General features: G+C 45.1%; 1 protein-coding gene across 2 annotated transcripts; it reads left to right on the forward strand.

Moving 5' to 3' along the window:
• Nucleotides 1–6,839: 6,839 nt before the first annotated feature.
• Nucleotides 6,840–155,720, forward strand: NCK2 (NCK adaptor protein 2). Of its 2 annotated transcripts, none has more exons than XM_032842447.1 (5): nt 6,840–7,058; nt 82,635–82,820; nt 116,195–116,433; nt 135,805–136,526; nt 154,350–155,720. In XM_032842447.1, the coding sequence occupies exons 3-5, from the start codon at nt 116,208–116,210 to the stop codon at nt 154,542–154,544; spliced, it is 1,143 nt and encodes a 380-aa protein (XP_032698338.1). In that variant the 5' UTR covers nt 6,840–7,058; nt 82,635–82,820; nt 116,195–116,207; the 3' UTR covers nt 154,545–155,720. The 2 variants fall into 2 exon arrangements, with proteins under 2 accessions (XP_032698338.1, XP_032698337.1); XM_032842446.1 differs by having other exon boundaries at nt 6,841–7,058; nt 116,192–116,433.
• The last annotated feature ends 132,638 nt before the right edge of the window (nt 155,721–288,358 follow it).

Raw genomic sequence — 288,358 nt, forward strand, 5'->3', positions numbered from 1 at the left:
GTGTTTCGGTCAAGAATGGGATGAAAAAAGCACCGTTCTCTTCACCAATACCCGAGTTGGGAATTGCTTTCTAGTTTAGAAGTCTTCCCCTTTAAAATATATAGGTAAAACACTGAATAACGAGACTTAGGTAAGTGAAACCCTCATTAAGTGGCAATCTCCCTCTTTGGGAAAACAAAAGTAACAAATGCAGGAAAACACATGAATTTCGTTAATTTTTTTAAAAGTCATTTTGGCACGTGACTCTGCCTTAGTACAGATTCTGCCCAAGCCTCCATACATTTAGCACTGTAAAATGAAGGTACCTCTTCAGAATGATGACTCTGAGGCTTGACGTCCACCCCAACATCAAAGACTCATTTTATGTACCACTGCATTTTTTTAAGGTAAGATATCAGCTCGCTATATATATATATACATATATATATATATATAAATAATATAAATTTCAACTTATGTTCCAGCTAAAGGGGCTTTCTGGTTAATCCTTACCCAAAATGAAAATTTAATTTAGCAGAACACCTCCCTCCTGAGGCATCCTGATTAATTGAGGGTTTATTGTAGCTAACAGAAATGTTTCATATGTGATGTTCCCCTAAAGGCAGATTTCAAAATGGAAATTTGAGCAAAATCCTCTTAGCTTGTCTAAAGTTATGGAGCTCTCTTAAAAGTTTTCCTATCTAAAATGAATTCTTCCTTGCTGCTAATAATCACAAACAATTTAAAGTTTGATCATTTTTATATGTCGGAGCAAGCCGACATCAAGTTCGAAAGTTATACTGTATACATCTATTATCACAGTTAGCTTTCCTGGACAGAATGCATAGGACAGACTGGAGAGCATAAGAGTACACTTACTTCTCTTTTTCTTTTTACCCTAAATTGGACCCAGCTTTAGACTATCACCTTGCCTGTTTTTCTTTCATTTAAGAAATTAGATAATGCATTGCCATTTCCTGAAATCCAGATCATAATTCAGAGCTAGAAGCAGGAGAATTGCATTGACAAGACATAGAAAATGTCTTTTTTTTTGTTGTTTTGTTTCTATGAACCTTACTCTTTGTATTTGTGATTTTTTTTTTTACAGAAACTTAATCCTGACAGTGGCTGAGAGATGAATTTCATGGGTTTCTAGCCAGTCCCCTCTCGAATCTGAAGAAGTAATGAGAAGGTACTTAGGAGTTTGGGTAAGAAATTACCACGCCGTTTCTAGACTCGTGTTTCTGTCCCATCCCCCTCCGCTAATGTAGTTAAAATGAAATAGTGAAATCTGCAGTCCACAGTATTTGTTTTGAAATTCTTACAGTGAGTTCATAAAGGCCTCTTTTTAGGTCTCCTCACTAAAGCTCACTGTCCTCTGTTGCCTTTGGCAAATTCACGGAGGTGCAGAATTTCCATCCGTCATTACAGATCTACAAAGTGTCTGCTCATACTGGGTACAGGAGAAAAGACGCTGGAGCTGCCAAGGAAAATCGGACTTGGTCTCTGCCCTCAGGATGATTCCATCCATGCTAAGATGGATGCCACAATTATGGGGCAGTATGGTTCATTACCCCAGTGGAATATGCCAGACCCAGAATGCTAATAGCTACTCTCCTAGCCAAACGTCACTCGAGGGCAAGAACTGTGACTTGCTCATTTCTGTACTACCGGTAGAACAATGTCGGTGTAGTAAGTTGGCAATAATGTACATTCAATTTAAGTTAAGGGACAAAAACAGAACCGTTTATCCCTCTCAAACCAGTTTACCCTGCTTTCCTATCGGTGATATTGACACCATCATCTTTGCTCGAATCCCAATCTGAACCCTAAGGTTATATTTGATGTCTTTTCTCCTTTGCTTCCCCACATCTGATCACTTGTCAGTTCCTTGTGAGACTTTCCCCTTAATTTCTCCTACACCACACCATCCATAGGCTCCACCCAAGTCTGGGTTACTACGTCTCTGAGTAGTGCAAATGTATCACCTCTCTTCCTACCTCCAGGTGTTCCTTGGTAAAGGCACGCCTAATGAGTTACCCTGCCACCAAGCCCGGTGATTCTTAACTACCATATCTCCTTGGTCTTATCTCCTCTGGATCCTTGCTGGCGTCCTCTGCTGCATGGAGGCAACTGGTGGCATTTCCTGTTCCTATGGAAATCTCCCACATTCCCCCTGTGCTCAGGGTTCTAAGAAGTTCCCTGCACCGGGAATTTCCTCCCTATCTCTAACTTCAAAATCCTATAGTTTGTGTCATTCAGGGGTTTGGGTAAGCAGGAAGCCGAAGTGCCTCTGGTTACCTTAAGCAGAACAGGGATTTATGGGAAGGATATCAAGTAGTTTGCAGTGGGGCTGGAGGAGCTCCGAGAAGGGGCCAGGACCGAGCAGGTTAACATCTCTGTAAGGAAGTTCTGGGACCCTTCCCATAAAAGCCAACTGAATCTTGTCTTCTTCTCTGCCACACTCTCCAGTTTCAAAGTCCTGAGTGAGAAGTTTCTATCAGTCAATCCCAGACCATTTATTCTCACAGGGAGAATAAATGGATGGAGAAGCCCACTCTGCTTCCCCCAAGGTCAGCTGGGGGGGGGGCTCCCTAAAACCAGGAAGCGGGCAGGCTAGAGGGTGGCCAAGGTCTCTCAAGGTCCACTCCCAATGCCACCATCTTTCATAAAATCCAAAGATTCCTCTGACTCCCAGGACATAATTCACTTGGTGCTTTTCATATTTAGTTTTATATTAGAGTTATTTGTGTCCTGGTCTTATCCTTTCTCTGAGATTAAAATCTCAACTTATCCTCGTTTCTCCTGAATTCACTCTCCTAATACCTTACAAATAGAAATATACCAGATATGTTTAATTAAACTGGATGTTAAGATAGAAGGTCATAGAAAAGCTGATACGAATGTTTGCCGTGTGCCAAACACACAATTGAGAACAGTTTACATTACCTCACTTATTCTCAGTTTTTTGTAAGAGTAGCGTTACTTCTATTTGAGACCCAGAGAGGTTAAATGATCTCAAATCATGGGCTTGTAGCAGGCTGTGGGCCTCCGAAGTCTGACCCAACACCCTCAACCTTACCTTGGGTTTCCCATGAGTCCAATGAGGAGGCTCTGAATGGAACTCCGAAGGAAGAGGGAGGGGGAAGAGGAGTTCCTTCCTGTGTCTGCACTGTTGAGGCAGAAATTGGTGTGACTATGTGGGACACAGAATGAGGAGCAGAGTCACTGGAGTAAATTTACTGGAGTAAATTGGGACAGAGTCAACAATGAGATTGCTGTGGTAGGACTAAGTTTGAGAAGGCTTTGAAAGATAAATATTAGGATTTAATGCCGAATTGATTTTGGGGGAAGGGCTTATCCTTTTTCTTTTTATTATAGCATGAAAGAGGAAGGGAGAGAGAGAATCTTAACATGGCAGGACTTGATCTCCCAAATTTGAGATCATCACCTGAGTCGAAATCAAGAGTCAGATGCTTAACCAATTGAGCCACCCAGGTGCCCCAGATTTATACTTTTTTCACTTTCAATATTTCATTATTGGAGACATTTCAATAGTAAAACAAACTGGGCATTCTATATAGAGGAATGCAGAGACATACATTTTCAGACAAAACAACAGTTGGAAAGAAATGTCTCCCCCGTGTTGAATGGTGGCCCCCAAGCTATGTTCATGTGGAAACTGTGAATGTGATCTTATTTGGAAAAAGGGTCTTTGTAGTTGTTATAAGTAAGGATCTCAAGATAGGATCATCCTGGAATGGGGGGTGGGGTGGGGGTAGGGTACTAAATCCAATGACAAGAGAGAAGGGGCCAGAACACACAGGGGGTCAGGCCATGGGAAGACAGAGGCAGAGATTGGAGTGATGTTTCCACAAGTCAGGGCATGTCTGGAGCCACCAGAAGCTGGAAGAGGCAGGGAAGGAGTCTCGCCTATAGCCTTCTGAGAGAGCATGCTGACACCTTGATTTCAGACTCTGGCCTGCAGAAGTCTGAGAGAATAAACTGTGTTTTAAGCCATACAGTTTTAGGTAATTTATTAAGATAGCCCTGGGGAAATGATTATAGGCCTCTTAGGGCTCAGTTCCTCAGCCTTCTCAGGAGCAGATTCTCAAGCCTTCTGCTGTCAGAGAACTTTTGAGAAACTGTGGTGGGCAATGGGGAGCCGTGGCTTTTTTTTGAGCAGGGGGGAGGCAAGATAGATGCAATTTTTAGGAAGACTACAGTGACACTGATATCCAGCATAAATTTGGGAGATGGGAGGAAGTGAGTGACAGAAGGCAAGCTGGAAGGTAATGGGTGTACCTGGAAAAAACAGGAATCTTAGAATCAGTATGTTCAGTTCTGACCCCAGTTCCTTCACTTAGTTTCCATTTTTTCATGTATATAAGGAGGATAATACTATCATGTATGAGTTACAGATGATATATCTATATCTATATCTATATATCTATATCATATATAATATATACATATCATCTTTATACATATACATATGAAGAACTAAAAGAAGTTTCATAAGTGTTATCAGTAATAATGTAAAAATTTGGAAGGTACCACTGGAGAGGGAAAAGAAAATACAAAGAGCTGTTTCAAGATCACCAGGACTCAGAATCATGAAGATTTAGAAGGGAGAGGGATCCCAAGATCACCTAGTGCCCTCTTCTCACTGCCCTTGGGGAGACCTTGGGAGAGGGAAGGAGGAAATGGAATTGCAGTGAAGTTCCTCCCAGAGTTGAGACGCCTAGTGGACTCTTGGCCAAGCCTGAGACCGTGGAGGAGGAGCTACTTTGGGAAGGAGATAAATTTCATCTGAACTTGGCGATATCGAAGAGTTGATGAGCTCCAGAGAGAATGCAGACTGGGGAACTCTCTAAGGTTACAGATCTGGGAGTTAATCACTGAACATCCATTCTGGAAGCATACCAAAAAAAAAAAAAAAAAAAAAAAAAAAAAAAAAAAAAAAAAAAAAAAAAAAACCCTCTCAAAAAAAAAAAAAAAAGGAAAAAAAAGACATATCGGAATAAAAACAAAGGGCCAAATTCTGCTTTGGGATTATTATTGTTAGAAGCTGGAAGGACAACATGCCCTGTAAGGGACAGATGTGAAAAGGTCAGAAAGGTAGCCGTGTTATATAGGTGAAAAGATGACTGAATTTCAGGTAATACCAGAAATGCCATGTCCTTCTGAAAACTGCATAGGATAAAGATTAGGAAAGGGACACTGGGTTTTAGATAGAGAATGTCCTCGGGGACTTTACCTTTGTAAATGAAGGAAAAAGGAAGAGGGGTTCAAGAATGACGATTCAGTGATGGTTTTCAAAGCAGACAAGTTAAAAACTGGGTCAATGTTATTATAGGTATTTTGGGTAAACTAATTTAAAATTGGGCCAGACCATTTATCATGATTCTGCTTTCCCTATTAATAAGACAAAAGAATGACCAAGGTACCTCTCTCCCAAGGTCAAAGAGAAGCCAGCTATCCAGATTCCTTGATCTTGAACCCATCCCTGCTCAGTATACTGTACCTACTTCCAACTGGTCACCTACTGAGTGCTCCCTATAGAGAGGAAAGGTGCCAGGGACTGACATAGGAGGTAGGTAAATATGATCTCTTCATTTGTTAGATTTTAGATTGGTCAAGAAACACCCGTGCAAGGTTCCACGGTCGAAAAAGCAGAAAGGCAAACACTGTACTGTGACTTCAAAGTTATACTGGTTCTAGTCACCCTACTTGGGTACTTCCTTTTGGGAACAAGGCAGGGGATGAATGATTCAGATGATACAGCCTTGTCACCTTGGGTAAATTATTATTGCCTTAATAATAATGAGAAGCCAGGAGCCTAAGAAAGAATCTCATTAACATGGATCCAGGCTATTCCGTCAGGAAATCAGAATCATTTGAATAGCAGGATTTCCTTTTGGAAAGCCAGATGGGAAGGAGACTGGAGAACAGACATCTGGATGCCTGTGCGTGTTCTAGGAAAACTTGTCTTTCCCCTTCCTCTTGGGTTTTAATCTTCCTTATTTGTTTACAGGTAACCCCCTACGTGTGGCCAGGTGACTGGACCAGTCCCACTGCCAGTGGCAGCTGCTTCGGGGACCCACATTCTGGCAGCTCCTTCCATGGTTCTGCCTGGTTGGGCACGCTTGAGCGGGACAGTGAGCACGGGGGGCTGGGTTCCCTCTCTTCTTCTTAAGTGCTTCCGACAGGAATGATGGAGTACCAAAGTGTTTGTTTGGGAAAGTAAATAGATACAAGGCAAATAAATAAAAATGCCCAGAAGCAATTACAGAAAGGAAGTGACATTTTTATGTAAGTCCCTTTTCTGATGGACCACAGGCCTGCTTTGCTGAGAGTGCCGTGGGAATGCTTCCGGGAGGGGGCCGGTCGCCAAACAACTAGAGCGTCGTGATAAGAAAATCAAACAGAAAGAGGATGGAAAGGCCACCCAGCAGTCACTCGAGGCTGGAAGTTGCTGCCTTTATTTCCTCTCCGTTTGGCTCACCCCCACCGCTGCCCCATTCCCGGAGCCGGCAGTTTGGGGAGCGGGAACCTCTCCTCCAGGTCGGCGCCGACCCCGCGCGCCCGCCGCGCCCGCCGCGCCCGCCGCTCCCGAGCGCCTAGTCTCCCGGCCGAGGCCGAGCCCCCGGCGCTGCCTGCGCGCCCCCAGGTGTGCGTCGGGCCCCCGCCGCGCGCGCGGGCTCGGGCCGGCCCCTGGGCGGTGTCGCGGCGCGGCCGGGGAGGAGCGGCGGGAGGAGGGGGAGGAGGAAGCGCGCGGAGGAGGCGGGCGCAGCGCGCCGGGGGAGGGTCGCCGCCGCCGCCGCCGCCGCCGCCGCCGCGGGGATCGTCAGGCCGGAGCCGCGCGGCCGAGCGGGCGGCAGGCGGCGGGGAGGGCTCGGCGGCGGGAGGCTCGCGGCGGCCGGGCCGGCGGGGTCCGCCCGGGCCGGCAGCGTCCCCCGAGCGGCGGGAGGAGGGAGCGGCGCAGACAAAGAGCGGCGCCTGGGCGGGCGCTGAGCGGCCGCCGCCCCGGGACCCGCGCGGCTGCCCTCCGGCCTCGGCGGGCGGCCCAAGGCGAGGTAAGCGCTGCGGGCGGGCTCGGGGCGGGGGCCGCGAACTTGGGCCGCGCGGCGGAGTTGGCGCGCGCCGGGGGAGGGGCCGGGGGGCCGGTGCCCTCGGCTCTCAGCCGGTGCCCTGGGGCCCCGCCGCGGCCTGGCCCCCTGCGGCCGCGACTGCCGGGCACCTCCCGGCTCCGCACCTTCCCGTCCGCCTTCCGGGCGCCCCCCTTCACCTTCTCCCGGCCCGCGCGGGGGGCGGGGGCGAGGGCGGCGGGCGGACGCAGGGGGGGCCTGGGCGGCGCGTTCCCAGGACCAGAGACCCCCGGGCGCGTGGGGCGGGGTGGGGGGATGCGTCCGGCCTGCGGGCCGGCAGCGGCGGGCACCGAGGCGGGGGCCGGCGTGGGACCGTTCGGTGGCCGGGGTTGCCGTGGCGAGAGTCTCCGGGAAGAATAGCCCAGCTTCGCCCGGCCCCGGCGCGGGGACGCGGGAGGCCGAGCATGGCCCGGAGAACTTACTGTGTTTATGACAACTATTTACGATCCCGCACAAAGCTTGCTGTCACATCGCATAAAGGAGGTCCTCGCCTGGGCGAGGGGCGCTTTGTGATGGGTTCCAGGCTCTGCGTCCTGTCCCAGATTTACATGACTCTCTTACAGCCACCTGAAAGAAAAGTTTCTCACATCGCTCTGCCCTCTCGGTTTATTCAGGGCGATTTAAGCACCGAGTGGTTCTGGAAGAATTCGGTGTGTGATTTTTAAGGCACTGAAGGTAACTCCCTTGTGAGCGCAGTTAGCGTGGCATTGTGTAGAGGTATCTAATTTGCAAAAACGCTTTAATTTGTAGACAATAATGATCGCTGAGGAAGGTCTGCGCAGGATGCGGGGTGGGGGGGTGTCATTGACTGATGAACCGCAGGCACCTGACTTTAACTAGCATTGTAACAGCTTCAGGGACAAAGCAGGAACCTGTATGGTGGGCCTCTATCACTTCAGACAGTTCCGGTTGGCGGTTTCCCCTTTATTAGGTTTTGTTTATTTTGCCAACAGGTTTAAGGCTATATCTGCCAAGTTTGTGTCTGCATAATGGGATGAGCAGGCCCCAGGAACCTACAAATCTTGCAGGCCTCCTCCTTCCATTGACCCAAACAGAAACTGTACCCCAGAGGCCAGTGGGCATTGACTTAGCCCAGGACCTGCAGGTAGGAGAGGCCCTTCCTACTTCAGGCCCAGCCCTGGCTTCTCCTGCCTTCTGGGAAGGGATTTGGGTAGGAATGAGAGTAATTCGGGTGTGTTTCATACCATTGCGTTTGATATTGTTAGCAGCCCTGCTTTTCAAATCTTCAAATGAGTGAAAATGAAATTAACCAGGGCTACTGTAACTTATCAAAACAGATCTAAACTTTGCTTCTGAATACTCTTAATGCCCTTACCAGGTGCTCCTAGATAGGTGGGTAAATTAACAGGATTCCAGCATTTTCGGTGTTTATAGACCTAGAAGGGAAACGGTGGTAGTGAATGCATGGAGAGAAAATGGGCTTAACTGGGAGCTGGGGCTGTTGATGCAGGTGTTTGGAACAGGGATTTCCCAAGAAATGGGTGTTAACCAGGCTGGTGAAGCAGTGACCAGCAAGGGAAAATCCTACCTTAATTATTTCTCCTGTTGAGGTTGGTGAGGTGTACTTTTGATGGGAGAGAAAGGCCGGATGTTTGTGGTCTTCTGGCTGCAGCTACTTGGAGGCTGACATTGAGAACTTCAAGCGGTGGGGAGCTTGTGGAGAAGATGCTTGACTCTGCTTCCTCTCCGCTAGGCCTCACCTGGGCTCGGAGCTTCTCAGCTGCTACCAAAACACAGGACAGTGTTGATCACCGAACTTAGGATCAAACTGGGTGGCAAATCACCACCCGTGGAACTGACCACACCATCACCCGCCTCTGCCCACTTGTGGAGAAACTGGCCCCTATTTATTTATGTATTTATGTATTTATTTATTTTTAAAGATTCTATTTGTAAGTAATCTCTATACCCAATGTGGGGCTGGAACTCAGAACCCCAAGATCAGAAGTCCCCTACTCCACCGACTCAGCCAGCCAGGCGCCATGAAACGGGCCCTTTTTAAATGGGTGGGGCTGTTTAAGGTGCATTTCTAAGAACTGTGCTCAGTTTCCAAGCTTCGAGTTTTGTTTTATTACATGCTATATGCTTAACTTCTCTCCTTCCCTGAAATCTGTGACCCTATCCTGTCATTTGCATTGGGGGAACATTGAGGTTTTCCAACTGGCAGCAGATCTTATGTACACAGTATTTGAGAAAGGCATTATCATCCATATTAAATACACCGGAAATCTTCTTTGCATGTGCACAAACTTGATAACCTTTTGAAATACCCTAAAGACTTCCTGATTGCCCGGAATAACCTGGAGTCCTTTACTTGATAACTTGCATTAGCTTAATTTGCCCTGGCTAAATGAGGCTGTGTTGCTCCCTGGGATACACATGCTTCCAATGGCCCAGACTGACTTGCAGCGTGTGCTGGGGGCAGAGAGGGCTTTTGGACGTGGTTCTCCATCATTCAGAATGAGGCCGGCTAGCTGAGGAGCTGAAAATTGCTTGCTGGACCTGCAGGGGAGGGCAGTGGGCAATGTTTGGGAAAACTAGTAAGCAGAACTTTTTTTCACAAATGAACTGGAAACTCCCCACGACTCACCCCAGAGGCTTAGGGAATTAGTTTTCCCATCCAGAGGGATAGCAAATGGTGCTTCCAAATGGTTTCTCTTTCTTCAGATGAGTGATGGAAATCTTTCATGGCATGTTTTCAAAGGGCCTAAGTTAAAAAGTGCTATCATGTATGTTGTTAAATGCTTGAGTTCAGACAACTTAGAAGGAGGTCAAGACAGCCTTTAACTGGTTATCAAAAGTATGCAGCTAAAGTAAAAATAGTTTCCTAGTTCTTTAGGCCATTTTAGTAACACAGTTTTAAAAATTAGACTGTTTTTTCTTTTCCTGCATTTTACTTTGAACAGATCTCAAAGTATGTATTTCTGAAGGTGTAATCAACATTAGCAAGTTATATCCACTCACCCCCACACATACACACGTCACAGTTTGCCCTATGATTTCTTGTGTTCATACCTTATACTCATGGTTCCCAATGAATACTAACTAAACACGTGAATACCGAGTTCTGAGCCTATTGAGTTATTGGGGCTCTAGGTTCCCACGGAGATGTGAGTAATGAAAGATCTCCAGGATCTTTGTACATCTGCTCAGAACCTATGACATCGTGGAAGCTTTTGTCCCCAGGATGTCCAGACAATGGGCGAATTTGGCCTGGTGGCCTCTCTTATTTGGTTAGATCTTGGTCAGAGGAGTCATTTATAGTCCTGCAGCTAAACTTAAACCAAAAACCAAAACAAAACAAACCCAACAAAACAAACAAAAAGCAAAACAAGAAACAAATCCGGTTGCATAACCACCTGTAGGTTTGGCTGCATACCTATGCTTTTCAGTGGATTGTGGGAGCCAGCCTGAACTGGCAGCTTGGGGCAAAGCCTTTGTTACCTGCTGGGTCAGTGAGTTTGTTAGCTCCGCCTTACTTCTTCCTCCCCTTTGTATTTTTCATGTTTTTAAGAGAAGAAGCTTCCAGCACATTCCAAACTTAAATATTGCAGTTTCCTCTTGGTAGTTGTGCTGGTCAGTGATTCATGAAGATCCGAAGTGCCACAGGCAGGTAAGAGTAATCGGCGTTAATACTGACATGCTAATTCAGGGCTTACAAATGGCGTTCCACACATGCCATCCTGTTTCATATTTGAAATAACATGGTAAAATGGGCGCGGGTCCTTCTTTCTCCGTGAGGAGTCTAGAGCTCAGGGACAACAGCAGGGAGGACAGAGCTTGAACTTGAGGGTGGTAAGTGCTTCCCATCGGATCCCTGTGCGGTTAGCCCTGAGGCTAAGCAGATGGCAGGTGGGGAACCCCAGAAGGGTGCTGGGGAGCTGTTTTTGTAAGGTTACTGATGTGCTAGCTCATCCCACTGGGACGCGGAGTGCACAGACCTTGCGTGGATGCCTTTGTCACATCGCAGGTGCAAGCAGAGAGCGGTGGGAGCAGGGTCTCCGTGTGCATTGACTCTTTGAAGGTGAGCCGTTTCGGGGAGACCGTGTCAGTGAGCAGTTCAAGTGAAACTTTTGTCCTCGCTTCGTTGCTGGGAGCCAGCATCACCCTAGACAGTGCCTGCAAGTGGAAATGTGCTTGTTCTTCCTCACCGTGTGTTCTGGATACAGAAACAGAACCGCACAGGCCGGGTGCAAAACAGAAATTTGTTTCTCATCCTTCTGGAAGCTGGGAAGGCCAAGATCAAAGGCAGGCTGATTCAGTCCTTGGTGAGCCTCTCGTCCTGGCTTGTAGAAGGGCACATTCTTGCTTCGTCCTTGTGTGCCCTCTCTTTTCTGCCTGGAGAGAGTCACTGGTGGCTTTTCCTCTTAAAAAGTCACCAGTCCTGTGGGATTAGGGCCCCACCCATACGGCCTCACTGAATCTTAATTACTTCCTCAAAGGCTCTGTCTCCAAATGCAGTCACAGTGGGGCTTAGAGCTTCAACATACTGGGAGGGGGCGGGGAACAAGTCAGTTCATACCAGTGTGTAACCCTGTGTTGGGAAACAAGACTGATCATCTTGGGAAGTCCTCTTGCTTCCTTAACCCAGATCTGGAATCTGTATTTGAGGACACCTGCCAGGGGTGGTTACAGAGCAGAGGTAAGGAGGGGATGGCGGCTCTTTCCTAGTCACACAGACTCAGCATAGGGAAGGATCCTTGGCACTGGGCTTCCAGATGCTGGTCAGATTTTAGGTGGGATGATTAAGGGGAGAGAGCAGTGCTGACCTAATGCAGTTATGGATGCTTCCCCTCAGTGGAGGTAGGTGTTTTTGGGATCAGGATTGTGATAAAATATCAGATCTCGTGAAAGCACTGGGTTTGTATGGCCATGAAAGCGCTTCCTGGCCCTGGGTGAAGAGAGCAAAGTGGGAGGGCAAGGCCATCCCCTCCTCTGGGCCTCTGTTACTGTGACCCTACAGCCTCCACGGTGTCAGCAGGGGTCCCTTCGGTGCTGGTGCAGGCCCGAGTTTGCTCAGGTACACCCTGAGCGCTGTATGCCCACTTCTGACTCAGGTCCTTTTGGGTTGTGCAGGATGATGGCGGATGGCAGGGGGAGGTCTGTGTGGCAGACAGCTCTCCCGCTCCATATCGGTATGTTCATTCGTTTATTCGCTTAGTCCGTCATTCATGTGAATTATCCAGCTTCTTATCGATCGTGCCCACCTAAAACTCTTGAGTTTCACAAGCAGACGTCTGCGTGTCACTGTCTCTTGACTTGCAGGCCTTCTCAGTTAAGCGCTCCATCAGTGACTCACTCAGTCATCCCTGAATATCCCACCCCCCATCCCCTGTCTTAGTGATCTTCCCACCGGAAGCTCTCCTACATCTGAGTCCTGCTGTACTTCTGATTTCCTCTTGTGCGTGGACTGTCAGAGTCCCTTTTGACCACTCTTGCCGATCCGTCCGGCTCACCGCACTGTGATTCCAGACTGGCCCTTGTCCACATCAGACCACTGTCCCAAGTCCTCTGTGTGGCATGTGTGGGTCTGCACACCTGGGCTCCCTTCGTGTTTCCCCCAGCTTCTAAATTTACCCCCCCAACCCCCGCCTCTGCCCTGTACCCTGAGCCACTACAGTCATCTGTGTCTGGACACTGAATGGCACTTTGCTAATGGCGGTAACAAGACCGAAGTTTATAATCACCTTCGTTTCAAAGAATTCTGTCCACTGGGCTTGATTCAGTGTTACCCCTTATACTAGTGGCATCACCGCATAGCTGCAGGCCTGCACCTCCGAACCGTGCATGCCCCTGAGGGAGGAGAGAATGGGTGCAGAACGTCCTGTGTGTCTGCTTTCATGTGACCTGTTTCCTTGCAGATGCCCTTTGAAGTGATTGTCAAGAACAGTGCTGTTCTGTTGAAATCTGCTGCGGGCCACAGATGTGAGCCACGGACATAATTTTCAATGTAGCCACATTGAAAATTTGAAGCCCAACAAATAAAACTAATTTTTGTAATATTTTTCTTTTTACCCAAGAGCTTTAAAATATTTTTATTTCTACGTGTAATTGATGGAAAGTCTTATTAGTGAGATAACATACATCGTCTTCCTTGTGTGTGGTCTTTGCAATTGGCCATGTTCTGCACTGTTGGCCCATCACGTTCCTTCTTGCCCTGGAGAGGCCAAGAGCCCGGTGACGCTGGTGGCCGCCATGTTGCGGAGTGCAGGTGGATCTAATTCTGATGATTCCACTTCATTTATTCTGTACATTCCAAAGTTGAGAAAGCTAAAAAGACAGAGTGGAAACACTTTGGAATAATAGTAACGGCAATTATTATTACTCCCGAGTGGGAAAGGTGTAGTCCATGTAGTTACAGGGAATAATGTGAGATCTCGTGCCCTCAATTTTAGAGGCTAAAGTCATATTTGATTACATGTAATTAAAATACTTGGTACATTTTACAAAGACTTTAAAATGTGTTTTGGATTCTAGAGGCTAAATTACCAATGTAAAACAACTTTTGGGTATTAGGATTCAACCTAATTCTGATGGATGTGAAGTACTTGATTTATAAGTACTAAAGCGAAAATCGTATTTTTTTTTAGTGATTAGTTTATCCGTGAACACATACACACAATCACACATTGTAATTACTGTTCTAAGTACTTCATACAAAGTAATAACTCACTGAATCCTCTAAAAAATTAAGTGTTTTTTGTCCTTCTAGATCAGGGTGCAGGGAAATAGCAGGTTACCTTGCCTGAGTTTCCACAGCTAGCAAATGGCAGGTCTGGAACTCAGACCCCCTGACTTCAGGGTCTCTGCTCTCATCCCCAAAGCTAGGCCACCCATCTTTTCATTGAGATGTAGCTGAAAATATGTAAACAGAACTATAGACTTTTATTAGGTATAATATTTGAGAAACTTTGATGGAAGACCATTGATAAAGAGTGGAGCTTGGATATTGGTTCATTCTGGAACGTTTTTGATTAGCCAAGCAGTGGAGGAAGGCCTGAGCTTGGGAAGGACGGAACAAAGAGTTAGAGCCACTCACTTGGCTGTGGAAGGCTAGCTCTGTGGGGTCTCAGGGGAGCATGACCGAGCACCCTTGGCCTTGCTTCTCCTCTCTGCCCTTCCTTGCTGTATCCCGGAGGTCGGTGCTCCTCCAATGGGCAAACTCGCCAGTTCTGAGATGGGCATCAGCATTGCTGGAGGGCTCGGATGGTTGGACCCACCACAGAGGCTCTGAAGCAAAGGTCTGGAGTGAGGATGCCCTCTTCTGCTGAGTTCCCAGGTGACTTATGTTGGGATGGGCACCACACACTGAGAAGCAGCGCTGAGGGATTTGCAATAGGACACCGGTAAGTGAGGAGGTTTCCATGTTGAGTAGTAACAGCATTACTACAGTAAATTAACAGTAATTTGAGAGTGACCCGCAAGCCTGCCTCTAGCACTGTTGGGCAGGTCTGCACACGAGGTCCTTTCATATGTGTCTGTGCCCCACCCAATGTCCCATCACCGTGGGGACTGCGGAGAGAGGACTGGGGATTCTCTTGCTCCTCCACGTAGCTCCTGAGCCTTTTGGGAGGCCATTGTCAGTTGCAGCTGTGTCTTAATGAGTTCCTGTGTAGTAAAGAGAAGGTAGGGAGGGAGGGGCTTGGAGCCTGGAGCCCAACACACCAAACGCTTTCCTTTGTGCTTTGATGATGTCTGTGTCTTGAAGAATCCCAAAATGGTTTTGAAAATCTCCTTCTCAGATCACTAGAGAGACCAGGTCAAGTGTCAGTCTGGATTTTCAGAAGGCTTCTGTTATAGGCTTCCGATGGGGGCGTTGACATTGGTCGCCATTCCAAGCCAGACCGTCCTTAACCTAACCTTCCATTTTGGAGAGACCCTTAGAGGCTGTCAGAGCGTTGGCTAGCCTTTTCCCAGAGCGGGTAGCCCTCACGTGGAACGAAGAGTCTGGTGTCTCTGTTGGGGAGGCGTCTGTGTGTCTGTACCAAGACTTGGGAACACAGTGGTTTCAGAAGGACTACACCTTGGGCAGCTCCTCTGAATTCACAGGCTTGGATTTGCAGTCAAGCTGTTTCTCCTGTGGCCAGCTCTGTATGTAGCATGTTCCAGGAGGAGTAGCGGCAAAGATTGCTTTACTTAAACAAGCGTAATAATTCTCCCAGCAGCGGTGGGGGTGGCCAGCTAATAACTGTTCCAAGAAGCTGAGGTCACACTGAGATGCCTAGAAAGTGCCAGTGGCTGTCTTACCAAACAAAGCCCATCAATGTCGACATTGATTTTCCTTGGAGAATGTGCCTCAGTTTAATATCTCAAGAATTTTGGCTGAATATTTAAGGATGTCTGCAAGTCAACAAATAGTTTAATTATGTCACTCAGGAATCGGGCTGCAGAAGAGAAGAAAGAGCAGTTGCTCTCTTCCGTTCTTGTATGTCCATTTTAAGAACAGTGATTTTAAAAGCTGGTTTCCCTATTTGCAATTCTGTTGGTGTTGGGCTGGTAGGGAGAGGTCTGAATCGGTGATAAACAGCCCTCTTACTGCTCTGAGTGACAGAAGCCAGCTTGGGGACGTTAACATAAAAACTGCAAACTGCTTGAGAATTTTTAAGAGATCAAGAAATAACAAGGGATTCAGGGAGTTATTTTAGAGACAGTTTCAGGAAATTTGATACAGGCGAATAGTGAATTTTCATCAAACCACTTTAAAAAAAAAACCAATTGAGGAACAGAATCAGGCAAGACAGAGAGAAAAACAGATTTTTCTTTCCATTTTCTTGGTTCTCCACTCTGTGTTTCACCTTTGCACGTGACTTACTTAATGTACGCCACCATCCCGACCGTTTATCTTCAAGTCTGTTTTCCATCTGTCTCCAGTACCTGCTCTTGGATGGTTTTTTCCTTTATATGCTTCCGGTCTAGCTTTCCTGGGCCATCCCTAGCTTGTAGTTCGAAGCTGTCCCTGCTACCCCTTTATTAAGCCATCTGTTGGGCTTTAGTGCCTTCCCCTACTTTTCTTAGTCGGTCTGTTTTATATGGTTCAGAAGATAAGACCCAGTGGTGACTATAAACACATTTTGCCATTATCCTCTAAAAAAGAGAAAGGGGAGTGGGGATCACGCACACTGGGTTGTCTGAATTTCCACTTTGGAGCATGCCTGGGTGGAACCAAGGCTCACTTGATGTGTCACAGAGGAAGCCTCCAGTGTTGACTGCATTGCTGCTTAAACTTGACTGTGCCCTGCGCTCAGCGCTGTTCAGGAAAGCGGATTCCACCTGTCAAAAGAGAGAGGCAGATCCTCTTTTCCTCTGTGTGTCAGGCTGGTGGGGGTTACATGTTGGAGGAAGAAGATAAGTTTTCAACGTCATGCACATTAGTACGTGTAAATTCCCATCCATTTTTGGATCTTACTGGCTATTAGGTATGGATTAAGAAATGAAAGCCATTCCCTTTTACAAATACAGAAATCCTTTTTTTTAAACTGTTAGTATTTTAAAAAACTTCATTGAGATTTGAACCTCCAGTCCCATATATAGATGAGTGGTTCTCAACTGGGGGTGATTGTGCCTGTGTAGACATTGCAGTGTCTGGAGACATTTTCGAGTTATCTTGACTGGGCAGTGCTCCTAGTGTCTTAAGTGGCCAGGGGCCAATCGTCCTACAACCAACAGGACAGCCCCCATCACTGAAAATGAACCTGGCCAGAATTTCGGTATTTAAGCAACCTTGATGTCAGTGAATGCTTCTCTACTTAAACCCTTAAATTATGGCACTTGTATTTTTTCACACAGTTGCCCATATGGTGATCATTTTTTTTCACCCATTTTTATAAACACGAAAAATATCTATTTAGAGAGTTACACACTATACATCTTAACAGTTATATAAAGGAGAAACCTACTTGACTATAAGTGACTTAACCACAGTTTATCTGTAACACCATTTGTGGTAAAATATGGCATACACTGCTTTTTCAAATTTTCTGCTTCTACATATTTGGACCATATAAGTATATAATGTTGATTTGTGGGAAACATCTTGAAATCTGGCTGAACTGTGATAAAAACATGCTCCCCTTAGAATGTCCACTTACAAGGAAGTAATGGGGTCCCTTCTCAATTGCATTTATTTATTTGAGGAAGAGAGAGAAAGCGAGTGAGCAAGTGGAGGGGTGGGGGTGGCGGGAAGGGAAGGGGCAGAGGGAGAGAATCTCAAGCAGACTCCCTACTGAGCACAGAGCCCAAGGGTGGGCTTGATCTCAGGATCCTGAGATCATGACGTGAGCCGAAACAAAGAGTTGGCTGCTTAACTAACTGAGCCACCCAGGTGCCCCCCTCAATTGCTCTTACTAAGTAATCAGTTTTCAGAGGTTGGTCCACTCAAAATCTTTTTACGTAGCTGAGAATCCTTTCAACTGGTGACTGTCCATAGGAAAAAAGGTTTTTGCTGTTGTTACTACTAAGCTTCCTAAGATTCTAGGTTCAACCTGATAATCTTTGAGTGGGTCACATCTGTTAGCTTTCAAGTGTTTCACTCCTGCCTTTGTATAGCTCCGAAAAAATAAACTCTTCAGGGGAGAGCGAGTGAAAATACCACAAATTAGACCTTATCCAGGGAAACGGAAGGAGAAAATTATAATTTGGCTGTTAGTCTCTGTCTGGGTTAGTGGCAGAGCTGCCTATTAGCCAGCCTGGAATATGACGTTGATGTCCACACTTTTTTTTTTTTAAGACTTAAACTCGCACTGACCAAGTCTGATAAGCCCAGGAATTAAGAGGGCTCTCAATTAGAAATTTCCCTGGCTTTATCTGGATCTATTTTGTATAAATCACTTCCTGTTGTACTGCTCTTCCTTTCTACTTTTACTTTGTTGCTTCCTATCTTCTTTCTTCCTGTGCAGTTATGAGGATAAACAAAAAATCAGCACTTTGTGAGTTTTTGAATTTCTGTTGGTGAAGATTGTTCAGAGCACAATCAGTCTTGTCTTTTCCAAAATGCTCCCATCCTCGGTGGACTGAGAAGGGCCTCTGGAAAGTTGATAGTAACTCTTTGGACAGACTCAAGCATTCTAGGTATGAGGTCTAAAACAACGTAACATATCTCATTGTTCTTTGCCCAGGCTGGGTATCATTGGATTCTTCTAGCCTGGGTGGAGGGAGGCAAATGTTGTCATTAGCTCTTGTGTAAATGAGGAAAGCGCAGGTCACGGGACAGTGGCTGGCTACCAGGGGTCTTGTTGTGAGTGGCCGAGAGGAGCCTCCCAGGCCCACACTCTCAGCAGTGCATTGGGTCTGGGGTGTGTGTGCTGCTGGAATCCAGAGCTGTGGATCCCGGCTGTCCTTCAGGCTTTGTGTGCACGTCTCCTCCCTGAAAATAAAAGGTTGGCTTTCCTGTAGTGACTTCTTGACTTTTAATTATAATAGGAGCTGGAATAACACAATGTGGTCCTGAACTTCATTAACAGCTGGTCAAGATTTGAACTGCAAAAACACAGCTTCCTCTGAGGAGTGCAGGTGTAGACTCCTCTCCGCCTGCTGCTTATTTGGCTCAGGTTGTGCAGCAAACCTGTAACCTCCCAACCTCTGTTTTGTCTTCTGTGAAACAGGGCCATAGCGCTCCTGTTTTTGAGAACCTTGTATGGGCCCACTGTTCCCTGTTGAAAAATTTGAACCATACCGTGCCTTTTCAGAGATGTTTCTCCCAAGGAAGGGGGCCCATCTGAGTTCCACGGTCAGTTTTGTTGCTCTTCCTTTTTGGTGAATGGGGTTTGAGGATGGCAAAGGCATGTGCGCAAGTGTAGAAAAGGCTGCGTTATTCATGCTGATCTGACCTACAGACTGGACTGCCGTCCCCGTTTTGCCCAGCTGCATGATCATACAGCTCATGCTTTGGAGTGCCAGCTACAGGAGAGGCACTGTGCCCGGGGCTTGGGACCCAAAAACTGGCCCTCAGGGATCTTAGAAGCTGATGCAAGCTGGGCTCACTGGTTCCCACTTAGCTCGCAGCCCAGCTCACTAGCCTATGAAGTGATTGTTCCCTATGTGTGGGATCTTGTAGTGGGTACAAGGAGGCATGCGGGGGAGTCCCCAAGGCCAGGTAGACCTCCCTGCAGTTCCAGGGAAGGATAATGTTTTCTTTGAGATCTGCAAGAACTTCTTCGTTCTGCATGCGGCCCCAGAGACCTTGCCATGGTCCCACTTGCCAACTGTCAACCTCTGTCACCGCTGCCGCTGGGCTGGCACGCTGTTCCCGCTTCCCAGGAAGGGCACTGTTCTTGCAGGGCCTGGCGGAGGCTCGGGCTGCCCCTTCGCTTAGGATGAACACTTGATTTGGGGGGTCAGCTAGTCCCTAATTTTCAGAGAATGTGAACTCTACTTATATGTTGAGACTTTTAGATCTTAAAAACCGGTAAGGCCGGGCGCCTGGGTGGCTCAGTCATTAAGCCTCTGCATGATCCAAGGATCCTGGAATCCCTGCTCAGTGGGGAGCCTGCTTCTCCCTCTCCCACTCCCCCTACTTGTGTTTCCTCTTTTCGCTGTGTCTCTCTGTCAAATAAGTAAAATCTTTAAAGAACAAACAAAACTAAACAAAAAAACTGGTAAGGCTACTTTTTGGTGCTTTTAAGGGAAGGCTGGCATGGGGTATTACACTAATACTTCCTGACTCATTTTTTTAATTGGTAATGGCATAAATGCATCGTGCCATTACATTTTAATCCAGAAAAGATTTATTTAGTCAGATTATTACTTCACTTGGGTTAGTAATGAGTATTATAAACCACTCCTGTCCAGACCTCTCCCAGTCTTATTTTGTATCCTACTGATAGTCTGGTTTGAAGTGTATCTCCTTTGAAACTTAAGCTCTTTCTTACTTCATTATAGATGTTCTTTTTGTAGATTTTAAATGCAGAGTTTCAGATTGTTGACTTCTGCTTTATCTGGTACCCAAATCATTGTGCCATTTGACAGCGTGTTGATATGAAACTAATTTCTAAAGGTGGGCCAATTTTGTGTTTCTGTTCTCGCTCTGGTTAGCATCTAGAAATAGCTTAATGGTGGCATGCCAAATAATTAAAATCATAATTAGTGATTTGTCTTCCATTTCATACGGAACCAGTTTACGTTTCACTTTTGATGATGTGGATTAGCGTAAAGTAGTTTTTGTGATATTCTGTAATTAATTTGTGATACACTGTAATTAATGCTTACTGCTCAAATTAACTTAATTTGAGAATAATGAGAACGTAACTTGAGATATGAGTATTGTGATGCACTTTTAAAGATTGGTTGGAATACATCGATTCCTGGCTCTTGGGGGCCTGAGTAGGAGAGAATTTAATGTATGTTCAATTAGTTTGTTCTGCATCTTATTCAAGGGAGGCAGTTTTTTGTTGTTGTTTACAAACTCATGTAGTCTCTTACCTTACATATTCAAGTACTTATAGCATGCTGTTTGAAGAATGGCATAAAAATTGTACTGAGTTCCAGCCATGTAATAACCTTATTTTATTGTGTTAAGCTAATTCGGTACATTTATCTCCTTTTGTTCATTCTGGTTTTTACCCACTTGTCCAAAGTACAGTTTGTAATTCTTGAAAGTCGTCCATGTTATGCTTTGCATATGTGCATATTTATGTATAATACATATATTATTTTAAATAAACCTTTAACTTTGGAATAGTTTTAATAATTTTTTTAAAGTTTTAAAAAATTTAAATAAGCCTTCTACGCAACGTGGGGCTCGAACTCACAGCCTTAATATCACATGCTCTTCCAACTGAGCCAGGCAGGTAGCCCTAATTTTAGAATAGTTTTAGATTTACAAAAAAATTCCAAAGATGGTATTGGTACCTTATTGCTAATTAAAGTCTGTACTTGATTTGGATTTTCTTGACTCTTACCTAATGTCTTTTTTCTGGATCCCACCCAGAATTTCACATGACACTAGTCGTCTTGTCTCTTGAGGTTCCTCTTGGCTGTGACAGTTTCTCAGGCTCTCCTTGGTTTGATGACCTGTATGCTTTTGAGAAATACCAGTCAGTTGTCCTTTGGAACGTTCCTTAGTTGGGATTGGTCTGATGTTTTTCTTATGATTAGACTGGAGTTACAGGTTTGGGGGAGGGAGATCATGAGGTCAAATGCCATTTTCCGTGCCTTGTCTCAGTGGTATACATACTGTCAATGTGACTCGTCACTGTTGCTCTTGACCTTGATCACCTGGTTGAAGTGTTTGCAGGCTTCCCCACTGTAAAGTTAACTGGTTTTTCCTCTGTTCATATAGCAAGTCACTATACACAGGAAGGAAGTCACTTAACACAGGGAGGAGTTCTATTCTGCGCCCTTGAGGAGGGGCATGTTATGTCTGGGAGTGATTTGAAATTCTGCATGGGAGATTTATTTATTCTGTCTGAGGGAGGAGGGTTTTCAGTGGTCACAGGGGCAGTGTAGCACTGCCCTTGGTGCTGTTCCAGAGGAGGGAAGACCGGAGCCTCCCTGCTTCCAGAATGTGGCCCTGGGGTATGTATTAGGCACACAGATTTTTGGGGCCAGCTTTGGCCCTACTGCCTGAGTCTCCTGGGAAGCGCTGGTTTGGGATTCTTCCTGTCGAACCAGTGGCCCAGGTGGTTCTGATGCTCTCTATTACCATTTGAACCCTCTCTCCTGCCAGTAGCATCTAGTCCCGTGGCTTTTCTGTGAAGGGCCTCTGGCCTGATCACCCCCGCGGTTTTAACCCCTTCTGGATAGCGTAAGTGCTTCCCTGTGTAAGCACAGGGTCATTCTTGCCTCCGCATGATGCCCTGGGAGCTCCACAGAGGGCAAGGAATGCAGTTATAACCATGGACCCTGTGGGTAGGGCAGGTCTGGGCCACAGGAGAGCGGGCCTCAAATGCCCAGGCCTGTCCAAAAATGCTGTTGTTGTGTGTGTGCCCATGAGAGCACGCGAGGTACTGTGTGAAGGTGGGGATGGCCTGTGGACGCTATCCAAATTCGGGCAAATAATAATGGCCTGCAGATGTCCATGGTCTTCTTGGGTGCCCAGTGCCTTTGGCTGTGCAATGGCTGTCTGTCTCTGCGGCGATCCCTGATTGCAGGGGAAGGTGGTGGCCCCAACTGGCTTCTCCTGTTGGAGGAGGAGTTTAGTGTGGAGGGAGGTCCTGCAGTGGGCTCGGCCCATGCTGTAGACAGAGTCTGCTGCTGGTGGCCCTGCCCACCTGCCCAAGTACTGTGATAGAGCTCCAGGTGTGTATATGGGCAGAGGTCCAAGCCCAGGTGGGAGTTGGCTCAGAAGCTGGCTTGGGGTCGGAGAGGGCCTTGGGAGGGCCCTTTTTTCTCTAGCCACTGACCAGCGGTTCTAGAGAATCTTTCTCCAGAGCGAGAAGAAGACTCTGACCCTTTCTTTTGGGTGCAGAAAGGGTCAGAGTCAAGGTCAGGAGCCCATTTGCTTTCCTTTTTATACCTCCTCTCCCCATACAGCAGTGGTAGGATTTGAGGGTTGGGGGTAGAAGGCTTGCATACTGTTCCACTCCCCAGAGCAACATGGACCAGAGAGATTCACCTGTACTCATTCACACAAATACAGTTTGTATTAGTGCATTTGTTTATTAACATTATGGGACGCCAGCATTTGCAGTGGCCTCTTTGAACATGATTTCCTTTTAAATCCACGCTTCTGTGTTCAGCGTATAATTTACTATTTCTCTTTTGACCTGCAGATTTCTTATTTTTAAGAAATCTTGTCTTTTTTTCCAAATTTTTGTTTTGACCCAATTTTTGAGAGGTTTTGTGTAGAAGAATCACTTGAAATGAAAACCAAAGACTCCAGGTTTGTTGGAAAACACTTAAGGGCACTATTTCTGCCCAGTTGGCTGGTCTTGGGTTTTCTTTAAAATACATGAGCTTTTTGAGAGCATAGTTTCCATACAGTGGTGCTGAACGGAGTGATCGCTGAAGCTTTCTTCCAGCTCTCAAGCTGGCAGAGGCCTTACTCTAGGAAGTGGGTCGCACTTCCTAGAGTAAGCATCAGTAAGAGAGCATCAGACTGGGGGCTGGGTCCTGGCCCTGGGCTGTGCCCCCACATCAGTAGGCTTTGTTCTTATTCACATCAACAAAAGAGCCCTCTGCTTTGAAATGTCCCTCCTGCAGCCCCTTGCCCCAAGTCTGGACTCCAGGGATTTGCTGAATCCGATGGCCCAGATTCATGGCATCATGTGAACTTCCAAGTGACTCCTCAGAGAGGGAATCCTGAACCCAGGGGGGCTGTTTGTGAGTTGATGGACTTGGGTGGGGGTTGGTCCAAGCACACCAGGTGGGAAAAACTCACATTTTTCTTTTCACTGGTTGTTAACTGAAATTTAGTATTTCCTCCCATTGTGAATGCAGATGACACAACCCTTGACATTCACAGTCCTCCAGAAATGACTGGGATTCTCATAACTGCATCACGGTGGTTGCTGATATGTTGAAACTCGAGCTACTCTCATCGTTCCTTTGAAATTATGGTGATTATTAGATCTGCCGCGACGCCCTTTTGTTCAGTGAGTTATAAAGGAGCACATATATTACGATATCTCAAATGTGTTTTTTAAATAATATTTTAATAACTGTGCTTTAATCCAACTGCATAAAATGAAAACCATTTGGAAGCCTCGCAAGGAGGAGTCCCGCAGCCTCACCAGCCTGACTTAAGGGTGGGCGGGTGTGCACAGGAGGGCAGCACCTCTCGGGGACCCAGGGCTCTTCTGTCTGAGGGGACAGACGGCTCCTGGGCCCTAGCCCTTGGGCTAGAGATGGTCTGCACAGGCCTTGCAGAAAAGTGATTTAATTTGTTGACTGGCAGAACTCTTCCCAGTCCTGCAGTGATGGCAGAACATCTCCCAAGTAGGGGAAGGAGGGGAAATCGTTTCTGCAAAAAACCAAACCAAAACAAAAAACTAAAAAGGATTTTACTTAAATTAGATAAAAAGCCGGGGCGCCTGGGTGGTTCAGTGGGTTAAGCTGCTGCCTTCGGCTCAGGTCATGATCTCAGGGTACTGGGATCGAGTCCCGCATCGGGCTCTCTGCTCGGCAGGGAGCCTGCTTCCCTCTCTCTCTCTGCCTGCCTCTCCATCTACTTGTGATCTCTCTCTGTCAAATAGATAAATAAAATCTTAAAAAAAAAATTAGATAAAAAGCCTCAATCATTGTTTTTGTGAATTTAATCGTTTAAATTGTCAAGGTAGGAAAATATATATTCAGTTCACTAGCTAAACAATATAAATATTATTCTTGGAGTTTTGATCATTTAGTAGAGCGATGGGGGTGGGACGTGGATTTGGTACCTGGGGGTTTAGAGTAACGACCAGCATCAGGAAAATGTTGATGACTTAAAAAAATCTGTTGCATGAAAGAGCTGGACTTTTTTTTTTTTTTTAAGATTTTATTTTCATTTATTTATTTGACACAGAGAGAGAGAGATCACAGGTAGGCAGAGAGGAAGGCAGAGAGAGAGCATGAGAAGCAGGATCCCTGCTGAGCGGAGAACCTGATGTGGGGCTCAATCCCAGGACCCTGAGACCATGAAGGCAGAGCTGAAGGCAGAGGCTTAACCCACTGAGCCACCCAGGCGCCCCAAGAGCTGGACTTTTTGATTCGCAGTGGTGGTGTGGCAAAATTCTGACCATGTTTCGCAGAAATATGCTATAAAAAATAGTTTGGAAGAAGAACTGGTGCGTCCCTGGCTTGCCCTGTACTTCTCTGTATGTAGGATTATAAACACTAGCTGCTGGGCATTCCCATAAAGTGATGGGGCGTGTGGAGGAAGATTCCTGAAGTATTAATGTGACGGTCGCTACTCTTTACTGAGCGCTTTACATTTCATACAGTGTCCTGTTTGATTGTCACCGTCACCTTCCAAGCTGCCCTTCTGCCTGCATAACAGTTGTGGCAGGCCCTTTAGAGAAGCTAAGTGACTTATCCGAGTGTCAGTCCTGACAGCCACTCTGTTTTCGTGGGGGCATGTTCTGTTTGCACACGTGCGAGGGGACCTTTGAAGTCCCCGGCTGTGTGCCTCCAGCGTGCAGGTGGAGGGCCCTGCGGGCAGGCGGTCATCCGCACTCCTGATCGTCTTGGCGCTGGGACTTGAGCAGGCACCCCTCCTCCCCTGCCCGGTCCTGCATCCCTGTGGACACCTGTGTCCCGCACACTTGGAGGGGCAGTAATTGTGCTGCCTCAGGACCCTGAGGCCCCACCCATCTGGTTGGGAAAGCCTGGCGGGAAGCCCACTGAGGCTCCTCTCTTCCTGGGCTTTTCCCAGGTGGGTTTTGCACTCTGCCAGGTCTGGAAGGAGGTGAGCTGAGCACTCATGTGTCATGGAGACTTAGCTTTCTCAGACATCTCTTTTCTGGCACTGTTGTTTTTTCTTTTAATTTTTCTTCTTTTTTTTTGTTTTTGTTTTTTATTTTTTGGTGGAGTTTCTTTTCGTGTTAAAGACAACATAGTAACTCTTAAAGATGGTATTTGAGGACGAAGATGCCTCCTGCAGTCTTAACCCAAGAAAGAAACTTAAGTTTCTTTCTTAAGTAACTCGTCCTTGTATTTGTAAACATCTGTAAAATTTTATGTTCATCTTAATGTGAACATTTCCTCCCCGTTGTTAGTAATCTTTGTACCGTTTCCTTGTTGAGTGGTGTCCCAGAGAGGTGACAGAGCCGTTAGAGAGCCTACAGACTTGGTCACTTCGTTTCTTCTACTGAATTGTTTCCAGGGAATCCGTTCCTCAGAGAGGGGCTGCAGGGTTCAGTGCTGGGGCATGCTCCTGGTTCTTGACCTTTGTTGCCACGATGCCCGTCTAAAGACTGCACCAGTAGTGTGGAAGTGTCAGTGTCACCAAAACTACACGACTTTGGAAAGAGTATCAGTGGCCCCTCCGTAAAGGCATTTCGAGTTCGTGTTGTCTAGAGGACCTCATCTCTGAGTGATCCCCAAACAGCATTACTGCTTTTAAGAAACAAATTGACTAGAATTTGTTCACACAGTAGGACAATCTTGATGTATTTCTTTCTCGCTTTTTTACTTCATTTAGATGTTCTTTTTTTCTAGGGCTGTATTCCCCTTTGTCTTTGTCCACCAGGCACCGTTCAGGGTGATCTCTGCGGGAGAAAGCAGGGAGCAGGGGGTCTTTAGGTGAGCAGCCTGGCCAAGCTCAGTTTAATTCCCAAACCTTTGCTTTCCTTGGTCTTCCTTCCCCCTGATAGGCGTGCAGGGATTTTTCCCATGATTTATTTATTTTTTTTAAAGTAGGCTCCACACCCATTGTGGAGCCCAACATGGGGGCCTGAACTCACCACCCTGAGATCAAGACCTGAGCTGAGATCAAGGGTCAGACGCTTAACCCACTGAGTCTCACCCAGGCGTCCCACAGAACTATTCCCATCCGTAGTGAGTACTGATTTATGAGATACTATTTTTAAAAGTTTTCAAATTTGCAGAATAACTGACCTGAGCTGCTTTCTTCCATTTTGCTGCCGCCTGTAAAGAGCTAGTCAGAACTGGGAGTCAGAGAAGGGCTGAGGTTGGTCTCAAAGAGAACCCTGACACAGTCAAGTATGACTCCTCCCACATCTGGGCATATTTGCCCAGGTGCGAAACAGCCGTATGTGTGAAGTTAGCCAGGTCAGGTACACACACACACACACACACACACACACACACACGTGTCAGTGCCAGGATCATGGTGTTTAACCCTTTCTCTCAGAAACAGGGCTGACTTTGACCTGGCCGCCTAGGCCCTCCCTGTGTTTCGTTTCATGTCCTCCACTCTGTATTTCCTTGAGTGGTACTTTTTGATTTTACTTTTGCCACATACATCGTATACATTGAATCAAATATAATGTGCTGTTAACTTGATACTTCTAGTGCCAGTGCCCAAATGGCCTACTTGTGGTATCAAAGAAAATCCTAGAGGCTGAACAGTAAGGTAACTTACAGAATTTGACTTTCCCGGGTCAACTTGTTACGACAATGACCTAATTAGTATTTTGTGAAAGGGATCCTTTACAATGTTAGATTTTGGTGCCCTGATAGTTAGAATCATTTAGGAACAGCTGCTTCTCTTCCTGGTGGTGTTAAAAAACAAAATGCAACTGAGTCAATTTTTTGAAGGTCGAACTGGCTTCCTTCAGTGACTTGTGAACCAGGAAGCACCTCATCCTGCAGACAGAAAGGCGCTCCAAGGAACTGTACAAAAAGCAAGACTTGTATAGGCAGAAGAGAAAAGGAACAATGAAGTTATAGTAGACAGAAAAGCAGATTGGTCGTGACAAGGTCACTTTCCTTTAGGGGATGGCAGGGGTCTATCAGGCAAATTACCTAATTAGTGCTAATGAGGCCATTCTTCATTGACTGGCCTAAGATTGCATTTCTGGGAGCATGGAAACTGTGAAGTTTGGTGACATGGGCCCTGTTTTTTTTTTTTTTTTTTTTTTTTAATTTTTATTATTTTTAACAATTTCCCTCTTTTGGTGAGACTCTAACCTGAGAGAGGTGATCAAAATTTAAGGCATTAGCACTACTCACAGCCACCACTTGAAGTGAGCTTTGTTGATTCTCTGTGGATATTCATAGGTGATGGAGTTTTTTTGCTGTCTGTGTGGTGGTCACAAGTCATGACTTTGGGTTCACATTCTTTTAGTCGGTCACTCTCTTCATTTCTTTCTTTCTTTCTTTCTTTCTTTCTTTCTTTTTTTTAATGGTTTTGACATTTCTTTCTTTTTTTTTGTTTTTTAAAGATTCTATTTATTTATTTGACAGAGATCACAAGTAGGCAGAGAGGCAGGCTGAAAGAGAGAGAGGAAGAAGCAGGCTCCCTGCCGAGCAGAGAGCCCGATGCGGGACTCGATCCCAGGACCCTGGGATCATGACCTGAGCCGAAGGCAGAGGCTTAACCCACTGAGCCACCCAGGGGCCCCTCTTCATTCCTTTCTGATGTTCCATTCTTAGTGAGATCATTGGCTTGGTGGTTAGTGGCTGTGCATACAAACACCCACTTAAAGCTTGTGAGAGAGTACAGTGGACCAGGAAGATTATGATGATTATTTTTAATGATTTATTTATCTACGAGAGAGAGAGAGAGAGAGAGAGCGCGCGCACGCGTACATGGGGATGAAGGGAAATGACAGAGGGAGAGAGAGAATACCAAGCAGACTTCCTAGTAAGAACGGAGCCTGACATGGGCTTTGATCCTAGGACCCTGAGATCATGACCCAAGCCGAAAACAAGAGTTGGTGCTTAAGTCAGCTGTGCCCAGGGTCCCTGTCATTATTTTAAGCAGGATAATTCCCAGTGCCTGGAGTACCTCAGAGCCATGGTCCCCAAGACCCACTGTAGTCAAGATCAAATCCCACTGAAGGGGTCACTCTCCGAAGCCAGCGGGCTTGGTCTAGTGATCTTGTGTAGCTGAGCTCGGCTTCCCCAGAAGTGTCCGTCAGGGCAGCAAGTGGCATGGACGACAGCACAGACTAAAACAGTAATAATCAAGGGCTATCCTGTTAACCAAGACCAACTTGGGCCAGAGAGGCCAGGAAGTTTTGTTGGTAGCTATGGCTGTTAACAGCGGATTTGCAGCACCTTCAAGAGTTAAAAGGCGAGGTTCTGGTAATAGCCACACTTGCACCTGTGGCCAGGGGAGCAGTGATCTATCAAAGGAAGCTCTCCTGGCGTTATGGATACCCCCCCGCTAATTCCTGCTTGAGTTCAAGGCTCAGGGCTGGGAAGGTGACAGCCTTGGAGTCCAGTAAAATTGAAGGGTCTGTGGGCCACAAGGCAGTTTTATTCTGCTTACCCTTGCCTTGTGTCCCTTTCTTGGTACAAGGCTTGGACACAAGGTTTTCTGGCTTTGGGGCTGTTAAACTGAGGCAGGGAAATAGAAACCCCGGGTTAGGGAGCCTCACTTGATAGAGATGGGGGCTTAGTTCCAGAGAAACTGAGGCTTTCGTCAGTTGGGGGAAAGTGTGTGATGGACAGACCTATGGGATCGTCAGTGTCACGGCCAGTCCACTGGCAGTTTGGAGACTGGATTATCCCTGCTTGCAGTGGCCCGAGCGTATGAATAATCTTTCAGGCCAGAGCATAGTGGAGTACGGGCAAATGAATCATAAAGGCCTTTGGGTTCTAAGAATTAGGGAAAGGTTGGTCAGAGAGGGAAGAGGAGTGGAGAGAAATACTCTTGATCTGCTGTCTTGGGTGGAAGCAGCCTACCTTGATGTTGGCTGCTTCTCTTCTGAGCCAGTTTGATCTTGAGCTCTCCAGCATTTGCACAGGACCAGCTGTCAGGTGTGGAGCCTTCTTCAGCTGTGAGATAGCACCAGAGTTTCAACACCTTGTAATTTGGTGTCAGTGATCAGGAGTTCCTGCTAGGGTCCTTTTCACGAGTCTCACTTCTGCAAATGCATCAGAGTAAGACAGTAGTGGTCTGTAAATGTCAAAAGACTTAAGGATGCTCATTGTTAGGATTTTTTATAATGGAAATGGTAAAAATATTTGGTCATTTGTGCGATATACAACATTTTAAGATAATAATCGCAATTATGACTGATAACATTATAGTGGGACATCACGGATTTCTAGGAATTTCATTCGTTTTCTAGAACACTTACATTCGGAACCTGTGTCCATACAAGTATAAGATAAGGAGGTTTAGCATCTTTCATTTGAGAGTGCATCCCACCTAACTTAACAGCAAATAAACCTGATTAGTTTAATATTTTACCCAGGTGAGAGACAAATCCTTTGAGATTTTCCAGGGACCCTCTGGGAAATCTCAGAGTTACTTTAAAGTGGAAAAAGCCCCCATTTAGAATTTGATTTTAGGAAGTTGTCAAAACGTCAAGTGGTTTGAAAGTCTGACTAAATGGATCACAGATCATTATGAAATAATCCTTCATTATCTTTTTAACCAAAATGACACAGAAGATGGTGTTAAAGGCAAACACAGAAGGTTACAACGCTGTGAACAAAAGTTAGCTCTTTTAGTATCGAGAAGATTGGGTTTTCTTAAGTCATGCAAGAGCTAATGAAGACAGTGTGATGCACCGGAAGTTGCTTTGGTTAAAACACAAAATCTTTGCTGCCCAGGAGATTGCTTAAAAGATAAAGAAACTTTCATCATCATCGCCTCTGATCTAAAGCATTCCAAAGGTCCAAGAGAATACTGTCCTTTTTTTTCCAGGGAGAAAATCAAATTCTAATTTTGTACCAGTGTAGTCTTGCTATTAAAACTCATTAGAAAAGCAAATCCATTTCAATCTTAGCCTGCTTGACCACATGTAAAATTCCCTCTACGAGATTCCAGATCCACAAACCTGCAAGTGTTTTTATATCCATTCAGATCGCGTCTCATATGTATGTTTTTTTCTCATTCTGGAACAACTAGTCATTTTCCTCTCCTTGTCTACTCTTAATACTCTTGTTTTCCTTTACCCTTGTTTTTTTGAAGAAATTTCAGGTACTTCTGTTGATTAGAATTCTTAACCCACAGAATCCTTACTTCCTAGTGAAAACTAAGAAGCAAGCAATCGTGGACTGTCTCTTACACTAGCATTCTGGGGATCAGCAAACTCATAATTACATTTCATATCTTGAAGAAGTATATTCTTGATCCTAGTAAATTTCTCAGTGTTGCATGAAACATGTTTACTAATATACCCACATACTTAAGTTTCTCTATAATAAACCAAAAGTAGATTAACTGGTGTTCAATAATTAATTAATCAATAATAATTAATATTCATTATTTTATCTTATTTGAAAATGATCTAGATTTTCAATGACTATACATCATTTAACTTAACATAACAAAACAACAAAGTTTCAAGTTACCAAAACCATTTGGGGAAACTATTTAAGTAGACCCATCATAAAACATAATCATGGCTAAAAGCTCACCTAAAACTTTTATCCTACTTACATCTATCTAAATCACTAATTTTTAATATATTTAGATTACTCATGAAAATTTCGTAGACATTAAACAAAGTTCTTATACTAAGATATTTTTCTCACTTACAAACTTTGTAACAGAGATAAAGTTAATCTATTTGAGTAGAAAATGCAGGCAGAATAAAAGTATTATATTTAATGCTGGTAGCTCTAAATACATTCCTGTTTTAATTAAACAAACCAACAAACTTGCTTTTTTTTTTTTTTTTTTTAAACCAAAGACTATCCTAGATCAGGCAAACCTGAAAAATATTTGAGTTAGTTTTTATATTTCTGAGAGTCTAGAAATATTTAATTAAATACTTATTTTCCTTTAAATGAATTAAATAGACTTTAAAAAAATTTTTTTTTAGCAATACCATGCAGAAGTAGAAAAATATCACATCTACAGCATACATATTAGACATACATAAACATACATACTGACACAAACACAGACCTTAGAGGTGTTGCTTTGGAATTATAACCATACTGGGTGGCTTAGTTGGTGAAGCCTCCGCCTTCAGCTCAGGTCATGATCTCAGGGTCCTGGGATCTAGGCCTGCATTGGGCTCCCTGCTCAGTGGGGAGTCTGCTTCTCCCTCTCCCTCTGCCTGCAGCTCCCCCTGCTTGTGCTTGCTTTCTCTGTCAAATAAATAAATAAAATCTTTTTAAAAAATTTAAAAAAATAAAATTTTAACTGTAAAATGGGTACAATAATGCAAAACTCACTAGTTTCTTAAAGAACAGTTGGATCCAAATTGTGTTTCTAGAAAGGATAAGTTAAGGTTAACCATTCTGATGGTTTAAACTTTTTACCAATATTTGTGGAGAAGACTTTCAAGATTTTTTCATTTGCCTCCTTTCCAATATCCCACCCCAACTCCCCCCGCCCCCATAGGTAGTACCCCAGTTCCTGGAGAGACCAGGTAGAACATTTACATCTCAAAAGCACCGGGAGAGAATGCAAGTTCCTTCCTCTGGGACTTCTGTTTCTAAATCTTCTATTTTATGTTTCCTGTGAGCCTTTTAAGATGAATGGGTGAGATTTGGGGATTGGTTAGAAGGTTAAGTGGGCTTTGAATTGCTTCCAGAGCTGCATTTCCCTTCTTGCAAGGACTCATTTTGTAAGACAAAGGCAGCTGTTTTTAATTCCTCAAAAAATTGGGTTGTGACCTAAAATGATTTGGAAAGGGCTGACCCTCCCATCCAACTACCTTGTCTTCATTTTGTGTCTTTATATTAAGATGGAAATCAAAAGATTCCTATGTCATAGGTGTAGGGCTTTGTCTTGGGAGTGTTTTCCTTTCCCTCTGGGTATCTTTACCTGAGGGGAGGGGGCCTAAAAACAGTTACTATTAATTTCTGAATATCAGCTTCCAATTTGGCCAACTGACCACATTGCAACTTAGAAGATCCTTTCAAATACGTCCAAGTTTCAGCTTGGAAAAAGAGTAAACATTCCTGGAGGTACTGAACTATCCCTCCCCACCCTTGGATGTACAAGGCATTCCCAGGGAGGGTGCAAAGGATACTACTATGCCCCCCCCCCATAGCAATAGGAAGAAGACTCAGACAATTTTCAGGACACAAAATGCGATGTACAAGAAGGCTCACAGGTCGCCCTTCGCCTCCTTCTGCCAATTTTCTCAACAGTCCCATCTAGAGGCTCCAGAGTAGGGTTTAAAGTACAGAGTGTTATGGGGGCGCCTGGGTGGCTCAGTGGGTTAAAGCCTCTGCCTTCGGCTCGGGTCGTGATCCCAGGGTCCTGGGTTGGAGCCCGGAATCGGGCTCTCTGCTCAGCGGGGAGCCTGCTTCCTCCTCTCTCTCTGCCTGCCTCTCTGCCTCCCTGTGATCTCTGTCTGTCAACTAAATAAGTAGAGTGTTGCTCTAGTATCTGCCAGAATTTGGCAAGGATTTCCATTGAATTTCTGTTTTAGTTTCCCCTTGGCTGTTCAAAGGAACAACTGGTAGGAGTTTACAGAAAATTCCCCTGATAACCCAAGAAGGGGCCCATACTAAGGGTCTGCAAGGTAGATAACGGGGGCATCTGTAAGGCCATTATTTGGGCAGACTTTTGTTTGTAGTCGTGCAGTCCCTGCAGAGTGAAGGCAGGTCAGGTCAAGGGTTGGCGGGCTAAGTATTCATATACAGGAGAATAGAGGAGAGCACTTGGAGTCACATCTTAGGCTTTGGATTTAGGTACCTCTTGTGTCTTTAATTTTTTGTTAGCTTTTTGCAAGGCATCTTTCAGCGAAGCCATTTTGGAATCTTGAAACCTTTCAGAGGCTTCTGCACATCCATGAAAATAGGTATCCCATTCTGTTCTATCTGGGAGCACATGCTTTCAAGTGCATTTCTTAAGTGAATGATGTTGTCTAGGTGGAACGTTCTCCATGATGGCCATTGTCGTTATAGCTTGTCTTCATAGGATGTCATCACAGCTCTTTGATGTCCAACAAGCAAGTTCATCTGAAGTGGGCACGCTCAAGATTTGGACCTAGAGGATCCCATTCCTCACCCAAGCCTCGGTCCCTCAGACGCAAATTAATACCTAAGGGGGATGTGGCGCTGGGTTGGGATTGGGTGGTGCTCCTCATTGTACCTCAGGGCATGGACATTTTCTTGAGGTTGGCAGGTGACCTAGTGTCCATCTAACCCTAGTCATGACCAGCTTATCCTCACATGAGTGTCTTTGGTGGCAAGCCTGCCAACAGCTTTTTAGCACTTGGCTCTCCGTGCCCACCGACTCTGGAGCTTTGGATTCTGAGATGCCTATTAACGATGGATCTATTATTCCTTCCTCTCATGTGCACAGTAAGAGGGACCAACAGCAGTTGAGAAAATGGAGCTGTTTCCACCGGCAGTAACCAAAGAGATAGTACCGTGGTGGAGAGAAGGCCTTAGGTGCACAGCGCCAGTAGCTCCCAGTGTGGAACTGTGGACCAAACCAGCAGACCCCAGCAGATGGGAACTAGGAACTAACCGGCGGCTAGGGATCTGGCTTTCAGGGAGATCCATCTGTCAGCTGAGGCTGGTCTGCTAAGTCCTGGGCTGGAACCGTGGACCAACCAGGGGACCAACTGAGGGCTAACCAAGGACTGGCACTCTGTTAGGGCCTTCTGTCCGTGTAGACTGACCGCTTAGCCCTGGACTGGAGAACCAGTTAGATTGGGAACTCAACTTGAGCGGGGCTCATGTCTGAGAGAACCTTATCCATGGACCTTAGAAATGGCAAGACAGACAGCTCAAAGGGTTGGCCGTGTTTCTCATCCCTGACAGCATCAGAGGTCTCTTGCATCCCACTACTGACACCAGACTATTAAGAAACAAAACTCACCTGAGTCAAGGGAAAAGGTCTTGTTTGCTTTATTCAGCGATTCCTGAATTGGGCAGCATCCCATTTAGCAGATAGAAAGCAGCTCTGAGAAGCTATACGAAATGAAAGGCTTTTTGTAGGTGAGAGGGAATGGGAAGGAAGAAATAATACTAGACAGAAAAACAGGTTGGTTGGTCGTGATAAGGTCTTTTTCCTTTAGGGGGTGGCTGGGGTGGGAGTGGGAGGAAGGGAGGCCTGTCAGGCAGATTATTAGACAATTCCTCACTGACTTTTTTAAGATACCATTTCTGGGAGAGTGGAAACTTTCAGTTAAGTTTCAGTTTGGTGACACTGGTCTTAGCGTAAGCAGCTCCATTTTGGACCTGTTGTCTTGTTTTTAACTGTGTAGGGCAGGCGGTGGCCAACAATGGCCTGCGGGCCCAATCCGGCTGCCTGTCTGTTGTTGTGAGATGGTTTTATTAGAGCACAGCTTGCCCCTTTTGTGTACATGTGGTCTGTGGTTGCCTTCATGATACAAGGGCAGAGTTGAGTCATTGCAGCAGTGACTATGGCTTGCAAAGCCTAAAATATTTATCTGGTCCTTTCCAGAAAAAGTCTGCCAGCCCTGCTCTGCAGGAAGGAATGGGGTGCTGTCGGAGTCCTTGCTGTGTGACTTCACTGGTGCAGGCAAGGTTTGGTGCCGCCTTCTGTGATAGGAAGAGGATTCTCATCATCGAGGGGATTTAGGGTGAAATTGTACCAGGTACTGGGTGGTTCCCAGCACAAACGAAGCGTGTGATGAATATTAATTCCTTCTCCCCCTTCATGACTCACATCCCTTGTTCCCATCCTCAGGTAGCTGCTTTCTTTGCATGTGAAAATTGGAGATGAAAAGTGGCTTTCAGTCCTTACACGTTCAGAAACGAAAGCATTTAAAATAGCTCCATCCCGTAGAACTATCACGCAAGCCACCAATGTGAGCTAAATGTGTAACTTGAAATTTCCTAGTTAATCCTATTTAAAAAGTAGGAAGACATAGATGAAATTAATTTTAGTAATGTATTTTATTTAGCTCCGTTTCATTTCAACTTGAAATTAATATAAAAAATCACTCATGCTGGAGCACCTGGGTGGTGGCTCAGTTTGTTAGGTGTCTGCCTTCAGCTCAGGTCATGATCCCAGGTCCTGGGATGGAGCCCGAGTGGCAGGGTAGGGGGGTTGGTAGCAGGTGGGAGGGCTGCTCAGCAGGGAGTCTGCTTCTTCCTCTCCCTCTGCCCCTTCCCTCTGCTCCTGCTCACTCTCTGCCTCTCTCGCTCACTTTTTCTCAAATAAATAAGTAAAAATCTTTCCAAAAAATCACTAATGAGATATTTGATTTTTAATTTTTCTCCTTTGTGCTTTAGTCTGTGGAATCCAGTGTGTTTCACCCCTTATAGCAGGACGCAGATGGACTTGACTGTGTCTTGAGTGCTCAGCAGCCATGTATGGCTAGGGGCGACTGAACCGCACAGCTCTCTGCTTTGCTGATACCAGCTGGGCAGCCTTTAATTCAGTTCAATTCTTACACCAACTCCGTGAAGTTAGCACAGACCCTGTAAGGCTCCCTCTGGCTTCAGATGCTAGGCTCAAGTTCTGGCCCTCCCATACTTCTGACCGATTGGCTGAAAATTGGGGGTTCCCATGATCCCCTCAGTAGGTTTGATAATTTGCTGCAAAGACTCACAGAATTTCACGTCGGTGGTTTATTACAAAGGATAGAGGAACAGCCGGATGGCAGAGGTATACAGGGAAAGGTATGGCCAGGGCAGGTACAGAGCCCGAGTACCTTCTCCAGACTGGCCACCCTCCCAGCACATCAGTGTGTTCCCCAATCCTGGAGCTCCCTGAATCTTGTACTAGAGTTTTTATAACTCAGTGTCTAGGCCGCCTCCCTTGGGGGCTGGGAGCTGGGAGCTGGGGCTGAAAGTTCCCACCCTCTTAATCCCCTGGTTGGTCTGAAGATAGCCCCCAATCCTGAAGATAGCCCCCGCCTCCCCCTGGGGGGGGGGCGCTAAACCTGAGTCACTTAATTAGCATAAACTTGGGCATGGTCTTAAGGGGTTGGTCTGAATAACAAGATGTCCCTATCACTCCGGAAATTCCAGGGGTTTTGGGAGCTCTGTGCTGGGAACCGCGGAGCAAGACCAACTATATTTTTTATTATACCACACCAGGACAGCCCTAGAATGCCTTCCTTCCCTTCTTCCTCCCCAGCTGGCTGTGCCCTATTTAAGAACACTCCTCCTCTCCGAAACAGCTGATGCATTCTTATTTTACATTCTTCTCTACCCTCTCTTGCCTAATCATGACTGTGCTGCTAACTCCCCCGGTTCTTGGTTCTCAGGAAGCAAATGCAGGAAAGATACAGTAACATTTCTAGGGAAGCTTAGAGATACAAACCGATCAAATTGAGCACAAAACTGTGACTCTCCTTGGAATAACTTACAGAAGAATCATTACTCTGTAATGAATAGGGGTGTAAGGTGCAGGTTTCCCAAAAAGTGGGATGTGTGGGTGAAACCACCACCCCACCTACTGGCCTGTGGAATGACAGGGAAAATTAGGCAGATCTGGCTGAGAAGGCCTGCTGGTCCATGCAGCTCCCTCCCCAAGGAGCCGGGCTGTCTAGGCCCTTCCAGGGCAGGGCACAGAAGCTTCCAGACCTTACTGATAAAACTGGTTCAGGAGGAAGACCAGAGAGAAACTAAGATTTTTATTCCTCTTGTAGTCTTTGGTCTCCCTTGCTTGCCTAATGTGTCTGTGTTCTTAATGTCTACTATTCAGCTCACTCTTGCAATTTTAAATCCAGGGCTTGGGAGCCAGAGCGGTAGGGGCAGATCTTGGTCCATCACTAGGAATGGGGACTTGGGCGGGTTACCTGCCCTCCTGGTGCCTCAGTTGCTGTCACTGGACAGTGGATCATTAGGAGGATTAAAATATGCAAAAACACTGAGAACAGGGCCTGACCTCTGGCATTATCTAAGTATTGTTTCATTTGTTTCATTACATCATGTAAAATGCTAACAAGTAAAGAAAAGGTATATTGCAGGAATAAGGGGATGGTGGCAGAGAACCTCCAGTTGCTGAGTAAGTGGGGCGTGGTTGCTAAAAGAATTTATACGGATCAGAATATTTTTGAAAAATGTACTATTTTGGTCATGGCTTTCTCAAAATTCTGTAAACTTTAAGGGCTTGAATAAAATTTCTCTTAGTGCAGCTGGAAGTTAGAAGTGGAGTCAGTAGCTTTCTCTGATGTTAAGGATCTTTTCAAGGGTGGTGTTTCCATCTGGCTTTTATCTTTCTGAAGCCTATGTCAGGAGAGGTGTCAGGGATAGGATTCTGTGCTTTTCTGTAACGGAGTGCTGCAGCATACCATGTGAGGCGTGGGTGACCACAAATGCTCACATGGAAAATAAATTTATTTATTTATTTATTTTTTTAAGTAACAGAAGGCTACAGGATGTCATTTCTAAGGGGTTATAGGTGCATTCCAGAAACATAGGCCCTTGTCTGTAAAACGATGAGGTCATGTCTCAGATTGATTTGTGTGGTAAGTCCTAGAAAGCTATCTTGCCTAGGATGTGGACCTTAATAGTAGGCTGAGGTATTTTTATTAATTTTCATTCAGATATCTTCATTTTAACAGGTCAAGGCCTCTTTAAACATTTTGGGTATTCTAGAAAGTCTTTTTGGGGAAGTAAGCTATATTACATTAAATCATTTTTTAGATTGCTGGTAATTTCAGTTTTCATTGTTGATAGTCCTGATGTTAATATCACCATTTCTGCCCTCTTTCATATTTTTTCATTCTGACTTTACAGTAGGAAACATGGATCTAAGTTATGTTTTGAACAGATCTTTCTAGGGTGGTTTCCCATTCTTTCTCATCATATGGCTTAAGTGAAAACTATGTTCTTTTCTTAAGACTAGAGGATAATTTTTTTTAAAGCCCATGTTTCTTAAATAGAGGCTTGTCTTAGCTCGAGTGGTTCCAACTAAATACCATCAACTGAGTGGTTTCAACAACAGGTTTGTTTCTCATGGTTCTGGAGGCTGTGAGTTCAAGATCAAGGCGCTGGCTGATCAGTGGTCTGGTGAGGGTCTGCTTTCTGGGTCGGAGACAGCTACCTTCTCGCGGGGTCCTTGAGAGCTGGGTCGAGAAAGGGCTCTATTCTGTTCTTCCTCTGAGGAGGGCGTGCAGCCCAGCCTGGGGCCCCTCCCTCATGACCTCTGGTAGACCTAGAGCACCTCTGAATACCGCGACCCTAGGGGACGACTTTGGGGGGAGACTCATTCAGAAACAGAAGCTTTGAGACTGGCTTTGCCTTCATAAATGTTTTTAGAAAAGCACATACCTTGGTCGAATACTGCTTCCCACTATTTCTTATTTTCTTTTATCTGAATTAAGAACCCTTCCGGCATCAAAGCCTCCTTTCCTTTGTCAGGCCTGCATGTCACTCAGATCTATATTTTTCCCTACAGCTGTTCCCGGAAGCTTTCCCAGGCTGACTTTCTGCCTCCCAGGATAGTTGGAGGGCTGAATTTTCCATTCCCTGCCTGCCACCCTGCAAAGACGAGGCGTCTGAGAAGGGTACCAGAGCTTTTCAGCTTGAAGGCTTTGGCAACTAGAGCATGTAAGCCGCCCCCTGTCTGCCAGGCCGCCCGTGGCGCGGAGGGCAGGGAGTCTTTCCCTGCCTGCGGCGGACGGTCTCAAGGCTGGCGGAGAATTGAGAGCGCTGGTTTATTAGCGGTCTCTCATTGGGATCTTCCCAGCCGCTTCTCTGAGTCTCTTGGGAACTCTTGACCTTTCTGGCCCTGAGTTTGAGAACCAGGATTTAGACTGTTGATTTTCACTTTCTCAAGGCTCAGCTCAAACACTCAGCTCGCTTCTTTAGTCCCCGGAGGAGAACCTTCCAACCCCTCGGAATGAGCAGCACTCAACATCCCGCGCGTCTGTCGGGGTTTAGTGAGGGGAAGGCCCAGAAAAAGGGAAATGAGCCTTTCTTTCTTCCCAGTGGCTGTGGGCATCATCCTGGGGGCCCTTGAGCCCCCTCTTTAGGCAGGTGGCTCAGTCTAAGAGTCTCCAGAAGTGACTGGCTCTCTGGTTCAGCTCCCCTCCCCCTCCCTCCTCTTCTCCATACCCCCCCCCGTCCCCCACTACCCTAGCTTGGGGTCAGCCTCCAGTTTTGACATAGCTGCACTGAGCCAGGACTTGAGTGTCACTGTTGCTTGGCATTGGGTCCTCATTGTAGAGGACATGGAAGGAAAACAGCGAAGCTGTGTTGCCTCCGATTTCAGGGAGCTTGAGGCTTTCCAAGTTCCTGCTGGAGTGTTGTTTCCTGAGTGCTTCTTTCTGCAAGTGGCCGCCTCTCCCCATTCCATTCACCCAGTGGGTGCGGCTGAGTGTCGTGTTGGAGCCGGCGTCTCTCCCTGTGCTCTCCCTGTACCTGGTATCCTGGTCCTGCCTCGTTGCCTCCGCTGTCCTCCCAGATAAAACCAAGGACTTTTACTGCCATTTCCCTCCCGCTGAATACAGCAGCTTCTTGTGTCTTCTGGCAGTGTGAGCCCTCTTGCCCTTCGGCTTCCAGCCCCCGGCTCCAGGCAGAACTTTATCCCCTCCCGGTGAACGTGCAGGTTCCATCCCGTCTTTCTTGTGCCACTTCTTCCTTGGAACACCGCCTCGCTTCTCGTGCTGTCTGTGACCGTGTACAGCGTGTGTGTAACCTGCTGAACGGGTGACTTCAAGTTCGGCAGAAAGACTCCCGTGGTGTCTATGATCTGTGCCACTTCATACTTAAAAGTCTCTCCTAGAATCGTCCCCAGTACCACGGCCGTAATGTCTGTGAGTTTGTTCAGGCTGCCATCCCATAATACCTGCGCCTGGGTGGCTTCTAAACAGCAGACCTTTGTTGCTCCGGTACCGGAGACTGCCAGTCCATGGCCAGGGTGCCGTTGGGGGTGGTCGTGTGAGGGCCCTCTTCTGGGCTGCAGACTTCTCAGAGCCTCACGGGGGAAAGGGGCAAAGATGCTCTGCAGGGTCTCTTTATAAGGAGACTAATTCCACTCATGGGGCTCCCCCTCATGACCTGATTCCCTCCCCAAGGCCCCCCCCCGATACCATGTGCTGGAGGGGTTAGGATTTCAGGGTAAGGATTTGGGGTGGCGCACAGTCACTCAGACCACAGAGTGCCGTCCCTTGGGCACATTGCCATTCCTTACTTAAACGCTGTAGCTTCCAGTGTGTGGGTGTCTTTTCCTTGAAAGATTTCAAGCATCAGTCACCCACTCCACAAGTATTTGAGGGCCTCCTCCTGGTTGGGTGACGTTTTAGGCGGTGGCGATCCTGCTGTGGAAGGGGCAGGCCCCTGCCCCTGCTCCCAGCAAACTGCGTCCCGTGGCTCCTGGGAGAGTGACTGGTGTGGCCTATTGCTTTGCTCCTCTGTACTCCTCTGAGTAGTTCAGTAATCGTTTGTGTAACTGGTTTATTTTGCTTAAAAAAAAAAATGAAGTCTCCAATGGGATCATAAGAAAAGTACCGGAGACACCAAGTGAAATGCACGTCTAGAAATCTGGCACGAGGGTACTGAAGGGAAGGACGCTCCAGGTGCCTGAGTTCTCTTCAAGTCTTGGGAGCCCTGCCCCCTCGAAGCAGGTTCTTACTCTGCCCGTCATGATGGTGGTCTGACTGATGCTCACTAGTTTCTGTTGGAGCAAAAATAAAATTGAAGTATTGAACAATTGTTGGAAGAATTTGGCGATCAGCCTGCACGGGGTACGGTGGTGTTTTCTGTGTCACTGTGTGCAGGGCCCCTGGAGTAGTGAGTCTGGGTCCCGGAGCCCATTCAGTATCTCTTAGGGCAGGTGTCCACGGCTGCTCGTCTGCAGGGCCTCCCCTCTGTCTCGGGCGAGGTGAGGGTGTGTCTCAGCTTGCCTGGGGCCTGGCCTCATGAAAATCTGGGTCCACAGGCAGGCCCAGTTTTAACTCACATTGATTGAGCAGCTTGTGGAAGGCATCTGTGAGATACTGATTAATATAGATTATCTGTAAAGCAGCCTTTCTTTTGAATTCTATGTTTAATGAAATCTGGCTTAAGCCATACATGATGCATAATTGAAAAAATGCTTTCAAAAACCATTACCAGGTTGACTTACTTGGAAGTTAAGTAATGTCCTATCATCTGAATACCTTGTGATCTGATTTTGGCTTAACTTTATTTTGTAAGAAGTAATAATAAGTGACATGCATTAGGAGTGGCATTGCTGTTGCCTGACCTACGCTGAGTAATTTGCACTGGGCGTGACACAAGGGTGCACGTTTAATGGGAATCTGCTAGTTTTACGTGGATGTTAAACTCATGGTGGGAAATTCTGCAGCACAGAGAACGTGTGGCATGCCACTCAGCTCCAGCAGCTCGGGGCCCCTCTCATTTCAGCTTTGCTCTACTCACTTCCCTCTCCTGTGCTGTGCTCCCCACTAGAGGACTGTAAAGTGAATTCCAGGTACGTGTCATTTCTTGGGATTATTTTTAACCAGAACGTAATGTTTCAATTTAACTTCAGATGGGTGTACGTGTCATTTCTTGGGATTATTTTTAACCAGAACGTAATGTTTCAATTTAACTTCAGATGGGTGTGTTCGAACTTGTTTTTCCTCCGACTTGCTTGTTTTTCTCAGTTGTCACTATTGAGCCTTTATATATAAGTTCTTTCTTGTCTCCTTTGGGTTTTAAACATTATTTATGAGTTCATGGTTGGACCTCAGTAGTTTCTGCTGTAAATAAAGGCGCCATCTCAAGCTACCTTTACTTGAAGAATAATCTAGCTAATTATACCCTTTTGAAATTTAGAGCTCTTTCCGTCTTGACCGCACTGCCTGGTTCACTTAACCAAGAGTGCCACGCCTCCCTGTGTGTAAGTTTTAGGAGCTCTGTTGGTTCACTTGGATTCTTTTAATGTGGATTTTTTTTTTTTTAATGTACTGATCATGCTCATAATTTCCTCATCTGTCAATGAGAGGGTTGAAATAGCTGGTTATCAAAGTTCCCTTTTGGTTTTGTCGTTATAAAAAAGCCCCGAATCTATCAGAAGGCCCAAGTGTTGACCTTCAGTTGGTTAGGGAGTGAATAACTTCCACCTAGGGAGTAATTTGAAGAAAATGCACCCATTGTATTTTTGGTTTGGACTGTTTTGGCATAGCCCATGTATATCCCTTACTGTGGCCCACTTCTGGGGAGATGTGGGTGTGGAAAGGCCATTGGTGGCCCTCAGATCCCGCCACCCCCCACTCAGGGAATCCTGGAGGTCTGCTCTGCTCTGCTGTCACCAGCTGCTCCTACTTCCCTTTTGTGTCCTGGGGGCGGAGTGGAAGGTATCCCCCCCCCCCCCCCGGCTTTTGTCCCAGCTATGATCATCATACCTCCTGGATTTTCTGTAGCAAAATCAGTTACCTGCCTTTTGTCCCTTACTTGTTGAAGTGTTCCAAATGTCTTGAAATTTCAGTATCACCTGGAAGCAGCCCACGTAAGTTGGGGGAGGATTTCGGGGCCCTCTCTTACCAGGCATATGACAGGTGGGACGTCTGGTTGGCTGGCAGAGGATTGCTGAGCTGTGGTCAGGATTGTTTCCTACGCTTCGCTCCCCACGTGTGGCGGGCCTGCTGCATGGCACCAGTCCTGGGTTGTGCCCCAGCCCAGCAGGGGACCTGCATGACATTTTGAGCATGTGCAGAAAAAGGAGCTTGTGGATTTTCTTCTAGGTTTGGTTGCTGGAGCAGCTTATGCGGGCTAGCTTGCCGTGTTCCACCTCCAGCCGGCCCAGCTGGTTTGAGCTCAGTTGTACCCGCAGAGTGATGTTACCTCTGCCCAGGCTGCAGGGACCTTTAGCAGTCAGACCCCAGGTGACAGGTGAGGAGTGACACCGCCCTCTGGTTTCTTTCTGTTTTGACTCAACTGAGAGTCACCACTGCCAGCCATAATTTTTCACATGGCCTCTGCCTTGCTCTGGCTGTGGGGTTCCTTCCGTCCTCTGTGCGGCCTCTTCGTTAGCAACGTAGAAGCCTCCTAGGTATTTTAGATGCACAAGGGTGGTTACAAAAGTGTGTGAAGGGCTGAAGGAGCTGAAGGGGGCAGACATGTTTTCCAGGGATCAGAAACTGAGCAAGTTGCTGCTGGCTCTAGAGATGCAGGAACAAAACAAGGACATGGGAGTCCCCCAGAGCCAGGGAGCAGGTGCACCGCACCACTACCCCCCACGCCAGCAGGAAGCCTGAACTCCTGGTCTTCCCTGGAGCTAAGGCAGGAATGCATTGCTGATGCTGTTCTAGAACCTCTGCTCCTGCCTCGTGGGGCCTGGGCATGGGCAGGTCTTCACCCTTTCTTCTTCCTTTTATTTTTTAATTGTTTTTATTTCTTAAAGATTTTTATTTATTATGGGGGGGAGAGAAAACACGTGGGGGCAGGGGTGCAGAGAGAGGGAGAGAGAATCTCTCAAGAGCAGACATCCTGCTAAGCCTGGAGCCCAGTCCCAGGGCCCCGAGATCGCGACCTGAGCCGAAGTCAAGAGTCCGCTGCTTGACTGACTGCACCACCTGGGTGCCCCCCTCCTGCTCTCATGTTGCACCATGGCCTCCCTTTGGCAGAACCGAACCGAGAGGCCAGCTGGCGAGGGCCTGGGAAATGTAGCCCCAGAGGTCCAGAGGGGAGCGTGGCCGGATGACAGTGGTCCGGACGCCAGAGCACATCTGGCACGGGGACTCTCTGGAGTGTGGGTGGAAGGAACTGACCTGGTGCCACCTGGCACGTGGGGGACAATGAGTGGTCGCTGCTGTTTCCTCTCGGCGTGGGTCAGTGGGACTGAACTCTTGATAGTCTGCCAGTTGTGCCTCGTGCAGACTACACTCGCAGGAAGGGCTGGAAACCAGAACAAAAAGTCAAACATGTTGGCTTTGGCTACTAGAAGTGAATATCAATGATTCCATCGCAGCTGCACCGCGGGGAAGTTACCCGCCGCCCACGTGTGCACTGCACGCCTGGGTGCCGCTGTGCAGAGAGGCGGGGAGGCAGCCGCGTCCCCTCTGGTGCGCCCTGTCCCAGGTGGGAGGCCAGAACCACGCTCTGACGTCCCAGAACAGGCTGGTCCCCGCTGACAAGGAGGAAGCGGCCGCAGGCCCTCCTACACAGCCCTACCCAAGGGCAGCTCGGCATTGGTGGTGGTGATGGGGTTCCGAGGCCAGCATAGGGGTTTTGCTTGTCCCTCCAGCCCCTGCTGCCCTTCTTCTGGGAACAGGAAGCTTCCTTGTTGTAGACCCTGACTTCCTGCGGCTCCCCCCACTCCGCGTTTGCATCTGGGGCTCCCCCCACCCCCCTGCATCCCCCCTCGCGCTTGTGGGGCAGCTACAAGAAGCCCTCTGGAGCTTCCTGGGGGGAGGGGAATCTTCTGAAGGGGTGTGGGCCGGGCTCTGGGGACATGCACACAAGGGACCGTGACAGCCACCCAGCCTCTGCTCTGCTCTCTCTGTACCGGGTGGACCAGCGTTTCCTCTCCTGCAACATGGGGAGGAGGGGGCCGTCACCAGCAACAGCAGGAAGGCCGTGCGCCTCGCAGAGGCTCCACTCTGTTCCTCACCTCTCGCAGCGGGGGCACTTCTCTGGTCAACATCGGTCAGACGCCCACCCTGAGCCAGTCAGTGGACCATCCCCCAGGAGGGAGGAGGAGACACCCCTGGAGAACATGGCTGCCCTTCCGATAGGTGTGTGGGAGTGGTAAGAAGGGCAGCTGAGGGCAGAGGGGAAGTCACTGGTCTGGGTGGCCTCCCTGTGGGACTTTTCCAGAGCCGCCGTCCACAGAGTAATGCCAGCGCTGTGGTCACATCAGGTGGCCAGGGCGTCTTCTGCTCGAGCCCCTGCTCGGGACTCCTTGGACAGTGGGAAGTAACACCCGCAGAACTGCTGGATGTGTGCCATTTAAAAAAGACTGTTATTATGAACTTGCACTAAGAATATATTCTTTCAAACTCAGAAATGTGGTTTCTATAAAATATCGAAATTGAGATGTTATTGAGAATAATGTGACTAGGAATCGTTAGTAAGATGTGTTTATTATTAGAATCACTCCCGTAGAGAACAGAGAAGACAGCACTTAGAACTTCTAATCTTTTTGCATTAATTTAATTAAAGGGGGCGCTTGAAGTCCATCACCCTTGTGGTCCTTTATCTTTGAGAGTATAGCCACATCTGTGTTTACCCCTGATGAAGGGAGAGGTTGCAGCGTTCCAGCAGAACGTGGCTTGCTGGGCACAATACAGCCCCTGAGTCCAGACAGTGTGGAGGCCCGGCCTCTGGGTGGCTGGAGGGAAGGGAGAGCTTGTTCCCTACCCACTGAGCGTGGCACAGGTGGAGGGTGTGTGTAAAGAATGCTGCTTTTATTCCACTAATACTGCAGCTTTTGAATTGGACCTCTTGGTCCATCTGTGGTTTAAAACCCACACTTCCGGACATGCACACGTACGTCCCTAGCATACTTGTTCTAGCGTAGAGTTCACATAGGCTGGAGGACAGGATTAATTTCCTTAGCTGTAGGAGAGGAGGAACGGACATGAGAGAAGCAGCGTGGGGATACCATGGCCTCTGTGGGTGGCTGCGAGCAGAATGCCTTCCGCTGTCTTACATAAGCCGTGTACACACCCACACGCTTTGCGCGTCCCTTCTCTGGACCTTGCTGTTCCTCGATTATTTAATTCAGTTCTGCCCTCTTCCTAAACCCTCCCTCCTCCTGCTTATCTAGTTTTTTTTTTTTCTTTTTTTCTTGAGGTATGGCATTACTTCAACGAAGAATATTTTGTGTGCAGCGGAGACGAGGCATACGTTTGTTCCTAGAAAAAAAATTTTCTGATTGCGAGATTAATCAAGAACTAATAATACTGTAGGAGAGTAGAAAGGTTTTTAAAGTGAAATTTTCAGTGCAAAAAGCTTGGTTTCACAACATCCAGGTTAAGAGGGGCCAGGGTAGTCATAAATATTAATATGTCACCATATTTCCATAATATGGTTTTTATTACGTAAATTTCCCTAAAAGACACACACACCCTTATTTTTATCTGGTATTCATCCTCAAATCCTGCTTCTGCTTCTTGACCGTACAATGTACCCAAATGGGTGTGGAATAATGTGGCTGTTTTTCTGGCTTTACTGGACACCTTTGTGAGCAGAGAAGGGTGCTATTAATAATTACACTGAACCAACAGTCACAGATGAGGGTAGCGTGTGGTCACTGAGCCTTTAAAAATTGACCTTCTCTCTTTGCATTGCCCAGACCAGGCCTTTCTTTCTCACCTGGCCACAGTCCTCTCATCCTCCTGCTTCTGGACTTTTCTCCCTCTCATCAGCCTCTTATTGGTATCAGGGTTGATTTTCTAATACACAGATCTACTTGTTTCACTTTCCTCCTTCTAAGCCTCTGGTTATGATGAAGCCTGGGCTCCTGAATGTTTTATTAAAGGGCCCTAAAAATCTGATCTTTGCTTCATCTGCCACCGTTTAGTACTTTCTAAGATTCTATGAACGCAGTCACACTGGTTTACTTCCAGCAAGGCCATGCACTTTCACACTGTGCCTTTGTGCGAGCTGTTCACAGTGCTTGGCCTGCCTCCCCCACCGCCCCCACTGCTCACCTCTTTGTGTGTGGCAGGACTGCAGTGGCATCTCTCCTTTGGGGTGTCTGGATTACCCCAGATCTAGAACTAGCGGCGCCTTCCTAGGAGGTCTCCTGGGCCTCTCCTGTACATCTGTCCTTGAACACTTGTGCACTGAACCCCGAGAGCCAGTACACCATGGTGGTACAGATCTGGAACCCTGGCATAGGTCGTGGCCTTCCACTTGGCACTGTGTGACTTTGGTTTGGTAGGGCTCTCCGTGCCTCAGTTTTCCCATCTGAGAAATGGGGACAATAGCAAGCCTTAGGTCCTAGGATAGTTGTAAGGTTTATAAAGAGCAGTGCCTGAAAAGAGCCCATTCCTTGGCATGTGATGATCCTGCCATTGTCCATGACCAGTGGTAGCTGTCAGCTCTCTGTACCCGTGCCTGTTTCTCCAGCTGGCATCTGCGTGCATAAGTAGAAGGACTCTGGGAATGTCATTCGGGTCACTGGGTGTTTGCCGAGTGGATTGGTGCGTGTGCATATATACTGGTCCCTGCTGATTTCTTGCTCTAATGCTTTGGGTTGAGATTAACTATATAGAGCTGCCAGTTTCTTTAGTATCAGGGTGACAGTGTCCGAGTGACCTGATGACCTGGGGCCTGCTCGGTCCCCAGCCAAAGGAGGGGCTTCAGGACAAAGACCCAACTTCCTCCTGGGCCTGGCCCCTTCCTCACTGTTCTTGCCAAGGAAAAAGAAAGACCGGGGGAAGGGAAGGGTAGGGAAGGATGGCCACATGCTAGCCTGTAATCGTGACTGGTTTTATTTTTATTTTATTTTATTTTTTTGATATTTTCTTTATTCATTTGACAGAGAGAGACAGTGAGAGGGAACACAAGTAGGGGGAGTGGAAGAGGGAGAAGCAGGCTTCCCACTGAGCGGGGAGCCTGATGCAGGGCTTGATCCCAGGACCTTGGGATCACCACCTGAGCCGAAGGCAGAGGCTTAAGTGACTGATACCTCCAGGCGCCCCACTATGACTGGTTTTAAAGAGAAGAAGCCCCCAGCACAGAGACTGCAGGATGTAAGCCCGCCCCTGACTGGGAGAAGTTGCTGTCAGGTTTCCCCCAGTGTGGGAGCCTCTCACTTGGTGGTTTCTTGCTCCTCCATCACTGGTTTTGAATAGTTTTAGTGGGAAGATGACTTTCCTGGTCTGATCATTGGCGGGCAGGCCAGACAGGCCTGGGGACTCCTGGTGGCCTTCCCTTCTGGCTCAGGGGACCAGGCACATCCCTAATGGGCTAATGGAGGGCCGGTCATCCACCTTCCCCTTGCCACCAGTGTTCCCATGGAACCAGTGTCATGCTCTGTGCCTCTCCAGCTCAGATGCTGGTTGGGCTGAAGGCCTTTTGAGGCCTGGAGGGGCAACCCCCTACATACTCTACACTTGTAACAGTGAAAGTTGATTTAAGTCCCACACAAGTTCTCCCTTGAGGGATGCTGGCCGCACACCATATTGTATGTTCCCATCACCTGCTCTTGAATTTTGCTAGGAGCTAGCGTCCAGCTTTAGTACTTTTCTTTCTTTTTACTTGGTTGGAAAGTAAAACAGGTGGTTTTAAAATCCCCTGAAAAGGGTTTTAAAATCCTCACGAGATGTGCTAGACTTTGTGCTGAAGCAGCTGGGGAAATAGCGAGCCTGCATCTTAGCTCCTGCTGAATTAGCACCAGAAGGGCCTTGGCAAGCCTTGCTGTGGGCTTCTCTTTAACCCATGCGGTGATTTAGGGGCGCCTGGGTGGCTCAGTTAAGCCTCTGCCTTTGACTCAGGTCATGACCCCAGGGTCCTGGGATGGAGCCCTGCATTGGATCCCCCTCTCCCTCTGCTGCTCCCTCCGCTTGTGCTCTATCTCTGTCAAATAAATAAATAAAAATAAAATATGCAGCGATTTGAAACTGAATGGCAACAGCAATGAAAATGCTCCAGGTGGTGTTTAGAAGTGCCGAAAGGGCCGTTTGGAATCTAGCCTGACCTTGGTTGGTCCCCGTGCCCTTGGGGAACCTTGTAGATTGTCATTAGGAAAGATACTTCCCTGAACTTTCTCCTTGCGTGTGTGTGCTTTGAAGACCAGGCCTTCCCCAGACCAGGGAGATGCACAGCCTCTGCCAACAGACTTGAGCTCGTGCCAGGTTAGCCCTGCTTCACGGAGCACATGCTCAGAAATGTTGCTGGCTACTTCAGGGAGAACTGGCTGGGGACTTCTTTTGCAACAGAGAGCCTGGGTTTGTTCCTTGCATGAACATCTTACTACAATTCAATGAACTGGTCATGCATTAGGTACTTTTCTACCTGTGGACAGTGAGAGTGGTGAAAGGCAGATATAAAATGAGACCCATGATGTCCTGGGGCATCCGACTCCCCAGCAGAGTTTCCCTCTGCACAGGTGGAAGGAGCTAGGTGGGGGTGGGGAAGGGGCCCAGCGCAGCATCCCCTGTGATCCTTTGCTGCCCTATTCCCTCATGCTGTATCCACTTATTAGTAAGATGCCCTGCGTTTGCCTCAATGGCTAATCATTTCTGAAGGGTGCGTGGTGATTTGGAAAGCGTTCCATATGTTGTGTGCTTTATGTCAGTTATGTGGATAAAACCGTGTCTGTTAGTAACTGTGGTTGGCACAGATAGCGTCACTGTTATTTTGACAGTGTTGGTATTTGGATTTTAATACATAACCACACCCACTGGGAGTGATCTTCTGTTGACTTTCTTCTGTCGAAGCTTTCTAATTTTACGTAAATGACTAAGTAATCTCTTTTGTTATTTCTTCAGAGCCTTCTGAGTTCTGGAGAGCGCTGTTCTGTGATTGCTGCATATGTTGCTTTCCTCAGAGACCTACAAGTACTTGTCTGATCAGTGGTGTTACCCTGTCTTCGATCAGGCTCTAAATGAGACTTTTCTTGCTTTGTCCGTGACTTCGCAACCATTTTAAAAGCCCTCACATTGCTAAAGTTGAAGAGAAAATCACTCGATTCTTTATGCCAAGTTTGCCCCCCCACCCCCACTGTGTCTTACAAGCCGCTGGGCCACCATCTGGCCTGGGAAATAGCCCCCATTTTCCCAGAGGCTGACTGTGTACCCTCCCTAGCAACACAGACACACTCCGTGGCGTAAAGCAACAGAAATTTGCTGTTTGACGGTTCTGGGGGCCAGAAGTCTGAAGTCCAGGTGTTGGCAGCCGCGCTTGCTCTGACACCTGGAGGAGGGAGTCCTTCCTTGCCTCCTGAGAGCTTCTGGTTACCCCAGGCTGTGGCGTTCCTTGGCCTGCAGCTGTGGAGCTGTGGTCTCTGACCTCATCACCATGTGGCAGCCCCCGTGTGTCTCAGGCTTCTTATAAGGACACTGGTCATACTGGGTCAGCCCTCCCCACACCGCGCTCCGTCGTGACGCGTTCTGTTTGGGGCGGAAAAGGGTGTGAATGCAAGCTTCCTCAGTGGCTGGCTGGCTCTGCCTTGGCTCACTCGTGACATGCCCAGGTGTCCCTGGAAGGGGCTTGTCTGGCTGCAGGATGACAGGTAAAGTCACACCATCATCACCAAGCTGGGCCACTTCGGGGGGGTGGGGGTGCGTGGAGGGACATGGTGGCATGTGGGGAAGACCAGCCTCCTTTCGGAGAGATGGGAAGACATTTAGCAATTCATGAATCTTTTGCAGAATTGCCTTCGACACATCCCTTTCCTGTAAATTAAACTCTCACAGTTAGCAAAAGGCAGTTTTGTCTTGTTTGACTTTGCTGAAGTAAAATGCAAAGTGTGAATGGTGTGTCTGTTGCGTGCCTCACGGCCTTGAATGCCGCGTCCTCTTCATCTGATCATTGCAAGCCACATGCTCTGCCACGTCAGCTCCGTTTGCTCTCTAACGAAGGACAGAAATGTGTGTCCTTGTGCATTGGATTTCCAGCAGGCGTGCAAGAACAGAGCGGAAGGCGTGCTTGTTGCAGTCTTGGTGAAAGCAGTTTTAGATGTGAACGAGTCCTTCGGTTGTTGACTCTGTTGAAAATTCAGTTCTGCTGCTAGGAAGACATGGTTTCTGAGTTCACATCTTTTCTCTAGGTGCTGTCAGAACTTCCTGGCTTATCAATCACCATGTGCTAAATGGCGTATTTAGGAGCCAAAGGGGATCCTGTGATCATTTAGTTGGTTTTCCATTTTTAGTTAGTGAGGTGTTGTGTTTTGTTTTCATTGCAGAAATAACCCAGCGCGTAAGGGCTGACTTGCCTGTCGTCACCAGGCTGCAGGCGTGGTGAGTGGTCTCTGGATTCATTTGTTCCTGCTTAGATGTTGCTTAGGTGCCAGCTGTTCCACAGGTCGATAGGAGTTGCCTTTGGTAGAATTTTAGGTAGAGCTGGTGGTTGAATGGTGCCCTTGGTGGGGATTCTGTTTTGTCACTCACACCTAGGGTGCTCTGTAGGGTAAGAACAGCTCGAGGGCCACCTGGGTGGCTCAATTGTTAAGCATCTGCCTTTGGCTCAGGTCATGATCCCAGGGTCCTGGGATAAAGCCCCACATCGGGCTCCCTGCTCAGCAGGGAGTCTGCTTCTTCCTCTCCGACTCCCCCTGCTTGTGTTCCGTCTCTCATTGTCTCTATCTCTGTGTCAAATAAATAAAATCTAAAAAAAAAAAAGAACAAAAGAACAGAACAGCTCGAAGTGGAGTTGGCTCTGAGCTGGCCTTACTTATTGGCTGTAAACTGTGCCAGTGGTAGATGCTAATTTGTACGGTCAGTAAGAAATATTTCCCCCCTGCAGATTGAGCTTGGGGTGAAGGGAAGAGGACAGATTCATTTGCTTACATAGCAGATCATTTCAGATTTCCTTTTCATGCCAGTAATGGTAGGTACGCTTCCACTGAAGTGGAGGGCCGTGTGACATTCATCGAACCGTTTCTACATGTGTTTCTACCGTGTACCAGAAGCTGTGTTAGGGATCCGTGGAGGAACGCACATTGCTTTTGCCTTCCTGTGTCCTAGTGGGGAGAGGCTGAGGGTATACAATGTGAAGAGGTTTGGGTTTTTACAATGTAAGTCAGCATGAATGTACTATTATCATTCATATCTAATAATGCTAATCACTAATGTTTAAATTAAGCACAGGTAGGGGTCAGGCCATTGTAAGTGCTTTCCATAAAAGATTCTCACTTAACTTAGTAGAAACTGTAGCATCTTCAAAATTGGGAACAAATGGCATGGTAGTTTGGCCTCTGGAGGAAGACATCTGTCTCCCTGCCCTGGGTCTGGTGTCCAGCCGCTGTTCTAGGCCCCGGGGAGCGGGCTGGGTGAGAGATTGGTATCACTAGTGTTTCTGACGTTTCCCATTTCAGCGTTCTTGCGATATATACATAGGAATTTAATCCTATAAAACCAACTGCATAGGATATAAGGCTAAAGGAAGAAATTGTGAATGCAGATGGACAGCCTCACAATTCAAAATGCTTTCTGGAGCAGGTGTGTGGTTCTGGGTAAAGTCACAGGGAGCCCAAGGTGGCCATGGTCTTTGTGTATAGGTGGGCACAGAACGGAGGGTGGTCTCCCCTCCCCACCAAGGAGCCTATCTGGAAGCTTCCTTTTCCTGTGATGTCTGTAGCCATAGGACAAAGGTGTCATGGTTTTGTCGGTGGGGAGAAGGGACATGGGAGTGTCATTGCTATTAATCACAAAGATAAAATTAAAATGGAGTAAAAGTGACTCAATCAGAGGCCATCCAATAGAAAGCCAAATTTTAATGCTGCCTGCTTTACCTCTCTTCACCTAAAAAGACCCACAGATGGGTTTCCCTGCTGTGAAATACAGGGGAGAGTGTAAACCAGCTGAGATGGAGTGGGAGCTCAGTGGCCAGCCTGCGCCTGTGTCCACTCAGGTGTTGAAGGCTTGCCGCCGAGGCTTGGGTCACCCTGCACGTGTAGGCGGTGTTTGCTCTTCGCTTCATACAGAAAAGCCCTGGAGAACTCAGTCCTGTGTAGAGCGTCACCCCTGGGCGAACAGGAGCCTGGGTGTAGGGACGCTTAATTCCTCCTAGTAAGTGCAGTGTCTGTGTATTTATTCGCTCTTATCTGGTGTGCTGAAGAAAATAGATGATTATAGCTGGTGGCGATGAAATCCTTCTGGTCCAGAGAGACACTCCAGGGAGACACCAATCATTTAACCCAGACCATTCTGTCCCCTGCACTTACATCTTTTGCCTATTTTTTTTTTTTTGCATCTTTTCATCTATGTGTGTCCACCCTTTGCCCATCTGTCGATTTTCTCATTTACCTTCTGCCTTATTTGCCTTATTCTCATGTCCTTTCCATTGTACATTTCTCTATCAGTTAATTAATTCACTGATCCTGCCTTGTATCGATCATCTCTTCTGTGGAGGGCTGCACGATTAGTATTGTGGACGGAACGGTAAATTGCAGACCGCCTCCGCACCTGATACAGGGAACACAGAGCAATGTATACAGATGGCTCCGACACCAAACAAAACAGTTATTTTGAGTCTGTGTAATAGCAACTGTTACCAGTAACTGAGCAGCTTGAGCCCTGTGCCAGGCCTGGCCCTGAGCACTCGCTCGTTTCACCCGGCCCTGGAAGCAGCTAGTGGGCAGTGGGGTGCAGGGCGGGTGTGCTGGCCCAGGCTCGTCTGGGAAGGTCTCTGGATTTGGAGACTTTGCCTCCAGCCTTGGGGTTGGCCTTGAACTCCACTTAGGTCTAGTGTCTGCTCCCACTCGAGGCATGGGCCTCTTGGGGGTTCCCTCAGCGCAGAGCCTGTATGTATGTTTTGAAGAAGGAGGAGCCGCCCATCACAGGGCTGTGAAGGAGAGCTAAATCCTTTCGCACAGGACCTGACATGCGTGGGCTCGGGGTACGGCTCTGGAGGATGGCGGCCAGGCCCTTCTAATTCTTGTCCCTACTGCTCTTTCTCCTTTTTCTGCATCCTCTGGTCGTTCCCCTTCCTGCGCTCCCTGGGGTCCAGCAACAACCCTCCCTGGGTCTCTTCCCTTCCCACTTGTCCTGGAGGCCAGGTGGCTGGCCTCGGGGCCGCCGCCTTGCTGCCAGTCCCTGCCTAGCCCCTCGCAGCTGACTGGCCTCTGCTCCTGAGCCCCACATTTCTCAGGAGGGACGATCTCAGTGCCTGCTGCAGGGGACTGTCATCAGACTCCGAGGAGGTGACGACCCCAGCAGGCCTCAGCTGGGCCTGGTGCCCCCCCCCCCCCCCCCCGGAGCTCGCAGGACTTGAGGCAAGTTCATGAGTGTGGTGGTTTGCGTTTTGCCTCTTGTCTGCACTCTGCTTCAACGGCGCCTAGGTTCTGGGTCTGGCCCCACTGAGGAGTGGTGACAGCCATGCAGCTGCCTGTCCCTTCTGTCCTGATCTGTGTAGCCCATGGCCCTGCACCACTCGGCTGCCTTTCTCTTTCCTCGATCCTTTTCTTCCTAGGGAAGGAGGGTCAGCTCAGGGCTGTGGAAAGCGTGGAAACCCCAACCCCAGGTCTGATCCCGTTGCTGCTGTTGCCTCGGGCCAGCTCCCCCAACGGGACCAATTTGGGCACTCCTACCCCATGTCCATTTTTGAGGTCCTCCCCGTGCCTCCCCCCTCCGCCCAACCAGGGCCTCTAAGGAAGGAATCAAGATGAAGTAAGTTCCTAAGGGTGGGGCCCTGATCTGATAGGACTCGTGTCCTGAGGAAAGCACCGGGAGCCGGCTGTCTCTCCACCCTGTGAGGACACAGCGAGAAGGCGGCTGTTGGCAAGCCAGGAACAGAGCTCTCAGGAACCAGCTCAGCCCACACCTTGATCTGGGACTTCCAGCCTCCAGAACTGTGAGAACATAAATTCTGTTGTTTCAACCACCCACTCTGGTTTTTCTTATGTCAGTCCAAGCAAACGAATACAGTGAGCCTCCCTGGGCCCCTCACTGCAGGGGAGACCAGCACCCCCAGCCCCTCCTAGGGCATCCCTGCAGCCAGCTTCCCTCATGTGAGAAACAAGGCCCTGCTGTCTCGTCTTGACAACAGTGAGGGCTGGGATGTGAAGCTCGAGACCAGTGCTTTTTGGCTTTACTTTGGACCCCTGGCCGTTCTGTAGGAAAAACTCATCCTCCCATGTGAGCCCGGCTCCCCCGTGACGAGCCCGGTGTGCAGACCCCCAGGTCACAAGGTCACTCGCTGGCCATCTGCAGGGCCAGGTGTACCAAGTGGCTCCTGCCCCCACCACCCCAGGGGCGGATTCTGCTTGGGACCCCGCCCTTCCTAGGTGGCACCTGCTGTAGCAGGATGCAGAGATGAGGACCAGGGCTGTAAAAGCTAAGTACTGCCTTTCTCTTCCCTTTGGCTTCTCTGAATTTGGGGTTTTGGAAGTGGGAGGAAGGAGACCAGTACTGAATATAGTCAGTCTCTCAAAGCAGCTACATGAATCAGAGGTCAAAGTGAGACACTGCTGCCGTCATGGGTTTAGAGTTTGGTGCCCTGGAAGTCCTGCACGCATAATACCCTCCGGTGGAGGAAGCTGTTGCTGAAAAGTAGGTGCACAGAAGGGGCAGGTGCTTCTCTTTGCCGCCATTGCCGTCAGCACGGTTTAGAAGATGGTTGTTAGGCATGGTGCTTGGCTTTCTTCTCTGCTTTGTACCTGTGGACCGGTATTCTGTCCTAATTCATTTTTCCTGTAAGTGGTATGTACGCATGCGTGTATTGTATACTTTAGAGGAGCATGGTGCCTGGGGTGTATTAGGGAGCTCGATACGCCGGCGAGGGCTCGTCTCACTAACCTTCCCAAGACGCCCTCTCTTCCCATGTCTTCTGGTTTTTGTTTGTTTGTTTGTTTCTTTTTTTTTTTTTAAGGTTTTTATTTATTTTATTTGAGAGAGGGACAGTGAGAGAGAGCATGAGAGGGGGGAAGGTCAGAGGGAGAAGCAAACTCCCCATGGAGCTGGGAGCCTGATGCGGGACTTGATCCCGAAATCCAGGGATCATGACCTGAGCCAAAGGCAGTTGCTTAACCACCTGAGCCACCCAGGTACCCCTCGTTTCTTTTCTTTAAAAATTCTTTATCTGTAGAATGCATGCTTTTTCCTAGTTTCCCTCCATTCTTTCTCTTCATTTTTAAGTCGCTTTAAATCAGCTATAAGCCCTTGTAATTCATGACTCTGCTTCAAGACAGAGCCATCTGTATTAATTCTGTGTATTTTTACAGAGGGAAACCATAGTCAGGGCAGTGGTTCTCTTATTTATTGCCTTGAGGAGGAGTAGTAGTTGTTGTTGTTCTTTTTTTTTTTTTTGAGATTTTATTTATTTGACACAGAAAGAGAGAGAGAGTGCGCATGAGCAGGCAGAGGGGGTGGAAGAAGCAGGCTTTTTGCTGATCAGGGAGCCCAATGCAGGACTCGATCCCAGGACCTTGGGATCATGACCTGAGCTGAAGGCAGACACTTAACGGACTGAGCCACCCAGGCGCCCCTATTGCCTTGAGTTCTTAAAAATGTATTCTAGTTGCATTAATCTTTTCCAAATGCTAAGCAGATGTGGACAAGCTCCAATTTAAAATCAACGACAACTGTGACGGATCTAAAGCACGTGTCTCCGCCAGGCTTTGCTGGTGCTCAGGCTGCTCTAGGGGTGGAGCTGTCCTTTTCACCTTCCTGGGTGGATCAACCGGGACCTTCCGCTGGGGTGATGACCACGCCAAGGTTGCATTTGTACGTGAACTTGACCCTGGTGCGCAAAAAATGTTTCATAACTTTTTTCAATGAGAAAAAATTACCCTGTTTCTTTTGATCCAAATAAGAGAGTTCTTTCCAATTGAAGAACTGTTTCTTGGAGTCTTTTTGATGAAAACGATTCTCTTGCTAGATAACATCCTAATATGGGCAATAAAACGTGTCTGCGAAATGCATTATAAACTGTTTATTGCCTATTATGATCTCCTGTGAGCACCTTGCCCTGTGGTTTGTGGTTCTGAAACTTGAGTTTGTCCCAAGTTAGCCAGAGGGCTTTTTGAGACACTCAGCTGCCCTCAGCCCCCCAGTTTCTGCCTCAGGGGTCTAGAGGGGGCCCCAGTAATTTACATTTCTGGAAAGCTTCGGAGTGCCTCTGCTGCTGGTCAGTGCACCCGGTGAGAACCACTGCCCCTGGCCATCAGGAAACATGGGCCATAAGCAGCAGTTAACTAAATTTGCACAAATGGATGTTGACTTCTGTCCTCACTCCCGGCTTGGAGGAGGAGCTAGCATCAGAGCCTAGTGCATGGTGTAGTCAGGCATGTGTTAAATGCAAATGAGCAGAAGTGGCTTATCTTCAAAACATCTTAATTTTTATTGCTTGTGCTATGTACAGTGTTATTTCCCATTTGTAGAATGGGAAGAATTAAAAGTTGATTTGTGAGCTAAGAATACAGTAAGCTCCTTCGTCGTCAAAGCCCATAAATAGGCTTGCGTATTCAGGCATAAAAGCAAACCATTAAGAAACAGTGCTGGTGTCCTTAGAATTTGTTGATCGGATTACAATTACAGACTCTCATTTCTTCACTTCCTGCAGCTTGTGTAACTGCTTAGCACCTATTTTTAGTAGGTCTTGCACTGCTGACTCAGAGTGGTAACTGGTGCTGAGCTCTTGGCTGCTGGGTGCCATAGGCTGGCAGGTGGCCAGGCTCCTAAGACAGGTAAGGTTCTATGCCTGGGCACTGTGTCAAGTGGGGTGCTGGAGAGTGGGTCCCCGGGCAGGCAGCCTGGGGGCCCAGCCGCCTCCCCCAGCCCCTTCTTGCTACTTTACACACCCGAGAGGAGCCGTTGATGGAGTCCCGGGTCTGGTGGTGCAGCTCGAAGCCTCTCACCAGCTGATGGGCTATCTTCCTGCCCCTCAGCCTCTGGCCCGTCTTCATTCTCAGGTGGAGGGACTCAGCGCCAGGACGGGCTGCTGGAACCCCTGGCCTTTGGCTCCCTTCTCAGCACACCTGGAAGTAAGTGTGAACAGGTAGAGCTTGTCGTTGGTGAGCTTCTTTAAGTCTTTAAGGCTTCTGTCCAGTTGGGCCTCTTGCCACCCACTGATGTCCACAGGCAAGTTATGGGAGGCGCTTTCGTCACTGTGCTCTGACCTCTGATCTGTGCCAAAGCAGGAGTCTGGCTGGTCCAGCCTGTGCAGACAAGGAGGGCTCTCGCCCACAGGGCTTCAAAGGAAACAGCCAGAAGGAAACGGACCTCCCTTTCATGTCAACACACAGATACACACCACTAGGAGAGCTGTCTCTTCACTAGAAATTTTTTTTTAAAGATTTTATTCTTTATTTATTTGACAGAGAGAGAGATCACAAGTAGGCAGAGAGGCAGGCAGAGAGAGAGGGGGAAGCAGGCTCCCTGCTGAGCAAAGAGCCCGATCCAGGCAGAGGCATTAGGTTAAGGCATTAAGGCAGAGGTTAAGGCAGAGGCTTAACCCACTGAACCACCCAGGCACCCCTCGTCACTAGAACTTGACAACTGGATGACACAGCTTGGGTGCTCTGACCTCCAGGCAGGAAACTTTGGGGCTTTGGAAATACCCTTGAGTAACATAATCGGGAGGATGCTTGAGCTACCCTGAAACCTATGTGGCCTTTTTGTACCTTTCTTTTCTTAATTTGTGAAGTGAAGGGCTTAGAGCACATCTGTAATCCTTCCCCCACAGGATTTAAATTCTAGTGGTCTATAAGAGAATGTTGATTTCATCTGGAGGAGCCTGGGGAAGTAATGTCAATTACAGCCACAATGATAAGGAATTGGTCATTTCTCATCGCCCTCATTTACTCTAGTGCCTTTATTTCTCTGTCGTTGCCCCAGAAAATGGAACGGGTGTGGATGTAGGCTCTGTCAGTTTCCGGGTGGCTGCTGCTCGGGGCTGACAGGGCTGGGGATTGTATGGGATGTGGGGGCTTAAAATGCCCATTGAGCGAATGCACTTTCTCTCCTCCCTCAGTCCTCACCAGCCGTCATTTTCCGGCAGTTTTATCTTGGCCTCATGTCCTTGGGATGTCCTTATTCTTTACTTGCATACCAGCATGGTTTGCTGTATGTTTGTAGACTATGTTTATAGAGAAGATGGGCTTAGCTTCTTCTGACAGGGGATGTTTCTCATTGACTCACTTTTAAAACCACGGATTACCGTGACCTGGCTAGATCACGGAGACCTGCCTAAGCGAGTGCTTGATAAATGCGTTAATTTTTATAATTTCACAATTCAGACAAACCACGGCTGTTCACTGTCATTGCAGCCTGGGAGCTGGAAAGTGCACGTGGTTTGATCTGCGTGAGGATGACCCAGCTGCTGTTGCTTCCTTGCACTCTCAGGAGGCATGGAAGGTTTTACTGTCTGTTGTACATTCCACATCCCAGTAAGTTCTCAAAATGTTGCAGAATGAATGAGCTGATCATTCTTTTTCTTGGGGGGTGGTGGGATGGACTAGAGTTCAAATTACCAAAAACTTAATGTTTTTGGAAGTATATTCACCAGCAAAAAGAAGAGCCTTAATGTCTTAGCAGTTGATTGTAAATAGTAGGCTTCTGGGGTGCCTGGGTGGCTCAGCTGGGCAAGTGGTTAAGGGTCTGCCTTTGGCTTGGGGCATGATCTCGGGCGTCCTGTGCCCCGCATGCGGCTCCCTGCTCAGCGGGGAATCTGCTTCTCTCCCCCTGCCCTCCCCCTGCTCCTGCGTGCTCTCTTCTCCCCTCACTTTCTCTCATACTCAAAAGAAGAAAAGAGAAGAAGGCTTAAGAGTGTGTCAGAATATCCTCTACCCAGCCCTGTCGCGTGGTGGTCTGGCCAGGTCTCACTCTGTGTCCTGGGATGACTTTACTCGCCTTCCTGTGGAGAAGGTGGTTTGGAGCCTGGGGGTTTCTGAAGGCCCTTCAGGCTCCCCTATTTTGCCCTGTCTCTCATTTGTAAGCTGTGATTTCTCTTTTTCTTTTTCTTTTTTCTTTTTTTTTTTTTTTAATACTATTGGAGAGAGAGAGAGAGAGCTCATACACGAGAACACGAGCTGGGGGAGGGGCAGAAGGAGAAGCAGACTCCCTGCTGAGCGGGGAGCTCTCCAGGGAGCTCAATTCTGGGACTCCAGGAATGTGACCTGAGCCAAAGGCAGACACTTCACCAACTGAGTCACCCAGTCACCCCTGAACTGTGATTTCTTAGTTTACAGGATGATCCTCTTTAGAGGTAGAATCCTAGCAGGGATCCTCAAGAGGACCCATTCTCAGAACTTCAGTACAGCATTGGGAACAGCTAGTCTTGCTCCATCTGAACTCCTACACACTCCAGTGGCTTACTTTTGAAGCAAAGCTGAGATACCAGTTCATTTCATCTGTAAATATTATAGTGAATACTCCGGTAATGAATTCCTTATTACCAAACCTGTAACCAGTGTTCAAATTTCCCCAATTATCTCAGAACCTTATTGCTATTGAATGGTGTGTTTGCTTCCCCCCCCCGCCCCCCACGGCAGTTGATTTGTTGGGGAAAGCAAGTCTTTCATCCTTTGGGTTTGCCACAGCTGCGGCTTTCTGCCAGACCCTCACTCGCCATGGCCCCCAGCCCCTGTGCTTCCTGTGAGCCGCTGGTCAGATCTGGGGCCCGTTCTGCTCCGATTTTCAGGCACGACTCCTCGTGGGCAGTGTGTGCGCTTCAGGAGGAGGGCATGAGAGCAGGCAGCCCTGCCTTCATCCCCGATTTCATCAGAGTTGCAAAACGATGCCGTTCTGATCATGTCCTTCCTTCTCCATCTCCCAGCCAGACGAGGAGGACACGTGGCGGTTAGCCTGAGGTCCGCTTGCGCAGGAAAGTCTTGCTTCTCTTTGGCAGTTCTCAGAACAAATAGTTCTGGTTCCCCAGCTCCTCCACAAGCCGTCAGTGAGGTGGCTTGTGTGGCTTGCTTCTGTGTTCTTGGAGACGTTATGAGCTCATGATGTAAGGTATTTCTGGAGCATCTTCATTCATTGCGGCTGGCATCCTTGTTGTGCTGAGTGCCCGGCTGCCGCCTAGCTGGGCTGCCTGAGGTTGCTTCTGTGTCTCGGGGCTCAGGCCCAGGGTCTGTGACATCATCGCCACCAAAGGCTGGGGCAGCCGTGCTTTGGGTCCGACAGGCTGTGCCCACCCCAGGCGGAGGCCCACATTTCAAGGACCGTGGCCCTGTTAGGAGGAAGTGGAATTTAGGGACCTCGGTTTGGAAGTCAGGAATCATTGCTTCCAGGCTGGTTGTTGGATCTGGGCCTTTGCTGTGCACAGAGGTGGGTTTTTTCATTTGTTTTTCTTGGTTTGTTTTCTGACCTCATCCTCTGTAAATTCACACCAACATTTCTAATTCAGGATTCGAATTTCAGGGTATTTTACTTCTTTGCTTTTTTATTTGTATCGCTTTTCTCTGAGGCTGAAAGTTTTTCTCCCTAGGAACGTCGACATAAGAACTTATTTGCTTGATAATCTTATTTGAAGACGACACATACATGTTTAGAATAACTACCAACATTTTTACCAACCATATGAGTGAGTAGTGGAAATGGCAGAAGATATCTTTGTCCTCAGGGTTTCTCCCACTGGGGAAATACAGTCAAATTACTGTTTCTAAGCCTTTTGGAATAATGTCTCTCTTGTTTATGCCACCAACTCAATATATAATTTGGTTAATTGATTTGCATTCTGCTTTTGATTTTTAGGACTTAAAAAAGTTAATATTGGTTTATAGTTACATAAACCATTTAGATGGTTCCAGAGCCAAGTGTGCCCAGAGTCTCATTCTGTATCTTCAGGTGCCTCTCGCTCAAGCCCTTTCCATCACTATTTGTAAAAGGATGATTTTTTTCCTTCCCCCTTTTATTTATTGCTTTTTAATGCAAGCACAGACATAACATTCATGCAGTTGTATATTTGTTTTTAACATCTTTCATTTTCTTAAATAAACAATAGCATACATTACCCACTTTTCCCAAGCTAGAGTTGAGAGGTTGTCTTCTGATTATATGGTGTACAATGACTTAGTTGATCATGACACTGAGTCTAACTGAATGTGCCTACTTATTCAGTGATTTTGGAAGGGGTAATTATAGCAACTGCCATCTAAATATTTTAATCACATTCTGAAATAGTTAGAAAATACATGAATATTCTTGTCTTATTTTTGCTGTTTAAAAAGAAAACAACACAACTTGGTCTATTTAATTTACCTGTATTCTAGTTCACTGGTTCTCAGTGGGGTAATTTCTTCCCTTTGGGGACATTTGGCAATGTCTGCAGTGTCTGGAGACGTTTTTGATTGTCACCACTCCAGGGGGGATGGGAGTTGCTGCTACCTGTCCTCCCATGCTCCAGAGAGCTTTGCGACAAAGGTTGATTGGTCCCTACACGTGCACCACTGGTGAGAAGTCCTCTGTCTCAGCCACGCTTTTGAGAGCTTGGGTCACCTCGCTCATCCTCCTTCTGTCTCTCTCCTTCTTCAATAGATATTTATGTCTAGCACTTTAGGAAAACAGAAGTCATTTAAAATGAAAAGACCTGAGGGGCTCCCGGGTATCTCAGTTGAGGAGGTGCCCGATTCTTGGTTTCTGCTCGGGACATGATCTCAGGGTCCTGGGATTGAGTCCCGCATAAGGCTTCTGGCTCAACGTGGAGTCTGCTTCTCTCGCTCCCTCTGTCCCTCCTCCCTGCTCATGCTTTCCCTCTATATCCCTAAAATAAAAATGAAAATAAAATCTTTAAAAAAAGGAAGATTGTCCTTCAGAGGTGCACGTGAGTGTAGGTGACCCATGGGGAGTTTGGAAGTGTTGCTGCTCTTATGAAATTATTTTGTCACTGATGACATGCATGATAACAAGATACATTTTTCTTATCTCTGTATCTGCATTTTCTCTATTATCTATGAAATACCCCATTTCAACTAAAAAGGGGACTGAATAATTCAATTGCATGGTGGTTTTAATGCAATACACATAAAAGGGGGCATGCTCCCTCTCTCAGGTGGGGGGCACCTGGGGGCTCTCCACAGTAGTGTCAGTTGCACGTGGTGGTTCCCAGAGAGGGCCTGGGAGTGTGAGATGGGCGTAAGATGTGGAAGGTGGACATTTTTCAGTGCTTGATAGTTTCAGAGCCGTGTCTGCCTTTTGCCTTTGGTGATGAAGAGATCCAGTAGTTTAGGGTTATTCCAGACGTTCCTAACATCACTGTTCTTTTTCCTTCCTCCCCCTCGCCTTGTACTTCCCAGTCTTGCATCAGGTAAATTAAATGATTTTGGGGGGCTGGATCCTGATTGGCATTTCTTCTTCTTCTTTTTTAAAGTTTATGTATTTGAGGGAGAGAGAGAGAGCGAGCGAGCGCGCACGAGTGGGGAGGAGAGGGAGAAGCAGGCTCCTCATGAGCAGGGAGCCCAAAGCGGGACTAGATTTGAGGACCCCCGAGATCATGACCTGAGCCCAAGGCCGATGCTAAACTGACTGAGCCACCCGGGCGCCCCTTGGCATTTCTTCTTGACACAAGTACATGCAATAGCATTTTGATTCCTGGAAAGGAAATATGTATCAATAGAACAGTTAAGACATTAGCGATGATGGTTTACAGGTTTGGCAGCCCTCTTAGGAGTTGGTTGTCTAAGATAAATTTTATTAACATTTAAGTCTTGGACTTTAACTCTTCTTTGCGGTTGGTTTCGATACTGCCACGGGAGAGTGCTCGGATTGTTAGGAGCGTGGTCTTTCAGAATAGATTGAGTCATCAAAACTCCTTCTTGTTGTAACTTTGTGGCCCGAAGAGATAAACATTTATTACCCTTCCTAGGCCTTTGACTCATATCCTATGCCACCAACCCTTTTCTTTCTGCATCTTCCCTGCCCCCACACAAGAGAAAAGCTGACATTGATTTATAAGCCTTCCTTTGCTAAATTCAGAACCTTGCAAAATACCCCCATTTCAGCCTTTCTGCTAGTTTTTGGGGGAAGCCCTTAAATAATTGATAACGTTCTGAAGCTTGGGTTGATTTTTTTTTTTAAAGATTTTATTCATTTATTTGACAGAGAGATCACAAGCAGGCAGAGAGGCAGGCAGAGAGAGAGGAGGAAGCAGGCTCCCTGCTGAGCAGAGAGCCCGATGCGAGGCTCGATCCCAGGACCCTGAGATCATGACCTGAGCCCAAGGCAGCAGCTTAACCCACTGAGCCACCCAGGCGCCCCCTTGGGTTGATTTTTCCCCCCCCTCTGCACAGAAATCAAACAAGAATTTGTGCTATTCTGAGTGATGAGTTGTACTCGGTGTTCTAGAGCATGAATGAAGGGACCACCAGCACTACAATTCCACGTTGTTTGGTGTAAGGGCAAAAGACGGTTTGCATGTCCTTTGAAGGAAAAAAAGTCTGCGTGCCCAAGCAGCAAGTCACTGGGCTGTGGGAGCAAGTGGAAGGTGTTCCAGTATCCCGTGCATGCTTCAGGAAACCACGCAGAGGACAGGGGCTTAGGGACTTGAGGGTTGGTGAGGAGTATAACATGGTCCTCATCTTGTGGGGGCTCCTGCCAGACCTGTGCGAGACAGTTGTAATCCCAGTCGGTAAGTCCCTGGGTTTGCAGCAACTCCCAACTGAGACAAGATTCAGTATGATTGTCCCATAGTTGTAATGAGGGAGCAGGAGCCAAGTGTTTTGTAAGCACAGGTAGAACAAAGCACCTTAGATCATGGGTGCTGTCAGCTTCTGCCTCTCTGTGGAAGCAGGATGCTTTTAGAAAACAAAACCAGTTCGTAAATTTGACACTGAGAACTCTTTGAGAGGTTTGATGTGGACTCATTAATTTATGGCTTCATAACTTTTTTTTTTTTTTTTTTCCCTGAAGCTACTGGCACTAACTGCAGATTTTTAAAGAGTTTAATCATCGTCAGGAAGGTCTGGCTACAGGATGACTAGCTGCATTAATCTGATTCGGTTCATTTCCGAAGAGAACAAAATTATAACTACATTTTCGTTAATTTACGGGTGTGATCCATCTATTTCAGGGCGAATATTAAATTAACTCCTAGCTCCAGAAGATACGATTTTGAACAGAAGTATCTGTAGGATTTAGTGTTCTGTGAAAGGAGTAGGCGTTAAAGTTAGCTTGTTGTGAGATTTGTTTTCTATCTGGTATTATATTGTTGAAAGAAATTTTTATTTGAAAGAGTAATAAGTAGAAAAACAAACAAACAAGCAAAAGGCAGCTGAAATCTAGTGTGGAAGGAAGCCTTCCTCCTAACCCAGGCACCCAGATGGCCTCACCAGAGGTAAAGTTCATGGTTTCTTGTAAGTCCAGGATGTTCTGGAAAATACCCAAGTAATAGGCTACCCAACTCATCAGTTTCCTTCTTGTCTCCCCCCTTTTTCTTCTTATAAAGAGATTTCTCCATTACTTGCTTTTAAAAGTAAGTAAAACCATCAAACTGTACATTTTTAATTGGTGAATTTTTATGGTGGGCGAATGATCTCTCGATTTCATGAAAAGTAACCTTAGAGCCTGGGGACTGATTATAGAGAAAAGAAATGAAGGGTGAAATGCTTTCATCTTCAGATCGTCAGAGACAAATGGTGAGGTTCCTCAGAGATCCCTGTAGCTTGGATTAAAAACACATTTTTATGGGTTATTTAGATGGAGAAGCCTGTAGTGAGCTCACCAAGGTTACTGATAATTAAGTTCAAATGGGTCATGAATCGCAACGTAATGAGGATAAACTGCTGGGATGTACTTGAGGCAGCTCAGCCTGGCAGCCCAAGTGGTAGGTAAGTTTCTCCATAGATAAATGCATGTGGGGAAAATAACACGACGTGTCCTTAAACCTTATTTTTCTGACGTAACTATCTATTTTTGAACTCTTTCCTCTTTAGAACCTAGAGCCATTCCTCCTGTTTTATAAGGGAAAAGCACTTTGTCTGTAGATGTAATGTATTTTACTCTTTTCCTACTGTTGGCCATTTAGGCTGTTTCTATTTTCATACGTCTTACCCAATGGCTTTTCATAGAATTGTGCAATTTTGCATTTTCGTCACCAGTGCACAAGCCTACCTGCTTCCTCATAGCCTCACCAGTAGGCCGTTTTGTCACACTGAAATTTAAAAAAAAAAAAAAAAAAAAGTTTTTACTTTTATTTTGAAATCCATTTTAGCTTACTAAAAATTGCAAAACAGTTACAAAAAAACTTCTGTAAACCCTGCATCCAGCTTCCTCAAATGGCGGCATTTTATTTTCTTTGTTTTATTTATTTTTAAAGATTTTATTTGTTTGAGAGAGGGAGAGTGCGAGCATAAGCAGGGGAAGCAGCAGACAGGGAGAGGGAGAAGCAGGCTTCTTGCTGAGCAGGGAGCCCAACACGGAACTTGATCCCAGGATCATGGGATCATGACCCGAGTCACCAACTGAGGCACCCAGGTGCCCCAAATGGTAACATTTTCAATAACCACATGACAATGATCACAATGGGAAGTTCACACTGATACAGTACTATCTGTTACCACATTTTTGGATCTCTGACAGACTGATAGGTGAGAGAGGTGGTATCTTTGTATGACTCTAGTATGTGTGAATTAAACAAGTCCAGCATTTATCTGAAAGGCAGACATTTTCCTGCCCGGTTTCCTTTGCCTCTTTTTTCTTGATTTGCTGGTCTTATCAATTTTAAGGAGCTCTCCCAGATTAGGAAGAGTAGACCTTGGTCTGTGTCACAAATTGCAAATATCCCTTGTCTTCTCATTTGTCTTTTGGATTTGCCTGGGGTATATTTTGCCTTGTAAAAAAAAAAAAAAGTTTTTATTTTTATGTAGATTAATTCAAACATCTTTTGTGGTTTCTGGATTTTTAGTCAGAGATTAAAAAAAAAGTTTTTCCTTCAAGGCTCTAAAGAATTTCTTCCATATGTCCTTCTATACTTTTATTTTTTTTCACGGTAAACCTTAGCTGCATTTGGAATTCATCCTGTTGTAGGATGTGAAGTATGGCTCCATCTTCCTTCCAGATGGCTACCAAAGTCTCCCATCACTATTTATTGAGAATTCTCGTCTTTTCCCCAGTGACTGGAACAAGCACCCTTTGTCGTATACTAAATTCCCAGAAGCACTTGGGTCTGTTTCTGTGTTCCTATTTCCTAGTTCCATTATATGCCATGCCAAACTGGAACAGATGAGTTCTCTGAAAACTTTCTGTTATCTTAAATAAACAAAATGAAATAGCATTCTGTGAAAGTCTATAAAAAGCTAAGGGCTGTGCTTGTATAGAAATAAATGAGACAGAAGAGGCCCAAAGATCACAGAGTTGTTTTGGCCTGGGGTAGAAGGCAGATGGTTCCCTCTCTTGGTTCCAGAAGTGGGTAAAATAATGTCCATCGCAGGAAGGCATTTCGGTGGTCCTTACCTGGCCCAGCCCTCTGCAGTCTCGCCAGCCTCTTGGATGTTCTTGGATGTGGGAGGCAGGTTAAGCATGAGTGGTAGGAAATTTGATTGAAAATAGTTAATGACAATGTATTTTTCTTTTCTTTTCTTTTTTTTTAAAGAAAGGGAGGGTGTGTAAGAGTTCCTTGAAGAGTTTTCTTTGATAAGTGTAGCTTCTGGTCCTTGAGAAATCTGTCATTAAGAACCACTGTGCTCCTGGGACATCGTTAAGCCTTTCTCTCCATCCGTGTTTGGTGGAGATCATAACTGGTTTTCCCCCATCACGTGGTCCTTTGGAAGAGTTCAGTGCAATTGTTCCACCCAGGTGCACTGGCTGTCCTTGGTCTCCAGCATGAGCGGCAGCACGCATAAGGTCAAGGCCAAGGGCTCCCGAGTGAGTGGACTCCAAATTCTCACTGCACCTGTGCCCATCCCCTGACTCCTCCGCTGTGAACAGGGACAATGAAACCTCTTGGTGTCAGGACTCTATGTGATGATAATGGAGAGAAAGTGCTCAGCCTAGTTGGTGGCGCCCAGGAAACGCTGAGGAAAGGCTTGCGGTTTCACTGGTCTGTTTCCTTCCCTTGTTAGTGCATGAAACCCTGAGCCCCAAAGTTCCTGGATTTGCAAGCTGAAGGAAGGTAGGATATAATTTGGGAGTAAATAAGAGAGGGGGATATACGTGTTCGAGTGGCGCGTGGCAGGCTGAACCACAGATGAGGTGAGGCAAGCTTCACGTTCGAAGGTCTAAACCAAGAAGGTGTTCTTTCTCTCACGGTCTGTCTGAGAGAGGGACCCAGAGCACAGGCGTGGTGTGTGCTGTCCTATGTGACCAGCAGCAGGAGCCGGACGGATCAACTTCTATGTACATTTTTGTTGCTGTTTTTTGTCCAAAAGAATAATCCTCAAAATGGAGCGGACAGAATAGGTCTTGAGAAGGAATGAAAGCTGAAAAGGAGAAAAGGAAGGAGAAGAGTCCCTGACTGCTTTGCACTCACACACTGAGGTTCGGATGAAGTCTGTGGAACCCCTGTTGATACTCTCTGTGGCCTTGAAGGGAAGACGTACCAGAAGGCTGGAGATGGCGAATGTTCTAATTTTCTGAATGGAGAAAAGAGCAGAATCAGGAAAGAGGTCTTTAAACAGATTACAGAATGGAGATGAAAGCTAGCAGCGGGGGGCCTGTCCGCAACTCCCTTCCTTGATGCCATGTGACTGGATGTCAGCAGGGAGTCTGGATGAAGTTGGACCCACTTACATCTCTAGCGCAAACGCACCTGCTCACCTTGGGCCCTCCTCTCTTGACCACGGTCACTCTTTAGGAGCCTTCTGGGCTGTTGCCTTCTTGAGGATTTGTCTGTGGTCATCTGCCCTGCCTGTGCTCTGTTCCCCCAACCCTGTCCACTGACCAAGTGCCCTTGACTTCCTGAGCTTGCCCCCAGATCATCTCGTGCGGTCCATATGAGGTTGGGAAACAGCCAGTGTTTTTTCACATTCATAGTCCGTTTTCACACACAAAAAAGGGTGTATAACATCGACAGACAGAAAAGGAGAAAATCCGAGGGAGAGAGGGACAGAGTACGTGAGTGAGTGGGAGCTCTGGGGAGTGAGGGGAGTGGCTTACAGCACAAAGGAATGATAGGGAGTGCCAGGGCCAAAGGAGAAAGGACATTTCTCACCTCCACTCATTGTCCTCTGATCTCCCAGGTGGCTAAGCTTATCTCTTCTGATAACAGCGGGGGGGGGGGGGGGGGATGGGGGATGGGATGATCATTCTTGGTGTTCTCTGGCTGGCCCCGTTCAAAGGTTGGGTGTGTGGGGGCTGGCTACGAGGAGAGGAGTGGCGTTTCAGTGTGTCACAGGGGGAACAAAGCAGTGTTTTCTCTGAGTGCCCCCACCCTGTACCTGGAATTTGCTGGCGCTTCTTGTGCTACTTACTGTATACAGCACATCTGTAAGGCAGTCCTTTTCTCTTCATCCTCTGTTTTATAGGCGAAAACTTAAGCTTTGGACATAGTAAACCATCTGGCCGAAAGACGGAGCCAAGCAGGGGCAGGGCTGGCATTTCATCTCAAAGCCAAAGCTCCTTCACCAAATTGGGCCACAGGCCCGTCTCTGTGTATTGAACTATTATGTGGATTAGGAGCTGGTCGCACGGCCACAGCCACAGGACAGGGACTGCTCGCTCGATCTTCCCCGAGTCCAGGTCTCAGCCACGTACTATTCTTCGCCATAATCTGTGCCCCAGCGTGGATGTTAACCTGTGTGTCAGTGGTAAATGGACGGAGAGATCGGGGTCATCCATGACTGGATCAGAATCCAGAACTCTCACGGAGCTGGGACAGGGGACTGACACTGGCGTGGTGAGGTGCCACAGGGGGGCGTGTGAGGAGCACATGCCACTTCGAAAACACCTCCCCCAGGTGTAGTGAGAGGCCAGCCCCCACCGTGCAGGTGTGATGCTACCTGAGGAGCAGGGCAGGGTCAGGCATCCTCACCTGTGAGCTAGCTCCAGAAGTTCCATTTCCTGTGGTGCCGTCCTGGTCTGAGTACCTGCGCCACTTACAGGGGTGATTGATAATGACCCGTAGCATCCTGGGTCCCCGATTTGGCTCTTCCAGTTGTCTCCTGTGTCTGCTTTGTGGGGGCGAAGCGTGTCTGTCGTGCATGCTGTGTTTAGCACCCGGCACGGTGCTGGTTCAGAACATACTTGTTGGATGAATTAACTTAATGTCTGTCTAGAAGAGGGAACAGCATTGGGATGATGCGTTTCAGGGAATTTTGGCATTGTTCCAGTGAGGAACGTTTTGCTTGGAGAAGAGATCCCGACATCATCGTTCCTCCAACTATTGGAAGATTGGTCTCAGGAAAGCAAGATTAGTCCCACTTTGTGTTGCATCATAAATTATTTTTTTAACTAAAGCTGTTATGTTTTACACACACACACACACACATAATATATACAATACACACACACACACACACTGTTTGTCTCTTTAGACTTTTTTATTTTTTAAAGCAGGTATTAGAGATTTTGGAGAGCACACATCTGTTTTAGAAGTTATCTTGCACAGTTCAGCTCATTTATTTTTTCTAATAGGTGAGTTTTCTTGTAGCAAATGAAATAAAGAAGCCCTGCTGTGTCATCTCCTATTTGACTTTGGTCCCTGACCAGCCCGAGTTCCTTAGGAAGGACGACAGCTGTGTTGTGCCTTATTTCTGTGCAGTGTTTGTACACAGCAGATGTGCAACACATTTTCACTGAATACGTGTGACTTTCATTCCACCGGTGAGGTGACTGATACTGCCTTCAAGGAAACCTAGACTTTCGGGCAAAGTAGCAGCCCCAACATCCTGTAAGTAGTAAGACACAGAACAGGGGGGCGCCTGGGTGGCTCAGTGGGTTAAAGCCTCTGCCCTCGGCTCAGGTCATGATCCCAGGGTCCTGGGATCGAACCCCACGTTGGGCTCTCTGCTCAGCGGGGAGCTTGCTTCCTCTCTCTCTCTCTCTCTGCCTGCCTCTCTGACTACTTGTGATCTGTCTGTCAAATAAATAAATTAAAAAAAAAAAAAACACAGAACAGGGATTTGCATCCAGTTGAAAACAAAGTCCTCGTATCCTCTACCACTACGTCATACGCAGTGGCATGGTCAATTTCATTACCTGGATTCATCTTCTTTCAGACAACCCTTGTATTTGAATATTTAGGGTTGAGAGAATAGGGCTTCTTGAATCGGCCCTTTTCACCTTCTAGTCTTTTCTCTACTGTACTGGTTCTTAACTGGGGCTGGTGTTTTAAGCACCTAGGAGCTTGTTACAGACTGCAGATATTCTAAATCAGTAGGTCTGGGGCGGGGTAGGGGGTGGGGGGATCTGTTTGGAATGAATAGGCAAGCCGGAGACCTTTCCATTTCTTGAAGGCATGGTTAGAACACTCAAGAGTTTGGCTGTTGTACATAGCTGAAGATACTCTCTATTTTGCCGAGTTGGAAATCTGAGTGATGGATTGTAAGGTGAAAGAGAAATTGAACTCGTGAGCTGGGTCTGCTTTTTCCCGCAGCCTCTCAAAGGTTTTGGCTCTGCTCGCATGTTTTTATGGGACGAATTCCATGCCGAGAGGCAGTTGTGAATTTTAGAGTTTACTGATTTCAAGACAAACTCCATAAGGGATTGGTTGAGTAAAATGGTGAATTCAGAGAAAGTTTGAAATCTCTTCCTGATTCTGTTTCTTCTGTGTGTAAGACTGCACTGTGGGGTGGAAGTTTATCATTTCATAATGTGTGTAAATGAAGGGATCAAAGCTTTTTTTTTTTTTTTTTTTTGCTGCTTACACTGGGTGAGGATTATCTGAGAAAACCTGGCAGACCAAGGAAATGGGTTTGACTTTCTGCCAGGTGGTCATTGAAATGTTTTTTTCCTTTGTGTCCAGTTAAAAGGCTGGGCATGTAGATTTTCATGCTCTTGTCTGGTTTCAGCTTTGGAAATGCTTACACAGCTAATCTGGCATTTGTGATTATTTCCACTTTGAGCTCACCAGGAGGCTCTTCGGGGAGATTCAGACAGAAATGACTTAATTGGATTTCAGCCCACACACAGTAGTTGAATGGCTTTATGGATGGCATTAATTGGGCAGCTGCCATAGGAAGTCATATATATATATTTTTTTTTTTTTTTTGAGCTCTAGAATTTCAAAGTACTCTTTGATTCATTCCCTCTCATTGGTTCATTGCTAATTTATTTAACAAATGAAAAACTCAAGAAAAATGAATTGATAACAGTAGAATTCAGAAATACAATTCATAAGTAGAACCTTCATTTAGTTTTGGCATAGTTATGTTATTATCTATACTTAAGTCTCCTTGTTGACACTCGTGGGCTGGCTTAAGGACAGTTGTATAAGGGATTCAGGGTCTCTTGGATTGAAATTTGGGAGGAAAGGATTCTGGACCAGATGGCACTGAATGCTGTAGGGTATTGGACAATTGCAACAGATCTTACAAATATAATTAAAGAAGTGAAAGTTTATTGGATGATAAATGTCTGTTATTACCATTTTATCGAGCACCTGCCATGTGGCCAAGCCATATGGACCTCAGCATGTGGAGGTCCTTTCCTGGAGGCTCTTCCTGCCTAGATAGCCTTTTAGTAGGGGAGTTTATGATTATACAAGAATAACTTCCACGGGAACATCTTCCATTCCTATAGAATGTCCCCATGCAGGGAACTGTTTGAGTTCATTTCTGAACAATGAGTTGGATTTAGCCGGATAGTGGCTTTGGAAAGCTGGAGTGATAAAGCTGTCCCAGTATGGGGGAAGAAGGAGTAGACATAAAGTCACAGAATTGTGAAAGCATCTGGCCTTTGGGGAAAATGTGGCTGAAACACACTTTGACCATTTTAAGAATATTTAAAAGTAGCTAAGGGTACTTTCAGAACACAGTATTATTAAAATTCCTGTTCATTTGGAATAATCATAAATTTGTTCTCTCTCAGTTAAACTTGTTAACTGTTAACCCCCCCTTTAAAAAAAAGATTCTATTTATTTATTTGACAGAGATCACAAATAGGCAGAGAGGCAGGCAGAGAAAGAGGAGGAAGCAGGCTCCTTGCTGAGCAGAGAGCTCAATGCAGGCCTCGATGAGAGGCTTGGTCCCAGGACCCTGGGACCACGACCTGAGCCGAAGGCAGAGACTTTAACCCACTGAACCACGCAGGCGCCCATTAACCCCTTTTTTGGATGGCAACATTTAACTTACTCAACTTCTTTTCATTACATATTTTATGGAATTTTAGAGAGTAATTTAGGGGATACTATAATATCTATATGAGCATCACCCCTACTTAAAAGTGGGGAAAACAAATCAAGTTTATTCAGTACCCGTCATAAGTAACATAGGATAATGTGCAGTGAAATTTTTACCCCCCCAACAGTTTCTTTGAAGCAAATTCATTCTGTGGGAGGCTTCTCGGTTACCACTGATACACAGAATTCAAACCAACCACCTTCCCACAAAATCTTTCTCCAGAACTTAATGGTTCTGGATGCTTCCATGTTCTTCTCAGGTCATCGACTGTTTCCAGGCTTTTTTTAACTTATTACCTTCATCTAATAGCTGTAAAACTCATGTCCCCGACCCTCACATTGAGAGTCCTGTTTTGGTGTCTTAGAAGGCCACTGAAGTGATCCAGAACAAAGATGGGGTCCGAGTAAGCCCCACATCCCTAGAGTACTAAAATCTGCATCTGTATGTGTGGTTCACTCAGTTGAGGTTACGGCGATTTAATCCTGAGTTAATCAGAACCCAGGCCCTGACCTGAGCAGCTCTCTCCGGGTGTTTCCATCCTGTGACGCCCGTGCGTGCCCGCTGCAGACTCGGCAGATCTAGCGTTCTCTCTAAAATTAACGTGTGGTGCTGAAACAACACCAAGGTGTTGAACTTGAAGGGCAGGGGAAAGAAAAGATTTGAGGTTTCTGATTTGGTTAATTCTGGGCTTAGATTTATGTAAAACAATTAAAATGTTCCTTGTAGGAAGAAAAAAGGACTCTTGTTTTAGAGGAATAGAGGGGAAGCCATTCTCAATGGGGTAGTTTGGGGGTGTGAACGTTGCCTTTCTGGGGTTGTGTAAGGATGTGCCATCAGTGAAACCATGCCGCCTTGGGCTCATCTGCCCCACCGGTGGTTATTTTTTTTTTAAACCATTTTCTTAAAAACCAGAAGAACATCATTCCGTGCTTGGACTATTTTAAAACTTTGAGTCTTAGGTATTATATACCTATTCCCAGTTGAAGAAGGAGAGCGGGACCTTTTCTCTCTGAAGGGCCCAGAAGTGACGGCATGCCCTTGATCCCAAGGAGGATCACGCTTGAGCATGGGCCCAGTGGAAAGGACGGAAGCAGAGAAGTGCACTGATAACATTACCACCTCCGGTCTGTTTTGTCATTGTTGACTCATTGATTAATTGGGTTGCTCTCTGGGTACCAAGTATGGGGTCAGCGCTGGGACCCTGCCCTTGAGAAAGTCTTCTCCCATCGGAAGAGCCCCTTGCTCACTGCCCGTTCGCTGGAAGTGCCCGGGTGGAGGAAGATGTAAAACAGCGTCAGGGAGATGAAATTTACAGCATCCAGAATGCTGGGGATTCTGCAGGACAAATGACTCTGTTTCTTCAACAAATCATCCTTCCAACAAAATAGATTTAAAGTGACTTAAAAGACATGCAAGACATTGCAATTTATAGACATTATTTGGATCCTGATTCAAATAAATCAGCTATAAGAAGACATTTATGAGAAAATTTGGGGAGTGGGAACACTATGAGGTGTATATTAAGGAATACATGATTATTTTCGGTGTTACAATGGAGTTGTACTTATCTGTTGGTGGTATATACTGAAGTCTGTACAGATAAAGTAATTTTTCTGTGGGATTTGCTTTCAAGTCCCCTAGTTGGGGCCTGGTGGATTGGCCTAGGTCCATAAATGTTAAGGTTTAAGTGTTAAGGTAGGTGGGGACATATATCCTGGTTATTTTTGTAGATGGTTAAAGATGCAAAGAACAGTGGCTGTGGTACAGTATGGTGAATGCTGCAATAGGAGGGAAGGCAAGACTCGGAAGTGTGTTCCCAGAGGTGGCAGTATTTAAACTGGGTTTTAAAGAAAGTAGGAAAACTAGAGAATCCATTCCTTTTGTGCTCAGGAGGAAGGAGGCAGGGAGATGCTCTGTGATTTTTCTGGTGGATTTGGTACTGACTGGTTCCTTCCATTCACTCATTCCTGCATTCATTTAGGATGTATTTTTCAGGTTCCCGTTGTATGTGTTGTACGTAGTGAGAATTTGTGTGTAACAGTCTGGTGAAGGAGATGGTATATTGGTTTGCCAAGGCTTCCATGACAAAAATACCAAGGACTGGGTGGCTTAAATAACAAAACTTTATTTTCTCACAGTTCTGGAGGCTGGAAGTCCAAGATCAAGGCGTTGGCAGGTTTGGTTTCTCCTGAGGTTCTTTTCTTGTCTTGTGGATGGCCGCCATCTTGCTGCCTCCTTGCACAGCCGTCCCTCTGTTCTTGCACATCCCTAGTGGCTCTTCCTGTTCTCATAAGGACACCAGTTATATTGGATGAGCAGCAGTTTCCATTTAACCCAGTGACCTCATTAAAGATCCTGTTTCCAAATACTGTTACGTTCTGAGGTACTAGGCGTTAGGACTTCAGCATATGAATTTTGGCGAACAAAATTTAAACCCAGAGGGAGAGTGTTTAACTGCCTCTGAAGACATCTGGGAATTCTTCCCAGAGGAGGGGCCTTGAACAGCCTCTTGCAAGAGGGTAGGATTTCATTCCTCCCCTCGGCACCGGCACCGGCACCGGCACCGGCACTGGGGGGCAGGACCGGGGAGGGAGCCGAGAGAGTTTGCAGGAGTTCCCAAAGATAAGCTGAAGGCGGGGGAGAGGGCTTTGCAGCCCAAGATGGTGAGCAGCCATTTTAGCAGAGGAGATCTGAAATGGCAGACCAGGAATGGAGAGGAGGCTCTGATGGTAAGGGCTTGTTTGGTGCTGGGTTGGGGGTGGATGAGAGGGCAGGGAGAGAGCACATGCTCCAGGTGCCCCAGGGCAACCAGGTGGGTCTTCTCTCCAGAAGACCGGCAGTGAAAAGAAATGGGGAAGATGATGGGGTTTTATCTAATAGCTTAACATCCTAATCACCAGAGTAAGACAGAGTTGTAAAAATGTTACGGAAAAAAGTAAAGTCATAACTCCTCACCCCAGTTTCCACCCTACCAACAGCCTGTGCTTGGCCTTGCCTGCTTTTGAAGATTCTATTTTTTTAAAAATGTGAGGAAGTGTGTGTGAGTGTGTACAGGTGTGAGAGAGAGAGAGAGAAAGGGAGGGACGGTGAGGGGAGGGGGCGAAGGAGGATCTGCTCCCCCCAACCCATTTGTTGGCTTTGGCCTTTCTCGGCGTTTCCCTTATTCTTCCAGTCATTTATCCCCAAAAGGTAAGGGACATGAACTTTTAGCAAAATAATAAAAATAATTCTTATACACATTCAAGTTAAATCTTTCGGACCACCTGGTGCCCCTGAGTTATCTCAGATAAGATTTCAGAGCCCTGTATGCCTGCCTGCCTTCCTGTTCTGCTGCCTTTTTAAACAGAAGAGGGTTTGCACAAATTTTATTCAGTAGTGCGTTTTAGTGTTTAAAGTTTATTTTTGTGAGTGTGCTTTTTATTGGTCTTGTAACTACCTGCAGCAACTAAACCCTGTGTCATAAAGAACGCTTGCGAGTCTTCTAAAAATGTTACAGCCGGACCGATGCTGTAGCGCTCTGCTCATGCTGCGTCTTTCACAGATTGAAGGTTTGTGGCCACCCTGGGCTGTGCAAGCCTGTTGGCGCCATTTTTCCAAGGGCATTTGCTCGCTTCATGTCTTTATGTCACGTTTGGGTAAGGGTTGCAGTATTTCCAACCTTTGCGTTATTATTACATTTGTTATGGTGATCTGTGATCAGTGATGACTCCCCAAGAGCTCAGATGACGGCTAGTAGCATTTTTTAGCAATAAAGTATTTTTTGATTAAGACAGGAAGACATGTGCGCTGTTTTGTTTTTTTAGACCTAATGTTAGTGCACACTTAATTGGCTGCATTCTAATATAAACATAACTTTAAACGCTCCGGAAAGCCAAAAAACTCATGACTTGTTTTTTGCAATAGTCACTTTGTTGCAGTGGTCTGGACCTGGAGCCACAGTGTGTCCAAGGTATGCCTGTTTATGTCTTTAGATTGTCTAGTTACCACACTGAGAGGTGTAGCAAGGCTTTTTATGCGGATTCTGAAAACTTATTTGGACTAGCAGGGAAGCTCTTAAGAGTGACACCTTATCAGACCTTTTGGAGAATGGAATATTGTTGTACTAAAGAGGCTGCCATCAAATGCATAAACAAAAAATCTTTATAAACCATTGGAAATGGCGTTACTCATCAGATTCCGATCTGTTAGAATTTTTCAGCAGCGGACTGTAACATTTAAATTCATATTAAGATTTGCATTATGACTTTCTTGGCCGTGGTATTTTAGATAAACTTTGATGATTGTTTTTTTTGTTTTGTTTCTTTTTTTTTGGTACCGCATCATCAATTTTTGATCATTCTTAGACCCATTTGCATGTCAAAGCCACAGAATCGGGGCTGAGGGACCCTGGGCATGGCGGAGGAAACAGGCAGAATCATACAAGGCTTTAGGCTCGCTGAGCCGGGCCTGGAACCCCCATTCTCCTGTCCTGTGGTCGCTTGCCACTTTCTCTGGCCTCTTTATCTGTGGTTGACCCCACTGCCTGCAGTTCTGCTCTTTTTCTCAGTCCCAGAAGGCAGAAATCTCTGTTATTTTAGAACATTGAAACCTCAGAGTTGAAAATCTGACCATTTACGCTCCTCCCCAGACACCTGCCTTAGCCACATGTGATGCCTCTTGGAGGCTGTTCAGAGAGTTAGAAATTAGTACTTTTTTTTTTTTTTTTGCACTTTCATTAACCAACTTCTAATCAACAGATAGAATCAACTGAGAACCAGCTTTATCATGTAGAACCGATACAAATCTAGCCCAGTGCAGAAAACTGCTTAGTCCTGCTTAGGACTGACTGCTTTATGTTGAGTAAAAAATCCTAATTTCGTGGGACTGTTTGAAATTTTGGTAACTAGCTTAATGGCCTTCGGTACCCTCTGGGCCCTGGCTGGGAACCACCAGGCATGGGGGAGGAAACCGGGCTTGAGTTTTAGCCCAAGCCATTCAAGGAGACTTTTGTATAGCTTTGTTCGTGTCTGAAATGAGCACTTTTGCCCCGGAATAAAGTTTTCCACCAAGTAGTTTGGTAGGAATGAAATACAGTTTGTTCTGCCAGAAGTCAGCAAGGCAGCCTGGCCCGAGGCGGTGAGCTTCCATATTTGTTCTGAGCTGAACGTCCCTTAGACCACCGTGGGGCCCACGTACTCTGAAGAGGGGTCTCATGTGGGGAGGGTGAGGAGGGACAGAAAGGATGAGAGGAGGCTGTGGCATTCGTGAGCCCAGAGGCCTAGGATAGTCACGTGATTCCCACCCACCCTTTTTAAAGGAAAGAAGAAAGATTATTGCCTTCTGTGCGGTCTATAGATTAGGGGTCTGGGGGTTCTCTGGGTGTGTTTGGCATATGTAAGATTGAGTTGTGATGCCCACCTGAGGCGCCCTGCGAGTGTGTAGGTTGTGTGTTGTACTCGACCCAGTCAGATCGTGGTTTTCAGCAATTCTGGGTTTGCTGTGTTAACATCTAAGAGAAACCCTTCCTTTGAAAACAAAGCGGTGTGTCCCTTCGTGGCCTGGCCCTTTTGCCGTAGCACTGGCGAGGCTGACGCCGGCCTCCCAGGGTAGCAGACAACTCCCAACGGAGGCCACCGGCAGACCTCGCCTGAGTGTCCAGGCTCGACATGTCAATGGTGATCTTTTTTGAGAAGAAAGAGCGAGGCTAGGCTTTGAAATCAGACCAGGGGGGGTTCAGGTTCCGGCTGGGCCACATCTGCTGCTTTAGCTCCTGAGCTCAGTGATCAGGTTTGTCTCGCAGGGTCCCCAGGAGGGCAGAATACCCGTGCCAGGTCTCACTGGGACCAGGACAAACCCTGTTCCTCCCTGCCCGTGATGTGGCTCCGTTTCTGTGACTCAGGGAGGTAAGGCGGTATCTATCCCCTGGGCGCTCAGGCTGAGGCTCTGGAAGAATCGAGGTGGCCAGGAACATCAGCCACCGAGCCGTCGAGTCCAGCACACGGCCATCAGCAGAAGGGGGCACGCACATGCCCTCCTACTAACCCTTAGTGACTCTCCGGCGTGAAGTGCGTTCGTGACGGATATCACGCTGGACCTCCTTGCACGTGTGAAGGAAACTGCCTGGGACCAAGACAAGTCTGCTGCTGCCCCAGGCACTGGAAGTTTAAGTGAGGCTAGGCTAGTCACATGGGGGCATCTCGGGGTCAGGCTGTGGCCCCGGGACGGGCAGTGCCCCCAGGCACGCACATTGAGGCCCTGAGGCATGCAAGCCCTCACAGCGGATGCAAGTGCTGCCCCCCTCCCCCAAAAGACCAGGGAGAAACCCCACGTTGTGGCTTGGGTTTTTCAAAACACAGTTGGAAAAAAAGAAAACGTCAGTGTTACAGAGAATTCAGATAATCCTGTGGATTTCACAGTGATGAAATTTTGTGTTATTAGGGGTCCAAAATAATGCAGAGAGGGAGATATATTTGGTATTAGGGTTAATACCTTTCTGGTCCTGCCTCTTCCTCTTGTGTTTCTAAAGTGAGATGCACAGGGAGCTAGGGGAGAAATATTTTCAAAGGAAAACATAGACCCATTGCATACAGTCCCATCTGCCTGAAGCGCGCTGTGTAGACTGGCTTTGAGTGAGTTCTCAGGTGAGAGCCTTCTCCGCCCCAGCTGACTGTATACCTGGTAGTGTTTGCAGTCAGAGGTGATTTTCGCACAAGCGTCTGCTTTCCTGATGGGGTTAGATCTTTGTACTTAAGATCTGATTTGAAGTGTTTGTCCTTAACAGAGGTTTGAACATGCTAATAACCCCACCCCATTAGACATGGGCCATGGGCAGGCTACCCTGAAACCCAGGATGACACAGGTTTGACCCCTCCGTTTATTTCCATTTGAGGTGTATGTCCATTTCATAGATGGCTTGTCCATGAAATGCTTTTCTCCAAGGAAATGCTGCAGCTTGAATCCCAGATAGCCACGGGCACTTTAAAGGAACTTGAAATGGTGTTGCTTTGATCAGAGCTCCTCCATGAGTTCAAATTCTGCTCTGTTCCACCTGGATTTTCCGCCTTACCCATGACACTGAGTATCAGAGGACTGGGCTTCCAGATCCCGCCCGTAGTTCTTCAGCTATGGACTGGTGAAGTCGTCGGCTGGGGCACAGGGCTTGCCGTTGCTGTGGTGGGTCTAGAATTTCAGAGGCCTGCATTCCTCCCTGAAGGCTGTTAAGGAAAACCTTCACATCCCGGAGAAAGTTAACTCGTGAAAAAGTGGGTGTTGATAGCTATTGTGGAAGGGTATTATGAGAGTTTAAAAATCTCACTGGTGAGAGCACAGTGCATCCAGAGGGGGAGGGCTTTATGCCCAGACAGCTCTTCTAGCCACCCCTTCACCATGGCCTAGGTGATCCAACTCCAGCTAAATTCGCTTTTCAGTTAAAATTTAAAAAATCCAGCTTATACTTCTGAAAATACTAATACGGAGGTGGCATTTGTGGGCATGACTGTTTACTTGGTGGCTTTCTTCGGTAAGCACAGTAGAAGGAAATACAACGCTTGGCCAAGACCTGAGTCCAGATTCCAAATCTATTTCTGGAAACCCTGTCATTTTATCGTCAACATTCAGCAGCGGGAAGGGTGTAATTGTCCAGGTCCACATTTACTGTCTTGCCTCAATCTAGTATTCCTCTTGTGTTCCAGCATCACCTTTTCCCTGTCAAATTGTGTTGTTTTGTTTTGTTTTTTTTAAAGATTTATTTATTTATTTGACAGAGAGAAAGATCACAAGTAGGCAGAGAGGCAGGCAGAGAGAGAGGGGGAAGCAGGCTCTCCGCTGAGCAGAGAGCCCGATGTGGGGCTTGATCCCAGGACCCTGAGATCATGACCTGAGCCGAAGGCAGAGGCTTAACCCACTGAGCCACCCAGGCGCCCGGTTTTTTTTGTTTTTTTTTTTAAGTCATGCAGCCTCTGGGGCTCCTGGGTGGTTCAGTGGTTGAGTGTCTGACCCTTAATTCTGCGTGAATCTGGATCCCAGGGTTGAGAGATCAAGCCCTACCTTGGGTTCCACACTCAGTGCGGAGTCTGCTTGAGACTTTCTCTCCCTCTGCCCCTCCTCCTTCCCCTGCTCTCTTTCTCTCTCTCTCTCTCTCTCAAATAAATAAATCTTGAAAAAAATCATGCAGCCCTTAAAATAATGCTAGAGAGTGCACAAAGAGGAATTAATTTTTTAATCAAAATTTATGAACTTGCTGTATAACATTTTTATGGAAGTTTTACTTGACTTATCTTTTTCTATTTGACTAAAATAGAATTTGATTTTTCTATGGGGTATTTAATGTTTTGGGTCACAATCATGCCAGGGATGAATTAATATATCTTCTCTGAGTGAACTGTCAGGACAGAGCCCCTCTAGGTTTGAAATGTAATTAAAAATGTCACTGAACTCTCTTGGAGGTCCGCAGAGCTTCAGGGACCCCTCAACAATGCTGGCAAGGACTGAAAATAGCCACCCAAGTTCAGAGAACATAAGGCAGCAGCGGACTGTCCAGGAGCAGGAGGGAGAGGCTGCCGGTCACCTCTGTCAGGCTTCTCTTGTCTCAGCTTTCTTGTAGTTTCAGGATACTATTCTCAGATTTCCTACAGGGATGTTTTTAGTGCAAGGCTATGGCTCCAGTAGGGGGGCCTTCCACCTCTCAGTAAATGGCCAGTGCAGGAAAACCTCCAAAAGAGGAACGAGTCTCTAAATTTAAATATCCATGCTCTCTGCAACCCTTCTGCCTTAATTAGGCTCTCAGACTTGCTTCCTTTCCACTTGGCACACCTTTCTTTTGTTTTTGGCAGGTTGAAGTGTGTGGGGAGGAGCTGTCTCGGGGAGGAGGGCTGGAGGAATCTTGGGAACATAGGTCCCTTGTTGGCAGCCACCTGTCCCGGCCTTCCCCATCTCTTCCCTCCATAGAGCCTCAGAGCTGATAGCAGGGAGCTGAAGGTAGAGGAGGAGAATAATTTTGTTTGGGTTGAGGTCAGTAGGTACAAAGCACCCTGTTTCTGGGGTGTATTAAAAATACTGGTTTCATGAGGCACCTGGGTGGCTCAGTGGGTTAAAGCCTCTGCCTTCGGCTCAGGTCATGATCTCAGGGTCCTGGGATCAAGCCCCACATTGGGCTCTCTGCTCAGCGGAGAGCCTGCTTCCCCCTCTCTCTCTGCCTGCCTCTCTGCCTACTTGTGATCTTTCTCTCTGTCAAGTAAATAAATAAAATCTAAAAAAAAAAAAAAAAGTTAAAAAAAATACTGGTTTCAGGCAAATAAATAATCATGCAGTTTCTTGCAAGCAGGCATTCCTAATAAATATTTTTTTTTCTTGTTTCCTTTCAGATTTCCTATGTTCCTTTTATACGAGTGATTTCCCAGATCATAATTCTCTGCTGAGATTTGGGGTTTTTTTTCAAGAATTTGGAGAATCCCTACAGCTTTGTAACTTCAAGTGTGTCACCAGCTGGCAATTTCACTTTTTGAGGCATTCTGCATTTGCCAGTCATCTCTTACAACTGAGTGCCAAAGGTAAGCGTGCAGTGCCCTGCTTAAAACAGATGCAAGAAGTTGGTGCTTTTGTCTCAGTCCAGTACTTGATCTGTAGTGTAGGTTTTACACAAGTTAAATGGCAGTTAAGTGTGGCCCCGATGAACTGAGTCACATCACGTTCAAGTTTCCAAGGACTCTGGTTCAAAAATGAGATCGCTGTTTCTGTGTCAGCACGTGACAGCATGGGGTAGCTAGGAAGCAGAATGGTGGGTGTCCCCCACTGTAAATGCCCTGGCGCCCAGCTCTGCGGCCCAACAGGTGGTCTTGAGCCGGGCCTTGAGCGAGGCCTTCTGTGTGCTGCTGTGGGAGCAGGAGATAAACAAGAGCTGCCTTCAGGCTACTTTTAGTTGAGTAAATGTTCCTTCTGACCTCGGTCTTGGGAAGATAAGTCTCTGTGAAAACACGCAAACAGATAAAGGATTCTGGGGAATGTTGTGCTTGCTTGTATGGGAAATCGGCTCATGCGTGTTAAAACTATACCCAGAAGATAGCCTGTGGGCTCAGAGGTCCAGGGGTCCTGTAGTAACAGGTACTGGACAAAAAGAGGTGTCCGTATAACAGAGTGATTTCTCAGCCCTAAAACATTGTTTGGGACATTTGATTTAAATGTCAAGAGTTGTGGTTTAGTCATCTGATTAATCTGGTGGTCTGTCTCTGGCCCGGCGGTGCCGAGTGCTTTTTGAGAGGGTAGGGTTTCATCCGCAGTAGGGAGAGCACCCAGTTCACGGGCTTTCCTTCAGAGCCTTATTTTGCCTGTGTTAGCTACACATTGTTTTAAACTATTCTTGGATCTATAGCTTTTGGACTGTAAAATCTCTTGGTGTGATATTCATTAAGTTTATTAGTTTAATATAAATTAGAATTATCTTTCATTTGGTCTAAAACTACTATTAAACTTCTTATGAGTGGGGTTCCCCCGCCCCCTTGACCACTTCTTTTTTATCTTTTTTTTTTTTCTTTCTTTTTTTTTTTTTAAAGATTTTATTTATTTGACAGACAGAGATCACAAGGAGGTAGAGAGGCAGGCAGAGAGAGAGGGGAAGCAGGCTCCCCGCTGAGCAGAGAGCCCGATGGGCTCGATCCCAGGACCCTGGGATCATGACCTAAGCTGAAGGCAGAGGCTTAACCCACTGAGCCACCCACGTGCCCCTTATCTTTTTCTTTTTTGAAGGCTTCTTGATTTTACTTATGTTCCCTTCTGATGTGTGGTAACAAGAATAGCACAGAAATAATATGTAGTATTTCATAAGGATAGGATTAAGTGTCTAGGTGTTTTCACCTTATTATCCTTTCTGGTTTCAGTTGGAGGAAATGACATGTCTCACTTACTTAGAGTGTTGTGATTTCCAGATCTAGGTCCTGGCTTGGAATCTAGAGCTTGGAATTAATGTTGTGCAGGCTGATTCTACACCCTCCTTCCTTCCTCCCTATATGCTCAGACTTATTCTGACCCTGCTTCCTGGACATGTCTGTTCCTAGCTGTCCACTCCCTCATGCGTTAATGGAAAGAAACCCAAGTTTCTCTTGCAGACCTGATAAAAGATTAGTATCGTTGGGGTGTTAGACGTCCAGTCCTAGGAGATTTCTGTTACACAGGAAAGCTCTTACTCGTAGCACTTCAGTTTGTTTGTTTGTTTGTTTTAATTGCCATTGGAGTGGAACATTTTAAGACTTAGTCTTTTATAAATGCAGTCACATGTTTCATGGCAACAAGCAAAAAATTAGCACCAATCCTCAAAGCTGATTGTCAGAATTCATCAGTAATTTGTCAGTATCAGCATCTGACACTTCATGATATTAACACCCTTAATCATTCCAGTTACTCTGGAAGTTTGTCTCCCGCAGAGAGTGGTAGGCAGGGAGGTGTTACACTCACTCCCAGCAGCGTATTCTGCAGGTGTCAGTGACTATTGGGCAAGTGGTTGGTTCCTGGGTACAATTAGGTAGAGGACCATTCATAACCGTGGAAAGATACTTACAAAAATATCCATACCCATATTACTTTAAAGAATTAATTTTTATTAGCTCATGACATCCATGGCAAAAATGTCTTAAAAATTACTTTTGTGGTTTGGATTAAATGTCCAATGTGAAAATCTTTAGATGTATCCATTCATGTAATAAATATTGTGAGCACCAACTGGATTCTAGATTATTTTTCTTAGTGTTTTAGCAGCTACAAAAATAGATAAAACAAGCTCTAGACAGCATTTTTCTCTTGCCCTTGTGGGATAGGGACAGGACCCTGACAGCTCTGGCTGGGGTTCTTATTGTGAGTCCCTGGTGCCCAAGGCAGAGGGAACTGTCCCTCAGAGAGGAGTCTGGAAAAGTCACAGGAAGCTGTGTTTGGAGTGAGTTTTAGAGAATGAGGGCATGCATGTGCAGAGGCATAGTGGGTCCCCTTGGTGAGGACAGGCTAGGTGGATTCTCTGGGTAATGGCTTTTAGAATCTCCAGATCATTTAAGCAATAATGAGTTGGGGCCCAGCATGCTCTTTGGTCTGTGGTCCTTCAAGCCTCAACGGGAAAAGTGCCTTTATCGAGGGGCATACTTTTGGAAAGAAATGAAAGCCTCACCAGCCTGGTAAAGTGGTTAAGTGGGATGTCAGCCTCAGATGCATTTCCCAGGTACCGGGACTCAAAGTGTACCCTGTCCCAGTTGAGACCTGCACCTAGGGCTGGCTAGGGGGATCTGAGGGGAAGGGGAATGTCTCAGCTGCTTCTCAGAGGGGCCTAAGTGGGGTTCTGAGCCCCTGTTTCCAGGTGGTACATTTCCCTGCCTTGTATTCTTGTCTTCCCTGGAGCCTCCTGCATTTGGAAGTTGAAGAGCAGTCTTGGGAACTCCTTAGCCCTGACCCTGGCTGCTGTGGGGAGGGGAATCATGGGAGAAGCACAGTGGCAAAGCCCTTCCAATTTACGCTGGTGCTGTTCATGGATGTAGAGCCTGCACTTAATTCTTCCCATGTATTGTTGAAGACTGACTCTAGTTCACTGTCATTGGGGGCTGGCTGGTGTTTGCTAGATGTGAAGGGCCTTGTACACTATGCTGAAAATTCCTTATCTTTTTGAAAAACTACACAGAGACATTTTCATGAAAGAAGCCCAAGGGGGTAGAAGATGTTGGTGTCGAGGGGGAGGAAAGATCGTGGCTTAGGTGATAAGACTCATGAGCGAAGGGAAGAAGAGGAGACGCGGATTCCATGAACTGTCAGTTGCTGATACGAGTATTGGAGAGCACATGTTACCAGTGATCCTCTACGTGTTGTTCCTTCTTTTGTTAGCTTCGTGGAGGTTTGTGATGGACAAAATTGTAAGCTACTAAAAGTGTACATTGTGGTGCTTTGATACGCCACATACACCGTGAAAGAATCCTGACCATCTAGTTAATGAACACACTTGTCACTTCACATGTTTATCTTCATGTGTGTGTATGTGGGAACATTTACATTTCCTCCTCTTAAGCAAATTTCAATTAAATAATACCGTGTTATCAATCGTAGTCACTGTGTTATACATTAGATCCTTGGGCCTTATTCATCTTACAGATAAAAGTTGTACCCTTTACCAATCTCTGCCTGTTTCCTCCACCCTAAGCCCCTGGCCACCACTTTGCTACTCTCTGTTTCAAGAGTTTGACTTTTATTTTATTTTTTTTTTTAAAGATTCCACAAATGAATGATACCACTCAGTATTTGTCTGTCTCCGTCTGGCTCTCTGGCTTATTTCGCTTAACATAATGTCTTGAGGTCCATCTGTGTTGTCAAGAACGGCAGGATTTCCTTTTTTTTCTCATGGCTGAATAACATTCTGTTGTATTTGTATATCGCATCTGAATCTGGTCATCTCTGGACCGACACTTAGGCTGTTCCCATATCTCGGCTGCTGTGAATAATGTTACAGTGAACATGGGGTTGCAGATAGCTCTGTGAGAGCCCATTTTCATTTCCTTTGGAAATACACCTAGAAGTGGAATTGTCGGATCATCTGGTAGTTCTGTTTTTAATTTTGGGGGGGCCCCTCCATACTGTTTTCAATAGTGGCTTCACCAACCTATCTTTCCATCAAGAGTGAGAAAACAAGACGAAACCAGAGGAGACAAACCATATGAGACTCACCTCAGGATACAAACTGAGGGCTGCTGGAGGGGAGAGGTATGGCGGGGATGGGGCGGCTGGGTGATGGACACTGGGGAGAGCGTGTGCTATGGTGAGTGCTGTGAATTGTGTAAGACTGATGATTCACAGACCGGTACCCCTGAAACAAATAATGCATTATATGTTTATTAAAAAAAAAGAGAAAGTGCTTCCTTTTCTCCAGTACTTGCCAATACATGTTATCACTTGTATTTTTGCTAATAGCCATTCTAACAGGTGTGAGGTGATATCTCATTGTGAGTTGGATTTGCATTTCCCTGTTGATGAGTGATGGTGAGTGCCTTTCCATGTACCTGTTGAGTATTTGGATGTCTTCTTTGGAAAAGTGCTGTTCAGATCCTCTGCCCACTTTTCGTTGGTGTTTCTGCTGTTGAGTCGTAGGAGTTCTTTATATATTTTGGATAATAACTCTTCATCAGATATATGATTTGTGAATATTTTCTTCCATTCTCTAGGTTACTTTTCATTCCGTTGATGGTTTCCTTTGCTGTACAGAAGCTTTTGAGTTTGATGTCATCCCCCTTGTTTATTTTTGCTTTTGTTGCCTTTGCTTCTGGTGTCAAATCCAAAAACTCATTGCCAAGACTGATGTCAAGGGGCTTACTGCCCGTGTTTTCTTTTAGGTGTTTTCTGGTTTCAGGTCATATATTTAAGCCTTTAATCCATTTTGAGTTAATTATTTACGGTGTAATCTAGTGGTCTGTTTCATTCTTTTGCATGGGGCTGTCCAGTTTTCCCAGCACGATTTACTGAAGAGACTGTTCTTTCCCCATTGTGTATTCTTAGCTCCTTTGTTGGAAATTAATGGACCATATATGTATGGGTTTATTTCTGGGCTCTTTGTTCTGTTCCATTGATCTGTGTGTCTCTTTTTATGCCAACATTTTACTGTTTTCTTTATCATAGCTTTGTAAGATACCTTGAGATCAAAAGTACGATGCTTTTACCTTTGATTTATTTTATTTTTCTTCAAATTTGCTTTGGGTATTTGGGATCTTTTATACAATTTTTTTTTTAAATTTTAGATTTGATTTTATTTATTTGAGAGAGAGGGGAAGAGTGAATGCACAGGTGGCGGGGGGGCAGAGAGAAAGGGAGAAGCAGACTCCCCACTGAGCAGGGAGCTTGACTTGGGGCTCCATCCCAGAACCCTGGGATGACCTGAGCCAAAGGCAGACACTTAAACGACTGAACCACCTAGGCACCGCGGTTCCATACACATTTTAAGATTGTTCTATTTCTGATGAAAATGCCATTGGAATTCTGATAGGATTGCATTGAATCCGAAAATGGCTTTGGGGGGCGCCCAGGTGGCTCAGTGGGTTAAGCCTCTGCCTTCCGCTCAGGTCATGATCTCAGGGTCCTGGGATCGAGCCCCGCATTGGGCGCTCTGCTCAGCAGGGAGCCTGCTTCCCCGCCCCCCCCGCTTGCCTCTCTGCCTACTTGCAATCTTGCTGTTGAATAAATAAATAAATACATCTTTAAAAAAAAAAAGAAAATGGCTTTGGGTCGTATGGACATTTTAACAATATTAATTCTTAAAATCCATGAGCATGGAGTATCTTTCCATTTATTTGTGTTTTCTTCAGTTTCTTTCATCTATGTCTTAACAGTTTCAATGTACAGATGTTTTGCCTCCTTGGTTAAATTTATTGCTGGGTATTTTATTTTTTTTGAGGCACTTGCAAATGAGATTGTTTTCTTAATTTCTCTTCCTGGTAGTTCATTGTTAATATACAGAAACAAACTGATACTTGTATATTGATACTGTATCTTGCAACTTCATTGAATTCGCTTATTCTGACAGTTTTTTTGAGAAGTCTTTATGGTTTTCTATATATAACATCATGTCATCTGCAAATAGTGACAGTTTTACTTCTTTTCTGATTTGGGTGCCTTTTGTTTCTTTTTCTTGTCTAATTGCTCTGGCCTGGATTTCCATTACTATGTTAAATAAAAGCGGCAAGAATGGTATTCTTGTCATGTTCCTGGTCTTTGAGGAAAAGCCATCAGCTTTTTGCTGTTAGGTATGATATTAGCTGTGGGCTTTATTATGCTGAGGTACATTTCTTCTATACTCAGTTTGCTGAGAGTTTTTATTAGCGGATATTTAATTTTATCAAATGCTTTTTCCACATCCATTGAGATTATCATATTATTTTTATTCTTTGTTTTCTTAATATAGTGCATCACATTGATTTACATATGTTGAATTATTCCTGCATCCCTGGAATAAATTCCCCTTGATCATGGCGTATGCTCTTCTGATATGCTGTTGAATTTGCTAGTATTTTGTAGAGGATTTTTCTATACTTGCCAGTGATATTGGGCTATAATTTTCTTTTCTTGTAATGTCTTTGTCTGATTTTGGTTTTAGGGTGATGCTGGCTTCGTAAAATGAGTTTAGAAGTGTTCTCTCCTCTTCTGTTTTATAGAAGCATTTGATAAGGATTGGTATTAATTCTTTCAGTGTTTTGTAGAGCTCACCAAGGAAGCCATCTGGTCCTGGACTTTTGTTTGTTGGGAGGCTTTTGACTATTGATTCAATCTTTTTACTAATAATCAGTCTGTTTAGATTTTTGTATTTCTTTATAATTCAGTCTTGACAGGTTTTATATTTCTAGGAATTTGTCCCCTTTTTTAGGCGATTCAGTTTGTTGGCGTACAGTTTTTTATGGTAGTGTCTTACGATCCTTGTATTTCTATGGTATAGTTATAATGTCCCCTCCTTCATTTCTGGTTTTATCTACTTGAGTTCTCTTTTTTCTTGGTGAGTCTGGAAAAGGTTTATGTATTTTATCTTTTTCAGAATACCAGCTCTTATTACTACTGGTCTTTTCTATTATTTTTTTATTTTTTAAATTTTTTTTTTTAAAGATTTTATTTATTTATTTGACAGATAGAGATCACAAGTAGGCAGAGAGGCAGGCAGAGAGGTGGAAGCAGGCTCCTTGCCGAGCAGAGAGCCTGATGCAGGGCTTGATCCCAGGACTTTGAGATCATGACCTGAGCCGAAGGCAGGGGCTTTAACCCACTGAGCCCCCCTCTATTATCTTTTTAGTCTCTATTTTGTTTCTTTTTACCATAGTCTTTGTTATTTCCTTCCTTGCACTAACTTTGTGTTTCATTTGTTCTTCCTTAAGGTGTAAAGTTACTTTATTTGGCAGTCTTTGTTTTTTTCTTAATGTAGGTTCTTATCACTGTAAACTTACATTTTAGAACTGTTTTTGCTCTGTCCCATAACTTTTGATGTTTCCATTTTCATTTGTCTCAAGATATTGTTTGACTTACCTTTTGATTTCTTCTTTCACCCATTCAGTAGCGTGTTGTTTGGCCTTCACATACTTGTGGATTTTTCCGGTTCTGTCTTGCAGTTGATTTCTAGTTTCATACTGTTACAAGCCGTAACAGATTCTTGATAGGACTTCAGTCCTCTTAAATGTATTAAGACTTGTCTGCGGCCTAACCTGATATGTTCTTGAGAATGTTCTCTATGTGTTTGAGAAAAATAGCGTTGCTGGTAGGTAGAACCTTTTGTAAATATTAAGTCTGCCTACTCTAGCATGTGTTTTACATACAAATTTCTGTATTGATTTTCTGTCTGGATGATCTATTGAATTGATATAAGTGGGTTTTTTTTTAAGATTTTATTTATTTATTTGACAGAGATCACAAAGAGGACAGGCAGGCAGAGAAGGCGGGGTGGGGGGGAAGCAGGCTCCCTGCTAAGCAGAGAGCCCGATGTGGGGCTTGATCCCAGGACCCTGAGATCATGACTGAACCAAAGGCAGAGGCTTTAACCCACTGAGCCACCCAGGTGCCCCTGTAAGTGGGGGTATTAAAGCCTCCCACCATTACTGTATTGCTCTATGTTTCTCCCTTTGCATCTGTTAATATTTGCTTTATATATTTAAGTGCTCCTATGTTGGGTGCATAAATATTTGGAAATGTTATATCTTATTGGATTGACCCTTTTATCATTATATAAGCACATTTTCTGTCTCTTAATTACATTTTTTGGCTGAAATTCTATTTTGTCTGATAAAAAAAAGTTTAGCTACCCCTGGTTCTTTTTTGTGTTTTGTTGTTTCCATTTGCACAGAATATCTTTTCATCCCTTTACTTTCAGTCTATGTGTGTCCTTACATCTGAAAAATGTCCTTGTAGGAAGCACATGGATGTGTCTTAGGTTTCTTCTCCATTAAGCCACTCTATTAGCCCATCTTTTTTTTTTTTTTTTAAGATTTTATTTATTTATTTGACAGACAAAGATCACAAGTAGGCAGAGAGAGAGGAGGAAGCAGGCTCCCCACTGAGCAGAGAGCCCAATGCGGGGCTTGATCCCAGGACCCTGAGATCATGACCTGAGCTGAAGGCAGAGGCTTTAACCCAATGAGCCACCCAGGCGCCCCAGCCCATCTTTTGATTGGAGAATTTTAGTCCATTTACATTTAATGTAATTATTGATAGTTATCGACTTTCTGTTGTCATTTTGTTAATTGTTTTCCTGCTTTTTGTAATTCTTTTGCTCCTTTCTTCTCTTTGTCAATTCCTTTGTCATTTGATGATTTCCTCCCGTGGTATGCTTAGATTGCTTTTCTTTTTTATTTTTACAGATTTTATTTACTTATTTGATAGAGAGAGCAAGAGAGAGAATACAAGCAGGGGGAGTGCGGGAGGGAGAAGCAGGCTTCCTGCTGAGCAGGAAACCTGATGTGGGGCTCGATCCCAGAACCCTGGGATCATGACCTGAGCTGGAGTCAATCACTTAACATCTGAGCCACCCAGGCACCTTTGTGTATCTATTAAAGGTTTGTGCTTTGTGGTTACCATAAGGCTTATATAAAACATCTGACAACAGCTTACTTTAAGTGTCTGATAACAAGTCTGTATGTATTATTTTCTGTCCACTACAGAAGCAGCAGTGATTTGTTTTAAGCCTGCATTGGGCAGGAGAAAATGAAAAGCCAACCATATTTGTCACTCTTACATTCATAAAAATCCTATCCAGTAATACTAATTTTAGAAAGGAAAATTTTATTTTTTTCCTCCTCACTTTTACCATATCTCAGCTTTTAATTTTTTTTATTTTATTTTTTTTTAGAAATGACAAGACTGCTAATAAAGCTCTTATTCTCTTGGTCCACAGGTTTATTTAGAAAGAACTTTTACATATAAAACCCATCTCTCAGTTCGTCATTAAGTTTTTAGGGCTAAAACTGATCTTGAGAGATGGAGATATCTGGAAGTAACTTGTTGATTTATGCGAAAATAGAAGGGACCATCCTGGCCCCCTCACTGCCACTCTCCCTTTCATTGGGACTCCTGAGGAATCTGGGGTAGGGACTCTGCACCTGGAGCAATGCAGTCTTAAGGGATACCGAGTGTCTGGGGATAGCCATAGCCTTTGGTGTTCCAGTTTTTGTAGTGGCTAGATCTGTGATAATCAAATAAACTGATAAAATAAATACCCAGTAAGTATTGGCAATTGCTAAAAACACGGCAGTGTTGTTTCTACCGCAGATAACTTGGTGGGGTAGTCATACTTGCTGGGTGCCTGGCATAGGGCTTTCTGCCTCAACTGTAACCTCTAATCTGAAACACAGATCTCATTACCTTGATTTTACAGGCGAGGCACTAACCCTCGGGAGAGATTAAGGTGATTGCCTATGTTCATAGAGTCAAACTCACATGCTGGCATTTTGACCAAGGTCATGTTCTTTCTCTTCCCCATGACCCTGACATACCCTGGCAATGACATAGTAACCACCTGTGGTCTGAGCACTTACCTTGAAGCAGGCCTAACTTGCTGGACGTTCTGACAGATTAAGCAGCTTGGCCAAAGCTCAGGGCTCGTGAGGGAAGAGGAGGCTGCGTGTCTGCATCTTCTGATCCGAAGCCTTTCATTCTTACCAGACCATGAATTTTATTTATTTGCTTATTTTTTCCCATAGAAAAGTCCCCAGCAACCAAGTATGGTTTGGAAGCAAGTCTCTTTTGGAAACTTAAGGAAGGGAGCAGGAAGAAAAGCTTTGGGAAGGAGCTGAGGGGTGGGAGACAGGAACTTCAGCCCCGTGGAGGAGGGCCTTGCACCTCCTGAAGTCCTGAGCTGAGCAGCTCAGGACCAAGCAGAGGCCAGATGCAGGCCGCAGACTTGGCCTTGTGCTGTTCCCAGACAGCCTTTAGTGCTGCCTTGTACTGGTGACTCCAAACTTGGGAGCAGACCTTTGGAAAAAATCATCTGTGGGAGCAAGAGAACCTGTATACTCCATGTGCTCTGTCCTCCCCATGCCCCTTTAGATGTCCACAGCACCTTTGTGCAGAGTGAAGCTTCAGAAAATTGCAATGTAGTTTTTTTTTTTTTTAATGTAATGAAATCATCCATTTTCTAATGGTAGAAGTGATGATCGAAGTTTAATCAAGCATTTTCCTTTTCTCCCCTACCCAACATGCTCTAGCAGTGTGGCTTCTTAGAAAGCTGAAAAAAACAATTAAAAACACAAAAAAGCAAGTCCTTGTTCCCCACTCCCCCGCTTCTTTTCTCTCTGACAGATTGTAGAAGCTGAGTTCTGGGCATTTCTATCCTTTCTCCACTATTCTCTGAATTGTACCCGACAGTTCACAAAGGAATTTTCATATAAACTTGCATAATTTCTTTTTAAAACCAGATGACATGGCTCTTCTCTTTCTCCCCACACCACCATCATTTTATAAACGCAAGAAATGAGCCAGGAGGTCATGGGTTATAATTATTTGTGCACGCTCGGTTGCAGAGTGACCTAGCGGCATTGTTCCTTTAAGAACCACTGGACCAGGCATGTAGGTGGGACAGAACAGTAGAGTAAGAAGTAGATCACATGGATCTTTGAATGAGAGCATTGCTGCAGTCAAGGTTCCAAAATTAAAAAGGTTTTTTTTTTTTTTTTTTTTTTTTTTTTTTTTTTTACCTTCCTGCAGAAAAACAAAAAGTACATTCCTGCCATGTGTGTGTGTCGCAGTGGGGGGTTAGGGAGGTGGAGGTTTTTAGCAAATCACAGATCATCCATGACTCAGAATGCATTTACATCCCAATAAACCTATCATAGGTTGAAAATATCAGTAAGTCACAAAGGTATTGAATACACCTGTGAACGTCATCTTTGGCCTCACCCGTGTTAAATGTGCTTACAACCCTTACATCAGCCCACAGTTGGGCAGGATCCTCTAACACGAAGCCTGTTTCCTAATAGTGTTGAATATCCCGTGACTGATTGGATACTGAACTGAAAGTGAAAACCAGAGTGGTCTTCACTGTGCTGCTCGTAGATTTCATGATTGCATGGGTGACCGGGGTCATTGCGTGGCCGCTGCCCAGAATCACGAGAGAGGATGGAGCACATTCGCTAGCCCGGGAAAAGATCCAGATTCAAAATTAGAGGTACAGTTTCTAATGGGTGTCGCTTTCACGCCATCATAAAGTCAAAAAAATCTACTAGAAGTTGGGAGCCACCTGTAGACCCAGAACAGGTAAATCTGTTGGAGGTGGTGGACTTGTTTATTACCTTGTTTGGGGCAATAATGCCAAGGTACACGTGTGTGCCTATGTCCAAACTCAAATTGTACGTATCAAATATGCATGACTTTTTTATATATATTAAGTCTCCCTCAGTGAAGTTGAAAAATAAGTTGCTGTGTCCTTGTGAGAATTTCTTTTATGGACCTCCCACTAGCATGTGCCCATCTGAAGGGGCATGCGGGAGACCGCAGAGCTGTCCTGCACAGCAGCATGGCTGGTGGTCCCGGGACACTTGGGGGATTGTGGGGGGTCCTGGGACCTCTTCACTTCCACCTTCTCCTGTCACTGGTGTTCTTTAGTGCAGAGAGCAAAGATGCAACCTGAGTTAGATTTCTGTCCATCAGAATGGTGTTTCCTGTTCACTTTTATTAGAACATTGGGGAAGTTTTCTCTGGAAAGAGTACTGGCTCCAAGAAGTTAAATAAAAACTTTGTATGACTCAATCAGACCATAGAAGATCACTGGTACCGTGTTAATGATCAAGGTCGTAGCAGAAGTAGGTTTTGAGTGGAAACTGGGGTCCCCCAGTTCTTATTGAGGAGAGGGTAACCGTGTCCACCTGCCAGGTCTGTGACAGTGGGGACCCATCCTGTGTCTCACTGTGAAACCACCTGTGTCTTCTCAGCCTTGGTTAGGTTTGAACTTGACTGCTTTCTGAAAGAAGTAAGGGAGATCCTAATTTTGGAATCCCTCATGGTGGTTCCCTGCCCAGAGCCCTTGGCCTTCTGACCTTCCTGTGTGGAATGCTATGCAGGCCACAGAGGGGGCAGGCTGTGGTCAGGAGCAGCCAAGGCCCACCATGGACCCCAGGCCAGACCCAAGCCCAGTGGGGGAAGCAGAATGCTTCGTGCTCAGGTAGGGTATTTCCACAGAAGGCTGCATTCTGCTTGGATCCCCCCTCCCCTACCGCAGCGCTCATGGGGAAGGAGTGGGGAGGACAACAAAGCTGAGACCCCCTTCTCCAGACTTGTTTTAATTAGCAGTTTGGGGACCCGCAGCTTATGATCTTACCCAGAGGTTTTGTTGTCAATTCTGTAGTGCTTACAAAGACTAGGAAAGACTTTCCACACCAAGATCAGAGGAGCTGAGGGGAGCCGTTCATCCCAGGAACCCGAGATAAGAAGCGTTTCCTGTCAGCAGCCTGCGTCTGATAGCCTCCTCTTTGTGGGAAAAGCTGCATGGCCATCTTCAAATGGCTCTGTCTTATCATCCCAAAACTCCATAGTGAGCACCGTTTTGTTAAATTCTGGCTCTGTTTTCTCGGTGGTTGGATTCCAAGTCTCATTGACTTGTGCTTGGAGCAGAGGCCTCTGGAGAAAGTGGTGTGTGTGGTGGGACATGGGGTTGAGGACCTGCCATTTGTTCAGTTGTGCTTCTCATGACTGTGTGTTGACATCTAGGCCTTGGTTTCCGGGCCAGTGATGGAGAGGGATTCGAGGAGTACCTGGGTTGTGGTTCTTGGAGTTCAGGGACAGTACCTCGTGGACAGTTTTGCACCACAGTCCTAGCCACCACACCCCACAGAATTCTGTGGGAAGAAGCGTTCACGGTGTGGGTGACACCGGAAGTCCCCCTCTGGCCCCAAATGGCAGGAAAACACAGGAGCTCGTCTCCCGTTGGCCTCTCATCTCCAGGAGAGGGGACCAGGAGTTCCCCTGAGCTATGAGCTGCCTGTGCTGCTGCCTCTGCTCTTGTTGGCCGGCTGGGCTGGGAATGGAAAGAGCTGGTCACTCAAAAGGTGCTTGGGGACCAGAGAAGACCTGGCCTCTGCCAGTGCCATGGCCTCTGCCTCACAGTTTTCTTTCCAGAAGCAAGCACATGGGCCTCAGGGAGCTCTGAGTCAGGGCCTGCTGGCTGCACAGGGGAGCCACCAACCTGGAGGGGCAGATGGGCCCTGCCATCTCCCGGGGCAAGCTCCCCGGGGAGTCAAAGGTGCTGACACAGGGGATCGGGGCTGATGTTTTCATCAACACTCTTCCCGCTTGTGTTTCCCCCCTCCTGGAGGTGGGTTTAAAAAAAAAAAAAAAAACACAGACCCCAGTCTCCGGTTCCAGCTCTGAGGATTCGATTTTGGGAAGCCTAGACTTTTTTGGCTTTATTTTAAAGCTTCTCAAGTCTTTCTGATCAGCCAGTCTGGAAACTGCTAACCCTGGGGAGATAAAGGGCTGTTTTGGGGTTGAGAGCAGAGGTAAGGCAAGAAAAGAGGGGTAAAGAGGATGTCACAGGACAGTGTTCCTGTGTCCTAGATGAGCCTCACTTGCATTTGTGCCCAGGTCACCTCCTCTGTGCTCCTCTGTGGGGAACGTGCATTTTCCTCCAAGAGCCACTAGGGTGCTCAGACTTGACTCTAGAACGTCCTGGAGTGAGCTGTGCCTGTGTGTCTGTATGTTTTTGCATCCATCTTCCTGCAAGAGGCCTTCTGCTTTGAAGTCCTCCATCCAAGAATGTTCATGTATTCACACTGTAGATAATCTGCAAAACTTAAAAAAGACAAAACAAACAAAACTCCAGTCCACTACTGATTACAGTGTTTATTGGCAGTTCTGATTTTTGATCCTTATAATGAGCTACCCCTCAAGGGAGACTGGTCTTCTACACAGAAATCTGGCAGAATAGAATAAAGAAACAGGAAGCACAGGGCACCTCGGTGTGTTAGAACATACCAGAAATTGGAGTGCTGCTAATATGTTCTCTCCATGCCTTTACGTTTTCTACTTTGGAGATTTCAGCATGAGGGATGATGGGTTCCTACAAAACAGGGCCCAGGGTCAGTGGAGAGATCACACAGCAGAATCCGTATTATTTCTTCCAGGGTCTTTTTACAGAGCCCTGACTTCTGCTCAGTGGAACCAATATCTGGGTTACCTGCAGAACACGGGAGAGGTGTGAAATCGTTACAACTTTATAAAAGGCCACATAGCCAGAATTGGTTCTGGTGTCAGTGATGTCGCCCAGTGTTTTTGGCTCCAGACCCACACCCTCTAGCCGCAGGATCCAAGTCCCTTAGGTCTAAGTGTCCTGGTGATCAGGATCAGACCTCCTAGTGCTGCAGGATCCTGATGGATCAGTGGGTGAGTCAGATGACCGCACTGAGTCCTTTGTGACTGTAGAGCTGGGTGGGAAGAAGTTCTGTGTCCTTGGGGCTGACCCCGTGAGGCCCAGTTCTGTGCACTCAGGTGTTCTGCTTACAGTGTCGGTGGCGTTTGTGGGGAAACTCATCATCTTGATGGTCTCAGGAATGGAAAACTCAGACTGCTGTAGAGAATACCTGATCGCTTGGGGTTTTTTTTTTCCTTCCCTGAAAAAAATAGAACTAAATAAACCAGAAATGTCTTCTTCCCAAGTGAGATCTGGATTCCGCATGGATTACCTAGTATAGGGTTCTGAACTCTTCTGTACGGTCTCAGGACCCCTGGGTTTAGCCCATTCCTGACTTCTGCCTATAGGACCTCTCCTTTTTAAGCACAAAATACTGGCCACATAAGTGCCTTATCATCCTCTGAGGCGCTTCTGTCTCTCCTGTCATATCCTGGGACACTTTAGAGGCGTGCATGTGTATATATGTCTGCATATACGTTGATTAAAAAAGGATGAAAAATTACATACCATGCAAACACTAATCATTATCAAAAGAGAAGCAGGAATGGCTATATTAATATCAAAGTACACTTCAGAGGATGGAAAATTCCCCGGTACTAAGGGTCCTACCCAGGAGAGCACATTACACGTTGTTGTCATGTGTCCTCAGGCTGTGACAGTTCCTCAGACTTTCCTGGTTTTGGTGACCTGGACGGTTTTGAGCACTTGTCAGGTGTCCCCCAGTGGGGATTTACCTGATCCTCATTGTTAGGGTCGTGGGCTTCTTTGGAGACCAAAGCGGTAAAGTGCCATTGTTCATCACATAATATCCAAGGTATGTACTGTCCATCTGCCTAAGCAACATGACCTTGGCCTTGACCAGCTGGCTCCAGAGTTCCTCCTCATGCCCCTCTCTTGCTGTCCTCCTTGGAAGGAGGTCTGAGTGCCACCCACTCTTAAGTGAGTGGAGTTAGGCTCCCCCTCCTTGATGAGGAGGAGCTACATAATTTATTTGGAATTCTTCTGGGGACCTTTGTCTTTTCTCCCTCATTTATTTACTCACCTGCCCATTATCTTACTCTTTTACTTTTTTATTCTTTTTTTTTTTTAATACATAATTTCTGCGCTGAATGTGTGGCTCGAACTCATGACCCTGAGATCAAGAGTTGCATGTCCTGCTGATTGCACCCACCAGGTGCCCCCGTTCCCTTGCTTTTTAAAGCTCATTTCACTACATGCATGGGTGAGCCTGAACAATATTGTCTAGTTGGTCGGTCTCAGGCTTTTCCGAAAATGATACCATGTAGGATGTCCTTTGTTTTTTTTTTTTTTTTTCCCCCTACTCAGCCTGGTTTCCAGAAGTCATCTAAGTGGTTTGGGGAGGCCTGCTGCTGTGTCACTGCTGTGTGACACCCTACTCCCTTTTCCCCTTGCTCGGCTTCGTTTCTCTTCTCTGTCACAGCAGTCCCACCTGTGACTCGGAGTGAAGTTGCCACCAGGCACGGCATGCTGTGTTGAACTTCCAGGAAAAGCCCAGCAAATTGTCTTCAATGTTGGTCATTCCATTTTCGTCTCCCCAGCCTTCCTCACACCTGTATCATCAACCTGTTTCATTTTTATCCTTCTGGAGTCCAAAGGCATCTTCCGTACTCTGCTCTCAAGCTATGGATGTGGCAGAGCTTTTCGGGTATGTAGTCACCATTTGTGCCACCCTTCTGTGCAAGGAGCGTGTCCTTGGCCCGCTTTTCAGTCAAGCTGTTGTTCTTTTTCTTCTGGACTTCAAGGGTTTTTATGTCTTCTAAATGCCAGCCCTTTGTCATTGTGTGCAGTGCCTACAGCGGTTTCTTTTCAAGTATATTTCATCAGATTTCAATCTGTGGCAATTGGGAATTCCTACTTGAGAATCCAGATGTGCTCTTAACAGTCTTCTACCATGCCAGCAATGGATTCCACTAGTTAGAAACTTTAATGCTTTTATGTAAAAGGGAGTCTTGTATTCTTCTAGCTCTGCTTAAAGGACCATATCCATCTGGCGTTGTTTCAGTGCTCAACTGCCTATTTCAAAATTGGGGGTTGAAAAGGATAAATACAGAGTTTTCCAGTGCTGGAATCTTATTAACGGTGCTTAGAGTCTGCTCACCAGGTGTGCTCTCGGCCGGCGTGCTCTCAGACGTGTTGTGGGTTTGCCTAAACTGGCGTCTCTCGTATCTGTCGCTGTGCTCATTAGTTGCTAGAAAGAGCTGGAAGAGTCCCTCTTCGTTATTGATCCGCATTTCATGAATATTTATGTCTATTCCATGTACTTTTATCCTTTTACCCAAAGTAGCTCAATAGTATAACATTTAAGATTTTAATTGGAATTCTTCTACGGCTGCCATCATGAGTCAAGAGCCCTTATTATGTAGAATGACAATGGCTATCTCAAGGAGTGAGATTGTTTTAGATGAAGCATCTTCAGTGTGACTCCCAACAGCAAACTGGGACTTCAGTGTAGGACACAGCAGCCTTTCAGTAGCTCGGACCCACGAGCAGATTCCTCTGGGGGAGGCTGTCAGCCCCTCCTGATAAAGAGTGTCTATGGGACATTCACCCACTCCCTCCTTCAGATGCTTGCAGGGCACATGCATGGGCTCAGGCCTGCCTGAGCGCTTTGTTTACAAGGACACACAGTCCTTGTCCGCAACAAATTGTATTCAGTGGGAGAAAATAGACAATTAATCAATAAAGACATGCATGAAGTACTCCTGGGAAGTACCAGGGAAATAAGGCAGCGTGAGGGGACGGAGAGTCTGTGGATGTCGGGGGCACAGCATTTCAGGCAAGAGCTCGCCTGGTGGCTCTGAGGGACAGCCAGGTGTGAGGAGCAGGAAGGGTACGAGCGTGGAGGAAAAGGGCCCAAGGTCAAGTTATCTGAGACCTTTGTAAAGGTTCCGGATTCTGTTATGATGTGATGGGACGCTGTAGTAAGGTTTGGACAGAGGAGTGACACAAATCACCATGCATTGTACAGGTCTCACAAGGCTACTGTTAGGGTAGCAGAGCGGGGTTGGGGGAGGGTTGGACCCAGAGAGACCCGTTAGGAGAAAGTCACAGGCAAGAGGGGCTGCTGGCTTGGAGCAGGGCGGTAGAGGGGATGAGGAGTGGTTGGATTGGAGACATTTTTCAGGCGAGGCTGCAGGGTGTGCTGAGTGGGGCAGGTGGTGCGGAAGGAGAGGCTGCAGGATGGCTCCAAGAGCTTTGGCTTGACAGGCAACTGGATGAATGGTTGTCTTTTATGTCATTTACTCAGAAGGGAACACTGAGAGGAGATACAGGCGGGTTTTGTTGTTGTTGACTTGACTCGTTTCCTTTTGTTTCTGGTGGGGAGAATGAAGAATTGTCTCTGGGTGTGAGCCATTTGGAGACCACGTTGGGCATTCGAGTGGATGCGTTCCCTAGGCACTTGGGTGGAACAGTCTGGCGTTGAGGGGCAAGAGCAGGGGTGAAGACTGACTTCTGGAAGTGACCCACATCGAAGTGGCACTCTGAGCCAGGAGGACGGACAGAATTATCCAGGCAGCAAGCAGACAGAGTAGGGGCTCCCAGACAGCCTGGCTGCCGCTGCATCTGGGTCTGAAACAGAGTAGGAGCAGCAGGGAGCTGAGGGGGGCGCTCAGGGAGGAAGAAAAGCAGGGCCACGTGATTGCCCGGAAGCCGAGTGAGGGGCGCACTCAAGAAAGCCCTAATGGACAGTGTCAGCTATCACCGTGCAGATAAGATTATCCAGAAAGGAGAGTCCTCGGGACACGGTGGGGTGGGGGCCAACAGGTTCCTCCAGAAGTAGAGGGGTGGGGTTCAGTGCACAGAGGAGGGTGAGCCTCCAGAGGGTGCCCAGCTGCCCGCCCTGGAAACAAAGGGACAAGTGGCGTGGTCACAGGCATAGACAGGTAGACATTTCCTTCGGACTGCTTTCGTTTTTCTCAGTGAAGTACGAGGCAAGGTTGTTCCATCACCTGACACTGCAGAAGGGGTGGGGCATGTTCGTGGAGCGAGAAGGAAGATCTGAAACAGACCCCTTACAGACGGAGGGAGGGAGTTCGCTTGGACACGGAGCGAGCTGCTGGCACCACCCAGGACTTGCTTGGGCCAGTGATCAGAAGTATCAAGTGGACCCATCAGCAGCTTGGGAGCGCCTCTGTAGCACCTTCGGCTGCCCTGGAGCAGGGGGAAGGGTAGATGCGACCAGAGTTTTCTCCATGCCTCCTTGGGACTTTGGGTGACCATGTCAGAGTCCTGATTCATAGCACCTGGGATCTCCTGAGGTGCTCTTGACATATGTTACCAAGTTTAGGCTCACCTAAGTCAAGAGTAAAAATAATTACACCTGTGGTAGTGTGAAGTATGTACGGCAGACTGAAGGTGGGGTCAGGGAGGCCTGCTTGGTGAGGATGGGGATGGAACCCAGCTGGGGTTGTAGGAGGAGTAGGCAGTGGGAGAAGGGGTTGGGGACAGTCAGCCAGACACAGCGACATGTACGTTAGGGACCAGGGAGAGGTGTTTGTTAACGGCACTGCTTAGAGGGAGGGAAGGCTAATCAAAGCCAGACTGCAGCAGGCCCACAGGATGGCCTCTTTACTTTCTTCAACAGTGCTGTGACCCAGGAGCTGGGCTAGAGTCTATAAAATGCACACAAAGTGGGACGTAGGTACCACTGGTTACCCTAACGCCAGCTGTGCTGATTCCGGGACTGGGGCAGGAGATGTCCAGGAGGAGCTTGGAGCTGTCTCGTGATGCCAGAGCTTAAGGATGGACTCTCAGCATACACACACACACACACACACACACACACACATCTCTCTCTCTCTCTCTCTCTCTTTCTCTCTCTCACGGTGATGGTGGAATAGCAAAGGAACACAGGAGCCAACTGAAAGAGTTCCCAGAAGCCAAAGTTAGAATAGTTTGAGCCCCAGGATCAATAAGCAATCCCGGATTGTAGCCAGAGTATGGCTCAAATAAGTTTCTGTGCATCTACCCCGATGCAAAGGAATGAATGAGTTTTAAACCAGGAAGAGAGACAAGTCTCCCGTGTGGAATGGAATCTAACTTCGGTAGATACCACATCTTCGAGGGAGGTGGAGTGGAAGCCCCACCCCAAGGGCAGACGCTGGCTTAGAGGTGTCCTTCCCAATAGCCCAGTGTGGAGAAGAGACAGACGGACTCGGAAGAGGGAAGACCTGACAAACACACCTCAAGCCAGGTCAGCATCACCAGTGGTGAATCACGTGGGCAGGATCTCTCCTTGATCCCCTGCGATGGATATGGCACTTTGCCTCTGAGCTGTTGCTCCCCAAACCACTAACAGCACTTGCATGGGGAGAAACGCACCAGATGCATCCCAGGCAAGGGATGTTGTACAGAAGACCTGACAAGTATTCCTCAGAACTGGACAGTCGTCAGACGAGCCAAGTCTGAGAAACTGTCACAGCCAAGAAGGGCCTGAAGAGACATGAGGACTGAATGTAATGTGGTCTTCTAGGCGCGTTTGTGGATTTTAAAAAAGGGTATTAGGTAAAAGCCAAGGACATCAAAATAAAATATGGACTCTGGTTAATAATGTATCAGTGTTGGTTTATTGATTGTCCTAATGTGCCATTCTGATGTAGTATGTTAACAGTAGAGGAAATTGAAACCATTCTTTTTTTTTTTTTTTTTTTTTTTTTTTAAGAGATTCACTTAGGTAGAAAGCACAAGCAGGGGGAGAGGGAGAGGGAGAAACAGATTCTCTGCTGAGTTGGCCTTGATCCCAGGACCTGGAGATTATGACCCGAGCCAAAGGTAGACCCCCCCAAACCATCTGAGCCTCTCAGGCACCCCAAACTGAAACCATTCTGAAAAATAAAATTTATTTCAAAAAGTCAGGCATAGATGTTGGAAATTCTTATTTCCTCCTTCTGTTTTATGAAATGATAGGAAAGTCATCCTTTTTTTTTTCTTTTCTTTTTTTTTTATGATTTTATGTATTTGTTAGAGAGCATGTGCAAATGAGAGGGAGAGAGAGAGAATGAGCAGGAGCAGTGGGAGAGGAAGAGGAAGAAGCAGGCTCCCTGCCCCAGGGCTGGATCCCAGGACCCCAAGATCATGAGCCGAAGGCAGATGATTAACTGACCGAGCCACCTAGGTCCCCGAAGACATCCTTAAAAGAGTTGCATGTCAGTATTTATCTTAACAAAAGCATTTGTAGGTATGTATGTGTGGTGAGTAAAAAACCAGAGTAGCCAGGATCCCTTCCATATTCCAGATCCCTGACCTGGACCAGGCTCCGTCCTCAGCATGACGGGGGAAGCTCCCCATTTCCGGGGCTAGGTAAGGACGGGTGTTCTGTAATTTTTCTTCCCCCATTATATAGGAGAATTGAAAACCTAGAGTACTTGGGAATGTGGGCACAAACCTTACATATCTGAAGAATGAAAATGATTTTGGCAGCTTAATTATATTTGAACACCGAGACCTTGATAACATGGAGTGTTTTTAAAGTCACTGTGCTGCTTGTTGCACTCGTGTGTGTTTCCGCATTAGGCAGAGGACTGTGAATAACAAGGTGGTCAGGAAGAAGGTCAGGTATTGATTAGTGAAGCTGAATTCATTAGGAAACCAAGAAAACTCATGACATTTACATTTTGATATGTTTAAGAAATAGATACTGAAGTTATAACAGTTACAGTTACTTTTGTGGGGAAAAATAGTAAAGCCTAATAAACCCCTAAAAATGGCGATCCATGGTTGTATGTCTGCTTTGGGAGCAGTGGGCATGCATTGTCTAAAAATACTTCACACTCCCTTGGTTGGGTTAACAGAGGGTCAAATTTCACCAAAGTGAACAATGTCCATTTTCATAGATGAGTATTTCCCTTTTTTTATGTCAGCTTTATTGATGTGTAATTGGCAAATTAAATTGTAAGATATTTAAAGTGTGCATTGTGGTGATTTACCGTATACATCATGAAAGGATTCTCCCCACCTAGATGTTAATGAAAACACCCATCACACCACATATTTATTTATTTTGGTGAGATCATTGAAGTTTTCTGCAAATTTCAATTATCCAATACACTATTATCAACTGTAGTCACTGTTTTCCAGGAGATGTCAGACCTTATTCATCTTATAGTTAAAAAGCTTACATCCTTTTTACCAGCATCTCCTCATTTCTCCTGCCTGCCTAGCCATTTCCCTGCTCTGCCTCTAGGAGTTTGCTTTTGGGGGAGGAGGGGCGGAGGGAGTGGTTTCCACTGTTCTCCTTTGTCTCATGACCTCGTTACTGTGATATCTTCCGGGTCAGTGTAAGGCTGTGTCTGTTGGTTCCAGGTCCAGTGCAGGTGTTTGGAATTCCATGTGTTTTACAATTAATACTGTATGATGAAATTGGCTTATTATGTTGACAGCAAGTCTCCAAATGATGGTACTCAGGCCTTAACATTCATAACCTGCTTCTTAGCGTGACAAATGTCTAAGAGGCTCATGCAGAAATGGAGAACAGTTAGCAAAGGTTAGTAAAATGGATACTCTCAGGGCCTGAGTGGTAAATTATGTCTAAAAGTAGTATAAAGAATAGCACTTCTTAGATTCTACTGAAGCAACAGAACTCCCAATTCTCTCTCTTCTGGAATATTTCCGGGGCACTAATGAGTCGTATCGACTTACTAGCCTAGTCTTTGGAATTCTGGTTGTGTCCAGGCATTTCATGTAGTAAAATTAGCTGCTTGGTGATGAACACCTACAAACTCACATTTTGAGGTGTTTTTCTTAATATGGTTCAATTTGGGGGAGTGTCTGATCCTGCTAGTATGTATAAATTAATAGTGTTCACTTAAAAAGAAAAAAAATGGGCATGGGATAGAGCAGAACACCGGAGATGAATTGTATAAAACTTTCTTTCTAAGCGCTCCAAGTCAATCACAGACCTGTACTCCTGGGCTGTAGCATCAGGGAAGTACAAATCAGCATCAGTGAAGTACAAATCAAAACCACAGTGAGATACCACCTCACACCAATCAGAATGGCTAAAATTAACCAGTCAGGAAACCACAGATGCTGGCGAGGATGTGGAGAAAGGGGAACCCTCCTACACTGTTGGTGGGAATGCAGGCTGGTGCAGCCACTCTGGAAAACATCATGGAGGTTCCTAAAAAAGTTGAAAATAGACCTACCCTATGACCCAGAAATCGCGCTAGTGGGTATCTACCCCAAAGATACAAATGTAGTGATCCAAAGGGGCACCTGCACCTGAATGTTTATAGCAGCAATGCCCACAACAGCCAAACTATGGGAAGAACCTAGATGTCCATCAACAGATGAATAGATAAGGAAGATGTAGTACATACACACCGTGGAATACTATGTAGCCATCAAAAGAAACAATATCTTGCCATTTGCAACATGGATGGGACTAGAGGGTATTATGCTGAGTGAAATAAGTCAATCAGAGAAAGATAATTATCATATAATCTCTCTGATATGAGGAATTGAGAGGCAGAGTGGGGAGTTGTAGGGGTAGGGAAGGGAAAAATGAAACAAGATGGGATCAGGAGGGAGACAAACCATAAGAGACTCTTAATCTCACGAAATAAACTGAGGGTTGGTTGCCGGGGGGAGGTGGTTAGAGAGAGGGTGGTGGGGTTATGGACATTGGGGATGGTATGTGCTATGGTGAGTGCTGTGAAATGTGTAAGCCTGATGATTCACAGACCGGTACTCTTGGGGCAAATAATACATTATATGTTTAAAAAAAAAAAAAATACACCCTTTCTTTTTCTTGAGAATTGCCATCCACTAACAAATCCTCTTCAGTATCCATTAAAAAAGAAGGTTCACTTAAGAAAGTTTGTGTACAAACCCACTAGGATGGCTGCTGTCAAACAACTAAATAGCAAATCTTGGTGAGGATGTGGAGAAATTGGGACCCTTGTGCACTGCTGGTGGGAATCGAAAATGGTGCCAGCTGTTATGGAAAACAGGATAGAGGCCCCTCAAAAAAATTGAAACAGTTGCCGTATGATCCAGTCCACTTTGGGGTATGTACCCCAAAGAATTAAAAACAGAGTCTTGGAGAAATATTTGCCCATTCATGTTCATCAGCAGTGTTATTCATAAAAATCAAGAGGGGAAAGTAAGCCCATATGTCCATCGTCGGTTGAATGGATAAACAAAATGTGGTCTATCCATGCAATGGAATATTTTTCAGGCTTAAAAAGGAAGGGAATTCTGACACTTGGTACAATGTAGATGAACCTTGAGGACTTTATGCTGAGTGAAATAAGCCAGGCACAGAAGGACAAACACTTAAACGAGTAGTCACATTCATAGAAACAGAAAGTAGAATGGTGGTTGCTGGGGGGGTGGGGGGGTGAGGAGCGATGGGAAATTAGTGTGTAATGGGTATCTGGTTTCAGTTTTAGAAGACAGAGAAGTTCTGGAGATGCAAGTTGTCCAAGTGTAATGTACTTACTACCACTGAACTGTACTCTTAAAATTAGTTAAAATGGTAGATCTTCCATTATGTGTATTTTACCACAATTTAAAAAAAGAAATCATGTGGCAGATTGTGTGCTTGAGCTTCTGCTGATACTGTAATTAGTCTTTAGAAAGTGGTCAGAGCTGCTCTGGGTCATGAGGGCAAGCCCCGTGGGCAGGGGGGAAACACTGGTGGGATGCAGAGCCAGCAGCACTGGGAATAGAGGCCCAGAGCAAGAGCCCTGGGGCCAGCAGGGAGCTCGCTTGCAGAGCTCCAGAGGTGGGGAAGGGACCAGGAGCACCAGGGAGGAGCAGGCAGCAAAGGAGAAGAAAGCAAGCCCAGCGACCTCCCCTCTTTGGTGTTGTTTCACTGGCCGGTTCTCTGGAATAAACCTCAGCACACACTGCAAATTTATGTTTTAAGGGGCACCTGGGTGCTTAGTCATTTGGGTGTCTGCCTTTGGCTCAGGTCGTGATCCCAGAGTCTTGGGATCGAGCCCGATGTCTGGCTCAGGAGCGAGTCTGCTTCTCTCTCTGCCCCTCCCCGCCCCATGCATTCTCTCTCTCAAACAAATAAAATCTTTAAAACATTTATGTTTTGGAAATAACTTGGCTACACCTATTTGTCTATAAAATGTATTGTGATAAATACTGTGGACACATGAAAATTCTCTCTAGGCTGAATGCAAGCAGATATCATCTGTATTAGCTCCAGCAGGAGCCAGGGTGTACCTGCGACCCATGAGGATCTCTTGGTAAAACTTCCAAAATAGGATTGATGGCACTACGGCATCTCAATTTTGTGACACTACCTTAGAGCATTGGGTATTAACTGTTATTTTAAATTCTCTCACTGTTTTTAGCTGAAACTGTCAAAATCTAGGGTGATATATTTTTGAAGCCCCGCAAAGTCTACATTGAAGTCTAGTGAGTCCTGTGATTGGCATCCCATGACGTAAGGGGAGCAAGAATGTCTGCCACGTATCCAGCATGGACCAGGTAGCGGGTACTTCCTGTGGATTGTTTCATTTCATCCTCACAGAAGCCCTGACCCCACAGCCAAACACAGCAGTGGAGGTCAGAGAGGTCAGGCAACTTCCCCCAGCGTCACCTGCCTGGTTGGTGTTACAGTGCATTTCAAACCCTAGCCTTCTCCAGCTGGAGAGGAACAATTACAAAGGAAACTTTGCAAATTCAGAGACTTTACAAGCCACAGGCTCTGTCATCCAACAGAATTAGCAGCAAATCATAAAAAAGACCTTGTCCAAAATAACCCGCCGGGCTCTCAGTGTGTCGGAAGCCTGAGCCCTGTCCCTCTCCGCCCTGCTTAGCAGGAACGGCTGCAGGGAGGTGGCCGTCCGCTTGGGGCAACACCAGTGGGCCTGCACTGGCACCAAGGGAGGAACTGAGCTCTTCAACTTTATGTTTGGGAATCGGGGAAACGTCCCTTGCAGCTGGTCTGCCTTTACCCCTCCTCCAGTGGGTTGTTAAAAAGCCAACAAGGCCTTCCCGGATGGCACCTGGAAGACCAGGAGCATCTGGTCTCTTCCTCCCTTAGGATTTTTGCTTACCCATTTATCAAAAAGAAAATTGAAATTTGGTTCTCATGTGTCCATATCTGCCTTGCCCTCCAGATTTCTTTCTCTAGACATGCTGTAGAATTCTGCTCCCGGCAAACACTCCAAGGCCAGAGAGGATAACGGATATAAACCTTCGGCTTCAGACCCCTGTCCAGGCCATTTACAGCCCTGTGGATTTGGACAGGTTATTTAATTATGCCCGAGGATGATCGGTCACTGACGATACCTGTAGATGACCTCTGTTTCAGAAGGTTGCGGGAAACATCTGACAAGCTCGTGCATACACAGCAGTGTCGTGTAGGGATGAGGGGGATGGCTTTGCTCACCTACAAGCATGCACCCCTCAACCACCCAGCTGGCAGCTTGCATTGGCACCTCTCCCCTTCTGCAGTAAAAAGGTGCAGCGAGCCTCGCGCCATTGTTTATTTTCTCTTTTATGTGTGGCGCATTTGTGTGCCTCGGTGAAGTAGTAAGACCTTGACTCTTGTCATGGCTTAATTAACTTACTGTGAGTTGGAACAGCCTCTGGATTCCATATTGTGTCCTACTTAAATTTGAAGTGTATTAGCTGTAATTACTGATCCTGCTTGTAAAGAGCCACCAACTGGCCTTTCTGTTCCCCCACAGGGTACCGCACATTCCTGCCAACTCCTGTCAAATGAGTTGGCATCTGGCAATCTTTTATTTACAGCACAACTTGAAACTTTAATAAGGAAGTTAGAAGGTACTTCATTTGCTTCTGGGACTCTTTCTTTGAGTAGATCTCCTTAATGCAAGTGTCCTGTTTTTAAATATTTGCCGATAGACACCAAGGGATAAAGGCATTGTAATACAGGAGGGAAAATCCAGAAGGTGTTCCCTTTTGGGACTGACCTTAGCGGAATTGACTCACTGCATGGGTTTGCTGTTGTGGCTTAACTCAGCCCACACTTATCCTCCTCGCATTTCTGAAGGTCAGAAATCCCATACCTGGGCTCACAGGGCTAAAATCAGGGTTTCTGCAGGGCTTTGTTCCTTCTGAAGGCTCTAGGGGAGAATCTGTTCCTCACTTTTTCCAGCTCATGGACCTGCCCTCTTCCCTTGGCTCACAGCGCCTTCCTCTGTCTTCAAATGAAACAGTGCAGCGTTTCCAAATTTCTGACTGTTCCGCCTCCCTCTCCTGCTGATAAGGACTTTTGTGACTGCATTGGGCCCTCCTGGATAATCCAGGATAATCTCCCCTTCTCAAAATGAGCTGATGAGTTCCCTTAATTACACTCTGCTATGTAATCTAGCACATTCGCGGGTTTGTAAGATAGGAGGTTCGGGATACCTTTGGGGGTCTATCATTCTTTCATTCCTCATCTGCTAAAAGCCTATATTTGAATGACTTTCCATAATAATAGGTTGACTACATTGAAGGCATGAAATATTGCAAAGGAAAAAAAGTCCTTTAGACCTGTAGTGAAGTACATTGTTAGTTGAGTAATTCCGACTATATGTTGAAAATCAAAGTAGGGAGGACAGTAATTTTTTTCGCATAGTCTTACTTTCATTTCCTACGTGATTGCTCTCTACACTATTTGCCCATAGACACGTATATTTTGATAGGTCTGTATCCACGTGTGCACATAGATACTTTTCTGAAATTCCAAGTTAATATTCTAGGGGTAAGGAGTTACACCTTTTTGGTCTGTCTACTTATCTATTTATTTTGACTTAAGTCTAAGAAATCCTGTTCTGTCCATGTACGGTTTATATTGCAAAGTGAAATTGGCAGTTTTTCAAAGCTCTGTGACTCCGGTCTTTTCTGTAGTGAGCTAAATTAGTTTGTTCGTAGAAGCGTAAATGAGGCAGATGTATATATGTATTTCTTTTAAATTTTTTTAAGAATTATTTTTATTCAGAGAGAAAGAGCATATGGGGGGAGGGGCAGAGAAGGAGAGAGAAAGAGAGTCTTAGGTAGCCTCTGTGCTGAGGGCAGAGCCCAACGCGGGTCCCTCTTATGACCTGAGATCATGACCTGAGCCAAAACCAAGAGGCGGTCACTGAACCGGCTGAGCCACCCAGATGTCCCACAAGGCAGTTGTATATTAACTTTGAATCATCAGTCCACCTTATCCTTGAACTTCGCATCAAATCAGGTGCCTAAAGCCCAAACAACCACTGTCACACGGTGGGACAGGGTTGTTTTTTAGAAAGAAAATAGGGCCCTAGATATTTTAGGAATTAGTGAAAACTTTTGAGCTAAGAAAGTTTTTCTAGCTAGTCTAGACTTTTCTTTTTTTTTTTTAAATCTTCTCCCACCTAAATCTTGAAAAAAAGCAGCTTCGTTTGCTAGGTTCTTTGAGTGTTCCTTTTATCCAGTATGACATGAGGTTCTTGCTAAGCTCTATTCTACAGCGGCCACATGGCATTTAAGATAGGGTCTGGCTGTATGATATCAAATATGTGGTTCTTCTTTCTGTTGGTTCGACCTACATGATAACTTAATTAGCTACAGTTAACAAAGGCAAAAATGAGATTTCTTGAACCTCCTAAGCTGAAGTGATAAACGTGCCTACTTTTTGGGTGCTGACCTCTGATACTTAGACTAAATCAAAATACTGTCTCACTTAACATTCAGCAGTTAGAGTGTACTTTTTCAGACTTTGTTCTGTTAAGGCTTCTTGCTATTAGAAAATTAAATCTAATTTTGGTATGGAATAATCTTGATTCAGCTGCATTTCTTTCTATTCCAATTTATCCCACACACTATAGCAACTGAAAGAACGTGGCCTCCTGTTGAGCCCCTGAGCCAAAGGGATGGGATTTGAACTCTTGGCCAACCTGGAGTTGCCTCCAGATGGGCCTCCAGGTGGCTTTTCTGACCTGTGTTGGCAAAGTGAAGGAAAATGAAACCTCTGCTGGGCTACAGGGTCATGTGCGGGGTGGGGGAAAGGTACAGAACTTCACACTGAAATGGCTTAAAAACAAACAAACAAAAAACACAAAACAAAACCAGAGGTCACCCAAAGGAGCTCTCTTGCACTGCTGGTGGGAATGCAAGCTGGTGCAGCCACTGTGGAAAACAGTATGGAGGTTCCTCAAAAAGTTGAAAATAGAAGTACCATGTGATTCAGCAATCACACAACTGGGTATTAACCCAAGAATAGAGAAACACTAATTCAGAGGGATACATGCACCTCTAGGTTTAGAGCAGCTTTATAGTAGCCAGCTTATGGAAGCAGCCCAAGTGTCCCTTCAGCTGATGAATGGATAAGGAAGATGTGGTATACATATACAATGGAATATTACTCAGCCATAAAAAGTGAAATCGTGCCGTTTGCAATAACATGGCTGGATCTAGAGAGTATAATGCTAAGTGAAATAAGTCAGAGGAAGACAAATACCAGGTGATTTCACAAAAGAAACAGGCAAAAGGGAAAAAAGAAAGACAAACCAAGAAGCCGATTCTTGACTATAGAGAACACACTGATGGTTACCAGAGGGGAGGTAGGTGGGGGGATGGATGAAATAGGAGATGGGGATTAAGGAGGGCATTTGTCATGAGCACTGGGTGTTCTTTGGAATTTTCAAATCACTGTATCATACACCTGAAACTACTGTTATGCTGTCTGTTAACTAACTGGAATTAAAAACGTTAAAAAAAAAAAAAAAAGATATCCAGAGATAACATTCTGCTCACTTTTTATTTTAAATGATTTTCTGGAATCATTATTCTTAATTCTCTTGCTTAGTATTCTTAATTGTTTTGCTTAGATCTTTCTATCCTGGAGAGCCCCCCTCTGACTCCACTGACCACCCACCCACCCATCTTCTAAGACTGAAATCAGCCTCCTTTCCCTTTTCCCCACATGCCGGTTTCCTGCCATGCACCTGATTCAGCATCACCTCCTTCCCTCGCCCCTGCTATTACTCCCATCTCGTCTTTCCATTGGGACTGCTGTTGATTGGCTAACACTCAGAAACCCTGGAGTAAGGCGTTTATTGATTGGTGGATTCCATTACCTTTGGGGTGAGGTGGTTGTTGATTGGCTACCGTCTGAAGCACTGGGACAAAGCACCTGTTGATTGGCTGACCTTGTGAAGTTTTTGTAGTGATGGGAAGCTGTCGTAAGTCAATTAGAATAGGTTTGAAACCCATTGCTATCATTTTCTAGGTGCGAGGGAGCTTTTGATTTTCACCTCGTCTAGAATCCTAGATTTCCTGGATTGGAATAAGCCCATCAAAATGCAGAGCACACATTAGACCCTCACCCAGCCACCCACCCCGAAAGGGGGCACATGAGCATAATTTGGGAGTCGACAGACCCGGGGCTCAGATCCTGATTCTGTTATTACACCCATCACTTAATCTCTGTGATCTTCAGTCTCCTAAAACATACCAACTTCCTGGAAGGTGGGTGTTCTGGAGATTAAACGAATTGAGCTGTGTCAGGTACCCATCACGCATTCAGAGTTCTTGTGAATCATCCGTAGTCTGATGACCCAAGGAAAGTATCCTGAGGTGGCGTTTGGTGACTCAGTTCTCTCTTACTTGGTTTTTCCCTTCTAAGACCTGCCAGAAAGATGAACTGTAAAAACCTGATGCTCAGACCTCACTCCTCCAGATTCTGATACCATTGGCCTGTGTTAGAGCCCTGGCACCACACATGTTTAAGCTCTTGGTGATGTTAGTGTACTCTGCCAAGCTAGCTCCATACTTGACTGCTGTTCATGCGGTTAAATCACGCCGGAAAGTAATAAATTGCTCTGATTGGTCTTGTGTGATGGGCTGGTCTTGTTAAGAACTCTCTTGAAAACTGTGTAATTAAGAAACAAACCTGGTATTCAAATGGGATATTCTCTGATCCTCAATCCTATTACTGCTCTCATTATTATTTAAAAAAAGAAAAGAAAGAAAGGAAAGAAAAACCGCCTTTATGACTTTGAAAAGTTTAACCCTGACAGAAAGGTCAGGAGAGAGAGAAATACATAGTAGGGCCTGGAGATTTCCCAAAAGTATGTAACAAAATGGTCTGCAGCTTGGAAATGAGCGTTGTGTGAAACTCTGTCCTCTTGGATGTTGCATACATTATGCATAAGGTTTATTAAATATTTCCTCCTTCCCGAAAGGTTTGTTATCTCTAAATTTGGAAGTTAATTCAAGAAACAGGAGAACATGTATTATTTATAAGTCGCCTTAGCATCCAGTAGAAAGTGTCATGTTACTTAAAAATGGTGTTCATGCCTCCATGGAGCCAATGCACATGATTCCCTCTATAATTCTAAAGTCATCCCTAGAAAGGGATGAGGAATTGTCTCTGTCAGAGGGGAAGAGAGTTTTAGTCAATAGTCTTTCTGTTATCCCTTCCTTCCAAGTTTTAAGGAAATGCAGTCAGTCGAAGGACTGAATTTCGAATTTTTTGCCGGAAGAAATACTGGGCCATCTTGTACCCAAAAAGTATGGAGCTGCTGACACAGTTGATAACTATATTCATTTCAGTCATTCAGCTATGCCTCCGTTATTTATTACTTCCAGAACTGTCTTAACTAGATATATAATATACTATATTTATTTCTGGTTTTAATAAACTTTATATTTTGGGATGATTCACTCTTGGTGTAGACTGTTTTATGGGTCTCGACAAGTGTATAATGACGTGTATCCACTATTAAAGTATCATACAGAGCGGTTTCACTCCTTTAAAAATCTTACGCTCCACCTGTTCATCCCACGTGCCTCCCTTGCCCCGGCAACTGCTGATCTTTTTACTATCTCCATTGCTTTGCTTTTTCCAGAATGTCATAGAGTTGGCATCGGTAAAGAGAAAAAATATTCGTGACACTTGTTAAAGAAGGGTGAAGCAGGGGTGCTTGGGTGACTAAGTGGGTTAAAGCCTCTGCCTTCGGCTCGGGTCATGGTCCCGGGGTCCCGAGATGAAGCCCCGCATCGGGCTCTCTGCTCAGCAGGGAGCCTGCTTCCTCCTCTCTCTCTGCCTGCCTCTCTGCCTGTTTATGATCTCTGCCTGTCAAATAATTAATTAATTAATTAATTTTAAAAAAAAAGAAGAAGGCTGAAGCAGAAGTTACTGAGAGGCATTACTGCAAGGGAGTTACATTTGGGCTCAATTCTAAATACAAGAAGGAAAAATGGCAGTTCATAGCCAAGGAGTAAGGTAGGCCATAGTTGAATGGGGTTACTGAGAGGAAACAGGAGGGGTTCTGAGTAAACTAACCTGACAGGAGTCTTCCTGAAGGTAAGGCAGGCAATGGGGCATCACCTGGGTAAGAGTGGAGGATTCTGGCTAAACCAGCTTGGCAGGATTCTTGGTAAAATTGGGACACGCAGAGACAAATGTGGAAGTGTAGAGGTTGAGGCCTAGTCTGGGAAGAGGATTCAGAGGGGCCTGACTAAAGTTTGGTCAAAGAAAGGGTCTTTGTGAGAATGAGACTGGGGTAGCCTTTATAGAGTGGCTTCTTTACTTAGCAGTGCCTTTCCATGGCTTGATAACTCATTTCTTTTTATCACTGAGTAACATTCCATTACCTGGATGTACCACAGTTTATTCATTCACCTCCTGAAGGACATCTTGATCACTTCCAAATTTTGCCGGTTATGAGTGCCCAGGTTTCAAGAGTCATTTTATTTTATTATTTTATTTTGTTAAATATTTTATTTATTTGAGAAAGAGAGGAGTATATTTTATTTATTTGAGAAAGAGAGGAGTAGGGGAAGGGGCAAAGGCCGAGGGAGAAGCAGACTCCCCACTGAGCAGGGAGCCTGATTCAGGCCTCGATCCCAGGACCCTGAGATCATGACCTGAGCCGAAGGCAGATACTTAACCGACTGAGCCCCCCAGGTACCCCTCAAGAGTAATTTCATATGTATGGAAAAGTTGCAAAGATAATGCAGAGCATTCTCATATATCCTTTCCTCAGTTTGCTGTCTAGTGCTAACATCTCCCACAGCCATGGTACATTTGTCAAAACTAAGGGACAAACACTGGTATGTGTTACTATTAACAACATCTTGTTCAGATTTCACTGTTGTTTCCACTGATTTCCTTTTTGTTTCAGGAGCCCGTCCAGGATACCACATTTATTTTAGTTTTAATTTATAAGAGCAGTTTGGGTGCGTGTGTACATTAAGTGCACTCGTAAAATTCAGCAGATCTTGAGACATGGCTATAAACATAGCTACAAGGAGCTGCTGTTACTTAATCAAGTGAACACATTTAATTATGACATCGTTACTTAGAATTTTTGGAAAGTTCGTTTTCGGTTTTGGCCCAGCAGGCAGATTTCCCAGTGTACAAAATGAGGATTTGTTTTCTTAAGTTGCCGTCTCTAAACAGAATACTAAAGCGTGCTGAAAGAAGGTCATCTCAAGGTCATTTCGAGACCCAGGAGGAAACCGGTTGCCAAGTTGTACTAAAAGCTGTCAGTGCATAATTTTTCAAGTTTTTCAAGTGCACAGGGTGAAGTGTTTGGTTGGTTCTCTAATGAACGTCTCCAAATGTTTTGCTGGCAGAAGGACTCCATGAAAGATGACAGAAGAAGTTATTGTGATAGCGAAGTGGGACTACACAGCCCAACAGGACCAGGAGCTGGACATCAAGAAGAACGAGCGCCTATGGCTGCTGGACGACTCCAAGACGTGGTGGCGGGTGAGGAATGCGGCCAACCGGACGGGCTACGTGCCGTCCAACTATGTGGAGAGGAAGAACAGCCTGAAGAAGGGCTCCCTGGTGAAGAACCTGAAGGACACGCTAGGTGAGTGCGCCCCACGCCAGAGGACCCGGATTAGAGCTCAACTACTTCCTGTTAGGCAAGGCGAAGAAGCCTGGCGTTTTTGGAGGGGAGAGCGTTCATCCTTCTAGTTCATGTGTGTGTGTTTAAAGTTGACATCTTTCTAATTGTCTTTGGAGAGATACCATGCTTGTCATTTCCTGGAGATTTTGGCGTCTCGAGTCTTATGGAGGTTGACCCTTCTGTGTGGTAGGGGCCCCTGCATGTGTCTCTGTCTCCTGGCATCCATTTTCTGGAGGTTCCTCATGGGGAATTACCACCTCCAAAAATGCCAGCCACTCTGCCCGCATCACTGCATCAGGTCTTCTGTGTCTCACACAGCCCTGTCCATGCGCCTTCATGCATAGAGTGGGAAGGAGCGAAGAGCTCTTTGAACCGGGTGGGTTTTTCCTCCTCTCCTGGACCGATGATGCCCATACCACAGTCCTGGCCAGTGTTAGCTCAGGTGGCCATGGGCACGCCCCAGTGTGATGCCAGAGGCCGACAGCCGTCACTCAGGTGGGGACCAATGGTACCTCAACCCAGTGGGTTTGTCACCCGGTTTTCTTCCCACGTGCTCTGTATCCCAATGTGACCCAGACCACCTTGAATCACCTCGGGTTAATGGTGTCCCCCTTGTCTTAGTGCGCATACCTGATATATTTACAGTAGTGACTGCTGCAGATGATGTGTGGCAGTAACTGAGGGCCTTGCCGAAAAATGATGAGCCCCGCCGCCATTTACAAAAGTTAGTGTTACTCCTTGTATGAGTCTAATGCGGGTCGTACCTGAGGCTGCTGGTCATCACTTAAGAGTTTGCTATGAAATAAGTCAGTATTATCACCTGTGTTACATTTACTTCACTTTTCCCTTTTTCTTTGTAACAGGAGGATTTGTTTCATTTGGGGTGGGAAGGGAGCAGGTGGGAAAGCTAGAAAGAAAATGATACACCGAATGTAGTGGGCGTTGGGAAATATTCGTCTAAAATTTCATGCAGTCTTGGAGGGTCTGCTCAGTCTCTCTTCAGATCCACTGAAAGACTTCATTTATTGGGTAGTGTTTTTGTGTTAGGGCTTAGGTTATTTTTGTGACGTGGAAAGAGAAATGAGACACAGGCCTGAGTATGAATCATGCCAGCTATCACAGAGTCTGAGGCTGATGTAGAAATTTCATTTTGCATGAGCAGTCTGATTCTTTTTCCATTAACCTGATACCCCTAAAATTTTTTTCCCAGGCAGGTCACTTGAAAGAAACGTTGTTGTCCTTTACCTATAACTCTTCATTAACTGTGGTAGAAATGCAGTTAGCATGAACAGATTAAACACCTGAGCTTAATTTTATTTATTTTTTCCAATTTCAGCCTCTCGCCCACCAACGTACCTTCTTTGGGAGCTGTTAAACATCCTTGACTTGTTTTGTTTTCTTTCTAATCCATTTTTTAAAAAATGTATTCTTGGTATTATAGTAAAGAATGAAATACTGAGAAATTGAATGAGATGATCGGAAGGGAAATAAGACGAAGCAAGCATTCTGAACTATCTAGAAATTCCCTGGAATACCTTGTCATTTTTTTTTTCCTTTCACTTGGAAGAAGGAGAAAAGGCAAAGCCTCAAATTGAAACCATTAACCAGATGTCTCACTCTATGTCTACTTTTTCTCGAGCTGTAATCCGGTTGGTGTGCTGAGAAACTGTGGGCTCTCGGCATAGAGGAGCTCACTCCACCAGCCCCTCCCAGAGCAGGGTGTTGGGTACTGGGTGCTGGGGGTACTGTGGGCTCTCAGCATAGAAGAGCCTCACTCCACCAGCCCCTCCCGGAGCCGGGTGCTGAGTGCTGGGTGCTGAAGGTACTATAGGCTCTCAGCATAGAGGAGCCTCACTCCATCAGCCCTTCCCAGAGCTGGGTGCTGGGTGCTGCGGGTACTGTGGGCTCTCACATAGAAGAGCCTCACTCCACCAGCCCCTCGTGGAGCTGGGTGCTGGGCCACTGCCCCGCCCCTGACAGATGGCCACCAGCTCTGCCAGAACACTTCTACCTCGACAGTCAGCCAGTTCCATTTTTGGAGAACACAGATTGCTCGAAAGCTCTCCCTTAAATAGAATCGGAGTTTGCTCTTCTTTAACTTTTTCCCCTTGGCTCTCGAGAGCTGCCTGAGGAACGCGTGCTCCTCTTCTGGAAGGTGACAGCTCCCCACCAGGCCTCAGTCACAGTTCAGGCGCGCATCTGCTTGGACACATTTGTGCTAAGCGTTACATGTTGTAAAAACACAAAATTATATTTCCAACATCAGTATCTGTGGAGGGATGCTCCCCCCACCCATTTTTGTGTATCTTTATTTTGTGTTCACCATGCTGCCCCGAAGCCTTGCTTTCGTTGCACCAAGAGAGACGTTGGTATTCCAGCCTGAGTTTTCCACTGCCCTCTTGAGCAGTACCAAAGGGAAGGGAGGCTCCCCGGCAAGAAATCCCCACGGTGGAGGGACTTCTTAATTCCCCACAGCCGGGGCCTGCCACGGCATCATTGTCAAGGAAGGTGAGAAAACCCGAGGCCCGTCCTGCTTCCCACTCGTCCCCATGGCTAAAAAGATTGGAGCCAAATGTCTGTGGCTCCCTGCTTAAAGTGTTGTCACCAGCATGCTGTCACAGTTACAGTGTGATTTTAGTTGGTGATGCAGCCGGCAGAAATTCTCTCCAGGGTGTATTAGAAGGAGTGAAAATTATGTGGAAAACTACCTGGCATTGTGTCAGGCTTCCAGTGGTTCCTCGTGGTGTCATCCACCTTTGTGATTTTTTTACGCTATGGAAATCCGCCTGATGCCTCAAGCCCCAGAGTAAGGTTTCCCTGGCAGGTGCCTGGTTTGGAACAAAATAGCACTGGACTCCTCAGCAAAGTCATGGTGTTATAAATGTGTTTACATCTCTGCTGCAGAGAACTGGAACTCTGTGGAGTTCCCTCCTGCTTTCTTACACTCAGTTGCTCTGTTGAGGTCAGTGGAAAATTCAATTTAATCACATGCAATAGTTCATTAGGTTAACTTTCCAAAAAGCAGTACCTTTGACAAAAAGATATCTGTTAGGAAAGGATTAACATTCTTTCTTTTCCTTTAATAATTTATAATTGACTAAAACACTATGAGCTCTTATTTGCACATGAGCAAAACATTTAGATACCGGATCCCCTCTCATACTCAACTTTTGACCATGAATAGTCAAAGAGAACTTTTCCTCAGATAACAAGGGGCAATTGTTAAGAACCCTTTCTTCCTGGCCGAGCCCGCTTGATATTCTGAAGGGCTCAAACCATGCAGCTCTTTGCTCAGTGGTGAGGAGCATTGCTGGTCTGCAGTCTGGCCTTGACATTGCTGCCTCGCTTATTAAATCATGCGGGTTAGGTGTTTTAAAGCACCGTGCTACATCTTTTGAGATGGGGAAGCTGCTTCCAGGGAGGTATTTTTCAAAGATTTTCCCTCAGACTACTGAAGAACAGTTTTTGTTAAAGCTTCATGGGAGCAGCTGGGACCCAGCAAAGCCCCAGAGGTTAACTCTGTTCTCAGTGGTTCGCTTAAGTCCCTGTGCTGCCTTGGGTTACCCAAAACGATACAGTTCCATCTAGAAGCTACCAGCAACCTCCTCGGGAGGGTTTGTTCCACGGCACATGTGTTCATTGCTGACCACTTCCCTGGGGAGTGTGGAGCTAGAAGTGACCCACCCCCCACAGTTGTTCCCTTAGCATTTGTCCCAATGTGACCATACCTGGGTCAGTTAGCACCATACCAGTGGTTAGCACCATACCAGTGATTAGCACCCAGACTCCCACCTCTGATTTCAGGCCAAACTCGATTTCAAGCGCAGGATTCCAGGCCAGACCTGGGAGCAGAGGGAGGCTCTCTGATGCTAACTAATTGTAAAATAGCCCTTGGACCCTTTTGAGCTCATGCTTTTAGACAGGGAGGGGGTAGTTCCCATGGGTGAAATTCACAAGGCTCTTAGATTGACTGGGATTGACTTTGGGTGGTGAAGTGACTTCCTCAGGAACATACTACTGCTGGTCCTGGTGTGAGGCAGAGATGGGATTTCAACTCAAGTTTGAATCCAAATCCAAGTTGGATACCCGGGTTTAGTGAGTGGGCATTGTGATAGAATTCCATTGCCGAGACAGGCAGTTAGAATATTAGAGGGGATTTTATTGATATCCAGTCCTTTATTTTAGAGGCGAAAAACTTACTAGCAAAACTTGAATGGGATCAGAATTGGGCAATAATATTGTATTGACGTTAACTTCCTCATTTGGTGGTTATATTGTGGTTGTGCAGGAGAATGTCCTTATTTGTAGAAATATACACTGAGCATTTAGGTTTGTTGGAACATCGTGTAGATAGGAGGGGCTCTCAGATGGCTCAGGGAAGATGATATCTCTGCACCATTATTGTAACTTTACGTTAAAATGAATGGACAGATAGATGTGAGTGTTTTAGGGACCACCCCCAAGGCTCGAAAGTTGGCTTGTAGCAGAGGAGATAAAACTTGAGCTCCCCCCACACCCCCCTCCGATTTGTCTAGACATCTACTTACCCTAAATTTGGCACCAGCCTTTCAGAGATCGCGTTATCACTGAGCACCTGTTGCCATTGGACTTAAAACATAAAAATAATACCGGGTGTAGATGTGTCCAACCGACGCTCATCAGAATGGTTGCCCACAGTACTTAATTCAGAACTTTTCTGTAATTATCCAGAATTCTCTCCTTGCCACTAGCTCACAAATGAGGGAATCCGTGCTGCTGGCTGGATGAGCCCGGACCGTTTTGAGTCAGTTCATTGTGTGCTTTTTTTTGTTGACGTAGTGATGGGGAGAGTGATGGTCAGAAGTGATCTCCTGGGCTCACCACCTCTGTGACTGTGTGGACTATGAGGGAATTCTCGTTTCGAGACCACAGGATTGTGGATCTTTGCCATGCTTATAAATGTGCTCAGTGGCCTTGAGCCAGGGCAGCTGGTCAGTTAAAAATGAGTGGTGAGTAACGAGTGCCCCAGCCCATGGTTGTGGGAGCTGGGCCTGAGTCTATACTGTCCCTCCCTTGCCCTGTCCCTGGGAAATCCCTTTGGAGCTGCTTTATCTCCTGCTGAGCGACCTTTGAAAACAACAACCAAAGCCTTTGAAATAGAGATGCAAACATTATGTGGGGATCAGCGTGGTGTCATAGGGTATGTGTGGATCAGAAATGGGAGCCTGGCCAGATGTCATTTCATCTGGTGGGATATGAAGAAAGGATAAGGTTCATTCCCTGGCTTTCTGAAGTTTGTGTGAACTGGGAAAATGACACCAGCACGAATAAGCAGCCCTCAGTCAAGCTGTGGGGCTGTGTCATCCTTTGTCATTGGGAACTGCGGTGTGGGCCTCTGCCCTACCCTTCATGGAGCCATATGCATAGTGGTTAGGATCATCTGTAAAATGGGATAAGTGACTGTCTCCTGCAATCCTTGACAATTAAAGTCATTCAGTGAAGGATACCCAGGCTGAGTGGACCCTTGGGAGAGCAGAAGGGGCTTCAGATGAAGAAGGGAGAACAAAAGCCAAGATTTGGAGGCTGGAAGCCAAATTGTGTTGGAGGACATTCAGGGAGCTAGGTGGACTGGGGTGAGGAAGAGCATAGGGGTGTCCTCAGGGATCTGGGTACCCCACACAGCCGGCCCTGAACACCAGGCCTGGTACCATTTAGAAAGGGAACCCCCAAGAGTTGCCATGTGGTGGACAGAGATGTCCATCAGGGCGTACGGGAGGCAGCGTGGTCCTGGTCCTCAGAAAGGGTCTGGACGGGGGCCCGTCTGTCTGCAGGAGGCTGGGAATGAGGCCTCAGGGCCACCCTGGGATGATGTCCTAAGTCCTGAGCTCAGCAGCAGAGGGGACTTCACAGGAAAACCCCAGGCTCAAGTTGAGTGGGTGTGAAGCAGCTAGGAGAAGTACTAGCACAGACGACTCCAGGGTTCTAAGCCTGAATGAATGTCCAGCAGAGAATTCGAGAAGTAGGAAGAGAAACGGGGCCATGAGGACAAGACCTGTTTGAGTTTGAGTGACAGCAGGACACCTGTGGAAACATGCAGTGGGATGCTTCAGGCAAAATTCAGATGCTTGTGATAACATACTTGCTATTTTTAAGGGAATTTTAGTTTTGGACTTCTATATAATATTTGTATCCAGGGCCCGCAGTGGAGACCTGGCATTTCTTCGGTAGCATGTTAGGGACCTCAGATAGGCTGCCAGTGTTTCTGTTGTCTTGAGGACTGGTCCCAGGCCTCCAGTCCCCTTGGGAGTGTGGTCACCACAGCCATGCCCTGGCAGAAGAGCCTTAGGGCTCCCTGAGCCCTCATTCCCCATGCTCCTGACATTCCCTGCAGGAAGGGGTCCCCCCGCACCCCGCAGTCAAACCAAAAGCGAATGCCGCTGAAAAATTCAGACCAGGACCCCAAAGCGGATTTCATGTGCACGCTGCCAGTGATCGGAGGGTAGTAACCCTCTCTCTGAGTGCCTCGTTGTGCCCTGTAGCATGCTTGGAGCCCGCATGCATTCTTGTTTTCATCTTCACAGTAACTCGAAGAGGGGCATGCTGACACCCTGGTTCCCCGTGTGAAAACACGGACACCGGGAAGTTAGGGATGTGCCCAGGAACACGCAGTAAGGGACAGGGTTGGAATTCACATCACGTCTGCCCGACTTCAGCCTCAATTGTTGATCAGCTGCTAGAATTGGGGGTTCAGATCGGGCAGGGTTGGGGACACACACACGATGCCTGCCAATGAAATCCATCCCTCCCCGGGTCCCTGCCCACACAGCCCTTGTGGTTTCCTGCCACTCTTGCTCTGCTAGGGGACCAGCTCCTTCGGTGAGCATCGTTTTCTCCCTGACCCAAGGGAGTCACTTAGTAATTCTGTCCCGTTGCTTCTGTGGAGGTGAGCAAGAGCCGTTCATTACAATGAATTAGAGGCCGAATGTCACGGGAACGTGTCTCCTTGTCTGTACATTGATTATTTTATTTTGGGAGCCGTTTCTCCAGCGGCAAGCCTGTAACTACCTGTACTGGGCACATATATTTCAGCCGTCTTGGCCACTCACAGTTTCTTGGACGACCCAGGTCTCTGCAAACAGGTATTCCTCAGCCTTGTAATCTCTGAGATGCTGGTACTTTATAAAACCACCATCTAACACGGCATTCTTATTTTTAAAAGCCTGGAAAATATAAGAAAAAATAAATCACCTGTGATCTCCTCACCCAGAGCTCATCGCTGGGTCTGTAATCATCTGTGTCTGTTTTCTCAGTATTTATACACATATGTAATCAGAATCACGTAGCGTAGGTGACTTCTTGCTGTTACTAATACTAGCTATGGTGCTGGCGTTAGTCCAGGAGATACCGCGCTCTTTCCGCAAGGCACATATGCTGGTATCAGCACATGCCGGAAGGGAGATTGACCACATGAGTTTTGATGTACACTTGCTGGCTGTCAGTGGCCAGGGGGCTCCCCGAGTTTTGAATATTTTATCAACTGTGCTAGAGGAGAAGCTGATTCTTTCCGGTGCGCCTGTCACAGAAGAAGTTTGTTTCCTGGGTGGAATGTTCTTCAAGAGTAAGAAGATCACTTAAACATGATTCCAATAGGAGCTATGTCACTCTCTGAGGAACCTGTTCTTTGTTTCAAGAAAGTGCAAAGCCAAACCATTTCCCACGAAAAGTTTGTACATAACATGTGGAAAGACTAAGGTAACTTCTTTTGATCTTTTTTTTTTAAATCCCAGTTAGGTAGCGTACAGTGTTCTGTTAGTTTCGGGTGTATAATACAGTGATTCAGCACTTTATCCTCCATCACCCAGTGCTCATACGACAGGTGCACGCCTCACTCCCCATCACCTATTTTGAACATTGGACTCCTCCAGCCGATTGTCATTCCCTCGCAGTAACAAAACAGGGAGTGCGGGTTCTCAGAGTTCCAGTTAGCATGTGAGTTTACTTTCTGGTCTGTTGTATAATCTACCATTGTTATGAACGTGAATACCTACACATCTCATACTTTGGAATTCTTTAGGATTCTGTCTTGGGAGCTCGTTCCCAATAGAATTGACCTGCCAAATGTATTGCCCACATAATCTGGAAGCTTGTATGGCAATTGCGGTGCCAGCGACCCAAAATACACTGGGACTTGTTTTTGTATATCTCAAGCGTCCAAGTATTTAGAACCAAAAATGTAAAACAACTCACAACAGATTAGTGGGAGGATAATTAGAGACGAGACAGATTGTTAAAAAGAATGCTAATGAGAGAAAAGCCAGGAGAGGTAAGGGGAAGTGAGGAGGGGTCCGTACCCTGAGGAGACCAGGAGAAGCAGGAGTGTAGTCATGTGTGGGTGTGCGAGAGGCATGTGCTCTGTCCCTTGGGCCGGCCGCTACCCCTTGTCCGAGGAAGGATGAGAACACAGGTTAAGTATTTCCCAGAAACCGATGTCTTATACGCTGCTTGCTAAAATTAGCACTTTCTGCTTCGGTTTTCTAAAGAACATAGAGAACACCCTTTCTTGACTAAAGAGTTACTCATGTGGGAGCTTCAAGTTTTAGAACAGAGAAACGTGAACTAAAAATGCCTAGGAATTAAAGTAAAATCCTCTTACCATGTTTCTAACTGCATTTCCCCATATGGCACCCTCTCTTTTTTAGACCCTTTCCATATGTCTCCAACATTCCTTCTCGCTGTTACATTTTTGTGTCCGTCCCCTGGGGGCAGGCATGGGGTACGGAGAATGTATTTGTTTACTCGCATGTGCCGCGCTGCCTGATGCTGAGCCCCCTGGATCCCTGCAGGGCCCACCTGGGTGCCTCCTTGTGGTGCCGCCTCCTGCTGTGCCCCTGCCCGGCGCTCAGCTCTGGAATGTTCTGCCGGGCTCCTGCCTGACCCCCACCCTAGGCTGGAGTGTAGCTGGCGGGCTGCAGGCGGCCCGCTGCCATGTCTTCATGCCTCCTCCACTCTGCTGCAAACTCACCGACTCCCCGCACACCCCCAGTTGGCCCAGTGGTTCTCGCAGCCGGGAAGCGACCTGGAGGGCGGCTCTTCATTTTTAAGGCTGGAGCCATCGTGTTTCCCGAGAGCGGGCTGTTTGCAGGGGAGTCTTGCCTGATTTTGTATATTTGGTTTTTCAGGGAGCAGTCCTGTGGATGGTCTGACGTGGAACACTGGAGTGTTTATAAGTAGAGCATGAATATTAGTAGTAAAATGGTTGTGGTTCTCAGGCTGCTAATTTAACCCAGCTGAATCCATAATGTTTAACCTAAGTGCTAAGAAAAAGGCTGTTGGTGGCCCTTTGAACCCCTCGCAGTTCTTCCATGGTATTTTTTTTTCTTTTATCCTAATGTGTATAGTTAAGTTTAAAAAGTGGAATTCTGAATTCCACTTGGGCTCTCTGTAGAACCCTCAAATGTCAGAATGAGGCTCGAAATGACCTGGTCCAAGCTTTTCAATCGGGCAAACTGAGTGACGTGCTCAAGGTTGCAAGGCTCATTCACAGCAAAGCCAGGCAGCTCCATGCGCAGATAAGGGAGGGCCTGGAGGCCAGGAGCCCAGGGACATCAAAGGCCCTGTCTTGGAGCACGGGTCAGGACAGCCCAGCATCATAGTAACTGGTGTCTGCCCTGTCCAGGGCAGCAGGGGAACTCACGAGCCTTTCTGCTCATCCCTGCTGGGAAAACAGGGCTCCTTTGTCGCCCTGCGCGAAGGCCCATTTTGCATCGATCATGCATTCCCTCTTGTGATGACCTGGAGAGCAGATGTAAGGTTGAGGGCCTGACCCCCCAGGAGCATTTTGAGAAGAAAACAGGCATGTGCACACCCCTGTTGGGAAAACACCACCTGTGTTCTTCTCCACTTGCCCCTGCCTTTGCCTTCAACTAGAGGAAAACCTTAGGTGTTTTAATAACAGCAATAAACACAGTGACGGCTCTCACTTGGTCTCTTGCTGTGTCTTAGACACTGCGCTTTGTGTGCTCCCCCGTTACTGGGCCCTCCTAACAGCCCACAGGGGCCTCGGATGTCCTCATACTACGGACGAAGAAACCGAGGGATAGAGCCGCTAGAGAATCACTGAGGTCCGCGGCTCATGGGCGGCAGAGCCAGGCTTGGAGCGCAGGCTGTAGTTCGGCTCTGTTGCCTCTGCCAGCCATCGGCCACCTGTGTCTGCCCCCACGCGTGTGCCGTCCCTTTGCTCATTTGCATGTATTTACCATATTTCATTTCACTTAGCAGGTACGGCCCTGTAGACTTGCGTGCGTGCTGAGTTTCTGCCAGTGGATTAACACGCTCCGTAACGTGGCAGCCTGTCTAGCTGAGCCGCGCCACGTCTCATACGCCCCTTTGCATATTCAGAAATGCTTGTGCTTGTGGGTCGGGAGTAGGTGTTGAGGGGTACTAAATATGTATTTTTAATTAAAAATTATAATGAAAATATAAAAAAATTCTTTTCATTGGCATCTGTGTTACCATTCGGCTTTCACATTAGATAAAAAAATCCTGTACCATAAATGATTTTTTTCCCCAGGCTTAAATGTTCGACTGTGTTATTTGCCTGCCTGCTAACACATGAACAGGCTTTCTGATGCCCAAAGAAGGGAATTCCAGCTCAGAGCCCCAGACTCATAGCCCCACGTGATGGTGGGCCCTCTGCTCCTGCACCTGTCTCTGAGCTAGCTCCTGGGAAGGCTGCCCATTGGAAGAGGGCCCTCCTGGGCAGAGGGGTGGCCAATAGTCACTCTGTCCCTCCCTCGGCTGACAACCCCTACCCAGACAGTGGGGGTTTGCCTCGGGTAGGGCCATCCCCTTCCATCTACCCATGTCCCTACCCCTTCTTGGGTTGGGAGGTTTGCTAGTTGTGATAACAGTCTGCTTCTCAGTAATGTGTTAACACTGCTGGCAACATAGGTGTGTGTCATTGGAGAGATCAGTCCGGACGGACCGATCAGTGCCTACAGAATCCTGGTGGTGAGATAGGAAGCAGAGCTTATTAATTAAGCAAACACTTACTGGATGTCAGGTCCTGAGGTCACAATGGGATGAAACACCATCTTTCTCAAGGAGATAAATACAGCACGGGCAGGTGGGCACTGAAATCGAGGTGGGTGAGTATGACGGGGCGTGTGGGGGTGACATGACCTTTAGTGTTTGCAGATCTTAGTGCTGACCAGGGGTTTGGGATCAGCTGTCGCCTTACTGTGGGGGAAAGGCCCACAGGAAGCTAGTTCCTCGCTGACCCTGAGTCCTGCCCACGAGCCCATGGTGTTTCCCAAGGTCATACTGTCTGCAGTCTGGCCGTGGAGATGCAGACTGACTAAGCTTTTGGAAAGAACCTTCGTTGTCATTTTTGAAAGCTAGATTCAAACCCTAGAGGAAGAAAGCTCCCTGGCCAGCTTTCTACTCTAGCTCCTTTGTTTCTAGCCCAGCCTGGCTGTCAGAAGGATGGATGCTCCCCTGTTGTTGTCAAACCTTATAAGGCACGTGGATGGGAACTGTGGCACCCAACAGCAATGACGATAAGGCTGGGATTTTTTTGCAGATGAAACGGTTGCCCAAAGAGATACAAAAGTGCCAAGGATGCATTTAGTCCTTTGGCTCACAAGTGGTTAGAAACTTATTGTTTCCACTTCTTTCAGTCTATCTGGTTCCTAATGGTGAGTCTCAAGGGAAGGTGGAATTTTTTTCTGCCAGTGGGACACTCAGAATTCTGAGATTTAAGTTGACAAGCTTTTTGGTTGGCCCGACGCAGTTCTGCCAGCCTCCACCGTACACATCTTTGCCCCAGCACGGCCCAGCCCTCTGGTCTCGTCCCACTCTCCCACTGGGCCTCCATAGCGTGGCCCCCCGGCCTCCTTCACGTCTGGCTCACAGCCCTGTGCAGCCTGTCTCCTCTGCCCCCATGCTGCCTCTCCTCTCCGGAACTCATCCGTGGTCAGCAGTTGGCGACATGTTTGAGCCTCCGTGTGACCTGTGTGACAAAAGGAACAGATGCTCACTGAATCAGCTGAATGAGGAATTTATGTTTGAGTCTCCTTTGACTTAGATTTGGCCTCGTCTGAAGTAAGCTGGGCTGAACAGCCTCCCCCCTCTCTTGAGCTGTCTTTGGGGTTTCTCTGACGAGCCATTCCTAAGATACCGGCCACAGCGATTCACTTGGGACCATCCTAAGTCAAATACAGAAGGCCCCATCAGATTGAGGTTCGATGGTGTAGTTTGGTTAAGCCTGATGTCCTATGGCCACCCCCATGTCACACATGATGACTCTTTGCAGTAAGTATTTTCAACCCGGGATACTCTGGGCCTCAGAAGCAGGCACACCAGCCCAGCCGTTAACCGTGACATGGTGCGAACGGCGGTCAGCACCCCCACCATCCTGCCCTCACTCTCATACCCAAACCTGGGTGCTCTCAAACTACGACTGTATTCTTTTTTACATTCTCACCCAAATACAGCACTTCACTAAGTGGGAATCAACAGTTTGGCATACTGAAGGAGGTGGGTTGGGAGGAGTAAGCGCAGGGGATGGGCGGTTGTATTTTTTCTGCACTCTTTATTAAAGTGACAAAGTCCAATCAAAAGTAGACAGGGTGGAAAAAAAAGAACAAAAAGAAGAGGAAAATTTCAAAAGGGAATCCAGTGGCTCACATCATTGGGAAGTATGGTAGGACCCAGGGGCTCTTTCTCTCATTCTGGGCCTCATCTCTGCTCAGCCATTCATTTTTCAGACATCTATAAACGTGGGCAACTCCAGGTGGCTAGGGCTGGTGCTCACCCGTAACTGTGGCAGATCAGGGTCATGGGTCCCCCACAGATGGCCCGGTGGGGTACAGATGGCCCTTGCTAAAGCCACAAGAAGAGGAGTCTTGTGGAATAAGGGAAGGGATAAAGGATACTCAACAGTTGAAAACAGCAACAGAGGACCACTGCATTGATTTTAATGGGTCACTCCTCGAAACATCGGAAGTTTAGTAAATTTGAGAGGTTTTTTTCCCCTTTATATAGCAAATATTTTGATCATAAATTTCGGCACTGGTGCAAGCTAATCTTCCGATGTAGCCAAAAACACCAGATGCAAATTAAATGCACATATAAAAGCACCAAAAGCTATTAGAAGCCAAACATTAAATATATTCCGACTTTATATAAAAAGTTACTTTGGACACGTTGTACCCTAATCAAACCTTGGCATATCTCCTTAGCATTTAATAATAAAAGCTCTTTGTAACTTTCAGTCGACTCTTGTCTAGGCTGTAACCCTAATGGGGGAAATGCCCCCAAATTGTAAATGCCACCTTATTGTATTTTAGGTACAAGGAGGCTTTCTAGTTAAATCTGGTTACGCTGCAGATCCGATAAATAATGAAAGTAAAATGTCCTCACCATAGAACTCCTAAAACTTGGATGCACAATGTTTAAATGAATTGACTTGAATATACTTCTGAACTATCCTATTTGTTTGACGTTTTGTTGACTCTCCAGAGCTCCAGCTGGCAGGTGACACTTAGAGCATATTTTGAAGTCGTCTGTTATAACATCTATCTTCAAAGGAGCATTTAAGCGATTTTCACTTGAAAATCAGCAACATTAATAATGTATGACATATTCAAGCTTTTATGAGAACTCCACCTTTAATGTATGTAATTTTATTCAAGAAAAGTTAAAATGTTCTCATGATTGTCAATGAAAATGTAACTCAGGATTAGAGACCCAGAGCTTGGTGTAAGAAAATCATCACGAAAGCTGAAAAGTGGTTTGTGTTTGGAACCAACTCACCTGTTTGCCCCTTCAAATCATATTTTTATTACTGTTACTAGATGCAGATAAAACTCATGGAACAAACTGTGGCGGATCTTTAACGTGACAGCTACGGAGGGGGCATCTGTTGAGGAGCTTGTTCACATCCTTCCTCGGCTGTGATCCCCGTCCATCCCAGGCAGCCCCGTGCTCATGGGTCCACACCCTTCTCTCCAGCCTGACTGCTAACTTCTGTCCAGCCTGGAGTCCTGGGCCAGCGTTCAGGTTCTCCAAGACTTTTACCCATCTCCACATATGGAGCCTGTTGTCCAGCACCCTCCTGCCCAGGACCCCTGGTGGAGCAAGGAGGACATTGGAGCTGCCGGGGGTTTGGGGGGGAGGAGACTGGGGGGAGTGGACCCCAGTTGTTCTGAGAGCCTTATCTCTAATAAGGAAGTTAAAAATCCCAGTCCCTCCTGAGTACGTGCCACATGAAACGTCTTTTTTTTCCCCCACAATGATTTCCATTCCTCCTTTGTTCTTTTCTCCGTGCAAAGGTGTTGCAGTGTATACATTATTGAACAAGCCGTAGAGAAAGCCATTACTTGGCAAAAAAATGTTACTTGACATCACCCAATACAGCATGCCAGCCATCACCGTTATCTGACGGTCCCATTCTAGATATCCTCACCCATAATACAATTCACCAGAACACAGCGCAGCAAAGCCTCCAAAACACTCAGGCACGAAATAAAATCCGTGCAGTTGGATTTTATGGTTAACAGGAGAACAGAAAGAAAAGCCCATCATTTGAAGTCATGCCAGATCTTGCCAAAGCACACCAGTATTCCCTCCCCCCCCAACACACACACTTCAGGTCCCCTGTCTTCAGTCCTGAACTGCCTGGTATCCCACCTATATCCAGGTCCCATATCCAAAGGGGTGAGGGAGGGGGAGGGGTATGGCCAGGTAGGGCAGCTGGGTACTGCTCCTGGGTCCTTCTTCCTGTCTGCAGCCTGGCTATCCCAGGGATTCATGATTGGGCCAAAGGAGCAGTCCCCGTGGGAAAGTGTGTTCTTCCAAAATACCACACAGAGAGGGCATGAGTAGAAACACTGGTTAATGAGGACTTCGGGTCTGCCTCGTGGGGTTAGTTACTGTTTACTTACTGTAGGTAAAGATTGCTTGAGACATTGCAAAAGAGTATGAGGGTTTGCCTTGCCCGCTGGGAAAATACATAACATTCTAAGAGAAAGAAAAAAAATCACATCATCTTTGTTAGAAAATCAAAAACACACATTGATGGGTTCAAGGTGCTTTTGCTAGAACTGGGAGAAGTAGGTGGTATTACTTCAGTGAAAGAAGAAACAGAGCAGAAGATGTGTGGGAAAAATAGCCACAGAGAAAGTGGGGGGTGGGGGACTACGGAATTCCCACCCTGCCTCCAAATCCCTAACAGATTTGCCTTTAAATTAGAGAGAGAGATTGCTTGGGGCCTGGACAGCATGTGGTTGGGGGTCCGTGGTTTGAGTTGGGGCTGTCGGGCACAGCAGTGTAGCCATCTGTGAGACATCCATGAACCACACTGCCTGCTCTGCATTCACAGATTTCCCTCTGAGCCTTTGAGATCTTCCAGCTGCCCCATGGCAGTGGCCCGGTGGCCTCATGTTTACTCGGGATACATTTCTAACCCCACATCTTCACTCCCTGAACCTCAGCCCTGCTTCCACCTGGAGACACGGGCCATTTCCTTTCCCGAGGACTAGAGGAAGCACTTATCATGGGGTTTGGAGGCTGGATATGGAAAGTGAGGATAGACTTCTGACAGCCTGCAGTCCTGACACATTTCCCATAGCTGTCATGGTACAGGGTCTTACAGCACATGGTCTTACGGGTTCAGTAGGCTTTTACTGGTGCACGAGTCCGCACCACTTCGCTGGCTGCACGTGTTGGGCCAGTTCCCTGATCCCCTCAGCCTGTTTCCCCATCTGTAGAAATAGAGGGATGCTCACTTTGTTGCAGGGCTGTTGATCTGAGTGTTCAGGTCATGTAGATGTTGGGAAGGCCAGCTTCCTCCCTATTCCCAGACATCTGTCTCTTGAATTTTCCTGCCTCAGCAACTGCCTGTGACCTTGCTCCCAAGCAATAATGTTTCTCAGGTGCCAAAAGCTCGCCAGGCGAGCTTTCTATTTTGGTGGCCATCTGGCATTGGTAACATGTTGCCAAGACTGTTCAGAGGACTTTGGCCCTCTCCCAGTAAAATACCTATTTGGGAAAAAAGAAACGCAAGGCCCTCACTCAGAGTTGTAATCGTTATTCAGAGTCCTTCATGTGCCTTGTATTACAGTCTGCATTTGTTACCTGTTAGGGGCTGAATTATATCCCCCAGAATTAATATGTTGCATCTTGACCCACCAGTTATGTCAGTGTGTGACTGGACTTGGTAAAGGGCCTTTAAAGAGGTCACTGAGTTAAAACGAGATCTTTAGGGTGGATCCAAGTCTGATGTCACTGGTGTCCTGTAAGAAGAGGAAATCAGGGCACAGACGTGCAACAAAGAGAAGCCCATGGAAAGACACAGCAAGAAGGCTAAGTGTCACCTGCCAGCTAACAAGGGAGGTCTCACTAGCCCCCAGAACTGTGAGAATATAGATTTCTATTTAAGCCCCATGATCTGTGGGGTACCCTGTCATGGCAGCCCCAGCCCACTAATACGGTGCCACTATTGTCCACGGTTTATGGGTAAGAGAACGAAGACACACACTGAGTAACTTGCCCAAGACCACACAGCTAATAAGTGGCCTGCTTGGAGTCTCCTGTGGGCCGGGCTCTCGGTTGCTTTGCTGCATTCCATGCCCCCCCTCCCCTTCGAGAGTTGCCTCAAAGACTGGATCACATTAGAGTTGTAAAACAGGTCTAACTTTCTGTGGTGTGCTTGCTATGCGGAATGTTCCAGTCTTGATATTTAAGCTCCATGCAGGTAAGAAACATGCCTGTCTCGTTTTTCTTGGTCTCCCCAAAGTCTAGGAAGGTGCCTGGTAAAAACTCAGTGGCTAAAGTAGTTATTTTGTGCTTGAAGAGTCAGCAAAGTCACAAGCTCATAAGTTGGTCATAAGGTGGCTTCGACAATGTATCATGAGGTCTAAGGTCTAATGCTGGCTTTTCTGCTGATCTTGACACCTTTCTGTGCCAATAAATATTCTAAATTCTGCTCTTCTGTAGATGTTTTCTCAAGTAGCTTTCATTACTCACAAATTTGAAAAGGTCTATTAGAAAGTTATCTGTAGGGGCACCTGGGTGCTCAGTGGATTAAGCCTCTGCCTTCGGCTCAGGTCATGATCTCAGGGTCCTGGGATTGAGCCCCGTATCGGGCTCTCTGCTCAGTGGGGGGCCTGCTCCCCGCCCCTTTCTCTGCCTGCCTCTCTGCCTACTTGCCATCTCTCTGTCAAATAAATAAATAAAATCTTAAAAAAAAAAAAAAAAGGGAAAGTTATTTGTAGGAGCACCTAGGTGGCTCAGCCGAATAAGCATCTGATTAAGCATCTCGGTTTCGGCTCAGGTCATGATCTCAGGGTCATGAGATCGAGCCCCGCACTGGGTTATGTGCTCAGCAGGGAGTCTGCTTGAAGATTCTCTCCATCTGTCCCTCCCCTCACACACACACTCTCTCTCAAAATAAATCTTTTTTTAAAAAGTTATTTGTAAATATTATTTCTTAAAGTCTCGTTACCAGTAGAAATTTTCCTCTGTCTGGTCATTGCTGCCTTAGCATGCTGACTCCTTGATAAGGCTTAGAATACCCTGGTGCCTGAGCGTTCTGGACAGAAGTGTACTTTCTGAGTGGTCTGCCTTCTAGATTTTGGAGCTAGTGAATCCCACATAGGTTTGAAATCACATGAAAGATTCATTTGAAGATTTAGAGGTTCATGTTTTCATGTAAAGTGAGTTAACTTGTAAGTGGAAGTCTAAAATCATAACTTGGTTTCATACCCTGGTTTATGTTCGTATTTCCTACATGCTTAAATAAAATGTTGTATATTTAAAAAAAAAAAAAAGAAGAAGAAAAGTCTGCTGAAGCCATTCACTAAAGAATTGGTATGTCTGCCTGAAAGCCTTGTGAATGATCCCTTCATGTCGCTGGGCTGTCACCTCGTGCGTGCTGTCCAAGGGCCTTACAATGGCCAGACCCCACTGCTGGCATTAAGTGTGGGGAAGCTGAGCCTGAGCCTGGAGGTGTGGGGGTGCTGGTCTAGGAGGCGGTGCTCAACACCCCACAGTAGACAATGGTCATAAGGCAATGTTCTGTTCCTCTTGAACTCCTGCCTGCTCAACAAGGGAGTAGAAGCAAAGATAATCCTTAGGATCATTCTGTCTTTACTCCATTTAATGGAAGAAAATGAGAGGTACAAGCTCTACCCATAAAAGTGCTTTGGTGTCATTTGTGGGGGTGGTTATCTGCAAATGGCCAGTTTCCATACCATCAAAATCCCCACATTGACAAGTTAGGAGGTGTTGTGGAGCTGGTGGGCGGGCAGCTATCAGGTAAAGCTGGGGAGCCTGCCTGCCCTGTGAGGCTAGTGGCCTCCATGGCTCTGAACACCAATGTACCTTTCTCCCCTAGGCTCACTTCTCAAGAAGGTTCCGGAATTCTCTCTGTTCTACCTGGGCTGAAACACTTTTACCTTAGAACTTTTCACACTGTTTTTCCCTTGCACAGGAGGAAGTAAGTTTCCCAGTGCAACTCAGTACTCACTCCCTTACATATCTGAAGCTTCAGACTCTGCTCGATGCGCTTTGAGATTTTCTTATTCCCTTAAAGAAAACCCAAACAACACACACAAACAAGACGGTCACAACCCATTAAATTGGTTTTATGATCCACTAGTGGGTTTTGAATCACCACATGAGAAATTCTGCCTTAGGCTTAACAGATGAACAATTTTTTCCTAATTGGCTAATCACAACATGTGGGAAATGAGTCTCTTGTTTTGAAAGGACAGAATTGCAGGAAGACGAGAGAAGGAGAAGGAGGAGGGTATTGGTTTGTACCCAGTGGGGCCAGTCTACTGCCAGACAGCTCTGGGAGGGCCCAGAGTGTCCCCGAAGTGGCACAGGCGTTGGGTTGGTGAGGTGGGAGCTGGGCAGGCAGTTCTGACCAGTCCTAGACTTAGAGCAGATCTGAGCTCATCAATCCAACTTCCTGGTGGGTACGAAGGCCAAAGACATCCTATCTAAGCCACTCTACCTTATTTTTCTCTAAGAGGGTCACAGGAATTTTCTAAAAAGTAGCATCCTTCCAAAGGAAGCTAGCTCTCTGCTCTTTTGTAATCTTTTTGCATTGCTAGTACTCTGGCAATCTTTCCCAAGTGAGTGAGAGAGAGGGGAGGTGTAGAAATCCCCAGCTTTTGCAAAGGTGCACTTCAGCTGCACCTCCCTTTGCTGGCTATGGCTGTAGGGTGTGCCCGTGGTGGCTTTGTCTCCCTCCTGCCCCCGGTGTGTCAGAGGGCTGGGGAAGGCGTATCTGAACACCAGGGATGCCCCGTGTGTGCCCACTGAGCCCTTGCTGTGTCTCCGCAGGCCTCGGCAAGACCAAGAGGAAGACGAGCGCGCGGGACGCGTCCCCGACGCCCAGCACGGATGCCGAGTACCCTGCCAATGGGGGCGGCGCCGACCGCATCTATGACCTCAACATCCCTGCCTTTGTCAAGTTCGCCTACGTGGCGGAACGGGAGGACGAGCTGTCCCTGGTGAAGGGGTCGCGCGTCACCGTCATGGAGAAGTGCAGCGACGGCTGGTGGCGAGGCAGCTACAATGGGCAGATCGGCTGGTTCCCCTCCAACTATGTCCTAGAGGAGACGGACGAAGCGGCCGCTGAGTCCCCCAGCTTCCTGAGCCTGCGCAAAGGCGCCTCCATGAGCAACGGCCAGGGCGCCCGGGTCCTGCATGTGGTGCAGACGCTGTACCCCTTCAGCTCGGTCACCGAGGAGGAGCTCAATTTTGAGAAGGGGGAGACCATGGAGGTGATTGAGAAGCCCGAGAACGACCCTGAGTGGTGGAAGTGCAAAAACGCCCGGGGGCAGGTCGGCCTGGTCCCCAAAAACTACGTAGTGGTCCTAAGCGACGGGCCCGCCCTGCACCCCTCGCACGCGCCGCAGATAAGCTACGCGGGCCCCGCGTGCAGCGGGCGCTTCGCGGGCCGAGAGTGGTACTACGGGAACGTGACACGGCACCAGGCCGAGTGCGCCCTCAACGAGCGGGGCGTCGAGGGCGACTTCCTCATTAGGGACAGCGAGTCTTCGGTAAGTGCCCCGGGGTGGCAGAGGCCTGGCGGCCGCGGTATACTCACCTCCATGGGTACATCGTGCCCTGCACCGGTCACCTCCCTTCTCTGTCCACACACGGCCCATAGCCAGAGCATGTCTACAGCTCCTGGTAGCCTAGAGCCCCCCATATCTGGGGCTCCAGTTAAGCTTGGGAAATACGATTTACCTGTAAACCCATGTAAGGTTGCTGCTCTGTAATAGACGTACGTCTGCCGTGGGGATGGGAACCCAGCTGGGGACAGTGGTTGTCATTGTCCTGTAGATGTACTCTTGCAGATGGGATGGTAAGGAAGGTGGTTTTATAGCTCCTGAAGGTGGTTTGGCTGCTCTACAGAAATTACCCCTTTAATGTTCTACAGACTCAGACATCGTTTTTCTCTCTAGGCTTCCCATTCTGTTCACGAGCCCACTCCCTGCCGACCGAAGCCCTGGTGGTTGACTTTGTTTCCTCTCTGGGTCCGAGGCGTGTCTGCTGCTCTCAGCGGGCGGGGCACCTGGGTTCTGACACAGCCTCTGTGTGTTGGTTGGTTTTCCTTTTGAAACCATACAGTCCTACGGTCATCTCTGCTGCAGGCAGCATCGTGGAGTTCATCTCCGAAAAGCTTTTAAAAAGCACTTATGAACGGAATTGAAAAGAAGAAGACAGGGCTTAAGAGAGCAGAGTTTGCGTGTGTGAACTGAATCAGAGGTAGGAGGCCGCTTGCCTCATAGCAGATCCTCTTCCAGCGGTCGGTCGACAGATCTGGGGTTTGTGTTTTGGGTACGTGGCTGAGCCTGTCTGGAAGAACAGGGCAAGTGTCACGCAAGGTAACCTTTTCATGTGTAAACATTGTGGAAATACTCAACCCAACTGGTTTTGTTGATCCCTTTGCAGATGCACCTTCCATATAATAAGATTCCCCCGAAACAAGAGTGCTGTAGATAGAGTGCATTGCAATTATGTTGTGTCGGTTCTGGCAGGTTTCAGTTTAATTTTTAAAATGCAAACTACAAGACTAGGAAATATGTAAACTGTACTGTAATTGGGGTCCTCTGGGAAGGCTGATAGCGCCATCAGTCAGTGCATATTTAAGACTCTTGTAGAAGGATCTGCGAGGAACTCGAGGCCATGGAAATGTTTTTCCTTCTCTGAGAAAGAGGCACCTGCGATGTGTTCTTCGAGGCAGGAGGAGCATCATGGTGGTGGCGACTGGACCCCTCACCATGTCAGCAGGTCGCAGCGTTGGCAGCCACCTTAGATGTGCTGAGGCAAGCACCCCAGGCCTGGATATTAACTCCCTCTGAAATCTGAACTCTGTGATTTTCTTATCCAGCCACCAGAGCTTATCGTTGCTGGCAGGCCATCAGATTGAATCGTTCTCACGTGACGTAAGCTCTGCGCAGAGCTGCCTTCAGATCATGCCGGAGGCTTAGGAGGATGAAGTATGTTGCACGTTTAACTCTTGAGCAGAAACTTAGAGGAATCACTGTAAAACCAATTATGGTAGAAGGTGGTTGGTCCAGAGTGCCTAAGGGATAAGTATAATCCTGAGTCAGAAAGTATAAGCTTGATATAGAGATTTGGAATTCGAGGGGCACCTGACTGGTCCAGTTGGTGGAGCGTGTGAGTCTTGCCTTGGGGTTGTATGTTCAAGCCCCACGTTGGTTGTAGAGATTACTTTAAAAAAAAAAAAACTAAAAAAAAAAAATAATAATTTTTGAGTTTGAAGACACTTTTAAGAATGGAGAGGGGTCAAAGCAACCCTGCGGTGCGGAGACCTTAGCCTCATTTACTGTTCTTCCTATCTAGGGCTCGGGGACGGGGTAGATGAGAAAAGCGCCCTCCCAACTGCTGGCCTCGGGGCAGACTTCCTACTACATTTCCATAGGAAACACATATTCGGCGGGTGTCACTGTCTGAACTCAGAGACCAGATCCTCGTGATGGGGGGACACAGGCCTCCCCCTTCTCATTGCACTTCGCACGTGCGTGTTTTTCACAAACTGGAGGTTTGCGGCAGCCCTGTGGTGAGCAAGTCTGATTGGCACCATTTTCCACTAGCATTTGCTCACCTCGTGTCCTTGTCCCATCTTGATAATTCTCACAGTATTTGATACTTTTTCCTCATGTTTATATTTGTTATGGTGATCTGTGATCAGGGATTTTTGACTCCCTGAAAGTTCAGGTGATGGCTAGTGTTTATTAGCCATGAAGTATTTTTAGTTGAGACGTGTGCATTATTTTTTAAACGTAATGCTATCGCACACTTAATGGACTACAGGATAGTGTAAACGTAACTTTCATACACACTGGGAAACCAAAGAATTCATCTGATTTGCTTTCTTGTGACATTGGCTTCTTTGCGATGGTCTATAGAGTATTTCTGAGGTACGCCTGAGTTTTCTTCACCTGGGTTCCGTCTTAGCACTTGGATAAGCTCCCGTGTCTTGTTTGTCTCAGATTATGAGAGAATATGCTGACTTTCTAAATAATTGAAATGTTAATTATTGACACTGTATTTTAACCATTTTTATAGGACACTCTCCTGATTTTTTGCATTTTGTCTTAACTTAGAAAAGCAAGCTATGGCACACTAATAGTGTGATTCCAGGGGAATGGAGGCAGGAGAGGACCCCCCCATCAGCCCTGCACCCTCTCTAGCACTGGCTTGGGCTGAGGAGGGCCACATGACCCAATGTGCAGGGCTGTGACGGTGTGCAGGGCTGCTGGTCCTAGTGGCTTTTGCCTTCACGCGTGGCATTTTCCCTGTTGGGATGCCTGCCTTGTGCCAAAGGGATGTTCTGGGGGTCTCCAAGGCGTGCTGCTGCATTTCTCCCAACAGCAGACCTAGGTCTGCTTTTCCTACTCCCACCTGGGACCTCTGAGGCTGTTGAGGAACTTTATGGATGGACAGATGGACAGATCCATTCCTTATTCATTTTCCACCATCTCCTCTCTGCCTCTGCCTCTTGGCCAATGCTCTCTTATCCTTTGTCTCCTTTGCTATTCACTTTGGCACTTCTGAGATGAGAGCCTGGCTTTCAGAGCCACCACCAGACCGATGTGAGCCCTTGACATAGCAGCTGTAATCTAACAGAACATCGTGTCCTGCCGGGGTCGGAAAGGCTTCTGATGGGATGCAGGGACATCTTCATTTCATTTCCCTTCTCTCTCGCCATCTTTGGGCCTGGGACTTTCCTCTGATTGAGGTCACCACAGGACACCTGGCTTCTGCAGGAGCTCAGCGGCTTCTCCGAGCTCTTCTTCCAGATAGGCCTCCTTAAGATCTGAGGGATTCTGCTATAAATAATTGAGGCGCTTGCTTGACGTTATCGTGCATTTAAAAATACTCAGTATTTCCCTGTTTTGAAAAATAAAAATACACCTAACACTGCGTCTTTGCAGACTACCGGTAGAGTTGCCTAGGACATGCGTGCATTTAAGGGAGGAGGAGCGCCTGTTTTGGAAAAATAAATACAAACCTTACCACATCCTGGGCTTGCCGGTGTGAGTGATATCCTGGGTGTTTTCAGAGCTATCTGTCAGGCATGTTTTATCAAGGAATGAACAGACCAACCAAAGGATCCTGTTTGGGTGCCCTTTCCTGTCCCAAATCTCAATACCTACCCTCTGTTTCTACCGTCTTCTCTCCCTTGCTCCCAGCCCCATAATTATCATTTCTCTCAGCAGCTCAAGGTGAAAACAGCACCGTTTCTTACCCTCCATGTTCTGATTTCCTGCGTGCACCTGCGAATCCACAGCTCATGAAGTCTAGAGAATTCCAAGTTCCTGCCTGTCCTCTGTGCTCACCAGACACCCTGATGCATTTCCCCGCATGTATTTGTACTCTGCGGATAGGGTTGGAAAGCCGTGCTCACAGTTAGGAAAAACCAGCAGCGGGCATTTTGGGAGGCTCTGGAAGTTGTCAGTAACTTAGCTTTACAGGAGCTCCATCCTCCGTCCTTGAAGCCATTATTTGGAAAGAGACAGCTTACGCCTGTGATGCGGTCTGCCAAGGAGACGAGCCGTGCAGCACCCGCCCGTGGTTTAGGGAGCCCATCTCCTCCGCCGGACTTTAGAAATCCCGGCGAGAGCTCCTTCTTCCACATGTGTATGGTATGTTTCACAGTAGGATTTGGAAACTTTAATTGCTGGTCATCCACTGTGTTTGTTTCTGATGGAGAAAAACTACCTTTTGCTAAAGATCACGTAATGTGTGCGTTGACCACATGAGCAGTCATGTGTTCCATTCCTTGTTCTTTTTGAAAAAAAAAAAAATTATATATATCTATATATAGGTGTATATATAGATATATATCTCCATCCATCCATTAAGATTATCTGGCCAGGGAGATAATTAGAGAAGGACAGAATTAGTATAGTTCCTTGCTATAGTATTCAAATTTTATTTCTTCTAGAAATCATAATTTTTTTTTGCCAAAACTCTATTTTTGGGTGATGTCATCCCTTTGCCTCTCTAGATCACTGATGCTTACACTGTCCCACAGGCCAACATCCCTCTGAGGGCCTGGTAAGAGAGAGACCAGGGGGTCCCACCCCTAACGTTCCTGACTATGACTCCCGTACCATGACTCCTGGCAGATCTGGAGCCCGAGAATTTGCATTTCTTAGCACATTCCTCAGCGACGCTGATGCTGATGCTACTGAACTGAGGACCACACTTTGAGAATGATTATTGTAACCCCCGAATGGTTTCAAACATACTTACATTTGCTGTTGAAATACTACATTTGCTTAATTCTACATTTGCAAGAACTATAAACATGCTCAAATGTGAACATTTATCTCTTCTAAAGTTTCCCTTAGGTAGAACTGTTGGCTTTCTGTTGAGTGGAATTCAGCTTCTAAAGTGCTTTTTGTCAGTTTTTTTCAGCTATTTAGGATGGCCTTTGCTCTGTGTCTCAGAGTGGGAAAGAGGGCAGTCATCAGAGCAGAGTGAACCCTGCCTCCTAGCAGCTCAGAGAGGGGGGACCCACGGAGTGAGTTCCTTCCAACAGTGATGCTCACGAGCTTTCTAAATCCACGGTCTGGGGCCATGATCTCTAGATGCCTTCTCAGGTGTGGGTTAATGTTAAGGAAGAGCAGTGCCTACATGCATCTTTCCATTGAGAAAACAGTAAGTTATTTTTTAATCATCAGGCTCTTTGCCCAGTACTGAATGGAAGCTTTAAGCCTGTATTTTTTTTGTAGTATGTCTCACTTGAAATATATCGCATTTTTAAAACTGCAAGGACCCGAAGCATCACTTAGGATGGCTACTTTTCTAAGAGTTCACTCCTCATCACCGGTCTCGCTGACCCGCCTCTCAGATGGCCCTGAGTCTCTTCAGCTCCAGCTGGCCCTTCCGTATTTACCTTCAGACAAATCGACAAACTCACGCATCTGTGAAAACGACTAGAGTCTTATATAAAGGTAGTTCTTGAAATATGATCAATCACAAGTGTGCCCAGGGTATCCCTCGTGATTTTTTTCAGAACCCAGCGAGGGCTTCTATACTGAGCCCTTGGCCTCCGTTCAAGGCCTGGCTCCCCGTTCATCCCCGGAGGAGGGGGTTCTTCCTGGGAGGAGGGGGATGGACTGGTTCTCTGAGTGCTCTGCCTGTGTCTTCGCAGACTACCGATAGAATTGCATGTAACCAGCAGGCAAAAAATAACTTGGCCCTTCAGGAACACAAAGCACCTGAGAATCTTAGAAAACCATTATTTATGATGAAGGGCTTTAAATGGAGTCTGATTTCTGCTTTGTTGCAAATAAAAGTAATAGTACTGAATCCATTGATTTGGTTTTGGAGGGAGATTAATGTTGAAAAGGAAGAGTAGGCTGTCACCCCAAACTCAGCTAACTGGTGATGCGTAAAGGAAACAGGCATAGGTTCGCCAAGGGGGCCCTGTCAGGCCAGTGGACTAGGGCAGTGAGGCTGCGCAGAGCCTCTCCCCCTTGTGAGCTGAGAGTTGCTGAGTGGCCTCTTCTGTTCATGCCTGGTGTCTTTCCAGGTCCTAGTGTGCAAGTTTCCCTCCTTGCACTTGTGTTCCTGCTGTTGGGTTCTTGGACTGGGCTGTCTCTACCTCCAGACCTTTATACAGGCCTAGAAAAATCTAGAATGCAGTTTGCCTCCCCTGTGCCCCTCACCAGTGGAATGTATACATGTTCTTCAGGTCTCATTCCAGCCACCTTTGCTCCTGCAGTCTTTCCTGACCTGCAGGCCTGGGCCATGTGCTCCCCACGTGCTCCTGGGTGACAGGGCAGTCTTACACTCGGGTGACTTTGCCCCTGAACATGGCTGTGCTGGCCCCTTTGAAGGCCAGGTCAGCACAGAGAGTTTGTACTGTGTCACACTGTTGGCCATTGAATCCCACTGCTTTGGTGGGATTCTAAGAAACACTCTGCGTTAACCAACGAATTAATTATCCAGAAGGTGCGTAATAGATTCAATATGGGAATCAGCAGCCAACCAGTGCCGAGTGCTAGAGATTCCGAAGTTCTCTGTCCGTGCCTGTGTTCTCCCGGGGTTGTGCTTAAATGCATTGCTGGAATCCGAACTGTGGCCTCTGGCGTATTTTTTTGCTGCCACGAGGGTGGTCCAGACACCCTCTGTTGAGGCCTGCAGACATAATGAAGAGAGAAATGGTCATCTAGTAACCACTGCCAATTGAAGAACAAGTCTTTCAAAGTAAAACAAAAAAAATAGGTCCAAGTCAACAATTTATCCGTAACAGTATTCAGAAAGATTTTCATAAAAATCTCCTAGACCATGAACTACCATTTATCTAAATATTTCTATTGCTGTCATAGAAAATCACCAGTATGTGTAAGAAATGGTTTTCTCCAAAAACATTTCACAATGTAATGGAAATTTTTAAAAACTGGGTCAAGGAAGTTCTTAGCCCTTAATCTGTTAGAAGCGCTTATGTGGCAAACACATGCAGTACCAGTGTAAGCCTCTGGGTTGGTTTTGGTTTTGGTTTTGGTTTTATTTTTATTTTTATTTTTTAATAATTTTTTAAAAAGACATTTTATTAATTGACAGAGATCACAAGTAGGCAGAGAGGGGAGCAGGGGATGCAGGCTCCCTGCTGAGCAGAGAGCCCAATGCGGGGCTCGATCCCAGGACCCTGGAATCACGACCTGAGCCGAAGGCAGAGGCTTTAGCCCACTGAGCTACCCAGGCGCCCCTGTTTTGTTTTGTTTTGTTTTAATCAGTTTTTTAGCTGTGGCTATAGAAATAGCTAAATATATTTGTCTTCTGGACCGAGGCTTCCATGTGGTTTCTATAGGAGGTGGAAGTTAGGCTGACCTCCCCAGTAACTTGACGATCATGCCACTGAATTAGCAGTGAGAGAAAACCATAGAAAGTATTAGGACCTCTGTGAACTGGGCGGTTTTGTTTTGTTTTCTCACAACACACACACACGTGCATAGACACAGAGCGAGGGGCACGTGAGGCTGCTGGCCTAGGCCGGTGCCCACTGGCCAGCCCAAAGCTGTACTTCTTGCCGCAGATGTGTTTTCTCTGCTGGTGAAGGAAGACCACCTGTACCATCTCCAGCTTTCAAGATTGTAGGAACCAGGACAGACAGAGAAACATTGAAATCCAGCTCTTGTTGACACATGGTAAACGCAACCTGCAGTCCACATGTCTTCTCTTCTTAAACTGAGGACCCTGGCCTGCCTGCCAGGGGTCTTCACCAGGTGTCCTGAGAAAACTCTTCCTTTGCAAGGAAGGAATTCCTTCCTATAGAAGGAATTCTGTATGGAGTGTATACGTTGGTCTTGAGATGTGTGCAAGGCAGGTACGTGCCCAGCGCACATGGTTTCTAGGGTATCTCACTAATACTACCAACATGCAGATATTCTGAGACGGACCAGCGGGTGTCCCAGCCAAAGCAAGGCAGTATCATGGTAGCATTTTCAGAAAATCAAGCAAAAAGTGATTCATAGGAAAAAGTAAAGTTTAGGGATGATTGTTGCCTGACCCCAAGCCAAAGGAAAGCACGCATTTTTGGATCAGGAGGTGAGTCTGAGCCCTGTCTCCAACTGCCACATGTGTCCCCCCCCTCCCATATCCCACACCCCTCTCAGAAAACTGGCTAACTAGGGTCACCAGGTGTGTCAGGTGATTTGAGGAAAATGTTGCATACCACTGCTGTGCCCTCATTAGGAGGCGATGCACTGGACCCCGCCACTTCCCCAGCCCGCCCCCAGTGCTCCTACGGCCGGTGACTGCTCTGCCAGACTGCTGCAGGTTAGCGTCCATGGCGGGAGGAGCACATGTCCTTGCCCATCCCGATGCCTTGGCTCCCTTTGTCACATGCCTCTTATTTCCACCAGAATTTCACAAAGCTTTTTAGACCCCACAGATACTTTAAGAGAAGTTTTTTTGTTGTTTGTTTGGTTGGTACTTTTTATAGTGGCAAAGTGTACATAATACAGAAGTTACAGTTTTAACCATCTTCAAGTTCAGTTGCATCATGGATATCCGCATTATTGTGCAGTCATCGTTACCATCCATGTCCAAACCTTTTTCAGCTTCCCTGCTTGGGATTGTATCCCCATTAAGTACCACCCGTCTCCCTCTTCTCCCAGCCCCTGGTGACTTTCTGCTTTCTGTCTCCATGAATCCAACCACTCTAAGCTCCATATTGGGGTGGAATCATATAGGATTTGCCCTTTTGTGCCTGGTTTATTTCATGTAATGTCATGTTCTCGGGGTTCATCTGTGTTGTAGCTGGTGAGAGGATGTCCTTCCTTTTTTAAGGTTGAATGGGGTTCTGTCGTATGCCCAGACCACATTTTGCTTATCCATTCATCTGTTGATGGACAGTTGGTTGGGGTTTCCACCTTTTGGCTGTTGTGCGTAATGCTGCTGTGAACATGGATGTGCAAATACCTTTTTGAATCCCAGACTTCATTGTTTTTAGATGTATGCCCTGAAGTGGAGTGGCTGGATGAAATGGTAGTTCACTGGTTAATTTTTTGAGGACCTGCCCTCTGTCAGTCACAGCAGCGGCACATAGCACGTTCCCACGGGTGGTGCATAGGGTTTCTCCACATTCATGCTAGCAGTTGTTACTTTGTTTTTTTGGTTTTTGTGTTTCATGATAACTATCCCAATGGGTGTGAAGTGACAGCTCGCTGTGGTTTTGATTTGCATCAGCACATAACCTCTTAATCTCACCTTCACTGTTTGCTTCTTTGGGGATGTTTCTCATGGCACTAGTACTAAGCAGCTCCTCCCCATTACCTCCGTAGGATGGCAAGAGCCAGGGAGAATAACAAAATATATAGCCCCATGAAGTTTATGACACTGAAAGCAGTTCATTATGAATGAGGTCCGCAGGTAGTCATTACAAGTGGAATTGCATACAAACTGGCCTGCTCGCCCCCTCCTTACTGTGTTCTGTTTCACCTTTTTGAAAGTTCCCACTAGATTACAGTCATGGGAAATATGACAGAATCAAGCATGCGTAGGTCGGCAAACAAACAGGAGAAGACACGTGTAAAATTTTCCTTAGCTTGGCAGCAGTCATTCTCCCAAGTGTGGTTGCTGCACAAGCATTAGTGTCACCAGGGAACTTGCCAGAAATGCAGATAATCAGACCTCACCCCAGACCTGCCAAATTGGAGTCTCTGGGATGGAGCCACGTGCCTTCTGTGTGGATAGGCTCTCCCAGTGATGCTGTGTTCGGATTTGGGAACCACTGGATTATGGCATCAGAAATTGATTCCAGCCCTTTTGAACAGCATTGTGTTATATGGTAAGATGAATTGCTGAATATCATTTATTGTTGACCATTTACACTCGGCATGACGTGGCAAAAAGACAAAGAGTGACAAGGACAATATTCTGAAGGTCCAGCTTCTGAAATAGTTACATTTAACTCTAGGAAATATGTTTTGGGAGGCAGGGAAGGATAAACACACATGCACACACTAACTTGAAAGTGGACCCTAAACACTGTCATTTAAAGATTAGTAGACCGTTCTGTGGTTGACGACTGAGTTCTGTAAAAGAGTTTATTTCAAAAGAGAATGAGAATGAGAATGCTTGGTCATGTCACGTATGGATTGGCCTCAGGCCTGTGAAGTAAAGACTTCAAAGACACATTTATAGAGGAAGAGAAAACGCCAGCAAAGAGATAATCGATGGAGAAACAAAGAGAGTTGACAGTTAGTGGCCTAAGTATAGACAGTGAGTCAGTTTTGATTAAAAGAAGGCCGTATTGGACAACCTGGGCAGGTGATCTAGCAGAATGATAAAACCAAAAGGCAGCTTTTTTGAGATAAGAACAGAGAGAGTATTGATCAGTGGAAGATCAGTGGAATAGAGTTTGCCTCTAATCCATTGGTTCTCAGATTTTTTTTGGTCAAGGAACTGCTTCTCTGGACAAAGAGTACCTTCCTTGAAGAAGTATGAAAGAGATCCATTTACCAAATAAAAGGAAAGAATGATGCGGCCATTGATAAGAAACCAACAGGGTGACCTGGATTTGGAAGTAGAGGGAGTGTTGAATATATGCATAAATTATTGATGTTCAAAAACCAGCATGACCGGAACTCGGTCCAGAGCCTACCTGGGAGGCTTGGCGAACCGCACAAATGACATTTCTACTCCAAAATGAAAAAGAAGTTTTAAGAATTACTGCCAGGGAGCAAGGTCCCATCCTCCCCTGTTATTTCTTCCCAGCCATGTGCTTAAAAGAAAATCATATTACTACTTAAGCTATCAGGGATGAAAGAAGAAATAAAGGACATTACAGACTGTTCTCAGCATCCATTTTTTCCCCATCAGTGAGAAAATAGTGATTAAATCCTGAGGGAAGGAGAGAAATATTTGACCAGGGTATCTGTTTTATAAAAATGCAAAGGTGCTTTACAGCAAGTATTTGAAACAATTGATCAAGTTGATGAAGCTGTAGAAGTAGTGTCAAAGAGGGTGTTCTTTCATTGTCTTTTCTAAAAGTGGTCACTTGTGAGCAGAAATTATAAAAAGGTGAGATGTAAAAATTACCTAAAGGAATGAAAACTGGAAGAGATGGTCAGAATGGGAAATTCATAAGTCAGTTCATTTATTGAACACCTGCTCTGACCCCAGTGTGGATGTGTGGGGTTAAATCAAGTTCTAGTACTTAGAGGGATTGTATTCAAATAGGGACCTAAAACCTAAGCAAAAATATATGTATATTAGTAAAAGCCCTGAGAGGTTGATTTTCTCCTAATCTAGTAATTGTTTTCCTTTTCCACTTGGAAAACGACTTCCTAAAAAGGGAGATGGGGAGAATGAATGGCTTATCCCAACTGATAAATCTTCATAATCTGTGGTTCAAAAGCGTGAGAATAGAAAAGAAAAATGTCACTCATTTAAGGACAGTCAGAAGGAGAGAATAAGAAGACATGGTCTGATATTAGAAAATTTGAAAAGCTAGCACAGCGTTTGGTGAAGAGACATGACACCAAGTAAGTATGGCGTTTGGAGAAGGAAAGGGAGGAAATGTGGGCAGTGGGAGGAAGCTTAACTACAAGACTTGAAAGCAGATGTTTCAAAATGGAAGAGAAGGTACAGGACTGAGTCTAGTTAGATTTTAATGAAAGTTTCACAAATACGGTACCTGTGATGGCTTTAAAAGGTGTCCACAAATTCTTTGATCCCCTTCTCCTCAACGGGTGGAGCCTGATTGCCTCACCTTCAGGCGAGCTGACCTTAATGACTTCCTTCTAATGAACAGAATGTGGTGGAAGTTATGTTAGGTGATTTCCGAGACTGGATTGTGAAAGACATTCTGGTTTTGCTCCTCTTCTCTGAGCACTTGATCTTGAGGGAGTCAGCTGCCTGGTCTTGAAAACACTCAAGTAGCCCCTTGGAAGGGCCCATGAAACCAGGAACAGAGGCCTCCTGAGTGGTTCATGTAAGCAAACCTGGTTCTTGGAAACAGCTCCTGCATCCCCAGTTGAGGCTTCGGACAATGTCTTGACTACAGCCCAGTAGGAGCTGAGTGGTTTTAGCTCAAGGTTTAAGGCACTCCCCAGTTCCTGAGCCACAGAAACTGCAATTATAAATGTTTGCTGTTCAAGCCACTGAATTTAGGGGTGATGTGTGACACAGCAGTAAACAAGTAATATGGTACCCCACGCAGAAGGCAAGACTGTCAGTTAGGCGACGACAGAAAATGACAGTTCAAGAGACAAAGCTTTTCCATTGGTTGTTTAAAGAAAAAGTGAACGAGTGGCTGCCATGTTGGTAATGTTTATTTTCCCTCTGCTGGAAATCAGGAGACCTCAAAGATACTTAGAGGCAGACAGTTCATAAAAATGAGATCGAAATGAGCCTCTTCCTCAAGGAGCTTGGAGCCTAGTAGGATAGATTTAAACAAGTCAGGATGACAACATGATCACGTGTGAAGTAAAATGTGGTGCTTCTGCAGAAGGAAGTAGGCCTCTTCTAGTTAGTTTGGAAAGTTAAGTATTCTCTAGAAATTCTAGTCAAAAGAAATCTTTTTAAGTATTGACAAGACACCAGTTGCTATCTTTATAAAGTTTCATGAAAGGAACTTAAGGAAGAGCCCCTAAATGACAGAATTTGCTTAGTATCTCCCCAAAGATTTTATACTCCTGACATTACTAGAGTTTATTAAACTGTTCTAGTCTCTTCCCAATTTTAGGAATTACCTCTGTTTTGCAGTTGAGAAAACCAATACAAAAAACCATTGGGAAATTTGCCAGGGTCACAGCGCTATTCAGTGAAGGAGCCAGAATATGAACCCAAGCAGCTTGGTTCCAGAGTGTATAGTACAACCAACTGTCTGCTTCTCAGTAGCATAACTATAATAAAGACCTGGAGTCTGAACAAATTCCCACTTGTCTGATGTCACACGACCAGTTTCCACTTCAGGTCATGGTAGACTAATTTCTCACAGACTAACGCTTCTGCCAAAAACACCTTGAGAAGCTGGACGAAACCGTGAAGCAAACTAAAAGCAACCAAGAAGTAGTTTTTTGGGAGCCTACAGTGCAAGGGGGCAAAAATTGGAGGCCAGGGCCACCCAGGAGGCAAGGCACCAGAAAAAAATCCATGCCTTCAGTATGGACTCCCCAAAGTCTACATACTGGACACAAAGGCAATTCTGAAATTAACTAGACTGTCATCAGTTCTTTTCCTCATTGGATTGAGGTGTTCTGCGCCACCCTCCCCGAGTACTGAAGCAAAAGCAGATTCTCTCCAAAGGACAGTAGCATCATTTCATATCTCATATCAATATGTAGCACTCAAATGACAGTACCAAAAGGCAAGACTGAATTACCAAAAACAAGGAGGGGAAGAAAAGAGAATAGAAACAGACCCATAGAAGCCCAGATTTTGAATGTATAAACATCGTCCTCAAGATCTATGGATTAGTAGGTTCAAGAAATTCAGCAAGATGAATTTGAGTTGACAATTAGAAGTAATAAAAAAGGAGCAAAGGTGAGAATTATAAGACTAAAAAATATAATAACTGAAATTAAGAACTTGGTGGGTTTACCATAGATTAAACACAGCCAAAGAAAGGATTAGTAAATGGGAAGATAGCACAGAGGAATTAGAGATTTTAGGATACACATATAAAAGAACAGAAAACACAAAGAATATAAAAAAATTTTGCTTTGGACTGAATTTGTGTCTCATCTCAACCCTTGCCAAATTCACAGGCTAAGGCCCACTACCCAATGTGATTGTATTAGGTGGGTGGGGCCCTCATGAATGAGATTAGTCACATATTTATAAAAGAGACCCTGGAGAGCTCTCTTGCTGCTTCTGCTGTTCAGAGACACCATGAGAAGTTGGTTGTCTAGGAAGCAGGAAGCAGGCACTAATCAGATACCAAACCTGATCTTGATCTGGACTTCCCCACCTCCAAAACTGTGAGAAGTAAATTTGAACCACACAGTTTGTGGTGTTCAGTTATATAGTAGGCTGAAATGAGATTTACGTACATGTAATCGGTGTCCCAAAAGAGTGGATGGGGATGGGGAGAGTTCGGCAAAAGGGTGGCAGGGCTATTTGAAGTGGTAAATGCTGGTGCCACATGACTGGCGGAGAGCCAAGCCAGCTCTCCTCGCTTCAGATTTAGCACCTTTAAAACATGTTTTATCGTGTTAAGTAACACACAGAAAATGTCTTTTTTTTTTCTTAAGATTTTATTTATTTAGTTGACAGAGATACAGTGAGAGAGGGAACACAAGCAGGGGGAGTGGGAGAGGGAGAAGCAGGCTTTCCGCAGAGCAAGGAGCCTGATTTAAGTACATGTGTAACCCAGGTCAAGTTCAGGAAACAGGACATTGCTGGTACTCTAGAAGCTACTGCCCATCCCAGATTAGCCTCCTGATTGCACCATACCTCCAAGTAGAGGTAATTGCTACCTTTAATTTTATGAAAATAATTTCCTTGATTGTTTAAACCTAAGTATGTATCCCTAAACAGAACATTTTAGTTTTGCTTGCATTTGTCTCTCAACGTAGGTATTCTCACAAAACCCTGTCAGGGTTCTTGACTGGCTTCAAATTAGAGTGCAGAGTCACAGTGTCAGCATACCGCTGCTAGCCGAAGGGAGCATGGCCTCGTTCTTTTTCACCCGACTCCCCTAAGTCATTCTAGAAGATGGACAAGATGTGGACAAGGCTGGTGGCATCGCCTCCCCAGGGGTCTTCCTCCGCTTCGTGCTCTTTCGCTTTCTCTGGAGGCAGAGTTGTTTTGGGTCTGGAGCCGCTCCATCTGTCAGACCCAGGGAACTGGCCCAGTTTAAGGAAAGGAGATTCTGCCCACCTGTGTCCCAGCTGTGTCATTGAGGCAGCTCCACACCAGAATGTCTGGCGGGGCCGGAGTCCTCAGGACAGAATCAGAAAGGCATCCACAGCCTGGGGGTGAGGTTGGCCATAGAGTTCCCCACTTTGAGGGGCTACTCAGCCCATCAGTGACATTCATATCTTTTTCTTATGGCTCTGAACATTTGAAAACACTGCTGGTGGTTGGTGCAGATGGCATTTCTGTTCTAAGACCATATCAGCATCCTGCGGATGGCTCACTGAGACGCAGATGGCCAGGTTAAAACACAGATGGCTGGGCCCCACCCTGCAGTTTCTGATTCAGCCGGTCTGGGGGTGAGGCCTGGGAATTTGCTTTTTTCTGACAAGTTCCTGGGTGATGCTACTGCTGGTACTGGTCTTGGGAGCCCACCTTGAGCACCACCGGTCGAGCTCATCTTCAGGCTTCATTTAGTGCTAGTTAGAGATTGGAAAATCTGCCCAGAATGAACCAAGAATCCCCCAAGTGTTCAGCATTCCTGCTTCACATAAACTTGGTTTGTTCTACGTCCTTAACTTTTAAGGTTTCTGCTCAAGAGCCCATGAAATTAAAAATTACCTTCTCCGCTGTATCGGCGCTCCTGCCGTTAACACCCAAATGCACATGGCGTGCCATGATGTTAAATTAAGGAGCTTAAATTAAAAGCACATTTCCCTGTTCAGAAAGTCATCTGTTGATCATTTGGCTTAATTAAAATGGGGTATATCGTGTACTTACCCTGACTCACCTCGACCACAATGCTGCTTAATCTGAATTGATTCAGGGATCTATAAAACTAGCACAGTGCCTGGCTTGTGCTAAACTATAAAAGGGAGATTGCCTTCTGTGTGTGTGTGTGTGTGTGTGTGTGTGTGTGTGTGTGTGTGTATAATAGAAGCTTGAAACTAAACATTGCTTTAAGGGAAACCAGAAGCCCCCAGGAGAGGATTGAGTGGTACATAAGCTGTATGGACTATTGCACTAGGACTAATAACTGTTGTGACAGCAACAATGACGCCGGTGCTCCAAGCCTTGCTCACACGTGGAGGACCTGTCAGGCAGAAACCTGTTTCACTTGGTTCTTTTTTCAGAGCCACACACAGCAACCAACTTGGAAAATAACACAGAGGATACCGAGGGTTAGCTTGCACCCATCTTGTTCAGTCCCATGAGAACAGTCACGATTGGAGAATTGATTAGAATTACTTAGAATGACGTTTTGTGCAGTTTAGAATATTACATTGACAGGGCGGGTTGACAGGATCATATGTGACATCAGGGTTTGTGATGATTCGTTTCTAAGAGGTCTAGTGGAGGAAATAACTTCCAAGTTCTGTGTCATCCTCCCCACTCCCTAACCGTCACACGCCCATGACTCTGAAAATGGTATGTCGCCTGAGGTTAACTCTGTGTCTTCCTGAAGGTCCAGCCCACTAGCACTTCCTGCGTCTCCTCCAGGGCATCAAGTCCCAGGGTTAGCACGGAGATAGAATGGGACCTTTCCCTCAAAGATTTCTCTTTGGTTTGTTTGGGGCGGAGGGATCCATAAATACAGGCTGTGAATACAGTTGTCACTTGATTCTTGCACGGTAGCAGCTGTGACTGGTGGGTGAGCCCCACAGTGCTTTTGTAGAGTTGAATGCCCTTGCATATCCATTTCCCTGGGATGTCATTGGTTTATGGGATTTTCACTTGTTTTGCAAGATTTTGCACACTTTGGACCAAAGGTTTGTAAGTTGCGTGTAAAAGTGGCTGATGTGCTTGTTAATTTTGTCCCCGTGGGACCACACAAAACGGGGCGGGTCCTCCGCAGCAGGAAATTAGTTGGGTCTTGAGAACCAGTGAACCCTGCTGTAGGAATCCCTTTAAGAGCTATAGTAGGCTCCTACCATCTGTACGGCTCTCTGGAATACAGAGTGGAGAAGATGTGGTCCACCTGGCCTAATGCATAGTGAAGGGATAGGACGAACGTGTAAATTATTTATTACAGAACAGTTACTGGAGTACACTCTGCTCCTGTCCCTGGAAGTTGTCAGCTTTCTGCTGTATGGCAAGCCAAAGAAGGGAAGAACTTATCTCAATTGAGAGAGGTTTCTTCAGGTGGAAAACCTTTTAGCTTGTAGCCTTGCAGGAATGATCGTCCAGGGTAGCGACAGGATGGCTCAAAGAACAACGTGAACTGCAGTGAGAGTGGGACAGTGGGACAGTGACATCTAATTGATTAGATCTGTAGGCAGGGCCACGTGACACACCCCATGTGGACACAATGCCAGTGGGCAATTGGGTTTTATTCTGGAGCCACTGAGGGGGACCAGCCTCCTTCCACTTCCCCATCAGCTGGCTAGTCAATGTCTCAGAATAGGCAGGACCACTTTTAATAAAAAATGACGATACCTTTCTTAAATCGATTCACATATAAATAAGGCACTGACATAATCGCAAAATCAGGCACTTCTCAGTAAAATCTGCGCTTAAACCGTAGTACAGCCCCACCACCACCCCCGGATATTACAAACCATGTTTAAAACTCCGGAGTTTTCAACTGCTCTTACTTATTTTTAAATAGCTTAGAATTAGAAAAATTTTGATGGCTTCATTTCTAATGGAGGGAAATTTCTAGCTGCTGCCTATATGCAGACCACTTTTTAGAAATTCCCAGTTTATTAGAAACAGGCTGGGGAAAAAAATTTCAAGTTTCTTCAGCATCAGGGTAACACCAGTATCCCACACGCTATGTATGGGGTCCCCAATTTTCGAATAACTGAAATACATTTGGCACGGACGCTGCACTAAGCAAAATGGAGTTTTGCTTGGACTCAGAGCACGCGAGGTCGCATGGCCCCTGGGTCGCTGGGAGCCTCAGGTGTCGTGCTAGGTACTGCCGCACACCCGGCGTGCGTGCGTGCGTGCGTGCGTGCTGCGTGGGGGCGTTCTCCCGCGTCTCCTGCCGGCGGCCGGTCCTGACTCGTGTTCCGTTTCCTCCGCAGCCCAGTGACTTCTCCGTGTCTCTGAAAGCGTCAGGGAAGAACAAACATTTCAAGGTGCAGCTTGTGGACAATGTCTACTGCATCGGGCAGCGGCGGTTTCACACCATGGACGAGTTGGTGGAACACTACAAAAAGGCGCCCATCTTCACCAGTGAGCACGGGGAGAAGCTCTACCTCGTCCGAGCGCTGCAGTGACGCCCACGGCCCCTGCCACCTCCAGGCCCTCGGTGCCACACTCACCTTCCCGGAGCCGGGCGCGTGCGCCCCCGGAAGAGGCCGCGCTCACGGGCCCTCCTGCAGCGGGCTCTGCTCTGTCCGGTGGTTCATCGGTCCTTGGCTTCCTTGGCCTCGTTTACCTTTGCGTGCAGGTCGGTCTGTTTTTCCGCTCGCCTCCCCTCTGCCAGGCCGGGCCGTGGCACCCACTTGCCGGCCTGCCCTCCTCCCGGCCAGGTTTCAAACGAGAGGTGCAAGAGGGGGCTGTTCGATCACGGCTCTCCTGCTCAACTGAAAACAGCCTTAGTCTGTTCAGATGGTTCGCGCTAACAGAAGCCCTCCTTAAACAGACATCGGGCACGGTTTGAACGCACCGAAGCTGCCGTTAAGTGAACTACAGTACAACTCAGAAAGCGGGGCGGGCGCTCTTGCAGAGGGCCCCGGTCCTGGGCCTGGCAGCCGTGGCTCCATGCCCTTTGCCCTTGCGTGGCTCCCAGACTGTCCAGGGAGTGGACACGCCTTGCTGGTAGCAATACCAGAACCACCAGATGAGAGAGTAGTGAGGAAAGTCCAGTGCCTTCGGGGCTATGCTTGCAATAAAAGAATTTCCTTGAAAGTCAGTCTGCAGAAGCCAGACCTGTGACCCAGACAGACAGATGCTGTGGTCATTTACCCCCAGATGTGCCATCCGCCTAGTGCTTTTTCCTCTCGCCCTGCGGCTTGTTTAAATTTCACAATTATGTATTTAATTCTCAAAGTAATATGTATCCGTAGCCATTTGTTGACACTAATACAGATGATTAAGGAAAACAGCTGATCTTTGGGGAAGGGGAGCTACCATACACTTTATAGACACACACACACACACACACACACACACCCCATATATATATATATATATAATATATATATATATTATTTGCTTTACAGGGAATTTTTCAGGGTTTACAAGAGAATATGTGATTGGTAGTAAGAGACACAGAATGTTTATGAAGAAATTGCATTTTCTTTTTTCTTTACATTTGAACTTCTTTATAGTTTAAATATACAGTCTTGAGATGGCACATTCCTACAACAGAAGAAGGGGTCTTGAGACCTCCTAAACTTGCATACTCAGTTTTTTGGATATTGTAATAAAAAAAAAGTATTATGACAAGACTATGTGTGTATTTATCTTTGGGAAAACTCAGAGTCCATTCCGGGAGAGTAATTGCTCCAGCATTTACTGGTTCCTCAGTGTCTACGGGAAAACAATTTTTAGAAAGGAGTTTTAACAAATTTATTATTTGCATGTTTTCTTTTTCTACCACCACATATTTTGTATGCTGAAATAATAAATTTTAATTAATGAAACTCCAAGAGAAAGCAGAATCTCAAGCTTGGTCCTAACTTTACTCTTTGGAAATTATTTGTTTAAAAATGTTGCACCGAACTTTTGTCAGCCATACTGCTCAGCACCAGCTTTTTTCTCTCCCACCCGTGTCTTACTTCCAGTCGCTCAGTTGGTAAGCAAATCTCAAGCAGTTGCAACATGCCAGGCACAGGAAACAAAGTCAAATCACAGGGGAGTTGTGCCATTACTGACTAATGAACAGCACATGTGTCCTCAGTGCCCTGTCTATGCCAGACAGGGTGTCCTCACTTAGTCCTCATCACAACCCCCTAAGGTGGTCTTATTCTCATCCCCCTTATGCAGATGGAGAAAATGAGGCAGGAAGTAAATGCACAAGGTCATGGCGCTGGTACTTGGTCAGGCAGTTGCAAACCCAGAAAGCTGGCTTTGGTGCCACCCCCTTCCAACACCAACCCCAGGGGTTTCCAGCAGAAATAAGTAGTTTGGTGAAAGCTTGCACTTAACCTGCCATTCCTGTTCTCTGTGAGTTCGTCGTTCTCTTTGTTGCCTGTGATATAAATCAGAAGTTTGGGGTCTGGTACCTGAAGCTGGGGTACCCAGTTCTGTAAGAATATATATTCAGATGAGCGAAGTGGATCATTACTTCAGACAAAGCACATCTGTCCTATACCTTATCCCTGGAAATTACAAGTGCTTCTGACTTTTTCAGGTCTCGGTGTTGTGTGTTCCATTTTGACCTGATGTTAGAATCCGTTCATACGGTAAGTGTCTGGATAGCTGAAAGGCTTGGGTTTACACAAAGCAAGTAAGGAAGAAACAAGCAATTAAAGGATGCAGTACAGATAGATATTCTGGCTTCAGGAACTTTTCTAAGGCTTGTAGTTAAAATTGACCGTCATTTTCAATCTTGCCCCAAACCCCCGTGGGAAGTCCTCCAGCTGCCTGGGACAGATCAGGATTTGTATTTATGAAGGTTTCAGCATCCCCAGACTTCCCAGCACCAGGTGGACCAGTGGAGGGTGGATTGATAGCCCCAGTTCGAGCCTGCTGACAGTGGGGAAGGCGGTCAAGGCAGAGTCCCCGTGTGGTTTGGAGTGTGAACGGACCGTCAATGCCCTGTCCAGGTGGCCCTTCTGCCATCACCTTGCTGCATGTCCGAGATTTCCTGGACAGATCTTGCTTTGCCATTCCCTTGTCTCTGCACAGACGGCAAAGGACAATAAAGGGCAGTCATTTTATAGTTGTGTGACTCCGCTCATTTGTTTGCATTCAGTGTGCCTTCATTTTTCAGAAACAGCCCTGCTGAGTTACGGCCCTGAACCACCAAGCCCTCACACGTGACGAGTGCCAGATGCTATTAAATCATGTTTCTAGGGAACTAAAACTGGCCATGTTTTCTCCCAAAGTGCATCACAAATTATAGTCTTAAATTATAATTAGAATCTTTAGGTCTACTGAAACTCTGATATTCCCAAGCTAAATATTTTCGGTACCAGTACAATTTTGTCTTTGGCTTCTATCTGTGAAGCGGTTTATAAACTACTCTTCCTAATTTCTACCACCCAATACCAGAATGCCAAATTAATTTTAAGACCAAAACTTAGAACTGTGAGAGCCTAGAAAAGCTTGAAAGTATTCTTTTAAAATAAAACCTCACGGTAAATACAGCTCTGGTCTTGGCCACTTTCCCACTAGAACTCAGCCATAGGTGTTAATTCGTGTAATCACCACTCATGTGATCAATACAGTGGTTTTAGGTCTGTCTGTCTGAAACCTTGCGGGGTTGCTGTCTGCTCTCTCACAAAGCAGAATCCCTTTTTCAGGCTTGGGAGCTGCTGCCAAAGCCAAGTGTGATAGGAGCGCCCAGTTATCCTTATTAACCCTGTCACTTCAAGCGAATTAGCCAGCTTCTCTGAGTGTGTTGGCCTGCGGGCAAACGGGGCTGCTCACCATGTTGGCAATTCCCAGGGCTGTGTGAGGATTATCTGCGGTAGAGCACTAGACCAACTTGGCAGGACATGCTCCACAGTACTAAGCAATGCCAGTCAGGCCGATTGTGTGTCACATAATCTACTTGACATTTTTCCTCATTTGTTGGAGTCACAGGCTTCCTCAGAGGGCCCCACTGCAAAGGTGTGGCTCCATGAGACCCTCGATGTGGCCCCTACCAGCAGTGTCAGCACCAATCCACCCCCACTTTTTAGAACATAGACTAAAAGTACGCAAGGACATGTATTCCAAGAAACTCCTCATTCTAAATATGGGACCCATCTTTCATTAGAAGCCCAGGCCCCAAAGCCATACTTGGCCACACTGAGCACCATACTTAGACCACATTCTTACCTCAGGTATTCGACAAATTCACATCCCCTAAAAAAAATCCTCCCTTGAGGAGCAGACATCTTTGTTTTCTCCTTGATGGCTGGGAAGGGGAGGGGGCATGGAGGGCAGAATAAAACATCCTCCAAGTTCCTTATGTTTCTCAGCCTGAGCTGACAACACAAGAGTCATTGAGTACTAGGCAAAAGTTGAGTAGGCCAACCAATGCTCAGAAGACCTCTGCCCCCTATCTTAGCTCATGCTGTTATAACAAAATACCATAAGCCAAATGGCTCATAAATAAAAGAGATTTGTTTCTCACAGTTTTGGAGACTGGAGGTCTCAGATCAGGATGCCAGTGTGGTCAGGTTCTGATGAGAACCCTCTCCCAGGATGCAGACCTCCGACCTGCCATGTTGTCTCCTCAAATGGCAGGAAGAGAGTTGGCTAGCTCGCTGGCCTCTTCCCATAAGGGCAATAGTTATATTTGTAAGGGCACCTTCCTCGTCACTGAACTCCCTCCCAAAGGCCCTGCCTCCAAATGCTATCACATTGTGGATTAGATGTTAACATGAATTTGGAGGCAGTGCAAACACTCAGTCCCTAATGCCATCTTCTCAAAAAGCCTTCACACTCTGAGGACACTGGTAGTTGCTGTTCTAAATACAGCTCACTCAGACCTAGATGGCTTATAGTTCCAACCCTTCGAGAATGTTCTTTCATGCAGTTTTTTAACTGCCAGATTCCAATTTAAAGGGGGCAAGGGGCACGTGCATTTTTAACATGCTCCCTGGAGATTCTGATGGCGGTGGTTTGAGGCCTACGCTTTGGATACTGTTCTAGTCTGCTTGAAACCTTCGGAAAAATCACCTCTTCCCAACCCCTTGTGTTCACATTACTGAAAACACACACCTTCTGTAGCATGTCCTTTCTTTGGATCGTATAGAGAGAAGTGTCAGACCTTGAATAACTAGAGCTGTCTTTTTTAAAGAGTAATCTTTATTTGCCTTAATCTCCATGTGGATTTCCCATATCACAGCTCCCAGCCGTACAAGCTAACTGGAAAGACTCATTCCATCCTTGGAGGATCCCATCACTTGGCAGGAAGTTATTACCTAAGATGGATGAGACTGACAGCTGGTATAAAAGCTCACTTCGACAGATTTTTTTAAAAATGCATGGCCTCCTCCCCAGGGGATGGGTGTTTGATCAACTCCTCAGCTTGGGCATCAGGCTCTGGAGCCAAAGTCAGGAACCAGAGGACCAGAGCTCCAGCTCCTGCTGATGCCGCTTTCCAAGAATAGGTCATGGCCTGGGGAAAGTCCAAGTCCAAAGAGGCAGTAGTCCTATCTTCATGGTAGTCAAACCCTTTTGGCTTCCACCCTGGGGGTAAGCATGGGCTCTGCCCTTCTCCAGCACCTTGACCGCCACGTTTGGAGACCTCTGTTCTTCAATGGCCTCAGAAACACTGGCGCAGAGCAGCACTTTCTGCCCAACCCTTTCAGGATGATATTATAGTTGTCAGACATTATTATACATGTAGATAAGGTGAACTGCTTTGCATAATAATGTAACATGCTTAGAAGCTTCATACAGCTTGTTAAGTATCTTAATGAAAAAGGAAAAAGAGATTAATAGGCTAGATTATTATCTAAACGAAGCCCGAGGTAACCCATAGTTCCAGACCATGTCTGCTTGTAGACCCACAGAGGCACTGTATTCAAATGATTTCGACCTCCAGCTGCCATCTAGTCACAGATGGGATTCAGATGCTGGTGGTGTTCATTGCTACAAAGACAAGCAGTTCCCTTCCAGCGCTGTGAATAGTAAATAAGAATAAAGGAATGAACTTGAAGTAACGAAACCAGTTAAAACCACCGCCTAACCAGAATGTAGATATCCAAATAGCATGTAAATCACAGTGGTCACAGTAGGTGTTGGAAGCTCAAGGGTGCAGCGTTTGTTCAACAAGCTTTCGGAGCTCTTCTTTGGGAATGGCCAATCCATGCTGCAGGTGTAGCCTCTGACTTCTCAGCGGTAGATTTTCTTGGTGGGGACGGTGATATTGGCTACAAAGTTATCAGGAAATCATTTTGAGCAATTGAAAATATTGTGTTTTCTTTACATGTCTTAATGTTCACCAAATTTCTACAACAGATAGAAATTATTTGAAGGAAATATACATCAAAAAAATTCTTCTGTATTTAAAATTGCATGGACCAAAATGAGGTGGACACAGAGTCAATGCTCCATTTGTTGTACTGGTTGTAGAAAAATATTTAGGAGAGAGTGACTCTTGGAACACTGAAAAAAAATAAAAAATAAAACCTCTAAGATGAACAACTGAAAAAAAGAAAAAAGAAAGAGTTCTGCTCTGGACTTTGCTTGGCCTTCCTGGGGGTATTAGAAAATAATTTTATCGGTAGCCAACTTTTTCACGAAAAATAATGGTTAAAATCATAATTGCCAAATTAAAAATACAGTGAAGCCAATTAACTGAATAATGAATATTGTGAAATACAGAATTTGTAATCTGGGTCATCTAGAACCTTCTCAATGAACCTGCCCTGACGACCACCCTTATTCTGCTCTTTTTCTTCCCTGCAGTATTTAACAGTTTCAAACATACTGGATAACTCACTTCTTTGCTATGGTCGTTATTTACTGGGTGTGCGTGCACATAGACACCCACACATACACACTCCACAGCTCGAATTCGGTTCCACAAGAGCAGGGGTATTTGCTTTGCTGCCTAATGTAACCAAAATAGACCAGTGCTCTGCACACAGTAGGTACTCCGTATTTGTCTATGAACACTGAATGAATCAACCTAAGAGGAGAGAACAAAGTGCTTTGAGACCTTTGCATCTAAAAACTTCCTTCCTGTTGCCCTTGAAAAAGAATGCGTGGCTGGATATGGTTCACACATCACATTTTTTTTTCTTTCAAAATTCTAGATTAAGCTCTGTGGCCTTTCGACATTTTAGTGATGCCAGTTTTCCTTCTTCCCCTCCTCACTGATCTGTCTCGCTTGTTTCTGCCTTTCTCGCGTAGCCTCACCTCACTCAACCCCAAGGCACCTGCTTCCTCTGTAAGGTCTTCATCAGTTCCTAATAACACCACTTGCTGTTCTCAGCCACCAAGAATGTGGTCTATTTTCTCACAGCCCATGTAGTAAATGGCAACTTTCGCCCGCTGTCTTCACCTAATGTCTTCACTCAACCAACTACTCTTCCTGAACTTCCGCTTCCGTCTTTGCACCGCAGTGCTCAGCAGCTGCCTCGTCCAACCGAGACGGTGAAACCCAGACGAGACTGCCCGTCACACACTCCCATTCCCCTTCGAGCCACAGCTACCCGGGGCCTCCTCATCGCTACCGGGAACTCCATGCGGAGCCCGGGCATCCCTGTCTCCCCGCGTCTGTGCTCGCGTCAAGCAGCCATTTTGGTAAATGAGTCACTTCCTCTGCTCGTCCAGCCGCGCTGTCTCAGCCCCTTCCCCATTTCCTCTATCCTGCTGCCTCTTCTCCAGGAGACCTACAGCGTTTCTCTGGCTCTGGGGCTGTACGGGTCGTATGTGTTGTTGTACTGGTTGTACTGGTGGTTGCCGGCCAACCTCTCTGGTGTGTTTATCTTTTCTCTCCCCAGGTTGCTGGTTCTCTCCCCAGATTATCAACAACTGAGTTAAGGTTGAGCCATAGGAAATGGCCCCTTTTTTCAGGTCAAAAATGGTTGAATGTTGGCAATTTCCTATGGTTCAACCTAAAAACTTTTCTCGGAGTGTTAGATTCTGTGCTCCCTGTACGTAGTAGATGCTTAGCAAATATTTGTTGGTTGATTGACAACAGAAAAAGAGAACCTATAAAATGAAATAACATCCTTCTCTCTGATTTAATAAGAGCTAAAGCAAGCCATTTTAAAACACTAGAAGGAAGCCTCGACATAATCAAACATTGGCTGTAAAGGTACATTCTAAGACCTGGTGGTACTTTGATTAACTCTGAGTTTGCACACACAAGCCCTACAAGAAGGCTTGTGTCTCTCAGGCTCTCTCGTCTCTGTGTGTGTGTCTGCAAAAGGTCATATGGCATCTGAAATTGAGTCAGAGTTTTGCTCAGTAGGGCTGTTGTTTCTTATCTGTCTAATCTACCATAGAATTTCTGGAAAATGCCTTAAATCAGAAACCACTTGTGCCCTGTGACCTACTGTGACTTTTTAAAAAATTGTGGCAAAATGCACATAACAAAATTTACTATCTTGAGTCACCTGGTTGGTTCAGTTGGTTAAGCATCTGACTCTTGATTTGGGCTCGGGTTGTGATCTCAGGGTCATGAGATTGAGCCCCACGTTGGGCTCCTCACTCAGTGGAGATTCTCTCCCTCCTCCCTCTGCCCCTCCCTCCCCTCTTGCTTGCGCACACACACTGTCTCTCCCACTCTCTCTCTAAAATAAATAAATCTATAAAAAAATTACTATATCATTTTTAGTCAGTGGCATTGGGTACATTCACGTTGTTGGGCAACCTTCACCACATCCATCTCTAGAACTCTTTCATCTTCTGAAACTGAAACTGTCCCCATTGACAACAGCAACTCCCCATTCCCTCTCCCCTCAGGCCCTGGCAACTGTCATTCTACCTTCTGTCTCTATGAATTTGGTTAATCTGGGTATCTCATATAAGCAGAATCATACAGTATTGTCTTTTTGCAAATGGTTCGTTTCGTTTAGCATAATGTCCTCCAGGTTTATTCATCTGTTAGCCTTTGTCAGAATTTTCTTCCTTTTTTAATGCTGAATAATATTCTATTGTATGTATATGCTCTATTTTATCCTTTCATCCGTCAGTAGACACTTGGGTTGCTTCCCTTCCTTTTGGCTATTTTGAATAACACTGCTGTGAGCATGGGTGTACAAATATTTCTTTGAGTCCTTGCTTTTAATTCTTTTTGACATATACTCAGAAGTAGAACTGCTGGATCATATGGTAATTCTACTTTCAATTTTTAGGGAAACCACCATATTGATTACCACAATGGCCACACCACTTTATATCCCCAACAGCGCACAAGACTTCCTATTTGTCCACATCCTTGCTAACAATTGTTATTTTCTGCTTTTTCAGTGGTAGCCATACTAATGGGTGTGATTACTTTGATGTTTTTGTAAAGATTAGAGGAAAATGTCACATAATTCTAGCTCAGTTTCATGTTTATAATGGCATGCATGAACTTAAACTTGAGTGTCTGCATATCCTCAAACCCATATTAACAAGTACATTGGCATTAAGAAGTACATTCAACTTATATTATACTCTTGAAAGTTTCATTTTTATGTATCTTAATTCATAGGTGAAATGTAGAGAGTACAGCTTACTCTAATTTAGAAAAAAATGAAATCTAAAAGCAAGTGATGGTGAGACTGGAGATTAGCCTTAAAAGGAAATTGTTTCTAGAAAATAATTAACATTTAAAATCAGCCAAGTCAAGCAATAATGAATGCAATCTTGTCCCAACAGTCACCACTCTCCTCTGCCTATGATTTTAATGAATGAATTTAATCCCTTAGCATGGAGATAAGCAACCCAACCCATCTGGGATAGTTGGAGTCTCAAAAGCTCTGTCTGTGACTACACCGTTAGACACCCATCCTCTTTTATGTATGTATGTAGCTCTGGGTCCAACCGATGTTTGCATGTTGGTCCATGTGCTAGCTTCTTTACGTACTAGTGCAAAGCTGATGGTGTGGGGAAGGGGACACCCAGAGGAGGGAGGGCCGGAGGGAGCAAAAGAGAACTGAGCAATGACAGAAGGAACAAGACTTTGTTGCTACTTGGAAGGAAGAAGGAATAGTGGATACAGTTGGCTTGTGGATTTGGTAATCAGACAGTGATGGGGTGCCTGTCTGGTGGTTTCGGTCTTCCCATGAACTATGAGGCTATCAGTGTGAGATTTTTGTGTCCTCAAAAAATGGCTTTTGAATCTATAGCTAAGATTATCTAAAAGGAAGTTACTTGAGTTTAAAAAAAAAATAGTTACTGAACCCTGGTTTTACCTTAAGTTTCTTTTTTTTTTTTTTAAAGATTTTATTTATTTATTTGACAGACAGATCACAAGTAGGCAGAGAGGCAGGCAGAGAGAGAAGGGAGGAAGCAGGCTCCCCACTGAGCAGAGAGCCTGATGCGGGGCTCAATCCCAGGACCCTGGGACCATGACCTGAGCCGAAGGCAGAGGCTTTAACCCACTGAGCCACCCAGGCGCCCCTACCTTAAGTTTCTTAATTCGGGTTACAAATCTTATTTTATTTATAAACCCAACATGAAGCAATCCTTTTTAATTAGTTTGATTAATGTCTATTTCCAGATTAACATGGAATTAAACTCCTTTAAGCATTTTATTTTTTTTTCTTTAAGGATTTTAAATTACATTTATATGTCTATTAATTCAATTTCCAGTCTTAAGTACTTCAGTGATCTAATTAACAAACAAACCTTTTCAAGCATTTAAGTAATCCTTGGGAAATCTAATAAATTAAACTTATGAATACAGTGAGTCTTAAGTTCTCTTACATGTTCTGTTGCTATTTGTACATTTACTAAGAGTCCAACCTAAATTCAAAAGTCTAAATTCAGTTAGATGTTTTAAATTAACAGGTCAGATTCTCTTAAATTTTATAAAGACATAAGCTACCAGATACACACAGATTTTCTTACCTCAAAAATGTTAATGCTATAGTTTCATACCAGCAAACATTTCTATAATTTAAAGTCTTCTCAGAATTAAGAAATATTTATCTACAAAAGTAATTGTAGCCATCCCCAGTGATGTTGGCAGAAATTTCCCAAGAGTTTTCTGGGTTTGCCTTCTCAGTCCTGAAACTCAGGACAGAGTTTTAGTTTCAAGAGATGAAGAAGGGGATTTTCTATAATCCAAGAGGTCACAGCCCAGACAGTGACAGGGTTCTTGCTGTGATCCCCAAGGGAGGGGAGTGTGGGCCCTGCCTATGGTTGTGTCATCCCTTTCTCGTAGATGGTCCCCAGACTAACCCCCCACTGTTTCACTACTCAGGGAGGCCGGCAATCGCTTTCATGCTATTGGATGCCCCCAGTCCCTGTAACGAGCATCCCTACTCTGTCAGTCCCATCTGTCCTCCTTCTAGGGTCACAACCCTTAAATAAACATCTAGCCCTGATCGATCTCTCATGGCCTTGTCTGGCTCTAACATCACTCCAGTGATGGAGGGAAGGCCCTAAGCTGATAAGGATGTCTAAGAAGACCTAGGGATGAGGATTTGAGAAATGAAAAAGAACTGGGGAGTAGCTTTCAAAGAGCACAAGGGCTTTATTGGCCTCATGGTCTTGGACCCCTAGCAGAAGGTGAGCCTGGGGGGCGAGCAGGTGCCGCCCTGAGTGCCCACTCTGTCCACTGTTCTTTATGGAACAAGAAATGGTTTTATTTGTTCGGAGCTCACAAGTTTTTCAGCACCTGTTCGTTCCAGGCTTCCATGCTGTTGTAAGAGCACAGTTGCACTCGGATCACTTCTCACGCGTGGACTGGTGGTCATTCCATTCTAAAGAAAACCAAACCAAATTGTAGTAGAGGCTTTCTAGTGACTTGTGCGAGAGAGACAGTGCAGAATTCCCATCAGCAGACCCATTCTCAAAGGAAAGGCATGGACCTAACTCCAAAGACTGGTGGATGAATGCACCATCTCTATCTGCCGTAAACAGTAATAATGGGTCCAAAGATGAACATGTCAGTTTTGGGCCTTCCCAATTTTAACTTAATGTTTTTATTTTTTAAATGCTTTCTTACTTAAATTACTACTTGCCAGACCAAATGATAGGGGATAAAACACCCTCTCCTTTAGTTATAAAGGTAAACCACAGGTATCCAAACTGGATAAAGGGGAGAGTAAAGAGGAATTGATGAAGGAAGAGAAGAGCCCCAGGGATCCATGAACTCAGAGGTCTATGTGATATTGTAAGATTAAGTTAGTAACTGACGTGGAAGGATAATTGGTTGTGGCTGCCAAATAGGACTTGTCAATCCCAGTGAATGATCAAGAAGGAGAGGAGGGAAACATCACTGAAGAGAAGAAAGTCAAGAAACTGGATTCATCTGGATGAACTTGGTCAGTTCTTGATCTTAAAAAAAAAAAAGTGGACTTCAAAGTTTTCTGCTGGTGGGTGTAGTCAAGCCCACTGCATTTGCAAACAATGACAGGGAGTCTCAGAGAAACTATAGGAGCAACACGGGAAGAGTGTTTGACCAGCAGTGTCTAAAGCCATAGGCTTCTTCTGGTAGATCGCTGAGGTGGGCCATCTTTCACATGGGGCATGCCATGGTAAGGGGCCCTTGGTTTTTTAAAGACTCTGTCTTGCTGGCATCAGGAAAGAGCATGTGACAGCCTTGCCTAACAACTTCAGTGCTGGTTCCCGGTAGAACTTCCTTTTGTGAGCCTTTCTCAGGAGTCCTCATGTGCTTCCAAAGGTCCCAGAGATGGTGGGATTCTGCTGGCCAACCGGCTGGGTTTTAGCACCAGGATAATGGGGTCAAAGCCAAGATCACTCTTCTGAACCCAGTATAGGCTTCCAGCTCGTTGCTGGTGGGAGTGAGGTGAAAGTGTCATCTTCCAGGTGGGAGAACCCAGGTGTATTCCAAGATTGGTAGAGAGGAAGGTATGTGCTGCTCAGAGAACACTCTTGTATTGATGACCAATGATGACCATTGGTGGGAAGGAGACAGTAAACATCCCAATAGCTGTTCTTGTCTTCACAAACTAGCTGAATAGGGTTATTTTCCATCCTTCAGTTTCTGACTGTTGAGGGTCTGTGGACTTGAAAATAAGCACAACTGAATGTTCTTGAACATTCTTAAATGTTATCTTGAATGTCCTTGTTCGTCCACTGAATGGGTGGCCAGGCATTTGGAAGTCAGGGTCCTCCACCTCCTCTGCAGGCCACTGTGAGAAGTTTCCATGTTCTGAAAGTGGACCAGACCTTCTCATTCCCTCCCAGGTGAAAATCTCTCTCTCTCTGCAGTGGTGTCAGGGGAGGACTTGTCTCTGCGGACAGCAAGGTTCTTGTGTTATTATCAATCAGTAACAACAGTGGGCCTTTGTGAGTGGCACCCCAGGCTTCCTTGGGACCACAGAAACCACAGCCCCAACTGATGTGGGGACAGCACACACACACACACACACACACAACAACTCCTAGCTGGCCTAGCACTGAGGCCAGGGAACTGAGAGCTGGTACACACAGACTGTACCTCCAAAGGGCTCAGGGCTCAGTTGCAAAGTAGATTGTGGCCAGTGCTGCTCCCTGATGACCGAGCCTCCCTTCCCGACACCCAGAACCTAGCAGATTCTGGAATACATCTGCATCTCCCCAGTCTGCTCTTTGCTCACTGGAAACATCTCCTAATGCATCTCCTTGCCTCTAGTATCAACCTGTAAACTCTGCCTTCCATACAGTTGCTGCATGGGGGAGAGTGCATTTCTAAAAATAGCTCGTCCCGTATGCGTTTTTGGAAGTTTGCCGCTCAACCCTCAAAAGATGGGGGCTATGTCTCCTCCCCTTGAAACTGGGTGCTTTTCCTGCTGTCTCAACCAATAGCGTAAGCAGAAATGAGTCTACAAGTTTCAGAGGCAAGGTCCCAAAAGCCAGTTCGGCTTTCACCTGCCTCCTTGTCTTGAGATGCTCATTCTGGGCACACAGTCACTGGGCCACAAGGGAGAGCAGGTCCATGGAGAGGCCCTGATGGAAAGAAGCCAAGGTTCCTGGCTCTCCGCACTGGCCAGAGTCCCAGCCAACCAGCAGCCCAGGCTGGCAGCTGGGTAAGGAGTCCTGCGATCTCGGTTGCAGATTCTGCCCCCGCCCCCCAAGTCACATCAACTCTTTGATCCCCATGTAGATCAGAGACAAACCCTCCGTGATGAGCTCTGCACAAACTGCAGATTTGTGAGTAAAGTAAATGATTCCTATTGTTCTAAGCCACCGTTCCGTGTGGTTTGTTTTGCAGCAAAGGATAATCAGGGCACTGGGAACACACACCTCCCAGCTCCATTTCCCAGATTCTCATCCCTTCATGCTCTGCTCCCTCTTCCTCAGCAGCCAGTCCTCCAGCCATACATTCTGTCTTCACACCTGGGCTTGCTGACCTCTCCCGTGTCTCCAAGGCTTTGTCTCTGCCCTTCCCTCTGCCTGGACCATTCATCTTCCCATCCCCAGGTGCCTCCCTCTTTTACCTCAGGATGTCTCCAAGACTCAGTTCAGAAAGCACCCATTCAAGAGGCTTGTCCCCTCCTCAGCTTGGACTACGGTCTCACGTGGATCTGTGCTTATCTTCATGGTAGCACTTACCGCACTGTACTCTAATAGGCCCGTTCTTGTTTTCTCCTGAGAAGGTGCGCTTCTTGTGTGAAGAATGTATCCTATTTGTCTTTGTGGCTCCAGAGATTAGCATAGTCTGATAGAGACCGAAGGTTTGCATCCACCCAAATTCATATATTAAAATCTTAACCCCCGGGGGATGATATTCAAGGTGGAGCATTTGGAAGGGAGGGCCCTCACGAATGGGATTAGTGCCCTTATAAAGAGACCCCAGAAAGCTCCCTTGCTCTTCTACCAGATGAGGACATAGTGAGAGAACAGCCTTCCATAAACAAGGACAAGGGCTCTCTCCAGACACTGAGTCTGTTGGCACCTACATCATGGGACTTCCCAGCCTCCAAAGCTGTGAGAAAAAAATGTTTGTTGTTTATAAGCCACCCATTCTGTGGTATTTTGTTTTTTGGTTTGGTCTTTTTTTTTTTTTTAGGTTTTATTTATTTATTTGAAAGAGAGAGAGAGAGCACACAAACAGTGGGAGGGGCAGAGGGAGAGGGAGAAGCAGACCATCCAAAGCGCGGTTGCAGAATTGAAGTGGTATGGAATTACAGAGGAGTGGATGTGTCCCGACTCTGGAATGGTAAGTTACGTGGTGATGACTAACATTATCTGTGATACACATAAGTTTCCTGCCTGTCACCTGAGGCAGGCTTTGGTAAACAAAACCGGCTTTGATAGGCAGGTGACCAAAACCCAGTACTTTTCAACACTAAGGAAATATGAGGAGAAACACCAAAGTCCAAAAATAGAACAAACAACTGAAGAAACAAGAGATACTTCAACAGGTACTTTAAAGTAAACAAAATGAATCTTCTCAGATTTGACAGAACATCACAGTCGTTAATTGGAAAACACCTGGAAATGACGTGGCTATTGACATCATGGGAATGTTGTCCACCTTGATGATGTACAAAGAAAATTCCAGATAACAAAGTTGATAGGGGAGGAGGGAAAGAGAGCATAAAGGAAAGCACGGGAGAGCCTGTCAGCAGTTGATAGATGGTAGCTGAAAGTGTAAGTCATTTCAAGTCATAAGGTTAAGTTACAGAGAAACAAAAAGAAGGACAGTCTTCGGGACACTTGCCAAAACTGCAAGGTAGAAAGAGTCTAAGTTTGGCATCTTACCACCTTACCGAGTTTGCCCCAGGATTTCAGTTCTCATTAATAGGTGAGGTCCCATATATAAGTTATCATTTCATGTCGATTCAGACTTCTCTGTGAATGTGTGACAGGAGGTGAGGTAGACGTGAATTTGCATGAGAATTCCTGACAGAATGATGTCCATGGAATGTGGCCATGTGGACAGCGGGAAGGGGAAGATAAGGAAAAGGAGAGCATCCGTCCTCTCTGAGAATGGTCCCTACTCACACTGGGTTTCCATCCAAGTCCACTGGGGCCCTGCCCAACACGAGCTGAGGAAAGGGTGTCCCTATAGATGTAGTCAGGCCAATGCATTGGACACCATCAAGAAAGGCCAGAATGGAAGAATGTGAGGTTCCACCCAGGAGCAAGGGAGTCTCTCAGGCTCAGGGGAGAGTCACCCAGTGTTTCCATAAACAATCGGGTGGGAATCCAAGAGGGGCTACAGACCCAGCATTAATGAATCAGTTGGAGCTAGAGAAACCAGTGATATCCTTGGGACTATCCCAACATCAAGCCTGTAGGCTGGTGAAAGTGGGACAACAGAGGCTATGCTTTACTTTTAGTATTTGAACACAGTGTTAAGCTTAAAAATCTTTCTCACCCTTAGTTCCCCTAGGAGACAAAGGCTAACACCTAGAAGGCACACCTTGCAACCTGGTACCCATGAAAAGACGCCACTGTTGGGTGCCTTGGACGAAGGGCTTGCCTCCATTGGTCTTAGGCCCACATCTCTGTCTAAATATTTTAACTTCCTGTTTCACAGAAATAAGCTATGAAATGCCCCCGTATTTCTCATCTCTAAACATGGTCTAGAATAACCATTCAGAAATTTCACCTTCTGCAAAAATGGGTTAGACTTTTTTACAGGTGACACTGAGCTCTCAGCCCCAAGATACCCAAGCTACCCATCATTTTTGTTTACAAACAATCTCAAATAGGTCCTTGCATGTGACAACAGAAAACAAAAAAAAAGGCAAACGCTTTCTAATTATTCACTCTGTTAGAAAGCATTGCAGTATCTTGAGACCTCACTAACCTCCCTTAGACTTCAGACTTACAAAGTCTTTTGTCTGAAAACCTACTTAAAATGCACAACAATTCCACACTGATTGGATAAGCTTTCCTCTTGCCACTTTCTGACACCCACAGGCCATCAGTCCAAACGGATTGCTGAGACCATCTCCTCTTGTACCCCATTGTCCTTCCTCAGCCACAGCCATGCTCTCTGTGACCCCTGGGCTCCTTCCTGCAGGATGGATTTGCACAAAGACATCTCTCATAGCTGTTTCTCTCTGTCCCTAGAGGTCCCTGGGCTGAGTCCCTGGGTTGCAACCCAAGCCATAGCTAGATGCAGTGACACAATTGGGCTATTGTATGAGCTGCAAGTCATCGCGAGGGCAGCAGGGGACCAGGGCTGACACATCAAGCACACCTGCCCGTTCCATTCCTCAGGGGCCTGGGGCAGGCAGAGCTTTCTGCATACCCTGGGTTTCATTCCACGCCTCTTCTCCCATGGACATTGGGGGCATCTCTTTTGCCTCCTGTTGGCCCCTAGTTCATTTTTCCTAGCCTTGTCTTCTCTCTACTGGGGCAAAGGCCAGAGTCCAGGCCCTAGACACTGTGGCCCCAAAGGCCATTCCAGTTCTTGAGCCCATCATGACCAGAGCTGGCCACCCATCTGGGAGTTCGCACCCGACCCAGAGCTAGTTGCCAGTTGGATCTAGTACTCACCATGCTGGGGATGAGCTCCTTCCTGGCCGCCATGACACCTTTAGGCTGCAGCTTTTCTAACCAGATTAAGAGGCCAGTCAGCTGGGCAACCACTCTGGATATCAAGGCCGCTATGGCAAAGCTAAGTGGATACGGAGGATGACAGGCCTTGATAGAGGGAGAGGGACAGGGAGAGAGCGCTGGGTGCACCGCACTTTCTAAAGGGATGAAAGTGGGAGCAAATGAAGCAACACAAATCATGTCCATGAGAGGCGACAATGGAGAGGTAGGCAGGGGCCCATGAGGCACGGCTAAGACAGGGATCTGGGATGGAGCAGTGCTCTAGGGCCCACCATCCAGGGGGGCCAGAGTGCTGGGGGCAAGGTCCAGAAAGACAAGAAGTGGGCTGGAAAGGAAGTTCTTGATGGAGTCAAGGCAGCTTCGAAATGAGCCTACTGGCTTGTTCTAGCTCCCTGTGGATGTGACCTACCCAACATAGTCTCCACCAGCCACAGGCAGCCGAGAACTTAAAACTTGGCAAGTCTGAATGACGATATGCTCAAGTGTGAGACACATGCCAAATTGTGAAAACATGCCCCCCCATGTGAAATATCTCATTAATAAGTTTTAAAATCTCTAACATGTTGAAACAATAATATATTGGGTTAAATAAAATACCTTATCAAAATGAATTCCAACCTCCTCCTCTGTACTTTTAAAAATATGTCTATTAGAACATTTAAAATGACATAATTTGGTGGCAGCATGTTTCTATGGGACAATGTTTGTCTGGGCTGTTTCCTCACCTGAATTCCTGGGTTCCCCCAGCCCAATCCCCTTAGTGCATTCCCTCCTGCACCTCCAACTGCTACACGATCCTGCTCTCAGGACACAAAACGTCCCTGGCAAGAACAGGATGCTATAAAACATGAATAGTGACAGAACAGAGCAAGTTCTTGGAAATGACAAATGAGGTGGCCTTAGTAATAGGTTTATCAGAAGGGCTGTGTAATAATGTTGAGAAAATCTTCTAGAAATGGAGAGAAGAGATGAGAAAATTATAAGATATACAGGAGCTAACAATCAACTATTAGGAATTCCCACCGAAGGAAAGGGGAGAGAGTGGTGGGGAGAACAGTATGGAAAGTTCTGGGATGTGGAGGAGAGGAGATACAAGGTTAGGCCAAAAAACTACATTTCATCCCTCATCCTGGGGAGTTGGTAAACAATGTCTACAACTGGAGAACTGAGAAAAAGCAGTATAACTGCATTATGTTTAGCTATTTAGTCCAGAAGTAAGTACTAAGTGATAGTCTGTAGAGAAAGGGACCGTTGGTGCATAGTAAGCCAGTCCACAGCTGGGGACCCTCAGCCCCATTTCATATGACAGAACAGACATCAATGTGAGAAGCAAAGCTTTTAAAGGAGGCTGTAAAACCATATTTTATGAATTTGACATGGAAAAAATACAAATAAGACACAAAAAGCATAAATCTTGAAGTAAATAGTAAACAAGTCCTACTCAATTACAAACCAGGATTTCCATTTCTCAGAAGACACAGTCCAGAGAGATAAATAAAGTCAAGTCACGAATTGGGAGAAAATATGCTCAACACATTCTTGACAATAAGATCTTAAAAAAAGAAGAGAGAGACAATATAAAAAAACGTGCACATATACACAGGCTATGTACAGAAGAGGAAACATAAATGGCCATATAAAAGGATGGTCAGGGAACAGGGAAACGCAGGTTAGAACCAAATTTGGACTCTGTTCCAGATCCATTAGACAGTCTCGGTATGCTGGTGTTACGAGTCACAGTGTTCTGCCGGGAGGGATGTCAGCTGTTACAATTCCCTTGGGGAAACCAGTCAGCAGTATCTAATCAAGTTTAATGTAACCATACCTTATGCCTGAGAAATCCACCATTACACACACACCAGGAAATTCCACATATGTCCACAGGGTCTTTATATGCCAATATATGTGTACATATAATCTATATAATTATATATAATTATATTATTTTATTTATATTATGTATTATATATTATTATATTTATTATATTATATAATTATATACATTAAAATATATTATATAGTATTGTATTTATATTATATAATATACATTAAAATATATATTTATATTATATATTATTATATTTTTATTATTTATTTATAAATATATATTTTATTATATATAATTATATATGTATAATTTATATAATTCTAAAACAATATCACCTTCCATACATTGATATGGAATGTTATGGCATATGCGCAAGAATGTTTCATAACAACACCATTTACGATACATAACAAAATCTCTAAACAACCCAATATCCACAGATAATGTGCTTACCTAAACAAAGAATAATGAATGACCATAGTCATATGAATGCACATGAGCTTGCAATCTGAGTGAAACAGTGCAGTAGAATACATTCAGTGTAAGATTATTTGTATAAAGTTTAAAAACCGGCAACACGGTGATAGAAGCCAGTTAAGGCTAGATACATACTTATCATACACAGACATAACAGAAATGGATAAAATGACTTGCAATGATGAATAACCAATTCGGAGCACTTCCCGAGGGAGAAGGGGAGAAGACAGGACTGAATCAGGGAGAAACCCACAGGCCCTCCACTTGTATTGGTAACATTAATTCCTGAAGCCAAACAGGGGCACAACAGTGTCAACTCTTTTACTTTTCTTTCTTTTTAAGACAGTTTTGAATTGTGAAATATGATAAAAAAACATAAAAACTTCCACCTATAGTTTAATGTATTTATAAGGCAAATATCCTCAGAGCATTGGTTTTACCCCAGAAGCCTTGCCTATAACTCTCTTCCCCATCAAAACACCCTCCCTTGGACATTGGGGAGGGTATGTGCTATGGTGAGTGCTGTGAAGTGTGTAAACCTGGCGATTCACAGACCTGTACCCCTGGGGAAAAAAAATATATGTTTATAAAAAATAAAATAAAACAAACAAACAAACAAACAAAAAACACCCTCCTTGCCTCCAGAGGCAGTCGCTGTGCTGACTTCAATACCATTCTCGACTCTAGTTTTTACCACCTGAGTACAGTTTGGTTTAACCTGTTTTTCAACATTATATAAATGAAATTGGACTGTATTATTTTGCATCTGACTTCTTTTCCTTCACCACATAGCAATAAAAACACTGTGTGTGCACATGTATACTTTTCATTTTTACCACTGGATAGTAAATCTATTGTGTTAATATATTAAAAAATACATTTATTTACTCTGTTCTTGATGAGGCTTTGCTGATCACTGGGAAGGAATAGTGTTTTTTATTATATAAATTTTCATGAGCCTCCTGAAAAGGTTGTCTGGTTTAAAAAATAAAATAAAGATACCAGAAGAAAGAACAAAACTGTTAAAAAATAGGGAACATTTTGCCGATTGATTTCAGGGCACTAATTTCAGTTCAGGCAGTAGAAGTGACACCATAGTGAATTTATTTCCAAACCTCACTATTGTGTAGACCCAGTGGTCCTGGTTCTGCTTTAACAGCCATCAGAATCCCCTTGAAGGCTTGTAGAAATCTGGACCCCACCCCCAGGTTGTCTGATTTGTCAGTCTGGTTGGGGTCTGGAAAATCGCATCTCTAGTAACGATCAAACTTTGAGAACTTCTGCTGCAGCCAGTTCTTGCACAGAAACTGATAGGCATTCTGAACTTGAAACATCAAATCAGAATGAACAACGTGCACATTTTTGGGTCACGAAATTACTTTAAAGACTTTTTACCTAAAAGCTTGCTGGCATGAGAACCACAGTGCCCTTGTCTGTGTGAAGAGGAAGTTTCAGTAGAGCTAAACCAGATCTGACTGAAGCAACGAGATGGCCTATTGCACTCAATTTCTCAAGCTGGCTCTATTGTCTCAAAGAGTAACACATGCAAAAAATGAGTTTATTCATTCTTAGGATATCCATAATTGCTGTTTTTCTAACTCCGCGTGTTATGGGAAAAGCCGTTTGCGGGGAGTCCTTATTTACAGATTTGACTTGGGAGATGTTAGCAAACTGTATTTGAAATCATCCACATTCAGTGAGCATTTGGCAGGGGGCATTATTACTGATTGAAAATACTACCACTCAAAACACAATCATGTAAAATTATGGAGCATTTTCTGGACATGAAAGTCAAAACTTTGTCAGTATATTCTGAGCTGGATTTTAGAACTGTGTTGATGTAGGTTACCTCTGTCTTTAGCAAGCATTATCCACGTATAACTCATTCACTCATTCATTGAACAAGTCTTTATGAGAAGCCACCATGTGCCACACATCAGGCTGTCGTGGGCACAGCAAAAACCTTCTGTATTCATGGAGCTTATATTCTACCGGGGGGGGGGGTCAGAGAAAAACTAAGTCATAAATATAATAAGTGAAAAAAATACCTATTTTATTAGAAGGTGGTCAGGTCTTGGGAAAAAAAAAACAGCAGGGGAAGAGGACTCAGGATTGTGGGGAGTTAAATAACGGTGGGTCTCATTGAGAAGGTGACGTGTTAGCAAAGGCTTAAAAGAAGGACCTAGCCACATGGAAATTTGGGTAACAAATTTGGGTTACATATGAACAGAGAACAAAAAAAGTCCCTCATGTGGAAACCTGCCTGCTGTCTTTGAGCCGTTGTTGGAAACACAGGCAGGCACTCAGGGTGCTGGGAGCGCAGACGAGGATGGGGTATGTATCTTGGCTTTCAGGGCACATGAAATGCAGGGTTTGGGGCAGAGGGCAAATATGGTCTGACTAAGTTTTTACACAACTTTTATTGAGGTGTCATGGATACACCGTAAAGATTACTGTAAGTGTAATGTGTAGACATGTGAACGAACACACCTGTGAGACCGTTACCAAATCAAGAGCATGAATAGGTCACCACGCCCCTTTGTCTTTTTCCCCTCTCACCCTTCCTCCTAGTAAACACGCACCTCATTCTGCCCTAAGGATGAATTGGCATTTTGAAGAATCACGCCGCCTGTGCTCTCTTCTCTGACTTGTTTCAGTCGGTGTTTGTTCGGTGACTCTTCCATCTTTGTGTGTATCCACAGTTCATTCCCTTTTAGTGCAGAGCAGAGTTCTGTCATGTGGATGTATCCTTTTGTCTGTTGGTGGACATTGGAATTGCTTCCAATCTTTGACTATTTCAAGGACAGCTGCTGCTAACGTTCACGTACAAGCCTCTGTGTGGATATCTGCCTAGACCGGCAAGGCTGGATCATATGGGAAGTGGAGGTTCCTCTTTGCAAGAATCAGCCAACTGTTTCCCAAAGTAGTTGTACCATTCTGCGGTCCCACCACCACGGTAGAGAGTTCCAGTCATTCTGCACCCTCACAGCTGCTAAGGCTGGTGTCTTATATTTTAGATGTCCTGATAGGTGTGTGGTGTTAGCCCATGGTAACTTTAATATGCATTTATCTGATGATTAATGAGGTTGAACATGTTTCCATGTGTTTATTTGCCATCCAAATATGTATCTTCTTTGGTGAAGTATCTGTTCAAACCTTTTGCCCCCAAACCAGACTGTTTGTTTTCTTATTATTGAGCTATTGAATCCTTTATTCCGATAGTCTTTTTCTGATAGGATTGGCAATCATCTTCTCCCAGCCTGTGGCCTGGCTTCTAATTCTATTAACAGCGTCATTCAAAGAGCAAAGATTAACTTTTTCTTTTATGGACATTATTTTTGGTGGTTTAACTAAGAAATCTTGGCCTAACCTAAAATCACAAAGATTTTTTTCTATGCTTTCTTCTAGAAGTTTTATAGTCGTACATTTAAGACCATGGCCCACTTTGAGTTGACTTTTATATATAGTACAAGTCATGAATCAAAAATTTTTTGTGTATATGATTATCTAATGGTTCTAGTACTATTTATTTACTTAATTATGTTGGTACCATTCATTTAAATGATATCCTTTCTTCATCGAATTCTCTTGACACCTTTGTCAAAACTCAGTTGTCTATGTATGTGTATATGTGGGTCTATTTCTAGACTTTGTTCAATTTGTCAGTGTTTATGCCAGTCATATACTGTCTTGATTCCTATAGTTTTATAATAGCTATATTGAGCAGCATTAATCCTCCAACTTTGTTCAAAATTTTCTTACCTATTTCAGGTCCTTTGCATTTCCATATAGATTTTAGAATCAGCTTGTTAATTTCTACAAAAAATCGTCTGCTTGATTTTGACAGGGACTGTTCTTTTTTTTAATCCAAGTGTAATTGGCATACAGTGTTATACGGGTTTTGGGGCAACGCAGTGAACCAACAATTCTATACATTATGTGATGCTCACCACCATAAACATGGTCACCATCTGTCACCATACAATGTTATTACAATACTATTGCCTCTATGCCTTATGTGTTTTAAAATTTTATGTATGTATGTATTATTTAAAGGTTTTGGGTTTTTTGTTTTGTTTTGTTTTTAGTAATCTCTATACCCAACTTGGGGCTCAAACCCACTACCCCAAGATCAAGAGTTGCACGCTCCTCCAACTGAACCACCCAGGCAACTTTCCCTCTGTGTTTTTAATCTATAGATCAATTTGGTGGAGAACTGAGTCTTCCAGCCTATGAATAAGGTATGTATCTCCATTAATTTAAGTCTCTTTAATTTTCCTTGGCAAAGGTTTGTGGTTCTCAGTGGGGGTCTTTCCCATCTTTTGTCAGATTTATCCTGAAGTTTTCAATATTTTTATGTGATATTAAGTGATAACTGATTTATTTTCATTTCGGATTGTTGCTAGTATATAGATAAATAACTAATTTCTGTATCTTGATATTGTATGCTGCAACCTTGCTAAACTCATTCATTCTCCTAGCTGACTTTCAGATTCCATCAGATTTTCTCTACAGTCATGTGGTCTGGGAACAGAACAGTGGTGGTGTTACCAACACCTGGAGGCTGGGCTCACCTGATGGACGCTGAGCTCTGGCAAGCCCCCAGGAGGTGGACAAGGGCAAAATGAAGCTGCTGCTGGAGACAAAGCTCAGGACTCCCTCCTCGGTCTCCCAGCCCAGCCTCCAGCCGGTCACATGCAGCAGAAACCAGCTGGTGTGGTCATCTGGGAAAACAGACTTCCGAGCCAGGTCTCCTACGATAGAGAAGAGCAGATGAAAAGGACAAGAGAGGGATAGGAAAGCCAAGAGGCCAACAGACGGCACAAATATTAAGATGTCAAGAATAGGAGGAGGAACCAAGAGGGACACTGGGCAGGGGCAGTGGTGAGGCAGGAGGGAAACCAAGCCAACTTGTGGCCTGCAGGCGAATGAAGAAAGTTCCAGGGAGGTGGAAATGTTGAGTGGCGTCAAGGGCTGCAGAGAGGTCCAGAGAGAGGCTGAGAGATGACCCTGAAGGCCAGCAGTGAGGTGGAGGGGACTTTGGATGGGAGAGAGGAGGTACCAGGGGAAGTACAGAGAGTTCTTAGGAGGCTTTGCTACGAAGGGGAGCAGAGTAATAGCACTGGAGCTTTAAGAACTGGCAGAGTCAGGAAGTGTGTGTGTGTGTGTGTGTGTGTGTGTGTGTGTGTGCATGTGCATGCATGTGTGTGCGTGTGTGTGTGTTAGGAGAATAACAGTATGTGTGTACACTAACAAGAATCAGAGTCCCTCTCAAATCACTCAATAAATATGTATTAACTCGAATCCCCTGTTCCAGATGACAGAGGCCACCTCAAAATGAAGCAAAATGGGAGAATGACAATACTGCTCGGGCACAGAACCACACCTGAAGCTAATAGACTGGCATGGGAGGGGAGGAGATTAGAAGAAACCAGAATCAGGGCTGCCAAGGCCTTCAGCACTCCCTCTCCTTCTCGTGAATTTCCTTCTGTATTTCCATCCGCTTCCTTCCTTGCTCTCACCATGGTCAGGGCTGTCCACGTGGCAGAAATTACGGCGTCTGAGAGTTCCCGAGATATTTTTTTATAGCTTCAACGGCGAAGTTTGATGCAACCCTCTTGGGTTCCAGCCCCTAGATTCCAGACGAGATCCCTGATTGGCTCAGATTAAGGAGCGGCTTATTCCTGGAGGGACAAAGGCATTAGGTGGCAGAGATGCGCCTCATAAAATGGTAACTATGTCGAGGGGCGGTGGGGAGAAGAGGCCCTTTGCAGAAAATTAGGACCTCAGCAAAGAGAAGTTTTCGATACAAAACAGTCCTGGGTTTGGCATTTGTCAGCAGGTGGCTGGTTCCCAGCTGGTTCTCAGCCAACTGAAATCGGTTTCCAGAGCCCTGAGGGATTAAGCCAACTACCGAGATAAAAATGGATAGAGTCCAGAGGGGGCGGGTGTCAGGTTATGGCTTGGGAAACTGACAAAACCTGATGTCAGCTCGGTCACAGCCTGTCTTCCCTCCCAGACTGCAGAGGTGGGCGGGCGAAAACCTCATTCCCCACCTGAATCCCGGCAACTAGGACTCTAGACGTTACTTAGGATCCACCTCCTGATGCACGAGGGGGAGGTTAAATTTGGCAAGGGTCAAGTGGCCAAGAAGGCAGAGGGCGAGACAGCTACTTCAGCTGGCAGGACCAGAGCAGAGGGGAGTGGTTCTGAAGCCAGGAGAGGCAGGGGCTGTTTGCCTATCCTGAAGACCCTTCCTGAGGGACATGAATGTCTCCCGGCTCTGCTAGGTGGTTCTGAAGCCAGGAGAGGCAGGGGCTGTTTGCCTATCCTGAAGACCCTTCCTGAGGGACATGAATGTCTCCCGGCTCTGCTAGGTGGGGATCCCCTCCTGGGGTCTGTTCTTCAGCTTTGCCAAGCATTGGGGAAGCCATTGAGGAGCCCGTGAGAAATCCTTTTCCACTTCAAGCGGCTCAAGCGATTCTTTTTCAGCAGCTGAGCCCCGAGAATGAATACAGGTGGGACGTGGCTGCTGGCTCCGGAGAACTAAGGCAGAAGCTGTGGCATCCGAAATGCGGTGTGCAGTGAGGGCTAACCGTGCAGTGATGGAGTACAGACAGCCTCCCTGCCTTGGGTTTGCTTTGCCCCAGGGTCCAGGGCCAGGACTGACCTGGATATGGCATCGAGGTAGCCCCCCACCTGGGCAGGGAAGGGAGCAGTGGCTGAGAATTACTCTGCTCTCCTATTGGCTACGGGAGAGGGGTGAATTCCAGGCTATCCTACCAGACCTGGCAGGAATCCAGCCTCCCCACTTTGTGGAAGAATGCAGCAGAAGATGCAGGGCGTAGTTAGGAGGACTGAACCCACATCTTGAATATTGTCAAGATGTCAGGATGGCTTCTGATACATTCGAGGTGCTTAGTAAGTGGTGCTCAGAATGGTGTTGGGTAGGCGCTCAGGAAATGGTCCCGGAATGGAATATACAGTGGCCCCTTGAACAACACCGGTGGACTCACATGTAGATCTTTTTACAGTAGCATACTGTGAAAATATTTTCTCTTCCTTATAATATTATCAATAACTGTTTCTTTTCTCTAGTTTACTTTATTGTAAGAATAGAGTATTATAATACATATAACAAGCAAAATATGTGTTTATCAACTGTTTATGTGAGCAGTAAGGCTTGCGGTCAACAGTAGGCTATATGGATAGTTAAGTTTTGGAGGAATCCAAAATTATACATGGATTTTTAAAAAGATTTTATTATTTATTTCAGACAGAGAGAGAGCGAGAGACAGAGAAAAAGTGAGCATGAGTAGGGAGGGGAAGGAGCAGAGGGAGAAGCAGGCTCCCTGCTGAACAGGGAGCCAGATGCAGGACTCCATCCCAGGACCCTGGGATCATGACCTGAGCAGAAGGCAGACGATTAACCAACCAAGCCATGCAGTTGCCCCATGGATTTCTTTTTTTTCTTTTTTTTTTTTGAGAGGGAGAGTGGGCACAAGTGGAGGTAGTGGGGCAGGGAGTGAGGGAGAGAGAGAATCTTAAGCAGGCTCCACACCGAGCTGGGAGCCCAACGTGGGGCTCCATCTCACGACTTTGAGATCATGACCTGAGTCAAAATCAAGAGTCCGACGCTTAGCCAACTGATCTACCCTGGTGCCCATATACGTGGATTTTTGACTGCATGGGGGTCAACATCCCTAACCCCCTGTGCTATTCAAGGGTCAATTGTATTTGATTCCTAATCGGAGTCTCCCCACCATTCACTCCCTTCTACGTACACGTGCACTGAGCCATCACTGGACACGAGCATTCCAGTGAGGCCACCAAGAAGCAGCTATGTCTACTATTGTAACTTGGGGGAGAGCGGCATCCCAGAAATCTTAACAGAATACTTGTGGCCATTTCCCTTGTATCAAGAAAATGTGAAAACCCTCTTTATACTGATTTATACTGATCGATGATGTGCTTCACCAATTTAGACAGTAAGAGGTTGCTTAATTATAGCAGACCAGTGGTGCATATTACATCAAACATTTGTTTTACATCCAAAAGCCGTGGAAATGGAAATTAATAGATTCACGCAGCAATGCGCTTACTCGTGGGGGCCCAGTGATTCTGAGTAGACCAGCAATTACTCATTTTCCTTTGAATTCGTTTCTGTGATGGAAACACAAAAAGTGATTTCAAGAAGGAAAATCGTTGCATGGAAATCTGGCAAGTTTTCACAAGGACTGAATTGCTCTTTTGTTTCCTGTCCCGCAATATGAGATTGTCAGCTGAACCCGGGTCTCTGCTGTGTTAGCAGAGGCAGAGAAGGCTCGGTGGCTGGCGATGGCCCTACCCTGCGACCAGCCACCAAGCAGTTTCCAGGACCTAGAGGAGAACAGAAAGCAGGTTCTCCGGAGAACAGGGGCACTGCTGGCATTAAGGTAATAAGGGAGCATTCCAGGAGAAAGACAGCTGGCAGACGTGGTCCATCACGAATCAGGATCAAACTTCAATTTCATTGTCATGAAGATAAAAGAACACAAAGGAATAATGAATTCAAACAAATGAGGCCAGGACTTTTTTTTTTTTTTTTAACCTAACTCATTAACTATAGGAAACAAATTGAGGGCTGCTGGAGGGGAAGCAGGTGGGGGGATGGGGTACCTGGGTGATGGGCATTAAGGAGGGCACGTGATGTGATGTGATACAGCACTGGGTGTTGTATGCAACTGATGAATCACTAAATGCTGCCCCTGAAACTAGTAACACCCTAGATGTTAATGAACTGAACTTAAATAAAATACCATTTAAAAAAAAAAACAAATCAACCAATTCTGTATGTGCAGACCCTGTAGGGACATTTAGCCCCATGCCTGGCCCAGGGTTGCTATTTTGTTTAATGAAAAATGTGAAGTGATGATGAAGCCAGGAGGACTGAGTTAAGAGTAAGAAAATACCCGAGATAGCAAGACCAACCTATAGCTGACTTTTTCTTCTTTTTCTTTTTCTTTTTTTTCAAGTGAGCCTGGTGTGGGAAGCCAATGACAGAAGCTAGAAGCTAAGCTATGGCCTGAACTGAATATCTGGGAGGGACTTCCGAGTTTCAGGGGTGAGGAGGGGAAGAGGGACTGGGATAGAACATAATAGCAGCCAATGCTAGCAAGATAGATTGAAGTAAATGAGCTTCTTGGCCCCCTTCCAGCTGTCCCTCAGTCCCAGCCTGCTGGTGGCTTACTACAAGCAGCCCATGGGCAGGCTCTGTCCTCCACCACCCCCACACCCTGGGCAGGTCTTAGAGCCTGGAAATGAAATAATAGAAAAGATGATTATTGAGTAAGGTCCTTAGTCCAACACTTTGTAAATCTTCAAGCTGTCTGTTGGAAATTGATTATATTTTTTCAGCAGAGGTGAATGAATTAGGCATTGATGTAAAGCTCTCTCACTTACTCCCAGTACACAATTTATATATATTTTTTGAAATCTCTTACGATGATATAAATCAGAGGGCAATTAAGGGTTCCCGAGGTCTGGAGCACAGAATATCAAAACCAGGCAGAGAAAAATGGTCTTACCTGGTTGAATAACAGCCAATTCCTCTTGCTGTTCAATCAAGTGCCATTTTGCCAAATGCCAGCGAGCAAAGTAGTCTAGAAACTAGAGGCAGCTGTGATCGTCTCTCAGACCCAGAGGGGTGTGCCTGGTGCCCTTGGCCACCTCTAGGGAGGGAGAAGACCTGGGTGGTGGCAGAAGTCACAGAGCCCACACAGCCTTTCTTGATGTATGTTTGGTGGGTTCTCAAACAAGGTGTGAGGACTCCGTCCTCAGTAAATGCAGGAAGAGTCACAAAAGATGTTTGACTCTCAGGGTGCCTTTAGTGGCTCAGTCGGTTGGTTCGGTGTCCAACTCTTGGTTTCTGCTCAAGTCGTGATCTCATGGGTCATGAGATCAAGTCTGGAGTTGGGCTCCGTGCTCAGCAGGGAGTCTGCTTAAAGATTCTCTCCCTCTGCCCCTCCCCCCACTTGCACACCTCTCTCCCTCTCTCAGATAAATAAATAAAACTTTAAAAAACTGTTTGACTCTTAGGGAGTCGCAATATCTATTAGTACACATAGGCTCTGAGCATTCCTGCAATTGGAAAAAGTAACTTGGGTTAGTCCAGCATGTACCAAGTTTACTAACATGGTTTGGCAAGCTATAGCCCAGAGCACACAGAGAAACAGCCGAGTGGAAGATGTACTTCTGGTCTCTGTTTGGGGGTGAGGAGCTCTCCATGCAGGATCTCTGCAGGCTATTTTAGGAGTCCATTTCCCAAGGTCCTTTTTGGAGGGATCTCTACGGGAAGAATATTTTTGACTTTAGTGACATCTGCTCGGGTGTCTCTGACTCTGGAGGACCAAGAGAGCCCGAAGATTCAGGGTGGGAAGTCCAAAAAAAACAATTCTGGAAGCTCCTTGGGGCTTTTCCTGGGGTCTTGGTTTAAGGAAAACTGTGAAAGGAGATCTTAGCTTTCCTTCTAGGTCAGTGCTGGCTTAGTAAAAAAAAAAAAAAATGCAAGCCCCAGATGTGATTTAAAATTGCCTAATAGCTACATATAATTATAATGAATTTTAATAATATATTTTATTTAACTCAGCAAAATATTTTATTTCAAGATGTATTCAATATTAAAAAATACTGAGATAGTGCTTTTTTTAAAAAAAGTAAATCTTTGAAATCCAATGTGTATTTGACAGTTATGACATATGGCGGCCCAGACCAGCCACATTTCCAATACTCGGTAGCCACATGTGGCAGTGGCTACCATATGGGACAGCCTAGCTCTAGATCAGGGAGCAGCAGTGTCAGTGCAGGAAAGGAAGCTGGCTTCCAGGCTGACCCCACTGTTTGGAAATGAGTGGGTTCAATTCTGATTTCCTCTCCATGATGGTTAATACTGTATCACCTTGACTTTGCTAAAGGAAGCTCCTTTAGCAGGCAAAACGTTGTTTCTGGGTATGTCTGTGAGAGTGTTTCTACAAGAGATGAACATTTGAATTTGTAGATGAATAAAAAAAGACTGCTGTCACCAAGGCATGAGGACAGACATCACCCAATCTTTGGGGGCCTGAATAGAACAAAAAAGCAGAGAAAGGACCAATTTGCTCTCTGCTTGAGCTGGACGTCCATCTCCTCAGGTCCTCAGACATAGGCACTCCAGCTTCCAGGTCCTTCGGATTGGCCCAGGACCCACACCGCTGACCTTCAGACATGGGCTGAATTACACCACCATCTTTCTCTGTTCTCCAGCCCGCAGACGCCAGATTATGGGGCTCCTCAGTCTCCGTAACTATGTAAACCAATTCCTATAACAAATCTTCATCTACGCATCTCTGTAGGTCCTAATGGTACTTCTTCTGTGGGGAACCCTGGCTAATACTGCCTCTAAAACAGGAAATCTCAAGGGTGAGAACTCTTACTCATCACAGAATCCTCTAGGCCTTGGCATTTTATCAACATAAAGTTCATCAAATACCTACATTTGTTTTGTTCTTTCCTTTTGAGAAAGTGTCTTGTGATCTCTATTTCCTCAATAACACCTTCACACGCCCTGCCGCTCCCTAGGACGTAGGCAGTTACCACATGCTCTCATGATGAGACTCGGAATTCATCTCTCTGTCTTCACTACTCCTCACCCCCTGTGTCCCCTTAACTATGGCTGCCCAGGATTGTCTCACATGCAGCAGGCAATCACTGTGTGGTGAAGCAAGGGTAATTTGTTTTCAGCATCACGGAAGAAAGAGAACATGCCTTGACAATTGGCCAGAACTGGGTTTGAGCACTATTAAGGGGTGTGTGTTTGAATACAACAAAATCCTCTCACTCACTCCTCAGATACTTATTTAATGGTGTTGAAAAGAAAACCGCAGGCCCCAAATGACATCACGTAGACTGGGGAGTCAGCAAACCAAGACTCAATACCTAACCTAACAGCACTGTCAAGCCCCTGCGGAACGTAACCTTTCACCAATAGACAAGGAATTTCCTGGTCAATGCTAGGAAATTTGCTGATAGGCCCCATCTCTCCCTGAAGAGGACAACCTTCCCTAAATAAGGAACTCCTTGCTAGTAAATTCCTTTCTTCTCCTTCCTCTTCTTCTCCTTCCTATTCTTCTTCTTCCTCTTCTCCTTCTTTCTTCTTCTTCTTCCCTCTCTTTGTTTTTAAAAACCTTTCTTTCATTCAGCTCAGAGGAGCTCCCCTTTACTTACTAGATGGGATGCTGCCCAATTCAGGAATTCTGAAGAAAGCTGATTAGATCTTTAAATTCACTCAGCTGAATTTTGTTTTTCAACAGCGACCTCCACCTCCCAGACCTGCCTCAGGGCTGAGGAGAGAGGCCCTTGTTGTTGTCCTTCCTCACCTAGTCAAGGGAACCTTGATTCTCCCTGGACCCACCCTTTCCTGCACACCCTTCAGGGAAGGCCCTGGGATTCCACCCAGTCACTGCCATCTGCTCCAGTGGGAGCTGCAGGGGCAGGGGACCCAGCGGGAGGTCATTTGTGGGCTCAGCTCAAAGCAAGTCCAGGGGTGAGCTCACAGCCAACCCCAAGGAGTGCTGTTTGCCCCTTTCCCTACCTTTCTCACCTCTCTGGATTTCTGCCTTATTTCCTGGTTATGTGGAGCACTAGCCCACGGAAGGCCACGGGTATCTGAATGGTTCTTGGGGTAAAGAGCAGAAACTCCTGAGGGCCTCGAGGGCACAGAGGTCACCCAGCCATGCTCCCCAAGGCTCCCACCACTTTCTGCCTTTTTTTACCAAGGCACTCTCACCACCCTGAAATCCTGCAAGACCAAATTGCTGATTTATGGGAGAACACCCACCCCAGCCCTCCAGGGTTGTTTGGAGAGAAACATGCTGATTCAGCGGGAAGAAGTTACTTAGCGGCAACAGGGGTCTGGAAGGTGTCTGGGTGTGGCCTGGAAAGGGGAGGACCTGGCCTAAAGGCCGTAAGCAAGCCCTTCCTGCTGTTTGTTTTCTAGAACCAAAATGCAAGGACAGGCTTAAGGATTTTCCCTTGGCCAGGCAAGATTTATTAAGATGCCAGAAGAGGCCCACTCATGGCCAGGGGTTCTGAGATCCTGTTCAGGCCTGAGGCCGACCTGTTGTACCACTGAGTGGGTTTCCCTACTGAGGAACAGGGGGGTAGGGGACAGTTTCCCCACTGTCCAGAGCTTTAAAGCCTGGAAAATGTCCACTGCTCATACAGCAGCTCCCATACCACCTCAAGGGTCTGGGGCCAACCCTGCCGCTGCCAGGACCTCCCTGGCCTTGCCAGCCTCTTCTAATCTCACACCCTGCCTTGGGCTCATTTTACTTTTTTTTTTTTTTTTAAACTTTTGCTGTTTGTATGTGAATCTTTTGAAAACAAGATGTGGAAAAAGAGAGACGGGGTCGGGGCCAGGGGGCGGAATTCAGTGACCCTGCTACTGTCTGACAGGCTTAACATTTATTGGCGTGAAGAGCCTAAAATTAACGTCTGAGAACATTTTATATCAGCAGAAGTGATCTCAGAGGAAGCAAATCATGACTGGAACTCTGGAAAGGGGAGCTGTGGGCTCGCGTGGGTGTGGATGACCACCCTGCCCCTCGAGGGGCCCCCAGGCCTGGGTGGTGAGAGGAAGGGAGGTTGTGAGAGGCCTGTGAGGGGGGCTGGGGCCTGAGGCGCCCACACCCTCAACCGCTATGCCATATCTCCTCATCAAACACTCACACCTTCGATACGAAAGTGTTTTTCTGTGGGGAGCCTGATTTTTAAAAACACACCATCCAGCTTTTCGTGGTCTCCTCTCTTCCACAAACCTGGGGTCTGGGAATGTTGGCATCCCTTGAAAAGCAGCGGCTTTATGCAGCATCTAGTCAGGGCTCAAATCCACGGTAAGCTGAACGCAAAACTTTGGGTCTGCCATGATTTTTCCAGGGGCCTATTCTGTGGTCTCACTTCCAGGAATCCCAGAGGTCTCTTGAGTCTGGGGAAAGAGACTTGCCGGGTGAGGCGAAGGCCAGCGACCAAGAACCTAGAGTCTGCCAAACTGCAGGGAGAGAAAGCAAGCAAGCAAGCAAACAAACAAACTCAACCTTGTGACTTCCTGAAATGAAGGGCCAGACCCATTGTTTTGTCCGAGAGTCACTTTTTTTTGTTCCCACTTTTTCTTGTTTGCACTCTTGAGGAACATGCGGCCAAAAGAGCAGATCTTGGCTTTTCCCCTTCCAACAGAGGAAGAAGAAGAAAGCCCATATGGCAGGGCTGACCAGTGTCTGTCCACATGCCCTCCTTCCTGCTGCCCTTTGGGCTGCTGCCATGCCTGCTGGGGGTGGCTGATGTTCTCACAGATGTTGGAGAGCAAGAATGTCCCGTCCCATTCAAAGTCCTTCTGGGCAGACTAAGAGTCAAATTGACACCAGACAGACTAACGGGAGAAAAGCAGATTTTAATTTTGTACCCACGGGGTGTCCACACAGACGTGGAAATTCCGGAGACAGGCCAAATGAGGCGTAGATGTCATCCTGAAACAAGGAGAAGGGGGCTGGAGTCTGGGACGTCAGAGAGAAGGAGTGCAATTACACAGGAAGATGAAGAAGCATAAATGTTTGATAAATACACATTTGCTAGGCCCCTCAGAAACAATGGGACACAGAGGACTTTGATCAAATGGGCCTTTCTAGGTTCCTCCATCCTGTCTGCCTCACCTAGTTCATTATCAACGCAGATAGCTCCCTTCTGGCCGCAGGTCCTATTTCTCAGTTTATCTTAAGCAGTTGAAGAGGAGGCAGAGATTTTCCTGAATTTGTTGGATTTCAGCTGCTTTTTAACTCAACACCGTCTTCATGGCAGAGTGACCTATCTTGCGGCAGTCTGCCCTTGGTCCATACACAGAACGAGGCAATCCACTGATGTCACCAAAGGGAGTGTGCATTTAGGAAAGCTCCAATGTCTGAAGTTCCATGGGAATGTCACTGAAAAGCAATGTCAAGGTCATGAACCCTTAAAAAAAAAAAAAAAACGGCAAGAATAAAGCTGAGGATTTGGGAAGAATAATAATTCAAATATAGGACATCTCCAGATGACCAGCTCCACTGGGGCTACGGTCCAGTGTGCAAGGCTTAAGAGGCTGCAGAAAGATAAGGAAGGATTTCTCCCCATGCCAGTTTGCTTGAGGGGAAATGAGAAAGCCTGGAGGTGCTAGCTTTGACTGGGCTGACCCTGAGGGACTCCAAACCTTTACATTCTAGAACTACCTACAGTGGCCTGTCCTCGCTCTGAGGATGGACACAGCCCAGAAATGATCAGGAAGGACAGATTTACTTGGTGGCCACATAAATACCGCATCCATTACTTTTTCCTTGGACTTGGAGATGTGCTAAGGAGATTAGGAAAGATGCCTGAGGAAGACACATAATGGTGGAAGTGTTCGTATACCTCATCCCTTCATTATTCTAGAATATTCGTTGAATGACTGCTGTGGGCCAGGCAAAGTGCTAATTTATCAAGATACAGGGTCGGGAGCACCCAGCCCCCACGCTGTCCTCGGGAGCTTACGTTCCAAGATGGGAGATGTGTCCCGCCAGGTTGGGAATTCTCTGGAGCCTTGAGAGAGGTGGCTTGGGGTCTGGTAGTTAACAGCACTTTTTGAAGGTGCTAGAACAATATGAGACTTCATTATTCCAAGAGGTGGAAGACAGGACATAGAGAGACCATACAGCATCTTCCATTGTGGAAAGAACAGACCGTGGTTGGAAAGCCTGGTTTTTGGCCCAAAGCTGAGACCAAGAAGGGGCAGAAAGAGAACAAGGGAACAGTGCCTTCGCCTCTAGGTCACCACACCTACAGGGTCCTCCTCTATAAGGTAAAATAGTGGATGGATACGCCTGCAGTTTAATACTTGTGGATAAATTCAGGAACAATTGCCCCATAATGGGAAGTTAAGGGAAAATTAGGGATCCCAAGATTATTTTTAAAAAATTGTTCAGCTTAGCATACAAAGTGATCAATGAAAGCCGTTCTCTTCCATTAAGAAAACCAAAGGTGCTGGGGTGGGAGGTTGGGAGCACAAGGTCTAAGAACCAGAGTGGGTGCTAACAGGGCATTTTGGAAGTTTCACGGCCGAAATGCACCTGGCCTGTCCCTTGACCCGCCACTTGCCTATACTTGCATGGGAGTGTGGAGACATCCAGGGTGAAGCCCAGGGATCCAAGTCTGGCCCTCCCCACCCCAGGGCCTGTGCTGGCAAAAATGTCGCTGCAGCACAGCGAATGGGCTTCTTGGGTCTTGTGACGCCACTATCACCCTCAGGGCCAGGACTTTGAAGGCAACTTTCTGAAACCAGGGTGTTATACGCAACTGACAAATTGTGGAATGCTATATCTGAAACTAATGATGTACTATGTGCCAGCTAATGGAATTTAAATAAATAAATAAATAAATAAATAAATAAATAAAAGAAATGGTGGTTTTCTCTGATGACCTTAGAGAAATGAAATTGGCCTGGGGGAGGGGGTAGAAAAGCTGTACTCCAAGGGCCATTTGATGGAATAAAGATCTTTTTAAGATGGTGAAAGACAGAATAGCTTAAAAAGCATAATATTTTATTTGAAAGAAAGCCGGGTTAGACGCGTGAAAAGAAATGTGGAAAGAGACCATAGGGCAATTAGAAAGTTGTTTATGCAGTTAGTGATGCAAATGTGATATTTTAAAATGCCCCCAACTCTCTGACTGGAATAAACTTAGATGCAATCTAGCCTGAATCAGATTTTCCTCCTGAGATCAACGTGTTGCATCTCTCCAGCCTAAAAGCCGAAAGCTTCACGAGTTCTCAGGAAATGACAGTTAGATGGGTGAAGTGTAACTCTTAGTAACATGTCTGCTCCTCTCAACCAAGAATTTCCTTGTATTTGAAAAACAAAATAAAACAAACCTCTCCTTCCCCTACCAACATATAGCTAAGTTCTTGAAGATGTAATTGGCATGTGTCGAAACTTTCAAAGTGACACCTAAAGCCTTTCTTGCCTGTGTTGAGGACTCTTGGTGATTGTTCGATGGCCGGTTTCTGGTCTTCTGGAGGAGCCCACATCAGGTCACCTCCAGTTTTGATGTCTCCCCCACCCCTTGCCAAACACCCAAGAGAACACCAGAAAGTCAAGATCGAGAAGCCTAACCCTGGTATCCATGCCCACCTCCAATCATTCATGGACTGGGTAAGAGATGTGTGGCTCCTGGCAAGACAAATCTCCATCACACTAGGTGGGATTTTGTTTTTCTTGTAGATAGCAAGGTTGCCTATTTGGAATAGAGGGGGCCTAGCTCCAAGATACCTTTCTTGGAAGCTCAGCTACCCAATAATTGAAAGGATGGTGTGTGGCATTCACTTCTGGATGTAATCCTGCACCTGCTACTTGAAGCAAGTCTTCCGCCCAGACACCCCACCCAACATACAGACTGACACATGTACACCCACACACTCGTACACACAAACCTCTACCAACACAAACTCCCCCCTCCAACACGCACACCTCCGGCTAACAGCCCCCCACCTCATCTTCCCACAATCTCACCCTTTTCTTTTCCTGGTGGGTTACCCTTAGGAGGAAGACCTTCCTAGATGTCTTCAAGCTTGGGTTCCCCAGCTAATGAACAGCTTAGCCCAGAAGGAGTAGATTCCCAGTCGTATGTGTCTCAGACCCTGGGAGCAAGCGTCCTCTCCCCCAGTATTGCCATCATCTTCCAGTGAGCAGACAGGAGCTCAGCATCATCTCACATGTCTTGTGTGACAGATGATGACACGACAGCCACCATGTTCTGCTACCCCTTCCTTTGCAAGCTGGCACACACACAGTCATTAGATTTGTCCCTTGCTATCATTCTCATCTGAGTCCTGTTTTCTATTTAAGGAGAATCTTAGCTGGTTTCATTGTCCCTAGTTTTTTTTTATTGTTATTATTATATTAGTCACCATACCATCCCTAGCTTCTATCCACTGATCTCTGTCTTATACTCTGTTGTCAGAGGAGTTTTATAAATGTCACACCTGTTGTTACTTCCAACCCAGCTATCCATGGCTCCCGATGACTTGCAGCATGAGAATAACTCAATGGGTTAGTCTGGCTACAAGCAGCCCCTGTCTCTTTGGAGGCTGTGTCATAGGGTGAATAAGCCTGAATTTTCAGGACCAAGCAGAGCTCAGCCTTCTTCCCAGCTTGGCCACTCACCGACTAGTAACTTGGGGCCTTAGGTTTCTCACTAAGAAAACAGTAAGAGCTGCTATTATTGAATTTCTCCTGTATGCCAGGCACTGGACTAAACTCTTGGGAAGAACTGACGCAGTCGAATTGCCCATCCACAAGGTCAAACCATGTTTTCATTGTTGCTGCTGTTTTCAGTTGATCTAGGTACCCTCTGGGGATTAAAGGTGGGTGGGAATAGGAGGAGGGCACTGTAGATCAGCCCTATCCCAGCCTTTCCACTGGGTGGAAGGTTATAGTGAAGGCCAATAATCAGGTTGACTTCCCAAATGTCCCTCATTAGAAAGCCCAGAGGAGTCAGATGAGCTCTTGGTGCAAGTTTGAGGAAGTCCAGTTCTCCCTGGCCTCTGGGCCCTCTGACAATCTCTTGCACAAAAGGTTTCCTGAAGGCAGATGTGGTGATATGTGAGGTGCAGGACCTTCTCACCTTTGAATCAGACCCAGCAGGGGAATCCTTCAGGAAATGTCAGAGACTAGAATAACAGAGTTGAAGTCGTCATTCCAGAAAGTTCTAGGCTGCTGAACTCACCTTGTTCTTATGCTATTTCTTGCCACTACTAATTTCACTATTGAAATATTATTTCAGACATCTCTCAAGCTAATTTTTAAACAAGTTCTCATGTACACACTTTGAATAGCAAGCACAGAAGCGCTGACCCAGCCTCTGCTGGGGTGCGGAATCCTGATCAGGGTCTTTCAGATGCATTTAAAATATGAATTGGGAGTAAATTAAAACTACCCTAGTGGAATATTCCAAAGTAAGTGGTAAGCAACATGGAAGCACTTTCATATTTTCCTTGTAACCTTCACAACAGCCCCATGAGATGGGCATCATCACCTCCGTTCTAGAGGCTCTCGAATTTAAGCGACTTCCCCCAAGATAAGAGAGCTGGCAAGTGATGGAGCAGAAGGGCAAACATGGCTCTGCCTGACTCCGGGACTTTTTATCACGTCACACAGCTTCTCAGTACCCGAATGTGCTGGCATGGAGAGACGGAAACTCCTTGACCTCTGGGGACACACAGCTTGTCAAACCCTACCTTGGAAACGTGTCCTCAGTCCAGCCATTCCCTTCATAGTCTTGGTCACTATAGCCATCTGTCTCTGGGGCTCACATTAGAGCCTTCTACCTAATCTCCCATCCCCCTACAATGTGTTTGCCACCTCTTTTAGAAGTAAAAATTATGTAAGTTCACTGCCCTGCTCAAAATCCTTTCATGGCTTCCCATGACACGTAAAATATAATCCAAAATGCTCCCTGGGCTCAAACGGTCCTTGTGAGGCAGTCCCTGGCTACTTCCTCCAACCTCATCCCTACAGCTCTGCCCACTTCATTGTTCTTGTACCATAGTATCTGACTTGCTGCTCTTTCTCCTTCTCCTTCTCCTCCTCCTTCTTCTTCTTCATCTTCCTCTTCTTCCTTCTTTTCCTTCTTCTCCTTCTCCCCCTCTCCCTTCTCCTTCCCCTTCTTCTTCTTTCTCTTCCTCCTTCTCCCCATTCCCCTCCACCCTTCCTCCTCCTTCTTCTTCATCTTTTTCTCCTCCTCTTCCTCCTCTCCCCTTCTTCTTCTTCTTCTTCTTCTTCTTCTTCTTCTTCTTCTTCTTCTCCTTTTTATTCTTCTTCTTCTGTAACAGAGTTAACACACAATGTTGTATTAGTTTCAGGTGTACAACATACTGATTCCACAAGTCTATACTGTATGCCATGCTCACCGCAAGTGTAGCTCACATCTGTCACCATACAATGCCATTACAGTGCCATCGAGTAGACTCCCTAAGCTTTGCCTTTCATCCCCATGACTTATGGATTCCATAGCTGGAATGCAATGTGTTCCTCCCATTTCCCTGCACTTATTTGCCCATCCCGGCTTGCTGTTCTTGACCTCACTCGCTCACTTCCACACCTGGCATTTGTACATGCTTTCTTCCACACCCATACTCTTCGCCCATGACTGGCCTCCATATTGTTCTCTGTTGAAAGGTCCCCTCCTGAGAGAAGCCTATCCTGAAGTAGTACCCAACTTCTTACCTCTGTAGTTGTGTCCTTGCTTTACATGGAATCACAGCACTTAATCACTGTCCAACATATACTAGGTTTTGTCAATTATCCTCTGACTTGGGAAGGTAAGCACCTTGAGGGGAGAGATGTGTTTTATTTATGTACTGCTCTATTTCCAATGCCTGGAACACATGTCTGGCAAGTAGTAAGGTTCCAGGAAACCTTTTCAAACAAATAAATAAAAGAATGTGTGAAATCCCAGAAACCATTACAACTGACAAACCTCAATGTACAATTTTTGAATGATAGCAGGCCTTATTCTACAAATTTCTAACACTCAGGGGTGGGTATATCTCATACCCACCCACATCCAGTTCTTCTCCCATTCCAGACACCAGAACAATTAAATGACTAGATGGGACCAGCGATGAGTTTTGGTCAGTGGGCTGAGGGCAGAGGTGACCTAAGCTGCTTCCAGCCAAAGATTTTGATTCTGGTTCAAGAACCTCCAGAGCTCTCTTTGCCATGAGGATCAAGCTTCCAGATGATGCAGGATTAAAATTGCGGGGTCTCTGTCAGCCTAGGATGCTGTGTGACTGTATGGGCCCAGGTTCCCCACCACCCCACTTTTGATATGCTCTGCAAGTGGAAAGAAAACTTTTAAAATGCTAAACCACCCAGATCTGAGGCTCAGATTTTACCAGATTATTCCCTAAAACAACCTCATACTCATTCCATACAGATAAGATAGAGGGAAGAAGAGGAACTGGTAGAGTTCACAGTTTTCATTGGGGATCACCTGCTATGGCAAGGATGACAATGAACTCTGGAGTATAGGGCAAGGTGATACATCCAGAACTGCCTTTTTATTAAGACCCAGTTCGGGAGCATGGAACAGTGAGTTGAATGATATCATTAAATAAAATTACCCAGCAAAACAGCTTATAGAGTGGTGTAACCTGAGTCTGAGTCCAGGGCACTGAAGTGTCTTCCTCCATTGGCAGCAGCAGTAAGGGTACTGGGCCTTGCCACTTTTGAAAGCCACTGAACTTGAAGAAGGTCCTCTGTATAACATAGAGTGATTAACAATTGGAAAGGAGTATATCATCAATCATAAAGGCCTCCTTCTGTTCAATTTTCCTCTGTTGTTTTTTTGTCCCTCTCCAAACCCAACCCTACCCACAGATAGCCATAAACTTGGGAGAACTCGATAGAATCAGGGATCATGGCCCTGGGTTGAGTCCAGTTCAGAAGAGACATGTTATCCTTCATGAAACAATGGATCTAGGCAACAATCCCCAATAGGTGCTAGGACAGTTGGATGAAGGATAAACGGGTAACTTCTTATGAGGTGGGGCAGACTGACGGCCCGTTGATCAACACTGACATCACCAGAAGTGCAGTGACCACTTCATGAGATGCAATATGGAATACACAACACCACCCATGAAGACTTTTTGCCAGAAGAATTGAATCAGAATCTAATCAAGCCTATGGCTCTACCATTTATGGGAAATGTAGAGAAAAGTGGAACACATGAAAAGACACCAGGAAGATGCAGTCAAAAGATCCTGAGTGTAGGAAATTCTGCATCACTAAGACAATTCATGCAAATTCTTCTTCATGAACCCAAGAACACCTACATCAAGGTGACCTGCTGTGGTTGCCACTTCTATCCCTAAATTTGGGAGAGATGCGATGTCTAAGTCTCTCCCTCAGAGGGAAATCTAATCCCTGCACACCATATTCTCTCCTTGGTGGTGTCACCAGGCTTCATTCATTCCAGGAGATCGATTGAATACCCCCCATAGGCCTGACTCATCTGTCAGTATTTATCAGTCTTCAATGATATATTTCTGTAGAATGGACTCATCTATCTATAGCCTGCACCACATGAGATTAGCAACGTAAATACATTTAAAAAGTCCTAGTTTCTCTCTAACCATTTCTAGACCAATCCACAGTTGGCCTCTCTGCCTGTTTTTCTGATGTCCACATTCACCACATCCTTACCAACCCCAGTCATCTCTTTCACATCAATTCTGCTTCCTCTCAGAGGAGCCCAGCTTCCCCGAGTCATCTCACAAAAGAGATCACTTAGACCTTTATGAAAGAGAAGGAACTCCAGGGAGGATTTTCATGATGAGAAAAATACCCACATCTGAGTCATTCAGAAAAGGACCAGCTATGCAAGGGAGCCCTTGGTTTCTCCCCTCATCTCTGTCGCTGACACTTCCTGTTGTTACTGGAACCGGACAGAGGGTAGAATAGGGCTGACCCAGTCCCCACCTTTGCAAGCCTGCCCGTTGTAGAGCACAGTGTGGTTGGAAATGTTCACAAGAACTTGGGGGCATCTCAAAGGAGCACAGTCTCGCTGAGACTTTGTTCCAGTGTGTCAAGTTTTGATGGTAACTGCCTTGCCACAGTTACAGGCATCTAGAGAAATGTTGCTCTAGATTACCTGGCATCATACCTGATTTCCAGGGCCAGTGGCTGGAAGGGACCTTGCTGTTTGTTTTTGACTAATCCCATGTGCTCACCGTTAGCTGCTGAGTAAGCAATGGAATCAAAATGGCACCTGACACTAATTATCCTTGTGTGGAGGGGATCACATGCAAGGCATATCTTCCCTTTTTTCTCATAGAAGGAGAAAGGTTTACTCTAGCAAGACTCAGAGATCTGTTTCGGAAAGAATCTGAGGCAGAGTGATGATTTCTGCCTAAGGAGAGAGGGTAGGAACCTCATTCTTTCAGCTACTGCCATGAGGCCTGGCATGTTAATAACTCAAAGGAGCACACTTGAAGGAGCAGGCACTGTAGTTCTTACTTTTCTATTCTGTCACCAGATTTTAGCAGACTCCTACTTGAGCCTTCACTGTCTGCACTGTATGAGTCTATCTGAATGCTAGGCTGTCGGCAGGCCATTGTCTCTTTTGGAGAGGCTGAATTGTTCCTGGCTCTTTTTCCACAGCTGGGTTAAGAAGGCTGCATTACTGGTTGCAATTCTTCAGTCTTTTCTGTACCCAGATATTTGATGTGTGACTTTACAGTTTTCCCCCTAAAAGGTAGAACATATTCTCCTTCCTTAGTTTTGACCGTGTGACTTGCTTTAGCCAATGAACTGAAATAGAAGGGGTGGTGTGCCAATTATGAACCCAGGCTCTAGGGGGCCTTGCTGTTTCCACTTTCTGTCTTTTGCCTCTGCCTGACCCCGAGATGTGCTTCCCTTAGACCTTCCCAGGGTCTCCGAATGAACAGGCATCAAGCAGATCTGAGCCCAGACCTCAATGAGAGGCCATGCCTTGTTGGAATTGTGGCTAGAAGCAGACTGGCCCAGCCAAAGCCAGCCTTGATCAGCCAAGCCCCAGCCACCCTTGAAGTTCATGAGCTAAGCAAATGCTTACTGCTGTATGTTGCAAGATGTGGGGTTGTTTGTTACACGACATTACCATAACTGTGATCATCTGATCCATCCATGATTGACCATCTTTTGGAGGACTGCCAACTTAAGGTGTAGCTAAGAGATCAGAGTTGACATTTTTAAACAACTCCAGTACAGCAACAGAGTATTGAAGTTACTGGGGCAAAAAAAGCACCTTTGAGAGCCAAATACCACTGCAAATTGGGAGACTTCTCTATTTTTAAGGAGGGCCTTTACGTGTCTAGTGACAAATTAACAGCTTGGGAAGGACTTCTTCTTGATCCCATCTAGTGACGGTTATGACAGAAAATAATCTCTATATCTGGGTGTACATTGAAGGAAAGTTTGATTAAAAATAAATATGTATGGATCAATAACTCAATTGTTGAAAAATATATAGTTCCTTAATTTATTGATCTAAGAAGAATGAACTGAGGGCCTCATCTCTTAGGCAGCAGAACTCTAGCGGGAACCAAGCAAGCCCTATTCTGGAGAAGGACATTCTAGAAGAGTTGTACGACTTTTTGGTCAGTGGTGCCCACTTTATCGTTGTGCACACTGGCTAACCAGGTGAAGAAAGATAGCCATCGTTTGTGTTTGTAAAGGTACCCAAGCAGCCCAAATATAATAGGAACAGACCATAAAATGGTGAGAGGCTGGCCCAAATGACATAAACTTCACCAGTAGAAAATGCAACATTATTTTTTCTAAAATACATTTTGGGGCATCCGGGTGGCTCAATCAGTTGAGCATCAGACTCTCGATTTCAGCTCAGGTCATGATCTCATGGGTCATGTGATTGAGCCCCACAGTTGGCTCTGCGCTCAGCAGGGAGTCTGCTCAAGGAGTCTCTCCCTCTGCCCCTGCCCCCACTCACAGGCATTCACGCTCTCTCTCTAATAAATGAATAAATCTTAAACAAAATAAATAAAAATAAATTTTAATCTTAAAAATCACATTCAAACTCATAGATATATTTGTACACCCATGTTCACAGCAGCATTATTCTCAGTAGCCAGAAGGTGGAAGTTACCCAAGGCTGTAGGCATGGACGAATGGATAAACAAAATGGAATATAGACATACAATAGAACATTATTCAGGCTTATAACAAAGGAGCGGAATTCAGACACGTGCTCCAACATAAATGATCCTTAAAACATTACACTAAGTGAAATAAGCTAGACACAGAAAGAAAAGCATCACAGGAGTCCATATAAATGAGCGACTCAGGGGCGCCTGGGTGGCTCAGTGGGTTAAGCCGCTGCCTTCGGCTCAGGTCATGATCTCAGGGTCCTGGGATCGAGTCCCGCATCGGGCTCTCTGCTCAGCAGGGAGCCTGCTTCCTCCTCTCTCTCTGCCTGCCTCTCTGCCTACTTGTGATCTCTCTCTGTCAAATAAAATAAATAAAAATAAAAATAAATTTAAAAAAAAATGAGCGACTCAGAGTAGTCACGCTTATAGAGTTCGAGAGTTGAATGGTGGTCACCAGGGGAGGGAGGAGGAGGCTGGGGAGTTTTTAAATGGCGTAGAGTTTGAATTTGGGAAGACGAGAAAGTTCTGGAGAGCATCACCTGTGTGGTAGTGATGGTTGTAGAACCATGAAATTAATACCCCCTGAACTGTACACATAAAATAAAGTGGTTAATTTCATGTTGTGTCTATGTTATCATAATTTAAAAGGTATATTTAAAAATGTTAAGGTAAATAACTGGAAAATTCTAAAAATGTTTTACAATTAAGTTTAAACATTTTAAAATAACACTCTGATGAAAAGTTACCTGTGTCATGGGGAAAAACCTTGATGTTCAGTCCGTTTTTTTTCTCCCGAATAATTCAGTTAACTTTAAAACCAAAAATTTAAAATTCATAAAAACATAGCCAAGTAAGCAATATAGGCATACTTGACTAAGAATAATTGTGGGAAAGGGGGAAAACAAAAACAGAAGCCTGGATTGCAAAGACTCTGTGATGTTGGGTGGGGCACTTGACCTCTCTGGTCCTCAGTACCATCATCTATAAAGGGAGGAGTCACTCCCAGGAATAAGGACTCTGCTTCTCTTCTGCAAACTGAGTTAGGTGAGATGTGGTCCTTCCTTTGCTGATACTTGTAAAGCCAAGCTTTACTGCCTAGGTCAACGCCAGTCCTGATTCCTGTAGGGAGCAGGTCTCCCCTTCCAGCAGTGTGAAGTCGAATTTGCAGATGGTGAACGTCGGGACTCACTTCCTTTTCTCTCATGCCATCACCACAGGTTTCACAATTAACCTGCTGGCCAATGTTTTCCCCTTGACTCTAACAGGCCCGCCCTTCTATCAATAAATGATGAATTTCGGGAAAAGGAAGGGCAACACGAAAAGCCGTGCTAATTACTACTTGCTTCATGGAAACAATAGATCATCTGTTTTCCAGAAAAAAAGGAAAAACTCTCTGTCAGAGATGGTGCTGAAGGTATCATGTCTTAAATCTTTCTTTTTCTTTTTTGTCAAGGGGGAGAAAGAAGATATGAATGTTTGCTACAGAACAGGACACAGTGGGCTTCTCTGGGCTGGAGGCAGCAAGCTCCGAGCGGCTCTGGGAGGATGACGCATGCTCTGTAGGGAGGCGATCGATGGCGTGGAGGGAGCCCTCAGTTGTCAGATGGACGCACTCATAATAAATAGGTAGCTGGAAGGTCTGTGCTGTGTCATGTCATAGGCCTATTGCATGACATGCTGAAATGATGAGAGTCATGCCCTTTGGAAACTGGACACTTCGACAGGTCAGAGGAAGACTTCCAAGGGGAAACAAAAGCTTTGCCTGCCTAAAGGATTTGCAAAGGCCAACCTGGAAACAGATTCAAGATATACACATATATCTCAGGTGTCTCTGCTGAAGAGAGACTTTGTATAATCCACTTTTGTTTTGGAGTAAGCTTTCAGAGATGTTCCCCAGTCTATGCTGCCTTGCTGTCCACTGAGCGGTGCTCAAATATCCAGAAAATTTTTAGTGTGCATGTGATTATGAGCGGGGGGGTGTCACACCAACAGTGACAACACGATCGTCTGTCATTAGGAGGATTGGCGTCAGGTCAGTGCCCAAGAACATGCCAGGAAATGTCCCTGGGATGCCCACTGTAAAGGACTGGATAGCGTGCAGGACACTGAGGAAGGTGTGTACAAGGATGAACACCTGTTAAAGGGAGGGGACAAAAACCGAAGTGCCACAGGGTGAGCAAGATGGCCCTTCACTGGGAGGACCGGGCTGGGCCAGACTATCACTCCCTCACACGCGTCAGTCACTGGATAGGGGCTGCCTCTGAGAAGGAGGTGTGACATTGGGCTGAGAGGCTGCCTTCAGGCAAAGCAGGCCCCAAAGAGGGCTGGCAGCCAAGGGCAGTCTTCTGGCACCTGAGAGAACAGGGCCTTCCTTTGTAAAAGGGAATCTGAGCTTCAAATGCAACATTTCATCTGCCACAGTAACTGACTAGAAAGAGGGAGGGAGGGAGAGAAAGTGGCAGGGAGAGAGGGAGGAGGAGGGAGGGAGGGAGGGGATGATTGTATTAGGATGCATTACAATGATAGGAGTAGCTATGTCATTTTAATTTTACTTCTACATTTGCAAAAATTATCTTTATTTTACATAACCATTGTGAGAATTGAGTATATATAGAAGTCCTTAATAAATTGCACAAAGCCTTACCCATAAGTATGTGATACTATTACGTAATCCTCCAAGAGGCAAGAAGCCACACTGAAAATAACCAGCCTTTTAGTCCCCATGCCGGTGGTTGTCCAACTGTCTTGGGCATCATAGTCACTTGAGGGATGATTAAAACACAAATTTCCAGACTACCTCCTGAGTCTGATACACCAGGTCTGGGGTGGAGCCTGAGAATGTACTTTTGTAGACAGATGGATAATATATATATAAATATTAATATATACTACATAGTATATATTAGCATATTACTAAATTAGTATATATAGTATAACTAATATATTAATATACACTAATAGTATACTATATATGAATATTATTAATATATTATTATATACTAATACAATATTAGTGATATTAGTATATATACTAATATTTCTATTTATATCTCTATATTTATACAGATATTATATATCATATCTATGTTTAGATATGTACTATTGGAGATATTTCTATTTCTATATCTATATTGAATATAGAGATAGATATAATAATATAATATAATAATAATATAATATAATATATATTACATCTGAAGAAATATAGAGATAGAAATAGAAATATCTCCAACACATCCTTTTGGTTCTGTCCTTCTGGAAAGCCTTGACTAATATCCATTAGGATATATCTCAATACGGCACTCTCCCTGGGTAAACCCGAAAGCAGGCTGAATGAAGCACTGGGAATGTATTTGCTGCTGTTTACATTTTAGACAGTATAGAAGGACATGAGCAGCTGTCCTTAGAAACACGAGGATTGTCGTCAGAAGGACTGCGAGAGCCAGGACAGCTCTGATCCAAAGGTGTGGCACAGAACCTCGATAATGTAGTGACTCTGAACGTTCCGGCATTCTCACTATCGTCAATGAAGAAATGATCTCAGGCCGGCGATGTTGCCAGCTTCCAGCCCCAGGGACTAATAGCATCAGAGAAGCTCAGCCTTGGCCGCTGGCGTTCCCTCTTCTGATGTCTGATCTTGCTTTCAAACCAACTTTCCTCTCTGACCTTCTCTCCTGAAGTCAATCCCTCTTTCTTTATCACCTCCCTTTTCCTCTACAATTAGCCTCATTTTGAGTCTTCAAGCATCACAATGCCTCTTTGACCCAATCTGTGGCTCCTTGGCTGTATTGTTCTTTGACAAAAGCTTGAAACACCTGTCCTGGTGTCAATTACAGTGAAAGTCCCTTGGCCTCCAGCGGCTCCTGTTAATCCTATAATCTAGGGCCAATTTCTACAAGACTATACACAGTTTTCACTGGTCCCCATTCCAAGTAGGTCAGGCAGCTGATGTCAGGTGATTGGAGGCTCCCAGGGACTCTACACATCTCGAGGCAATGGGGCGTCTTGTAACTTCAGAGGCGACATCTTTCTGAATCAACATACACTCCGGAAGACTGTTAATCTTGGTGGCGCTTGAAGCAATTTAAAGATAATGAGGCTCTGTCAATTTCAGAGGAAGACAACGTTTACATCGCAACACACTCCGCTGAGCCATTTTGAGATATCGTAGTGCTTTCAGTCTTTCTATAAAAAGGAAGTGTAACAAAAAACGCATTTCCAAGTGGGAAAGTGCAGCCATTTGTTCCCTGTGAGAATCGAGTTTGTTTAGCAAAAGTCTTTTGGCCCAAACAATAAGTGAGTTAATTAAGGGAGTCTGACAGCCCACATCTCAGTTCTTGGTGGGATGGAGGTGGCACCAAGCCAGGAGTCCACGTGTGTGTATAACACTGAGCCGGGGGTGGAGATTGGGGATCCATCCATGACTTCTGGGTGTACCTGGTTAGGCAAGATGACTGTGTCTATCTATCCATCTCATCCTCTTTCCTCCTTTTTCCCAGCTCAATGTGCGTGTGGATGAACTTCTAATGGCCCTTAGAGCTTGCAGTGTAAGGCAGCCCAAGGTGTCTCTGTCACCAAGCAAAATGCTTACCCAGCACCATGTCATTCTCCTCCTTGGTGCTCCCTGCTCCCTGGCAGTTGCGTGTGGCCTTGCACGTGGACTCCGGTGTGGAAAGGCCGGCGAAACAAGGGGCAGCACAAGCAGGCTTCTTTCCTGTCTGCAGAGCACGTGTGGGGAACCCAGGGAAGGAGTCCATGGCTCTAGAAGGAGGGGAGCACAGCTGGTAGGAGCCTGGGTTTCTGTAGGGCAGCACGGAGCAGAGGTCCCTCTACCCCGGTCCCCACTGCCACCAGCCTGCACTGGACTGTGACTCATGCGAGAAAGAAAAATTGAGTGTGCTGGGCCACTGCACCATGGGGGCCATCCGTGTGTTTTAGAAACTGCCTGTGTGTAGTAACTGTCAGGATGACGGAGCCTTGAGAATGATACAGAGGTCACGGAGGAGGGGGGTCTCGGGCCCCACCCACCTCTGTTGGGAAATGCCCGGGAACTCAACGGGTCTGCCTGGGGGAGGCCCCAGTTCTGAACATGTGTTACTGGTCCTCTCAACAGAATAAGCATTAGAATGAATAGCAACGTGGTTAAAAAGGAATGTCACTTTAGGCCTTCCTGGTTTCTTTAAGAGTTGACAGCTTTTTAAAAATATCTGAGTTCCAGGGGTGGCAGGGTGCCTGGGTGGCTCAGTCAGTTAAGTGTTTGACTCTTGGTTTTGGCTCAGGCCGTGATCTCATGGGTCATGGGACCCTGCTCCTGTGCTCAGCAGGGAGTCTGGCTTGAGGCTTCTCTCCCTCTGCCCCTCCCCGCACCCTGCATGTGCACATGTGCACGTGCTCTCTCTCAAACAAATCTTTTAAAAAAAAAATATATATATATATATACATAATACATATAACATATATACTATAAATATATCCAAATTCTTTTACCCTCGTTGTGTGCCCAGAAGCCTTTTGCCTCTGACCTCCTCCCACCCCTGGGGACCCCTTGATCCAGTGATGGGATACCCATTATCTTGACAGGCGCATCACCCATGGAAATTATTAATTAAAGTGGAATTCTGGCTTAACAGTTGGGCTCATCAGCAGCTTCATCTGTTGCATGTGGCTTCCCCTGGACCTCATCACATGGAACAATACTCAGTGTGACAGGCTCAGCAATGGGCCTTGGCCCATGAAGCTTAATGATTCCCCCCAAAATAGCTCAACGGCCATTCTCCAGATGCCCCGGCCATTTGTTTGAGCATGGGTACCCGAAAAAGAGCAGGCAGCTACGAAGCATTTGTGCAAAGTAAGAGAAGAAGGGCACCTGGGCGGTGCAGTCAGTTAAGCATCCGACTCTTGGTTTCAGTTCGGGTCATGATCTCAGGGTCGTGAGATCAGCCTGGAGTCGGGCTCCAGGTTCAGCAAAGAGTCTCCTTCGGATTCTCTCTCTCTCTCCCTCTACCCCTCCCACTAGTGCTCTCTCCCTCTCAAATAAATAAATATATCTTCAAAAAAACAAAGAAAGAATTAGGGAGAACAACAGAAGAGAGAGAGAATTGCAAAAGGACAGAAGGAAAAGGAAGGGATGGAGAGAAGGTGAAAGCGATGGAGGGCTGGAGGTAAACGGCGGATGGACAAGGCAGGGGCTCAGAAGCTAAGACAGCGGCGTTGAACCCACTTTTCTGAATCCCTGCAGTGAAGCTCTTCTGGGACCAGGGAGAGGAGGCCCCGATGGGGAATCCAGACAGACCTCTGAGGCTTTGCTTTCATTTTCAAGGATACAGGAGGATGCTAGAGCTGCTTTTGTACAAGCACCCATGAAATATCACTTCCCCTGAGGGAACAGAGGCTAGAAAACCCCTATTCCTGCTTGAGCAAAGCATGAGGTTCTTCCTGGTTGGCAAGGGTGGCAGCCGGTCAGTCCCTACGGGGCCCCCAGGGCACCCATGCCTGGCTTGCTTCCGCCACCCTTGTTCCCTCACTTGGGACAGCAGAGGAAAAGAGCAGAAGTTTTGGATTCTGGCAGCTGGGCCTCCTGTTGCTGCCAGGATGAGCCCCAGCCAGGCATGGCGATCCCACTTCCAAAATTGCCTTCTGCATTTTATCTATTATTACTGTTTCTCAAAATTCAACTCACAACTCACATCTAGTAGGTGGCCCTACTAGATCCCTGGCTTTGACTCATTAACACATTATGTAAAAAGACCAAAATCATAGAAATATGAATATTCTCAGCCTTCTTTTTCCTCCTGCCTGCTTGCAGCAGGGAGCTGGCTTTGCCTGGATCTGGGGGAGGAGTTTTCCTCAGGGCATCCCCGGATGTCTTGGCCTTGTGCTGTGCCAGGTGGACCTGAGAGAGAACCAGAGCCCAGGTGCACTTCCCATTTTAAGGCAGAAGGAATGGAACAGAGAAAGAAAGGAAGGCCTCCAGGAAAGGATATTGCAGACAGTTACTGCCCTGGAGACCTGGAGCCCGAGACCTCTGGGAGTTCCAGAAGAATATCCTGCGTTGTGGGGAAGGACACCAGGGTCCTGACTGGGGTCTGCTGGGGTATTAACGGAAGGATCCCACTTCCAAAATTGCCTTTTGGTGGCTACAGTGTGTCCTCAGCCTGATGGGCTTGCAGCGTGGACCACATGGGTGACTGCTCTGCGAGGCTGTTGCCCCTCGTGTCCTCGCCACATGGGAGACATGTCCGCTGTACTGGTCTGAGCACTGCATCAGTAGGTACTTCTTACTGCCTGGGCCTGGAAGTCTCCACGGCTGGACTGGGCCACAAGGACAGAGCTCCAGACTTCCCGGGCAGTTTCAGGAAACCCAGTCCGATTTGCTCCCTCTGGGTTTCCTGAAACTGCCCGGGAAGTCTTATTTACAGGTCCTGAGAACAGAGAGAAGAGGGGCGAGCAAAGCAGAGACCCCCTAGATCCAGATAAAGGGTCATCGAACTCAGACCCATGAAGAGCTTCTCCCTGGGGATGGTCACTCTTCTGCAGAAAGCTCTTCCGGTTTGTTTCTAGGGATGGAAATCAAGAGAAAATTTGTTTGGGGCTTCTGACCAGATACCACTTAACTTCCTGAGCAGGACTCATTCTGAAACACCCCTTTGAGGCCGGGGACTGAAGGGGTGCATTCCAAGTGTCACCGGATGGCGCAGAGCAAGCCTATTGCTTCCTGTTACTGAGTGCTTACTGGGCCCCCACAACGGACGTTCAGCTTAAGAGTGAGGGTCAGGGACTTGGTTCCTGCCCCTCACAACTGGGCTTCGGTTTGGTCATCCGTGGGCTGAGGAGAGCGATCTCTGGCCTCTGGACTGCACTCAGAGATGGGGCTTGATCAGACAGTTCATGAGCTTGATACGATTGTTTGGGGGGGGGGAAGGAGTCCCCCACTTCAGCGGGCTGCATTAACCTGGCAGGGCTGGCAGGAACCACTGAGCACAGCCTCTTGGAGGGGCTCCCATGGCCCCCACACCCTGGAAGAGTGATTTCCACTCCCTTTGAACAAAGGATCAGACCAGCATCTTTAGAACCCTCGGCCGCCCACAGATACAGATGTTGGGCTGTGTTAGACCCGCCGTGCAAGGACCACATCGATGCAGATTCTGTTTTAAATCGCTTGTTAGCAGGAATAGCCAAACCACGTTAAGGAAACATAGCTCGCCGGGCACCCTGGCCTCTTTGTTGACTCGCTGATACCCAGAGCTTTTCCTTTAAAACGATCCCCAGTGCACAGCACAACAGGGAATTTGCCCTGAAAACCAGCATTTGCTCCCTGCCCAGCCTCTTTGCGTGAAGAGTGCCCCTTCTCCAAATTCCCCGAACCCCCTTCCTTCTATAGGACCAGAAGGAAGCTTCATTCGGGAAGATAAATGGGAGCAGAGGGGGAAGTGTGAAGGTGAGTAAGGAGGAGAGCTCTGGGGTTTAAAACCGAGAAGGAAAAGAAAAGTGGAGAAATAAAGGTAAGAGGGAGAAAATGAAATTTCCCCAAAGGACAGCCCACACCTCCCCTCACGGCACAGGCTCTACCAAAGCATCCCCTGGCTTTCATAAAGTTTTCCCCAAGTTTCTGGCTCTAATTCATTCTTCTCTTTTGATTTCGTACAGTACTTCCTCTACCCTTTCCCTGGGGACGGGCTTAGAGGGCAGGAGCTGTCATTTATATTCCTGTATACTTTTCAGAGTACGGAATGCAACTTTCCAGAAGTCGAAACTATGAGGCCTTCCCAAAATATTAAATCATTAATAAGGGAAAGATCTGCCGATCATTAATAAGGGAACACATAAAATAACAATGTTGGTTCCAAAAGCAACTTAAGGAGTTGAGGGTCCTTGTAGGAACTTTGAAACACAGAATGCCAGACTCGGAATGCTAGTTTAGACAGGTCACTCCTTAGGATTCTGTAAGACAATCAAACTGTGGCTTCTGTAGTGGACAGAAATTGACAAGTAACTTCACAGTGTCTGAGCGCTAATCAGTTAAGTAGTCACGGCAATCGGGGGTTTATGCTCCTGGTGGCTGAGAAATTCCTTGGGTAGAGTGACATTGAAAGTATATACTGCCAGGGCGCCTGGGTGGTTCAGTCGATAAGCATCTGCCTTCTGCTCAGGTCATGATCCCAGGGTCCTGGGATCAAGCCCCACATCGGGCTCCCTGCTCAGTGGGGAACCTGCTTCTCCCTCTCCCCACGCCCCTCCACTTGGGTTCTCTCTCTCTCTGTGTCTCTCTCTGTCAAATAAACAAAGTCTTTAAAAAAAAAAAAAAGAAAGAAAATGTATACTGCCCCCAATCCTTATTTCCAAGTTTTAGATAATTTTTCTCAAGATAGGTATTCACAAAATATTTATAAATGCCCTCATGAACGACACATAAACCTAATAACATGTCTCAGAAGTAAACCCATTTTATTTTTTTCTATTTCTAATCCTCACAATCTATTCAGGATCTACTAATCTAAATCTACCCTTAGATCCTTTCCTGGACTGTGGAAATTTGAGGAAGCAAGACCATGGACAGGAGAGTAGCTGTGTTGTATAGTTAGCATATTTTAACAGAGTCCTGGGTCACATGTGCTGTCTGAAAACCTGCGGCCTTCAATGCTGTTATCTGTGCTATGTGGATACCATGTCAATAAAGTCAAAGGATATTTAATTTAATCTCATGCAGGCCCAGGCATTATGGCTCCAGGCCTCCTGGCTATTGAAAACTTTCCATATAACCAAAATATTAAACAGTGCTTGAAATATTAGCTTTTATTAACTCTAAGTTGACCCGGAGCCATTTCACATGGCCAATGGCTTACAAAAGCCACACACTTAAATCCAGGTCTCTCCCCTAAGCATTACTGCATTCATGGCCAGCTCCATGAAAACTAGTTAGGAGAGTTTTAAATAACCATTGTTTAAAACACTTGGCTACGTTCTTTTTCATGCTTCCGCTCCCAGCTCTGTGCTAAGACGTCCGAGCTTAGCTCCACTAAGAGCAGAATGAAGACCTCTTAGACCACCCTCATTCACCCACGCGGAATTCTGGGCATCCCTCCTTGGTGACAAAGTGTGTGGGCAGTGGCAGCCTGGCTTGGCCTATGGCTGCTCAACACCGTATCCAGAGACTAGCCCCCCAGTGGCTCTTCTGTGAGAGACAACAAGCACGGCTGCCCGATCTCTGCCCCCAACACCAATGTGTGGTTTCCTTTCTCATCCCCCAGCCATTCTCTACAATGGCAGCTGGGCTACCCACAATTTTTTTAAAAATTTAATTTCTTTTCAGTGTAACAGATTTCATTGTTTATGCACCACACCCAGTGCTCCATGCAATACATGCCCTCCATAATACCCACCACCAGGCTCCCCCAACCTCCCACCCCCTTCCCCTTCAAACTCCTCAGATTGTTTTTCAGAGTCCATAGTCTCTCATGGTTCATCTCCCCCTCAACTCCCTTCTCCTCTCCATCTCCCCATGTCCTCCGTGTTATTCCTCATGCTCCACAAATAAGTGAAACCATATGATAATTGACTCTCTCTGCTTGACTTATTTCACTCAGCATAATCTCTTCCAGTCCCTTCCATGTTGATACAAAAGTTGGGTATTCATCCTTCCTGATGGAGGCATAATACTCCATAGTGTATATGGACCACATCTTCCTTATGCATTCATCCGCTGAAGGGTATCTTGGTTCTTTCCACAGTTTGGAGACCGTGGCCATTGCTGCTATGAACATTGGGGTCCAGATGGCCCTTCTTTTCACTACATCTGTATCTTTGGGGTAAATACCCAGTAGTGCAAGAGCAGGGTCATAGGGAAGCTCTATTTTTAATTTCTTGAGGAATCTCCACACTGTTTTCCAAAGTGGCTGCACCAACTTGCATTCCCACCAACAGTGGAAGAGGGTTCCCCTTTCTCCAAATCCTCTCCAACACAGGTTGTTTCCTGTCTTGCTAATTTTGGCCATTCTAACTGGTGTAAGGTTACCGGTATCTCAATGTGGTTTGAATTTGAATCTCCCTGATGGCTAGAGATGATGAACATTTTTTCATGTGTCTGTTAGCCATTTGTATGTCTTCATTGGAGAAGTGTCTGTTCATGTCTTCTGCCCATTTTTTGACATGATTATCTGTTTTGTGTGTGTTGAGTTTGAGAAGTTCTTTATAGATCCTGGATATCAGCCTTTTGTCTGTACTGTCATTTGTAAATACCTTCTCCCATTCCGTGGGTTGCCTCTTTGTTTTGTTGACTGTTTCCTTTGCTGTGCAGAAGCTTTTGATCTTGATGAAGTCCCAAAAGTTCATTTTCGCTTTTGTTTCCTTTGCCTTTGGAGACATATCTTGAAAGAAGTTGCTGTGGCTGATATTGAAGAGGTTACTGCCTATGTTCTCCTCTAGGATTCTGATGGATTCCTGTCTCACGTTGAGGTCTTTTATCCATTTCGAGTTTATCTTTGTGTACTGGGCTACCTGCAGTTTGACTTGATTCTGACACTATCTACCTGGAGACAGCATCAGATCCCACAGGCCATAAGGGCTCAGTTCCACAAGATGGCTCCCCACCTTCTTTAGATGCCAATGGATTGCAAGTCCAGGTGTCACTCGTGGTTCTGATCAGAGGTTCCAATGGCACCCTTCTCATGTTTAATTAATTTGGTAGAGCGGCTCACAGAACTCAGAGAAACATCTTACTTACTGCTGAATGGAAGAGAAGCATGGAACAAAGGATGTGGGGAAGGGCATGGCACTCCCCTGCTCTCTGAGCCCTCCACTCTCTCTGAATCTCCACGTTTACCAATCTGGGAGCTCTCCTAACTCAGTCCTTTTGAGTTTTCTTTCAGAAGGCATGATTAATTAAATCATTGGCCACTGGTGATGGAAATTTAATCTCCAGCCCCTCTCTGCTCCTTGAATATCGGGCAGCTGGGGGAGTGGGAGGGGAAAGGATGGGGTTGGAGAGCAGAAGTTCCAACCCTCTGGTCACATAGCTTCCCTGGTAAGGAGTCCCCAACCTTAGGTGACCCAGGGGTTTTCCACAAGTCACTTTGTTAACATAACAAAAATACTGTTATGACTCTTCACTTGAAATCCCAAGGGATTTAGGAGCTCCGTGCCAGGAATGGGGACCAAGTCCAAATATAGATTTCTTATTATAAATCACAATATGACAGGAGCATAGGCCTCTATGAAAATCTCTTGAGAGTTAAGTCTGGGTTCCCTCCTTGAAGTACAGACACGTATACACCCGCCTACCCATGTCAATATAATTTAGAGAAGTGACATCATGAAATCCTGTGAGAGACATGTGGAACCCAGCAAAAGCCCTCACACTAAGAGCAACATCTCCTTTTGTGTGTTTACAAACACACCAGACTTCCACGATCAAAGAAATGCATCTGCGAAGAATTTCGGTTGAACATAAAGAAGTGAGGCTGGGGTCATTAGAAGACCAGTTACCCAGCTGGTGTGTGAGGCCGCCTCTGGGAGCCACTCTTCCCCAGGATGGGGCAAGCCCTTGAGAACCCCGCTCGATGGGGGAGCTATTGCCCGGCTAATGAGCCATGATCGTCCACCTGCTGTGTTTCCAGTCCACTGGCTCTTCGTCCTTTCTCTAATCTGTGCCCAGTGGACAGCCCTTCTGGCTGAGTCATTTACATGTGGGCACGTGCATGTACGTGTGTGTGTTCCTGTGTGTGTATGTATATATGTATATGTGTGTGCACAAGGTTCCTTCCTAGGGATTCCTTGCCCACTTGCTTAACCCAGTGGCTTCACACAATCCCTAGCATGTGAATTGAAATCCATACTGGGACGATGTAAACCAAGACTCAGAACTGAGGGATTACCGGTTTAGCGCAAGGATCAGGCAGATCAGATGTGTTGTGGAGAAAGGTTTGGACTGGTCGTTTGGGGCACTACCATGGAGAGCCTTCTGTGTTGAGCCATGTTACTTTAGCTATGGGGGTAAAATCAAACATCATCTCTAAAGTGAATCATCACCTCTCTTATCTGTTTTGTATATCCCATTTCTATACGTTAGCCTCTGTGGCAGACCAAAATAGCCCTTCTCTCCTTTTCCCAAAATAACAAAATCCACATTTTGGCCAAACAAAAGACATTCCCAGCCTCCCTTGCTGCTACACGAGGCCACATTTGGATATCCTAGCTAATCAGAAGCGATCAGCAATGCCTATTTCCTGGGACCTCCAGGAAATTTCCTTAGAGCAGAGCACACGTGTCATTCTTTCTTCCTCAACCTTGACCCAAGTGGCTTGAGCTTAAGGACCAAGAGGACGGGGACAGTCCTGGGCATGACAGAGAGGATCCCTGTCAAATCCGTAGAGCCACCAAACATCCCCGGACAGACTACCCATTCCACTCTGACTTCCTTTATGTGGAGGAGAAATCACCGTCTAGCCCCCTTAGGCCATTCTTGCTCAGGACCCTTCATGACCTGAGACCCAAGGAAATCATGTTGATACAGACTCTCTGCCTCTCATCTCTTTTATTTAAACTCATCTAAAACAATTCATTAGGCTTTAGATTTCTCAGCAACTTTAAATGTTTTTGGCTTCCTTTATTCCCTTTTAATTGTCCCTCTCCATTGAAGGTTCTCAGTAAAGACCAATGGAATGAGCAAGCAAGCACCTGTCCTTTGGCTCTTGTAATCACACTTCCCTTTGTTTAGAAACACAGAATCTACAGACACTGTCTTCTAGATGGGAAGACGCCATCAGATTCACTGACTTCCCTCTCCGCCTCTCCCCCTCCCGTTTACAGACATTTCCTGTCACATCACAGTTCTGCCCTTTTTTCCTTCCTTGCCTTCACTCCCAGCCCCAATAAATACTTCTTTCATATCGCCTGGAAAAATTTGCTGCAAACAACTTAAGCCGCGTCCCTCCCTTCTTTCAGTTCCACCTGAAGGGCTGGTGGCTTCCAGAAAAATTTTCCTTTGGCAGTGAAACAGAAGAAGGCCAGCATTCAGTATGTATCCCACATCCTGTATTTACAGTGTCTGCTGCCGTGTCCTGGCATGGGGACGCTTTCTGAACCAGAACCGTTGGCTGCAAGGCCTTGGTGGCTCACAGCATCGCCTGCTAGAGCCCGGTGGTGGGGGGTGCGTGATGGGGCCGCCCTTGAGCTATTAGCAGGGCTGGTGGGTGGACTGTGTGGGAAGAGGATGGAAACAGTGGGGTGGCGGTGTGTGAGGGTGGGCAAGGGGCCTCCAGCTTCCTGGAGGTGTCAGGAACCCACATGGGTCCCCACCGAGGCGGTGGTGTTCAGTGAGCAGAACTGAGGGTGCCAGACTCCCATAGTGGCTGCAAACCCAGTTTCAAGCCACCCACATTACAGCTTTACCCTTTTACCTTAAGAATTCAAATAACTTCGGTTCAGCCCTGGAACATTGGCATCTGGCTGCCGCACCCCCCAGCGAGTCATCAGCCTCAGCAGATACAACCACGGTCACCAACACCATCCACTGCTGGGCTCGTGCCAAGTTCATCACTGAGCTCCTGCTGGCTTCTCTGCTGACCGTGGGCTTTATCCTGTGCACTGACCATGACCCCTTGGGGTCCTGTGACAGCACACAGTCTGGGCACCCCATTCTGGTCTTCCTTACTGGTTCCCCCTTTGGCTTAATTCCAGATGGGGAGAGCCTCAGAGCTGAAAGCAGGCCTATCATTTTCCTCTATCAGTTCTGCCTAAAAGAAGTTCATCCAGTATAGCAGGCTTTACAGGCCATTCCCAAAATTTTTTTTTAAATTGATTTATTTATTTATGAGAGAGAGAATTCACGAGTGGTAGGGGGTGGGGCAGAAGGGAAGCAGACCCCCAGCTCAGCAGGGAGCCCGACATGGGGCTCTATCTTCCAACCAGGAGATCATGATCTGAGCTGAAACCAAGAGTCTGATGTTTAGTCAACAAAGCCACCCAGGCATCCCCATCCCCAGATTTCTATCTCCAAGCCAGACCCTCTCCCTGAGCTCCAAGCCTGGATCTCTAACTTTGGACTTGTCCCCTCCACCAGCATCCCACTCCTGCTGCCCTTCTCTATTTCACACCCTGACTCTCCCATCCTCCCTCTGGTGCACATGACCTAGGAGCCATCTGTCCTGTTTGTGCTGCTGTCTAGATCTCTCCTGCCTGCTCACGTCCCTTCCTTCCTCTCCTTCACTACCATCCTCCTGAGTTGCCATCATTTCTATGCAGCCTATTACAATTACCTCATTAATGTCCCTCTGCACTCAGTCTGTCCAAATAGTCTCCAACGTGGTCTTTCTAAAAGGTAAGTCAAATCCACGTGCCCCGCTGAAAGCCATCGGTAGTTTCCTTTTGCTCTTAGTATAAAATTAAACTCCTTACAATAGCTTCCAAAGGCCCCAGTTCTCCCCTGACTTGGCTCCTGCCTTACCCTAGGACCCTTCCTCTGTCTGGCCCTCCTCCTACTCTCCCGCCCCTCTGACTTCCCTTCTGTCCCTCCCCAAAACGCCAAGCACCCTTCTATTCCCAGATGTTACCTGTGTATTCCCTCTGCACCTTTCAACTCTCCTTGGGATGAATTTACCCTTAGTCTTAGAGTCCTGCCCGCGGCTCAGAGAGCCCCCCACCCCCATCCCGACTCAGTTCTTACGAGGACTAAGCAGCAGCACTTTCTCTATCTCTTCACTGGATGTATTTCCTTCACAGCCCCTCACCACATCTTAGAACTGTGTGGTTTGTGTAAGGGGGTGCTTATTATGGGAACTCCATCAAACTAAAAAGGTTCTGTGCAGGAAAAAAAAATTAACAAAACAAAGCACAAACCACAGAATGGGAGAAATATTTACAAGCCATATACCCAAAATATAGAGGGAACTCCCACAACTCCATAACAACAACAACAACAACAAACCCAGAAAACCAAATTGTAAAAATGAGCAGGGGAACTTAACAGGTATTTCTCCAAAAGACATACAGATGGCCAAAAGGTATATGAAAAGTACCCAATATCACTCATTCTCACGGAGATACAACTCTAAACCACAATGAGGAGCTCTTCACACCAGTTAGGATGGCAATTATTAAAAAAAAAAAAAAGTGTCAGCGAGGATGTGTAGAAAAGGAGCCCCGGTATGTTGTTAGTGGGGATGCAAAGGATACAGATACTGCAGAAAACAGAACGAAGCTTCCTTAAAACATTAAGTACGGAGATACCATGTATCAGCAATCCCACTGCTGAGTATATATTCAAAGGAATCAAAATCAGGATCTCAAAGAAATATCTGTAGCCGACTGTTCACTGCAGCATTTTTCATAACAGCCAGCGACTGAAGTGTCTATGGATGATGCATGGAAATGTGATCATATATCACAACGAATGCGATTTAGCTTTAAAAATAAAAAGGAGGAAATCCAGACTTTTGCCTCAACACAGATGAAACTGGAGGACATTATTCTAAGTGAAATAAATCAGACACAGAAAAAAGATTACTACATGATCATGACATCTAAAAAAAGTCAAATGTAGAATGGTGGTTGCCAGGGGGCTGGAGGTGTGGTGGTGTGAGCAGGGGTTAATCAAACACAGAAAGTTTCAGGTCTACAAGATGTGTAAATTGTAGACACCTACTATACAGCAACTACCTAGAGTCAATAATACTGTTTTGAGTAGTTAAGCATTTACTGTGTGGGTAGATCTTACATTACGTATTCTTATCACACACATGCATACTCACAAAGGGGACTGGAAAAAAATGTTTTCGAGGTGATGGAAATGTTACGGCATGGATTGCGGTGGTGATGGTCTCACAGGTGTATACTTATTTCCAAGATCATGAGGTGGTATATATTAGATACTTACAGCTTTTCGTATATCAATTGTACTGTAACAATGTGCTTAAGAAACAAAGTCTGTTTCCCACAGCCAAAGGAAGAAGAGGGAGAAGAGGGAGGAGGGAGAAGAAGAGGGAGGAGGGAGAAGGAGAGGGGAGGTGGGGTGAGGAAGAGCAGTAAAATGTTACCAGTGCTTCCAGAATCCTGTGTATGTCCCTTCTGGTCACCAGGGCCCCAGGGGGAACCCCTCTCCTGGCCTCTAATATCACAGCTTTGTTTCTCCTGCTTTTTCCACTTTGCATAAATGCAACCATGCAGTGTGTCTCCTGTTGTGCTTAGCTTTTTCCCCTCAATATTGTGTTTATGAATGCTCTGGTTCATTTCGTTGCATGTGGTTTTAGAGCACCAGGTTCTCCTTAACTGTGGCACTCCGTGTGCACATATTGCCACATGTTTACTGAGGATGTGGTTTTAATACATTCTGAGTAGTGTCATTTTCTAGGCCGGAAGAAAATGAAATTTAGGTGACATCAGCCACCTCTTCAAAGATGAGAGCTCTCCATAAATTCCATTTTATCCAATTAATATTTAGGAATAATTTCTCCCTTCTCCTCCATTAATCTATTTTATCCATTTGTATTCGTAGAGCAGTCTAGGCAATGATTAGCCTTCACCAGGGAGTGTCCCCATAGAGGGGCTGGACTGAGCTCTAGAAGGAGGAGTTTCTATGAGTGACAGGAATCATCATGGAATTTTATCACGGCTGAGCCAACTCCAGTGACCTGGAGTTAACGATATCTTTCCTGCCTCCTCCCAAGGCCATTTTGAAGGTCAAGTAAAATAAAACAGATATTACAAAACTGCTAACATGGTATGATAACAGCTTAACAAAAAAGAGACATGTATATTATATTTAGGCAAAAACAAAACAAAACAGAAAACACCATTGTAGGTAGTAAGCTTATGGAAGAATTAAGTTTCTTAATTTTACATGATAAAAAGTCCATATATTCTACATAGAACATGCATGAGTTTTAATAAGAAATAACATTACAGAGGTCAAGTCATATTTACAGAAGAGCACTGAAATCTATAAATGACAAACTAAATAAAAGTCTTCTTATACTGCTTCATTGACTCACACAAAAGACTTTGTGGTGTTTTAAAAATAGAAATTTCTGGGCCGTAATCTAATTTGGCAACGCTTAGAGCAGAAACAGCCCCTGCTGAAAGATTAAAAGAAAAATAAAGTGCTTCACAGTTGAGGCTGCCAAAAGATAAAGGGAGTCTCTCTGCTCCTCACATTACTTTTCTTAAACAAGCAGGTGGCTATTGAGCACAAGGATTATGTGTCTGAGGAGTGCCTCACCCCACTGTGCTTTTCCACCTTTGGGGTTCCAGGTAGATACCTGTTTTTGTGCGCCACGATGATATGGGGGAAAAATAAGTCCTCCCAGGGAAAGCAAGGAATCAACATGACTCAAGCTTTGGATGAAAGACAAGGCCACCCCACAAATGGAAAACTGTGCTCCCACCTTCGGTAAACAAAATCACTTAGAACAAAGGAATAATCTCACTGTCTTGGGCTTGACAAGGCCAACTCTCCATCTGTTACTTGGAAATTCCAAGGCGAATCTGTAAAGAAAGGGAATTTTATTGGATTTTGGCGGGGGGAGTTATGCTTTGGCACTTGAGGCCAGTTTTCAATGTAAGAAGCTCCTTATTATTTCTAAAGGTCCATTTGCTAACAATCTGTTGTTTAAAGAGTGTGGACTGTGGAACAGGAGCATCTGGGTCACCTGGGAACTTGCTAGAAATAAAAATCTTGGGCCTATTACTTGCTGCTTGGGTCCTAGCTAACTGAATCAAAATCTACATTTTAATATGATCACAAGGCAATGAATTTTAAAATTTGAGACATGCTCAATAAGGAAATTGGGGGAAATAAGGAAAAATAAAGAGAATAGTTTGGGTATGTTCCCCCACCCCATGCCCTGATCTCTGTCCATAGTCACATCCCACACTTGCATGCACAGTTTGGTAGCTGGGTTCTCATTTAAATTCATCACAAACATTTTCCTATGTTATCACAAACTTTTATCACCAACAGTTCATAGATCTACACAATAGTCCATCAGCGAATGTACTCTAGCTAATTCAGTTTAATTACTTCTAGTTGGACCCTTGTAGGCCTTAAGGTCGTTTATAAGTAATTCCACAATTAATAATTTTGTACTTAAAAATTTATATATTTAGGGTTAACCACCACCCCCCCGTGAGAGATTCCCAGAAAAGAATTTGAGTAAAGCTTTTCTCTTTATAGTAAGACATATACATTCTTATTATAAAAAGTTTTTTAAAATACGAATACACAAATCTATAGGTCTGGTGAATCTGCAAAGACCCCCCAAACACACACATACACACACACGAGTGTATGTAAAAACTGGTGAAATCTGAGTTAGATCTGTATAGTCAAGTTTATCATACTGTACTGAGGTCAACTTTCTGGTTTCAATGATAGTATTATAGTTATGTCAGATGTAACCACTGGGGGAAGCTGGGTGAAGGACACATAGGATCTTTCTGCACAATATTTCCAACTTGTGAGTCTGTAACTAATTCAAGATAAAAAAAATTAAAATAATATGTGAGAGAGAGAAGAAAAAGAAGTCAAAAATCCCATCACCACTCAGTCACAAACCCTGTCAATGTTTTGATAGGTTTCTTTTCAATCTTCTTCTATGCAATAGCTAAAAATAGTGATGCAAAATAAAAACCCTTTAAAAGTCCTTGATCTGTGCTGAGCTTGGTTAGGCATAGTTTTGGTGTGATCTGTAATAACTAGCAAACAAGAACAGGTTTTGAGAGTTCCGGGGAAGCTATGACCTTGGCACTTACAAAGGACCACCTTCAGAAAAACAGAAATTGTTCATGAACTTGGAAGCTTCATCCCTCACAACACTTTCCTTCATTGTACTAGGCACTATTTCCATCTCTGTCTTATCTATGCACCTACTCCCATTTCATAATTTGATTGCTATGGGAAACCTGTGAAAATGCAGGTTTAGGGGGCCATAACTGTAATTTGGTTTCAGGAGGTACACAAAGAAGGGAAAAAGAATTTCTCTAGCCTACTTCTCAGCTCTAGCTCTGGCTGCATTTGCAGAAAAGGCACCCCCCACCCCAAAATGACTGAGGTGGTTGCAGTTAATTAATGCCCTGATTCCTAATGGGAAACACTTGAGTAAATAACACCGGAGAACCCTTGAGCTCCCCTCCAGTTCCTCACTTTGTGCTTTCTCATAGACCAATCCCATCTCCATGACAACCAAGGAACCTTCTTTAAAACTCAGCTCAAAATACGTCTGTTGTAAGATACCAGCTCCAGTAAGCCCCTGGGGCACAGGAATGTGCCCTATACTCCATGCTCCCATATATCTGACCTGCTGGTTTTGTTCTATAATTTACCTACATGCCTGCTTTTCTCCCCCCAGGGCTGTGAATCTGAGATGTTGGGTAGGAAGGAACCCATTCTTCTTTGGTAGACATGTTCTACAGTATCCCACACATTTAGGAGTAGGTTCCCAACAAGTGTTTGTTGATGGAAGGAAAGAACGAAGAACGGGAGGAAGGGAGGGAGGGAGGAAGGATGGGAGGATGGAAAGGCAAATGGCTCCAAAGATGTCACTGAATATGAAAGAAGATGAAATCACTTTCCCATCTCCCAGAACACCTGCAAATTCTTGTTATAACCTTTTCTTCCTTCTCTCTCTGAACCCTATGTCAACATGGTAGGGCTTGTGCCCATAATAAGGTTTCTGGTGGAATGTCTTGTAATGTCTAATGTATTCATTCCATTCTCAGCTGATCTGTATGTAATGCCATCCCAGAGAGGGACTGGCCCCTCATGGGATCATGATTGCTCATGAGCAGATGGAAGGACCTAGCAAATTTTGCGCTCAAGAGACTTTCCTGGTTCTGCCCTTTGGGGCCTGTGAGTTCCTTCTTGAGGAGTTGCAACATATAGTGAGATGTGTAGATGGGGCTCGGGGCATGTTCTGGCTTCAGACATTTCCATGACCTTGGACCAGGTACTTCAGCAACAGCTGTTTCTTCATCTAGAAAGGAGATGGGTGTACAGATCTTTCTGTTTCTTTAGTTCTGACACTCAGAGGTTTCTTATCAGGCAGGCAGGGGTTTGAATGCCTGAGGTATGATGATAAAGGAGTAAGGGATGCTTTGTTCTGCCAGAATTTCTGGGTGTGGAGGGAGGCAAGGCTTCTTCAGGTCGACCTTGGCTAACCTTGGTCCATTAGGACGAGAAGAGGTGACCTCTTTAGTCTATTTTTCACCAATCGGGTCAAGTAGGCATTCCTTCTTGGTTGGTTAAAAGCAGGTCTCAAGTTCTGCTATTTGCTGGAATAGCCTGGGGACCTTTAGAAAACACTGAGGCCTCCATTCCACCCAAGAAATTCTGATTAAGCCCTTCTTGGCGGGGGATGACACGCCCACCAGGCACATTAAAAAAGTGTTTTTACTTTGTTTAAAATCAAAAGAAGAAAATGAGTTTTCAGGTCAAAGAAAAGGTTTTAATACGTAATATTAACATACCTGTCTTTATACCACTGCAGTAGTAAAATTTTTTTAGTATGTTTTTAGAGGAAGAGGCTCACAAAATTATAATATGGCCCTGGGCAGGGGTGTCCCTGTGGCATCAGGAATTTTAAAGTCTTCTCAGGTGATTCTAATGTGCAGCCAGGATTGAAAACAATGGTTTAAAGGGTACCCCACGGGCTTTCTATGCTTTACTCTTTCCACCTGGCCTCCCAACACCTTGCCAAAAATCTGTTTTATAAAAATTGAAATTAATTTAAATTTATAGATTTTCAATTATATTGAAACTCTGTTTCTAGAAGTCCTCATTCAAATGCTTTTTATATGTGGCAGTGACCAGCAATGAGTACGCCATGAACAGGGACATTTTGGTGCATGGATAGAAGGAGAGATTTTGCTGGTGGACTCACAGACGCAAAGTGTCTCTGGGCATCTGGGGGTGCCTGGATGGGGTGGGGGTGGTGGTGCTGACATAGATGAGCCCAAATGGCCACCTGGACAGCAGGGGGGACTTCTTGCTTGTGTGGGGCCCAGGGATTTCCAAGCTCTTCCTCATTGGTCATTGATCTCATCTGACTTCACAGCAACACTGAGGCAGGCAGAGTTGTCCTCACTAACCTATTTACAAGGTTGGTGGAGGCCATACATCACAACAGACCCCTGTTCCAAACTCCCACCGGGGCTGGGACCGCCTACCATGGCAAGTAGTGTCTTATAGCCTCTGTAATTTTGCTGACTTCCAACCCTGAATCCTAGACAAACCAGATGCTAGTGTCAACTTGTGTTTGGGAGGAAAATGGGAGGCTTTTCTTAATCTTTGCCATCTTTCAAGGCCTGCCATTGAAAATTGCTATTACCTCCATGATTATACAGTGATGCTAGAGTATCTATATCTGAAATGCTTGGGTACAAGAGGCAACAGGTGACTTTTTGTCCTCCCCTTGGGAACAAGTTCTCTGGTTGTTTCTCAGGAACCACTCCAGAATACAGAGCCACAGAACCACCTGTTGGCTTCTCAGGGGCCCAGAGAGTGTAAACACTGACCATTGGCCCCTCCTTCCCACTGCCCCAACAAAAAATAAAAATAAGAAAAAAAAAGACTATTTTCTAACCTGGAGATCAACAGTCTTGGTCCTCCCTCTTGGCAAGACTAAATTGGTTTGACTCCATTTGCCAGCATGGAAACTTTTACAGCAGAGAGAAAGTGAAGAGGGGAAAAAAAAAATACTTCTTTTTTAAATTTAAGGAATGGACATGAAACATTAACATATCAGTGCAAAAGTACAATATTATTCCAAAGATCTGAGGGCTTCATTGAAACAAAACAAGAAAAAACATATGTACTTGGGTAAATCTCTGTCAAGAGAGGGGGAAAATGATCATGTTATTTTAGAAGGAACCAAATGTACTATTTTCACCAGTAGAGAAATTACCTTGTCAATCTCTAAAACAGTGGTCTCCATTTTATTTTGAACACAATTCTTATCATTCAAAATGTCTGAGCATGTAGCCCCATGATTTATTTAGAAAGTATACATAAGTATTTCTACACAAATCTCTCATGCACGCTGTAAAACCTACAAAAAGAGAAATAGAAAACTGAGATAAAAAATAAATAGAAGTTGAGTTCTGGTGTTCTTTCCCAGGCTCCAGTGAGGATTCTTTCCCCAGGGAGTGCCTCCTTGCTTGGAAACCACAGCTCCAGACATGGAGACATGGAATGAACCCGATGGGTCTACTGGGGACAGTTGCAACAGCTCTCTCACGTCTTTGCTAGTAATGTGGGACATGTGGATACACATTTAGCAGGAAGATGTTGCTAGGAAAAGACAGGCCACTTCCGGTTTCCGGTCCAGCATGTAAGGAGCTTAGATGTCTTCATTCTAACAACAAGTAAAATGCTGGATGAACTGAAAAATCAACATCTCTTCTTAGATTCGTCACAAAAGTGAGATCGCCCAGCAAACCACTGTACCCAAAGTCGGAGAGACAAACAGTTGGCTACAGAGAATCACAACTTATCAGAACAAACAGTCACAAGCAGAAACCTCCGTGGGAACCAGTGCTGGGGTAGGAGACCTAAGAGATAAAAAGCCCAGGGGGACTCAGAATAAGGGAGCGCCCCACTTCTGTGAGTTTTACCTACTGGAGCTCTACCAGATTTTCAAAGAGAAGATCAAAGAAAAACCCCCTCTTGTTTTCAGCAGGGGGAGCAGAAAGGAACCATTTTGAAATACAGAGCATTCTGTTCTTCCTCAAAGTCCTGTCCTCAGGAGAAACTAGTTAACCAGTCTAACCTGCTGGGGTTTAATCAGAGCCTAACCACCATGGGGGAAGGGACCTATCCAACTCCAACCCCCTCCAGCTATGCTACCTCACCTAAGAAGAGGCAGGTCACTGAAAAGACCTAATAAAATTCACAGTGGAGGGATACAAGCTCACCAAAAGTCTGAGACCCCATCTTAGGACTGTAGAGTGCTCCCACATTCCCATACCCAACGTGTCACTAAAGGACTTTTTACAGCAGGTCCCTACGCCAATACATCATGCCTGCCTAGCAACAGAAAATTACAAGGCACACTTACAGGCAAAAAAAAACAGTTTGAAGAGCCCAAACGAGCATCAGAACCAGAGTCAGATACTACAGGAATGTTGGAATTATCAGACCAGGAATTTTTTAAAACTATAGTTAATATGCTAAAGGCTTTAAGGGGAAAAGTAGACAATGTACAAGAACAGATGGATAATATGAGCAGAAAGATGAAAACTCTAAGAAACGATCAAAAGGAAATTTCAGAGATCAGAAATATTGTAACAGAAATGAATGCTTTTTGTTAGGGTCCGTAATCAAAGCAGCGAGACTGGTACAAAGCGAAGGTCAAGCAAAGCTTTATTTTGCGCCAAGCATCGAGAACCAAACTGACCAGTCAGGGCCGTCTCTTGCAAAGAGGCGACCCCTCCCAGCCTCACAGACTGACTTTTATAGAGGTAGTTTAGCAGGGCTATACACAGGTGGCCAATGAGATTGCAATACACAGAGAACACTGCACAGTCATGCTAAGTCTGCCACACACAGAAAAAAATGGCTAGGTAACACACGAGTGGCCAACTGAATTTCAATTTACCCTAGTAGATATATGCGTGCCCCACTGATTGGATGTTTTCACCTGGCCTGACCCGCCCTTGTATCTAGGCTTTGCAAGTAAGTTCCTCTGGGAGGGGCAGGGTCAATCTAAGTTTACTGCATAGGGTCAATCTAAGTTCACTACATAAACACAAAATGACTCTCTTTGGCCAACCAGGCCCTTACATTTTTGATGGGCTAATTAGTAGAGTGGAATCAGCTGTGGAAAGACTCTTGCGCTTGAGGATATGAGAACAGAAACTTCCAGATTGCAAAGCAAAGAGAAAACACAGAGGAGAGACTATCCAAGGACTGTGGGACAACACAAAAGGTACACACACACAATGGGAATGCCAGAAGGAGGAGAAAGAGATAAAGGAACAGAAGAAATATTTGAAACAATTATGACTGAGAATTTCTCCAAATTAGTGTCAGGGAACAACTAGCACTCAGAAAACACCAGCAGGATAAATGCCAAAAACAAAACAAAACAAATCCACACAACTGGGCAAATCTTGGTCAAACTGCAGAAAACCAAAAGTAAAGGAAAAGTCTTGAAGGAAGCCAGAAGAAAAAGCAGATTACCTAGAGAACCAAAGATAAGACTTACGGATGACTTTTCAGAAATCATGCATGCATGAAGAGAATGGAGTGAAATATTTTAAGTTTTGAGAGAAAAACCCCACCAACTTAGAATTCTTTACCCTGTGAAATTGCCCTTCAAAAATGAAAGAGAAATAAATATATTTTCAAACAAAAATTGAGGGAAATTGTTGCCAAAAGACCTTCTTAGGAGTAAGACCTCCTTACTCAGGTATCTGAGGGAAGGAATATTAGTTCTGAAGCAGTTCCAACTTCCTGTTTCAAGGTTTACATTGCCCTAACTGGTTATAGCTTTTTAAAACGATTTTTTTTTTTTTTAAATAACATGAAAAGAAGGGGCTACACAAAAGTGGACATGAGCTAGCTGGATGAGTTTCCTGTTTGTCACACCCAGAATTAAAGAGGAGAGGAAACTGACATTGATTTTTTTGGTTAATATCCTAGGCCAAGAATTATGCCATCCATCATACATGTCTTAGCTGATTGAAATGGGACAGGGAAATGGAGGCATCTTAGCAGGTGATAGAATCAGGATTTGAAACCAGAGACAGATATTTACTCTACCAAGAAGCAATTCGCCTTCAGCCTTTTCCACAGGAAAATGTCAAGAGGTGTCATGCCAGGTGGATTCCTGACTCCTTTGCATTTTAGACCAAGAGCAGAAAGAGCAAAATAACCCCCTCAGAGCACATGGGAAATAAAAATCCTTCCTGTTCACTGCTAAGATCTGAATGTTTGTGTCCTCTCCTCTAAACTACACCCCCATATGATGGCATCTGGAGGCAGGACCTTTAAGGAGTAATTAGATCATGAGAGTAGAGCCCTCATGAATGGGATTAGTGACCTCATAAAAGAGATCACATAGAGCTCCCTTGCCCCTCCCACCATGGGAGGAAACTGGCAAGATGGCCATCTGTCTGGGTCCATTTGTGCTCTGCAATAACAAAGTACTGCAGACAGGATATCTTAATAACCATAAGAATGTCTCTCTCACAGTTCTGAAGGCTGGAAGTCTGAGACTGGGGTGACAGCATGACCACATGAGGACATTTTTCCAGGGTTCAGACTTCTTCTTCTATCACACTGGGCATCAGAAATCTCACACATGATTTTTTGGGGGAGGACACAAACATTCAGACCATAGCACCGTCTATGAATGGGTTCTCACCAGGCACCGGGTCTGCTGGCTCCTTGATCTTGGACTTCCCACCTCCAGAACTCTAAGAAATAAAAATTTGTTTTTTAAGCCACCGGGTGTATGGTATTTTTTGTCATAGTAGCCCACAGGCACTAATACACTCACCTTGCCACAACCTGGCTCAGGGGAGAGCCTAGGTTGTCACCAGGATGTGCAGGAGGCAGTAAACTAGATTGTCCATCCTCTCTCCCATCTTGGCCCCATCGTCCATGGAGTAGTTTCTTGGAAGAGACCTGAGGCCACCCACCCTCCCTTCCCATACATGGCCCTGAAGGGGGGCTATGGGTGGGCAAGAGGGACACTGAGGTGTGTGTGGATTCATTCTGGGGACAGAGTGGTTTGGGTTTTTTTTTGTTTTTGTTTTTGTTTTTTGTGGTTTTTGGGGAGGAAAAGGAAACTAATGCAAGTTAGACCATAGGAGATATTAACATGGCTTTCATTAAGCCTGATACTAGTACTCCACGTTCTAATAAATGTCTTCTCTCCAGCATCACATCTGGTGACTTTCTCCATGCCAGAGGGAAGAACCAGACTTGAAAGCAGAAATCTTGCCATCGTTTATTTGGCAGCAAAACCTGAGCTGAAATGATGTAAAGTTGTTTCTGGTTTCCACTGGCCTTATTGTCTATGAATACACATACATTTCCCCGCAGCACTATTCATGGATTTGAAGACAGAAGCTGCCCCAGCCCTACCCCAGCCCCAGCCGGGGATGTTTTATAGTATGGTGTAAGTAACAACCACTCTTCTTAAAGCCACACTATTCTAGAATCTGTAAGTATCAAGTCCTTGGCTAGGAATTGCAGAACTGGGTTAGGATGGGAAGTGACTGTTCATCAGAACCGGATATGCACAGGACCTACGAGGGGCAAACTCCCCAGGGTTGCTATCCTCAGGTAACTCAAATCCTCCTTGCACTCATGAGAAAAAAAGTTCCCGGAGCTAGTCACGGAGGGAAATTGAGGCACTTGGATGTGAAGCGAGCACTAGTTGACTCTTAAGTCCATTTCCCTCTCTCTATATGGTGCCCCCTCCTCTCCACCCCAGCTTTGTATTTTAGCAGATTGGGCCCTAGGAAGAGCAGAGAATTTGCCCATAGGGTTGGCAGCAGAAGCAACCTGGAACCTGAGTCCTGATTTGCAGCCCCTGTTCCTATCACCCAGGTGCATTTTTCTTCACGTTGGAGTTTTTCCCCCAAGATGTTGGCACGTGAATTTGTCCTCTCCTCACTAAACCCTTGGGTTCCTGAGTCTCCCATTCCCTCCCAGATGTCCACCAGATAGAGTTGAAAGATGACCCATAGTTTCAGTCCCTTGGGTTGTTACCCAGCCGTCATTCTGCACAGACCATCATGCCCTGACCAGATGAACATCGGTCTCTCTATAGCACACAAGGAAGAAATCAGATCAGTGCGAGTTAAATACCACACCAAAGAAAGCGAGGTCCTAGAATACAGTGCCTAAAGCTATGCAAAAGCCTGTGGACAGGCTGTTCTTCCTCACCCTGGCATCACATGGGCAGCTGGTGATTCTAAGGCCCAGACTGGACCCCAAGGTTGCCTGCCACTTCCTTGCTTCCCACACACTTGACCTCAATGGGCATTATTATTATTATTAATAAAGATGGTAATTGCAGGATTGTTTGTAATAACCAAAAACCCCTCACAGAACACCTGAAACAATCCTAAGTGACCTTCCGAAGCGGACTGGTTAAATAAATCACAAGTTACTGATGCAATAGGAAACCCAGGAAGGGAGACACAGAGCAGTGCACCTATTAGCTCACCAGGTCTGTAGGTGGAATGGCATCCTCTGTGCTTCTCAATGCTACTGTGCTTCTCGAGGCATACTACTTGATGCAGTCCCTTCTCCCTCCTTTCTCCCTAAAAACCTAGATCTTTGAGGCCAGCACCACTAGAATTTAGTATTAGCTCTCCTTGAAACAGTCGTCTTCCCACCCTCAGGTTATGAGCTTCCCACCCTCATTTCTGGAAGTTTTGCTCCTGGCTCACTATCTAGCCACACATGGAATCCTTCCACACCCTGACTTCAGTTCTCGTTCTCCCTTCCTCCAGCAATTGTGCTCTCTTCTGCACCATAGCCCATGGTCATGCCCTTGACGGTGATGTCACCAAAACCTGCAATGCTGGCCATAGTCTCAATTTCAGGTATTCTATTCTCCTCTGGCCCTAGCCTATCTTCCCAGTCAGTCCTCTCTTCCCCTGATTCAAACAAATCCTCAATACCACTGGGACTTACAACCCATGGACACCACCCATCCCATACTCCTCCATTGCTCCTCCATCTTGCATCTTTTTTTTTTTTTTAAGGCTTTATTTATTTACTTTAGAGAGAACTAGAGAGAAAGAAAAAATGAGGAGAGGGACAGAGCGGGGAGAGGGGTGGAGGGGGAGGGAGAGGAACAGGCAGACTGCAGAGTGCAGAGTCCATCTCATGACCCTGAGATCATGACCTGATCTGAAGCCAAGGGCCCCCCACTTCATCCACTGAGCTGCCCACCCACCCCAATCTTGCCTCTTTCTTCTGTTCTTAACGTCCTTCTTTTCCAGAACTGAGTGAGCCTAGTGTCAATCATTATCCCTTTTTTGCACATACTTCCATCCCTTTGTCCCTCTCTGAATTTGTCACACTCAGCCAACTAAATCCCAACCCTGGGTAAGCCAGGCCCTCCATCTCCCCTGTACCTGACCCACATGGTTAGGTTCACCAGGCCCTGTTTCTGCCTTGCCCACCACAGTCTGTGGTCTCACACAGCAGGAACAGTGACCCTTTTAAAACCTCAGATCATGGGGTTCCTCTGCTCAAGATTCCCCTGATGGCTCTCTGTCTCTCCTTGAGTAAGACCCGAACTTCCCTTCCACTTCCACCACTCACCACCAATCTGACCCCCTCTCTATTGCTTTCCCCTCAGACATGTTTCTGTCGCAGGAACTTTGCATTTGCTGTTCCTGCTGCCTGGGATGCTTTTGGCCCTGGGGGTTCCCATGCTTTGCCCCTTCCTCCAAATCTGTTCAAATGTCACCTTCTTAGTGAAGCACTTCCTAATCATTCTATTTAAAACTACAATCCTCTCCCACCATGACTCCCCTTATCCTCCCCCTGTTTGAATTTTTCCAGGAAATTTAACTCCTTCTACTATACTATATAATTAGCCATTTATCTGGCTTGTTGTTTTCTCCCCACATTATAGAGAATGTATGATCTATAATGTTCTTCCCCACCCCCAATACTAAGCCCCAGTATGCAGGGTAAATCAATACCTGCTGAATGATGAACTATTTTAAAATTGTAGATATATGGGGAAAAGTCTAGAAAATTATAATCTACTTCCCCTAGAGTACTTTATATATAAACTCACACTTTATAAATATATGTGCATGTATATACACATACACATACATACTTGCAGTAAGTTATATATATACGTGTGTGTGTGTGTGTGTGTGTGTAAAATTAAAATTCTTTTACAAACATGCAATACTTCTATGGTTTAAGAAGTCAAAATAATAACCAACAAATATTTTCAAAGGCTACACTAGCTCTCATTCCCTACAGCATTTTTGGGGTTTCATACCAAGAATCTACACCATTGTAGTCTCTCTTAATGGAGGACTGGCTCCAAATACAGGGTTGGGCCTCCTCCCTGTCGTGCGTCTAGAGAGAAACCTTGGGCTCTTTGCCTGAAAGTTTTCACCTAGAAAGGGAGGTGGCAGTTGAAGTCAGGACAGTTTCTCCCTGCATGGCTAACCCCAAGGAAAAAACCCTATGTTCCATGGAGGGTTGAACCAAGAGCAGAACGACTTCACTCCTTGTGTTTTGGTAGGAGTCACGTGGCATATATCCCAACGTAACTTGCATCTAGGACTTTTACATTCAAATATGAAAAGTTTATACCATGGTACAGCTGTCACTGTGTTTCCTCCCAATAGCAATCCAACACCAAATCAAATTTAAAAGCATAAGTCGGACTATAGGGTTGGAGTGTACTTCTGTTATGGGAAAACATGGCTATTGATCTAAATTCTCTTCTTCTGTAAATGCCTCAGAGAGAATTACTCACATCCACTAAGCTGGAGGAAAGAGTTTATGGCTATGTTTAACTACTAAATTGTTACATTAAGTTTATGCATACAGTGTTCCCAAGAGGAAGTGGCCCAGCTCCTTGATGGTAAGAACTTTGAGCAGACTGAAAAACTGCTCAGGGTCTGCTGCAGTGGATGGCCAGGGAAAGCAGATGTCAACAATTAGCAGGATTGTCACCCAACCCCCTATGACCTCTGCCTCCTGTATTGTCCTTGCGTGATTGCCTCCCATATTGTACCAAGATTGATCCCTGTGACCACTAGAATATGGCAGAAGTGATGGCAGGTCACTACTAAGATGGGGTTACAGAGGACACTTCAGCTTCTGTCTTCGTCACTCCCTCTCTCTTAGAATAGTGTCTGTCCATAGGAAGTCAACTACCAGGTCATGAGCAGCCCCCAGGGTTAGGAACCAAAGTCTCCTGCCAATGGGCATATGATCCCCCAGCCCCACTCAAGCATTCAGATGACTGCAACCCCAGCTGATGTCTTGCCTGCAACCTGATCAGAGATCCTCACTCACCACCACTCCGCTGGGCTGCTTCCAGATTCCTGACTCTCAGGAACCTTGTCACATAATACATATTTGTTATCTTCAGCTACCATGTTTTGTTTTGTTTTAGATTTTTCAAATTTATTTATTTGACAGAGAGAGTGAAAGAGCACAAGCAGGGGGAATAGCAGAAGGAGAGGAAGAAGCAGGCTCCTTGCTGACCAGGGAACCTGATGCAGGGCTTGATCCCAGGACCTTGGGATCATGATCTGAGCCAAAGGAAGATGCTTAACCATCTGAGCCAACCAGGTGCCCCCCAGCTACCATGTTTTGGTAGTTATTTTGTTCCTACACAAAAGTAGATACCTAATCAGATTTTGGTAACTGGAAGGAGAATGTTTCCATAACAAATAACCTAAAATATGAGCGTTAGTGGCAGTGGGATTTTACAGAGAACAGTGAGGAAAGCCTAAGCTGCCAAAATGTTAGGAGAATCTGAATTTGAGGAGGCTGCTGGTGAGGCTTAAAGGGAAGGGAGGAGAACCTTTCTGAACGCTGGAGGAAAGGGGATCTTTGTTACACAGTGATAGTATTTCGAAACACTGCTGCCTGTACTATGTAGGCAGTAGGAAATGTATTTAGTGAACTGGGTGGTGTAACAAAGGAGGATTGAAGGTGCCACCTGCTTTCTTCTTGCTGCTTATAGTAATATATGAAAGAAGAGAGTGATGCATTGAGGTAAAAGGAGCCCAGGTTTGCTGTTTTTGAAGATTTCTAGCCTCCCTGGATGGCAATTGATGCTGAAATTAAGAAATGGCTTCTGAGCAAAGATCAAATACAGGACACTCTCAAAAAAAGCATATTCCAGAAGTGAAAACAGTGTGTGACTATAAAATCCTTTGTAAAGACCTCGGAAATATCAAAGATTTTACCTTAGGGTACCATTCAATCAGAAAAAAAGGCGCTCTAAAATTTTAAGGGTGTGCTTCATGGACTCTCAATCATACAATAGGGTTTTTAAGAAACTTACAAGGACTACTTCTCAGCAGAAATCCCAGGTGGAGAAGGACTTATATTGAAGAGAATTATAGGTATGGTTTTCATATAAACTCCAATAAGATTCACACAAGACCCACAATGTTATAAGGGGAATTATATACCCGGAAACACCTCCAGCTTGGATTGACACAGGCAGTTCAAAATGAAAGAAGATTCAAAATAAAAAGAAGCCTCTGAACCCCCCAACTTCTAGAAGCAGAGGAAGTTGAGAAAACTGTTCATATTAAGTGTCATGCATTACCTGTCATGAAAAACAAAAGTAACTCAGAGGGTTGAGCGTAGAGCCCAGAAAGCAGAACCTAGGTCCATGGAGCTATTTCTGGGCAGGTGTAGGACTAAGTCCTAATCCAGGAAGTGCCAACATTTGCTCAATGAGATTTCAGACTCACTATGGATCAGGGGCTTCTTTAGACTCCCATTTTTTCCTTTTGGACACAGGAATGTCTAAAAATCTATCCTCTGCCTGTCCCCACCAATGTTGGCTGCATAACTTGTCTTTTTTATGTCATGGGCTTCTTCTGCTCCTGAACCTGATTTTGATGATGAGATTCTGGACCCTGAGCTGATGCTGTAATGGGGGTAAGATTGGCAGAGGTGAGGTGGGGAAGGGGACTCTTTGGAGGAGGTGAGTGCATTTAACATGTGAAAGGAACAAGAATCATTGGTGGTCAGAGGGGAACTAGGTACCCAATTCCTAAGATACCCCCAATGATTTCTGCCTCCTGGTGATTCCCTCTCACACTGTACCAGGGTCAGTTTGTGTCACCAGGAAAATACAAGCAGAGATTCTGGTATGTTACTTCTAAGACCAGGCTATAAAACATATTGAAGCTTCTGACTTCATTGGACCCATCCTCTGTCTCATCATTTACTCTCTCTGGGGGAAGCCAGCTGCCTTTGCTGTTGTGAGCAGCCATCTGGGGAGGTTTATATGGTGAGGATCTGAGGCATTTCACCAGCAGTTACCTGAGGGAGTTTATAAGTGAATCATCCAGCCCCACTCAAGCCTTCAGATGACTGTAGCCCCAGTCCAGAACTTGACTGTGACTCCACGAGAGGTTACCATACACAACTTCCCAAGAATGGCATTCCCAAATTACTGATGTCTCCAGCTGTGTGAGGTGATGTGTGTGTTGTCTTTAGCTGCTCAGTTCTGAGGGTTAATCTGATATATAGCAGTGATAACCAATACTGTGAGCTGCTTATCAAAGTGGAGGCATAGAGGGGGAAGTGGAGGCATAGAGAAAAGACACTCAGGCCTTTTTTCCCAAATGGAAAAAGAAAAAAAAAAAAAAACAGTCCAAGGAACACTCACGGTTCTGACTGAGAGAGAACACAGTTGTTAGGGGTAGCTGGGTATCATTTTTCCACTAAGGTGAACCAACTGTTGCTCACAATTCAACAGAAATCTTTTCCCTTAAAAGAGGTGGTGTCCTTCAATTCTCCCAACATCCTGAAGCCAAACTTCAGGAAAGAGACTGCCTGGGAACAATCCTAAGTGAGAGCGATGGTAGGTACAACCTATTGGAAGGAGAAGAGGTGGGCTTTGGGGTCAGGAAGCCTGGTTCAGTCCCAGCCCCTCACTCACTGGCTCTGTCACACCCCAGTCACATGAGTGCTCAACCTCTTTGCCACACTCATCTGTTAGAACATCTGTCCTGCGGACTGACTGAAGATAGGCACCCAACGGCAGTCACTCCTTCCCTGGTCCCTGCACAGATTGAGGGCATTTGATAACATTAGCCACCCTACCCTACTCCTCCCCTGCCCCTAACTTACTTCTAATATTACAGGAATACTTTTCTTTTTTTTTTTTTTTCAGGTTCAGAAGTATTCATTCCTGAGGAACACCAACCCACCAAACTCAATTGTAGGCCACACTCAGTGACAGTTTAAACAGGCCTGGAACTTCATAAGCGTATATGTATGTGCCAACTGAGTAAGTGGATAAATGTATGAATTGTGTAAACAAATGATAGGCCATGTGCCTCAGCTATTGTGACAAGTTGTTTCCTAAACCACCTAACTTAGATCCAGAAGCTAAATCATCCATTAGATAAACTTCAGCATTTATTCAGGTTTAGCTACTGGTGAGGATGGAAGTAGGGCTTAGAAGTCAGGTCTCTTGCTGTCTAAGACAGTTCTCCTCATTGTATAATAAAGAATTTGTCTGGTCTCTGTCCCTAGGAGGAAGCTTCTAGGCCCTTGGAATTTTCCAAGTCATAACAGTATTTTTGTTATTGGTGGTGGGCGCCAGGGACCACACCTGTCTTCCTTCTAAGATGACTCAGAACAAAAGGTTGGTCATGCCTGAAACAGGAACCAGGTGATCAGAGGTTTAGGGCTTTGAACCAGGTAATATCAGCCCCACCTCCTGGAAGGGAGAAGGGTTGGAGATTGACTTCAGTCATGTAATCAACGATTCAATCAATCAGGTCTACATAGTGAAACCAGAATAAAAACTCTGGATACTGGGGCGCCTGGATGGCTCAGTGGTTTAAGCCTATGCCTTCAGCTTAGGTCGTGATCCCAGGGTCCTGGGATCGAGCCCCGCATCGGGCTCCCTGCTCAGCGGGGAGCCTGCTTCGCCCTCTCTCTGCCTGCCTCTCCACCTACTTGTGATCTCTCTCTCTCTCAAATAAAAGAATAAAATCTTAAAAAAAAAAAAAGCCTCTGGACACTGAAGCTCCATTAAACTTGCTGGTGGGTAGCTACACATGGACACGCCAGGAGACTAGTGTACCTTGACTCCATGAGGCGAGGACAGGGTAGCTCTATGTCTGGCATCCTTCCAGACCTCACCTATGGGTCTCTTCTTTTGGCTGCCCTGATTTATATCCTTTGACATAAACTGAACTGTAGCTAGAGTGCTGTCCTGAGTTCTGTGAGTCATTCTAGTGAATTATCAAACCTGAGAGGATCATGAGAACCCTCTGAATTTGTGCCCAGTTGGACAGAAGCATGGGTGGCCTGAGAACTCTAGAACTCGTGGCTGGTGCCTGAAGTAACGGAGGTATTCCTGGGGACTGTGTTAAATCTGTGTGGTCTGTGCTAACTTCAGTCAGTTAGTGTCAGAACTGCACTGCAGTATTGCACGCTCACCAAACTTGGCTGTCTCCATCAGATTTCTCCTTGGGATGTATAGATGAGCTATTTTTCAAAAATAAACTTGTATAATGGGAGAGGGGGTGCCTGGGTGGCTCAGTCCTTAAGCATCACCCCTCAGCTCAGGTCATGATCCCAGGGTCCTGGGATCAAGACCGCATCGGGTTCTCTGCTCAGCAGGAAGCCTGCTTCTCCCTCTCCCACTTCCCCTGCTTGTGCTCCCTCTCTCGCTGTCTCTCTGTCAAATAAATAAATAAAATCTTTAAAAAAAATAGGTAAATAAATTAGCGTGGATAGGCATTTTTAGCAATTTTTAAATACATGTATAAGCTGCAATATTTGAAAGGAAAAAGATGCTAGAAGTAAATTTATCAGTAAATCAAGGGTTTCCAAAATGAAGGGTTATAGAAATTCAGCCAGTATATACATTGTAGATAAAGATGAGGACAAAGTAATATCAATAACACATGATTATAAGTACATATTGGGATGTTAAATATGTTAGCCAATTTAGAGTTCTACGAAGTCAATTTATGCTTAATTAAAATTTTATGTTATTAGAATCCCTGAGCCAAAATTATTTTTTCCAGTTTATGTGCTTATTGTTTATATTTGCTTTTATATTGTTTCAACCCATTTATTGAAAAAAATATTCACTAGCTTATAAAAGTTAAAAAAGGTTTAAAATCACACACAAAAAAAGTGCAAATTAGTCATGATGCTTGGTAGGATGTTAGCCTTGGAGATTTGGAAATCCTGTACTCTATTAGAGCCCTTGTCTTTTAGAGTTTGGTTTGATTTTCTCGGATGTGACTGGGCAGAGGACCCCTATAGAGAAGACTGGTCTAAAAGGCAGGGACTTACTCATTTGCCAAGGAGAACCTGGGCCCAGCAGATGGCCTCACCTTCTCAAGGGTCCATAGATTCAAGTTGGGTGACCCTTGCCCTCCCTCACAGGAAAGACCTAAGAGGAATTCAGTTTCTGTCCTTTGTGATGTCTGGTGTTGCCAGATGAAGTCCCAACACCATAACTCATCCATACCTGTTAGTCAAGAACACTTTCACACGGAAAGAGCCCACATGATAGAATTCACGAGAATTATCTGACCCACGTGGTACGTTGCAGAGTGAGTTCTGCAATTTGGGTTGGCTTTTGCTTTTTAGTCACATGGCAAAGAATAAAAGGAACCTCTTCAAAGGGCCAGCAAAATGTCTTTTTAGCTTCGTAAATAATTTGTCAGTGAAACTACAGGTGGGAAAGATATTTTTTGCCTCACTTGAGTGCCTTGGAAATTGAGAACTCCTGTGTACAGAGGCTTTGAACTCTCCAGGAGAGTGTGGGAGAGTGGGAATGTCTCATTTCCAAGGCCCATTAGAGCAGAAAATACAATCCCTCCCGGGACCTCCATCTGTCAGGTAGGCTGGTTTTCACCCCTCCCTCTCCTGCCTTCCTGCTGCCCTTGGCTCAGCATTCTCACGTCCTTGCCCTCACCCTCTCTGCCCACCCTGCTCCCTCCCCATCACTGGAGGATAGCATTTGTAAGTGAGCATGTAAGTTTCCTGGCTGTGGCTGGGTCCTCCGTGAGCGATGTGGTCTTGCCCTGGGCTCGGGCTTTCCTTGTTGAGATCTCCCTTCACCTTTCTCCCAGGCCACTCAGTTTGGTCACTTCACACATGTTGAATGTATCTTTTTTTTTTTTTTCTTTAAAGATTTTACTTATTTGACAGAGAAAGAGAGAGAGCACAAGCAGGGGGAGCAGCAGAGGGAGAGGCAGAAGCAGGCTCCCCGTTGAGCAGGGAGCCGTATGAGGGACTCGATCCCAGGACCCTGGGACCATGACCTGAGCCGAAAGCAGAGGCTTAACCATCTGAGCCACCCAGGCGCCCTTGAATGCATTTCATTGTCTTGCTTCCCCCCAGTTGCTTTGTATGTTCTTACATTTAAGCTAGCCCTTTATTCCCACTCTGAAACACATTTCCATTCTTCTTCTTGATCTGATCAAGTACTCCTAAGGGTAGTGTGGTGTTTTACACCAGTGTGAGACACCCCTGATATTCATAAACAGCTCTCTCCCCACCAAAGGACCCCAGTCGTGACAAAGTCCTTGGAAAATAATATTTTTTTCTCAACTTCATCTCTGTTTATTTTATCTAAACAAAACTAAAAGTCACCACTCAAAATATTTGAGGAGAAAATACTTCTTTCCCCAGATTCCATGGTTTATTTTTTCAGAGAAATAAAGACTCATTCACTGCTGCACTTTTGTAAAAAATAAATAAATAAATAAATAGGGTAAGCTATTCAATTCATTTGCTCAAAATTTGTTTTTGTTATTATTATTTGTTTTTTGAGGGTCTTTTCCATGCTTGGCACCAGAATGTAAAGATGATTAACTTCACCCTCTTCTCCAGGCCTTTGTGGTCTAATGTGGAAGACGGAGGGAGGTCACAGGGGAAACACGGGGCAGCCAGCCGAGGTTCAAAGAGCCAGACGCCAGGGTGCTATGGGCACAAGGGTGCTCTGTCAGTCAGAGGGAGGAGTCAGGAATGAATTTCTGAAATACAAGAGGGCACCAGCCCACCCAGAGAGAGGGCTGGAGTTGTGGAGGACACTCTTCAGACAGAGTTCAAGGAAGTTCTAGTGGTTTGGGACAGCAACTGCCCAGAGTGACTGGGGACTGTGGTGAGCTACGATGAGACACCTCAGCAGGAGCTTGGTGGCCATGTTAGGTTTGAAATGGAATATTCTGGTGGAGAACTTGTGCTCCAGTGGGCTTGGGCATCCCTATGTGTGTCCTGGCGTGCGTGCACCTCTTCTTTCCTCACAGCATCTTTTCATCCCTTTAATCTATTACTTTTGTCTTCTCTTCTGAGAGGCATCTCATGTCCTCAGACCCGTGGCTGGCTCTTCCGGTCACACCGACATGCATGACACACTCACTGTGCTGCCTGGCCCCACCTGCCAGCGTCCTTCTAATCGACTTGTGAGCCCGTCCCTTGGTGTCTCCTTCAAGAATAAGTCCTCATAGGTCATGAGCCATCACATGAGAGAAGCAGTCAGTTCATTCATAGTACAATACTAAAAACATATGTGACTTTAATGTATTACATATCTCCCACAGATTTTCATTTTCACAATAGGATAAGCGTTGAGCTGAGAAGTGGATCTCCAGAGGTTCAATTTCAGGAGAATGTGGCAAGCATCCACTCCCGTCCAAATTAAACCATAAAGGCGAAGATCATCATCTCTGTCTATAACACTGTCCTAGACACATTCTGGAGGTTTTTACATCCTTTTTTTTTTTTTTTAATTCCTGGCACAATCCTTTTGGTTATTAAACGTGCTCTCTTCTACCAGAAGGAGATCGCAGGAAAAAATTTTTGTTTGTTTGTTTGTTGTTCTGTTTGTTTGAGAGTCCCAGCTAGTCTCTGGCTGATAGTGGTAGATGTATCGAAAGTTATTTTGTCGGTATCCATTTTATAGAAAGTACTGTGTGAGTCTTTGTCTGGGGACATGGAAAGAAGGCTAAAGAGAGACCCTCTTTCCTAAAGAAGGGTACAGGAGTTTTTGTTGTAGACTTAGCTAGGGTTCCTGGAAAGGAGAAGGGAGAGCAGTCAGGGAAAGAAGGAGCAGATCAGAGGGAATCATCTCCCAGATTAACATGGGAAAGTGAAACTGATGGAGACAAGACTGATGGTTCGGGCCCAGCTGTGCCCACCAGCCCACTGGGACACGAGGTGCTATGGTATGTCTGCAAGCCGCTGTGCCTTCAGTATGGCCTGGTGAGCTGTCAAGCAGGAAGGTACATTTATGAGACATGTAAAGGATGGCACCAGCTTTAGTAATATATCAGCCACTTGCAGAGAATAATGGGAATCTGCTACAAGTGGATGGAAATTTACGGTCAATGCAATCTGGAAAATATATAAATCGACCCAACATCATGAAGCCAAAATCCTCCCTGAGGGCATGGAACTAATCCTCTACACCTGGACCCAAAGGTCTAGCTTATTACAGGTTACCTCTGGTATGTGGCATTCTAGCACCTGGAAACCTTCAAATAGCTCATGCAGCAAACTATAGAGGTCAGAAAGATCTGAAATGTCTTCCAAGTCAGTGGACAGAGAGAGACGGAACAAAGCACCAGGAAAACATGGAATCTGTTCTGGGTTTTAAATTCTTGACTTTGAGCCTTGTCAATGTTGAGCAAACATTTATTTGACTGTCTGATGTATGCTAAGCACTGTCTTGAGCTCTGCAAGGGGTAAGTTCGTCTCTCTCTTTTTTTTCTTTTTAGACTTTATTTATTTATTTGACAGACAGAGATCACAAGTAGGCAGAGAGGCAGGCAGAGAGAGAGGAGGAAGCGGGCCCCCCACTGAGCAGAGAGCCTGATGAGACACTTGATCCCAGGACCCTGAGATCATGACCTGAGCTGAAGGCAGAGGCTTAACCCACTGAGCCACCCAGGCGCCCCTAAGCTTGTCTTTTTATCTCCATTGCCTAGTCCAGTATGCAGACACACTAGAAGCTCTGTAGTTGGGCCTTACAACACCAACTGCAATGTGAAACATATACTACATCTATACCTTCACTTTGGCTTTCCTTTTTTGACAATTCAGTACATATTCATACAGTTGTGTAAGGAGAATATTTTCATCATCGCCAAAAGAAACTGTATGCCCATTAGAAGTCAATCCCCATTTCATCCCAGTTTTTCCCCACCCAGCCCTAGGCAATGACTAACCTGCTTTCTGTTTCCATAGACTTGCCTATTCTGGATATTTCATATAAATTCAATGAGACCGTATATGCTCTCTTGTAACTGGCTTCTTTCACTTAGTATAATGTTGAAAATATGAAATTTGAAAATTTCATTCATGTTGTAGCATGTGTTGATCCTTTTCCTCTTTTCATTGCTGAATAATATTTCACTGCGTGGATGTACCACATTTTACTTGATGATACATCTGTTTTGTAGTTTTTACTCTTTGGTATCTTCTTTGAAGAAACATCCATTCAGAACTTTTGTTCATTTTTTAAAGTTGGGTCCTTTTTCCTTTTTTCTATTGTAGTTTTTATTTTTCTCCTTTTCTGTGTTTTGTCTTTGCACTTTTTTTTTGATGGTACTCATCGAAAGCACAGTTTTAAATTTTTAGAAACTCTAGTTTATCTATTTTATCTTTTGTCACTCATCCTCTTGCTGTCATATCTAAGAAGGTTCTGCTTAACACGTGATTGGGGAGATTTGCTCCTGTATTTTCTTCTTAGAGATTTATAGTTTTAGCTTTTACCTTTAGGTTAAGATCCATTTTTGTGTTTGACATGAGGAAGAGGTCCAATTCCATTTGTTTGTATGTAGATATGCTGTTGTCCCTGTACCATTTGTTGAATATACTATGTTGTTCTTATCAGATTGTCTTGGTGCACTTGTTGAAAGTCAATACCTGGTTCCTTTCTGGACTCCTAACTCTCTTCCATGGCTCTATACATCTGCCAGTATAATTCAATATTGACTATCATAGTTTTGTAGTAGGTTTCATAATCATAATCTAATTCTTTTCTTTTTTAAGATTGTTTTGGTTGTAAAGGGTTTTTTGAATTACTATAAAGAATTTTAAGATGACTTGCCAATTTCTGCAAATAAGACAGGATTTTGATAGTGCATTGAATTTGTAGATCAATACAGGTAATACTGCTATCTTAACCAATATTAAATCTTCCAATCGATGAACATGGGATGTCCTTCTGTTTATTCAAAACTTAATCTTTTTCTGCAATGTTTTGTAATTTGCAGTAAACAAAGTTTGCTCTTATTTATTTAAATTTATTCCTAACTATTTTATTCTTTTGATGTTATTATAGCTTGAATTGTTAATTTTATTTTTGGACTGTTAATTCCTAAAACATCAAACTACAATTAGTTTTTGTGTGTTGATCTCGTATTCTCCATGTTGCTGAACTCATTTATTAGTTCTATTAGTTTATTAGTCATGTCTTGTAAAATTTATATATACAAGAATATGTCATCTGAAAATAAAGATAGTTTTACTACTTCATTTCCAATCTGGATACGTTCGTTTCCTTTTCTTGCCTAATAGCTGTGTCCTGAAATTCTAGTACAATGTTGACTAGAATTGGAGAGGGTGAACATCCCTTTTCCTTATTCTTAGGAAAAAAGTGTGCCTTTAACTACTGAGTATGATTCTAGATCGCCAGGACCTGGAGATCATGACCTGAGCCAAAGGCAGACATTTAACCCACTGGGCTACCCAGGTGCCCCTCGCCTTCATTTTTGAAGAAGAATTGCACTGCATATAGAATTCTTGGTTGGCAGGTGACCTTTAGCACTCTGGATATACAATTCCAAGACTTCTGACCTGCATTGTTGCTGTTGAGCAGAAATTAATCCTTTTGATGCTGCACTATTTGTGAGGAGTTGTTTTCTTGTACTGCTTTCAAAATTTCTTTTTCTCTTGCTCACAACTGAATGACTGAGTCTCGGTAGGAATTTCTTTGTGTTTTTCTTACCTGAGGGTTGTTTAGCATCTTGAACCTCCAGATTAATGTTTTTAATTTAATATGAGAAGATTGCAGCAATTGTTTTTTCCAAAATTTTTTTTTCTCTCTCTTCTCTTGATTTTGACTTACAGATTGCTGAGGTTCATTTGTCTTCAATCTTTTTTTCTGTGTCCCATTGATCGTTCTCTGCGTTCACTCACCTTTCTGCAATCTGAAATCTGCTATTGAGCCCATCTAGTGATTTATTCATTTTATTTTTTCCAGCTTTTGAATTAAGTTTTTTTTAAAAGATTTTATTTATTTATTTGACAGACAAAGATCACAAGTAGGCAGAGAGGCAGGCAGAGAGGGGCGGGGGGGGGGGAACAGGCTTTCCGCTGAGCAGGGAGCCCAATGCAGGGCTTGATTCCAGGACCCCGGGACCATGACCTGAGCCGAATGCAGAGGCTTTAACCCACTGAGCCACCCAGGCACCCCTTGAATTAAGTTTTAATTCATTTTTTAAAATAATTTCTGTGGAGTCATTGGTCTGTTTTTCTTTAAATCCTTTAAATGTATTTATAATAGGTACTTTGAAATCTTTGTCTGCTAAACCCGAATTCTGGGCCCATTCAGAGTCACTTTATATTGCCCTTTTTTCCTGAATATGAGTCATACTTTCCTGTTTTCTTTTCAGTCTAGTAAATTTGTAAACTGAAACTGAACATTTTGGATAATATAGTGTAGCAATTCTAGATCCCGTTTTATTTTTTTCTTGGGGTTATCATTCATTGTTACTTGACTTAAATCCTGGAATCTGTCTCCCCTGTGGTACATGGTAGATGTCTTTAAAGTTTTTTGTTCTTCTATTTTTTTCGCCTGCCTTTCCTAAGGGCTTCCCCGTGTCTGTGTAAGCTCTCTGGTTAACCATGTTTTAGGCAGTGCTCAAACACCTCGAGTCTGTCAGGCTTACATCCTCTGTCAAGCGACCAGTGTATGGGTTGGAGAACACACTGTATCTCAGGTCTTTCTGGACTTTCATTTCATGTCAGGTCCATGGGTCTTCCTCAAGCTGAATAGTTTTCTAGTCACCAGAGATATGGGTGAGATATGGGATATGGAAAGGGCTTATCTGAGTCCTTTTAGGGATCTTTTCTTTCTAGAATTATCTTGTTGAACTTTTAGTTGGCCCATTGCTTGACTTAACAGGGTCCTCAGTCTCAGGCTTTTGAAGCTGCAGGTTTTTGTTTGTTGAAGAAACCAGACCTGGACAGTAGTCAAAGTGGTACAAATAGATTTTATTCAGGAACAATTACAATAGGGGAAATGAAACATCCAATTTCAAACACAGCAAGGAGGAGTGGAGATTTATAGCCAAGGAGCAGGTGATGTGGATTAGTGAATGGAAAATTACTGAGGAGATAGCAGGAGTAGGGGGCAATTTTTACTAAACGGACCTAACAGAATTCTTTCTGAAGGCAGACCAGAGTGATCAGATAACTCTAGGAAGGATGGTAGGGGATGAAGAATTTTGATCAGATATTGAGAGCGAGGAAGTCTCACTACACTGACTTAGCAGGACTTTTGCTAAAATTGGGCTATGCAGGCTTGAGGACAACACCCAAGTGTGAAGCCTCATTGAGAAAAGAGCTTAGAGGAAGCTGACTAATGTTGGTCAAGGACGATCTTTGTCACTTTCTGCACTCCCAGTTGAGTTCACTACTTTTTTGGCCAACAAAATCATAGGGGATTTCCACTCCAGCCCCACCCCTCCAAGGGTGAACATTCGACAAAGCTGTTGTTTTTCAGCCAGTCCTACACTGGTCTATCCATCATCCTTGCCATCTGAGCCACGGGTGATGGAGTATAGAAGCTGCCCCAGTCAACCAAGCCACAGACTCTTACTCAAAGCTCCAGCACTTTTTTCAAGAATGTTTCTTCTTTTATTTTTTTAAATTTAAATTCGATCAGCAAACATGTAACAATACATCATTAGTTTTTGATGTAATGTTCAGTGATTCATCAGTTGCCTCTAACACATGGTGCTCATCACATCAAGTGCCCTGCTTAATGCTCATCCCCGACTTACCCCATCCCACCACCCATCCCCCCACCCATCTCCCTTTCTGCAACCCTCGGCTTGTTTCCCAGAATCAAGAGTCTTTCATGGTTTGTCTCCCTCTCTGATTTCTAGAATGTTTCTAAATTTGTTGTCTGCTTTTGTTTGAGTTTCACTCCCCTGAGATTGTTGTTTCAGACAATTCTTTTAGTTTTATGTGTGTTTTTTCCAGAGGGGAATTGCCAATATCTTCATGCCACCATAGCTGGAAATCCCTCCAAAGGCTCTTGGTCAGGGTCTTTTACATATCACAGTGTTCTGTGAATAAACAAGTAGACGATACAGAAATCAGTGTTTTTAAACTTTTTAAACTTTTTGGCAGTGGAAATTTTTTTCTGGGGGGACTCTGAATATATATGTGTGTAGTGTTTTTTAAAGTGTAATGTGCAGACGACTTACTTGCAGAGGCTGTTTTTTTTTTTAAATTTTTCAAAGATTTTATTTATTTATTTGAGAGAGAGAGGGAGAGAAAAAACACAAGTGGGGAGAGGGACAGTGGGAGAAGCAGAGGGAGAAGCAGACTGAGCAGGACCTTGACCTGAACCGAAGCAGACACTTAACTGACTGAGCCACCCAGAAACCTCCTGCAGAGGCTGTTAAAAATACAGATTCTTGGGCTCCTGTTTCAGGGATTCTGGTTTCACAGATCTGGGATGTGCATATAGGACTCCATACAGGTTGTCTGAAGGCCATACCTGCACCTTGGTTCTGTAGATTGTTCCAGGTCTCAAGATCCCAGATCCTCTCCACAGAAGGCATTTACTTGGCTTCTCACAGGGTTTAAAGAGACTGGGAAAGAACATCTGTTTTTATATCCTTCCTTGATGGGAACACATAAAACCATCCCCAGCCCCTTGTAGTTGGGAGGGGCCGTGTGTCTAGATCTGGCCAAAGGTTTACACACAAAAGTATGAGTAGATGGATTCCCAGCCACAGCAGCGAGAAGCCTGCGTGTTATTGTTGCACATCCTACCTCCCCTTCGGAGGTGAGGGTGGGGCTTGGTGAAGATGGAGGAGCTCTAGGTTCAACAGTCTTGATCCCTAAATCTCTCATAGACAACAGCTGCCCTTGGACAGCAAAGGACTTGGAGTAGGCAAGAAATAGCTTTTAAGTGCTAAGCCACTGAGAGTTAGTTGTTCCTCACTACATTGTGAGCCCAGCCTGGCCTGACTTAGGGTCATAGGAAGGGCAAAAGGGAAATCAACTTCTGAAACAGCTCAAAGGATTGAGGGGGAAAAAATTGCTATTAACAGGAAACCTACACTCTCACAATTGAATGGGAAACCCTAGTGTCATTTGAGCTGCTCCTTCCACATGAGGTGATACTTACAATCCACATGCCTTTCCTGCAGTTGTTAAGGTCTGGCCTTTTAAGTGGAAAACAATGTCTTAGAGCTAATCTAAAGGACAGATATAATAAAATGTCAATTAACTGGAACTGATGTATCCAGAAACTTCACTAGTAAAACCATTTTCACCACTCAGGGTGAAAACAAGAGTTTTCTTATTTTAATCTTCAGTTAAACAGCATGTTTGGTTAACTAGCATCCACAGCCTAAACCCTGAGCCTTCTCATTATTTGAGGTTTTATATGCAATGATTTTAACAATATACAAACACTAAGGAGGAAGGAAATGGATGGTGCACTTCATAAGAGAAAAAGAATGAACAAAATTAGTAAAATTGCTTTCAGCAGGAACATGTTTAAAGTTCTCTTTATATCTAGACAGCTGAATTAAGTGTAACTGGTTATAGTTTAACTTTAAACACTGAATAATAGCCGTAAGGATTCATGGCTTTCTCAAATGTGCTTCCATCATCTCCCTCCCCCCTCCCCACCCTGATTCAGCAGTAGACTATCCTTCACCTACCCTCACCTCTACTCCCCTGCATTGGAAATGAAAATATGGTGCATGTATGTTCTATCACTGAATTGCTAATTGGAAAGCATGTTGGTTTTAGGTTGGCGGAAATTAAAAGCCAGCTTGCAACTCATAAAAAATATCGTGAACCCATTTGGTGAGGATAGCAGATACACTAGGAAAGTGAAATTGTCAATCTTTCCTGCTTTGCCTTTATTAACTTTGACATTTGCATGAAAATTGAATCGGGGTTTCCTGGGGGCTCATCTGCTCCTGCAGCTTCCTCCTTACCTGAAGGCTTAATCCTCTGTTGGTGACATGATAATCAGGTCTCCAGCAAGCAATTATGATGTCACAAAGAGGCAATTATCACTTCAGGTGAGAAAATAAACAGCCCACACAGATGATCCCTTGAAATCTTCATGATTATCTTCATGTAGTTTTTCCTTGTAAAGACTTAACTTCATATGAGAAAAATGACTATACATCCAGAAAAAGAATCCACAAAGCAATGGTAAATGTTTGCATTCTAGGCCCTGAGCCAATATTAGTACAAGTCCCCCAAATCCTTACTTACCAGTTCGCAGAGCATCTTCTCCCTCTGATGTCCACTACAAAGTTTAGTGAACCCTCACAGAGATCCATCTGTGGACCTAAATTCTCCTCCTCTTTCAAAGCAAAATTGAACAAAAGTTGGGATAATGTCATGGGATAATACCATTAGTTAGGAAAAAAAATTCATTGTACAAAAATGAGACAATGTATATAAGCAAGGAGAAGGCAATAAAAAATCAGCTATCATCAGGAAAAAAACACATTATTTTGGTTCCAGTCTTTTTTTTCTTCTGCAGTGTATTGGGGTGTGTGTGTGTGTGTGTGTGTGTCTGATTTGTTTTACAAGAATTAAGTCACAATTAAGTGGCAATCAGCTCTTTCATTGCGCTATATTATTATGAATGCCTTTGTAAGGCAGTATAACATAAGAAGTAATCGAGACAGGCTATTTTTCAATGTGACTAAAGAGAGAATGTTTGATTTTGGCCAACCAGAGTATTAAATTTCCTTGACAGTCATTTTAATGATTGGGCATTTGGTTGACAGGCATGTCCAACAGTGATGACACATCAAGTGGAACAGACTGAAGTACTGAGGGCCATTCAGGCCAAGACCATCAACAAAGTCCTTGTGGCTTAGACAACTGAATTCCTAACAGTAAACCCTAGTCACCAAATTGCTCTGAGCCCCTGTCCTCTGTAAGTGTTCTCTTTCCAGTACACAATGACAAGATTTTAATTGTCAGCCTGAAAAGCCTTCCAAACATGGTGACTTCCCTTTAGGTTGCAAATACAAAACCATTGTAAGAGTGAGTGCTAAAAAGGAGAGAATGTTGCCTACAAGAAACTATCCAGGACTCTTTCAGGTCTTCTTATCATCCTGGAGCTGCCCGATCCAGTAGGAGTCAAGGAATGGTCAGTACCTCCCACAGGCAGGATGACCCAGAATGGAAGAAGAACGAGAGAGAAGAGGCCACTCCATCATGGTTTCCAAGAAAGCTAGGGTCAGAAAAGTAGAGTTAAAAACTTAGGGAGTAAGAGGCGGTGGAATGGTTATAGGAGGCGGAAGAACTATAGAAGGAAGAAAATGAATTAAGTTGGTGCTGTACAAAACAGATCAAACTCTTTTGGTATTTCGTGAAGGAAGCGAGGAAAACCGGAAATTAGTTTTTATATATTTCAATATAATATACTGTACTCAAAGTGTTCTTTGAATATATTGCTGAAATGAGGCTGGGCTACGTGGAGCCTTGATGTCTATCTGGGTTCCTTGAGAAGAGAATGTAACCCAGGCCTGCAGTGGGTCTGTGCAGACACTGTGGGTCTGTGCAGACACATAAAGGTTCTGTTGGAGCATATTTCAATTTTCTTGTGATTATTTGTTCACAGTTCTACCACCTCTACTAGACTTTGACCTAAAGTAAGGTGTTTTTGTTATTAATGAATCTCCTCCCTAAGCACGTGTATTAATTAGGATAATCTAGCTGGCCGTATCCCAAAATAAAGTGATGTCCCAAAACATGGGGATATGGTGTCTTAGACAAGTTTAAAGTTTATTTCTCTTGCACATATTTGTCAGGAGGGAGCTGGTCCAGAGTTCTTTGGGTGGCTCTGTCATCTTCAAAATATAGCTCTTACTTCTGGGTCCAAGGTGGTTTCTTCAGCTCTTGCCCTCACATGTTTATCTGAGCCAGCAGTAAGGAGAAAGGAGGAAGGAAATACTCCTCTTACTCTGTGTGTGTGTGTGTGTGTGTTTAAGTAGGCTCCAAATTCAGTGTGGAGCCCAACATGGGGCTTGACCTCATGATCTTGAGATCAAGACCTGTGCTGAGATCAAGAGTCTGACACTTAACCGGGTGCCCCATTCCTTTTTTAAAGGCGCATCTCTTCTGTTTCCCTCCTGTTTCCCAGAACTTAGTTACATGGCTACACTCAGCTGCAAGGCAGGCTGGGAAATATCCCCCTTAGCTGTGTGACCAACTAGCCAGCTAGACTTGAATACCATGGAAGAGCAAGCAGTTATCAGAGGGAGGACTATGCATCTTCCAGAATCTGTTGCAAGTCCCACTCCTCCGCAATGTCCTCCCCAACTGTCCAGAGTTCTTGTCCATTCCATTCCCCTCGCCCCTGCCTCTGATCCCTCACTCTGGGTAACTCTTCCTTATATCACATATAAGGGTTTCATCCCCTAACCCCTGTCTTGTCAACTAACCACAATTTGCTTCAAAGGCTCTTAATGTAATTTATTGCATGATTGTCTCTTTTGGCTGCTCTCCCGTACTTCGCACAGCCCTTGGCACCAAAAGGCACTCCAAAGACACTTGTCCACTCAGATATTGAGGATATTAACAGAACCTCTGCCAGAGTGTGAAGCGTTGTAAGGAAACTGAGTTGAATTACATACATAAGTTTATGTGAGTGTGCTTTTCCTCTCTTCTCAGGTGACGACTTTTTGGATCAGTGAAGACAAGCTCTTTGGTTTTAGGGCATTCGTTCTATAGCTCTGACTGCAATCGTTTTAGCACAGGGAATTATGGCTGGTGGCCAGGCATTAAGAGACTAATCCAATTATGTTTCCAGGTGTGACGTTATGTACCTGCCTGTATCATGTTTGCCTTAGGTATCAGCAATCGATTTTTCCAAAGGAATTAACTCAAGGCAGACATTTCTAACCTCACATTTGGTATTGTGGAGCCACAAGGGAAGGGTTTTTACATTCCTTTTATTCTTTAAAAGGAGAAAAATATATTTCACTTTGATTTTCAAATCTCCAGTGAAAGCCTGTTCTGTATTTTGGAGGAGTTTCTGATGAATATACGTTAGCCCTTTTTCTATAATCCATCTGGGGTTGTAGGAGTTTTGAATTAGATGATAATTATCCAGAAAAGGACCACTGGAGGTGAAATTTTCCTGCATACCAAGTCTAGTGTGTCAGCCCAGGCCATGTCTCCCTTGGGCAGAGACATGGTGGAGTGAAATCAACATTGTAACCCACAATAGTTCCTTATTAATTTTCATTACACCTTTCCTAACAGGGGGAGCCTGAGAAAGCAACCTAAGCTAACTGAGCCTCAGTTTCCTTCCCTATACAATTTTGGTGGGAGTATCTACCTTATTTTCTGAGTTAAATAAGGTGAAGTATGTGTAACCAGAACACACATATAAAATGGTCCTGAATTTTCCCATCCCTACCCCTAATTGGTATGATATTGAATCCCCTTCTCCAGCTGGGTCATACCTCCATTAATGACGCCTTAAGAAGATTCTGTAATTTGGGGATCACTTCCCATTATAAAAATTTAGTTCAGTTTCAAGATAACACTTCAGACGTACATGTGATTGAAAACACTCTTCCTCTAGCACAAATGTGACCTGTGTCTCCAGGGTGGGGGTTGGGCTTTGTTCTTTCACTTCCTGGACAGGGGAGAGGCGGGGTGGAGACAACAGCCTGGCACAGCTCTCACATGGTCTGGCGCCATTTGCTGCTCCATATGGAGGATGTGTGTACTTTCCTGGGAGGTAGTCCTCAGCTTCACCTGGCGCCCCCAGGACTCCCATGGGACTCTCTTGGCCACTTGCCCTGGCTCACCCCCAACTCCTACTTCCGGTTGGAGGTCCCGTGCCTTGACCACACCTGTGAGCTCACTTCATTTCCTCCCAGTCAGCACTTCCACCTTTGGACTCTTTGGTCCTGGTGCCCCTTGTGTCTTGCATCTCCCTCCCTTTGAAGGTAATTTGTCCTGTAAAACCGGGGAGAAGACAAATCTTTCCACCTACGACTTAAAATCCAGAAGTTTATATAGTAAGAGTGGGATATATTTGATGCTATACATTTTTATTTTTTAAAGAAACATCTTTCCCTGGTCAGGACCACTCCGGGCAAATCAAGCAAAGAAATGACAGATGGAGACAACACCCACAATGACAGACAAAGGGTCATCTCTAGTATATAAGGGGTTTCTAAGCGCCAAGGGGGCTGGAAAAGGGAAATCAATAAAACCTACAGGGTTGTCAAGCCTCGCTTAATCATAGTAGCCAGATCCCAAAGGTAAGTACTCATATAGTACTCATACAGTACTCACCCAAAGGTGAGTGCTAGACTCTGAGGGCAGGGCTGAGGGGAAGCACACTCTCCTGTATGGCTTATGGAAGTAGAATCTGACTTTAGGACTATTTAATTAAATTCCCTATGCGTTTGCCTTTTGAGCCAGAAATGTTACTTCCAGGAACCTATTCAAGATACACTGGCAACGAAAGGCAAAAAGAAATATGCGCGGTAGTCTCACAGCAGCTTTCTTTGCAGAGGACCCATCTGGGGACTGGCGGGGTACCATACAGTTTTCAAGAAGAATGAGGAACACCTCGAGATAGGGCCAAGGGTCTGATTTCCAGGATGTGTTATTAAATGAACAAAGCAAGTAGAGGAAAGAAAATATGATATGCTGCCATTTACCTAAGAAAGGGGGATGTAAATATTTATTCTGATAACATGGAAGGATAGGTCATATAATGAATAAACTGACTTGCCTTTAACAAGAGAGAGAGAAAATGTGGAGAAAACAAAGAAGCTTGACTTGTCTCAAAATATTTATATTGGATAAAAGAGATACAAATTAGGGGCACCTGGGGGGCTTAGTTGATTAATCGTCTGCCTTTGGCTCAAGTCATGATCCTGGGGTCCTGGGATCAAGCCCAGTGGGCTCCCTGCTCAGCGGGGAGTCTGCTTCTCCCTCTGCCCGTCTGCTCCTGCTTGTGCTCTTTCTCTCTCTCTCTCTCTCTCAAATAAACAAAATCTGTTTAAAAAAAAAAAAAAGAGATACAAATTTAAAAAAAGAAGTAAAAACAGCAATACTAATTTCGTATTTTTTTAAAAAAGAGGAAAAATTCTATTCCCCACATCCTTCTAAGAGCTGACTTTAAGGAGGACATAGTAATTTATTACAGAGATAACCACCATTAATTTAATAAGCCAAACTTTGTTTCACAAGTATCTCACATGCGGAAAAACACTCAACATGGAGTCGGAAATTCTAGGTTCTGCGCCAGCTTCCAGCTTCCAGTAGGTGGAACCATGTGCTACTGCTGACGCTGGGGTCTTTGATCTGCCAACACAGCCGTGGATATGGCCCAACCTCAGAGTTATTGCTCCTGTGACCCTGGCCAAGCTCTGACCTCTGTCACCTCTCCGAAAAAACCTGGGGGAGTCCCGCCGGGTTTAAGGATGGCGGTAAGTTCAAAGACAGGCCCGGCCACCAGAGTTTGGTGGGCTATCCTTGGAGCTTTGAGGGTGGGGATGGGGGTGAGGGCTGTTGTTGGTGGGCATGAGAAGGTGTGAGTGTGGATCCTTTTATAGTTCCCTGCAGAACAATTCCAAAAATAAGGCTGAGCTCCATTCCCCAGCCCCGCCAGGGCTGAAGGCGTGTTCTAAATTAGACCAGTAGTGCAGACAGACCTCTTTGCCATGCTATTTTGCAATTAAAGGACATTGGCCTGGAATGAAATTCTAGTTTTTAATGCGGTGCCGTTCTAACAGGATCCTTGGAGTTGTATCTGCAACTATAGATCATTTTCTCCCCTTTAGGGTGGTCTTTCTGCTTGTCTCCTTCGAGAAGCTCTGGCTGGAAGAAGAACCTTCCAGGGCAGGGCATAACTTCAATAGAGGTTGCTCTGGGCTTCCCCATGGATGGGAAATTGCCTCTCGAGAACCCCACCAGGCCCTCTGGGAAATGGAACAGCCCTCCTTAAGGGCAGATCTGGTCAGTTCGGGGAGCCAGGGGAACCAAAAGAAGCAAAGAGAAAGTTGGCGGCCTCACTTCACTTCCAAGTAAGGCTGCGTTGTTTGCGCCCCTGTCGGTGAATTAGGAGCTACTGGTGAGATGTGTTCTGAAAGTGAGTGAGCCATTTCAATGGGGCCATTTAGGACCCTGAATTACAACTGACTAGAAATTAGAGCTGTAAGCGCTGTCTCAGACCACGGGGAGGGGGGCGGGGGCCTCCTGGCCTCCGAGCACAGCTCCCAAATGTTTACAGTACTTGATAATGCTTGCTCCCATCCAGACAAGGGCAATAAAATGTGAATTAGATGGAGATGAATGTGCCACAGAGGCAGGAAGAAATCCTCAAGCAGATGTGTGTGGAAATTAATGGTGTGGTGATAACAAATCTTGATGTCCCGCACAGCAACTGATCTGAGGAAAGGGCCCCTTCCCACAATGGCTGTTTCTTTTACAGATGAGAGGAGTGGGGGAGGGTGCTGGGGGGTCGGGAAAGGGGGAGTAAAGACTTCTGGATTCAGTGTACGTGATGCACAGGAAGGAGCAACTCCAGTTTGATTCAGGAATACACTTTAATTTGTGCTGCCAACAGCTTTTCTATAAAAGGTTCAATGTTTTTTGGGGGAAAAAGAATGTATTTTCTTCTCTTCCTTCTGCTTTTGCTTCTTTTTCTATCTGGGCTCTTCCCTCATGTGGTCTTTCCTCAGGAAAAGAACCAGGGTAAACTTAAGTGGAGGAAGAATGATTGCATTCAACCCAGAGGACATGTGGTGGAAGGCTGCGTTTCCCAAAGTCAGCTCCTGACCCTTCACCTGGGTCTGGAATTCAAAGCAATGTTTTTATTTGTTTATTTGTTTGTTTGTTTTTAAGATTTTATTTTTATTTATTTGACAGAGAAAGAGCACAAGCAGGGGGAGTGGGAGAGGGCTGAGCAAGGAGCCCCATACCGGGCTCAATCCCAGGATCCTGGGATCATGACCTGAGCTGAAGACAGATGTTTAAATGACTAAGCCACCCAGGGGCTCCCAGAGCAATATTTTGAAGGATAGACATGAAACAACATGAAAACAGCTCAGACCCTCAGCCTGGATGTTCTGGAAACCTTGTGATCGACTTTTAAGAAGCCTTACTTATATTAAAAGAGAAGAAAATAAGATGAGAAAAGCAGCACTATGGTCAGCGTGACAAGGTTGTAATTAAAAAGTGACACCAAAATATAGATTCTGTAAAGTCAAGTCCAAATTTCATGGTGCAAAATGCAGTGTAGTAAAGTACAAAGAACGGCTAGATTTGGCTTTTGGAGTGCTGAGTTCAGTTTCTAGCTGGACCACTTATTAGCCAAGAACATTTTGCAAGTCACTATGGGTCTGTCAGTGCTTCAGGCTCGCCTTTTAGTTTTTCTACTGTAGACCTAAGCAGCCATTTTACTAGGGAATCCTTGTTTCAGTGCAGAATGATACTTAGAAACTACAATATGGGCACTGAAGGTGCTCGTTGCTACTGGGACATCATTACCTTTAAGCACTCTCAGTGGAAAAAGATAAGTAATATGTTTTTAAAAATCATGAATGCATATTAATATCTTCAATTCAAATCAGTTCTTCCTCATTAACTTCAATTCTATGTCTGTGCCTCCCTTATTCCATGTGAAGATCCTGAAACATAACTGTATTTCCCTTATATTTGCTCTATTCTATGACATACTCAAAATATTTCAGAATTGTTGCATTAAAACCACCACCAACAACAAAACTGCTAAGTCAAGATTTCTCTGCAGAGTTTTTGCCCACAGGATATCTCACTAAGTGTGTTTGCTCGGAGTACTACATTCAAATTATATAAGTTATTTCTTTTCTTCTGTGTACTTATGTTACCAATTTGATATATAGTATCATCATTTATCTGTGTTTATCCAGCTTTAGAGTCCTTCTGAAAAAGTTTTTTGACTTAATATTGTTTTTGAATACGTAAAACGTTTACACAATTCAAAAGTCAGAACTGTGTAGAAAGTAATACTCCTTTCCATTGTTATCCATTATGCCCTGATCTTACTTAATTCCAAGTTTTATTCACTCTGACTTAATCTTCCTGTGATCCTTAAAAACAAAAACAAGCAAATAACTATTTGCTTATTTCCCCTTCAGTTAACATCTTTCCTCTTAGTCAGTTAAGCATCTGCCTGTGGCTCAGGTCATGATCTCAGGGTCCTGGAATGGAGCCCCACATTGGTTTCCTTGCTCAAGCAGGGAATCTGCTTCTCCCTCTCTCTCTGCCCCTCTCAATCCCTTGTGCTCTCACTCTCTCTCTTTCTCTCTCTGTCTCAAATAAATAAAAATCTTAAAATATACACAAAATATAGCATGTTATTTACGTGTTCTATCTTGCTTTTTTCTCTTAATGTATTTTTAAAAATATTTCACACTATTTCAAACATGAAATGAGAGTCTTTGGCCTTCAATTTTTGGTAGCTGGGTAGCATTCCTTTATGCATCTGGCCCTAGCTTATTCAATCAGTTCTTTAAAGGAGGACATTTAGGTCATTACCAATATTTTGCTCTTATAAATAATTGCATCATGAACAATCATGTAAATATGTTGTTTTGTGTTGGTAGAAGTGTATTCTCAGCATAAGTTTCTAGACGCCGGATTGCTCAGCCAAAAAGTAAATCCATGTGGCGCTCTGTTAGACACTGCCAAATTCCTCTCCCTAGTGATTGTCGCATTTCATCCTCTGTCCAGAATATATCAGAGTTGTGGCTTCACTGCCTCGCTAACAGAGTGTCGTACTTTGGCATGTTTGTTGATCGACAGATGAAAAATGGTAACGCAGGATGGATTAATTTGCATATCTCATTATGATTGAAGTTGATCCTCTTTCATATGCTTAGACGTCATTTATATGCCTTTTTCATTCTAATTTTAGTACATGTGCTGCTGAAGCAAGCACTATGCTTTTTCTATGAACTGATTGTTCATGGGTTTTGCTAATATTTCTGTTGGATGTTTGTTCTTTTTTTCCTTCTCTGTTTCTGAGAGCTCTATATTTATTATGGAGATTAGCCTTTTATTTGCAATGAATGTGGCAAATATTCTCCCCCTCCCATTTCTTATTTGTCTTTTGAATTTGCTTGCAGTATTTTGTATGTAGTCAAATTTATCACCAGGTTATAAAGGAATTTCTCTCTATTTCATTTTTTAGATATTTAGAACTTTGATTTATTTGGAGTTTGTCCTGTTTTCAGGTATGAAATAAGGATCAAAATTTTTTCCAAATGGTTATCCAGTCATCCTAACAGAATGTAGTAAGAAGGCCTAGCTTGTGTAGAACTACTCTATGATTCAACAATTGGCTTTTCTGTGTATATACAAAGGAAATAAAATCACTGTCTCGAAGAGACATCGCATGCTTATTCATTGCTGCATTATTTACAATAGCCAAGACATGGAAACAACCTAAATATTCACCAAAAGGAAATGGATAAAGAAAAAATGTTACACACCCCCCCCACACACACAGAGAGAAGAATATTATTCAGCCTTAAAGAAGGAAATCTTGCCATTGGTGATAACACAGATGGACCTGGAGGGCATTATGTTAAGTGAAATAAGTCAGGCAGAGAAAGACAAATATTGTATTATCTTCCTTACATGTGGAAATTTAAAAAACCTAAACTTGCAGAAACAGAGAACAGATTGGTGGTGGCCAGAGGCAAGGGTTGGGGTTGGAGGAAATAGGTGAAGGGTGTTAAAAGGTACACTTTTCCAGTTATAAGATCAGTAAGTCCTAAGGACGTCATATGCAGCATGGGAGCCCTTGTTAACAATATTCTATTGCATATTTAAAAGTTACTAAGAGAATAGATCCTAAAAGCTCTCATCACAAGGAAAAAAAATATTAACAATGTAAGATAATAGATGTTAACTAAACTTATTGTGGTAGTCATTTCTCAATATATACTTAAATCATTATGTTGTACACCTTAAATCAATATAAGGTATATGTCAATTTATCTCAATAAAACTGGGAAAATTTTTAAAAAATATCTTCTGTCAAGTGAGTGCCTGGGTGGTTCAGTCAGTTGGGTATCCAAATCTTTTTTTTTTTTTTTTAAGATTTTATTTATTTGAGACAGAGAGAGAGAGCATGAGGAGTGGGGAGGGGCAGAGAGAGAGGGAGAAGCAGGCTTCCAGCTGAGCAGAGAGCCCAATGCAGGACTCTATCCCAGAACCCTGAGATCATGACCAGAGCCAAAGGCAGTTGCTTAACCAGCTGAGTCATCCAGGTGCCCCTGGGTGTCCAACTTTTGGTTTTGGCTCAGGCAGTGATCTCATGGGTCATGGGATCAAGCCCCACATCAGGCTCCACACTCAGTGCAGAGTCTGCTTGACGTTATCTCCCTTCACCCCTCCTCCCACTTGCACATGCACACACTCTCTCTCTCAAATTAATAAATCTCTAAAACAAACAAACAAAGAAATCTACCTTTTCTCCAGTAATTGTAGATGCCACATGTATCACCCAGTGAGCTTCCAAGTGTACTCTGGTCCATTTCTGGACTTTCTATTCTGTTCTCTTGATCTATCTATTCATGGGCAGCATTCTGGTTGAATAATAGAGGCTTTATGTAATAGTTCGATAGCTGATATGGCTGGTCCCTTGTAGGGAAGTTTTCATTTCTGTGCTGACTGGGGAATTCCACTGGCATTTAGCGGGTAGCAGTCCGTGATGTTAACTACTTTGTGAAGCACTGACTGTCTTGCACAGTGATGAAGCCCTTGGCATCTTGCATGACCTTCAGATAGTCACTGGATACCACGCAGCTGAAAATCTATCTCCAATGACCTAAGCTTGGAAACTAGCTTTTATTCACATATACACACAAGGGTTTTTTGTTTTTTTTTTTCTGATGGTTTTAATGTACACTGTACATTCCAGATTTTATAATTTTATTTTATCAAGCAACATCAGGATTTCACGAAAATTCTGTCACAGCTGGCAATGCTGTGTGACACGTTTGGATCACCAACATGACACACCTGAATCCCCTTGTACCAGGAGCTGCCATCTTTGGGGGTGTCTCCATTGGGTGCAGTTATCTTATTAGTTCATTATGCCTTTTGCTGTGGTTAATGTACAAACTTTTACTATGAAAATACATTTTTTTAAATCATAAACTTTTGGGACTCCTGGGTGGCTCAGTCGGTTAGGTTGCTGCCTTTAGTTCAGGTAATGATCCCAGGGTCCTGGGATCAAGTCCTGCATCAGGGTCCTTGTTCGGCAGGGAGCCTGCTTCTCTCTCCACCTCTGCCTGCCACTCTGCCTGCTTGTGACAAATAAATAAATAAAATCTTTAAATCATAAACTATTTCCCCTTTATTTCTTTTCATGAATTTTTTGAATTACGTTGATTTTTTAATAACTACCTTTATAAATAGCACATACACTATAAATATCATTTCAGAATACTTTGTAAATTATTTGTAAAGAGGGTTTGCAGTGTTATAGGGTTGGGAATCAAGGCTAGACCTGAATCCGTGTTTAGCTGTTTGCCCGTGTGTACCATGATTACTGCAGGGCCTTTGGAAAAGGATGGGGGTATGTTTGCAAACCCATCAGTGGCACTGGACGAAGGTTAGACCCATTCTCATATGATGTTGACACAATGGTGTCCTTTTTCATAACAGGGACAATGTATTTTTCAGACTGTAGTAAAAGACATAAGAGATAAGGACAAAAATCATAACTTAATTCCATTTCTGTCCCAAGTTAAACACTGTTTTTAGTTTGGTGGCTGTTCTCCTACACTTTTTATCTTTTAATATTTTCCATGACTTTGCAAACGTTTGTGTTATGGGGTTAGTGTATGTTTGCAGAGAGAATGCTGCCTAGAATATGGCTCAAATGATATTCATTGAGCATCTTTACCTAGAAACTAGATACAAAAAATATGAGTAGCGCATGGCCCCTGCCCTCAAGGAACTTATAAGTGGGGCAAAACACCAATATCAGGCAGCAAGCGATGGATCAGAAAATACTGAGATGCCAAATGCAAAGAGGAGTAGGAGGGAGAGATTAAGAGGGAGACAGATAGCTCAGCTGTGGAGGGATAGCATTCAACCAGTGTTAAAAGACAATGTCTAATTCCTGGAACCTGTGGGTGTGACCCTATTTAGAAAAGGCATCTTCCCCCCCCACCCCCAAAGTGAGCTTTTTTGCCTTTTTTCAATGTAAGTTCAATGTGGTGTTTGAACTCATGACCCTGAGATCAAGACCGAGCTGAGATCAAGAGTCAGAGGTTCAACCAACTGAGCCACCCAGAGACCCCAGAAAAGGAGTCTTAAAGATGTAATGAAGTTCAGGATCTTTTTTTTTTTTTTAAGATTTTATTTATTTATTTGACAGACAGAGATCACAAGTAGGCAGAGAGGCAGATAGACAAAGATCAGAAGTAGGCAAAGAGGCAGGCAGAGAGAGAGGGGGAAGCAGGCTCCCTGCTGAGCAGAGAGCTGGATGCGGGGCTCAATCCCAGGACCCTGGGATCATGACCCAAGCCGAAGGCAGAGGCTTTAACCCACTGAGCCACCCAGGTGCCCCTTAAATTCAGGATCTTAAGGTAAAGAGATCATTCTGGATTATCTGGATGGGCCCTAAGTCCAATGGCAAAAGCCCGTATAAGAAACAGAAGACACACACACAGAGACTAAGGTTGAGTGAAGAGGCAGCCGTTAGCCAAGGAACTACCCAGGACTGCCAGCAGCCTCCCAAAGCTGGGAAAGGCAAGGAAAGACTCCCTACTGGAGCCTCCACAGCAAATACAGCCCTGCTGACCCCCCGATTTCAAGTATCTGGGCTCCAGAACTGTGAGAGAAGAGTTTTCCATTGGTTTAAGTCACCTTGTATAATTTTTATAGCAGCCACAGGAAACTCGAATGGCCAAACTGGTTTTGGTTTTTGATTTGTTTTGCTTTTTAAAATTCTAAAACATACATATCTAGAGAAGTGGAAGGGGAGCACCCAGGTGGCTCAGTCAGTTGACCGCCGGCTTCTTGATGACGGCTCAGGTCATGATCTTAAGGTTGTGAGATGGAGCTCTGGGTGAGGCTCTGTGCTCAGTGGTGAGTCTGCTTGAGTTTCTCTCTCCCTCTGCCTCTGTCTCTAACCGTGCTTGCATACACTCTGTCTCTCTAAAATAAATTAAAAAGAAGAAGAAGAAGAAGAAGGAGAAGGAGAAGGAGAAGGAGAAGGAGAAGGAGAAGGAGAAGGAAAATGCGGGGTGCCTGGGTGGCTCAATGGGTTAAGCATCTGCCTTTGACTCAGGTCATGATCCTGGGGTCCTGGGATCAAGCCCAGCATTAGGCTCCCTGCTCAGTGGGGAGCCTGCTGCTCCTTCTCCCTCTGCCCTTCCCCTCACTCATTCTCTCTCAAATAAATAAATAAAATCTTACAAAAAAAAAAAAAAGAAAATAGGCAGATGAACCATAAATGTACAGTTTAATAAAAATTGTGACGTGAATATATGTGGCCATCAAGAAAACCATGACATAGAACATTGGCAGCCCCCACACCCTCCATGCGGGCCTGTCTCTTCCTTGCAACCACCCTTGGCCCCTCCTGACTTGGGGGTTAGCTGTTCTCCACTATCACGTCAAGTTTCATCACCACGTGTTCCCTTCCAAGCAATATAATTTTGTTTTCACCTGCTATTGAATTTATAAAGGAACACACAGCACGTACTTCTTGTCTTCTTTTCTTTCCTACTGAATTTGTGCCATTTGTCATGTTGGCTCGTGTGGCTATGTTCGTGGTGGCAAAAACACCATTGTGTGGATAAGCTGTAATTCATGATCCAGTCTACTTTTGCTGGACGTTTGGATTGCTTTCACACTGGGGCAAGTACATCCTTACACAAGTACCCTGGCGTTCATGGCCTTGAGCTTCCCTAAGGCATATACCCAAAAATAGAGTTTCTGTGTTTGCTCATGTTCAATGACTATGAACCATGTTCACAATTAGTCATGTCAAACTGTTTTCCAGACTGATAGTTTCCATTTATCCCCGCTTTGGTCCACATCTCCATCAATCATTGTTATTATTACACTTGAAAATTTTTGCCAATCTAGCAAGCATCTGGGGGTATCTCATAGTGGCTTAAGTGTGCATTTCCCTGGTCACTAATGAGTTTGAACACTTTTTCATGTTTGTTGAATATTTGAATATTCTCTTTAGTGAAATGCCTAATTACCCATTTAATTGGGTCATTTGCATTTTCCTTATTTATTTGTAGGGGTTCTTCCTAGATGCTGAGTATGATTTTGTTGGAGGTGTGTTTCCTAGGAAATAGAGTCTGAGAGAGAAGTGTGCCTGCGGGACGTTTATTGGTCGGTGCCCTTAATATTAACACCAGTAGGAGATGGAGGAAGCAGGAGCAGACAAAGGGAGAAGTTGGTGTAGTTGTGATGTATTCACAACAAAAGTTTTAGCCACCCCGTAGAAGCGCTGAGGTCGGGATGGCCTTGCAGAGTTGATAGGAGTTGGGGCAAGGTGGTGGCTGAGTCTTTACACCCATGCATGGACCAGTCATGGGATGGAGCTACCACGGGAAAGTGCATGATCCTCAGTAAGGTGGTGGTCTTCAATTGAGGACCTCAGCTGGGAGGAGGGTCTCAGCTGGGAGCTGTCAGCTGTAGATATTCCCAGCAGCCAGGACAATGAATTCTCCTGTCCTGAGACTGAGATGGGGCTGGGGAATCACGTGCTGTACCATAGCACTAGACCACTATAGAGCCCTTCATCAGTTATATATGTTGAAATGTTCTTTTCCTGCTCTGTATCTTTCCTTATCACGCTCTAATGGCACTACTATGGGCCGAATTGTGTCACCTGAGCTGATACCTGTAATGACAACATTATCCTTCCTACTGGTTCCTTCTGTTCTTGGGCTGAACATGAACATCTGTTGTCATTCAATTGCTATTAAGATTGTTAAATGTTTTCTTGCATCGGTATTGTGCTAGGGAATGAATCATAACCTCCCCAAATTTATATTTTGAATTCCTAACGCTCAGTCCCTTAGAATGTGACTGTGTTTGGAGAGAGTGTTTAAGTTAAAGAAGTGATTAAGTTAAAATCAGGTCATGAACTAAAGCACTTAATCACTTCTTTATGATTAAGAAGAGGAGACTGAGCAACCTGAGTGTTCACTGATGAGTGAATGGATAAAGAAGATAATAGTATCATGTTAATGAAATAAGTCAGGAAAAGACAACTGCTTAATTTCACTTATAAGTGGAATCTAAAACAAAACAAAACAAAACAAATGATAAAACAAGAAACAGACTTACAGATATGGAAAACAATTTGGTAGTGGCCAGAGTTGGGGGGGAGGGGATTAAAAGGTACAAACTTCCAGTTGTAATATAAATAAGACCCAGGGATACAATGTACAGGATAGGGGATATAGTTAATAATATATAACAACTTTGATGGTGGCTAGCTTTATTGTGAGGATCACTTTGTAATGTGTGTAAGTGTCAAATCACGGGGTTGTACACTTGAAACTAATACAATGCTGTGTGTCAGCTACACTTCAGTAAGAAAAAAAACTGAAGAAGAGATTAGGATATAGGCATGCCTAGAGAAAAGGCTAGGAGAAACCACAGGGAGGAGAGAGCCATCGATAAGCCAAGGAGAGAGATTTCAGAAGAAACCGCCTCCATTGACAACTTGACTTTGGACTTCTAGCCTGCAGAATTGTGAGAAAATACACTTCTGTTGTGTGAGATGTCCTGTCTGTGGTACTTTGTTAGGGCAGCCTGAGCAAACTAATATAGGTATCTTTTAAAAAATAATCATAAGTTCGTGATGTAATATAATTGGAGTAATCGGACATACCAGTTTTCTCTTTTATGCTTCCTATATTTTATTTAAAAGATTGTTCCCTTCCCTCAGTTCAAGAAGATATCACTCTATGTTGTTTTCTAAAACTATTGGTTTGGTAGGAAGAGGAGGAAATTCAGGGTTGCGGGTTGGAGGGACAATAAGAGAGGTGGGAATGGAGTAGATGCAGAAAAGAGAACAAGCAAATTTCCCATATGAGTTTACTGCTGCTGCTGTAACAAATTACCACCAACTTTATAGCTTAAAACACATAAATTGATTATTCTAGGGTTCTGGAGGTCAGATGTCTCAAATGGATCTCTATGAGCTAAAATCCAGGTACTGCCAAGGCCATGTTCCTTCCAGAGGAGGATATGTTTCTTTGCTTTAGAAGCTTCTAGAAGCCTGAATTCCTTGTCTTGTGGGGCCTTCTTCCATCTTCAGGGCAGCAGGGTCAGACAGAGTCCTTTTCATGATGCCTCTGTCTGGTTCTCTCTTCCGCTTCCCCTTTCATTTATAAAGACCCTTGTGATTACGTGGGGCACATATCCAGGCTAATGTCTCCAGCTCACAATGAGCTGATTAACAACCTGAATTTCTTCTGCAAACTTAATACCACTTTGCCATGTAACCTTGTTTTTTCACAGGTTCTGAGCTTAGGATGTGGATGTCTTTGGAAGCCATTATTCTGCCTACTTACCATAGTTTCCTATATCATATCAGCTAACTACTATTGCTTTCTTTCTCATGACCACCTCAGAGGATCCAGGACACTTGTCCACAGAAAAGCTTGGATGTTCTCTATGGGTCCAGAGGGTTTTCTGCTCTTCAGCATTGCTGATAAGTCCTGAGAGTCTACAGTACTTTACAACTGGCCTTGGAAGAAAAATGGCACCATGATCAGGGCTCCGAGACTCTTTCTGCCTCAATCAGTATCTAGCAGCAGTAAGCCAGTTTTATGTCCATCCCTGGGAGGAATGATCCAAGGCAGAGAGCTCATGTTTCCTCACCTGAAAGTTAGGTTATTCTTTTCACAAACTCAAATCATCCAAGTTATAAATCTGCGAGTGCACACTTGGGACTGAACACCTTACAACCAGGGAAGGGAGTCAAAAATTAGAGTGTGGGTGGGAGACAGAATAATTATGGTTATAAATGACAATGGGATTGCTCTTTACTTTCTACAATTGAAACCTGGCTGTATCCCTTCCTCCATTCTTCTACAAGATAAAAAGCAGATTGTAAAAATATATGAAGAGTTGTAGGCTCCCTCCTGCCCTTTGTCAACATAAACAGCATGGAGGAGTCCCCTCTGGTGCCATTTGTCTCATTCTCCATGCTCGGCTGTTCTGTCAGTACATGGCAGGTGCACGCCTGAGGCCCCAGATGCTCTGGCAGTGCCCTGGGGCCTGTGAAGTTCAGGGTCCCCGGGAGCACATAGCATATGGCTTCACTGAACATGTGGAGTAGAAAGGGAGCCCCTTGGTGAAGGTTGATTCATGGAGCCCAAATGGTATTCTTAATAGTGTTCCATTAAGCTCTTCTTACCTGGAGCTATGTTTCCAGATGTCTGGTTTCCTTTCCTTATTGTCTTTCTTCTTGGGGTGTGGGGTGGGGCTGGGGGAGGAAGATACTCCAGGTGGGGAAGATCTTTCTAAGTTGTTCCATTGTGTTCTCTCTCTCTCTTTCTTTACCACCTCTGGCTATAAACTAGATCTAAATCATTTTTAATCTGGACTTTAACTTTGTGATAAACCACCAGTCACTGCTTTGAATTTTCTGAAATTGGAAATACTGAGCATATGTTCCCCCCAGGCATCAAGGGAGAAGTATTTTCTTGTTCACAGATATGTCATCTCTTTTTCTCTGCAAAATCCTGCCCTGGAGCAGACCTCATCTCTGGGCCTGAATAGAAATGTGACTAGAAAATAATAATGTGGTAGACTTTTTTTTTTTTTTAAACTGGTGGATATTGTCTCCTTCAGAATGGTCACTCTAGAGGGCTAAGCATTTATTGTAGTTGTCTCCTTTTAGAAAATTAACTTTAGACCCTGCTTCACATTTTGGTGTGGGGTAATTCCCAGTATTAAGAAATGTTCATCCTTGGGGCGCCTGGGTGGCTTAGTGGGTTGGGCCTCTGCCTTTGGCTCAGGTCATGATCTCAGGGTCCTGGGATCGAGCCCCACATCGGGCTCTCTGCTCAGCAGGGAGCCTGCTTCCCTTCCCCTCTTTCTGTCTGCCTCTCTGCCTACCTGTGATCTCTGTCTGTCAAATAAATAAATAAAAATTAAAAAAAAAAGAAATGTTCATCCTTGAGGAGTATTGTATGTTTTGGAACCAATGACAGGTTTTTCAGAGCCCCATGAGAAAAGCAGTGATCAAGTATCATAGAGCCATATTTAATTAAAAATGAAGATATTACTTCAGTGACTTTCAAAGGAGGCCATAACCTGTGGGAGCAGATCTGAATCATGGAGAGAAGGATGCATATACATTTACATATAATTTACATATACATTTACAAATGTTATAATTTTATATTTGAAAAATGGAAAACCACATATTTGAAACCTTAAATAATAGTAAAGAAAGACATGAGATCTTTTAGGTTTGTGCTTATAAATTTTTAAGAAATCACTCTTAAATAATAGAGGAAATGTTCCAGTGTATCTAGGAAATGAGCTGTGAGCATGAGTTCTCTCAACATCTCAAGGTCATGGCAGCAGTAGCTTAACAGTGTAATTGGCCCTACTTTGAAGGCCCACCTCAGAAGTACACGCACAGGCACACAGTAAATGCCAGAGCTGCCCCGCATCTTGTCACACTCAGGACTGGTCAGGGTGCCCCGAAGCAGAAGGCTTAGTTCTACAGGGAATTTTAATGGGGTTCATTAGCCAACACAACAGCTCCTAGAGAAGGTTTATCTGCAGGGTATAGGAAGCTGGAAATCATTTAATCTGTGGAAAAACTGAAGAAATCCACATTCTGTGTAGTCTGAAGAGGAAGACACTGGGATATATGACAGCTGCCTTGACCTACTGGACAGTCTAAGCATGTAGAAAAACATTTTGATTTATTCTATGATCTTCATGGAGAGGCATTTCTTTCTTTCTTTCTTTCTTTCTTTCTTTCTTTTCTCTCTCTCTTTTTCTTCCTTCCTTCCATTTAACCCCTTTTATTTCAAAAAAGATTTTAGGCAACTTACAAAGATTTATAGGACAAAACAAGAAAATCTGGGTGGTAAAATTAGGATATAGAGGGAATAGCCTTTGAAAAAATACATAAAATAAAAGTGTGGTTAGTACACAAAGTGTGTTGTGAAGTACATACAAATTGGGCTGTAACATTTTAAGGCAGTAAAACTAAGCCAATGAATTAAAGAGAGCTAGACTTGCAAATAAAACACGCAGGTATTTCCAAATGATTGTCCAGCGATGGGATAGGTCGCCTTGGGTATGCTGAGTTCCCCATTGGTGGAAGATGATGGAACTAGGCCTTGATTCCTCACTCTTACCCACATTGTGGAAGGGAACTCCACACTAGGAGGGAAGAGGAGCTGGGTTCAATTAGCTCAATTTCCACAAAAATGGTTTGTTTAGGAATTGATCTCACTGCTCCATACTTTGTGATGAGTTCATAGCCAAGGCCAAGTTTGTCACTTGTAGGTTACCTGAGTGGTCTCTGAAAGAAGAAGGATTATTGTAGTCCTCAAAGTGCCTCCCCAATTCCTTCCCCATGCCTGCAACCCCAAAGCCAGGAACTAGTTCTCTAATGAGAGAGAAGGTTAAAGACAGAAGACCTGGGGGTTTGTAACATACCTTGAAAAATCACATCAAGCTGTAAATCACACAGAGCTTTTCCAAAGAGCAGAAGCCATAGAAAATGGAAAAAGCAGTGGAAGGAGTAACTTTCAGGGCTGCTCTACTCTGAATTCCCATGTCATTGGGAGAGTTTTTATGTTTTGACATGAGAAAATATGTGTTCGGTGTTTTGAGAGATCAAGGTATAACCTCCATGGATCACTAGATGTTATTGACATTTCTCTGGTTCATGTACTCTCTGGGGAGGCTAATCCAGTCATAAGCAACTTCCAAATCTATGTAACTTAATACATATATTTTTGCCCATGTCCCAGACAAATAAGCAGACACAGCTCTCCTTACAGGAGTGACGTGAACATAGGTGCCTTCCATCTCCTTGAGCTTCCATCTTCCTTTGGTCTCCAAGTTTGCTACACGAGAGAAAAGAGGGCATTGAAGATTGTGTGTGGCCTCACCTATGTTCACACCTCTATCAACCATTTCCTATCATAAAGGAATTATTATCTCACCGGGAGGTTCCAGACTTCTTAGAAGAAAGAGCTATCTTGATTAGCCACTAGGAGAAGGTAAGACACGGAGGACATAGGTGTGGGCAGGAGACTGGTAGCTCAGGTGCCCTGCTTGAGGCAGTGATAGAAATGTAGCTTTGCTTCTGAAAGGGAAGACCTGGTGAAAGGAGCCAGTCAGATCTGGTGAGTCTGGGGCTTCTTCAGTGCTGCGTGAGGGTGACTGACTAGCGAGAAGTACCCAGTGCAGCTTCCCAAGGAAGTTGAGAACATGAATGTCTCATGTTCAGTTGAAATGTCCTTGTCTACACTGACATGATATAAGCAATCTTCCATCTCTTCCAAATCTTCAGCAGGGTTTACATACACAAAATTACCAGCATCCAGTAGGGTTCTAAGGTGTAAGCAACAGAAATACCTTTTGGCTAGGTGAGAAACAAACGAATTTAGGAAAGAATATTAACTTTCTCAGAGAATCCCCAAGAGCCAGTGAACTGGATGGAGGCCATATAATAAAGGATCATGCCCCATATCACTCCCACCCCCGAGAATGCTCTCCATGGAAATCACGCTGCAGTCATCTCTGGGCATAGACACAAACCCTTCTGAGATGGGCCACAGGACACTGCTGTGGGACCCTGCTACTGCCCTCCCTGAAATCTGTAGGTAGCTGTCACCACCTTAGCTAGCATCTCTAGCTTCAGACTCAGGGTCTCATGTGAGTTCATCTGGGACACTTGCCTGGGCCCAGTTATAGAGTCTGGCAAAGCAAATGGCCTTCCAAAGGTGTGGGAAGTCTCAAATCTAGGAAGTCTGGACCAAAATGAATAACAGATATCCATTCTATACTCTGTTTAGAAAGGGAGGTAGAGGGGTGCCTGGGAGGCTCAATGGGTTAAAGCCTCTGTCTTTGGCTCAGGTCATTATCCCAGGGTCCTGGGATCGAGCCCCACATGGGGCTCTCCACTCAGCAGGGAGCCTGCTTCCTCCTCTCTCTCTGCCTGTCTCTCTGCCTACTTGTGATCTCTGTCTGCCAAATAAATAAATAAAATTTTTAAAAAGAAAGAAGAAAGACAGAAAGTGAGATAGAGGCTGTCTTTTCTTGACCGAATCAATGGAGAACAGAAATGTGGGACCTTACAGTATATGAACTGAGGAAGGTGAAGTCAATCCCCACTTTGCCTCACCATCCATTTTTCTTGCAAAAATTGTGGGGAGGGTGGATATCCATGGATTGTAGAGTTAGGGGTTCACCATACTCTAACCTAGATCTCACGGAGTACATGGGTCCCAGGTATTATTATATGATTAGGCTCTTGTACTACCAAAATGCCTTAAATCTTCCCTTTCCAAAAGAAAACTGCTTCTTAAGGGGAAATTATTCCAAGCCATAGTTAGATGGCACACTTTAGGGCCTCAGTATCAGAGTCTAGCCTAACTGGCTGTGTGTCTATAGGCAAGCCATTTAACCTCTCTGGGCCTCAATTCAATGAAGGGTTCTGGAAGTGTTGATATAATATTTTATACTCCTCATTCACAGTTTAGTCCATTTGTCTTAGGGAAACTTCCCTCCATGTTTTATTGAGCTATAATTTACAGAAAGTACAAAAATATAAAGCAGATACCTTAATGACTGCCTGAGTTCAGGCTGCTTTAACAAAAATGCCACAGACTGGGTGGCTTAAATAGCACACACTGCTTTCTCACACTTTTGGAGACCGGGAAGTCTAAGATCAAGGTCCTAGCAGATTTAATGTCTGGTGAGAGCCAGTTCCTGGTTCATAGATGGTCTTCTTTTTGCTGTGTCTTCCTATGTCAGTGAGTAGAGAGCAAGAAGCAAGGTCTCATGTCTCTTCTTATTAGGGCACTAATTCCTTTCAGGAAGGCCCCCACTCTCATAAACCTAATCATGTCCATACTCCCTCATCCCATTATATTGGGAATTAGGATTTCACCTTACGAATTTTGGAGGGACGCAAACCTCCATTCTTTACAATGACTTTTACATATAAATACACACGAGTGCACGCACACACACACACACACACACACACACTACCCTGATTGAGAGATATGAACAATTTCCTACATCCAGAATGCTCCTCTGTGCATTTTCCAGTCAATGTGCCCCCCACAACATATAAAATAGAATCATACTATGTAGTTTCTTGTGTCTGGCGTCTTCTATACAACATGTTATATTGAGAATCATCTATGTCATTTTCGGCAAATTCTTAAAACTGGCATTGATCACTTTGGAACAGTAAAAAAATCATTGGTTTCTAAAAAAGATATGTGGTATACACCAGAGAATGGGGAGATTTTCCTAGGTCGGCAGAGGGGACAAAAATGTCTCCTCAGAGATCTGTGATCTTGGGGGAAGCTGCAGGCTGTAATTCCAGTGCTGATTCAGATTTCTAAAGATTCTATTAACAGAAGTGGTAAGGAAAGAGGGGGGCAGAGAGAGGAAAGGGAATGGGGAGGAGAGGGGCCAGCAAGAGAAAAGGCAGGGGCGGCTGGCTTGCTGCAGAAGTTTGCTCTTCCTCTTCATTTTCTGACATAGAATGTTCCCTCTGAGATGAAGCACAGTTGTGTAAACAGATCTGTGCCTGGAATGTGAGGAAGGAGGGAGGAGAGCCAAGTAAGGCAGAGATTTCTGGAAAACAGGAAGAACTTGCTTGAAATAGAATAGCTCATGCCTTCATGATGGAGCTTCTTGAGAACTCATCAGGAGAAAACGAAAATCAGACCCAGTGCACACAAAGCATGACTGGCGTCATGCCGTTTGCACACCTGTGATGCCACTGTCCCCTGTCTTGGTCCCACGTGCTCAACAACAGGGCAGTGGTGGGCTGCTGGAAGAGCTGGACAGGCTGAGGACCTCACGGGTCACAGGATCATTAGCCAGCAAGGGGAGATTGGCCGGCATCGGCATGGGCTGGATCTCCCAGTCTCCACCTGACCAGCGGCTCTCAGCAGAAAGGCATTTTTAACTTTCTGCCAACTGCAGAGAGTATTATAATGGTGAAATATTTCATGAGAGATGGAGGATGGACTTTTTACTTCTTGGTCCTTTGTTCATGAGTGAATGGCCCCGTACATGGTGAAAATTCCACTCTTCAGCAATTATCTTCTCATGGAACAGAGTTTTGCCTTTCTATGTATATTTTTCTTGACTTTAAATATCTTAAGGAGTGATCTAAAACTTTATTTTTTTGCCCTGACCAAAGCAGGTCCTGTGTTCCACTCCATTTTCTGGTCACTTTGTTTTCCCCTGATTTACATGCAGACTCCCCCGGCCCCTCCTTAAACAAGTCAGAGCTTCTGTTTACATACTAACAAATTCCCTTGAACTTGAATTCCCTTAACCAAATTATCTGAACTAACAGAGAGGGCTGAAGAACTGGGGAATTCTGCTATCCATTAATCCCTTTGGCCTTGCTGAAATCATGTCTTTAAGAGTGATGTAAAATCCAGGGCCAGTTAAAAATTGTTCCATGCTCCAAACTGGCCACATTCCAACATGAATTGGAAAAAAAAAAAAAAAAAAAGAAAAGGACTACACAATAAACAATAAGACACCAGACCACACTTTTAGCATGGCCAAAATCCAAAAAACTGATGATAGTAATTTCTGGTAAGGATGTGGAGCAACAGGAACTCTCATTTATAGCTGGTAGAAATGCAAAATGGTACAGTAACTTTGGAAGACCGTCTGACAGTTTCTACAAATCTAAACATACTCTTACTATATGATCCAGCAGTTGCACCCTGAGTAATTACCCTACTGATTTGAAAACCTACAGGTACTCAGAACTCTGTACATATATGTTTTATAGCACGTTTATTCATAATTGTTGAAACCTGGAAGCAAGCGAGATGTCCTTCGATGGATGAATGGGAAAAAAAAAATGGTAGCACATCCAGACAAGAGAATATTATTCAGAGATTAAAAGGGGATAGGCTATCAATCCACTTAACAGGATGAATCTTAATTGCATTATGCTCAGTGAAAGATCAGTCTGAAAAAACTATATACTCTGTGGGCCCATTTATGCGAATTTCCAGTAAAGGAAAAACTACAGAGGTGAGAAACAGATCAGTGATTGCCAAGGGTTTAGGAAGGAGGAGGGCTGCATAGGGAAAGCACCCGAGAATAGCCCATTTTAGGGCTGTGAAACTATTTTGCATGAAACTGTGCTGGTAGAGACAAACCACAATGCCTTTATCAAAACCCATAGGATCTAATAGCACAGAGAGTAAACTTAAATGTATGCAGATTATAAAGAATCAATCAGGAGATTAGAGGATTGCAGGATACAACACAGACTGAGAGAAGAATCTAACTGTGTTACAAATGTATGACATAATCTTGCTAAAAAAGCTGGGGGGAAAAGTGCTGTCCTGAGTAAATCTGGGAATGAGTACAGTAAAGTCTGTAAACTCAAAGACGGAAGAACCTGTATGTCTGCATTGTATTCTAGTTGATAAAGTTGTTTCTTGCCATCGTAGGGCTTAACAATTCTGATACTGCTATACATATATACTTGGATTACAAGAATTAGTAAAAGTGGTGGAAGATAGGAGACAGGCTTCTCTCTATTGGAGTGAGAGGATACAGCTAAGCAAGGGGAAGCCTAGCATGAACAATGCAGGATTGATTTGGCTTAAATTCATGAGTGAGTCAGTAGAAGATGTCAGTGTGGACTCATGCTGAGTTTATTGTAGATACAGGTGGATAAATGTAGAAAGAATCTTGGCTATATGCACACGTGGGTAAATGCACACTCACGGATCTCCATACTCTGCCTGTTGAGGGAGCCTAGAACCAATGATAATCCAGCAGCATTGAGCACACCTCATGCTCAGACCTTGGTTTCTAATACGATTCTTTAATAAGAGTAACCAGGCTCCTTGGAGAAATGGCTGAGTCTAAGGATGAGCCAGGGTGTATATTTCCTGGAGATGAACGTGGAGCATCTTATAGTGGCAGAAAATAAAGAAGAGCTCCAAAAAACCAAAAGGATGGAGCTATGTCAAATAGACACAGGAACCAACTGAAAGAATGACCAAGGCTAGGATAATTTAAGCTACGAAATTATGTCACATTACAATCCAAACTGTAAAATTTGTCCATACGTATGAAATAAATTACTGAATAAATAAATGAGTGAGAGAAGGATAGACCAGTCTCCTACCCAGAATTCCAAATAATTTATGTAGATACTCCTCTCCCCCCTCAAAGGAGGTAGGGCATAACTCCCACCCTTAAGTGTGGGCTGTGCTTCCTTCTGAAGAGGACAGGATGGAAAATGTGGGGTGAAGCAAGGGAGAGCAACATTCCAGTGGAGAAGCCTGACAAACACTACCTCAGCAAGGTGGTCAAGGTCAAGCTCATCAGTGATGAGTCATGTTGGTAGCATGTACCCCTGACATAATATGACAAGTAAGATGGTTCACCTCTGTGGTCTTCCTCCCCACATCCCATAAACCCTGTCTAATCATGAGAAGAATATCTAAATTGAGAAACCTACAAACTACCTGGCCAGTTCTCAAAGCTGAAGAAGTCATTAAATACAAGGAGAGTCTGAGAATCTGTCACATTCTAGAGAAGCCTAAGGAAACATGAGGACTCAATGTAATATGGTGTTCTGGAGGGGGTAGTGGGACAGAAAAAGGACATTCACTGGGCTCCTGGGTGAGGCAGTCAGTTAAATGTCTGACTTCTTGGCTTTTGGCTTGACTCTGACTTTTGGCTTAGGTCATGATTTCAGGATCATGAGATTGAGCCCTGAGTCAGGATCCCCACTCACTGAGGAGTCTGCTTGAGATTCTGTCTCTCTCTCCCTCTGCCCCTCCTGCCTGTGCTCTCTCTCTCTTTCTCTCTGTTTCTAAGATAAACAAGTCTTAAAAAGGAAAAAAAAAAAAAAAGGACATTGGGTAAAAACTAAGCCTCCCTGAATAAACCATGGACTTAATAATAATAATGCATCACTGTTGGCTTCATTAATCATGACCAATGTACCACAGTAATGTAAGAGGCTAATGATAGAGAAACTGGGTGTGAAGTATATGGCAACTCTCTGTAGTAGCTTTCCAAGTGACTAGAAACTCTAACACTATCCTAAAATACAAAGTCTATTAAAAATAGAATGGGGTGCCTGGGTAGCTCAGTCATTAAGCATCTGCCTTTGGCTCTGGTCGTGATCCTAGGGTCCTGGGATCGAGCCCCGCATTGACTCCCTGCTCTGCGGGAAGCCTGCTTCTCCCTCTCCCACTCTCCCTGCTTGTGTTCCTTCTCTGGCTGTCTCTCTCTCTGTCAAATAAATAAAATCTTAAAAAAAATAAAAATAGAATGGATGAATTTGGCTAATACTAATATTTATAGTATATTATAAAATACACTATAGTTATATTTATAAATTTATACAAGTTTTTGTTCAGAGTTCCTCTAAAATTTCATCAGAAATCTGACAACCTGTTTGAAAGTGATGCTTTGATGATGCTTTTGATGTTCTGGAACCAAGGGTGAGCTCCATGCTGCAAAGGAGCACAGGTAAACCCCCTACCCCCGGTGGGAGGCAAGGCAAGGCTGTGCTTTGCACAAGGACATACTCTGTCCGTGAGAGGGATTGAAGCAAGAAGTGGGAGAGATGAGACTAGAGAGTCAGATGGATGGCAGCAGGAAAATCACATTGAGGCACAAGAAAGTTCCTTGGCCCCCAAGCCTTCAGCAAATTCTCATTAGTCATGAAACTCTGGGGGGGGGGCAAATTTCTAAATTTTTAATAGAAACTTGGTGGAAGTACTGATTTTCATTCCAGGATGAGGAGGAACAAGGGAAGTCCAAGCTTTTAAGTCATGTTAAGGGTCTGCTGTGACTTAAGCTCCCTGGAGATGAAGAAGAACCTTCAGGAAAGCATTGGATTAATTAAATAGGCCTGAGATGGATGGTTTCAAGAGGAGGAAACCTAGACAGCAAGGGGGTAGATGGGACCCCCAGATGAGGTCTGGGTAAATACTGCTTTAAATTGTTGACTCAACCCAAAACGATCCCTTTATTTAGAACCTGATACTTGTCTCTGAATACTGGATTATTCACTAATTTAAGAGCATCACTCTGAATCAGTACTCTTTATCTCTCTCTCTTTCTCTTTCTCTCTCTCACACACACATTATGGTAAGGGGTCGGAAAATTTATCAGCAAGGTAGTGTCATTTTTTATTCTTTTTCCCCAACCTACCTGTTTTTAATGCCCTTCTCCCTTTACTGCCCCCTTAAACTCCATTTCTATAATATTTCTTTGATCTTCTTGAAAAGCCATCACAGTGTCAATAGCTAAATTCCAATGGCATATTCCCTAAAAACAACAACAACAACAACAACAAAACAGGGAAAAGAATCTAATTAATTTCTAATGCTTTTAGACCCTGTGGTTCTTAGTGTGGATCAGAAAACGTATTTTGGGTAAGCTTTTGGCATTAAAATTATACATTAGTACAATGATTCTCTGAATGGGGTCCCTGGACCAGCAGCATCACCACAGTCAAGGAACTTATTAGAAATGTCCATTCTCAGGTCCCACCCCAGACGTTCTGCGTCAGCCCCTCAGTGTGGGTCCGGCCATCTGTGGTTTTTTTTTTTTTTTTTTTACAAAATTTGTTTTAAGATTTTATTTATTTATTTGACAGAGAGAGATCACAAGTAGACAGAGAGGCAGGCAGAGACAGAGAGAGAGGGAAGCAGGCTCCCTGCTGAGCAGAGAGCCCGACGCGGGACTCAATCTCAGGACCCTGAGATCATGGCCTGAGCCGAAGGCAGCAGCTTAACCCACTGAGCCACCCAGGCGCCCCCGCCATCTGTGTTTTAATAAGACCTCCCAGTGATTCCAACGCTGGCTCAAGTTTGAGAACCAGTGATTCAGGGACGCCCAATTCTTCCCCACAAGGCCAAATTGTGGGATGGCAATCATATGCCAGGAGTGGCTCCAAAATTTGATTGTACATATTAAAAAACAAATTCAACTGAGAAAATTTGAAGATCTAATCGGCTTTATCAAATGATTCATGAATAGGGCAACATCTCATCTAGCAAGGATATTCCAAGGAGTTACATGAAATAGAAAGCTTTTATTGCCATAAGGGTGGGGTAAGGAAGTGATGAGCTGAGAAAAAAAAAAAGCTCATTGGAGGAAAGTAGGTGTCCCCGGGGACAAGGCCTTGTTATTGGCTGAGCCATGACATTTATACAGGCTGGGCTTGCCCTGATCCAGGAGAAAACCTTCTTTCCTCCTGCTGGGGTGGTAATGGGATTGCCTTCCTGTTGGAGGTGCCTGATCATCTCTTCCTATTCCCGGTAACTGATGACAAGCAGTGGGACATGAGAGCTCCCTCGACAGGCCTTCCAGACTCCAGCAGAGGTTTTTAAAATTAATTTTCACACATGTTAGAATCACCTGGAAACTTTAAGAGACTACCCTAGAGGTCCTGATCCACCTGTTATTTTTTAAAAAGCTCCCCCAAATAATTTTAATTGTGTAGCTCTTGTGAGAACCTCTGCCCCAGGACCTAAACCCAGGACTTGTCCTACCCTTCTTTCGGAGGACCTTGGCTTGGACTTGAGCTAACAAAAGCAAGTATCAGAATCCTCTGCAGGACTTGCTAAACCACCCAGAAGTTTCTGATTTAGGAGGTCTGTGATGGGTCCAAAATTTTGCATTTCTCAAACTGGTGCAGCCACTGTGGAAAACAGTATGGAGGGTCCTCAAAAGAGTTAAAAATAGAACCACCCTATAACCCAGCAATCACACTACTGGGTATTTACTCAAAGAACACAAAATAACTAAGTGAAAAGATACACACGCCCCTATGTTTACATCATTATTTATAATGGCCACATTATAAAAGCAACCCAAGTGTCCACTGACCCATGAATGGATAAGGGAGATGTGATACACACACACACACACACACACACACACACACATATACATACAATGGAATATTACTCAGCCATAAAAAATAATGAAATCTTGCCATTTACAATGACATGGATGGAGCTAGAGAATATTATGTTAAGTGAAATAAGCCAGAGGAAGACAAATACCCTATGATTTCCCTCATAGGTGGAATTCAAGAAACAAAACAGAGGGGCAAAGGAAAAAAAGAGAGAGAGAAAGAAAAACAGAGAAACAGACTCTTAGCTATCCAGAACACAGTGATGGTTATCAGAGGGAAGGGGTGAGGGGGATGGGTGAAATAGGTAATGGGGATGAAGCAGGGCACTTGTGATGAGCACTGGGTGATGTATGTAAGTGTGGAAACACTATATTGTCCACCTGAAACTACTATTACGCTGTATGTTAACTACATTAGAATTAAAAGGAAATAAAATAAGAAATTTTTTAAAACTCCCAATTTGCATTTCTATCAAGTTCCCAAGGGATGCTGATTTTGCTGGTCCTGGGCCCACACTTGGAGAATCACTGGTCTGAGGTCCAGACCCAAGTGTATGACAGTTACCCCACTGCCATCCTGACTTCCCTCCACCAACCCACAGAGTGACTACCGAGGGCCAGCAGGTGGGATTTGCTTTGGAAACAGCCTGCCCCCTCCCTGTCTCTGCATGGGCTCCTCCCTCACTCCCTGCATCTCTTGGGGTGTACGTGGCACTGTTGCTGAACCATGGACCCCAAAGATATTGGTGTCCTGATCTCTGGATCTTGTTAATACTCTCTTATTTGGTAAAATTAATTAATTAATTAAAAAAAATAAATCTTGCAGGTGTGATTCAGTGAGAGATCTGGAGATGAGAGCTTGTGCTGGATTCTCTGGGTGAGCTCTGTGTCATTGCAATGGTCCTCGGGAAAGGGACTTGGGGACATTAGACCCAGAAGATCAGGGGCTCTGACAGCAGAGGCAAGATGCTGTGTTGTTTGCTGGGTTGGAAGACAGAGACTCGAACCATGAGCCAAGGAATTCATGGAATGCACCTCTAGAAGCTATAAAAGGCAAGGAGATGGCTTCTCCCCTAGAGCCTGTGGGGGGAGCCTGGCCCACTGACACTTTGATTTTGAACCAGTGAAACTAATTTCAACTTCTGGCCTCCAGAACAGTGAGAAAATAAATGTGGGTTGAGTTAAGTCACCGAGTTTATGGTAATTTGTTAGAGCAGTCATAGGAAATAATCTCTCGGCCTTTCTCTCTCTGTGTTTCTCTCACACACACACACACACACACACACACACACTACTACATACGGTGCCAAGAAGCCACAGAAGAATCAGAAATCACATATGGAGTTTTCCTAGAATTCTTTCTCTCTCCACAGCCATCTGAGCAAATAAGCGAGGAGGATAGTACTAGGGACCCCACTTTACAGATGAGGAAGCAGCTGTGGCCACTGCCCGTTATTAGTAGGTAGCAGACCCGGGACTCACACCTGTACATTCATACGCCAAGCCCAGGGTTCTGTCTCCTGTTTTCTCAAGCTCTCCCCTCTTCTGGCTTAGTACATCCCAACAGTTAATCTCCTTCATGGAGAATAACATTTACCACCTGCAAGGAGTGGCTCCCGGGGCCCCCTCTCCCTAGGCTGTCACCTCTCCCTAGGTTGTCACCACTCCATCATGGCTACTCATTCAATCATTGCTACTTAAAAAGTGTCCGGCCATCTGCTTCCAATCGCTGTTCCCAGGGAACCGGGCAGTCTGACACTGGGGCAGCCAGGGCCCATAGCATGGTTTGAAGACCTTTAGGAATAGCCGTTGGGATGGAAGCAGAATGCTGGACGAAAATGGCCTTTCAGGAGATATCACCATTCAAGCCTGTTGGTCAAACTCAGGGGTTTCAAACCCTTTCTCCCACCAGCCGGTTACTGTGTTCCACTCTCCCAAATTCAAGGGCCCCCTTGAGTAGGGACAGCTTGTTATGGAGCAAGCAAGGTCATTTCCAGGGGCCAGGCACTTGGGCAGAATCAACCGTTTGAAATAGGTTGCATCACGGATGGCAAAGACCATCTATGGGGTTGGGGGACAGTGTGAGAGTAGAGGGGGTGTGTGTGATATTCCGGGTCCGGGGGCAGGATGAACACAGACCTGCTTCCTGGAGGTGGGGTCCTAGCAGATCACCGCAGGCTCTGCCCACAGGATAATTCTCACTAACCACACACAGCTTTGTGTCCTAGACATCACATGTATCCCTTCATGTGAGGATCTCGTTTTGCAGACAAGGAAACGGAGGCAGAGTCCTTAAGAAACTTGGCAGTGCTGGGATTGGATCCCCACATGTCTGAGTGACGTTCTGATCTACCCCAACAAACTCCTTTTCTCATGACAAACAGAGCCTTTTCCTCTTGTTCCTCATCCCATTGTTTGGCTGTCTCTCCCCGAGAGCTGAGTTAGGAAATCTCGAATCCCTGCCCTCAGCCCACCTTCTCAGGTCCCCACGATCTTCCTGTAGGAAGCCAGCTGCCTCAGAGAAAAGAGCCGAGGTGTGAAGAGATGAGAGAACTTGCCAAAGTCACACAGCCATGCGAATTCTGACAGTTTGGCTCAGAGGCCCATACTCCTAACCGTTATGCTAAATCAGGGATCAAAATAGAGCCTAATATTTATGGGGTTTTTTCCCTGTTTGTTTGTTCATTCATTTTATTTTAAAAAGGAAAACATTCCAAGTGCTTTGCTTAAGGAGTGCCACGATATGACCTCAGTAAATACCAACTAGTGCTATTCCTACCACTAAATACCAAATAACACCAAACTGCCGTGCCATGCCACACTGTCCTCTTTCATTGCTCTAATATGTCCCTTATTGCTGTCTCTGATTGCATTCCTACATTTTAAACTTACTAATTGCTCACAACTCCCAGTTCTAATGGAAGAGATGCGTTTTGTGTTGCCTGTTTGGGACCATGTTTGTCCCTGGTCACCCAGCGCGCCCTGGCCCGGGCAGTTGGGCCCAGGCTGGCCACCGGACCCAGTCCAAAAACCAGGCTGAGCCAATCAGGTTCTCTCTGTCTCTCGTGGGAGTTTGGAATCGGGAACCCAAGACTGTGAGAGAAGGTGGTTCTTGAACTGAAAAGTCTTGTGGACTTAGAGCTGACATCAGCTCCCGGGTAAATCGAAGGCATGGTGACCCCAGTGGTATGGAGGAACAGGGAAGCCACCATTCCATCTAGAAGGCAGGTCCTTGGAAGATGCAGGAGACATGGGTGGAGAAGAGAAACCTCGTGACTCCAGGCAAGGAGGCAGTAGCGTCAATCCTCAAAGTTCAAGTCCAGCCCAAGAGCAGCATGACTGTATTTCCTGTCCCTGCATTTCTGAGAAGATTGCCCAGAGGAAACTTTAGGTAATTTTTGTTTTCACTTGAGCTCCTTTAAGTGGGTTTCTCTTCCTTGCAACACACTTGATGTTAACTATGCTCCCCCACAGAGAAAGTTCTTTGAGCTGTGATAGTTCTTTCATAAAATCATAGCACTGACCATCAGGGAGGGTTTTCTGGTGCAGCGGTCCTCAAAGAGGGGTCTGAGGACTCCTGGGGATCCCTTACGCTCTTCCAGAGGATCTGCAACGTTAACTCTTTTCTCATAACAATATTCAGCATGTTATTAAAAAAATCCTAAAAGAGTGAAAGATGGGAGGACAGATCAGTGCGTTTTTAATGTGATAGTAAGAAAAGCTTATTGATATGATTCCAGATTTTTCCTTGCAGCTTACCTTTGAGAAACTACTCTGAGTTTTGGAGTAATAACAAAGAAGAACGTTCACGATGATCCAAAAAAGCATATGTAAAGTACTCCTCCTTAAGTATGTATCTGTTGAGGCTGGATTTTTTTCATGCCTTTCAACCAAACCAACATACTGCAACCGAGGGAGTGCAGAAGACCTGAGAATCCAGCCATCTCGCATTAAACCAAATATTAGAGAGGTTTGCAAAAATGTAAAATAATGCCATAATATATTTTATAAATATTATTTATGCTAACATGTAATGGGTTTATTGTTTTACATGAATTAGATACTTTAATGTTACCTCTTTTAATTAATGTCAAATTCAGTAAATGTTAATAGATATAACCTACCTATACAAAGACTCTTTGGGCCTTTCAATAGTTTTTAAGAATGTAAAGAGATCTCAAGACCAAGATGTCTGAGAATAACTAATCTCACTCACCAACCATGTGGCTCAAGCATACTTTCTGAGCATTCCTGAAAATGGTCATCTAATCTCAGCTCTGTCTTTTCCTGGAATAGGAAGCTTGCTAATTGTCCAGTGGTCCCATTCCCTACAATGACCTGAAATCTGTGTCTTTATAACCTGCACCTACTGGTCCCACTTCTGACCTCAGCAGTCATGCAAAATGATGTCTTTCAGATACCTCCATCCATCTCAGGGTGACCATCTGCTCCCTTATCCCCCTTTCCAGGGCAAGACGGCCTAAAGCCTCAGCCTTTGCCTTCTGACTTGGCTAGTGGATACTTCATTATCACCTTTTCCTTTATTTGTACTGTTCCAGTTTCCCACTGTCCCAAAGTCCTTTCCTTTTATTACTTCCAGGATTAAGGATATTTCTTAGATGATTGATGTTTTTATAAACCTGACCCTAGAAGATTTGAGAGTTTCTACAGTTATGTTTACCAGACTGAGTAACAAACTTATTGTATGATTTCTCTGTACACATCTACAAGTATCTGTAAGCCCCACTCCCATTTCTTTACTGAAATGATGCAACTATAAACTTCTAGCTTGGTTTCCATGTGGAGATAATTCTAGTAAAGCAATACCCCTGACCTCTTGTCCATCCTCCCTTCTCTGTAGGGAAGAAGACTTAATCAGAGCGAAGTGATTCAGGCCTGTGACATTCAGTGCTGCCCACGTGCGGCGGGTAGGTTCAACTCAGGGGTTCAGTATTGGCAAGCCCTTTGGCTGCCACCTCCACCTTCTTTCTCCAACCTAGCCTTTATCTGTAATGGGGGTGATATTTTAATCTCCATATGTCTGATTTCTGTGCCTCTCTTTCATTTGGTCTCATAACTAGACAGGGGAAGGGGTATTATTGTTTACTGGTTTCCCTCCAATTCCAATAATAATTTTGGGGGCACTTGGGTGGCTTAGTCCGTTAAGTGTCTGACTCTTGATTTAGGATCAGGTCATGATCTCAGGGTTGTGAAATCTAGCCCCGCATGGGGCTCTGGGCTCAGCAGGGAGTCTACTAAAGATTCTCTCTCCCTCTCCCTCTGCTCCTACCCCAGGCCCTCCAATAAATAAATAGATAGATAGATAAATAATAAATCATTTTTTAAAAAGATTTAAAAAATTTTTATTTTTTTAAAAAAATTTTTAAAAATCTTACTTATAAAAAATAATAAATCTTTTTTTAAAATCTTTTTTTAAAAAAAGATTTATTATTTATTATTTATTTAACAGAGACAGAGAAACAGCAAGAGAGGGAACACAAGCAGGGGGAGTGGGAGATGGAGAAGCAGTCTTCCCGTTGAGCTGGGAGCCCAATGTGGGGCTTGATCCCAGTATCCTGGGATCATAACCCAAGCTGAAGGCAGACGCTTAAACGACTGAGCCACCTAGGTGCCCCAATAAATAAATCTTTTTAAAAATTTTTCCAAAATTCCAATACTTAAAAAAAAAATTAAATCAAAAGCTTGAAAAAGCTTTAAAAATTAAGCCAGATCTCTGAATTAGCACACTCTGAATGATACACTTGAGAAACATATACTCTGGTATAGACCAGTATTGACCACTGATAAACAACTTTGGACAGCAGTTAGGGAACTAGTTTCATAGGAGTGACAGCAGTTGGAGGACAAGATGGATCTGGTGGGCGTAGACCATAGCCACTGCGGTGGGAGTAGAGGAGCAGGGGCAGGGGACAAGGGCTACCCCTGTCCGTCGAAGCAGGCCATGGGTCACGTGTATGCACAGAAGTAGCCATCAGGAGGCAGTAGACACACAAGTTCTCTTTTGCATGACAGTTCTACCTTTTTTACTCTGAAAGACCATATTCTTTCTTTTTAAAATACTTGACTCAAAAATTTCCAATCGTGACAGTGTAAGGAATAACCTTACTCGCTCTTTTTTCCACTTTTAACCCTTGTGATTCTTGAGATTGTGGCTGCTGCAGAATCTTGTAATTTAATCTAAGCTTGATGCCAGATGCTGACCTTGAAATAGCCCGTCCCTCGGACACAGAGATAGAGTGCAGATTCATGCATAGCATGCACTTTAAGAAGCAGGAGCAGTGAGCTCGAGGTTAAAAAGGAAAGACAAAACAGAGAGTGATCAGGACAAGCCATGTTGTATAAAAATCAAGTGAGATGATGAGAGGTAGTTCTGGCACCAGTAATCACAATTAAGTATTAAAGAAGATAATAAACAGGAGCCTGACTCTATCCTGTGAATTCTGTTATTTGCCTTTATCATTTGGGAGCCTCTGAGTGGGGGTGGGGGGGGGACTCTGTTAGTTACTTTCTGCAATTTACGCTCTGTCTTGATTCTCACCGATTGCCCAGAAACCCTCGCTAAGCTTTTCTTTTTTCCTTCCTTCCTTCCTCCCCTCCCTCACCCACCCACCTACCTGCCTTCCTCCCTCCCTCCCTTCCTTCCTTCTTTCTGTAGGCTCCATTTCCAGCACAGAGCCCAAGGCAGGGGTTCGAACTCACGACCCTGAGATCAAGACCTAAGCTGAGATCAAGAGTCAGAGGCTTAACAGACCCAATCACCCAGGCAACCCCCTTGATAAGCTTTTCTGTCATTTGCTGTCTGATGTGAAAGAACAGGAATAGCTCTCACCGAGTTTCATGCAAACGACTAGCAAAAGCTTTATGACTGTCGGAGAGGCACAAAGTGGCCCCCAACCTTCCCGGGTTGGGGGCCACTACAACAACCCGGGTGAGGATTTACTGCTATGAGAAGGGCATCTTGACATTTCCCTGACACCAGAAGGGCAGAGAGCCATGACAATCTTGACCTTTCGGAAGACAGCAGTTTGCCTGAGGGAGGGGAGACTCCTGGGTCTTCAGAGATTGGAATACGATTTAATAACCTCATTTATTAATGTCTCTCCATCCACATTCTCCTTCCTTCAAACCATTTCTTTCCAGGCCTCAGGAAGGTCTCAGAAAGGCTTACTGTAATTCAGACTAAGTTGAAAAATATTTTAAAGTTTGCATCGAACTATTTGAAAGCGCAATGATTTACGCAACAGCGGGAACCCAGGCTGGGTGTTGGAAGATGGGATGGTAATCTACAGGTACGCACTACCTGTGTGGCTCCGTTAGCCTGGAGAATTACGCTACTTCTGTGGTTACTGTAGAAACTAAATTACAGCATATATTTTAAATGCCTTGTACAGGAACACCTGCGTAGCTAAGTTGGTTCAGCATTCGACTCTTGATTTCAGTTCAGGTCCTGACCTCAGGGTCCTGGGATCGAGCCCCGAGTCTGACTCTGTGTTGAGCCTGCTTAGGATTCTCCTTCTCCCTGTGCCCTCCCCTCTTTCCGATTGCACGCACTCTTTGATAAACGAACAAATAAATGCCTCGTTGAGGCACATACAAGATTTTCAGTTCTCTCTTTTGTTCCCTCTCCTGCCCTCCCTGTTCCCTTGATTCTTCTTTTCTAACCCCTCATCCTCTCTTTCTTGCTGGTGATCAAATGAATTCTAGAGCCAGACTAAGATGACCTTTAACGGAGTCTAACGGATGGTTGACTTCAAATACATGACCTCATATTAGAAATTTTGCCAAAATGAAACAAGTTCTATCTTAGTGCCATCACATGTTAAGCCCCATCCTGGGAACTCAGTTACCTAGAGAGAAGCTGTATTAGGAAAACCCTTTCACCTTTCAGAGGATGGAAGCCAAAGAATATTCCCTAACTCATCCAATGAGACCAGCACGACCCTACTACCAAAATCAGGCAAAGCCAACACGAGAAAGGAGAACTACAGACCAGTATCACTCATAAGCATAGATAAAAAAAATGCCCAACAAAAGATTAGCCTATCAAATCCAACAGTGTGTGAAAAAAATTGTGCACCACAACCAAATGGAATTTATCCAAGGCAGGCAAGACTGGTTGGACATTTGGAAATCAATTAATGTAATCTACCACATCTCGAGCTGACAAAAGGGAGTGGACCAGCCTGGCTTTTGGGATGGCAGTACCCCAACCCAACCTTCCCGGCCTCCTCCTGACTTTCACTGTCATCCTGGAGAACCACTAGTGTTCCCACATATTGCATTTTTATTTTCTTGTGTTTCCCTGTCCTAGGCAACCAGTTCTCTCTTTAATCTAATCCCTTTTGCTCCTAACTTTAGAATTTTTTCAATATCTTAATAGCTTTTGAAGAACAGAGTTATTTTTTAATTTTTTATTTATTATTTTATTTATTTATTTTTAATTTTATTTTATTTATTTTTTATTTTATCTGGCTGACTTTGAACAATTTGTCAAAAACAAAAATTTTCCCCATTGAATTATCTTGGCACCTCCATTGAAAATCAACACATAACATATACATGTTGATTTACTTTTATTCACGCAACCTATTCCATTGATCTGTATGTTTATTCTTAACACCAATACCACACTGTCTTGTTTATGCAGATTTGTAATACCCCCCGAACTCAGATACAATAGTCATCCAATTCTTTTCTTCTTTTTTCAAAATCAATTTGGTCATTCTGGATAATCTATGTTACTTTATAAATTTTGGAATCAGCTTTGTCAGTTTTTATGTAAAAGTCTTCTGAGATTTCGACCGGAATGCCATTGACTCCATAGGTCACCACTTTGTAGAGTGTGAAATTTTCCACAAGGCATTTCCATTTTCCCCTCCCTCTGTTCCACTATGGCTCTCAAAGATTTTACCCCAGTATGCGATCAACTCCACAGTATTGTTACTTTTATATTAAACTGTCAATTTTCTTTCGAGGAAAAATTTTAAGAGAGGGAAAAATAATCTCACATTTATTTCCATATCTTACCATTTCTGTTGTCTTCCGTTGCTTTTTAATGATCTGAATTTCCATCTGGCATCATTTTGGTGTAAGTTTCAAGAACCTCTTTTTTTTTTTTTTTTTTTTTTTAAGATTTCCTTGTTTATTTGGCAGAGAGAGAGCACAGTAGGCCGAGTGGCAGGCAGAGGGAGAGGGAAAGGGTGAAGCAGGATCTCTGCTGAGCAGGGAGTGGATGCAGGACTCAATTCCAGGACTCTGGGACCATGACCTGAGCCAAAGACAGCCACTTAACCAACGTCTTTTAGTATTTCTTTAAGTGTAGGTCTACAGGTAATTATATTTGTGTATTTTTTGGTTGGTTGCTTGTTTTGTTTTTTTTGTCCGAAGAAGTCCAATTAGCCTTCATTTTTGAAAGACTCCCTGAATTTTGGTTCTAGACTGACAGTGTTTTTCTTTCTGCATTTAAAAGATATCCTATTGCTTTCTGACTTGCATTGTTTCTTACAAGAAGTCAGTGATAATTCTTATCATCATTACCCTATAGCTGATATTTTTACCTCTGGCTGCTTTTAAGATTTCTGGTTTATTACTGTTTTTCAAAAATTTAATTATAATGTGCCTTTGTGTGGATTTCTTTGTATCTTTCCTGCCCATTTAGGGATTTTGAGTTTATTGGATTTGTGGGTTGATACTGTTTTCTTCAAATTTGGAAAATATATATGGCTACTTGGTATTATGCCTTTCTTCACTGATGTTTATTTTTCTTCAGTTTTTTTTTCTCTCTGTGCACCTTAGTTTGAGTAGTATTTATTGCTCTGATCTCTGGATCATTGATCTTTTCTTTTCCCATGTCTATTTTGCTGTTAAGTATATCCAGCAATTTTTAAATTTTAGTTATTGTATGTTTTGGCTCTTAAAGTTTCACTTGAATCTTTTTATATATATACTTCAGCTCTCTCTTCTTTGTGGCCATATTTTCCTTTCCAATTACAGCTTTTTAAGATTCCTCATTTGCTAGTACCATCATCTTTTCTGACACTCCTGGGCCTATTTCTATTGGATGATTTTATTTCCCATGGTTATAGGTCACATTTTTCCTGTATCTTCCCTTTCTCAGTGATTTTGATTTCATGCTGTGTCATAGCGTGTCTGGGATTTTTGTTGTCTTCCTCTAAAGAGGGTTGAATTCTATTGTGGCAAACAGTTAAGTTACTTGTGAATCATTTTAATAAAGGCACCTTCAAATACAGGCTCGTTTTAGGGTTGTGACTGTGGGCTAACAGCAACAATTAGTGAACTTTATACTAGGGCTTAATCTAGTCTTACTGCCTGGCATGACCCAGCTGTGTTCACTACTGAAAGCCCCAGTACTCAATGAACTCTCTCCATTTTGGTTGTTCAGAACACAGATGCTTTTAAGCTCTGTGCAAAATTTGGGTGGTTTTCAGCTTATCATTCCCTATAGGTCCCTGTAACACCCCCTGAAAATTCACCTTCCATGTGTTTACTCGATATTCAGCAAAAGACTCAAGAGGACCCCTATACAGAGTCTTGAGTTCTTTCATTCTGTAGCTCCTTTTTCTCTAGCACTCTGCTCTGGAAATTCTAACCACTTCATTCTCACTAAACCCCAAACAGTGTCCACATGTCATTGAGATTGCTGTCCTCTGTCTGGGTCCCCCTTTTCTGTTCTATAGTCTGAAAAAATGCCTCCATGAAAAAAAACAAAGAGGGGCGCCTGGGTGGCTCAGTGGGTTAAAGCCTCTGCTCAGGTCATGATCTCAGGGTCCTGGGATCAAGCCCCGCATCGCATCGGGCTCTCTGCTCAGCAGGGAGCCTGCTTCCTCCTCTCTCTCTGCCTGCCTCTCTGCCTACTTGTGATCTCTGTCTGTCAAATAAATAAATAAAATCTTAAAAAAAAAAAAGAAAGAAAAGAAAGAAAAAAACCCTAACAGGGTGATTGTTGAGCTCCCTAATTTACTTACTTTCTGTTGAGAAATCACAGTCCAGTGTTGCTTGTTGCTCAGTGTCTGGAAATAATTGTCTCCCATATTGTCTTCAGTCCTCCAGTTACTTACAGCAAAAGAGTAAATCTGGTACCAGTTACTTTACTATATATACTTGGGGGTGGAGCTCCCTATAACATTTTCTAATGTAAGGCCCATGGCTTGAACAGTTTCTTGACAGTTTCATTCCAAAGAAAGAGAAACATTTAAAGTCCTACCCTCTGCAAAGCCCTGTGACAGTCCCATGGGACATTAAGTTCTTGTAGTTTTGTTGTGATGTATAAACACATAAATGGGCAAAATAATTTCTTTGAGCATTGTCATTGCTTTAAGCTCCTTAGAACACTATTGGAATAAACATCTTTACGTAAAAAGTAGAGCCCACTTCCCAACACTGTCTATAGTTTTAATTTCCACATCATAAAAGTTCATTAAGTTTCTTTTTTTGGTTTAGGGCATTTTTGTGTGTGTATATGTACATGTCTATTTGTAATGGAATTTTAATTGTGTGTCAGGGCATTGTAGTTTCTACATTAGTGTAGAATATAATATATATTATGTTATAATTAAATTATATAATACATAATACATTTATATATAAATATATATTTATATAATAAATTATATTAAAATATAATATATAATATATATATAATAACAAGTATTTGGCCATGGCCTGCCTTGCCACACTCAGCACATTTGGGCCCTTGCCCACAGCAGCAAAGCTTAAAACATTTGCAATACCACTTTGGTTCACTCCATAACTGAGGGTTTGATGACATGCATCCCGCCACCCAGTGCCTGTTTACTGATTATAATCCTGTAACACATTTTCTTCCTTTTGAGTTTCTGCTTCGGTTGTTATTTTGCTTTTTTGGTCTGTTAGTTTTCTGGTTTTGTGTTTTGGCCCCTGATAGTGCCTCCCATTGTGCTTTCTGTAGTTTCAAGCCAACAAGGTTTGGGCCGGCTCTATTCATGGGCCTTTACCAGGCGTCCAGTGGTTCCAGCATCATGTCACCAGAGAAAAGAGAAGAGCATGGGGCGCCCTCCCACCCATGTGTTCAAGCCCCCCCTCCCACGGCATTCGGATACCAGAACCAGTGCCCCAGTTCAACCAGGTAGCTTCTACCTACCCCTGGGCATGTCCTTTCTGTCCAGCCTTTCCCATCTCCTCTCCAGCCGCACTGATCTCTTATCCGTGCCAGTTATTCCAAGACATGCTCTCCCCGTAGAAAGCCACACTGATCTTAAACAGTAATGACTGAGAGTAGCTGTTAACGTGTGGCCCTCCTAGCCACTTAGGACGGGGAAGGTCAGTGCTCGAGAAAAGCAAGGAAATGGCCCCCAGTCAGCATTTCAGGCATGGGGGTTGCGGGGGAGGGGGTCGCACCAGCAGAGGAGTCATTTTGGAGACTGCTCTTGGCTGGAGTTTCTCTGTGTCCTTCTTCATCCATGCCTCTTTCGTCCTGTTACCGAATTAGGAAAACAATCAAAGCCATAGAGTTTACCAAAAGACAAATGACTTCTGTGAATGAGAGTAGTAATGCCAATACCACACTTGAAAGCTCCAAGGATAGTTCTGGAAGTGGCTGTCTTATGGTTCTAAAGATTGTGCCATCCCTGCTTGATATGGAGTTGATTATATCAATTAATGAGCTTTAAATTCCCCATTTCTAGAGGCAGGAAGATGGGGGAAGGGCTTATCTATAAGCCTGGCCCGGGAAGCTTTAATAACTGCTGTTTAAATAATTCTCCAACTGTTTGAATGTCTAATGCTTTTGGAGACACTGAAAGGCTTTGTCTCCTTGGCAGGAATAATTGGGTGTGCGGCAAGAGAGCTATGAATGACTAAAGTCTCCGTTACTGGGCTCTTCACGTCTTTGCCATCATCAGGAATTGTGATGAAAAAGCAAAAGTTGATCCAGAAAAAAATATTTGCATCTAAGCTTTGTATAAATGACTGGTTTCATTCAAATCTACAGTCAGTGGTACTTAATCAAAGTCCTTTTCATCACAATATTTGACAATTAATCTTGGGCCAACTAAACATTCGGCTGATTTAGATACCAGACTTCCATGGCAATGAAGCAGATTCTTCCTTAAATACAGCACATTTTGGCCGATGTGTTTTTCTCTGAAAGTCTGCTAAAGATATTTATTTTAAGTCTCTCCTAATACCACAGGCAGGAGTGACTAACCGAGCTGCTTGAGGTTATAAAGAAGCATCTATCGTCAGGAATTTTTCTTTTCTTTTTTTTAAATTCTTATAGTGTATATGGATGCTTGTGACTTTTTTACACTTTGCAAAATATGATCTGCTTCTAATGTAAGAGGCCAAAATGTTTGTATAATCCATACGAGCTTTTTACATGCAGGATCTTAGAGACAGAACTGCTAATTGGATTCAAGTTTGATCTTGAGCTGAGCAACGCGGGTCTGCGTGGATGTGAAGGGTGGGAGGGCAGTGGCGGAAAGACACCCCCTGCCCCAAGGTGTACAGAGTGCATTAATGCTAAAATTATACAGAGGTCCCAGCCATTCAACAAGGAGCATTGTCGCTTCTTATTAAAGGAAATGGATTCTCTTGTTTCTCCTTGTCAGATTCTAGCACTGCAGGCTGCCTGCTATTCAAAGCATCTGCACCCTCCCAGATGCCAGCCTCGGTGGGTGTAAGACAGGAAATGCAAAATGGTTTTGGCCCAAGTACAAAAATGTGAACCAGAACAGAGCACGCTCTGTGGGATGGTCTCCATTATTTTTATACTGTTTCAGACCAGGTGTTGAATCATGAGGAGCCTGTCTCTGTGGGAATTTGGTGTATCAGACCACTGTGGGTCTTAAGTGGCAAAGTCCTAGGGCAAGGACAGGGACGTACTGGATAGAACATGGGATATCTTGCAGGCTCAAGGAAGGCCGTGTCGGCAGAGTCTGCCCAACAAGGTCCCAGGTGTCCATCTCTCATGGGTCCTTCCTCCACAACTTCATCCTGCATCCTCCCTGACAACTGCTTCCTCCCTGTGACAGCTGACTCAGCCACCGACAGTTCCTGAACTTTCCCAGGCACTTCGGCCACATTGAGTGATGCTGTCCACCACACAGATCCACGTGTCCCAGGGAAGGGACTTGGATCAGCCATCCACTCCTGGGTTCCGGAACGCAAGAGGGGGATGCATGTATCTAGAATAGAGACAGGGAGTGTTTGGTAGAAGGGCATAGAAGGGGGGAGACTAGTGAGTGTGCACGGAGCACATGAGACCACCCTTCAATACATAGGACAAGTTGGGCATTTGTCTTAGTCTGGGCCGTTAATCCAATTCTGGTTGGTTGCAGACCCAGTATCACTCTGAAATGGTCATAATTTGCTGGGTTTAAAACAAAAAACAGCAGGCAGTGTTTTAACCCACCTACGACTTTCTCCAGTCATGGAAAGAGAAACAGTATTTTGTGGCCTTGCTTGGGTGGTTTCCCACCATCCTCAAAAGCAGAAACCTAGTAAAACACATAATGAAACTAGACAGTACTTTGACACATTCCTTTGATGGCGGATTCCCTACCTTGCGTTAGAGCAGTGACTTGCACCCATGGGCACTCTCTAAATGCTTACTAAAGTCAATTTTTGGAAAAGATGTTCTACC

Source organism: Lontra canadensis, unplaced genomic scaffold, assembly GCF_010015895.1.
Source record: "Lontra canadensis isolate GAN:19392208 unplaced genomic scaffold, GSC_riverotter_1.0 scaffold130, whole genome shotgun sequence".
NCBI classification, from domain to species: Eukaryota; Metazoa; Chordata; class Mammalia; order Carnivora; family Mustelidae; genus Lontra; species Lontra canadensis.

Excerpts from the sequence above, each read along its gene's own strand:
- NCK2 (XM_032842447.1), top strand. The coding sequence starts at position 116,208 with ATGACAGAAGAAGTTATTGTGATAGCGAAGTGGGACTACACAGCCCAA. Across the intron at positions 116,434-135,804 it reads GAACCTGAAGGACACGCTAG|GCCTCGGCAAGACCAAGAGG; the intron begins GTGAGTGCGCCC and ends GTGTCTCCGCAG. Across the intron at positions 136,527-154,349 it reads TTAGGGACAGCGAGTCTTCG|CCCAGTGACTTCTCCGTGTC; the intron begins GTAAGTGCCCCG and ends TTTCCTCCGCAG.